Raw genomic sequence first — 288,358 nt, forward strand, 5'->3', positions numbered from 1 at the left:
AGTGCATGGTTTCAGCAGAAAGATGTGTTACTCTCTAGATAAATCTGCCCCTTTCTGATTCTGGAAAACAGGGAAATCTGAAGGCAGTGGAAGTTCCTGACCTGGGTCACCTGGCTGTGACATAGTGACTGCTGAAGCCACCTTCCCCTCTGGCTGGGCTAGCTGCTCAGTGGAACTGCAAGCCCAAGTACCGTACAAGCTGTGGAAGCTGAAATGGGGAAGAGGTGTATGCCTTGTTCTGTATGCACAGGACCCCTTCTCTCTGTAGTCCCCTGGGAAGGAGCAAAGGAAGAACCCGAAAGCACACAGCCTCTCCTCTGCATTTGCTGCTGTGCTGGTTTTTGGACATGCTGCAATGCTAAAAACTCTCCCTTGTTGAATGGTGTGGATTAAAGCTTCAGGAGCATGTGCTCCACCAGGCTGTGGGCATTGTTTTCTGGGGCTGCCCTGAAGGTGCTATGTACACCTGGACCACCATCACCTCCCCTGGCAGCCTCCTTAACGAGCCAGGACTGGTAACTGCTCAGTTCTGACCCAGCTGCCCTCTGTCAAGTACCATTTTCCAGTCACTGACAAGCCATTTCTGGTTCTGATGTCAGGCAGAGTGTGTTTCAAGAACAAATTTTCAGAGGAGGTTGTAGCTGTTTCATTCCCTTTCATGCCCTAAGGAGTTTTTCTTGAAATACCCATATTTCCGTTAAAATTCAAGTTAGAAACACCCAAGGCAATAAAAGTCAGAACTTCACTAAGACCAGACACTTCTTGTTCCCGTGAACATTCCAGTACTATTAAGAACCAGTCCATTTGTCAGCTTAAATTCTTTAATGTCATAAATTGTTGAAGACAGTGTTTTCCAACCGGTTATGCATCAACAGGTTATGTGAAAACATTTCTCTCTAGTATACTTGTCATACCAAAAGCATACCATAAAGTTACGTTGCAGTAAATTGGCACAATGAGTTTTGCAAGAACAGAACTAGCCTTCCTTTAAAAAAAGTGGTTAAGTATACTTGTACACATTTTTAACAGCTATAAAAATGCCGCTTCAAACTCCTACAAAACACAGCGAAAAAGACATCCCCACGAGGGCTGAAAAACTATGCACAAACAGAGGTCGGTATCATAGGAAGAGAGGAGGTTTTATACAAACAAAGCAATCAGGCAGTTAAAAGTACTCACTTTCTCCTGCTATTAGCTGGACACACATAGAGTAATCTGGTAAAAATATACTACGAGTCCTGTAACATGGAATCATTCGTTTTCTAACTGAGTTTTCATATTTTGAAATGTGTTACCTGTTAATACTGGACAAAACTATTGGCAAAAGTGTTTAAATACTTTTAAGCCAAGATTAAAGGGGCTTTTATTCCACAAAATCCGTAATACTATGCTTATAAAATTATTTTAAACTTTCAGCAGTCTATAGATTTCAAATGCAAAAGTTAGCAATCCTCTTTATTCTGTATTTTAAAAAAAAAGGAGAGACTCCAGCCATGTCATTTGTTTTCAAAGGCAGATTCATTCGCTGGCTTTTCAAGCTCACCCTCTTCACCAGGTGCCCTAGAAGGAAAACACAGCAGCATTAATGACCCCTCAGAAACCCAGAGAGCAAGGGTTCCCCCAGTGACTTTGCACCCTCAGGAGTAAACGACTGTCGACGTACAGGTGAAGGCTGGAGAGCAGCCAAGGCAGGTAGTGACACTGTCTGTACCTCTTCTCCCCCCAGGTGTGACCCTCTGCTGGCAGCGATGAGCTGGCCTTACAGGCTGTGACTGGCCCCAGAACCGCAGTCACCGGGACGCTGGTTTGGGCTCCCTTCAGGCACAGCTCCCCCCTCTGCTGCCAGACGTGTCAGCTTGGGGTGGAAAAACGCTCTGCCTTAATATACCCTAACTACTCTTAACTTTTCCTAGGAGCCAGGAATAACCCACTGCATGTCCCAGACACTAAGGGAACCTCAGGAAGCAGTGTCTATTTTTACCAAATGAGAACGCAAGTTTATGTTCTTAAATGCCGACTGCTTCAGAGGTTCTAGAAAAAGTCTGTCCTCTGAAGTTTCTCCAGTACATCAGAAAGGTACAGACATGTCTTGCCTCTCATTATTGAGGGGAGTAAAGCCCTGTGGTTAGAGAAGTTTACAAATTACTCATGTAACAGTCAGTAATGGGAACTGCATATAACAAATGTAGGGAAAATACTGAATCAAAGTAAGTTTGTGTGACAGACAGACACATAGACGTTAATTAGATCCCCTCCTTAGTCTTCTCGTCTCAAGACTGAACAGTCCCAGCTTATTCAGCCTCTCCTCATAGGGGAGATGCTCCAGGCCCCTAATCATCTTCGTAGCCCTTCTCTGGACTCTCTCCAGGAGACCCCTGTCCTTTTAATACCAGGGAGCCCAGAACTGGACACAATACTCCAGGTGGGGCCTGGCCAGGGCAGAGTAGAGGATCACCTCCTTTGACCTGCTGGCCACACTCCTCCTGATGCACCCCAGGATCCCATTGGCTCTCTTAGCCCCTAGGACACACTGCTGGCTCATGGCCAACTAGGACCCCCCAGGTCCTTCTCCACAGAGCTCTTCTCCAGCAGGTCATCCCCCAGCCTGTACTGATACAAGCAGTTATTCCTCCCCAGGTGCAAGACTCTACTCTTGCTTTTGTTAAACCTCATCTGGTTTCTCCCTGTCCAGCTCTCCAGCCTGTCCAGGTCTTGCTGGATGGCAGCGCAGTGTTCCTGCATCAATGGAACACAAGAAGTTCCACCTCAGTATGAGTCTTCACTGTGAGGGTGACAGAGCCCTGGAACAGGCTACCCAGAGAGGCTGTGGAGTCTCCTTCACTGGAGATACTCAAAACCTGCCCGGACAGGATCATGTGTGACCTGCTCTAGGTGCTGCTGCTTTAGTAGGGGGGGTTGGACTATACGATCTCCAGAGTCCCCCTCCAACCCCTGCCGTGCTGGGAGTCTGTCTGTGACGACTGAACTGCCGTGTGATTGATTTCAAGTCAGTCAGGTGTTGCACTTTAGTGACATACTGTGATTTATCCATACTGGCTCTTCAAGCAGCATGCTGGGCTGTGTTAGGACCCTGTACTTGTGCCTTTGTTATGTTTCTGTAACATGCTGCTTGTTCAGACCAAACAAGCATTTGGTACCAGTGGGTGAAACCCCCACATGTCACTTCTGACAGCTGCATAACCAGAAGTTCTGAGGCTAACTCTCAGCAAATACCAAATTCATTTTCAGCTGAAGGGCTCTGTTTAAGTTTACCTTACTGTAAATAACAGTCAGTATTCCCACTCATTTGTAGTTCTAACTTGGCAGACAGCCAGAAGAGCACTTCTCTCTCCTGGCCTGCATGAAGACAGTGATGAAAGGAAAGCTTGCTTCAGCAGGTACTGCTGGACAAAAGGAACCCCTGAGCACAAGGAACAGTACTTGGAAAACAACAAAGTGATACTTCAACAAAACAATTCACGTCAAGGGTAATTCTAGGTCTTTCCCTCATTGTTTATTAAATTCTACTATGTATTTCTCATCTTACACAAGACTTGCTGCTCGTTCTTCTTTACAGAACTGTGTTTTTCAGTGAGGCCAAGGTTTAAATACCTCCTGACAAACTCAGGCATTCTCATGGCTTCTTGTTTGGAAAAGGTAAATGCATCAACCTCTATAAAGCATTCAGAATTGTGAAATTTACAATGCAGGTTACCTGCACTTGGGCAATTCTATAGCTACACCGAGTCAGTGTTTGGCTTGTGCTAAGTCACATCAGTTTCAGTGAGGCTTGGTTCAGGCTCCCTTTGCTTCCAACTTAACAGCATCAAGCAGTCTAAAACACAGGAGAAAGCTTGTACTGTGCCCTGTCTCACCACAGACTGATTCTCTCCTAACTGGACATGCTGTAAATTCAACTCTCCACCACAGCAGTGAGCCAAGCAGCTTTCAAAATGCTGACTCCAAACTTCAACAGAAGACCTGCATGCTATTGTCTTTCCTGAAGTTGAGAGAAAGTGTTGCAAAGAATGCAGTACCTCAACATGGTTAAGTAACTTCAACCTACTGCTGTTCACGTTAAGTCATTTTGCTAGAGCAGAACAGATCCTTAGCTTAGTAAGGTTCTTCACTCACTTCTTGTTGCCAGCTTCGTGCCTCTCCTTCTCCTCCGCATTATCCCCATTTTGTTGAGACTGGCTGCTGTCCTGAGCTTCAGATCCCCCATTCAGAACCTTTGAACCTTTAAAAGGAAAGGGCAAGGAAAGACAGACAGACATTACTGCAGGCAGCAAGACTGTGCTATAGAAAGCCCCAGATAATTTATCAACGCAAGCACTTTATATGGATATCGGTTGGATGTTAGGAAGAGGCTCTTTACTGACAGGGTGGCCGGGCACTGGCACAGGCTCCCCAGGGCAAGGGGTCACAGCCCCAAGCTTGACTGAGTTCAAGAGGCATCTGGACGCTGCCCTCAGTCCCATGCTCTGATTTGGCTGGTCCTGTGTGGAGCCAGGAGTTGGACTTGATGTGCCTTGTGGGTCCCTTCCAACTCAGGGTATTCTATGATTCTATGAAATATTTTCCCCTCACCTTAATACCCAGGCAGCTGAAACAACACAAAAATCAGTAGCTGACACGGCTTCATCTGAAAACTTCATGCAGTGAGCCTCATCCCCTAATTTCAGTAATGGGAAATGAACAGTGTGTGTATGTAATTTCAGGCAATTTTGAGTTCTTTTTGTGCTTGTTAGGCTTTCTAGATAGCAGGATTAATGCTTACTTATGTTCTAAGCAGTGAGACAATATTCTTCCGCAGTAAATTCACTTTACCACTCTAACCTGGTCAGATGCTCTAGAGGAATTTCTGGTACTTTACCTGCAAAACTTACTAGTTTCAAGGATTCCTGTTGACTCTCAACTCTAACAGACACGCGTATGATCGAAGTATGACAAGGAGTACATAGAAATGAAGTGTTTAGTGACAGCACACAATTGTCAAGCAGGAAAACAAAGCACTACATAGAAGCTGTATTTAGCGAAGTCAAAGCAGGAATGTTTAACCTGCTAAGGATTGATGCTAAACAGCAGACAAGACCACCTTAGGATGACATTCTAGCAGCTGGTGCTACATATGTAGACTTGTTCTGAGTCAGTTCTGAACTGGAATGCCATGGGAGGAATTAAATGAAACAATGAATAGCCTAATCCCTTGTAGACAGCCTGAGGCTGAAGTACACGCTGCTGTAATTGTCATGCTTGGTAAGGATAGTTCAGCTGTTCAACTTTTAAAAGGCCAGAAGTACAAACGAGCCCAAGGAGCCAGAATTTCTCTTTACAGCAAATAAAGACAGACACAAGGCCATGAAGTATCCCCCTACTCTGACTCAAGTTCTTACCATTCTCCGTTGGACTAGGAGAATTTCAGTGAGCTCCATTGAAACCCAGTGCTACTGCCAGACTGTGTGCAGGCAGATTTCCTGTCTGGACTGTCGTATGAACTAGCTGTGCCAATAGATGGGTTGAGGAAAAGATAAGGAACACCTAGTCCATCACATACACTTCTCTCACCATAAAAAGGTTGGATTCTATCACCACCCATGCTTTCCTAGCAGTAGCAAACGCAGTGGCATTTCACCCACAGTGAATCCTTGCTGCCTCAATCACCTCAGCTGCGGTAACTCGTTTAATTCAGGTCCAGGGGGTGTAACTTCCAAACAGTTTTCTGAAACGGTTTTGCTCCCAGGATTCAAGTTAAATATAGTTTCTCTCCCCTGCTTGTGAAGATCAAGGACCTAAATGACTTTTAATAGATGGGTAGACATCTTCAAAGACTTAAATTTGTTTGCAGCACAGCCTTCCAGCGCCTCTGTCTCCTTTTGTTCCTCTACTGAAGAAATTCAAGTACCTATTTCACTACATTTATTTTCTTTTAAGTAACTGACCTAAGTTACTGTAGAACGTGGTCACTGTGGAACACTTTCAGTGTCATGTTGTAATTGTACACGTGCTCATGAGTAAACTGGCATGTTACTGCTAAGAACACAGAGGTCTGTTCTCCCCTAAACGATGATTATTTCTGGCCAGTTAAGACTGAACTACCAAAATTGCATCACAGAAGTAGCATGTAAGTGGTTAAAAGCTGCTGCTACACATTGTAACATGCGTGACAGAGGACTAGTAGTGAAGGGAACTAAACAGTTAACGCACAGGGTGGAAGTTTAGACACCAAAAGGCTACTTGAGAAACAGAAGGCAGTATGTTCTTCTACTTGTTTAATGAGTAGAATACCATTTTTTAATGCACAAGGTAATAAAGTTCGAAAATTTAGGGAGAAGTAAAAAGTGCTACACAATTCCTGCAAAGGCCCTTCCATTCAGACAATAAAGGTAAAATAGCCAAGGAAAACATTATGCCCGTAAACTTCAAACTCAGTTACTGCAGTATTATCCACGACTATTTCAAATATGCAAAGGTTTTACTAGATCAGTGAAATTCCTACATCAAGTGCTTTTGAAGCTGGCTCAAAAATTGATGGAAACTCGATATTCTGTATGATAAGAAACCATCACCAGAGTGACTTACCTGCTTGGTCCTTCTCCTTTTCCGTTTTCTTGTTTGCACCACCTTTCTTCCACTGTTCTTTGGTTTTGTTGGCTTCTTCATGCTGCTTCTGCTCAGCAAGTGATTTATTCAGTACTTGGGAAAGAACAGAATCTCCTTCCCCAACCAGGAACATGGTTTTGAACTTGTTGTACAGCATTGTAGATTTCTCCATGATAACCTGGCTGACTTTGAATTTCCGTATCTGAAATCAAAGTAACAAACAATGAGCTCCACTCAGGCATTTCAAGACTGATGTGATTTCATCATGGGCTAGGTGAAATTCCTCATTTAACCTGAAATGACATCATAGACTTCTTCAATCATAGAAGAGCCCAGGTTGGAAGGGACCGCAAGGATCATCTAGTCCCAGCCCTCTGTGGGAAAGAGAACCTGGATGAGACTATCAAGCACACCTGAAAAACTCCAGCAATGGGGACTCTACCACACCCCTTGGGAGGCTGTTTCAGTTAACAACCCTTCTCACCATAACAAAAAATATTTCCTTTTTTACACCAGGATGAAACCTCTTCTGGTGCAGCTTGTACCTGCTGCCTCTTGTCTTCTCCACGTGGCTCCCTGTGAAGAGAGGGCCTCCATCCTCCCTGAAGCTGCCTTTTAAGTGCTGGAATACCATGGTGATGATGGTCTTCCCTGAAACCTGTCTGGGAAGGAAAAACATCTATCCCCTGCCCTTTGATCATCTTTGTGGTCCTCCTTTGGGCTCTCTCCAGTCTCTCCACATCATTCTTGAATTGTGGGGACCAGAAGCAGAAACAGTACTCCAGTAGTAAATTAACAAAAAAAATCAACAGAAAACTCAGAGGTTACTTTGATCAGCACTGCAGATCTCACCTTCTTCAGAGTCAGAATCATCTCTGTATGTTTCTGAGCTTGTTGCATTGTGACCTGAAGGGATGCAAGTTCATCAAGAGCCTCAATACACCTGGTCACATCCTGTATATAAACAAGAAGTTAGTTTGAAGACTTTTATGTTAATAATCCTTAATTAGCCATACTAAATCTGTGTCCATGCTCAGTGATACCTTCCTATTATATCCTTAATTTAACTATGTACTTAATTTTATAACAGTTTATATGATCAAACACAGAAAAAAATTGCTAGCAGTTGCCCTTCAGCTCAAGTTTTATGCAGCCTTCACAGTCCTAGTACTTCCAAGCTTGAAGCTGTTCTCACCACGCAGCCTTTTCCACACACAATTTTTCCTCAAGTGACATGCCACTGAGAATACAGCAAAGTACCCTGAAGTACACTGCAGTTAATATACAGACCTGTATCTTTGTAGATTTTCCAGTTATAAATTTGATGAATGACACCCTATGAAGGATACCCAGAAGCAATAATATTTCTGATTGATTTTTAAGAACCATTGCATTGAAGTCTTGTTTCTGTAATGGTTGTCTATTTCCTTATCCTCAGGTACTCTTTACTTATTTTATTTCCTACTTAGAACTAACAAGATTCATCACCAACACAGAGCACAGTAATATTCTGCATCTTGCATCAAGTTGCAGCTCCTGTCCTCAAGGGAAATTAGTATTAAAAAACCCCACACTAAACACATCAGGACTATGCTCAGCAGAATTCTTATCATCGTGTTTACTTGATAAATACAATTATGATAAACTAAGTGTCCTTGCTGTAGCTCTACAACCAGTGTTTTTCCCAGCACTTTAAGATAATGCCTCCCCAGCCACTCACTCCCTCTGTGCCAGCGTGGGGGAAGAATACAGGGTGAGATAAAGCTCATGGGCTGAGATAATGACATGGAGACTGCTTACCAGTTACTTTCATGGGCAAAAGAAACCCTACTTAGTAAAACTAGAGCTAGTGACAATTAAAATAGATTTGGGCTGTAAGAAACATTAAGCCAACACTTTTTCTTTCCCCTCTCCCAAGCTCAACTTCACTCCAGACTCCTCTCCTCCACAGACCAACCCCAAGCAGCGCAGGGGGGAACAGATGGTCAACACAACACAGTTCCTCTTTGCAACTCCTTCCTTCTCACATTCTCCTCTGCTTCAGCTTGAGCTCTCCCTGCAGACTGCAGTCCTTCAGGAGGTATCTCCAGCACGGGCTCAGCACAGGCTACAGTGTAAACATCTGCTCCTTTGTGGTCTCTTCCAAAGGCTGCAGGGGAATATCTGCCCCAGCAGCATCAGTGTTTGTCTCTTCTCCTTTCACTGAGTCTGGCTCAGTCATCTTTCCACACTCCATTCAGGTATTTACAAACACAGAGAACCCCCTCCTATCTGCCTTCTGTTCTCCACACTGAAGACTCCCAGCTGCGTCAGCCTCTCTTTCTCCTCCCCATCTCAAGTCCCTGCAGCTAAGGTTGACCCTGACTTTATGTTCCTGACCAGATCTTGCCTGTTTGTGAGAATCAGGTCTGACATGATGTCTTCCCTTGTCAGCTCCTTGATGACCTGTGTTAGGAAGTTACAACACTCCAGCAGCTTCCTGGATTGCTGTATAATCCCATGTTGACCCATCAGCAAATAACAGGATGGCTCAAGCCTCCAATCAGGACCAGAGCCTTTGAACCACAGGTGTGTCCTGACTGCCTGAGGATGACTTCTTTCTCTGCTTCTGCCTCATCATGTGATCTGCAGTAGACACCCTCAGCATATCACCTCTATTGGTCTGCCACTAATCCTGACCCACAAACTCTCAATTGGCTTATCATCTGTGCCAGTGCAGACTGGCCTTTCATATAAAGAGTCATCCTGCATCTTGTCTTCCCGGCACCCTTCTTCCCCAAAAAGCTTGTATTCCTACAGGGCATGACTCCAGTCCCATGAACCACCCCACCAAACCCCCTGGATGCCAATGAAGCCATCGCCCTGCGGACAGACGCCTGGTTCCTCCTGCTTGCTCACCATGCTGTACAGGTGCATCACTGTACAGCCACTTCAAAGAGGCACCCACTTGTGCTGACTTTCCAGAAAGGTTGTGACAACTTTCCTCACAGTGTTGTCCTGCCAGCACTTCCTCATTTCTGTGCCTGTATTTGTGGTGATGCCATTTCAGTCCTGTACTGCTAAGGAAATCTGTTGATTAGAAGGCCACCTCTGTTTACCTCACCCTGCATCATCTGATTGTCATCCTGATCCACCACTTCCTTACTTTCTCCTCCACTACTGTTCCTAGTTGGAAGCTATTTTGACCAGCCTGGCCAGTCTCCTGGCAGCTACTTTGGGGTGGATCCTTCCACCTCCTAGTAGCCCTATTCTTCACAAGTTCCTTCCTCAAGAAAGGGACCCCACCTGAATCCCCACACCTAGACCCCTAGATGCATTGCTGGTATCCAACATAGAAAACCAGCAGCAGTTAATATTTTTGAGGCCTGAGAAACCTCCATCATCTGCCAGCACTGAGCCCCCAACAAGCAGTGGACTTCTCCTGACAACTTGTGAGGTCTGCAGATGAGGGCCTCTGTGCCTTGCATCAGGGAGTCTGCCATCAGCACACTCACTGCGCTCTTCAGGTGCTTCTGCATGGCTCAGGCTGAGCTGGCACAGATGCTTCATCTGATAGAATTCTGTCTGAATGTTTCCAGAAAATAATTTATTATGAAGCACTTCCAATCAAAAACAATTTCACTCACTGACACTGATCTTTTAATGCCCATAATCTCATTTAAGCAGCAGTTATCTTGGAAACTGAAGAAAATAAAAATCTGCTCACTCTCAGAATATTAATTAAAAACAAACACACATGCCAAGTATTTCATACTGGATATACACACATAAATGAGTTTAACAAAAAGTACTTACAAGATTATCGATTTTCAGGGAGTTCTTAATTTCTGCATGTATCCTTTGAAGCCTAGAATCCATTGATGTTTCTGAAGATTAAAAAAGGTACATCTGAAGAGATGATAATCACATCAGGTTTGTTTTTGTAAAACTGTTCTACAAATGTGAACTTCATAGAAAATACAGAAAAATACAGGCAGGCACTCTATATTGGGTAAGGATGCAGATGCATGCATAAATACACCACAGGGCTTTCTATCAGACAGCAAGTACTGAGCTTTTTAAAATCTGACACCACTGGCAACCTATGTAGTTTTCTCCTCAGGAGTTACAAACTGCAAATCACCTTCTGTCACTCTCTACTTCTTGGCCACGTTGAAAGGAAGCTCCAATACATAAAACCTTTCACGGCAGGACAGCTGGATGTCGATGGGTTTGCTTTCAGTGAACTGGACATGATTCAAGTTACGGTCCAAATCCATCCACACAGAAAGCTCCCAGTACACATGCTCCATCAGGTGTGCAAGATGAGTGCACACGTCCATCTCTAATTCACACCCCGGGTGCCTGCCTGGGTCCTTGCACACAGCAGGGGTACGTATTTTGAACAGCACTGCAAGCACACAGGGTTTACTTCAATCCATCCCAGATGGGCTACATGGTTTTTGCTGCCTGCCAACCCTGGGCTGGTTGAGCTCCACACCACTGGATCTGTACTATACTAGTACTATACACATGACAGCCAGAGGTTTGGATTGCCCTTAAGGATGGGAGTACTAAAAAAGGAATGACTTATCCTATGAAGGTCAGTTTGCAAGTGTGGGTCAGTGGACAAGACCACAGTAATCTGAATCTAAGCCTCTTGCTTTGCAAGCCTCCTGCTTAGTAAAAGGTATCTAAATGCTTTCAGGAGGTCCCTCAGATAACTGTGTTACGAGGACACAGGTAAAAATGAAGGAAGAACTGACGTGATTTGACTCGAAGAGTTTTTATTTCTTGTCCACAAACAGAAGGGATCATCAAGGTTTAAAAACTTGGCATGACAGTAAAATGGGAGTAGCAAAGACCCGTTCTAATGCATGGAGAAAAGAACACAGAAGAACAAGAACACTCTGTTTCACCAACCTGACAGAAGCAGTCATGGATCAAAATCTCTGAGGAACTACAGACAACCTCAGCAGTAAATTATCCAGACAGATAACTCTGTGCAAAATTTAAGATGACCAAAAATACTGTTAGGCCTCTTTCAACTAACCTTTTTTCTTCTCCATCTTCTTAACTTCTGCTTTTTTGCCTTCTTCTTTGCTCTGCCTATCAAAACAAGTAAAATATTTTTACAAAGCTGTAAAGGATGGTTTTCAGCCTTTCCCTTCCCCCCCCATCAATTTTTAGATGAGATGCAATGGTCTGAGGTAGTACCTCAGTAAAACACTAGCATGCAAAAACCATGGAGAGCCAAACCCTGGTTTCCCAAGACCAAAATAAATTAACAGAATTAGTCAGCTGAAATACTGCTGATAAATCCTCCATGCTGACAGATGATTTTCCCTAGAAGGAGCAAATTAAAAAGATTTTACAAAGTCACATTTCCAAGCTGTGCTTTGTTTTGGTTGCATGCACAAATTGGTAAAAGTGGAACTGTATGGAACTTGTGGAGAAAGAAAATATTTTTGTCATCATAATAAAGAGTCAAACTGTTTAACACCATCTTAGGGAATTACACAGAGATCAGTTAGTAATAGTCAGTTCCTATGTGACTTACTTTCTCATATAATTAATTACAACAGTGTGAGTATCCTATAACTGACCATGAATGTATCAGAATAATTTAAATATTTCTGAAACAAACAGTGATAAAGGAACATGACTTATTACAAGTTCATTCAAGTCTCCCAGTTCCTTCTCTACTTGCGTCACTAGAACTAAAGCTGGGATGCAAATAAAACAGCCCAAAACTCATCTTCATCTCAGTTACAGAATGAAGGCAGGCAGAAGTCTTTCAAACAAGCTTCTCAACTCTATTCAGAGAAGATAATGAACCTGGCTTTGCAAATCCTCATGCTTGTCTTTCTGAGGGGTTTTAAAGCCTCACTGCGTATTTCAGCATGTTCCTTGACAAACTTTCGTCCCATCATAATAATATGCATCCATAAATATCCAGACCTATGTGTCTATCATCTTCCATGTTCCTTTCATACTCTATTCAGTTAGAGAATCAAGTTTTACAATAGATAAGACTATTCCACTTCAACTAGCACCACTATCTCGTGCCACTGAAATGGTTCATGTTAACTCTGAGGGTGCACAGAATGGTGTGCAAAGCACTGTTACTAGATTTGAATAAATATTAGTGAAGTAGCTACAAAGACCCCAAAATGGAAACTATGCTAATGAGAAAAGTAACCAAAACAAGGTACCAGCCTACATTCAGTGTATTAGTAGAGGAACTTGAAGACAAGACAGCACAAAAAGAAGCCTTTTCACTTTTTATCAATATTGAGTTTTGTGGCATTAGTCATCGGCTGTAATTAAATTCATTATGTATTAACTACTACTCTTTCATCTTGTGGAAAAAAAGCTCTAAACTACCCCCCAATGCATAAAATATGTCAGCTATTTAAAAGTAGAGGAGATCTGATTATTGTAACCAAATCAGTACCTGACAGTTTGATTGCAGAAACCAATCAGAATATGTCAGATTTAAATAGTGATATATTAAAAGCTACAAAGATGCTAAGGACAATTTAGTATTTCTGGAGTTGGAAATACTTAGGTTTGCTACAGACATGGTAGGTTTCCAGAGGAGGAGTAACAGAAGACTGCTCTTCATATCACTCAGCTGGCTTTACAGTGCTACAGCAGACTGTTTCTTAAATTTTCCCATTGTTCTGTCTGACAGTGAGTGCTCCAGTGGCCAGAGAGAGCAGGAAACCCTTCCCAGGTAACCCTGTGCATTCCACAACCTGACCACAAATCCACCACCATGGATTAAGAAGTCCTACCAGTTCTCACTGACTTATCCAAAATGTAAAGAAAAATACATGGCTGTCCTGAACAGCTTTTCACATTGATTCCTTTCCAGGTGGCTATTTTTAAGCTCCTTCTAAACAGATCTCACCTGCTGTCCTCTTGCTAGAAATCCTACATCACCAAAAGACAGACCTTACTTAATTTCTAGGTTCAATTCCTCTCATCCTCCCACAAAAGAACATACTGATTTGAAGGTGCTTTTTACTCTCCACTTAAAAAGCAGTTAAAATAGACACAAACACACACACAAAAAAAGGCTGGGAGAACAACAGAACACAGTGCAAACCAGTTTGGAGTTTTTTCAGATGCTGTCTCCTCCTGTGAGTTTCAAAATGCTCCTACAACGTGTGGACATCAGTTGTTAAAACATACTCACGACTCAGACTCTGCCTGCTCCTCTGGCTTACGCTTTCTTTCTGCTGCTTCTCTCTCATGCTGCCCTTTAACAACGTTTCTTCTGTGAGCTGTCTGGAAGTTTCTTCCCCCTTTTTTCTTCTGTTTTTATTTGGGATTTTAGGATTGGAAGGAGAAAAGCGACATTATTAGATCATTGTTTCTGTAAACAGGTAAACCAACTCACAACTAAGTATCTTCAAAGGAACCTGACAAGAGCTCCCTTTCCTCACAACTGAATACAGGACCTCCATATATTAGTAAGTTCTGAATTTCTTTAGTACTTGCTCCTTTTTTTCCTTTTCTAACAGAAGGCAAATATCCTAAGGACCAGAAAAAAATAAATTAAAACAGCCCAGATGATTGTCCAGGGACAGCTTTATACCTTTCAAAAACTTATTTTAAGCCAAATAAAAAGTGTCTTAGTAAAGATGCTTTTCCTTAAAAAAAAAAAAAACAAAGAAGTTCCTGAAATAGTTATTTGGCAAAACAAAGTTCTGCAATTTTAATTCTGTGTATTAGCAAGCTCCCAGGCTCCAACCTTTACCTCTTCGGTGATACTCTTTTCCTCCATAATAAATATATCGGCAAAGCAAAGTTTTACCTTTTCCCCTTCTTGTTCTTCTCCTTCATCTTCAGAATCAGAAGCTGATGCAGAGCTCACTTTTGTGGCAGTTTTCCTTTTTGGTTCAGCCTCCTTCTTCCCTTCCTTTTTGTCAAATTCCTTCTTTGCTTTCTCATCTTCCTTCTGACCTTCTTCGTCTTTCTTCCCTTGCTTTTTGGGCTTTTCTTCTGGCCCTTTTTTCTTTGCTTTCTCCTCTTCATTAACACTAAAACATAGACAGTACTTAGGCATCATATCCATTACCTACAGTGAGTTTAAAACATTACATTCTTCTGACTCAGGAAGTTGGGAATTTTTTTTTTTAACCATTACGAAGTGAATTCACTGTCATTTAATGACTCTTTAAAACAATAATCAGCCTTCTTCTAAAATTATAGCCCACTACCTATGCAATAAAACAAATAAATTATAGCAGGGAGGCCCTAATGAAGCCAGTGCTAATATATGTGCATAGATCCAAACCCAAGATGTTAATGCTTAGAAGTTCTCCACACACCTATGTGTCTGTGGGACCGAGAGAGTATACACTATAAATCAGTATACTGATTTAAGATGTACATATAATGAACCCCTGCACCTGATAATCTATGGAAAACTATGGTAACGCTCAACGTTTCCACCAGCTACCAGAACCACCACGGACACAAAAACTGAAGAGTGTAAAAACAAGATTTAGGTAACAAATCATACTGGAATTCCACCAGAACAGATCTGCAAACAAAAAATGTAAGAAGCTTAATATTTCTGTTTTGCATGACTTTTTGTTCTTTTAATCAATATCTAAATATCTTCTCTTCACTTAGCATTCACTTATATTGGGAATTTTGCAGAGATTTTACAAGTTAGAAAGATTTGGATGTTCTGTCTCCAGTTCTAGCAGAAATGTGCTACCTTGAGTTACTTTAATTCCCTGAGCTGTAGGTAACATCAAAGCAAACAGTAACTCACAACGAACACTAAAATGGCAAATACCTGTCAGGAACTCAGTAATAATTATAAAGTCTTAATGTAAGGAGCAACATGGTTTACAATGAAGAAGCTTCATATGAAATAACATAACAACTCACGAGTCACTCTCCAAAAGACAAGATGGTTTCACCAACTTTGGTCTTCCTCTTGGTTTTGGAACCTTTACTTCAGAAGCTAGTATTTTATAAAGAAATAACAGGTTAGTCCACAGCCACCACCTGCTCCTTATGAGGAAGGACTCTTACTCCACAGACAGAAGCCACGCTTAGAATTTATGACCTAACTTTGTTGTTACACAAAATTCAAGTGCAAGAACCAAATTTTAATCAAGATCCCCTTGGAAAACTGAAGTGTCAGTAGCTTTTCCAGCCGCAGGCGCCAACTACCAATTTTTGTGGGTTCTGCACTCTGTGCTGCTAGCATTTGTTTCACATGTTGTGTAACTAACATGAACAAGTCTCAAATTAGACAATGAGCGTGTCTGAAATTAGAGAATGGAATGAAATTGTTTAGTGTCCCCGAGAGTGGTGAGGGGAAAGTGTTTTAAGATCTGGTTGCATTTGGTCACGCTTCTGACTCCAGTTTTCACTGTTCTTTGTAGTGTAGTGTAATAAATTAGACCGTTTTCCTTCTTCACTCTGTGCTGAGTCTGTTTTGCCCACACTGTGTACAACACGATGATCTCTCCCTGTCCTTATTTTGTCTCCTGAGCCTCCTAATATATGTTTTCTCCCCTGTCCAACTAAGAAGGGGAGTAATAGACTGATTTTGGTGGGCATCTGGCCTCCAGCCAGGGCTAAACCACCACACTTGTTTAATGGAAATGTTATCACAATTATTTTACAGACCGAATATTAAGGAATATAAACCTTAACGGAGCAACAATGCACAAAAAGCTCTTATTGTGTATCTATTGTGTAGTTTAGCAGCATTCTATGATTAAGGCTTTTCTACAGGTGATGCTTGCCCAAAAACAACAAACCTGACTTAGAGGACTGAGCATTAAGGTTAACAATTTAAACCCGTGTACTTCCTAAATTCCTCACATTGTAATGAAAAAACCTGTCAGTCCAACAGCAAAGGCTGCCTTTAGCAGCAGAAAATACTCTGTGGTACTTCAGGGGAAAGAGACGGCTCCCTGATTAATTCTGCTGTGGTGAAACAAATGAAAACTACTTTTAAAGTTACCTGCTGGTCTTCCTCTTTTGGGGCTCACTTTTGGAGACACTGGCACAGGAGCTGTGGCTGCCGCTGCCGCCACCGCTGCTGCCACTGCTGCTGTTGCCACTGCTTCCTCCGTTTCAGCTTGCTTTTCAGCCTAAATTAGCAAATAAATTTCACAAGTGAAAAAACACAGAGTGCCAGTATCTCAATTACTTTCTCACACAATAGTTCTAAACTTCTAAAAATGCATTATTGTGCCATTGCTCCTATACACAAAAAAAAAAAAGAAGGTTCCAAATTTAGTAGCAGAGTTATTTAAATATTACTAATTTTACCCTCTCCTTACCATCACTACCTGATATAGTAATGGTTCATGTAATTTCAACCAGCACATTCATCTTCAGAACAATAAACTATTCTGGTACATTGAAGGAAAAAGATTGTTTGTCAGTGTTTTCAGGATCACCATAACAGCACGTCAAGACCCAGTTTTGAGCATGTATATTCCTATTTTCCCTCCCCACCCCGTACACAAATACCCTGTGGATGCCATCATCTCCCCTGGCTGCAAAGCGATCCAGCCACTAGATGGAGCTACGCAGAAGAACATCTGCTTCCAGCTCCACAGAGCCAAAGATTATTCACAATGACAAATCTTATGTCCAGCTGCACTAACTGGACATAACGTACCAAATGCCAGACTGTCAGCTGAAGCTAGTAAATGTGACAGAAGAAGTCTTCTTAGGACTGCAGTGCCTTACAACAACAAAAAACTCCACATCAAACAAAAGAAAAAAAAACAAACCCAGAATGATAGGATTTTAGGGCTTTTTCAAAAAAGCAAACAATGAGATCTGTTTTCCTGTGTCATCTGTGCAGCTTCTCTCCCATTTACAAGCTGAATCACATATATGCATAGTCATAGATATTCTTTCAACTTCTTGATGTTTCAGACTAGAAGCTTTCTTTGAATCATTTTAGATGCTTTTAACAGTTACATCATTTTTAAAATAAGGTATTCTTGAAATGATACCATTTAAATAATTAAGTATTTTTGTAAGAGCATCCAAACCCCTATCTTTCTTTTCTGTGAAGCAAACGATGCTTGGCATGCGACCTGAGACAAACATACTAGGGTCACAGTTACTTGACATTCATCCCATCCCTGCTTTCAGCACTAATGTTACAAGTTAAATGGTTTCAAATTAAAACTCTGCCCCACTTCCATCTATTGGGTCAGTGCCCTGATCTGGTTTGCTGTGTGACCACATGAACATGAGGACTGGAGCATGCTGAGCAAGCAGCTGAAACTGCCTCTTTCAAAGAAAATTCAAATTTGCCCAGGTTGAAGAGACTACAAAATCACAACCTCATGAAAACAGCAAGTATTTCAGGTGTTAGTTCAATGTAATTAAGATGTTAAAAGAAGTTTTTCAGAGCTTCACATCAGATTATTTTATTAGTGATCTAACATCAGTTTATACCTTAGTTTTTCTTACTTGCAATGGACTACCTGAGAGAAGACAGGATTTCCCAACTCTACACTGAGTTCAAACAGAATTAGGACTTGCAAAACATCCTCTGGGACAACTTTCATTCTTACACAAATTTCAGGCATTGGAAATGGAGGAGGAGGGTGTCAAGCACTTCAGTTTATGCATAATCTGCCATTAAAGAAAATAACATCCAGCATGATTAAATGATTAAATACAGTTACCTTTCTTTTTCTTCCTCTTCTAGCAACTTTAGCAATGGAAGCATCATTTGTTTTCACCACATCCTGTGAAAATTAAAAATAATGCTAGAAGTCTTAACAACACAAAGGAGTATTTTAAATTATTCTAATTTTTTCTACAATTAAAGCCTCTAGCACTAATTCAAAAAGAATCCTGTACTATGTATGAAGACACCCCATGCTTTTCCATTATTAAAATTCTAACCATCTGGTAATCAGGACTTTTCCTGAAAGACATAAAATAGCTACTGAATATTACTCTGTTTTAAATAAGTGCAGTCATGTTTTAGCTTGTCTGAACTCTTTACCCCCTCCTTTAAAAAGTGCATTCCCAACACAAAATGAAGAGAAAAAAATAAAAATACACAACTGTTGCACCTGTTCTAACTGAACTTATACACAAGCCAGAATAGAAGTTTCCTCTCTGATGAAAGCTTCAAATTCTATTAGCTTCAACAAGAGGTATAAATGTGAATGAATACACAGCAAGTTTCATACAATTAAATAGCTCCTGAGATCATCACAGCAGTAACACCTCAGTAGCAGAATTATGTCAATCAACATAATATCAAGATATTATTTGGTACATAGAGAAAGTTTTCACGTACTTCTTTACTGTTTTTTTCAGAAGGCAGCTCATCTTCCTTTGAAGTATCCATCTCCTTTTCTTCTGCCTCAGCTTCTGCAGCTAAGTTATTATCCCCTTTAGGGGATAACTGCAAAGGAAATCAACAGAGAGTTAAAAAAAAAAACAACAAACCCCACCAGGGCACTGAGAAGTATTTCATAGTGAAAAGAGAGCTGCTAACAACCATCATGCTTTTCCCTTCCAGCTGTTTAACTCGGTGAACACATTGCTTGCTTCGGTACACGTTAAAAGCCAACATCAGGGTCGCTTCCTCCAGCACACAACTGCAGACAGTTAAGGGGAGGTCAATGGGAAGGGTTTCTTCAAGTATACTGGTGGCAACAGGAAAACCAAGGAAAATGTGGACCTGCTACTGAACGAAGCAGGTGGTGTGGTGATGAAAGATGCACCGAAGGTGGAGATACTGGACGCCTTCTTTGCTTCAGTCTCTGCTGCTCAGGCCAGTCCTCAGGAGCCCCAGACTTCAGAGGTAACAGAGAAAGTCTGAAGGAAGATGTTCCCTTGGTTGAGGAAGACCTAGTTAGAAACCAGTTAAATGCCCACTAGTCTATGGGTGCTGATGGAGCACCTGCAAGTGCTGAGGCAGCTGACAGAAGTCATTGCTGAGCCACTCTCCATCTCTGAAAGGTCCTGGAGCACAGGCGAGGTGCCTGAAGATTGGAGGAAAGCCAGTGTCACTCCAATCTTCAAAAAGGGCAAGAAAGATGAGCAAGGAAACTACAGGCCAGTCAGCCTCACCTCCACCCTTGGAAAGATGGTGGAGAAGCTCACTTTGGGGGTCATCTCAAAATGTGTGGAGGAAAAGGTTATCCAAAGTGGTCAGCACGGATTCACGAAGGGGAAGTCATGCCTGACTAATCTGATAGCTGCCCATGGGGGCATGAATGGATGGGTAGATGGAGAGCAGCAGATGTTGTCTGCCTTGACTTCAGCAAAGCTTCGGACACAGCATCTTTATAAGCAAGCTCAGGAAATGTGGGTTAGATGAATGGACACTGGGGTGGATTGAGAATTGGCTGAAAGAGCCCTGAGGGTGGTGAACAGTGGCACAGAGTCTAGTTAGAAGCCCGTAACAAGTGGTGTCCCTCAAGGGCCAGACCTGCTCAATGTATTCATCAATGACTTGGATGAAGGGATAAGGTGTACCCTTAGCAAGTCTGCTGATGATACAAAACTGGGAGGGGTGGCTGACACACCAGAAGGCTGTGCTGCCATCCACTGAGACCTGGACAGGCTGGAGAGTTGGTCAGAGAGTATCTTTTGAAATTCAACAAGGACAAGTGTAGGGTCCTGCACCCAGCAAGGAATAACCCCATGCACCTGTACAGGTTAGGTGATGACCTGCTGGGAATCAGTCCTCTGGAAGAGGATCTGGAAGTCCTGGCAGGTAACAGATTAACCATGAGCCAGCAATGTGCTTTCATGGCCAAGAAAGCCAATAGCATCCTGGGGTGTATCAAGAGCATGGCCAGCAGGTCAAGGGAGGTTCCTCTCCCATCTACTCTGCCCTGGTGAATATTGTGTCCAGTTCTGGGCTCCCTGTGACAGAAGCTACTGGAAAGGGTACAAAAAACAGCTACTAAGATGATGATGAGACTAGAACATCTCTCTTATGGAGAGAGGCTGAGGGACTTGGGATTTTCTAGCCTAGAGAAGACTGAGGGGGAATCTTATCAATACTTATAAATACTTGAGGAGTGGGTGTCAGGAAGATGGGATCAGTCTTTTTTTCAGTGATGCCCAGTGACAGGACAAAAGGCAATGGGCATAAGCTTGAATATAGGAAGTTCCACCTAAGCATGAGGAGGAGCTTCTTTACTGTGAGGATGGCAGAGGAATAGGCTGCCCAGAGAGGCTGTGCAGTCTCCTTCTCTGGAGATACTCCAAACCTCCCTGGACAGGATCCTGTGCAACCTGCTGCAGGTGATCCTGCTTTAGCAGCGGGGGTTGGACTGGATCTCCAGAGGTCCCTTCCAACCCCTGTCATTCTGTGATTCAGTTGTCTGAACAGGTCAAAACACAGCAAACTGCTGTTGCAGAATTTAAATTCCACTTTGTGCTCATGATGATGTTAACTACACTTTTCTACTGTATCACCATTACATGAGTACTTTTAGGTGTTCATGCCAACACTCAAGACCCTTTTGGATCACTGTTTATCGGTTACATACAGAAGGCCAATTTTATCATTCTACTAAATAATTAAAGTAATAAACAGATCACAAACAAGTTGTTCTATCATGTCTGAGACAGTAATTATCATTAACTACTATCATATAAAATCATCTAATATATGCCTTTTTATTTTGGGTTTTTTTTAACCTTAAAATACTAGTATTTGTTTCAAGTGAGCATTTAACATTTGAAAAAAATCAAGAGGTGCATGGTGGAGCAGATAGCTACCTGCAGCCTGTGGAGGTCCCATGCTGGAGGAGGATACACCCAAAGGAGGGTGTGAGGCTGTGGGAAGCCCATGCCAAAGCATACTCTTGGCAGGACTTGTGGCCAGCAGGAGAGCTGTTTTAAGAGCCATTTGGCATTGGCTCTATCAAACTATGAGGAAACTTCTAGCAGAAGCCACCCCTTCAGCACCTACTAAAACTCTGCCGTGCAAACCCAATACAGTGAGTGATCTCACCTGGACCATGAGCCTTATGTTGTTATTTCCTCTTTTGTGCAGCTGAGGAAGCCAGTGACAGATCAGCTATTGTGGGCACCTGGCTTCCAGCCTGGGTCAACCCACCACAATAACACTACCATGTTACTACACTACTGAAGTGTGTTCCTTGAGTAGAGCTGATAGAACCCAAATCACATGGACCTTCCTTTTAAAGCAAACTCTTAAGCAGTAAGAACTTAGGAGAAATAACCCATTAATAACTCTGCAGGCTCCAGCACATTAAAACAACTCTATATTATCTATCAGTGCACTACAACTACTGCACTAATATTTAACTTCTCAGGAAAACAAGCTATTACAGGTACTAGGCACTAACCCTACAGAAAAATAAGCCATCCACTGTGTATTTGACACATTGCAACTTCTTCAGTTTTGACTGTGAATCAATAGTAAGGGACAGCTATACCTACAGAAAACCTACATTCAAACTTGGCAAATAATCAAAAAGAAAGTCAGAATTAAGGTAAGTCTATTTAAAATAGTCTGACAAAATTGAAAGGCACTTATGCAGCACAGCAGTAATTTCCAGAAATTAGTTAGAAATAAGACTCATTTGTGGTACCAATGCCATCTGCATCACAATTTTTGTCATTTTAGGTTTCTGTTCTCACTGATAAGAAACAAGAGAGATGACACACATCATCTTTTTCCACAATGTATGAAAAATAACCCATTCAAAGACAGAAAATCCAAAGCAGTGTGCTACACCAGGATCCTTGTGTACAGTATGGTAGGAAGGTTTGCCTCTTGCAGTACGAGCTCTGCACAGCACCCATAAGCTGAACAGAAGATGTTTCAGACAGACATGCAGAGAGAGAGCACAATCTTCTCTCAGAAGAACTTTAAGGTATGCACAGTTTTACAAAGCAAACCCTGTCTATATAAACTACTGTATACCCACTACTCACAGGCTCAAGAGTTTAACTGATACAGCTATGAAATGCTTTATATCCATTTATAACTTAATTAGTCCACAGGGAATATGGCCTAATTAAAACCGATTCTGATGATCTGTTCATAGAGGAACCCTTTAAGCCCAGACAGAACCTAATGCTCTGTTAGGCTTTCCAACAAAAAACTGTCATAACTGAAAGAGACAGTCATACCCATCTATGGTCTTCAGAAACAGAGAAGGAAACCTAAAGGTAAAGCTTGGTGGTCCTTTCTGCCTTCTCCTGTCCCGGATGTACTGTATGAATTCAAGTGATGTGCATTCTGATTTAGAAATACAGACTGGTAAAGAAACTAATTTCCAAAAACATGTACAAGACCTTAGAAGGAATACAGAAGGACAAAACTATTACCATATGTACATTTGAAAAGAAGCAAAGGTAAGGCAGTTACAACAGCGAAAAACCATTGAAGTGTTTCAGTATAAACCTGGTAATACAGTTTTGACTTAATGTTTCTGGTAGAACGAAACATGAACACAGTCACTTACTTTTGGGGCAGAAGACTTTCTTCTTTTGGCTCCTGCTTTTTCTTCACCCCCCTCAGCAGACTCCTGACTGCCTTCTTGAGCAGTTTCCTTGACAGGAGTGCTAACAGCTGGATGGGTCTTCCAATATAAAAACATCAAAAATGAGATCTAAATCCCTTCCTGAACTACAGAGTAACAATACTGAGAGGTGTTCCACTACCTGTACGTTACTGAAGGAAGCCCTTATTAAAACCACAAGAGTATTAAAAAGATACTTAATTTCATTACTTTCCACACTTTCTTGTTTAAATTGCACTTTCATTACCAAACTTCCAAGCTCTAATGCTTTCATAGCTTATTTTCACACTAAAATACTGCAATATAAGGTTATCCTTATGTGTAATTAAGAAAAAAAAAATGGTTTTGGTCAAATACCACTTGTGATGCTACTGCCAAGATGTGCAGTTTTTAGTGGGCTATCAATCCTGTGTGAGCCAAACACCTGTTCCTGAAAACACGAGCAGAAAATAAGTATTATAATTAAGGCTAAATAAAAGGCTAAATAAAGTTAAAAATGTGGACTCTGAGAAGGTGAGGCCGAAATTACTTTTTTATTCCATTACACTGTGGATAGCATTCTCACTTCTAAATATTAGATCCTTCAAACAAAGCTGGCAGAACTCCCCTGACTCTAATTTTTCTCGCACTGAGAACTTGGGTTTTGGATTTAAGCCCAAGACACAAGCTCCCTTCTGCCCTCCACCTCCCTTACTAGCAGTTATAAGCAACATCTGCAATGTATAAATACTGCCTTCAGAACATTCCAGCCAGTTCTACCCGTTAAGTAGAAAACACAGCTCTTGGAAGGCCCTTGCCAAAACAAAGTATGCCCAGTAAAAGGATATAAAAAAAGTAAAAAAAAAAAAACCACCTTTCCAGTGAATATCTTCATATGAATAGCTGACAGGTCTGTCACTTTAACCCTACCTCGTATCAAGAATAAAACTTCAATTTCACCAACATCTCCATGCAAGTACCCACTTCACTCTGACTTCACCTGCTGTGTGGCCAAACACAAGATTACCTACTCACTCTGAATTTTTAGGCTGTGACAACGAAACTGTCTTCCCTGATACTGTTTGGTAACTGTACTTCACTTAACTCTTAAAAATTGAGGAACAGTATGCCAATCAAATAGAGAGACCAAGGAACATCTAAGATATAATAATTTGCCTCCAAGACCTCAACTAAAAGAATTCTGTATTCACCAATGCGCAGCGAATGCTGCCACGTACTAACTGGCTGTAATACACTACTCTGCTTTAAAATATTCTTGGAAATAGCACCTTCCCTTACTTTTCCTCCTGGTCTTCATAACCAACTACACGTCTTCACTGGCAAGATCGCCCTCTGCTCACACTCAATTCACTCCCACATACCCCACCAGGGAAAAGAGCCCACAGAGGTTGGTGCCGGCTGCCATGGGCCTATGTGCAGCCTGGCCTGGGGCTGCCCCAAGCCCATCACAGCCAGTCCCAGCTGGTCCTGCAACAGGCAGAACAGACCCACTCCCAGACACCAAATGACATCCACTAGAAAGCCCACAGCACCTTGGCCGACACAAGTACGGGAAAGAGTCCCTGGAGAAGACAGCAGCTGCCTGAGAAACGCTGGAGTGATGCTGCAGAAGAGGGATGCTGACAAGACACCAACATGGGGCACGAGGGACACCGAGGCAAAAGAGATGCCAGGGCACAAGGTACTGGAAAGGGGAGGCAGGCAAGGACTTGCTAGAGCAGGGACAGAGGGGGCACAGAAGGGTCACCTCTGAGGGGACTCCAGCCTGCAGGGAAGCCCACACCTGAGCAAGAACCAAGGAACAGCAACAGCAAAGCAACTGCGATGCACCAGCCTGCGTCTCCTGCACCATCGCCTCACCCAAGGGACAGACTGTGATGTGCAGTGTTGGGACTAGAGACCAGCAAGGAGGGGGGAAGAGAATTGCCCAGAGGGAAGCTGAGGTGTGCTTCTCTGCTTTTGTCTTTGTTTCTTATTATCAGATTCAGTAACAAAAAAGCTACTGTCAGTTGGCTATACTGTGCCAAGTTCCTTGACCTGAGTGCTTTGCTGCTCCTACCATACCCCTCTTTGGCAAAGATGGGAAGCCAATTTTACCCACTCTGTTACCTTTGTAACAGGTACAAGCTTCCCCATAAACTCCCACTAAAAATGTCTACATCTCTTGAACTTCCTTTCCTTCCCCAACTAAGCATCTAGAAGCCTGTCCCCTCAAAAAACCCTTAGCTGTTAATTAAGGCAGTCACAGAGACTTCTATGAAGCAGATAAACATCCTTCCTTTATTACTAGGAGGGAGAATACTATTACTAGGAGCTTTGAGAATACGATGCTAAGACAACATCCTTGTGAAAAGCAAAGCTGAAACACAGTAAAATGTCAGGGGAACTAACAAGAACATAAATAGGGTATCTCTAAAGTCATCACTGCGAACTATATTATCCTGCAGAGTACTGAAGAAAGAAAGCTCATTTCAGCACATAAGCTGGCACAAGTACAACCGAAACAAAAACCCAGTATCCCACTACACACTACAATTTTCTTATTCTTGGAAAACTGGGAAGTTCCTCTGTCTTACCTATAATCGTTGGCTGAACAGCAACACAGTATTTCAATTCTATGAATTAAACTCAAAAGGTAGTGCTTTGTGAAAAAAACCCCAAACTTGGAGGATCCAGAACTGATTGACCTGACATCAAAGATGCTCCAAGAAACTGTCTCTGAAGTAGACTCTTACAGGCAATTTCATTTCATATCAAGTAACAATCTTTGTGGTTTACATCCTGGTTTATTTTATAGAATGTCAAGTCTGGTTAGCTGTTTGCAGGAGCACTCTAAGTAGCCTACAAGAAAAGCTGCCTACAAGAAAAAATAAGAGCTGCCTCAATTCTAAGGGTTTGATTTGCTCCAAATCAAACTTGCATTTAACAATTAGCAGAGCATCAACAGAGGAGGCTATCCAAGGAAAGGCTTTTTACGGTCAAGGTGAAAATTCTGAAAAAGCTTTGAGTACTACATTACTATTTGAATCTGGTCCAACCCTCCTGCTCAAGCAGGGCCACCCAGAGACAGCTAAGCAGGACCACATCTAGACAGCTTCTTGTTATCTCCCAAGGCTGGCAACTCTACAGCCTCTCAGGGCAGTCTGTGTCACCCTCACAGTAAAAAAAAGAACCCAAATAATGTTTCCTGATGTTCAGACGGAATCTCATGTGTTTAGGTCTGTGCTCATTATCTCTGGTGCTGTCAACAGGCACCTCTGAAAACAGCCTGGTTCTCTCTCTTTGCACCCTCCCTTCAGGCATTTGTATGCACTGATGAAATTCATGCCTCTGTCCCCAAGCTCCCCAGGGCTGAACAGTGCCAGTTCTTTCAGTCTTTCTTCCTTTCTATCATTTCTGTGGCCCTTTGTGGGATTCCCTCTCCAGTATGTCCTTGTCTTGAACTAAGTAGCCCAGAATTAGACATAGTACTCCAGTTAAAACTTACTAAGAAAAGTTTCTCTTACCAGCAATTTTAAGGCTCCTTTACAGGAATAGATTTCAAATGACTTGCAGAAAGAAAAATTTAAATAAAAAAAAAAGCAGGGGTAAAACCAGCAAAGAACAACTCAATGTCTCTAAACAAAACATGACCAGTTCACAGAAAGACTCCATTAAAGAGCCATCACCAAACCTGAAGTGAAGGATCAGAATGAACTCAAAAGGACAACTACCCTGCCAAAGAGCTCCTAGTCTATTGAAACAGTCTGTATGTTTCTCTTAGCACCACATTCTGTATATTTCCAATTGGAAATGTATTTAGGAATGTCTGACGTTATGAAAACAACCCAGAGCACTGCTTAATTGAAGTTACTGACTCCTGCTGTGAAACAAAATATTAGACAACCTTGTTACCACTGACTGTTTATATGCAGATTTTCACCTTGCTAGAATGACTGGCAACATACAACTCAGTTATGGTTCACAATTGTCCCAGACATCCCTGAAGCACCTCTCCTAACCGTCAGAGAAAACAGCCAGAAGGTATACCAAATCGTATTTTACAGCAGTAGAACAATTCTGTCCATTATTAATGATTAATAATCCCACTCTGAGGAGGGAAATAGCATCTTTCCATATCCCAGAGTAGAAAAAGCGTGCATCTGGAGTACATCATCTTATCTCTCAACTTTACTTCTGAAACTCTTCCACTCTTCATCCGCGTTCTCCTTCGAACTAGAAACACAGTAACTTGGGGTATCTTACAGAGCAGGGATCAAGCGGTGCTGAAATGTCAGTCTGGCATGTCATGCAGAAATAGCAAATACCACCAAAGGACGCCAATTATTTTTATGATTACGGCAGCGCTGCCTAGAAGGACCAGTATGCGATCAGGGTTCAGTGTACAGAGCAAAATCAAAAGGCTACAGAATGTCTGAAGCAGGTAGGCAAAGACAAAATGAGCAAGACAACTTCAACTTAAATTTAGGTCTTTTTCTGGGTAGCAATGCATAGCTCTAGTTTAAGGTTGGAAGATTTACCAAGATGGCAAGAAATGAGGAATGACTAGGGCACAAGAACTGAATCAAGCAAGTCAGATGACTTGTTTTGGGGCAACAGGCAAGTGTCATGTTGCTTCCAACTGTTAGAAGGAAAATAGCTAACAAAGCGCATACTGAAATCTCACCAGGAGAAAAGCACTTGGGTTTAGTGGACAGAAGAGTGACTGAGATTTGAAAAAACTACCATTTAGAAGCACAGACATACAGCTCCAAAGCTAAGCGTTTAAAGAATATAAATAGTTACGTGCATATATACAGCTGTAAGTAAAATTTTATATGTACTGTAAAAAAATATTTTAACTTTCAGCTTTATGCTCCAAGAACTGTCAATGTGATCCCTCATGAACTTACTATTACAAACAGGTATCATCCCCAGATAAACACCCCCAACTCTTCCACGCTATCAGCACTAAAGATCAATTACAATTGAACTTAAACTTTAAAAATAAAAATAGGTTTAACGCTCAGCTGAACAGCGGGGAAACACTCACTGCTTTTCTTCCCCTCCCCCCAAAATTATAGGAACAAAGATTCGCACAGTCTGCATAACTTACCTGCTGATGAGAGAACTTCACTTTGGGGTTGTTGTCAATTTCCCACAAACCCTCATTAAATCCCTTCCTTTTATTTGGTTTGCCGTATTTATCTTTATTTTCAGAATAAGGGAATATGTCCTTTGGTCCCAAAAATGCCCTTAAGGAGACAAAGAACACAAAGAACGAAATGTCACGTTTTAAGTGGTTACTCTTTCCCAAGAAGTACGCTCCAAGTGTTAAGATACAACGTTCATCGCTACTGCAACAACTGATTTTGCTATGTATGTGTCTTTACTGTTCCCAACCTTTGTGAACCAGAACAACTGAAAACCGAGGAGCTCGCTAACCCTTCCCCCTGCGGGTGGTGGTGGCAGAAATCAGCCTTAAATGTTATGAATAAATAATCCTTGAATCCGGACAATCTACTGCGAGAAAACTATTTAGAGTAGAAGTGACTCCAAGCTAACAAAGAAAACTTTTCAAAGTTGTTAAAAATAATCCAGTTAAAATACATAGTTTGTAAGAACACTATGTAATCCAGCTGGTTTTCGGAGTCATAATAGGACCTCATAACTTGATTTACTGAACTTTAACAATAAAAACTTTAAACTCTTCCTTACATCAAGTTCCTCTCCCATTTTTTTCTTGATTAGGCAAACAGTACAAATATTTTTACTTAAGCTATTCTTGTAGTAGAGGTCAACTGCATTGCTTGTATACCTTTGTCAGACAAGCAAACAGTCCTGCATAGCACTACCCCTACTGCACCCTGTGTAACTACTACTTTTAGACTAGTAGCTTTTCCTCATGGCAAAATCACAGTATCACAGCATTACCACCTTCTCCGAGCTAGACTTAACATATTACTTCACTGAGAATCAATACACTAATTTATACTGAAGAACAAAGACTCCTCAATTCCTGCTCTACTTCTAAGACCTTTCAAGTTCGGATTTCACTGTAGCAATCCGTACGCTGCTAACAGAAAAAGGCAGCACTGTGGTGGTATGCTCTTCTTTTTACTTTGTGCCTAGACACAAGTTTTGTCTGATTGCACATGTGTTAGATCCAACTACCACAAAAGTTGCAGATACTTGCTTTCTAAATTACTGGTTCGTGGAAAAGTTAGATACTTCCAAGCTCAACTCCCCTATTTCCCTCATCGTCTTTAATAAAGAGCCATGTGAGACTTAGACCCTACAAAACAAAACCCAAGAAACCCAAAAAGGCAGATTAGGCGCTTCCTACTCCAGCACTAAAACACTCACCTGTGTGTACAAAGTATGAAGTAAACCACTGTAACAGACTGCAAATCACCCACCTCTTTGCAAGAGATAGTTAGAGAGGATTCAGCTACTGTGAGACACGCACCTGCAAAGGCTACTTAACCAGACCAAAAAAAGGAGGAGAGAGAAGACAAGCAGAAACCAGAAGACAAAAATAGCAAACATTGCCTCTCTTCTTCCCTATCCCCTGAAGGGAAGCACTTTTCCAAGACCTGTAAGCCTCTCCCCCATATTGCTCAGGCTGTGAAAAAAAGCAGAAATCAAGTATGATGAAAAGGTCATGTAGCTTACAGGTTGTTGTAGTTAAACCTCCATGTACTAAAAAGAAAAAAGAACAAGAAAATCAAATGAAGTGAGATTACCCTAATAGATAAGGTCCGGAAATTAAAGTTCAGTGTGACCTTCTGTTCATTTGTGACAAACCAAAATTTGCACTGATGTGATTTACTGACACAACAGATACAAGCAAAGCTTTTATTAAAATTTTATCTAATTTATTACTACTCTTTTTTGGGGGGAGGGGGGGGGTCCTGGTTTTGGTCAGGAGGGAGTTAACTTCTTTTGTAGCAGCGGATGGAATGCTGTGTTTGAGAGTTAAAATGAAAGCAGTGCTGGTAACACCCTGATGGTTTTAGTTGCTGTCAGACAGTCAAGGACTTTCTCAGCTCTTCATGAGAAAGGAGGGGAGAAGCCAGGACAGGTGACCCAACTGACCAAAGAGAGTATTCCATGCCAATTACATCATGCTCAGTATAAAGGGGGGCTGACGGGAGGAAGGCCTGGGGAGGCTCCAGGACGCGCGGTTCTTGGGGGACGGTCAGGTTCTGGGACGGCTCTGGGTGGCACGGCCTGAGTTGTGTGGTTTGGTGAGAAACTGCATTGTGTATCAACAGCCTCATATATTTTTGCTCTAAAGTCCTGTTAGCATTGTTATATTGTATCTTTCTGTTATCTTAGTAAACTATCCTTATCCCAACCCACGGGCCTCTTAATTTCTTGGTTTTGGGGTTATTTGCCCCTTCCTTTTCCTTTCCCTTACCTCTCACCCCCCCCCCCCCTTCCCTTTTCCCTGCTCTTTTCCTTTAAGGAGCAGGCAGCTGTGTGGATCTCAGCTCTCAGCTGGGGTGAAACCACGGCATATCTTGAGAAGTATGTGTCTGTTCGCTGCACAAGAGGTAGCAACACACGTAGCTGTGCTTTGACAGAATTTAAGAGAATATCGACAACAGCAATCAAAGTTTTCACTTGTTTTTAGTAATCTGCCAAAGTGAATTAATATCACTCCTAAAAGTCAAGTAAGGATTATTCCCAAGCAAGTTTTTGGTTTTGCTTTTCCCCTTCGCTCCTCTTATCCTACTTATTTCTACCCAGCTAGAAAACAGCATCCTCTGTACAGAAGGACTTAGCATGAGTAACTGGATTTTCAGAGCTGCCACAACTTACAGTAAGACAGGCTGTGTATGTTCAACTACTAAATGTGCTGAATGTATGCAGTGTCTAACTTTGTACAGGTATGTAACTGTGAGAAACACAGGGGAGAACAACTTTACCAAATTTATTGTAATTCCTCAGAAAAAGTACAGAAAATTGTTAGCTCTGGCTAGTTCCCGGTGCATCACTAGTTGCCATTTACAGCTACAAACCTAAATAAAATTACATGTTGTCAAACAGCATTCCCGGTTTTTACCTGATCTGCTCCTTCCTATTGTACTTAAAGGTAAGTTGCTGTAAGCAACAATAGGAGCGAGAAGCACTGGAGTTTCACCACTCTAAGCAACACAAAGTAAGTGACCTCTTTAAAGAGCAAACATCTCCAGACGGGCAGGTCACGGAACATCCCGTAACTTGCAAGTGTGTACAGAACTGAGATAAGCAGTTTCCCTTCTACTGTATGGATTCCTGAAATCCACAGCCTAACGAACACCAGACAGCGGTGAACTTTATCTCATAACATCAAAGACTGAGGAACAGACATTGCAATTTACCAGTGTAAACAATTAAGAAAACCAGCAGAACTAAAACCACACCAATATAGGTTTTGTTCTTTTAAAAATACCAAACAATACCAAAGCCATAGACTACAAATCAGGCAACAAACAATGCACTGAATTTGAAGTCTTAGAAATCTACAGTGGGGCAACCTGTCACACTATACAGTACCGTGGAAATTTTCAAAAGGACAGAACTGCATCAAGCCCGGCACATTTACAATCAGATTTAGCAGTGGAAGAAATGCAGTCCCTGAAAACAAGTGTGGTGTGATTGCAAAATGCTACCATTGCTGTAAGTACTCAAAAATAAATATTTTGCAGGTTGAGAGGTGTAAAGCTAACTGCACCTCCTCCTTTTTCTCTCCAGATGCTGTAAAAAACAAACACCCGTAATCCCAGACCCCTCCAGAAAAAAACACCCAACCCGACTGATACATTTATTTGTCTGTTTCTCAAGTTTTGCCTCCTTCATTGTTCTTTGCCTTGTTTCACTTTCTTTGAGAATGTTGAGAACATAGAGCACCACAGTTAAAGCCCATTACTGAAGAAAGAATAACCTATCAGTCATACCACCATGTGTGGGATTTTTTTTTTTACTCTTTGGACAAGGAAAGTACCTGGTGTGGTTATGGTCTAACATTCCTACATACAGCTTAAGCAAAAGCTAGAGAAGCAGGTCTCATCAATTCATTCATTTATGAAAACCTGGTCTGTAACTGATCTTTAGCAATTTAAAAGACACTACATTCAGACAAGCTGTTAACTTCTCCTCACAGCATTCTACAATGAAAAAGGGATGACCCTTAAATATAAAGGACTTACGTCTCGTGGGTGCCGAAAAAGAAAATTGGCATTTTATTTGTAGGAGGCTTTACTGCTCCATCAGGAACTTCATCCACCTAGGGAAAGACACAGTTTATAAATCAAGTAACAGTCAACAGCTGTCTAAGGGGCATTAAGGAAAGGTGTTAAGCATTAAAAAAGAAAAAAAAAAAAAACAACAAAGCTGCAGAGAACTAAAGCAGATCTCAAGATCTCTATTTAAGTTCATGTTAAAAAAAATACAGCAGAATCGAAGACAGTATTAGCAACAATAGGAAATTACAACACTTCTCACATTACAGCAATGCTTTTTACATGACGACTTTCTTTTGGAAGGAGACACAATGTGCTACAGGTAAAAAGGGCAGTTCAGTTCTTAGCTGAGCTGGTACCTTGCCCAAGTCTAAATGTCAAGTACTATGAGAACGACATATCAAGAAGCTATTTAAAAGAACAATTCTTAAACTTGCGTCTTAGTTATATACCTTGCTATTAGTCTTTTACCTACATCCTCACACCCAGATGACCCGTAAGGACCGAACATCCTGTCACCTACACTCTGTTGAGCCTGCAGGAAGCACTCCTGGAACAGGCGACTTGAGGAGTGAAGAGTAACCCTGCCGCAACTGGGTGTTTTTACACTGCCAAGAAGGAGCGGCGATCCCGCAAGAGTGTTTTTGGGCAGTCAGGTACCCGCGCGGCTCCAGCGTGCCGCTAGCAGCGGCGTTCGCTCCTGGAAGAGAAGCTACGCAAAGCGGGGCAACTCGGGGCCGCCGGAGAGCGATACCTGTCAGAGGCGGAGCGCCTGGCGGCAGGCAGCCCGCCGCGCGGGAGCTGTGCACCGCGGCTCGGAAGTCGCTTCCCACCGCGGGCGCGCTGCCCGGGGGGTTTTACCGCGCTGCTCTCCACAGGCGCCCGACGGCACTTTTCTTCGCAAGGCGAAGGTGAAGCGCCGGGAGGGGAGGCCGGGACAGGCGGGGGCAGGGGAGGACAGGTGCAGCGCCGGAGGGCGTCGCGGCCCGGGGCAGGACGGGGTGCCTTACCCTGGCCGGCCAATGGGGATAACCCTTCATCTTGGCGAAGATCAGGTCTCCGGGTTTGAAATCTCGGCTCATGGTGTCCCACCGACGCGATGCCTGTTGCCTCCAGACGAACGGTCCGCACGGCCAGCCCCCGTCACCGACGCGCTAATGTCCGCCGGAGGTCCCGCTGCCGGGATAAACACACCGGGGGTGGGGGCGTGGAGACAAGGGCGGCTACAGAGGGGACACCGCGCCCCTCAAGGGCGGGCAGCCCCCGCCAGGCAGCCAGCGGGACAGCGCACGCCCCTCACCTCCCCCCCACCCCCGGGGCAGCCCCACCGCCGCGCCCGCAGCCCCCGCCCACAGCACGCCGGCGGCACCGACGCCACAACACAGGGACCCACGCGGGCCGCAGCCAGGGGCGCCCGCCCCCGCCCGGCTCGGCTCCGCTCGCCCGCGCGGCGGGAGCTCCCCCCCTTCCCCGGCCGGCACGGCTCCCGCCACACGCGCGCACCGCCCGCCCCCCGAGATGTAAGGCGCGATGGCGCGGAAGCGGGGCGGGAGGCGCGGAAGGGGAACCCGGCTCGTCTGGCCGGCCTCCGTCCCGCGCCTCAGCCCGCGGCGGTCTGGCGCCTCGCTACCCACCGCGTTGGCTCTCGTCCTGCAGCCCACCTTCGTCTGCAGCAGCAGCAGCAGCAGCTGCAGCAGCCGCGGCCGCCGCGGGAGACACGGCCGCGCTCCCTCCTCCCGCCAGGAGGGGCAGAACCAAGCGGCACGCTGCAACTAGCCGACGGGGGCGGTGGGGGGGGTACCGGTGGAGGTCCTGTCGAAGACGGGCAGCTCGGCTCCCGCTTACGCACCTGAGAGCGAACGCAGCCAGCCACGTGAAGCGGCCGACCCAGCCCGAAGCTCGGAGGCGAGGAGGGAAGAAAGAAGCGGGCGGTCGTCCTTCGCCGTGTCTCCCCTCCGTCGTCCAAATAGCTCATTCCTCCTTCCGCGGGGGCGGGGCGGCCGCGGCGCTGCGGGGTGGGAGGAGGAGGAGCGGAGCGGCGCGGCCCGGCTCGGCTGAGCCACGGGGGCCGCACTCGGTAGCTGCGGCACTGTGGCGGGGGGCTGAGGCGGAACCGTCGCGCGGCAGCGTACCGTCCCGCGTCCTCTCCCGTCCCTCAGGCGGCGGCCGGACGCGCTTTGCCCTGCGCTAGCCCAGGCGCGAAGCGAGCTGCGTCGGGTCCCGCCGCCGCCGCCGGCGGCGTGGCTGGCAGGCGCGGGGCGGCGCAGCTTGGCTCCCTCGCCGCGGCCGGCCCGGTGACAGGCCTGGCCCGGGGCCACGCGCCGCTCCAGTGGCAGCTGATGGCCCGGAGTCCCTTTTCACCCGCGCCTCGGCGCGTGGCCCCTCCGGGCGGGAGCGCGTCCCCGCGCCCCGGCTGGGCGCAGCCAGTTCCCCCGCACGCGTTAGCGGGTGCGCCTGTCCCTGCCGGTCCCTTTGTTTCTGAGGAGCGCGGTAACAGAGGCCTCCCTCTCCCGGGCTCCTCGCCCCGTGTCGCGGGGGCCCGAAGGCCGCTCGTGTCCCCCGGCGCCCCGGTACTTGATACTCCCCGTGTTTTGACTCCCCCAGCATCCAGCCGCCCACGGCTTCAGCGTCTGAAGCCGAGTTTTTTACCTGCAACTTAACCGCCATTGACTCCTTTTTTCTCTGATTTTTTAAACCGGGATTACTAGTCATTCAGTTCAGACTTTGTGTTCCTCTGCTTGTCCTTTCCTTACGCGCCCTCTCCTGACTTGTTTACCGGCCAGTATTAAGCTCATTCTTCTCCCAGCACTTCAGCAACTGCCCCCTCCTCTCCTGTTTCATCGGGTGGTCTCCTTGCCGAGTGCATCAAGCACCTCCAGCACCCCATGCTTTGTCCCACAAACACAGTTCCTCCCCCACCCCGCTTCGAACAGAGGACCTTAGATCCAGGCTTTAACTCAACAAGCCTTTCTTTTTCTCCCTGTCTGCCTGCCCTGTTTGGTCTAGTTCTGGTTCTTCTCCCTCTTGCATCAGTCATTATCGGGTCTGTCACCTCTCTGTGCCTTTGGCTCTGTCTGCAGGTCCCACACAGCACCACCACCTGCAAGTCACCGTGTCACACGCCCGTGCTGACACGGGTGCCAAAACCAGCAACACGCTGTCAGAGCAGGGGCACAAAAAGTTGTTCTTTACACAATGGCACATTGTCTCACAGGGGCAGACCTAATAACCATTTCATGGTTGGGTGCTCATCCTGCACACCCGCAGCCTGATGCACAAGACCTGGGAGCCAATGTTCTGCCAGCTGCCCTCTGTGCTGCTTGCACACAGAGCCAAGTTCTTGTGAGAAGCATCATCCTACTGCTTTCAGTTTTGATTCTGCAACGAGACAGGCCCAAAACACACGCTGCAGTTGCCACAAGGCAAGCTGTGCTGTCTTCTAGCTCTCTTTATCACAGATGCACAATGGTCAGTCATAAATGCTACCTACAAAACCTCACTCCATCTGCGTTTGGCAGCAACAAACTGCAGTTTTCCCATGGATTAAAGGAGTCAAATGATGTCGATTTACTTGGAGGTGGTAAAGCTCATATTCCTGACATGAAGTTTCTACAGGGTTAGACAGGGGCTTGTTAGAAAATAGGTCATGAACTTACTAGACAGGAAAAAAGCTTTCTTCCTGTGCACAAATGGATGACCACCTGGGGGAAAACTTGAAAAATTAAGAATAAGGTAACCTGTACATCCAGAACTGTTAGGAGGAAGATGAAAGTTTGACAGTGGTAGAAACTGCATCTTCACTGGCAGATGTGCGAGTCTATTTCACTGCACTGAATCATTCCTGTTTCAGCAGTACACAAAGTTTGATGTTTTTTGCTAAGTGAGAAACGTGTAGATTACAGCAAAAACTGTGTTTTAATACTTTGCAGTGCAGGAACAATCTGCTGGGATTCCCCTAGTTAAGTCACTACTCTGTTTAATCGTATGGTTACATTTGGCTTCCATATCAGCTTAAATAAATTCGTATTTTAGTTTTGAAGCAATGCTTTTGCAGTCTCTTAAGGACATTCTAATTTCCTCAGCCTTTGGAAACAGTCTTTTGAATCTGACACTTCTCAGGCATCAGGAGGCTTGCACCTTGGATTAAAATCAGTGAGGACCAGCTGCAAATCCTTTCTTTCCTAATTGAGGAAGCAAGTTAAGACAACTTGGTTTCATACAGAAGTAGGGTGTTCTTCAAAAGAGACTAACATGACTAGGTCAGGTTTTAAAGTTAAAACGTAAAATTCCATTTAAAGAGTGAAAAAAATTGAACAAGTTATGTTTTGACTACAGTCAGGCTCATTTGTACATGTTATGTAAATATAAGATTGAAGACAAACTGTTCAAGTGCAGACACAAGAGGGGGGAAAATGCCTGTTTTGCTCTCCAAACACTCTCCTTGAAAGACAGCAACACACCATACCGACGCTGTTAAGCTCTGAGGACCAGACCAGCTTTTGTTTTTTTTTTTGTTTAGTAAACAGTTTTATTCTGAGTGACAGAAAAGTCTAGTGCTTTGGCCAGGCCTGCCACCCCACGCTGGAGTAAGAGGTCAGTTGTTACAGGCCATGGATGAGCTCTGGAGGTGAAAAGCAGTTCTTCCTACGAGGAGTCCTGCGTCCGGCGCCTGCCTGTTTGCAGCAGCTGTTCCAACCGGTTTCCTGCAGGTGCGGGCGTAGGTCGCACTGCAGAGAAGCACGCTGGTATCCTGTCTGCAGATGAAGCAGTTGCTTCTTGCTCTGCCAAAGCCAGGACCACACTGAAGCAGCGTGTTCTCCTCTCGGTGTTCTTGGGTCAAGCGCTCTTTCTAAACGTATCATAAACAAATCTCTCTTAAGGATAAGAAAGAAGCTGATGTTCATTCCATGTGTGATACCAGCCTGATTTGTTTCCACCTTTCAAAAAAACACATGTATATTCTGAATCTCTGTAGGTTTTGGACCAAAATATTGCTTGAATTGTGAGCAAATACCTAAGACAGCACATATATGAGATGTGTTTTTCAGTGTGGGAGGAAGGAAAGGCAACTGTTCAGCTACATACGTGCTGCAGTAGTAATGTGGCTAAAGTAATTTTTGTGAATCAAGGTCAAAAACGACAAGTGTGTTCTTTTGGGCAGATAATTTACCTTATTGGTTTAGTATCCCGTAAGCTATTATGGAGCCAAAACCTATCAGAACTGCGAGACACGGTGTCAAATCTCAATGGGATCTTCCATATTATCCCATCATTTGTATTTCTTCATGGCTTCGTGGCTGTCAGGAGAGGTCCCTGGGGACTGGAAAAAAGGTCATGTCACTCCCATTTATAAAAAAGGGAGCAAGGAAGACCCAGGGAATTACAGGCCGGTGAGCCTCACCTCTGTGCCTGGGAAGATCATGGAACAGATCCTCCTGGATGACATGTTGGAGCACATGAGGGATGAGCGCATGATCAAGGACAGCCAGCACAGCTTCACCAAGGGGAGGTCGTGCCTCACCAATCTGGTGACCTTCTGTGATGGAGTGACAGCATCGGGGGATAAAGGGAAGGTGACCAATGTCATCTACCTGGACTTGTGCACGGCCTTTGACACAGTCCCCCACCACATCCTTATCTCTAAATTGGAGAGATGTGGATTTGATGGGTGCACCATCCAGTGGATAAGAAACTGATTAACAGACCGTAGCCTAAGGGTGGTGGTCAATGGGTCTATGTCCAGGTGGAGGCCGGTGACAAGCGGTGTCCCCCAGGGGTCTGTCTTGGGACCGCTGCTCTTTAACATCTTTATCAGTGACATCGATGATGGAGTTGAGTGCACCCTCAGCAAGTTTGCGGATGACACCAAGCTGAGTGGTGTGGTTGACACAACAGAAGGAAAGGAAGCCATCCAGAGGGATCTTGACAGGCTGGAAAGGTGGGCCCGGATGAACCTAATGAGGTTCAACACTGCAAAGTGTAAGGTGTTGCACTTGGGCTGGAGGAATCCCAGACACAGATACAGACTGGGAGAAGAGCTCCTGGAGAGTAGCCCTGCTGAGAAGGACTTGGGGATTCTGGTGGATGAGAAACTTGACATGAGCCAGCAGTGTGCTCTTGCAGCTCACAAGGCCAGTGGTATCCTGGGCTCCATCAGAAGAGGGGTGGCCAGCAGGGACAGGGAGGTGATTGTCCCTCTCTACTCTGCCCTCCTGAGGCCCCATCTGGAGTCCTGTGTCCAGATCTGGGGCCCCCAATACAAGAAGGATGTGGAGCTGTTGGAGAGGGTCCAGAGGAGGGCCACAAAGATGGTTAGAGGGCTGGAGCACCTCCCCTACAAAGGGAGGCTGAGGGAGCTGGGCTTGTTCAGCCTGGAGAATAGAAGGCTGCAGGGGGACCTCATTGCAGCCTTCCAGTTCCGGAAGGGAGCATACAAACAGGAGGGGATTCAACTTTTTAAAAGAGCAGATAATGGCAGGACAAGGGGGAATGGACTAAAGCTAAAGGAGGGAAGGTTTAGATTAGATATTAGGGGGAAGTTTTTTACAGAAAGAGTGGTGAGGTGCTGGAGCAGGCTGCCCAGAGAAGTAGTAGATGCCCCGTCCCTGGAGGTGTTCAAGGCCAGGTTGGATGGGGCCCTGGGCAGCCTTGTATAGATCCAGGCCTGGAGGTTGGAGGCCCTGCCTGTGGCAGTGGGGTTGAAGCTCTATGATCCATGGGGTCCCTTTCCAATCCAGACCATTCTATGATTCTATGATTCATTAGCTAAGGCCATTTTTCATCATGCTCAATTCTTGACTACTCACCAGACAAGAGTGGAGAGCAAGCCCTGTTCAATACTGTATTTTTGAACAGAAAAAAAATAATTCCCATGCTGTTATTAAAATAAATGCAACATAATGAAGTCTACCAATTTGTGCACCCAGGCAAAGAACTTCTTTGATTTGGCAGCAGATATTTAAAATAACCAAGGCAAATTATACAGATCAGCTCACAAACTAGAAATGAAGTTATGAGACTTATGTCAGAGGGTGTAACATATTATGGAGCTTTTTGTCTCTTGCAGTTAAAACTACAATCCGTACCCTGAAGGACAGCAATATGAGATTGACTGCATGACTGGGCAAAGAGGAACCAAATGAAGTTCAACAAGGGTAAGTGTAGGGTTCTGCACCAAGGGAAGAATTGCCCCAAGTACCAATACAGGTCAGCAGGATGACCTGTTGTGAAGCAGCTCTGTGGAGAAGGACCTGGGAGTCCTGGTGGACAACAAGCTCTCCATGAGCCAGCAGTGTGTCCTCATGGCCAAGAAGGCCAACGGTGTCCTGGAGTGCATTAAGAAGAGTGTGGCCAGCTGGCTGAAGGAGGTTCTCTTCCCCATCTACTCTGCCCTGGTGAGGCCACGTCTGGAGTGCTGGGTCCAGTCCTGGGCTCCCCAGCTGAAGAAAGATGGAACAACTGGAGAGAGTCCAGCAGAGGATAGAGGATACAAGGATGATGGGGGGCTGAAGCATCTCTCATATGAGGAGTGGATGAGAGAGCTGGGGCTGTTTAGCTTGGAAAAGAGAAGACAGAGAGGGGATCTTACCAACACTTATAAATATATCTAAAGTGTGGATGTCAAGAAGACAGGGCCAGACTCTTCTCAGCAGTGCCCAGTGACAGGACAAGGGGCAATGGGTACAAATTGGAACACGGGAAATTCCGTATCAGTATGAGGCAAAATGACTTTACTCTGAGGGTGACAGAGCCCTGGGACAGGCTGCCTGGAGAAGCTGTGGAGTCTCCTTCGCTGGAGATACTCAAAACTTGCCTGGACAGGATCATGTGCAACCTGCTCTAGGTGCTGCTGCTTGAGTAGGGGGGCTTGGACTATATGATCTCCAGAGGTCTCCTCCAACCCCTGCCGTGCTGTGAATCTGTGAATCAGGAAATACTTCACCATACATCTTAGGAATTCAGACTGCATTAGGTTTGTGTGGCAAGGTTTTGGTAGCAGAGGTGCTACAGGAGTGGCTTTTTGTGGAAAGCTGCTCCTGTGTCTGATACAGCCAATGCTAGTCAGGTCCAGGATTGACTCAGTGCTGGCCAGGTCTGAACTATAATAGTGCTGACACCCCTGGGATAACATAGTTAAGAAGAAAGAAAAAAAAAAAAAGGAAAAAAAAAGCAGCAGTTTTTTTCCAGCCACAGAAAAGTCTGAGAAAATGTGAGAGGAACAACTTTGCAGACATCAAGGTGAGTGAAGAAGGAAAGGGAGGAGGTGCTCCAGGCACTGGAGCAAAGGTTCCTCTACAGCCTGTGGAGGACTCCATGCTGGAGGTGAATTCACCCAAAGGATGCTATGACCGTGTGGGAATAGCCCATGATGGAGCAGGCTCCTGGCAGGACCTGTGACCCTATGGAGAGAGGAGCCCCCGCGGGAACAGGTTTGCTGCAGGACTTGTGAACCCATGGGGGACCCACACTAGAGCAGTTTGTTCTGGAAGACCTGCACCCCATGGAAAGGACCCATACTGGAGCCATTTATGAAGAACTGCAGCCTGTGGGAAGGACTCACATTGGAGAAGTTCATGGAGGACTGTCTCCCATGGGAGGGACCCTGTGCTGGAGCAGGTGAAGAGTGTGAGGAGTAAGTAACAGCAGAGACAATGTGTGATGAACTGACTGCACCCTCCATTCCTCATCCCCCTGTTATCACTGGGGACCAGAAGGTAGAGAAATTGGGAGTAAAGTTGAGCCTGAGAAGAAGGGAGGGGCAGGGGGAAGCCGTTTTAAGATTTGCTTTTATTTCTCGTTACTCTGATTTTTTGGTAATAAATTAATTTCCTCAAGTTAAGTGCATTTTAACCATGATGGTAACTGATGAGTGATCTCTCCCTGTCCTTATCTCAATACAGGAACCTTTCATTATGTTTTGTCCTTCCTGTCCAGCTGAGAAGGGGAATGACCGTGTGGCTTTGGTGGGTACCTGGCCTCCAGCCAGGGTCAGCCCACCACATAGCCCAAAGTGGTATTTTTGTAGTTACAAGCAACATGAATCAACTTTGGAAGAAAAAGTGATAGGGAAGCTACCTGCAGTGCTACAGAAGTACTTGCAGTCGTGAAGTCAGTCATACTGACCTACCTGTCAGCCAAAGCAATTAGCTGTACTCTGAATTCAGTATGAATATTTTCCTGAGTGAGCACCAACTACAGCTCTGTGGTTAATGTAAACTGGTTTTAACTTCATAAATAACTATTTTTAGTGTAATTTTGCTTCTATTGGGAAAGTCCAACTAGAAGAAAACCCCCAATGAGATTTTTGTGGGGGTTTTTTTTTCAGAAATATGTATGAACAAACCATGATTTTAAATGAAATTGTTTTTAGAGCTTCTCTTTAGATTTTTTTATGTTACTAAATATGAGACCTTTAGATGCAGAAGTCTAAATAAAAGAAAGGTTAAGATTTCATTCTGCTTCCTTCCAGTTGTTCCATCTGGATTAAAACAGTCATTCCCAAACTGGAATGGCATTATTACCAGCCAGAATGCAACCTGGGAAACCTGAGAGTAGGCGATGCAGCCCAGACGCCCATGGTGGTGGTAAGAAAACAGCACCCACATCAGCAGCAGTGCAGGACATGCAGCCTGCTGGGTGCTGCGTACCCTGAAGAAACACGGCACCATACTCCGCTCAGTTAGCTCGCTGGAGTCAGATATATCCAATCTTCATCTGCCTTGACCCACGCTATTACTTAGGGTCAAGTCCCACAGAATCACAAGGTTGGAAGAGACCTTTGAAGATCATCGAGTCCAACCATTCCCGTCCTATCCTAAACCATATCCCTGAGTACCTCATCTACCCTTTTTTTGAACACATCCAGGGAAGGTGACTCAACCACCTCCCTGGGCAGCCTGTTCCAGGCCCTGACAACTTTTTCAGTAAAAAATGTTTTTCTAATATCCAATCTAAACCTGCCCTGGCACAGCTTCATGCCATCTCCCCTTGTTCTATCTCCTGTCACCTGGCTGAAGAGACCATCACCCACCTCTCTACAACCTCCCTTCAGGTAGTTGTAGGTGGTGATAAGGTCTCCCCTCAGCCTCCTCTTCTCCAAGCTAAACAGCCCCAGCAACCTCAACCGTTCCTCATAGGATTTGCCCTCCAGCCCCTTCACCAGCCTGGTTGCCCTTCTCTGCACTCGCTCGAGGACCTCAATGTCCTTCTTATGGTGGGGAGCCCAGAACTGGACACAGTACTCGAGGTGTGGCCTCACCAATGCCGGGTACAGGGGCACAATCACCTCCCTAGACCTACTGGCCACACTGTTTTTGATACAAGCCAGGATGCCACTGGCCTTCTTGGCTGCCCGGGCACACTGCTGGCTCATATTCAGCCTGCAGTCAACCAACACCCCCAGGTCCTTCTCTGCCTGACAGCTCTCCAGCCAGTCTCCCCCCAGCCTGCAGCGCTGCATGGGGTTGTTATGTCCCATGTGCAGCACTCTACACTTGGCCTTGTTAAACTTCATCCTGTTGGTCTCAGCCCATCAGTCCAGTCTGTTCAGATCCCTCTGCAGAGCCTCCCTACCCTCAGGCAGATCAACACTTCCTCCCAGCTTAGTGTCATCTGCAAACTTACTGAGGGAACATTCAATCCCTTCATGGAGGTCATTGATAAAGGTGTTGAACAAGACTGGACCCAGGACTGAGCCCTGGGGGACGCCACTCATGACCGGCCTCCAGCTGGATTTGGTTCCATTCACCACCACCCTTTGGGCCGGGCCATCCAGCCAGTTTTTAACCCAGCTGAGGGTCCACCTGTCAAGGCCAGTGGCAGCCAGTTTCTCAGTCAGAATGCTGTGAGAAACCATGTCAAAGGCTTTACTGAAGTCCAGGTAGACCACATCCACAGCCTTCCCCTTGTCCATTAAGTGGGTCACCTTGTCGTAGAAGGTGATCAGGGTAGTTTGGCAGGATCTACCTTTTGTAAACCATGCTGACTAGGCCTGATCCCCTGGCCTTCAGACATGTGCTGCATCGTAGCTCCCAAGATGACCCTCTCCATGATCTTCCCTGGGACTGAGGTCAGGCTGACAGGTCTGTAGTTCCCCGGATGCATTACAGTTAAATGACATAATCATTTCTGCAGACATGTATTATTAAATTTCCCACAGATTTATTTTTCCCCCCTATGTTTTCATATATTCTTATTCTGTGCACTACACACCAGTATGTTTTTGTCTCTTAAATGACTTGTTCATCTTCTGGGCTGTGTGTTCTCAAATAATATAGTAATTTTTGGACTGTGTATTTTCTAAGAATAACCTGGTCATTTGTGGATTATGCGTTTTCCTAGATAATCCAGTAATCTATGGACATGATGATACATTTTTCTTCTTCAGATGCAGACCAACTTATTTTAAGAGACTGTCTTACTGATGCTTTGTGAAGTGTGATTCATGATAGCTTTAACAAAATGTTGGTCATGCAAGAGGACCCACCTTCTGGGTGGAAAATTCAGGTCGCATATCAAGAGTAAAAGAGTATGTGTAACAAGTATCTTTCAACTTGTTACTAACATCTTAATGTCCATCTACCCATGATAAATGCTGTGGCAGTTATCGAACAAGTTAAATTGTTTTAATTCCTGTTAAAGAAGGAGCTGCTCCCCTAGCATTCTGTCCTGGTTTCGGTCAGGATGGAGTTAACTTCTTTTGTAGCAGTGGATGGGATGCTGTGTTTGGGAGTTAAAATGAAAGCAGTGCTGGTAACACCCTGATGTTTCTAGTTGCTGTCAGACAGTCAAGGACTTTCTCAGCTCTTCGTATTTCTCTATTCATGAGAAAGGAGGGGCGAAGCCAGGACAGGTGATCCAACTGGCCAAAGAGAGTATTCCATGCCAATTACGTCCTGCCCAGGATATCGGGGGGGCTGATGGGAGGAGGAGCAGGGGCAGCTCTGGGACGCACAGTTCTTGGGGGACGGTCAGGTTCTGGGACGGCTCTGGGTGGCACGGCCTGAGCTGTGGGTTCGGTGAGAAACTGTATTGTGTATAAACAGCTTCATATATTTTTGCTCTAAAGTCCTGTTAGCATTGCTATATTGTATCTTTCTGTTATCTTAGTAAACTGTCCTTATCCCAACCCACGGGTCTTTTAGTTTCTTGGTTTTGGGGTTATTTGCCCCTTCCATTTCCCTTCCCTTGCTTCTCACACCCCCTCTCCTTCCCTCTTCCCCTCCTCTTTTCCTTTAAAGAGCCGGGGTAAAACCACGACACATTCACACACTGGTCATGGTGTTGTGCACATGTACGCACACAGAGTTATTCCTGGGCATGCCTCCTCCTTCTTCAGGCTCAACCCTAGACTTCCCACAGCAGTCTCAGGCAACTGAGGATTTTATACAATAATTAATTTGAAAGGTGCACTAACAGTAACAGCCAAGGCTGAGTGCCTCCAAAGAGAGGCTCAGAACAAAGAAATCCCAAGGCAACTATACCCTTGGGACCCATACACCCACCCCCCCATGGTGTCCTTTGGGGCAATGTTGATTTCTGGTCTAGGGTCTTCAGACTGGATTATTTTTCTGGTCCAGGCAGGTAGTCTTGCTCTGTTGACTTGCAGTTTCTACCAAAAGTTGGTGCCTATCTATTTTCTGCTTTCCCTTCCTTGCTTATCCACCCTTGCTGACAGAACATGAAGAACTGTAGAGTTCCAGACTTGGGAAAAAACACTACCCAGACACTAGTGTGATAATCAAGAGAGCTTCCTGCATTGCAAGTCCAAACAGAGCACCGTACTGTCTTTTAGGAAAGCTACTAGGAAAATTAGTGAGAAAACTACCTCTAGTGTGGCATAAAGGCTTCAGCAAGTCCAGCTACCCAAATCACACCCCATGATAATCCTACGTAATTCACTCTATAAACTAGTGTCCCTCAACAATTCACTTCAGACTGACACAGGTTACATCGGGCTCCCTTGCTCGTTTTTCTAGGGTATTTTCAGGGTAGATTTTATTCAGCCTCTTGCGCTGTTGTTGCTGGGACATCACATGTGATTAACATCGGGGGCTTCGAATGCCTCAGCCCAGCTGTGATTTCGTCCTGCGGCCCTTCGAAGTAACTGTTTTCACTTGGTAATCGGGGTAAAGAACGTGCCCCGCCCCACCTTTGGGGACACCCATGCCTCAACCTGCCTTTCAACTTCCAATACATTTATGCCCAGTTATCCGCCGTAGGGATCCAGGATTCCTGGAACATACCTGGGATCGCGCTGGCACAACCGCGGACGCATGACAGCAGCCCTGGGAAGGAGCGCACCGCCACCATCCTGCAGGGGACGGGGACTGTTTGGGGATTCCCGCTGGCTCGGCCGGCCGGCCTGAGGAGCCACGCTGGGGGCACCGTGCCACACGCCTCAGCGCTGGCTGCCGAGACCTGCACGCACCCCGATGCAAGCGCTGGACCGGGCGAGGCGCCCAGTCCTCGGCAAGATGGAGAGAGGGCGCCTGGAGCCTCGATGAGGCGGCCGGCGCGACGGAGCCGGCATCACGCCTCCGCTTCCCAGCGGGCCCGTGACGCGCCGGCGGGGCGGAGGGCGAGTTCCTGGGCGGCGAGCGCCCCCGCGGGCAGGCGGGTGAAGCGGGACGGCGAGGCGGGAGCCCCAGGCGTACGCCCGCCGCCCCTCCCCGCACCGGGCATGCGCGGCGTCCTGCCCGCCAGCGCCGAGCGGCAGCACGGCCGGCGCTGGCGCGCACCCCGCCGCTCTCCAGGCGCGGGCGGAGCCCTAGCCCTGCCGCCGCAGCCGGAAGTCGCCGTTGGGGGGGAGTGGCCTGCCTTGGCGTGGCCGCGTCCTTCCCTCCGGGCCCTAACGACCGCGCGGCCCGCTGGTGGCCGTGGAGAGGTGGGACGCGGGCCGGCTGCGGCGGGGGCTCGGCGGGACGTGCTCGGGAGCCCTAGGGCGGCGGGAGGGCCGCTCTGCCTGGCGCCAGCGGGCTCGCAGTGCAGGGTGGACGGAGCGCCCGGCCGTGGCGGCCGGAGCTGCGTGCTGCTTTCTCCTCGGTGGCGGGCTTTGCGCGGCTGCGCCGGGCTGCTGGTGGGGCCCGGTCCTGCCGAGCTGCCGCCCGGCCTCCCGTTGCCGCTGGCTCTTTCCCTTCAGCCGCCAGCACGCCGCAGTGCCCCGGGGCCCGCCGGGCGCACGGCCTTTGCCGCTGGTACACACCCGGGTACCTTAGGGGTGAGCGTCTTGCGGCGGTGCCGCGGCTTTGGGCTTCAGCTTGGGCACAGGTTTAGGCTACACCGGTGTGACTGAAGACCTAGTGATTCAGGCGGAACAGCTGGGGTGTTTTTATGGGTTCCAGTGCAGATACATCGCTTAGCGTGTTTATTAAGTACTACATCTTAAGGTAATGGCTGGGTTTATTTTGCGTCGTGGGTTGTATGTTGTGAGCCCGTCTAGATCCAATCCCCAGCCATGGGACACCCTCCTCTAGAGCAGACTGCCCAAGGCCCCATCCAACCTGGCCTGGAACACTGCCAGGGAGGGGGCAGCCACAGCTTCTCTGTGCCAGTGCCTACCCTCCCTCACATGGAAGAATTTACTGCTTGTATCCAATCGAAATCAGTGGCCTTAAAGTTAATTAAGAGCATTCAGAAGTTGATGAGAAAAATAGGACACAGATTCTACAGGTTGCACACATCCAATATATTAAATCCTCAAACACGTGGTTCTTAACACTCATTCATTATGGGGCTTCTGGGAGCCAGTAGTTTTTTCCTGATTGAAACAGTACAGTTTCTTGAGCATTTATGCGATAATAAACTAACTATTGATACATGTTTTAACAGAGGAACATTGCACATCTAAAACCTTTAGCGATCCCAGAAAACGTTCTTCCATTTTTTTCCCCTCATGTGACTTGAGTAATTTCAGGAAGTTTTGAAACGAAGGGTGTGGATGTGACAGGAGATTTTTATTATGTTTTGAGATTAAGATTTTTTTTCACTGAAGCTAGTGGTTGGTTGGTATAGTAACAGATTTATGAGTTTTATTTACACCCTTTCCCCACCCCCCCTTACTTAAAAGGGTGGTGTGAAGAACTAGACTCTCAGTGTTCAGAGGCACATCTCGATGTGAAAATTGGGACACTATTAATAGGTATAGCTTCCCATTCCCCGATACCACTTTTTTAAATCTAAGCAATTGATCTGTGTTGAGTACAGTACTACCGATACTCTGTCAGTATTTCTCTTTTCTCTTGTGAGGCTGGAGTTTTTAGTTTGTAGGTTAGTAATAATTTAATGGGCCTCAGCATGTGCCTAGCAGTTGTACCATAGACTTGTCTGTATGTACTTTCCGTCTCCACTTTTCTAAGATGAGATGGAAAGAAGGCTGTGTCGCTTTCTGTAGGAGCATGAGTGACAGTTGTGTGATAGTTACGTGTTTTGGGTTTACAAACACATGTACCAAGGCCGGTAGATCTTAAAAATCACAAGTGATACATCTAGATAATCATTATTAATAAACGGAAGCAAACTGTTACACTCCATTGTCGTCGTCTTCTCGTATTACTCCACTTGATTTTGAAGATACTCTGGAGTAACTGCATGTTTGAATATGAACATAGAGCAGTATGGCAACCCAGGGCACAAATTGTTCTGCTTTTCTGTATTTAAAAAAAAAAAAAGTTTTCTTGCTAATTTGATACAGATACACATTTTTTCTTTTTCATACTTTGAGTGCAGAGTGTTAGCTGCTAGAATGAACAGAGTCAGTTTGAAGTCAGTACATTAAACGAAATACTTCTGTGTTAAGTCCAACAGAAATAGGTTGTGGCAAACATGGCTGCGAGCCAGAGATGGTAGAGATGGAGGGCAGTCTAGTTTCTTGTTTTGAACCTTAGTATGGATGTCCATCTGCTGTGGAGTTCAAAAGCAAACCTTCACGGATAATTAATCATGTCTGCTGAATACAGCTTGTTCTTCGTATTATCTTGGTTTAATTAATGGGAAGAAATAAATGAGTTTGCTATTCAGTTTGAAGTAAAGCTGGGAGTATCTTTAAGGATTGTGTTATAATGCTACCTGTATTGATTATTTAATTAGCGAGTTTCTTCTAAAGATGAGCAGAGGTACAGTTCAATTTAATATTCTGCCTGTAGTAGTATACTAAATATTTCTGATATATCTAATACAATAAAATTTATTGAAGCAGAAAATTCCAGGTTTATTAAACAGTTGGAAGACTTTGCTACATTAAAGCGTAAGTTGGTTATGTTGAGTTCAAACTTTAGATATTGACCTACTTAAAAATCATAGTACATGGATTTACCTCCCTTACAATTATTTTGAAGAGAAATGGACTTTGTGATCCTGTGTGGAGCCAAGAGTTGGAAGTGATGATCCTTACTGGTCCTCCAACTCAAGATATTCTTTGATCCTATGATTCTGTGATCTATGAGCAAGGAGAGCGTGGGGAACAATCTATCCAAACTTAACATCTGTATCGATGCACTTTTGAAAACCCTGGCAGTGGATGTTCTACAGGGCTGAGAGAGATGTATTTGTCTGCAACGCCCAAGCTTAGAGGTGTCTCAGCACAGTTCTTTTTGTTGACTAAAACTGATGTCAAATTACAGTTGGTGATTATTGTTTGTATGCTGTAGTAACGCTGTTTGGTAACTGACTGACTGTTAACAAATGATTCTTTTATGATTTTGCCAGATAAACTAAAGTCTGTCTTGATTACAGGTTTTAATGTTTTTATGACAGGGAAAAGAGTACTCTTTGAAGCCTGTCAAGTAAAAGTATGTGTAGTTGAAGATGATGTTCAATCTCCAGAGTTTATAGACTTGAAAAGCTGCATATTGGGCATCATGAGTCTGTCCTCTCCAGTCAGCTACACTGTCACAGAAACTAAAAGGTGAGCTCCACTTCTGTGTTTTTAAGTCTAGTAGTATATGGTTCATCATTTTGTGGTTTGTTTCTGCATCCTGGAAGTGATGTAATTCGTACTGAAGGAGAAGCGGACACGGTGTGGTGCGTGGAAGCTGTGCCATGGCGGTATTGTCCTTAAATGGAGAGATCTACTGGCAGGCGTGTGCACTGGCTGTCTGATGTGCAGGAGTTCTCACACAACCATTGGAGAGGTGACTTAGAGCGGGAGGGAGTTCCTGTCAGCTGTTAGGAACGCTGACCTGAAGTTACACTATGGTTTTCTGCCTTGGCTGATGCGGTAGAGGTTGGCTTTAAGTCTTGTGCATGGCTCCTATTTTTTATAACCTGATAAATGTTTGATCTTTGGCACAATTAAAATAAGACTGAATTCATTTGGTTTGTCGTAGCAGCAGGAGATATTTGTTGCTATTTCAAGTCTGATTATACAAAACTGCCAATTATGTAGGAGCAGCGTAATTCCACTACTGTGAACTCTGGTTAGGAAATCAGACTGCAGACAACTACTTCAGCTAGAGATGTTTAGCAAATCAGTGTTAGGAAATAAATGAATGAAAATGTCTCTCTATTACAGAACTATGCATTTTCTGCTAGATGTGGAAGAAAAGCGAATGAAAAGCTGGTCTTCTGCAGTGTTCTATGTTCACTGTAACTAGCTGACTTGTGAAACGAATATGAATTCAAAATCAAGTTCCAAAACATGATTTTGCAATGTAAAACTCAAAAGCTATTGCAACTGCTTATATGCTTTCTTGAAGAATCTTAAAGTACTACAAAAATTACGTCTTAGATAAAATCTGTAATTTGCAAAATACATGGTTTATTTTAAAACCAATGACAATGAATTACCAATATATGAAGAGGGAAGTGCAAAACATTATCTGAATTCCTGTTAGACTGCAGATTATACATGCTGTGAAACTTTACATGGATTTGCTGTTGTTTTGTTTGTTTTAAGGTTCTAAGGGCTTTATGTTTACAACATGAATATGGAAGAAAAAATCACCTACAGTTAGTGAAATGAGGCTTACATGAAGTACTGCATGTCCTGGTGACACTGTGCTGATTAAAATACCATAGAAATAAGAATTCTTAAGGCCAATCTCTATTTTATTTGAAATCTTCACGTAGACAAGATAACAGTAATATTCCTTTGGAGTTTTTAAAATGTAGCTGGTTCAAGCTATTTTATATAGTAAGAACAACATTAGGGTCTTATCCTCTGTATTTTTAATATTTCAGTAATGGCATTGTCATTTTGGAAGCTGTGCAGAAAATGCTATTTTAAAAAGGTGTAAAGGTGTTTACTGTTTTTTTCCACAGTTGTTACTGTTGTGCTGTTGCATCTTAATGCTTTTATGCCCACTTTCTGTAATGTCCCTAATTTGCTATTACTTGTGATACTTTGTAACTTGCTTGTGTTTTGATTGTTTTTTTTCCTGCTGGTCTGTTTGAGCAGAACAGTTAGTCACAGAGTTAAATTTTCCTCTTGGTAAGTTTTATGGTGTAGATAACTCCATTGTGGGGTTTTGGGTTGGTGGGGTTGTTTTTTTTTCCTCCTGGATAATTAATTAAGAGTTGGAGGGAGCAGTATTCTTGAAAGCTGAATGCCATACAAGCCAAAAAAAGGTGTTTTTTTAATGTATTTCATAAAAGCACTCATTCCATCGCTTGCATTGTATGCTCTCCGTGCAAGAAGTTTTAACTATCACCAGGTTTAAGGAAGCAAAACGACCTTCCCTCTGTCTGAAAACTGACCAAGTGTTTACCCGTTCCATAGCCCTTGTTTCTTTGCCCTGGTACTCCCAGGTGTTCACAGCGGGTTCTGTTTTCCTCACTAATCTGTGCTTTCCTAACTTTGGTGCTATTTGGCCGTGAGCTATCTTCACTTTAGATTAATACTTCTTGCATCATGTCAGAATAAGATGACTTGCCTTACTTTCACCTCTGATTTCCCCAGCCATAGAAGAACAAAGATCTCTCAAACTTATTATATGGTGTCCACAAACAGGTTTTTATAGATTTTTACAGATGCTCCATCTGTTCAGATCCTTCTTGTTTCCTGCTGTGAGTTCCATAAAAGAAGGATATGTAATTTTACTTACCTTGTTGATGATCTTCTGCCCTTTGAGTCGTATTGGTTCCTTTGGGTATGGCTTCCATAGAAAACTCTGAAAGCTACTAATGAGCATGTGGTTTTCTTGCAGTATGTGAAGGTTTTAATGATCCTTATGTCCTACATTTAGTAAATATATAAAATGTGTTAAGTAGATGGCCATGTGTGCAACAAAGCAATGACATACAATTATTCTGATCTCGTAGGCGAAGTCTGTCTTGTTTGTAAATGGTGTTTATTGAATTATAAAATATTTATAGGTGGCAGGTAAAAACCTGAAATTTCATCCTTCATTAGTATTGTCTTTAAAAGCAACACAATCTAAATTATTGTCCCCTTTGTTAATTACATTTGTTTCCTTTCTTCTAGTTACCCTATATGAGAAGATATATATGGTCAGGTAGAATTCTCCGTGATGGAAAAAGTTTGTGGTGCCTGTGCTTAGACCTAGGGGTAAAACGGTCATTTTTTATTTAGGAAAAAAATAAATAAATCTCTGTAGACTGTGATTTGTGTAATTAATACTAAGACTTCATGTAAACAAAGATAAGCTACTCTAGTGTTTTCAGTTCTCTGTGAAGTGATGGTAACTTTGTGGTTAATTGAATAATGTTTCTTTTCACAGTATTATTTCCTATTGAGTTTTCCTGACAACTTGTGCTTTTCTGTGGAGCAACAAAATTATTGCTGCCAATTTTATATATATAAAATAGTCTGAAAACTGACATATGAACTAATGTGGAAAATGATTTTAACTCCTGAGATAATATAAAAGTTGTCCAGTTTGAAGTAATTGTATGGAGGATTATTAAACTGGCTACTTCTAATTAAATATGTGCTTTTAATCTAATTTTTTACTCTACATGTAAAAGCTTGTTTATATTATTTTAATATCACTTGTGGTGCTCAAGGGCTGATGCAGCTAACTGCCAGATAGATTATTAATACTTTTTTTAAACTGGAATAGTGTTGAAAGTGAAGACACTGGGTGTTTTGGAAACCAGAAATCTTTGATTTGTGTTGTGTTTGTGATCAGTTGCTTATGTGTAGTTTAAATGTATGTATCTTTAAAGAACAAATGTGGAAAAGTTATTTTTTCTTTGCTGTATGTGCACTTGCGTCATGTCAGGTTTGGTTTTGAGGTGGCAATCCATGTTGAAAATGGAGTCTTACTGCAGTAGACAAACAAAAGCTTGCTATTTATTTTAATTTCAGCTGTTGGAATTATGGTTTTTAAGCATCCTGAGTGTTTATTAAATCAATAACAAAGGTAATGAAAAATAATTTTAAAAAGTTGTGGTTCAATCAGCATTGGAAAATCTGAAGTGCATATCTGTGTTTAAGTTCCTGCTGCTGTGTCTCTCTTATCTTGCACAACAAGCAATTCTGTATAACCCTTTTTTCAAAGCACAGTGGTATGTTAAGTCTGTGGCACTTAATCACAGAATCACAAGGTTGGAAAAGACCTTGAAGATCATCAAGTCCAACCGTTCTGTCCCATGCTACACCACAGGCACCAGAAAGTGAATGTTTAGAACTTCGGGCTCACGACCTGAAGGTGATTGTTAAAACTTAAAAGGAATACTCATGTTTTCTGCAAACATTCATATTTTGCAGCTTACATAATGCCAAGTGTGAGTTACAGTTACTGCAGAGTAGCAATGAATCGAAACTGGACGTGGCTGAAGATCTGAGAAAGAAACTCTGTCAAGCTAAAAAAGAAATACTAGACTTAACCATTAAATACAATCAAGAGGTAAAGGACTTTTTTGTTTGCTTTATTTTACACCTGGAATAAAATAATACTCCCATCAGAGGTACAGTCATTAGCTGAAACATAATAAGGAAGGTGTTACTGTACAGATCTCTCACATCTGTTCATAGGAACTCTTAGCATCTCTGCAGACATTGTTAAAGTTGCACCAAACAGAATGAAAATTTTCTGCAGGCTAAGGAGTCACTTCCCCCGCCCCTAGCTTTTTAGATAGAATTGCCTGGTGTTACAAATAAATAATATCCACAGCTTGAATCTAGCCTCAGAAAATTATTTAGTTCTTACCTGTATTTTTTTTTCCAGGGTATTAGACTGTAGTTTTAATTCTGCAGAAATAATTTGCAACTCAAACCTGGCACAGTATTTTTGTCTGGGTGTACACAAGGTCCATCTGGGGTATCCTTTACAGTCTTGCAATGTCTCAGCTTGTGCAAATTCAGTTTTCAATAACTATAACAGCATATAATGTACACATGTGATGGTGTGTTCATCAGTAACTTCATATTTGTTAATGAGAACTGGATGAAAGCTGTTAATGAAAGATGGAGAGGGACTGTTTACAAGGGCATGTAGTGATAAGATGAGAGGTAATGGCTTTAAACTGAAAGAGGGTACATTTAGGTTAGATAGAAGAATGAAATTTTTTACTGTGAGGCTCTGGCACAGGCTGCCCAGAGAAGCTGTGGCTGCCCCTCCCTGGCAGTGTTCAAGGCCAGGTGGGATGGGGCTTTGGGCAGCCTGGTCTACTGGAGGGTGTCCTTGCCCATGGCAGGAGAGTGGGACTAGGTGATCTTTAAGGTCCCTTCCAACCCAAAGCACTCTGTGGTTCTATGAAACTCATTTATAGGGAAATAATTTGCTAATAACAATCTGGCAGCTGATACCCTCGTTTACTTTTTGATGGTGCAGAAGTGTTATGACAAGTATAGGTAGCAATTAGCAGGGGCAGCTGATATGGATTATTATTCATCTGTTTTGAGCTAAATGCAGCCACTAAACCAATCTTGCTGTTTCACAGCCACTTATTGTCGGAGTACACAAGGATCTTCTGGACCATTTTTCAGTTATGGTTTGCACCACAAAGTCAGGCTGTGTTTTAAATAGACAAACTACTTGAGAGACAGGATTTTTTTTCCTGTTGTGGGGATTATTGGTTTTTTTTTTTCACTAGTTATCAACTCTGTAGGTAGAGGTAATGGAAGTGCTCAAGTTATCTACATGTGATACTATTGAAGCCAAGGGGCTACTTCGTAAATGTTCTGAAGACATACATGTTTTACTTTCCATCTTCCTGTGTCAAAATAGCTTGAACTTGATTTTCTGGACTCAAGTTTTTGGCAGCAATAACTAGACTGTTTCTTGATCTGGATAAGATCACTTGTTGAAGTATTTTCCATTCTAGTTTGTTATCTGTTAAATTTAATAGCATTCTGTTCGACTACTGAACATTATTGGACCGGATTTTATGTACAGATGCATACTTGTGAGTTATTAGTTGTTTGATAATCTAGCATCTCAACATGATGGTTTTTCTAAGTATAAATTTAAAAGAAAGTTAGCAGAAATTGCCTGTGGAACATAATATTTCTCTTGCTGCAGTTCACAGAACCACAGAATCACAAGGTTGGAAGAGACCTTTGAAGATCATTGAGTCCAACCATTCCCATCCTATGCTAAACCATATCCCTGAGTACCTCATCTACCCTTTCTTTGAACACATCCAGGGAAGGTGACTCAACCCCCTCCCTGGGCAGCCTGTTCCAGGCTCTGACAACTCTTTTTCAGTAAAAAATGTTTTTCTAATATCCAATCTAAACCTGCCCTGGCACAGCTTCATGCCATTTCCCCTTGTTCTATCTTCTGTCACCTGGCTGAAGTGACCATCACCCACCTCTCTACAACCTCCCTTCAGGTAGTTGTAGGTGGTGATAAGGTCTTCCCTCAGCCTCCTCTTCTCCAGGCTAAACATCCTCAGCAACCTCAACCTTTCCTCTTATGATTTGCCCGTTCCTCATATGATTTGCCTTCCAGCCCCTTCACCAGCCTGGTTGCCCTTCTCTGCACTTGCTCGACGACCTCAATGTCCTTCTTATGGTGGGGAGCCCAGAACTGCACACAGTACTCGAGGTGTGGCCTCACCAATGCCGGGTACAGGGGCACAATTAGCTCCCTAGACCTACTGGCCACACTGTTTTTGATACAAGCCAGGATGCCATTGGCCTTCTTGGCTGCCCGGGCACACTGCTGGCTCATACTCAGCATGCAGTCAACCAACACCCCCAGGTCCTTCTCTGCCTGACAGCTCTCCAGCCAACCTCCCCCAAGCCTGTACCACTGCATGGGGTTGTTATGTCCCATGTGCAGCACTCTACACTTGGCCTTGTCAAACTTCATCCTGTTGGTCTCAGCCCATCAGTCCAGTCTGTTCAGATCCCTCTGCAGAGCCTCCCTACCCTCAGGCAGATCAACACTTCCTCCCAGATTAGTGTCATCTGCAAGTTGATTTCCTTTGAGGTTCAGGAAGATGACAGTATTAAGACTTTAATTTTCTTAAGGTGATGTGTTTTTGGAAGAATGGAAAGGTATGCCTGAAGTACATGAAATTGATCCGAGAATTGGAACAGTTTGCATAAACCCCAGTTAAAGTTTTTAAAATCTGCATAGATGTGTGTTTGCAAGACTGTATTTCAAATTCAAGTAGAATAAGGAGGCAGCTGTAAATGCAATTCAAAATATCTTAAATAAATATTATCTAGGCCTATTTCTGTAATATTGCATATTTTGTAAGGAACATTGTTGCCAGTTTACTGAAACAAATTTATTTTCTAGCTATCCAACTATGAAAGCCAGGTGGTCACATTACGGTTGGACATTGAGAAAGGAGAGGCTGTTCGGCAAAGCCTGGAGTATGAATTGGCAGTTGCCAGAAAAGATGCTTGTCTGAAACTGTACACTGCAGAAGAGGAGTTGAGTGATGCAAAAAGCAAACTTGTGGAACTGCAAAGTAAGTTTCAAAAAATGCAAACATGGAACAAAGGTTAAGTCAATTCAAAATCAGGAAGACAAGTGAGAAACAGTGACTTAATTATATTTTCTAGTTACTGTGTTTTTCTTGGATCCCTCTTATCTTTCTCATCTTATAGCCATCTGCTTTTGCAAACTTACAAGAGTTTACAAAACTGCTGCAGTCTCATGTGAATTAAAATTAACTTGCTAAATCTATCAGCTCTTTTTCCTTTTGCCCCTTACCTTCTATTGTTCCCTCTTTCCCTGCTGTCCTTCTACAGAATTACAATCAGGGTGTCTATCTCCACTATGTCCAGTAATTCTTCCTTTTCCATTTCAGGGGAAAAGAAGTAGTCCATTCCTACTCATTTGTTTGTACTACTTCAAAAACTTTTTTCCAGAAGTTCTCATCATATTGCTTGCTTTCATCTTTTCAAAGATTTAAAGCTCTTCATTGCTCATGCCTGGTTTCTTTCCTTATCATCATCGTTTCTCTTCTTATAGATAATGGATCATGTGTGTTGTGACAGTAGTGTATAGAAGGGCCAGTTTTTACCTACACAGGTTTTTCCCCCTAGTAGTTTTGTATTCGGAAACTCAGATTTCCTTGATCCTCCTCAACAGACACATTTCTCTTTCTTACAAGTAAGTGAGGTGTTTTTAATTACCTAAGTAAGTACAGTACCTTTTTAATCAAGTATAGGAGATAGATTTGTGAGTTAGCCGAACCTTTAATATTCTTTGAAGGTTTTAGAATATTCCCTGTGGAAATTTTATCCTTCCAAGAATGGAACGAGACTCGGAAACTTGCATGTACTTAAAATACCAGGTGTTTTTAAGATAATTAGAAAGCTGAACTTTTCACTCCGTTGGAGAACACACACATAAAATAAATCTTATGGGTTGCAAACTGAAAAAAAAAAAGCCATTTTTCCCCCCTTTGGAAATTTCCCTGTGATTGCAAGCTGAAGACTTGAACTGCCTATGTTCTCACTTAGAGGAAAGCTCTGTTTGTTTCTGTGTGTGATCACTTTGCAGCTAGCTTGCTTACCATTTTAGAAATGTGTGTATTTTAAAACACTTAAAATCTCATTTTGTGGTACACTTTATGTCTTAGAAGAGTCATTGGCTGCTGTGTTGGACACAGCTGGCAGGTGTTGGTAGTGGGTGCAACTCTGTGGGGCATCCGGTGCAGGAGGGAAGAGGTCTGGGTCTGTCTGGAGCTGGCCACAGCAGGCAAACCCACCCACGCTGTGTGCTGAACCACCTGCCAAAGAGTGCATGGTGCCTCTGCCAAAATGTGTTTCAGAAAGGGTGATAAATCCCGAGAAGAAGACGAAAGAGAGAAGAAAAATAGCAGGAGAGACAGGAGCAGAGCAACAGCTTGAGCAGGGTCTGGGGCAAAAGTACTTGACTGCCCATGCAGACACCAAGAGTCCCAAAACTCAGAAGGCGACCCCAGTCTGTTGCACTGCCTGTCACCTCTCTGAAGGGACTGAGCTAACATGGTGAGGGGACTGGAGAAGAAGAAGAGAGGAGGAGAGTTTTTGCAAAGGCTAAGTGTATGTGTTATTGTAAGGCTAAGTGTATGTGTTATGTTTAACCATCAGTAAATTCCACAGGCTGAAATTCCTCAAACTGGTTGGTATTTTTTTTCTGTGACAGGTAACAAGTCAAATCTTCATGGTATTGCTTCTCAATTCTTTTGCAGTTTATGATTTACTGCTTGTGTTCTCTGTCATTTGGAGCCTTCCTTACCTTATTTGGTGCTTTGAAGTGACCCTGACTTAGCTCCTTGGACAGAAGGCCTCATTTGTGGCTTGTCCTCTTCAGTATTTCCTCCAAATCGTTTTTTTTGCTGTTCTCAGTGAGGCTTGACTTTCTGCCATCTGACAGTCCTTTCTTGTCACTGTATCCACCTATTCTCTGTGTTGTCTTAATGGGTGTTTTCTGTTTGTTTTATCCTTCTCTGACTGGGAAGAAATTGCAGAAAACGGATGAATTGGAAATAAAACATGTTAAAACATGGTGATTGCTTAAATGCCACTGTAGCTAGTTCTATTCAGCAAAATGAAAACTTGGTGGAAAATAATTTTATCTCAAAGCACTTGGTAAACAAAGCAAAGTTCCTAGTCAATCTGTTTAAAAAAATAAGCAGAAGGTGCCTGTGGCATTTAAGCTTTCATAGAAGAGTATATACCGTGTTCCTCTATGACAGGGCATTTGCTGGGCTGAAGGTTTCAATCTCGAGCAACAGTAAATTTCCTTGGAAAAACTAAGGCTCTGCTCACTAGCCCAACATGCTTTAGGATTCCCCATAGTCCCATTCATGGAAAAGGTGCCTATCTGTACTGTCACTTAAACTGAGCTCAAAATTAATTGATACAGATTAATGTCTATATCAAATAGACATTTAGAAGTAAATTTGCCATGGAAGCATGGAATTAGACCTCCCATGCTATAGAGGCCTTTATTGAAATAGTTATCTCAAGTTATTATTCTTTTCCATGTGGAGAAGAGTCTTAATTTATACAAATTCTCAAGCATGCTTATGTCCTAGTGTGAAAGATGCTACAAGAACACAAAAGCTGGTTGTTCCTTTGTAGTGAAGGTGATGTTCTCCACTGGTGGAAGTGTGAGTGTTCCACAGGGTATTGCAATACACAGAGGAGCTAATGATCATCTTACATTGTTTTTCTGAACCTGTTTTGCAGTGCTACATGTTTTCTTTATTTCTCTATTCTTCTAAACAATAGTATTGAATGAAAAACTTCAGCAGAAAGTGGCAGAGGCTGAGAACTCGTTTCATATTGCTCAGCAGAAGTGGAAAGAACAGCAGCAAAGACTTGCAAGTGAGACAGATGATTTCCGCAGAACTCGCAACAGTGAATGTGAATTCCTTCTTAAGGAAAGAACAAAGCTGGAAAGTATTTTGCAGGTATGATGTATAAATTGTTGCATGAGATGATGCCTGGAACTTTTTTGGTGTAAAATGTGCAGTGCATCAGTATTTTTCTGGTTTGGGGAGAAAAGCCCCCCCAATAGCAAAATGCTGCAGAATATTTCTGAAGAATATAGATTTATAAAGTTCCACTTACTGGTCACAGTCTGTCTTGCTTTGATGGAATGTCATGTGGCTAATTTTCCTGGTAAACATCATACTACTAGTGCACAGTAGTAGCAAGGGCCATTTCCACTGTGTGCAAAGCTGAGCTGGTGACAGGGGTGCCCACCACCTAGCTTCTGACTCTGTTTCCCCCTCACCTCCCCCAGTCTGACATCTAATAGCCTGTGAATGTGAAAATCAGTTGTATAATATGGAGACTGTACACGGTCAGGGAACCCAAACAGCAATGATGGGAATTCCAGCCATGCATTATGCATTATTCACTACATGCCACATACGAAAAATGACCATCATGGCTAGGAAAAAAAAACATACTAAGAGATGCCTTTATGATCTGTTTTAGTCTGGGGGCTTTTGTTGTTCATATAATTCATACAATTTCACTGTGTTAACATGAAAAAAGTAATTTTTGAAGTTCAATTGCATGACACACACCACACCCCCCTCCCCCAGCCAACAAAACCCAAATGCAAACAAAGCCTCCCACTTTTTTGCACCTCACACAATCAAGCTATTCAATATGTGAATTGTCTCAAATACAATAGTGGTACAATGTGGAAATGCTGGGTTAACTTACCCAACTTTCACCTGCTCCACAGGGATACCAACAATTACACAACTATCATTTAATAATTCTAATCTTTGATAATTGAATTGTCTTGCATCTTGGTACTGTGATGATACCATCTGAGGAAAATTGAGGATGTGTTCAGCTAGAATAATCCTTTATGCTTTTGAAGAAGTGCAGTGCAGCGCAGAGGCTCTGTTAAGGCTGATAGCCATTTATTCATATGCATGGCATATGCAGAGAACAGATTGCTACTGAGAGATTCGCTTTCTTTTATTCAGTGACACTCCTACTTTTTCTGTATTCCTATTTTCTTCTTTTATAGCTCCCTTTATGATGTGGCAGACTGCTCTCAATTGGTCTGGTGGTTGATCAAGCAGTAGAAAATGAGCCCCGCTTTCTTCCCACCTGGTCAGCTCCAAGTCTGACACAGTACCAAACAGTCTTCCCAAATGACATAAACCAATCCTTACCTGGCAGGTTGATAGCCAAGTTCTGAGAGCAAACCTACCTGTTCCACTTAGGTGCAGTTAGTGAGTTTATATACAGCACCTGTAGGAGCAGCTTTTAAAAAAACACCGAAGCAAAAACAGAGCAGAGAGAATCCGTTATGTATGGGTATTCCAGAAATACTCTATATTGACTCTTCAGTTGCTTGTTTGAAGGCAGTGTCTGGAAAGAGAGGTGCAATAACTAATGAAACGTGAAGTTGCAATTGGGTAGTGTGTAGAGACATGATGTTTCTGTGCATGGGCTGCAAAAGGAGTTCCACTCATGTTGTCTTAATGACCCTGATGGTGGAGAAGGATCCCACTGAACTAAATTGTCTTTGAGTCAAAACCAAAAAGAAAGTTCCCTCCTCTTCCCAGGCATTTTGTGGACATGCTGAATGGTGCTTAAAAGAACCATTAGGAGAGGCATAAAGGAATAAACACACACAAAAGGAAAAGGAAAAAAAAAAGAGAAAACCAAGAAAAGAGAAGGCTTTGAAGAAAAGTTGATTGACAGGTGACACCCTAAGGTCCTTCTCAAACCAACAGAACCATGATTCAGTTTTCATTCAAAGTCAGTGTTTAAGTAAGTAGGGTTAGGTATAGGCTATGAGGAAACCAATTTTTATGAACAGTTTTCTTTTTTTAGGTTGCTAGGTAAAGCAGGCTATGAGTGGATCTTTGGCTCTGACTTTTGGCCAAGAATATACTGAGGTATATTGAGGAGGCTTTGGAATGGACTTGCCTTCTGTTCTATACAGTATTTTGTAGAAGCCACATTTAGGGATATTAGTACTGTATAAAAAGAGCAGTGTTGGAGAGGTACACTCCCAAGTGATGTTTGACCTCAGGTCAAAAGGAGCACTGGTTTGGTGGGACATTGTGTTCTCTGTCAGTGGATGCATATTCAGAAGTAAAGGTGATCTGCAGAGACAGGTGTTTGGTTGTTAAATGTATTAAAGCTGGAAAACTGTTCACTCTTAAGGTAAGCATGATTCAGTACCAGATGTCAACTCCTAACTTGCTTTCAGTGCTAAAAACATTGTATTTTCCCTTCTTGCTTTTGTTGCTGTTCCCCTGCCCATTGCCTTAGTTACAGGTTTTAAGTATAGCTATAAAATTCCAGCAAATTAAACATGCATACATAAATGTTAAACAGGAACTTTTCCAGCAAATAAAGACACATGTTAAATACAGATTTGACTGCAGTAGTAGTTGCTTGAAAGCTTAGTTGATTTAAACCTGGCAGATAAATGTCAGAAGGATCTGGGTTTATAAATTAGGACTTTGTATGTGTTCCAGTCTTTTGGGCTGTGTATTTACAGGCCTGTTTTAAATATTTCGGTAGGTACTCTGAGTTATGAAAGGAAAGCTATAAGAAGTGGATTTAATTTTCGTCTTAGTACCTACATAGATATATTCTAAACATGTATGCAAATCCTCGTTGGAACTGCTGCACTTCATGAACTGCAATTCTGAACTTGGTTATGGAAATGCTGAGGGAGGCATGGAAATGAAGTTAGTTTAACCTATTGAAATGTGGCTCTAAGATATGGAGGGAAAATAATCCTCTGTGCTTTCTAATAGGTTTGTAGTGTGCTCTGTTGGGTGTGCTTAGCGTGCCATCTGCTTCAGAATGAAAGCTGCTGAGTTCAATATTAAGGGCAACAGCACCACCCTGTGGCTATTCAGAATGTAGTATTCCTTCACAGGAGCACTGTCTTTCCTTGGACTGCTGCTGGTCAACTCACGTTGTCTGTACCCACTTTAAAAGAAAATGAGTCATGTTTTTCGTAAGGAGGTGTGTATATAGTAAATGGGTATATGACTCACAGGTTTAAACGTGTGTGTGTGTGTGTACACACATATATATGTATATTTTAGGTTTTTTTAAGCAGGTTGAGGTATGTTTCTCTTTGAGCTTTCTCAGTGCAGGTGACTGCCAGGATACTCTTGTGCAGTTTCACACAAAGTCTGAAAATTTTGGAGACTTCCTCAACATTGTGAAATGTGACAACTCAACTTGTTCAACGTGCTTGATATATGTTAGTCTGATTAGTACTAACTGTGTTTCCAGTATAAAATGTTTTGAAGTCTGGATTTATTTATAAGTCTTGATAGTATTTTGCAGAAAATTAGGTGTTGCTTTTTTCATACGGGCTTTTCCAAGATCACTTTTGTTAATATCTGGAAGATATACCTGAAGAGATAAGTATCTCTCTGCCTTTCCATTGTAGAGAGAATGGGAGTAATTGTGTATTTCTATTAAATTAGTGAAAATTTGGTTTTAGCATGTGTTTGGGGAGAAACCTGTGCATTTGATTGATACTACAGGCAAAGTTCAAGGATTAGCTTAAATTTAGTCCATATCCAAGTATGCTATTTTTGTAATATTTTGGTTTACTGAGATTCCATTTTTTTCTTAGGTGTGCTCCACATACAAGCTCCTTATATTTTCAGATAATGCAAAAATTTGTGCTGTAGTGGCTGCGAATGACAGAAGAGAGGAGAAGAAACTTTCTTTTTTCAGCACTCAGAACTGTTGAAGAGTCACGATTCCCTTATTGTTACGTTTAAGTGGCCAAAACTTTCTACCTTTAGTCTGGAGGAACTTCTAAAAATCGTTTTCCAAACTTTGGAAAAGACTTATATTTCTTTGATCTTCATGTATAAACTTGGTTCTGTTGAACTCCAGTCTTAGAAAGAATCATTCTATATGAATAATTAATTTTCTCCTCCTCTGCTTCCTTCCTGCTCTTCAGATGCATTATGATTAGTAATTTCTAGAAACAAGATTATGTGATGTAAGAGTAATAGCAGAATTTGCAGACCAACTGGTTTATTTTAACAAAATGTCTCTTGCCACTATACTGAATAGGAGGAAAAGAACAGGAGGACTTACTGTAATCTTACTGTGTTTTGCATAGAAAGTGGTTTTAACAAATTGGGTCTCCAAAGGTCCTCCAGCTAAATCGCTGGATTTATAGCTCGTTTCTCATGCAAGTTAGTGAAAAGCTTATTCCTGTCCACTAGACAAAAGCTTTTGTCTGTGAGACTTCTGGGATCTCCAGCTTAAGTGTGTGCTGGACTACTGGGGGTTCATTATTTGGCTACTTTCCTCCAAGCCTGGTGTGGTGTGAATGTGGATTTTGTACCAGTGGCTCCACAAAGCTGCTGAGTCCAGTAGTGTTAGTGATTATTCCAGGCTGTAGTTTGGTTTAACTTCTGAATGCAGAAATTTAAGTGGGGAACAGCTGGGTTATTTTTTTTCTACTGAGAACTTAATTGTTCATATAGATAATTTTTTAAAAGTAATTCAGTTTGTAGACAGAATAAAGTCTCAGAAGAGCAGAAATGAAGCTTATTTAGTTTATACCTGTAACAATTTCTAAAAACATCTGATTTGATTAAGTTCTAACAACTAAATCTAGAACAAACTAGGACTTCTGTCCTTAGGTATCATTTTGTCAAGTGCATTTAAGTGTTTCCATTGTTGCCATTGAGCTGAGCAGGAGATTGGAAGAGCAGCCGTGCACTCTTTAGAGAGCACCATTTCCTGCGGGGTATTGGTTCTGATTTGATTGTTACTGGGGGAGGTCATGTCCCCAGTGATTTGTGAATGGGTACATTTTACCTGGGGGCGAATGAAGAGCATGTCTGCTGTTGGGTAAGTGGTTCTGTTGATGTGCTAATGCTACTTTTGAATAACCTGTTCTAATGCACTCTCCATTCACAAAGCATTCCTCTTGCCAACTCTTTACTATAATACTTGATCCTAGTAAAAGTATCTCTTAATGCTTTCTTTTTGTTTTGTTTTGTTTCTAGGAGCAGAGCAATGCACTGCAAAATATACACAAGAAAATGAAAGACATGGAGGTAGAACACAGTGGCTGCACGGAGCTGGTGAGGCGCCAGGCCAGTGAGCTTGAATACAGTGCTGAACGAGAGGAGCGACTTAAAAAGGAACTTGAAGTAAGGCTCTTTGACTGTCACAGTTTGTCTCAACAAGCACTGCCACTCAGAGAAATCTCACTTTTGAGGGATGGAACGTCCCAGTTAGGCTGTGAATTCTCTGGACTGGATTAGGAAGGTGGTTTGGACAGCAGATGGAAAAAGGTTTCTCTAAGTGTGAAAACAAGGCTATAACTATACATTAGGAAGTCTGTACATTTTCCCTAGCCTCTTAATTTGTCAATCTTCCTATCTTTTTGGCTTAAGAACAGATTTTGAGAATCAGTGAATTTGCAATGAAGAATCCACTGGAGCTGAGAAAATCACCAGATGTTGTGCTACGTAGAGAGAATAGCATACTGGAAGATCACATTGGTGGCAATCTCTTCCTATCTAAACTTAAATGCTACAGGTAGTTTTAGTTTGCCTGTTGAGTGACATCCATTGCTGAGAAGTCTCAGGTCTTTAACATCTTGTAAGTGTGCATCTTTTACTAAACTGATAGCTCTCTCCTAAGTTTCAACATTTTTTTTTGTGTCCACAGACAGGCTTTGTAGTGGCTGTGTTACCTGTATGTACAGTCTGAACCAAGATCCTCTTTGTAGAACAGGTGTCACTGCAGAAATCAGAGAGACCAGATGATTGTTTATCCTGATGCAAGTTTTCTACCAAAGGCATTTTTATATATTTCGTGGAACAAATTATAAAGATTTGGCTCTTGCAGGGTATCAGGAGCCCTTAGAGGAACAAGCGGCACACAGTTTTCAGCTGTGTTTGTTCTCTGTTGCTCTTCCCTTAAAGGCAAAATAAGTGTTTAAAGCATTGATTGCTGGGTAGGTAGAGCCTTGCATTAAAGATGAAGTAGAAAAGAAAATTCCTACAGGGAAGATCAAAGCTCATCAACTAAAACCACTGACTTATTGACCAACAGGGTAGACTTTTGTGCCCTCAAAGAGATCTACGGGAAATCTATTGCCAGGTGTTGTGAGCTGCATGTACTGGCCTAGGCAGAATTACCTTCAGCTGGAAAGTGCTGCACTGCGAAGTCCCAGTAGCTCTTGTAAAAACAAAGACTTTTTGCTTCCAATTACTTGAACAAGGGACCTTTTTTTCTTTTTTTTTTTTTTTGAGACTTCATGGCTTTTAATATGTTAACATAGGAATCATGAGCTGAAAGGAGGAGGAGCAAGGCAACAAATTACTTTTCTTTCTAAATACTTTGATAGGATGTACTCACTATCTGGAACTTTGAAAAGGAAGCTCTCAGTTCCTTGAAAATGTGTAGTTGCTATGCCTTGGAGTTTTATCAGGGAATGGTATTATGGTATTGGTTAACCACTATCAGTTAAGGTAGTCTTACTGCTGTTTATTTTCTACTAAATTCTTTTAATTTCCTGAGCCTCTTAATAACGTCATAAGAAAACAATGTTATTTAAAATCAGTCTTGTGGTACTTTTAAGTATAGCCATTTAAGCAGTGATTTAAGAAAATTATGTGAAGAAACCTCTTGCATTCAGAAGTTTAAGCAAATTAGTACAAGTCCCCATGAATTAAAAAAAAAAAGTCTTAAGTTAGAATTCAGTGCATATGCTTTAGTCAGCTTATATCTTACTTTGCCATTTCAAAAGTAAATCTCATGTCTGTAAGTGTCTGAAAAGGTCTACAACAACTTACTCTATACCTGTACTCTATACTCTATAGCTAAAGGGAGATTAACAAATGACCATCTCTGAAAATAGCTTTATTTTTAAAAGAGCAAAAGCACTGGCTATTTTAAGCTGTCATTATTGATTACTGTAGACAGTATCTATTACTGCAGACTTCATACCTGATAGTGGACTCAAACTACATAGTTTGTGACAACAGCATCATCTGCATCTTACAGGGTACCAGTATTTTGCATTGCTATCTGTGGTCATGAAACGCTGCCAGCATTCTGAAGTTCAAAATGCAGGTTAATAAAATCTATTTAAAGTTGGTCTCTCACCTGTAATCCTCTCCCAAAAAAACTATATACTGAGGAACAATTTGAAACAAGAGTTTGAAATCTAACTACAATCCTTTGATTTATAAACTTGTCATTCCTCTTCCTCTCCTAACTTCTGAAGCAGGATCAGGCAAAGGTATTATCTGTCCTTCATGCTGAAATGAAGTGGAAAGACCTCAACCAAAGGGAGCAGTAAGTTTCTCCACACCTCTAGGGCTTAGTTATTGGAACTTTGATCTTGAAGGCTGTACAGGAAGGAAACTGGGGGGAATGTTCAAGGGCAGATTTGTTGCATACAGGTGGGGAAACGAGCACAAACTTTGCCTCTAATTGTGTTTGAAAGAAAGGACAGTGTCCTTTTAAAAGGGCATGCTACGTTCCTGAGCAGGAAGAAATGCTGTCCTGAAGCCTGGAGATTGTTGGGATTTAAACACCTTGCTGTCACTAGAATTTCCTCCTCCCTGCCCAAACAGCTGCCTGCCTACCCTGTTAGGTTCTCCCATTGAGTTGCCAAATTCTTCCTGTACATTGTGGAAGAAGCAGTAAAGAAGGGCTGTAAAGCGTGGACAGTAGTTTTCACTGTGTACCAGTGTGCCAAAGTCTACTTGTATTTCTGCCCATCTGGTATTACGTTCACATAGTTCTGTGGTGGTCTAGCTGTCAATTTAAAGCTCATCAATGTATGGGAATAAGTGTTAGTGATCTTTAAAATATGGATAAAGTTCTGATAGCCAGTCCTGTAACTGCAACTGTGGTTAAATATTGACTATAAGAGAAGTATTTGAGATAAATTTCCATTCAGATATAGAGTCCTGAAAGTCGTACATCTCAGGACAGTCTGCATTTTTTTCATGAGACAGGCCCTTTTTACTTTATTTCTCTTTGTGGGTTTTTTTGGCTCATAGATACTTGGTTTTTGGTGGGAAGATGGACACAGGAGATTTGTCTTGTTTCAAATTCCATGCAGAGTACCTTGTGTTAATAGACATTTGGTTAGAAAATGCGTACTTAAGTTGATGATGACAGCAAACTTCTTAGGGTTATATGTGGGAAGAGTATTATAATTCTAACATAACGCTATGAGGATGTGCTTTTCTGGAGTTGGCAAAGCTGTTCCTTTACTACCCTCTGGTGGACGTAAGGGAGAAGTCAGTGGAAGAATGTTTATTTCAGTAACAAAAGGCAATGATAGATTTAGAATCTTTTCCTTTTTGTATGATGTCAGACTTTGGAAGGATTACATCTATAGGCTATATTATAAAGGAAGGAGGGTGAAAAATGTGTTCATCTTTCCCCCTTTTAAAATATATCTCTGGTTTTATCCTTCAGAGATTGTTCTAAACATGGCCTAAAAGAGGACATTTCTAGTTTCTGGGCTTAGAAATGAAGAGAAAGAATGATGTCAGGTTTCTGTGGACTCAGGTTGAAAGGTGGCTGTTGCTGCTGTGCCTAACCTGTGAGCTTTCCAGTTTGCAGTGACACCAATGTGGTGTACCATTGCACGGGCATGGAGACCTTCTGAAGTGGAACACTTGCTATACCAGAAAAAAATTACATTTGGAACCTTGTTACTGTTCTTCCTCTTAAGCTGAAGATTCAGTAATCAAACAGTTCTTCATGTATTTTTATGGAACTCATTAGGATACTACTATTTATGATGATCAGTTTCCTGGAGTCAGTGGCTTTTGTTTTAGCCTTTAGCAACAGTGCTCTGGAAAGATGATTTCTTGGGAAAGGTAGAGCTGGGCAGTTAGAAACCAGATGAAGTTCAACAAAAGCAAGTGTAAAGTCTTGCACCTGGGAAGGAACAACCATTTGTATCAGTACAGGCTGGGGGATGACCTGCTGGAGAAGAGCTCTGTGGAGAAGGACCTGGGGGTCCTGGTAGATGACAGGTTGTCTATGAGCCAGCAGTGTGCCCTGGTGGCTAAGAGAGCCAATGGGATCCTGGGGTGCATCAGGAGGAGTGTGGCCAGCAGGTCAAGGGAGGTGATCCTCCCCCTCTACTCTGCCCTGGTCAGGCCCCACCTGGAGTATTGTGTCCAGTTCTGGGCTCCTTGGTTTAAAAAGGACAGGGATCTCCTGGAGAGAGTCCAAAGAAGGGCCACGAAGATGATTAGGGGCCTGGAACATCTCCCCTATGAGGAGAGGCTGAGTAAGTTGGGACTCTTCAGCCTTGAGAAGAGAAGACTAAGGGGGGACCTAATTAAAGTTTATAATTATCTTAAGCAGGGGATGCAGGGGGAATCAGCCAGCCCCTTTTCAGTGGTCTGTGGAGACAGGACAAGGGGCAATGGCTGCAAGTTGGAGCACAGGAAGTTCCACACCAACATGCAGAAGAACTTTTTCCCAGTGAGGGTGACAGAGCCCTGAGACAGGCTGCCCAGGGAGGTGGTGGAGTCTCCTTCTCTGGAGATATTCAAGACCCGTCTGGATGCCTATCTGAGTGATATGTCCTAGGGAGCTGCTTTGGCAGGGGGGTTGGACCCAATGATCTCTTGAGGTCCCTTCCAACCCCTATGATTCTATGATTCTATGATTCTAGGAAACGTAGAGCCATTTGTATATACAAATAGTGAGTTTTGTGATGTGTCTAGCTGCCAAAAAGCTGGGTGGGAAAACTGACAAAAGGGGAATGTGGATTTTACCATGAGAAACAGAATTATTAGTTAATAAATTTCAAACTCTTTGTCTTGTTCTCTTTGTCTTGTGATTTTCTGTAGTTTATTTTATGTGTTTGAGGCTGCCAACTCCTAGTAAGCTGGAGCTCAAGGTCTCTCAAAGGTTTTAAGCCTTTCTCATGAGGACTGAAAAATGTCCCATAAGTTGGTCCATTTTATTTCTGAGACTGAGCATACTGTCATATTTCTGAGTCTGAGTTGCTGTATAGAGACCATTCCCTTAGGTTTCACTTCGCCTTTTCTGCTCCCCAGTCTGTAAGTGTACTGACCTTTTTCTGTTCCGCTAAATGTGTCATCTTGTATTAGCTTGGTAATGTTGCTGTGGTGGGAAGATGGCTGCAAAGAAGACTTGAGTGATGGTCCACCTCTGTATTTGCAGAAAGCATATGTACTTGCACTAGTTTAAGGCTGTGGGTATATTAAATTTCTTCCTGTAACTAAGTTAATGAAACATATATTTCAGTCCCAGCTAAAACCAAACTCAGTCCAAATCCACCTTTTTTCTTTCTGCTCCTGGTAGTTACTAATTTCATTCAACTGCTGCATTAGGTAAGTTCTTAAAGATTTAAAAAGTTTCCAAGCAGTGTGAGAGAGGATGACATGTTTCTAAGGCAGTTAAAAGTGCTACTGGTTGAACTTTAAACTGTTCCCTGTCTTCTGTGACTACAGATTTCATGATGGCTTACCCCTAATTAACTCTGCTTTCTCATGTTTCCACAATGCACAGGAAATCACAATGCATAATGCACAGGCATCTAGGAATTCTTGCTACCTTGACTGGCTTGTGTATCCTCTAAGCACTGCAGTTTTCATAGTGGCATCTCTGGTGGTGGCTCCAGAGTTCATGTTTCTCCTGTGACAAGCTCACTGACATACTGGACCTTCTGTCTGTGTGGAGCTTCCCTTTATCATTTCCTGTGTCATCATGTTGTTCTTGTTCAGGTCTGTTTGAAGGCTGCTCACTCTCAGCCCAGAGTACTTTGCATACTGCTGGATGTAGCCCTCGCCAGCAGTCAGTAACGAGTCACACGTTGATCTTGTCTGTGTGCATGTGTGAAGTACTGTTGGAGGCTTTACCAGCTGCTGAGCATGAGAACGAAAAGGGACATCTATTTCCCCTCAAGGTACTGTAGGAAGGGAAAGGGAGCAGTTCAGATGGCTTCACCAACTGCAAGTCACTTCCAGATGGGACTGGACTTGGACTCTATCCAGAGGGAACCAAACTAAGGCAGGTTAGCAGCCCAACTGATTTTAATCATGTGGCTTATGTTAGAGCACCCATGCCAGTGTAGTTGTTTATCCAGTGTTGTGCAGGTCATCCATGTCTCCTCTCTCAGTGAGACATGTGACTCTAGGGTTTGTGTGCAGATGTTTATAGTGAGAGTTGACAGCACTCCATCAGGTGAAAAGAATATTTGTTTCACTGTTTGAGAGTTGTTTCTAGTTAAGTAACTTTATAGTTACTAAAAGGATGTTTATTATCCGGACAGGAGATGGCTCCACCTTACCATGATCCAGAGGCATCAGCATTTCTAACACTAGGTGGAAGTGGTCAGCACATCTCCCAAAGATGTATTTAGACCTGACCTCATGATTTATGAGTCATAGTGAAACGCTTTTAAGTAAGAAGTAAGATCTTAATCTGAATATGGAAGCACACGAACTAGGTGGGTGGGTAAGGATCCAGATATGAAGTACATGTGTGTCCTCCTCATTTAAAACTTAATCTTGGCTGAGCATTTCATATAGGGATTGGACCTCAGCCAGGAGGAAGTGTAAATATCCTGACAACTTGTTAGTAAAATGAAACTGAAAAATCTTGCAGAAGTGGTCTAAATAGAGGCTGAGAAGAGAAAAATTACCTCTCTTTCTGTATGTAAACTTAGTAACTGTTGTAAATGTATTTTTTCCTATTGTTTTCTTTGTTGCTTATCTGATAAAGAGGGTATTTTGGTGTAAATGCAGTTGTCTAACAGTTACAGTTTCATGGCTGTGGCTCTGCACAAATGTGGGATACTGAATTACTCTTTCAGTACAGAGTACCCCAGTATTCACAAATACTGCAATGTTTCAAACGGGTGTGAGGGGCTGAGAAAAGTGGAAGCCACAAAAGACCAGTTTGGAAAATGGTATTGGAAACTGTTAGCATGCAGAAAATGTCTCCTAGAAACCACACTAGCATTGACGTGTAACAAGACACTGGAAAAAGTGACAGAAGCTTAAGGGATTAGAGTAAACATACAGCATGGTTGCCCGCAAGTTCTGAGGTCGTCATTGAAGTTTTCTTAGTAATTTTTATTTGCTGTTTCTTGAAAGTCACAATTTTGTCTGTGCTATCATGGAAACAGATCCCAGATATCTTTGTTCTTTAAATTAAAACTGAAATTGATTCAGCTTGAATATTTTAGGAAACTTTGGAGATGCCAAAGTTTCCTTAAATATGAGTTTGTACGTGGAAAGATGGCTGCCTTGATGTATCCTGTCAGGTGCCTGTGCAAATAATGAGAGACTGAATCTTCTTGAATAACAGATGTTTTCTGTGTTGTATAAGCAAACACTTCGTAACCACTGGAGAATCCACTTTTTTGATCCTTCCTTGAGATCGATGCCTGTGACTTGGATCTGAATAGAAGCTTTCCAGATTAAACCAGAAAATATACCCATTTGACTCCCAATTGAGAGACTGTGGTCTGGATATTTGGGGCCTTCAACCTTTCTTTATACCTTGCTTTCACACAGCTGCTTCTTTTTTTGTCAGGGTTGTGTAAAGTTTTTGGGCACACATTGCTCAGTAAGTATACTGATTCTCACCTTCTGTCTGATTTAGAGATGTTTGCTTGGCTGACGTGATTCTGGTACCAGTCTTTCTGTTTGTCAGACAGGAATGTGAAAACTCCTCATACACTTTTTCTTTTTGGAATTGTTAGTGTGGTGTTGCAGGTTAGACTCATCCCTGACCTTTCCTTCCCTCACAAAGTGTTTAGTGGAACATTCTCACTGCATGTAGCTTCAGCTTCTCACTGTGAAGGGAAGTGCATGTAAGTATCAGTGGAGCCTGTTTGGACCTTTGCTAGCAAAACAGACAAGGTGGTTTTTTTTTCAGCTCTGTTCTTCCCAAATAAAAAACTTTATACTCAGCTTGGAATCCAAATGCGACTTCTGTGGCTGATGTGCAATTAAATAGTGATTCAAAGATTTATTTATTTTTTTTAATTCCTTCAGAGCGGTCTGAGTGAATTTGAACAACTTTAATACCATTACATTGTTCAGCAAATCTTATGTGCTGAGAGCTGGTTAAGTATCTCCTGTGAAGTTTTCGTTTTCCCACTAATTTCCCACTAATTTGCTGGCATCTTTGTTTAAATTTGCTAGATGTATGGTGAGCCATAAGCTTCAGCAATCAGATTGTATAACCCAGGTAAAAGAATATTCATTGCTCTACCAGACACAGGCAGCATCTGCATAACTTCCTCGATTTACATACGTAATTTTTCTGCAAGCTCTTCTAAGCATCTCAATCTCTTCTGGGTAAGACAGCTGCTTATAGTGGTAAGCTAAGATTAAGGTTTGCCTGAGTAATCTTCTGAGAGTTTTGATGAGAACATAGTTCACTCTTCATCTTTGGCTTCTAACAGTAGAAGAAATGAGTGGCAGTTCCTGTCAGATCACTGACAGAGACTTGTCTCGAATGAAAATGCACTTTGCTTCTCCCCCTTGGTTTTTGTTTTCTGACGGTGCAGTGAACTAATTTAAACAAGTTTTCAATAATCAAAATTGTAACGAACTACTGGTATGAGACAGAGCTTTAAAGAGTCGAGCTTTAAAATCAGTAATAGGGTGTTGAGATTCTAACCTTGTGAAGAAACTCCAGTTTTGGACAAGTCAATTTTCTCATGCAGATATATGGGGATATAATCTATAAGATGATACTTATTTGTCAAACAGATGTTTTGGTTTCTAGTTTCCGATTTGATTTTCCTGTGTGTACTGTCTTGAGTTTCTGAATGCTTTGTTTGATACCTGTCATGTATATCTAGTTGTGCTTTTATTGGTGCCTAGACTTCATACCTCTTACAGTAGACTAGATGCACTGTCCTGCATGTAATTAGGAGCCTGTTTCTCACGTTCCAGAGATCATCAGGAATGTATGTAGCTGAAATGCTAGTTTTTCCAGTGGTTCTCTTTTCATAGGCGTGCTAATTTTACAAGTTAATTCTTCAGTGACTTGTGACAAGTCAAGCAAATGAACCATCTGCAAATACGTCTGGTTTTAAAATGGAATTGCTCTTACTTCAGACAGCAGAAATGTGCTATAGTGGCACTTCTTAGAGGTTTCTGCTTACTCCTGCCTCTCTTCCTCATTGTCACAAGATTTTCTTTGGACTGATGTTTCTGTATTTCTGGGAGTTTGTTTTCTTTGGATCATATCTTATGGCCTTGTAGTGTTCAAAGTGTCAGCTCCAGGAGATAGTTCTTTTAAATAGAGTCTGTACCAAGAACTTATATCTTTAATGCTGTGTTGGGGAGAATGTGAATACTCCAGTCTCTTGTTCTTGCAAATGCCCAAATTCAAGCTGTTATTTGTGCTTTCTGGTTTTATTTTTCTTCTTGGGACTGATGAAATGAAACATTTCTAGGGGGTTGTATTTGAGAGGGTAAGTTACAGTGATAGAACCTGATGGAACAGCGTGAAGCTTCAATGGGGAGGTTTAGGTTGGATGTTAGGAAGAGGTTCTTCACTGAGAGGGGGTCCAGCACTGGCACAGGCTCCCCAGGGAAGGGGTCACAGCCCCGAGTTTAGTTGATTTCAGGAAGCATCTGGATGGTGATCTCAGTCCCATGCTCTGACTTGGCTGGTCTTGTGTGGAGCCAGGAGTTGGACTTGATCCTTGTGGGTCCCTTCCAACTCAGGGTATTCTATGATTCTATTAACCATCTTGGTATGTCTTGCATCTCTTGTTTCAGCTGAAGATAGATTAAGGCATAGTTCTACTTTGGATTTGTGCTCAGGAAATAGGACTTTGTAGTTAAATGCAGTACAGAGCTTGTAAATTAGCAAGTTGTGCCTAAAAAGTTTACTTGCCAAAACACTTTTTTTTTTCCTTTTCCCATTTCAGTGTTTGGTATGACAGCAGGTGAACAAACCAGTCAAGGACAGAAAAACAGTTTTGCTCTTGAGGTTATGCAGTGAAATACTCTTAGTGAAATTTCTATTTCTCCATTTTATTTTATAGAAGCTACGTTTCCCACTGTAAATGTTGTGATAGGTACCTTGCTCACTGTTTCCTTTCTTCTTCTTCTCAAACTTAGAATTATCCTCAAGCTGACTTACTAAAAAAAGATGAAATCCATATCACTTATATTTATTGTTCGCTGACTGCTTTTATTAGGCTGGCGGTATTCTTGTGTAAGAGCATCCTGACAGATGCTGGCTGTTTGGAGGATGCTGAGGGGTCCTTCCGAACTGAAGCAGGAGGTAGTCTGCTAATTCTCCATTAAGGGTGAAGGGAGTAGGAGGTGGTGTTTGGAAGAAATAATACTGCTAACAGGTTATATGAAACTATTTTTGAGAATGATCTTAGCAATGTCAGAGTACAGTGGGAGCATTTGTGCAGGATTTTTGATTTTTATTTCCTTTTTAAATTAACTGTGTTAAGCAGATGAAACTCCTGGAAAGAGGCAAAGTTTAAGGCATTTGACAGACCTTACTGTGTTGCTGCTTTTCTCTTCAGTAGGCCTTCCATGGTGTTGAGCTTCAAAAGCCTTTCCTTTTGTGTATGTGTGTGTGATTACACAAACAAGGTTTAAATTTATTGTCAAGAGCTTTTATTTTAACATCTGTTAATGTTTCTCTCCTTTTAAATGTTCAGAATGAAGGTGCAGCCTCACAGACTTGCTACTTTGTTTTACTTTTCCAAAATCAATAACTTCGATTGTATTTATGTAACCTTAAAAGTGCTTATGTTAAATGGCTTTTTAATAATAATTCCTGTTTCTTGATCTCCTTGATTTAACCTGAAGCCAAGAGACATGTTGAGATGAGTTTTTCTTTTCAATTCAGTTATCAAAGTGAAAAGATTTGATTGATAGAAATTAGTGTAGCTAAAATTGCACTAGAATTTCCACTGTAGCAGCTCTCTAGTTACTGCTTTTGTTGGAAGCATTTTTCTAGTTAAAATTCTGTGCCCAACCCTCTATACATAGCTAGTGATTGTTTTTGTGTTTATTGTAACTGGAAGACTTTTTTTCAGCTTGGATTAGTTACAAAAAAAAAAAAAAAGGTTTAGTAAAAATATAGACTACATCTTGAACTTTTTTTGTAGGCAATCCAAATTTCCAAGTAGATTCTCAGAACAGTCATTTGCGTTTCGGTGCTCTTCTAAATGTTGTAAGAATAGATATAAAAGATGCAGCAGTTTAAAACAGAGGGTGCCATTTTGCTTAAACTGTGTGCATGTAGAGGTGGTATTTTGTGTGATGGAATGTATCAACTGATTAAAGTCAGCATATTTGTTAAAAGGGTTCACGAACATCCTGATAATTGCTAGAAAAAAAAAAAAAACCAGCATAGTTACAGTTCAAAGAACACATAGTAAGAAGATACTAGGTTAGTACTTTAAACCGTTACAGAGGTTATAGATTTTTGTTGTAGGGAAGCTATGACTAGCCTAGGGCTGCAAAGCAAACTATTCTGCACACCTTAATTGGAAATTAGGTGCTAAAGCCAACAGATTTTGAGGAACTGTGTGTCTTCTCTGTGCTTTGTCTGGTCACTGAAATTGTAGATACTGTCTTGGTACCTCATTGCATTTTTGAACATACAGGGTGTGGTTATATTGCCTCAGGTGACAATCACAGTGAAAAAAGCAAATGGTAAAGGAATAGGTAGAATATTTAACTTTGCTTTTCTGCTTTCAGACTCCAGCAGTAATTTTCTTGATTGTCAAAAATGCAGCAATATCATAATACATGAATTCTTTATGTGTAAAATAATAATTTGATATTCCAGATACATAAAAATTATTTTTATATATATAACTCAGAACTCAGCATGAGTTCTCACAGTTCCGAAGTGCAAGTAGTTCAGATACAACAGTTGGTTTATGGAGTCCTCAGACACTGAATGGAGTAGTATTTGTGTCATGTTTACCATCTCTTTGGACTTAAATTTCTTTAAAATGTACTTTTAGGCAGCTACAGTGAGAATAAAGAAACTGGAAGAAAACATTGAGGCAGAGAGAGCAGCGCATTTGGAATCCAAATTCAATTCAGAGATCATCCAGGTAAAGTTTTGAAATATTTTGTAGAAGATTACAGTGAAAGAGTTGATGAAGTTATAAAGATACAGACTTACCAAAACATTAAAACCACTTTCTTCAGTGATAACACTGAATATTCTTTTTTGCAACAAGTGTCAAAATTGTGATAGTTAATATGTAAAAGGAGAGAATAGAGAAATACCGCTTTTCAGGTAACATTAAAGTTATTAGAACAAATAATAAAATGTCACATATTTAAGTTTGAGCATGCCCACTAGCATTTAAACAATGTGGGAAAAGGGAAAGTTTCCCAGTCATTAAACACTGTACTGCTGTTTACATAGTCGCCTTCTGTCTTCTCAGTGAACGCTGAGCTGTTTGCGGGTACACTGCATAGATCCAGCGTCTCTAGGAGAGAGAGAGTTTAGTGCATCCTGAAGCTGCAGTTAGTAGTAAAGATTGATTATGTGAAAAATGTAGAATATGTGCCTGAATATTACATTTTTGTATTAGTAAAATGTATCACACGGGGTTTGACCCAGCAAGGCAAGTAAGAAGAAGCTAAATGGTGATTGTTTAATAATCTCAGACTAACTACCATCTCTTTGCACAGGACTTCTGAAAAACTTAAGCAAAGAAAAAAAAAAGGGGGGGAGATATTTAATTTTTTTCCCCTTAGTTTCTTCAGTTAGTGGTTTTCTTATGATCTCTATGTACAGACACTTAAATTTCTTGAAAATTATGATTACACTAGCAGAAAGATCTAGTTTTATAAATTCCTCTCTATACATTTTGAACATACAAAAGAATGGAAGGCTAACATTCCTTAAAGTTTGAGACTTTTATGGATGAATGTAATGTTTTCTTCCTTGTTCATATGTATGAACAAGATTCAAGTGTGCTTTCTGCTGAGTGAAAGTGTAGCCTTTACTGTCATCTCACACTTTCATGAATCCACTGAAAAATAGAATTCCTCTGGAAAACTTCAGTAATAACTGATAAAGGAAAAATCCAGACACCATCAAAGGAGAATAAAAGGTGATTTGGTCAGCGTATCTGTTTGTCTCTATTTTGAACTGTATGTATTCATACATTTTTACATGTGTTCAGTGCTTTCTGGGTGTGTAGTTCCATATAGAATTAATAGATTATAATAATGTGTGAAGGAGAACAGAACATAGAACAGCATTGAGGTTCACGATAGTTTTTCCTAACTTGCTTTACTTACTTTCCTATCACTTGGTAGTTAAGAATTCGAGACCTTGAAGGGGTTTTGCAGGTGGAAAAAGCCAGCCAAGCAGAAGCTCTTTCGGATTTAGAAATGATCAAGAAAGAATTCAGAGAGGTAGAAAATGCATATGAGAGAGAAAAACACAGTGCCCAGGAGAACTTGGAAAAACTCAACATGTAAGTTACCTTTTAAATACATTGTAAAATGGCAGTAGATAGCTTGAGTACCTGCTATCATTTACATTGTCTGTATCAGAGTAGCAAGGAAAGAACACAATCTGATGCAATTTGCCAAAACCAGCCAAGGTTCAGAACCTCACATTCCATTAATAACAGGTCCATGCAGTAACCATGCATGCTATGGGTAGGTAGGGAAGATAACTGATAGATTATTTGCCAAAGCAAAAATGTTGAAAATAAGAGTTACGATAGTGTCCTGTCTCTAGTAGTTTTTGGGGGGAGTGTGGTAAATCATATGAAGCAGGTTTGTGACAGTTTTGGTTTTTTTTCCTGTGTACACATGTGTTCCTGTGAAAACGTTACTTTTTGCTCCTGGGTTCTAGATGAATCCTTAAGACCTCTGTCTAGAAGCTGTGTTTAATTTGCAGTGGATAATCTTCATTTTCAGCTTTTGAATAATTGTGGAAAGTTATAAAACTTGGTAACAAAAAAATAAAGGAGTGAAGTGTGTGAGAGCAGATGAAACTATGTAGGATTTCTTTCCCCCTCAGCACATTCTGCTGTGTCTGTGGTAAGCGTTTTTGGAAGAATGGCTTTGTTGTATTCCCCAGGCAGATGCAGGATGCTCAGTACTGTCTTCTTCCCTGGCTGAATTCAAATATATGTTGGGTTGAGAAAATGTCAGGAAGAAGAGTGGCGCTGGAAGACAGAGAACTGAGTAGTAGGTAGAAATAAATGGCAGTAATAGGTGAAGTTTAGAGGAAGGGGAGATTTAAGAAGACTGAAAGTAGTTGGTGCATTGTGGGGTTTTGGGAAGAGATTTAAGGTAGTAGAATGGGTTTGAAAAGAACAGAAGTGTCATCTTTTTCACTTTAGGATTATCTACACGTAGGTATTTATTTCATAGAATCATATAGTATGGTTTGGGTTGGAAGGGACCTTAGAGATCATCTAGTTCCCATGCCCCTGCCTTGGGCAGGGACAACCTTCACTGGATCACATTGCCCAGAGCCCCATCTAACCTGGCATCCAACACATCCAAGGATCTAGAGGCTTCCACAACCTCTGTGGGCAATGTGTGCCAGTGCCTCACCACCCTCATAGTAAAGAATTTCTTCCAAAAATCTAATCTAAACCTAACCTCTTTCAGTTTGAAGCCATTCCCCCTTGTCCTATCACTACACTCGCTGATAAAAGACTCCCTGTCCCACTTTGCTGTAGGAGCACTTTAAGTATTGGTAAACTGTAATTAAGTATCCCCAGAGACTTCTCTCTAAATCTGCCCTCTTCCATTTTATAGCCATTACCTCTCATCCTATTGTGACGTGCCCTTGTGTAAAGACTTTTTCTATAGGTCCCCTTCAGGAACTGGAAGACGGGTATAAGGTCCCCCTGGAGCCTTGTCTCCAGGCTGAATAACCCCAGCTGTCTCAGCCTGTCCTCTTAGGGGAGGTGCTCCAGCCCTCTGATCATCTTTGTGGTCCTCCTCTGGACGTTCTCCAACAGCTCTACATCCTTCTTATGTTGGGGGTCCTAGAACTGGATGTAGTCCTCTAGGTGGGGTCTCGTAAGAGCAAAGTAGAGCTCCCTTGAGCTGCTGACCATGCTTCTCTTGATGCAGCCCAGGACCTGATTGGCCTTCTGCACTGCAGTTGCACATTGCTGACTCATGTTGAGTTTCTCATCAACAGACATCCCCAAATCCTTCTTCCTAGGGCTGCTCTTAAGCCATTCTCTGCCCAGCCTGTATTTATGCTGGGAACTGCACCAAACAGGTGCAGGACCTTGCACTTGGCTTTGTTGAACTTAATGAGGTTGGCATGGGCACACCTCTCCAGCCTGTCCAGCATCCCTTCCCGCTAGCATGTCGACTCTTACCACCCAGCTTGGTGTCATTCATGAACTTGCTGTGGGTGCACTTGATCCCACTGTCCATGTTGCTGACAAAGATGTTGAACAGTACTGATCCCTGAGGAACACCACTCAGCACCAGTCTCCATTTGGACGTTGAGCCATTGACTGCTACTCTCTGAGTGTGACCATCTAGCCAATTCCTTATCCAGTGAGTAGTTAATCTATCAAACCTGTATTAATCCAATTTATTGATCAGGATGTTGTGTAGGACATTGTCAGGTGCTTTGCAGAAGTCCAGATAGATGACATCAGTTGCTCTTCCTTTATCTACTAATACAATAACTCCATCATAAAAGGTCATCAGGTTTGTCGGGCACGATTTGCCCTTAGTGTAGCCACGTTGGTTACCACCAGTCACCATGTCTTGATCTTCCGTGTGCCCTAGTAGAGCTTTCAGGAGGGTGTGCTCCATGATCTTGCTAGGCACAGAGCTGAAACTGATTGGCCCATAGTTTCCTGTGTCCCCTTTTTTTGTCTTTTTTTGATAATGGGGGTTATGTTTCCCCTTTTCCAATCAGTGGGAACTTCACCAAGCTGCCATAACCTTTTGAATATGATGCCTTGGCAAATTCATTCGCCAGTTCCCGCAGGACCTGTGGATGGATCTTATCGAGTCCCATGGACATCTTCACCTTCAGCCTCTTGTCTTGAACCTGATCTTCACTTACAGTGGGCGGTTCTTCCTCATCCCTGTTCTTACCATTGCTTTCAGTGACTTCGGTGCTATGACTGGAGCCATCACCTGTGAAGACTGAGGCAAAGAAGTTGTTGAGCACCTCAGCCACCTTAGCCCCCCTCGTGACCAGAATTTATGTTGACTTATTCACACAATGGAGAATAAAAGGAACTGGTTTTCCTGCAAGTAAAAAAGTTTGTGGGTTTAAGTCTTTCTGTGTGCAAGGTTACAGTGAAGTTTTCGGTAACATAGATGAAACCCATGAAGTAATATAAATATCTTAGAACTCTTATTTAAAATAAGACAAAAAATAGTCTGAATGTAAGACTATGCATTTAAGTAAACTAGAGTCATGTTAAAATATAGAAGCTTTTTTTCTCAGAGCAGTAACTTATGTGAAAAAATTTTGAAAATGTGTGAAATACATGATGATAATAATCTAATGTGATGCTTCAGGACTACTGAGGTCTTTGCAGCTTGGAAATGGAGTAAGTATACTTCAGGGTTCTATGTGGTCCTAAAATAATATTAGTTAAACGGTAATCTCATCCCGCCTGGTTTTTGCTTTGAGCATGAGTTCTATGTCAGCAACGTACATGGCACTTAAACTAGTATCAAATTCTTTGTCTTTCCTTAAACTGGAGAAAGCCTGAAGCATGGATTTGACATTTTATTTGGGTTATGTTGTTCTGTTTTGAAAAAGCTTCTCTGTGCTCAGAACAGCCTTGTTTAGAGGAATGGCTGTTGGATCAGTAGTTTTGTGTAACACCTTGCACTGTATGAGTTCTGCCTGTATGTAACTTCTTATTCTTACAGAGAATTTGGGGGTTTGGTGGGGTTTTTTTGGGGTGGGGGGGATGGAGCAGAGCATTATTCTTTTCTGGTAGGTTTCTGTATTCAGGTGGGCCAGAAAATACAGAAAAATTCAGATAAATTACAATTACAGATAAAATCTGTATTTTCCTTCAGACTTGAAAGTTTTCTTGAACTTATATTCTTCAAGTGCTTGTTACTGGACTGTTCCTTCAGTCCTTCCAAGATGTAATATTCCATGGTCCGTCTTTGTATTTGAGGTTAGACCAGCCAAATTCACCATCCTTAAGTGATGCATGGAGCCTTTTTTATTAGGGTTTTTTTTGACTATTGCCTGTTGCACTGGAGTAATTTTCAGTACAGAAGAATTTCTTTTGTCAATGTGGCTGCCATAGCATGGCTGGCTGTAATCAGTCAGGGAGCTGTTAACTTCCAAGAATTGCTAGATGCCATTTATTTCTTCCTCTGGAAGTTTTGGGAATTTTGTTTCAGGAAACAACTCCTGTTTCCTCTGTCCGAGCTCAGAAAATATCCCTTGAATTATACAAGTGTCTCATGTGTGTCCTCATATCTGTTATTATGTGTCTTGCATTCTTAGAGAAAACAAGCACATCTGACCTGTAGCTTTTGTTTCTGAAGTTCAGTGTAAAGATATTAATGAATGACAGAATTGTCAAATTTAAAGCTGCAGTTGGTCCATCTGGAGAGTTAATAGACTTGTAGAAATTAAATCTATGGCTTTTGAAAGTACTTAACTCTTGAAATGCAGGCACTGCACTGTTTTTTGTCTTTATAGCTCTTTAGAAAATTCATATGACTCTGAACACATGGGTCATGTTCAATTCGATGTAGTCCCAAGTAAGGGGTTAAAATTACAGGAGAATACCTGCTCTGAGTGTATTATTTGATGTGAAATAAATGTGGAGTCATGAGTTCTGCATAAATTTTAAATATAAATTAAGGTATTTAAGTGTTACACATGCACTAAAAATATAAACCACCCATCAAGCAAACATACTAGGTCCTGAAAGGGGTGTTAGTGCTTTACACTGGGACTTACATATTAGTGAAACAATTTGATTTGCAGGGCTCCTAGTATGTTGGGCATTTAAATGCTTTTATTGTCTATCTTCAGATGTTCTTTTTTTAGCTTCTATCATAACTGTTCTCTCACATACTTTTTTTCTGTCTATTTTAGCAAATTTTTATTTTCCTGTTTCTACAAAATGTTCTATTTTACGTATCTGTGCTCAGTAATAATTTTCAGCACAAGGTCTTCACTTAAAGATTCCTTTTGGCTCCACAAAATGTTCATAAAATACCAGTTCCTCACTTACATTTTTTAGAACAATTGGCTGGCTTATTGCATTGTGTTAGGTTCCAGTCTGCCAAAGTGGTGTGCATATACACTTATGTTGCCTTACCAGAGTTTGTCTGAACATTTCGTTGTGTGAATTATAGTAGGCTCTTCGATGAGCAAAGAACTTTTATCTCAAGAGGTAGTCTTAAGTGGAGTACTGCCAGCACATGGGATAATGCTATCCAGTTGTTACAGAGCTCTACTGTCCCTTTAGGTGTTGAACTGGAGCACTCTTTCAACAACTCTCTATTTTTTCCTAAATGCTTAGGAATTGCAGATTACCCACAGCTAAGCTGGTGACAAAGATGCAAGTCTTTAAGGCCTGAATTATTCTATTATTAGTATGAATATGTTCTGTGAATCAAGGGATGATAATAGAGTTCTAAAATGTAAGTTAATTAGAAGCATTTTTGATGGTAGCTTAAGCATATGTTTAGGAATTTTCCAATCCATTAGAACTGTAAGTTTTACTACAAGATTTGCTTTAAATTTTAAATTAGTAATGCTAGTTAAAAATCGTGAAAATCCATAAGTAGTAATTTTCCAACTGAGTATTCAATAGACTCTTAAAGATACTTTTCTGGATTAGATTATTCAAACTACCATAAGGATGATGATGATAAAATATTCAATTACATTAGTGCATTTAATGTTTTCTTCCTTCAAAGAATCTTTTCTCTAGGTGTATGAGAAGTGAATGTTTTTGTGTTTAGGGTAGTTCTGGCCCTTAAAAATTATGTTTCAGAAAAGAGTTGTGAAGAACTCTTAGAAAACTTAGAAAGTTATTTTTTAGGGACTCTATTTCTGTGTCTGGTATTGCTGGAAATACTGGAATATATGCATTTCTTGTGGCTAAGACTGGGAAATACAGTTCTTACAGTTATGATCCAGTTGCATTAGTGCTTACAGAGAAGTACTTGTGTTACTAAAATGAACGTCCTTCCCATTTTCCTCTAAACTGGATAATTCTGTTCAACACTTATTTCCCTGGAAAGTAGATTTAAAAATTGCCTACTTAAAGCAGCTGTTCTGTGCATTAATTTGGTATCAGAATGAACTTGGCCTAGTATCCAAACAGTAATTTTCACTACTTGCAATCATGTTGATTCAGGCAGTTGCTCCTAGCAGCTTCTGCCAGTTGAGATTTTTGAAAACAGCTTTCATGGAAAGGTTTGCATTCTCTGATACCACTGAAGATAGTTTAACACAGTGCAACAGTTGGTGGTTTTGTTAATTGAGCTTGAAGAAGCAGCAGCAGCCTATCCTTATAATTTTCTTACTCCAGACACCTAAATTTCCAGAGTTCCATAAAAATAGGGAGTGAAGGTCAAACTTTCTCTCAGATGGACATCAATATACTGGGTTCCCTTGAGGTAATTACATGGGGTGGGCATGTACTGCCTTGTCTGTTTCCTGTGTCTTTTTTATTCTTTGAAGCATACAAGTATCAGTAACATTGGTGAATATCAGTGATTGCTTTCACTGGATCCCTTCAGAGAGAATACAAGAGCCTTTGATCTACTTACCTTTGAAGGCTGTGGTCCTTGGACTCCAGACAATGTCAGGAGCTTGGCTTTTTCTTTTAAGCCATGATTTGGCATCCACATATTTTCCCTTTTTCTGGAGGAGTCACACAAGTTTGTCCTTAAGCCCAAGTCTTTGGAAATCTTGGAGACTTTCATTTGTTCTGCAAGAATACTTGCATGTCTTTTTAGCTGGACTCGATAAAGGATAAATGATACCAAAGTTAGAAACTATACAAAGCTGTAAGAATTTCTTTTCTCAGAAAAAGATTAACTCTAATAAACTAAAACCAAGCAAACAGGCTTTTCTGGGTTGCATAATTTATTAATTAGCTCTGAACCCAACAGCACTATGCAAATTGGGAGCAACATGGGATTTAGGTCTCTGTGTGAATTTACTTTTCTTGAAGAGTGAGAGCATGACATAGAATAAATTGGAACTGCTTTTGCTGTGTTTCTGAAAGCTGTGGGAGTAGAAGCTACTTTGGGGGACTGAAACAGGCAAGTTCTTTCTCTAAGAGTAAGAAGTAACCATTTACAGCTTAAAGAAAAAAATCAGCTAGACTGAAACAGGAACACATAGGTATTTGGAGGAACGATAAAGTAGTTCTTCAGCTAAAAAGACACATTGATCTGCAAGGAATGTCAGACAGTGACAATACTGATTCAAAAGTTTCCAAGTTGAAAGTCCAACTTTGAGCCCTTTGCATTAATTTAAATTGTAGTGAGACAAGCGATAGGAGACAAAGAAACAAGACACATCTGGATCTTCCCTCGATAAGAGTTACATCAAAGAATAGTTCAGGTTGAAAGGGATTGCAGGACATCTATAGTCCAACCTTCTGCTCAAACCAGGATCAGCTATAAGATCAGGTTGCTCAGGGCTTCATTCAGTTAGGCGTTGAAAACCTCCAAGAATGGAGATGGCACAGCCTCTTGGGGAACCTGTTCCACTGCTTGACTGTCATTAAGATAGAAAGTTTCTCCTGCCTGGAGCTCTTTGGATTTATTTGTGACTATTGTCTGTTGTTCTCAAGTCATACCTTGCTGTGAAGTGACTGGCTACATCTTCTTGATAACCTTCTTTTAGATTCTGGGAGGCATGTTCCACACCCCGCAGTTCCTCTTTTCCAGCCTGAACATACCAAGTCCCCTCAGTTTCTATACTTACCTAGCTCCTGACCATGTTGCTAACGCTTCCCTGAGCTCATTTCAACATTTTTCCTGTGTTACAGGGGAGATGCGTGCTTAAAACTGGTCATTATCCCAGATGTGTTGTACCCGATAAGGGTGATTTATCACTTCCCTTGGTATTCTGTCCATGCAACTACTAATCCAGCTTAGGGTGCTGTGAACTGTATCTACTTTTGTGCTATGTTGGTGGTTTGTGGCTAGCTAGTTGTCTGCTAAGATTACCAGGTCCTTTTTGAGCATAACTGCTCCCCAGTCATAATGTTTCAGGGGGCTCTTTCTTCCTAAATTCAGATCTTTGCACATGTTGTTGATAAGCTCAGGAGGTTCACACGGTCTGTTCCTCCTCCCCGTCTAGGTTCTAGGGGACACAGCCCTTCTCTTGCCTGTGTTGTGGCATACAGCCACCCAGTTCACTGTTATCTGAAAACTTGGTGAGATTGCACTCTTGGCCTAATCCAGGTGATGGATAAAAATGTGAAGCTGATTCTAATACAGACTCCAAGAGTATTGCATGTGTTACCAGCCACTTGAGATTTACCATCAAACCATTCTTACCTGTGTTGTAGTGCCATAAAAGTACTGTGTGAGACAGTGCCAAATGCCTTTCTGAAATTGAGTTAAATTTGATCTACTTGCTCTTCTTCTGTCCACAGATCTGGTCATTTTATAATGGAGTGTAACTTGGTTGGCCAGACATGATTTAGCCTTCATAAATCGTAGAATCATAGAATGTGTAAGATTGGAAGGGGTCTTTAGAGGTCATCTTGTCCAACCCCTCTACAGTAGGCAGAGACATCTTCACTAGATCAGGTCGCTCAGAGCCCCATCAGGCCTGACCTTGAATGTCTCCAGGGATGGGACATACACTATGTCTCTCTCGGCAACCTAACATACAACCTAAATCTTCACTTTTTGAGTTTAAAACTGTCCTGTAGCTACACGCTCCTGTGAACAGTTCTTCCCTAGCTTCCTTACAGGCATCTTTCAGATACTGGATATAAAGTCCCCCTCACCCCAGAGTGCCCTCTCTTCTTCAAGCTGAACAAGCCCTAGTCTCTCAGCCTGTCTTCATAGGAGAGGTGCTCCAGCCCTCTGATTATCTTTGTGGCCCTCCTCTGGACCTACTCCAACAGGTCCATGTCCTTCCTGTGTTGAGGGCTCCAAAGCTGGGTACAGCATTCCTGGTGAGATCTCACCAGAGCAGAGGAGCAGAATCGCCTCTCCTGATCTGCTGGCCACACTTCTTTTGATGCAGCCCAGGATGCGGTTGGCCTTTGGGGCTGCAGCTGCACATTGGTGGCTCATGTCCAGCTTCTCATCCACGAGTACTCCAAAGTCCTTTTCCTCAGGGCTGCTTTCAGCTTACTTACAATCCTTACTGATTTTTACAGTCACCTTTTTCTCTTTCACAAGTCCAAAAATTTGTTCCAAGGGGACCTGCTTAATGCCCTTCCTGGGATCGAAATGAAGCTGACTGGTCTACAGTTCCTTGGCTTGTCCTTTTGCCCTTTTATGAATATAGGTGCGACTTTTATCTTTCTCCATTTGCCAGGGACTTGCCCCAATCTCTCTGACCCTTTAAAGATGGTGAAGATTGGTCTCACAGTGACATTGGCCACCTGCAAGCTGACTTCTTACAAATAATCCCAGACTCGCTGCTCATCTACTGTGAGCAGTTTTTCTCTTCAAGCCCTTCTACTGATCACAGAGGCTTGGGAGACCTTGTCAGGAAAGACTGAGCCAAAAAAGGTGTTGAGTATGATGACCTCTGTGTCCACTGTTGATAAATTATCTGGTCTGTGTAGAAGCAGGTCCATGCTTTCTTTCCTACCCTAAAGTAGTGGTAAAATCTCTTCTTGTTGCTTTTGCCGTGCTTTGCAAACAAGAATTCAAGGCGAGCTTTTGGCTTTCCTCACATTGTGCTTACATACTCAGGCAATCTTTCCAAATTCTTCCTTGGATTACTGTCCCTGCTTCTGTTTTGTAGGCTGCTGTTTGTCATTATAGCTTTCTCATGAGGAGTTACCTGTTTACCCACACCAGGCTCTTTATATGGAGAAATGATATAGAAAAAGAACTGTTTGAAATTTTGGGAACAACCTACTGGCAGAAAAATTTGAAGTTGTGCCATTCTGAGTGGAATGTAGTTAGGTATATGAGAGCTTTAGGAGCAAGATTTTACTTGAAATCTGGGTTGATTATACAAGATGTGACATGGTCTTTCTGAAGAGAACTACTGTGTTGATTATAAAATGTGATGAATTCTGCTTATTGTGTGTAATTTTGAGGCCATATCCAAATGAACAAATAAGTTTGACTGGAAGCTTAAGTTGAGCATTGGTAACTGAAAAGAATATAACCACTTCTTGACAAGCCTTAAAAGGAAAACATAACTTCAGCTATTAAAAAAACCCACAGCAATTTCAGATGCCATATGATTTGCTAAGATACGTGTTGTATCCATTGATTATCTTTAAAAATATATTCTATATTTGACAACGGTGTTTTTGATAAATTTTTTTAATGCTGAAACTTTTCAGATTAGAAAGAGAATGTTTATTCACAAACAAGCAAATGAATGAGAAGATTGAGGAAAAAAATAAGGTAATTCACGACCTCTCTGAGAGACTAGGGAATAATGAAAAAGCCTGCAGAGACTTACAGGAGGAACTTGAAATGGTAAGACAAAAAGTCTATGGTACTCATTTTTTAGGGGTTTTTAAACATGCTGTGAACATAGTCTGTGTTTTCTATGCAGAGCTGTGAAAGCCATTGTGTTGCACTGATTTTACTTGTGTTGCTTTGTTTTGTAAACCATGAGTAAATACAGCTAATGCACTGGAGAAGCTAATTTGAAAGTGTAGCTTAAGTAATACACATGTATTTAACTGAAGAGTTACTTGCAAAAAATGATTTTAAAAGTGTAGCTATGACTAAAGAGCATTCCTAGCAAAGACAGCAATTTGTATATATGGATTAAGATTCCTTGTGGAGAATGTTCTGTCTTTCTACTTAAGCTTTTTTTTTCTCCAAGCTTTATTAGCTACCATCGTAGGCTTCTTTATTTCTGCCTGACGTAACATTTTGGTTTTAGTGCAAGCAGTCAACTGTAAAAATGCTTGAAAATTGTTTGTTTGAAGGTGACAGAGGGAATGTGTGTGTGTGTGTGTGTGTTTTGTGTTTTGTGTTTTGTTTTGGTGTAGACTTGGCATGTTGGATGCATTTTCTTGGTATTATTGTCAGAAATCTTTCTACTTCTATCTGAGCAATTGAGGCCTTCCTGTTGTCTGTATCCACCTCAACTTTGAATAACAACTTTGCCATCCTGTTGAATAGCAGCAGGGACAAAGCAAACAGCGTATCTAGAAAACCATGTGCCTGTCCACTGTGTAGTAGCATTTGTAGTATTTCTGTACTTAGCCAAGCAAACCATTTTTGCAAATTGGCTTGCAAATTTATCCTCTTACTCTCTGTTGGAGGTGTGTGGAAGGTAGATGTGGTCTGTCCTCTGCTGTTGACAGGCGTGTTAAATCAGTGGACAGGAGCAGAGACCTGTATCAGAGGATCTTCATACTTGTTGGTGCCTTCTGTTCAGTTGAGAAGAGTTATTCCATACCTTAGCCACTTCCCAGACAGATTGGTAACTCATATACTGAAAAAAAAAAATCAAGTGAAAACACCTTCTTCCTTCTGGAGGAATCACAACTTCTTCCATGGAGCACTGATGTATTGGAAGTCATGGCCTAGTTAACCACCAGAAGTCATCAGGCACAAAAAGAATATGTAGAGACAAAAGCAACAATCCCCCCCCAACCACAGTCAGTAACGATTGTCATTTATTAATATAAAATGCAATTCCAAGCTGAAGAATTTCTACCAGGGACCTTGAATGCTTGCAGGCTGTTGCAGGCTATTGCTGTGATAGGAGTTTTCCTTTCTGCTTTATGTTCCCTTAGTAAAATGTATGTTACACCTGACAAGAATGCAGGGCTAAATCCTGTTCATGATGAAGGTTTCTGGTAATGGCAACATTATTAAATGGTGTACTCAAAATGAACATTACAAGGTAAAAAGCAGAATAGATTGTCTCAGTTAAAAGAACTGTCTTATTCACAGAGCCTTTTAAAAAATTGTTTTACTGGAACGATTTCAAACCACAAGACTGTCTTGAACAGGTAGTAAAAATACTCTTTTTTGAGGAGTTGTATTAGCGGTCCCCTATGGGATTAGATTTTTATCACCTTGGATGGCTTTGTGTTTCTCCTGAAGACTCTTGTATTTTGTTTGGGAAGGAGGATTGCCTGTGTGTGGTCTTGTTTACTCAGTCTGGACAGCTTTTTGTTATTTTTCCTCCTGAAATGAAAAAGCCAGAAGACTGCATCAGACACTAACTATAGGTAACATTCCATACACTGTTAATAGGCTTCCCTATACCCATACTAAATTTGTGTGAAAAATCAGTGTTCTCTTTTCTTCATTTTCCCCTCCCGCTTCATCCATCTATTAATTACTTTCTTGTATATTATACTATTATTAGACATCCTGAATAAGTCCTTTACACTCCAGTCTGCTAATCTTACGTTGTTTTCTCACTGTACCACTCTAATACAGGTTAAATGTTTTTGTTTGTAAAACATTTGGGAAATATCACCAGACCCAGTGAAGGCTCTTTGTGTTTAGAGAATAGACTTACACAGGGACAAAATACATTCTTTGGAAACTTTGTGTGAGAAATAACTTTCTTTTTTTTTTTAATGGTTCAGTTGAATGTATAGTAAAGTAGTTATGCTGCTTTTAATTTTAAATATCAGCATGTGGCAGAAGTTTGCCAGAAATTCGCGTGGATCAAATGTGGTAGGATCTGTTGGTATCAAACAAAACTGCTTGAGAATGTTCAGCATGAGCAGGCTCTCAAGATTTCCATTATGTTTTTCTGAGGAAATTGGTCTCAAGCTTGTCATTATTTCCAGCGAGGGTTTTTAGAAATTTTTAGCTGCAAGAATAGGAATTTGAAAGGCTGGCCATTGTGATTCAGAACTTGTTTTAAATTGAAACAGCCCCAGCTGTATTCCTGCCCTGTGGAAAGAATCAGAGGTGTCTTTAATAGTTTTAAAAGTTACTCAGGGTATTTACATTTCTGGCGCCTCGTAGTGAATGATCTTTAATTCCTCGTACCAGACAAGCGGGAGGTGTTGAACCTTTATGAGAAACATGGATAGAAATTTGGGGAACTTGCCAATTCACCAAAATGCATATTAGTATTGAAGTAATTAAAAGTAGTGTATTTTACTATAAATTCCTTTAATTTGTGTGTTCGTTTCCTCCCCTTTGTATAGATACAACTAGGAGTAGCATAATTAGTGTACAAGTAGTGTAACAGATTACACCCAGAACCTGTCTTCTACCACGTGACATGTAAATCTCTTGCCACCATGCATGCAGACATAGGTCTGACTTTGGCTCTTGCTCTGCCATCACCAGATGGGATTTGTACTGCAGACTGATTGGATGAATCACTCCATATGCAAGAGAGCCACAGAGCAAAATCCTCGTAAGGCTAAACAAAGTAGAGAAAATTCCTCTTGGAATTATGTCAGTTCATTGAAGGACTGGATCCCAGTTCCTTGAATAATGCTACTGGGGTGTTGATAAGTTAATTTTAAAAAGGCCTTGAACTCTTGCCTGCACGTTTATTCTTCAGACATTATTGAACTTGATATACAGATGCACATTTGCAGTGTCAGCTCACATCAGGGCTATTCTGGAAGTGTGTGTAGAGTTTGCATTTATTTTTTTCAACAGTGGCTTTTGGAAATCATTGAAGAGTCAATGGGACTTCATTTCTGTCCTGCAACAACAGGTGATGGCATGATACCAAAATTGAATACTGGTACTTAAGGAAAATACCTCTGCAGCCACAGTAGGAGGGAGTTGCTGATTTAAATGTAAATACCCTGCTTCTAATTCTGACAGTGTGTCAAGTAATTTTGATAAGTAGTAGGTTTTCCTAATAATTATAGTTACCCTTACAGATAAAGGTACAAAGCATTTGGGAAAAAAGATTTTGTCCTTGTTGGAGCCTACAGTATTTAAAATGAAAAATATTTTGCTTCTATTTAGTTTCTTTTAAAATGTGGTTGTATTTTAAAATTCGTGGTTAAGTAGATATGTTGCCAAACACATTTTTCTACCAAAACTTCTTTTATCTTTAAGGGGTGATTTGTGATAATAGGAGCCTTCTTAAAGGTACAAAGTTCGACTGGGAGAAGCATTCTATATGCTACAATTCAGCATGTATTCTGGGCTCAAAAAATACTACTTTAGGCCCATATGTGGTTTCTAGCCTCCTATTCAGAATACTTTGTGAGGGAAATGTTTGGGAGGTATAGGGTGTACTTCTCATATATTTGGAGAATATGACTAAGGATTCCTGAAGGCAGGTTCTACCAGTAGATACTGAGGTGAAAAAGGCATTGAGAATGCCTTTTCTTTATCCTGGTCACCAGATCCCCTGCCCTGTTCAGCAGCAGCCCAGATTTTGCCTAGTCTTCCTTTTGCTGGCAGTGTACTTTAGGAAGCCTTCCCTTTTGACTGTATTGTTCCTTGGCAGATTCAACTTAAGGTGGATTTTGGCTTTCCTAAATATATCCCTCCTTGCCTGCACAGCATCTCTGTATTTTTTTTCCAGGTCACCTACACCTGCTTCCACCTCTGTTATGATTCCTGTTAATATTTAAACACAGTCAGGAGCTCCTTGTGCATCTGTACAGGACTCCTGTTGCCTTTGATTTTCAGGAGTGGTCCATCCTGATGCAGGAGATAAAGTCATCAAAAGGCTTACTTTGCAAGTGTTATGTCACCTGTTTTTACTGATATGGTCTGGGAATCAAGCTCTCTTTTAGTAAAGGCTTTGGAACTTTACTGATTTCCCTTTTGAAGTAATCTGGATCTGGGGAAACTCACACCAGTACCTTTCCAGTAGTTCTAAAGGATTGACATCCCCTAACACAAATATGATGATGAATGGAATTGCTGAGAGGACAGTAATCTCCTCTCCTATAATAGGTCTTTCAGCAGCTGCAGCTGATGTTTGACCTCTACACCTGTGGACTCCATTTCAAGGATCCACACTCCATACAAAGGTGGTCAGAGGGCCAGAGCAGCTCTCCTATGAAGACAAACTGAGAAAGTTTGGCTTTTGCAGCCTGGAAAAGAGAATGCACTTAGAGCAGCCTTCCAGCACCTAAAGGATCCTACAAGAAAGTTGGAGAGGTCTGTACAAGGGCATGTAGTGATAAGACAATGGGTAGTGGCTTTAAGCTGAACGACTGTAGGTTTAGATTAGGAATTAGGGTGAAATTCTTTACTGCATGGGTTACCCAGAAAAACTGTGGGTGCCCCTGGATCCCTGAAGGTATCGAAGGCCAGGTTGGATGGGGCTTCAGGCAACCTGGTCTAGTGGAGGGTGTTCCTGTCCATGGCAAAGAGTTTGGACATGATGATCTTTAAGGTCCTTTCCAATCCAAACCTTTCAATAATTCTATGTTTTTCCCTTTCAAAGTAGAGAGTTGAGTGTATTTCCTGTGTTTATTCACACCAAAGAAAAGGAAACGAAGGGTATTGCAGCTACTGTCATGAACTTTCAGATGGGTACTTATGGAGAAGACAGAGCTATACTTCCCTTAGAAATGTGCAGTGAAATTGTGAGACAAAACAGAAGTTTTAAAAAGGGAAATTTTAATTATCTGTAAGGGAAAAAAAAAAACCCCAAAACTTCAAAGTGAGGATTTAGAGATAATGGAGCATGTTGCCTGGAGGGGTTGTTGAAACTCCATCCTTGAGGGTACTCAAGCCTTGACTGAATGAGGCTCTGAACAGCCTAACCTGACTTCAAGCATGGTTCTGCTGTGTGTGAGGAGTGGGACCAGATGACCTCTCAAGGTCCTGTCACATTAAATTATTCTATGATTTTATGACTCTACAGATCCTTATTAGATACCTGTCAGTGAGACATAAAAAATTAGATTGATATGTTTGGACCCTTTTGGACTCTTAACCTGTGCCTGGATTTCCAGCAGTATTTTTCTTTAATATCTGATAATGGGGACAGTGATTGAAAATGGGAGTTAGAAAGGAAAGACAGTAAATACTTTGCAGCTGAAGTGTAGAGAAACTGGATAATCTAAGGAGTTTCCTTTTGATCTTTATTGCTGTTGAAAAAGAGCTTTAAGTGTAGATGCAGTTAGTTAGCAAATAAAGTACAGAAAAGTGGCTAAGGCTGCATAGGCTGGAATATGCTGACTAGTTTGTGGTAAATTAACTAAACCAAATGAAAAAATAAGATGAGAAGATTGAAAACAAATTTCTCACATTTGATAATTCTGTGGGAAAAGGTTTTTCTGGGTAGATTAAGTCTGACCTTGTCTATGCTGGAGTGGTTTATGTAAAAAGAGCATGTATTTTATTATGATGCTGATCATATTGTATTTTCTTATTTGTAATATGTGAGGTCTTTGGGATGATACCGGTACATGGGAGTAAATTATTTTAACGTGTTTACATCCCATAAAATATTTTTACTGGAGCTTGGCAATTACAAGCTCTATTTATATAGATAATTTTATAGAGTAAGAATTACAACATAGTTATTTTAGAATATATAGAAGTGGTTTGGAAATTCTTTATGTAGTGTAGTACAAACTCACACAAGGAGATGCGTGTAAATGCTACAGGGGACCTAACATTGAAATACACATATGAATAATATATTAGTTGATATACAGTACATATAATTAAAATTGAAAGAGTAAAGCAAATTTATAAAATATTTAAACTGAATAGTGAAGAACACTGCAGAGAATTAAATGCATTTCTTGGTTTTTTAGCCTGACAGTTATATGCTACCAGTATGTAGCATTTTTCCTGGGGAGGATATTTCCCACTCTTGAGAAATTGATGGGATCCTTACACATGCAGTGAAGCATAACTAAAGCAATAGTTTACGGATATGATAGAAAACGGAACAGTTTTTCTCCATGTAGAAGGGGTAAACTTCCATGACCAAGTAGAAACAGAAATTACACAAATAGGTGTTAGAATAAAAACAGGTAGTTAAAATTAGTGAGATACCTGTGGGCGTAACTTTTCTCATAAGAACATTATGAAATTATTTTAATCTAGTTTTCTCTTGATTTAGGGAAGAGGGGTTATTGAGGGGGGTTGGTTTTGTTTCTTTTGTTTTCTAAACTGCTGAGATGTGTTACATTTATCAGTCAGCTGCTAAAATTGAGCATTTCTTAGAGAAGTCAGAACTACGTAAGTCCAAGAGGACATTGGTCTCGTCTGGTATTATGTGTACTTGTCTTTGAAAATTGCAGGTTTTAATACATGTTATAAATTGAAGGGGTGATTTGATAGAATTTTTCTATTGTAGTGAATAAAAAATCTGATCCAGCACATCTTTCCTGATATCTTTATCTTAGGATAAAGCCTGTGTCTTGATTTGAACAATAGGCTGCAGTTAGTGAACAGCTTTCTTTAAGAAAACTGGGTGATAGGAGCTGAAGGACTCTGCTGCTTTATATTCCATGCATAAGGAGGAGTTTTTGATATTGAAGAATTCACTACCAAGCATGGAAGATACTAACAATTAAAGTAGGCAGGTTTACAATGAGAATAGGTGTGGGATTTGACTGAGTGCCAAATCATGAATTTCTAGCCTGTCTGCCAGTAGTTTGGTGTCTTTCTGGATGCCCTTGTAGGGTGTAACAATAGATTTCATTGCTTGCATAGATGGGCAGCCGTTAATTAATGTTCATGAAGGTATTTTTAAAGCAGAAGAAGATCAAGACTAGGTTTTAATGCAACCATTTTTTTTTCTTTTTACTCTCTGGAGCCTTTAGTTCTGTTTTAAGGTTTTTGAAGTTCTGTTTTACTTACTTGTGATGTCATATTAGATCGCTTGGCACAAGAAAAGGAGTAATAAGAAATATAGCAGGAATTTAAATTTGAAAGGGAACAAAAATACCATTGTGATCTGTATTTCTTCTGTTTACTACTTTAATGGGTTTCTTTTTTCCCCCTCTTGTCTTGTCTGTATCTCCTGTCAAATAAAGGCCAAGAAACACCAGGTCTTTCTAACAGAGACGTATGAAAACAACATGAGAGAGCTGGAGTTACTCTTGGACAGCTTTGCTATGTCAGGCCAGCGGACAGCAGGTTAGTTGAAGGTATAAAATGACAGATGCATCTGTCAATGTTCCAAAGTCACTACATTGTGGGAATTCTGCAGATGCCTCTTGCATTCCCTCTTCTCAACATGCTTTGATTTGATGACATGATAAGAGCAGTTCTCACAGCAGTCAAATGGCCTTGCTAGCTGAGAAGGGGTGACGGAATGTGGACCTGCTGTTGTCAGCCCAGAGCTTGATTTACAAATGCTGGGGTGTATATGATCGGTCAGAAAAGGGCTCACTTGCTGTGCTCTAAATCCAACTGAGAAAAAAGTCCTTACAGTATACCTGCAAAGGGAACAGATGTTTTGCCTGAACTGAGCCAAATTCTGAGGCAACCTTCAACAACTTAAAGGTCATATATTCAAAAAGGTTGTGTAGGACACATGATATAACACAATACTTTTTACTGTTGATTGTGGACTGTTACTATATTGTATTCATTTGATCTAATACAGAACAATTATTTCTCTGTTTTCATTGAAATTAATTGTAAGTCAGCGGTTGTCACTCTGTTACCTAACTTTATATGTAATTATTTTATCAAACTCAACAAACCACTGTGTTCCTAAACATTTGAAATAGTGCCTAACAAAAAAGAGCTGAACTTTAATATCAAAGCTAATCTTTTTTTTGTAAGGGTGAAAATAATACCCTTTTTGAAATAGCAATTTAATACTATACATAAAAAAGTTTTCTTTATATAGTCCCTGTTAGAAAATCACACACTAGACACAAAATACTTCTAGCTTACAGTGCAAATAAACTGCAACAAAGCAGGCAAAATTTTGCTTAAAGAGTAAATGGCTTTATTTGATGTAAAATGTGGTATGTTTCTGCACTTTTCAGCAATAGTAGACATATAAATGGGTTGTATGAAATTTAAATGAAGATGCATTTTCTTGTATCTTCACAAAAAATTTTTTTTTTTTTAGGGCCTGGTATAGTTGAAATTGAATAAAGGAATTTCCTGAGATTTTGGTTGTTCTTAAAAGCCTAGCCTTGAGTGTATGATGCATTGATTTCCTCACATGCGCTATATGATTTTTTTATTTGGGAAGTGATAGCACTTTTATTCTGTAATTATAAATGTGATTCTTGTGGGTAATACTTGCAGGTTTACTTGTAGATACATCAGACTGAAAAGCTCTTCTAAACTGTATGTTTTCCTCAATCTTGCAAAGTTCCACATGCTCAGAGAGGCGTCAGCAATTCTGGGGGGAGCTGGATGCTGCTTCCAGAGTGTAGTTTCCAAAGCAGTAATTGTCTTTTGGGTATGTTTTCTGTTCTCCCTAGTGGCAAACCTTGCAGAGAACAGCTTTGACCTGTTTCTGTAATATTAGGAATTCAGTAACAGTAACTTCAGGATTAATTTCTCTCTTTGAGGTAAACTTTGAAAGCTCTTATTTAAAGAGTTTTGTGAGGTTTTTGGCTGGTTCTTTTTTTTTTTTTAAGATTTAGCATTTCTGCTGAGGCTCAGTTGAGGAAGAAAGTAAAATCTGGCTCTGCTGTGGATAGAGTCTTTATGGATGACATTAAGATGGTCAATGTCCAAAACATTTGTTCTGTGTATTTACTGCATTTGTAAGTGTGAAACTAAATTTTTAATTCCATTGCCTTTACTGTTTATACTTAAGTTATCGTGTATTGGTATTTCTTTGAATTTTCCATAAAATGTTTAATGTAATTTTTGATATTTTAATATTTGAAATAGACTGCGTAGATGCCAATGGAAGTAGAAATCTTAAATAAACTTTTGTAGTCTAATTAGCAGATGAAATGTGCCACATTAGCATGTGCCACAGCTGCCTGGGCAGTCTTTCCTTTCTTGTTTTTAACTTTCAGCTCAAGTGGGTGAGAGACCTGCTTAAAAATCTGTTGATACTAAATGTCCAGCCCCTCCATTTTAAGTGCTGATTGGGCTGTGATTTTTGGTTTATACCACAAAAAAAAGACAAGTCTTTAAGATTAAAACACGGAGAATGTTAATGATTTTTTAAAATACATTCCAAAAGAACCAGCATAAATTCACATATTCTGTTTTTTAAGTGACCTTTATAAATTTTCCACAGCTTTGTTATTCATATTGGGCCATTTGCATGATTTCAGTTTGTCTTTGTTCAGTTTATTGTATTTTGCAGTTATTCAGCACAACAGGCTTTGTGCTCAGGGAGGTTTGTCTTCGTTTCAGGAAAAAAAATAATTTGTGGTTGCAGTAATCTGGAAGAAAAAAAAAAAAGTAAACGGAGTAAAAAGTGCCAAGAGTGTTGGCTGCTTTGAGTTAGTGTCACCATTTATCGCAGGCCACCAGTGCTGTTTAGGTCAAAAATCTAAAACACAGCACCATATGAGCCGCCGTGCAGAAAGTTAACTCTGTCCTAGCCAGGCCTAGTACCACTAGTAGAAAGTCTAAAGCAGCAGGTTTAAGTTTACTCACTTGTGTACCTCCTGTCAGACTCCTTTGGAACCTGGCGTTTTCCCAAGATTATTCCCCTAAACTCTTAGGTGATATTCAGGCGAATGCCTCAAGTATTAGATTGTTTTTCTGCTTGTTGCTGAGGTAGGGCCTCCCCAGCAAGAGAGTGCTGTTTGGATTATGTTGCAGATCTCTTGCATTGAACTGTGAGGACTGACAACATTTGGCCAGTATTAGAGCCATAAGCTTGTTTTCAGCTAGTGCAGGAAGGTGGAATCTGGCATTTCCATGGGCAGACTGGGCTTCCTAAAAATAGGGTTGCAGCAAAGGTAAGGAATGCCAGCGTGGAAAGTTTACTGGCAGAAGGCTAGTTTTGGCAAATATGACATAAATTGGGATAGTTCAGAGGCATGTTTCAGTGACAGCATTGCAGATTGGGACTTTAGGAATGAAGACACATTATTTAGACAGCTTGATGAAAACTTTGGGATGGAAGACTTAGATTGACTAAATGGGCATTTTTTTAAGCTGAATGAGAATTGTTAGTTGCAACTTCTCTAGGGCTTGAAGTATGGAATATCAACAAGATCACTGAAAAATGTTCCTGCAAAGGGAAGTCACTCTTGTAATTGAGAGGACACAGAGGAGACCTCTGCATCCTTCACTATAGCTGTGGCTAAGTGGTAAAACCGGTAGTAAGGTTTTACTAGTCTCCTTCTTAAACGTTAAATCTAAACTCCTTGCCAAAAGGTCAGGTTTTATGAATTATTCTTAGGTAGATTCAAAGTGTAACATTGCTATCTGGGACATCTCTAGGACTCAGAGGTTTGGTTATGAGCAAAGGTCTGTCACTAGGATATGCATTCTGTTTAAATTCACGCACGTGCTGTAGAGCAGATCTCGCTTCTGTTACTGAAAGCAATCTTGCAAATCCACGTTGGTTTGACTAGGTGTGACTGACAGTTGGCTGACAAGTCCAAGTGAAAAGCTGATACCCAATCTAAATAGAAGTCTGCTTTCTGGTGTTACCAAAGGCTTAGGAGATGGGGCTAATTGATGGGAAAAGCATTCAGAACGGCTGTTGTCTATACATTCTGACCTGTGCATATATGTAGATTTCCCACTGACAGCAGCTGGGGCGTTACGGAGCCTTGAAGACAAAATTACCACTTTTGTAGTGCTTTGAGCTGAGTATCATGCTTGTTAGGTAACACTGACCACAGGGTTCTTAAAAAACCCAACCTGCAGGTCTGTAATTGCATGTCTTCTACCTGACAAAATTTTTATGGAAAACCAAAGAAAAGGTTTAGAGTTTAGTATCTGATTAGACCTCATGAGCCACCCTAGGTAAATTGCTTAGTGACACTGACCTTTCAGAGGCAATAAACACCTGTATCACCATTTAGTTCTGCTGAGAGTTATGATTATTTAGCCTCTGTGGAGTTCAAATGCCACCGATTTTCTCACTTTTTTTTTTGAAGATAAGGATACCGTTAGCCTTGTTAAAGTTCATCTGTTTCTAGAACATATTAAAGACTTGTGGAAAAGATGATAGTATAATCTGTAATAAAATAAGTTGATAAATGCTGCATACAAATAATACTGGGGAAAAAGAGTCTGTCAATAACCTTGCTGTAACACCAGAAAAAAATGAATAGTTTGTTCTTGGAAATTTAATATCAGCTGACATCTTGTGACCTCTTGATCAATACAGTGTTGTTTTGCTTTCTTACCACGTTGTACTACGGGCTCTGGAATGCTCAGACTTGTTCATATGTCCCTAATTAAGGCAACCAGATCAGAAGTCTCCACCTAAAGGTTTAATAAATAAGTGTAGTGTGTATATAATGGACATATCAGCTTTAAGATTTATAATTGAAACATTATGTAGGACTCTGCAGACAGATAATAAATTTTTTTTATTATTTCCTTTGGAATGAAATTCAAGATCATTTAAAAGGTTTTTAAGACCTCTCCAAGCATAACATAGTCATGTGATCTTTGGCTCAGTAAGGCTCTGAGTAGATGAAGCACTACATTATAATAGGCATGCTTAGTCACAACAGCAAAATAATGTCAGGAAAAGTGTAACATACTTAACTTTAAGGCAACATGTTTTCAGAGTGTGTTATTGTGTGGTTTTCAAGTTGGCTGGTCTGACTGAATGACACAGACTTGACCACAGTAGAAATTATATGTGAGACTGCATACCAAATACATTAGGTAGAAGTGTAATCCAGAACTTACAGTTCTGCATCTTGTATTAAAGCGTTTATACAAATGTCTTTCAGCTGTTTTTTTCTCTGAAAGTATGGCTATTCAGCTGCATCTCTTGTGGCAAGCAAGGTTGCTGTTTACTGTTTTGTATTGTCACTGAAGCCCTAACTAATTTTAATACCTCTCTCATCCAGGGTGAGTAGTTTTCTCTCTGTGGCTTCAAGGCTTAATTTTCATTCTGTATTTTTCTTCAGGCACTTGTAAGGACAAAGATAAACCTCTGAGCCTCTCTGTCCTTGAGACTTTGAGGTGTACCTTGACAGCTTACCAGAACAAGCTGGAAGATATGTCTAATGAGGTAACACTTGCACTGTTTGGCTCTATATGTATTGCCTTCGGCCTTCAGCAGTACATAGGCTTTGCTTGTAAAAAAGGTCAGAATACTGGGAATGTTTAGTTGACAGCTTCACATTACCCAAAGAAATAATCTCTGTCACTACTATTTCTCAAAGCTTGCCCTGCAGTGAAATTTCACTTGTGTTTAGGGGGACAGGGAGAAGAGGTTTTATCTTTTTTTTTTCTTTTTAGTTTAATTTGGTTTTGTTTTCTTAGTAAACCTGTTGGGGTTCTTATTTTTAATACACATTCTGGAAAACAAGCCATTCATATCTTAAGATTTCAGTTGGAAGTTGATAATTTAAGACTTGGGCAGTGTACGCCACAATATTCCTAAATGTGCAACACTTCAACGTTGGCAGTCATTGGTATGAGTTATGTAAATGTGCACGCTCTCCTACATTTGAAGAGTGGCATAATTTTCTGAGATGAGTGTTTTAGATGAAATCTCTTTTGGTACTATTTTGAGGTCTCTTCATGTAAAGTAGGACCATGACAATATTTTATCTAAGACAATAATGGAAAAACTTAAATTTTGGAAGTCTTAACCTTGAAAAAAACCAAGTGTTTTCCATGCAGCCCTACTGGCCTTTTATTTCACGGATTGAAGAGTCACAATCTTGCATTTTTATTCTCATTTGTGTTGCTGATGCGATCAAATTAATCCTCTTGGGTGTAGATGTTTTATGAATTTGTGGCTTTATAAAATGTAGAGAGAAGTTAACTGCACTGTCAAAGCTTTTTGTACAAACTTGTAATTAGCTTATCTTTGAATGAAATTGGCAAATACAGAAAGTCAATATCTGATGAGATTGTAAAAATGCCAGTACTGGTTTTTTTAATTTCTAGATTTTGTCTTCTTTTTTTTCCCCCCCTTCACAAATGGATAGTCTAGCTAGTCACTGGTAATGTTTAAAACAAAACAAAAAATCACGATTGTATCAGCTTTGCCTCTTATACTGGGAATAGAATGGTCCCCTGCAAGACCTTTGAGTTTGTTCAGTGGGCGCAAAAATAAGTGACCATGGAAACTATTATACTTTTGTAAACAGCAAGCACTGTTAGGTCTCTCCCAGTGAGATAAGAGAACCGATGTGTATAGTCATTATGAAACTCTTCTGAGACCTAAGTCTGGAAGCTGCAGAGTAACTAGGAACATATTACCCACAGCGAATTGTTATTTGGGAGGAGGAATGTCACGTGATCGGCAGCACAGTTGAAAAGTCGACTCAGCAGGCTTTGGCTTAGTGATGTGCTTTGTTGTGAAACTGTGCCAGAGACAGCAGTGGGGAGACCAAGGGGGTGGCTGCTAAGAAAGCAAAGAGAGTATTCTGACAGAAAGAAGAATGAACTGTCAAGGAAAATAAATCGCAAGCAGAGCAGGACCAACTGATGACCTGCCACAAGACTTCCCAGTAGGACTGCGTGTGACTGACCCTGAAGTTGTCATATGGAGCCAGAGATCACCAAGCACCTTCATGGTGCACAGAAAGGGCAGTGCTCTGTCCTTCTTGATTACCCCCACCCCCATAGACAATGCTGGTTTTGGCTTTTTATATATTAGATATGTTTAGTAATAAAACTTTTTAATAATACAATGATGCACAAAGGGACTATGAAGGGCACTGTGCAATAAAAACAGGATGTTTTAATACACAGCAGTAAGGGTTTAGTTTTGAGTAATTATGTAGTGGTTCTTTTTATAGGGAGATTTTCAACAAGACTCCACATATTGATAGAGTTGTTAATGTACACATACACCTGTATGTATACATGAAATATGCTGGCAAATTTGTCATGTGTCACCTTTAACATACTGTGTTAAACATTAGATTAAAAAATCTAATTCATTTGTGTCACTGAAAGGTGTATAAGTGCTTTGTTTTTGACAGATTGCAAGCTTTTGACTTTCAATGTAATGTATGTGTGAGGAGAAAGACAGGGCTAGGAAACTAATAAAAAGACTGGAAATACTCCAGTAACATTCTGTATTTTACTGTAATTATTTTAAAGGGTTCTGCCAGGTCTCCTGTTTTGGGAACGAACAAAAAATATAATTTCCAAAGTAATCTGCAAATTTTATAAGTGGGCATTTTTACTTCTGAGCTATTCCTTAATGGTGACGTGCCAGCAGTACCCAGCAGTATTATATGTTCCTATTTGACGCTGTCTTTCAGGCGTGTGTATTGCTAACCTCATCATCAGGTAACAGATACAGATTATAATGACCTGTTACCTTTTTTTGATCATGGCAAGTCCTCAGTGAAAAGTAGGGACCACACTCATAGCTGCACAGTTTATGAAAATGGCCACTGACTTAGAAAACTTGTTTTCTCAAACCACTCCCGAGATCATAATGTGAATTTGTCACATTTTCAAATGAATTTTAAAGCCTGTGTTTTTGAGATATTTTGAGAGTTAATGGGAAAGTTAATAGCAATAGTGAACTCAGTTTGGGATTCTGCCACTGCTACTTTTTTTAAATCATTATAAAAAGTTATTTAGTTAAATTGTAATGGGGCATTGTTTAGATTGTGTGGAGTATAAATATTGTCAGAAGAATTGAGGCCTTTTATTTTTTTGCATTAATATATAAGATTGTTCCTTTAAGTTCAAGTGATTGTGTAGCTTTCTGTAAAAGCCCACTTGACTACGGTATTTTTCACAGCTTGGGAAAATGAAGGTTTTGTGTGAAAAGATGACAGAAGAACTTGAGATATCCAAAGAGAAAACGTGCACTTTAAGTCAGGACCTTAAGGTATGGTTTCATGAACTTAATATAAAAATCTGAAAGTTCTGTCAAGAGGCTTTTTCTGGATTTAAAGTATCATCAGAAAAAGTCTGTGTACAATTGTAGTCTGTTGAGCAGACTAGTTCACCTTGCAAGCTTGTGTGAAGCCATGCTGCTTTATTCTGGTTACCACTTCAGATTACATAACTGGTCATTTCAGTGACTGCACTTATGAAATAATTTGAGATAGATTTATCAATTCATGAAGTATAGTTTTGTATCGAAATCAGAATCAGTATTTTTTTCTCTTAACTTTTTCTTAAATGAAGGAGAAGAGAATTGAATTACCTCTGTTCATATGAAATCACATTTATGTCCTTTCTTTTGTTAGTTATGTGTACCTGTTTATCAGACAAGTTAACGAATGTATGAAGTATCAGATCATCCTTAACAGTTGTGCAATGGGCAGCCCAAAATTTCTATCTGGGAGCTGCTAAAAACGCTTGAGACCTCTTTTAGTTTGTGAATTTTTTATTTTTTTTTTTGAGGCTCTGGTTTTTGGCTGACACATCATTTTGTAATGTCCTGTCTGGTTACATCAGTGGCCAAGGGACTGAGGAAGTCCTGAGGTCATGGTTAAACTTAATCTCCCAACTGGCAGTGTATTATATTACTGCCAAAATAGAATGTCTCTACTCCCAGTGTTTCTCAGATTCTTTTGCTGGGAATATACTGCTTTATCACCTCAGTTTAGTCAGATCCTTCTACAACACTCATTGAATCTTCATATTAATTGATACTTGCACATGATCTGTCATCTCATCTGAACTTTCTGTAGTAATTTATGTCCAGAAGACTGAAGACTTCTGCTTCTGTTGCAGCATCTTCATAAGGCACCTAAAAAATTCACAACCCATTGCAACAGATACTGTATTCATCATGTAAAAACCGAGTTTGCTACGCACAGACAGTGCTGGGTTTTATGCATTAAACCAGTGTCTGACCTTTTAAAATTTTGGTAATAAAATTGTATGTGTGAGTGAAAACTAGATCCAGTCTGAAAACATTTCTGTTAGGTATTTAAATTTGCTTTAATTTTTTAATATTTTCTTTAAAAAGAATAGAAGTTGTGATTGTCTGATGAATTTGTAAGTATCTGTCCTATTAAATTTCCTGTATAGCCAGCAATAATTTTATGAAAAACAAACAATGCTTTTAATTTGACCTTTAGCCAACTTTAGCAGTGCTGGAAGTGCAGTGCTTGTAGGAGAGGAAAGCACGTGTATCTGTCCACTCCATCTCAGCAATCTTTTGCCTGAAGAGAGGTAGTCGGTTTAGTTCTTTGCTTATGTGCTGAGATTTTGTGCTGGTAAAGTGATGATTGTGCTTATGACCATTTCTGATTATTAGTTCCTTCCCGTGGTCAAACTTCCAAATGATTTCCTCATGATTTTTTATCACGCAGATAAAGAATACACTGCCTAACAGCAGCTTTTTGTGTTGCCTGCTGACTTGGCTGTAACAGACCAGACACTGACTGATGAAAATAACAAAATAAATCTTTTCACTAGCTCTGAGAGCTCTCTGCATCCATGTGTTTTGCATCTCAGTTGTGGGGTAGGGGATATTCCGAAGGCCACCGCGTCGTGGCACTTTCCTCTCTCAGAGATAGACGGGCTTCTGATGCCGTCTCGTTACGAGCTGTGGAGAAGGGACTGCTGTCAATTTTGGAATTCTCTCATTGACAAGATACGGTTCAGCTTAGCCTGGAGTCTTTTGAATGCACGTGGCTCTATGACGGTTTACTTCCTGAGGTGCCAGCCACTGGGCGCGGGTAACGGTTCTACAGAGTAAAATTCTTACCAGCTTTTCTGTGCCCTGCTTCTGTTCTGCAGGAAGCTCAGGATAACCTGTCTGATGCCAATCAAGAGTTAAATCATTTGCACACTAAGTGTGCAGACAGAGAGACTTTAATAGGAACTTTAAAAATGGAACTACTGAATGTACAGCAGTGCTGGGAGAAGGAGAAAGTACGTGCCACGGAATCTGAAAAGGAAATCCAGAAGCTTACCAGGGCTTACCAAAAGGATATGGAGGTATTACCAGAGACAAGATGACTGTCAAAAAGAGTCTTTATTTAATCTCAACTTTATACATTTGCATGCATCAGCTGGTTACTCTTAGTTTTAGCAGATTTATCCCCAAAATATGATTTTAAGATACATATTTTGAAATATGTATTTAATATCTACAATATTTTAGGACATACTTGTTCTCTGTCCTTCTGTTCAGAAGTAAAAGCTTAACTCTTCCAGTATTTTGAATTTTTGAACAACTGAGGTTATTTAAAGAGCTATGCCAGATGAGAAATTAATTATTTCTTTCAAATTGAAAGTTCACCAAAATGTTTTACAATTGGAACGTATAATAGCATCATCATCATCACCACGTGTTATTAATTACTGATTAACGTGGCAATCAGCAGACAACAAATGAGGAATTGAGGGGTTTTTGCCTGCAAGCCACAAAACAGAAATTCTTACTTGTGACCTGTTTGCTCACTGTTGTGCTCTATGTGAGAATTGCTTCACAAAGTCTTATTTCAGAACTATTGTCTCCCTCATTTACATATGTTAATTTTGTTGCTTTTCCCCCTCACTAAAGCAGTTCTGTACTAGTAATAGCAATGATACTCTTTATCATAGTTGTCATACATATTGAGCTCATTACTTCCACAAATTTGGACATGGATGCCAACTGAGTAAAAAGGAAACATTCTTTCCACCTCTTTTACAGTCTGGTATTTAAATAGTGTCCACATGAAGCAGCTGGAATTGTTATACACATCAGATAATGATTAAAGTGAAGGAAACTAGAAGCCTGGCTATATTGTAAAGTCAGCATGTCTACAACACTGTGGTTGCATTCAACATGTGTGAATTGATTTTAGGTCTTGGGATGCCTTTATTCCATGCCAAATGGATAATTATCATTGTTAGTTTGTCACAGCTCAAGCAAAAATGGTGGCACACTGGATTTTCTTTGGAGAATTAGGAGAACTGCTAGAAACAAAATTAAACTAAACTAAACTACATTTTTTAATTGCTTAAAATTGCTTGAAATAATTATGAGAAAGTGCACCTAAGTATAATGAAAAGGCTTAGAAAAACCATAGATCCCCATCTTGGCCATCCACAATTTCTTTACATAAAGCCTCATCAAGGCCCCTGGAAAGCAATGGGAACATTTACAATGGTTTACTGACTTCAAATAAAGACTCTATTTCTTGTGGTTTTTGAGATATTGCTTTCTGTTGGTGCCCTAATCAAAATTATTAAGTTGTATATATGTACTAAAAGGATGAAGGCTGTGATTTCTGTTGCATGCTTTTGTTGCTGAAGTTTATTTATAACTTGCATCAATTTATTATACCAATGGCTAAAATCAGTGTAAATGAATGAGGCATGGCTTGTGGAATTTAACTGATGAAGCTATAAACCTATTTTGTCTAGCTATTTAGTCATACATAATCCATGCAAAAACAATTTTTAAAAGACTTTAGAGTGATAGTTGTATAAACAATGTGTTGTGCTGCCAAGCCAGACAATTTTCTGCATGCTATGCAGATACTGGAAATGGCTACAGTTTGAATGTACATGAAAGTGTTAACATAAATTATTAAATTGCATATACTAATAGCATGGAAATGTTTATCTGTATCAGGTCATGGTTGTGACCACCTCAGGATTGGATTTTATTTATATACTGTCTAATTAGACAAATTTTGTAAAACTATTTTCTTACTCTGGCTTTAATATCTGTGGCTGCAAATATTAACATGAGACTAAGGAATTTAGAAAAGGGTTTTTTTTTTTCCAGCTGCATGAAACTCACATTACTGTACATATGATGCATCTCTTTGGATTCTAACACTGTTGAGATACAACAGTTAATTTTTTATTTTTTTTTTTTTTTTGTCTCAGGAGAAGCTAACCTTCCTCCATAGCTTATACCAGCGTTTGGTAGCAGGCTGTGTGCTTATAAAACAACCAGAAGGCATCCTAGATAGATTCTCTTGGTCTGAGCTTTGTACAGTCTTGCAGGAGAATGTTGATTCCCTGATCTTAGACCTCAACAGGGCTAATGAGAAGGTAAGTGTCCTTAGGCACCAGCTACCTCTATTAAATTCAGTGACATTTGTCCACATCACAGTATCATTAAAAAGGACTGACATTCATCTTATTTCAAAAAGAATTTGGACGTTAATAATTCAATACCATTAATTATGGCTTGTCTACAACTCAGTTTGATGCCATTGCTGTGGGCATGTAAATGTGACTGAAGTCTGTATGAAGTCTCTAAGCTCCACTTTCTGTGCAGGACATGCTAATAGTACTAGCCAATATTAGCCACAGGGACCTAATTAAAAGAAAATAAATTAATCTTACTGATGAAGCAATTCAAAGAACTTAGTCATTTACACTAATAAAGCAAGTCTTTATTTTAGCATAAAACAGAAACAAAATGCACTTATCCAGGAACATCATCTTTAAATTATATGTTTATGATTCTGAGTTACTATCTGAAAAAAATGCAAGTGTGATTTGGGGTTTTTTTTTGTGCTTAATTGTAACTTTTGGATTATGAAATTTGTATTCAGAAATACAGTACAAAATACTTACTTTTATAAAACATGTCAATGTTTAAGGGAGAAGCTGTACGTTTTCTGAATTACTTTAATGTGAAGAAGCTCATGTGGCCTTTCTTCCCAGAAATCACTGCATTTTTAGTAACACCTCTTTTTAAATAACTTGCACTGGCTCCACAGAATAATACTTGCCATTGTTTAGGATTTCAGTTCATACTCTGGCTCCACTGATCAGGGCAGTCCTACGGTCTAGTAGAGTGGCTCTGAATCTTGGCTGCCCTGACATTTTGTACTTGAGGCATAGGAAGGGAAAACCTCTTTCAGAGGCCTGAGTGAGGGAAAAGGCTGGTTGTGGTGAATTGTTTTAACTCAGCCCATCACTTGGTGAATACCCCTGCAGTCAATGGAAATTACTAAAGAAGGATAGTATAAAATCTGGATTATGCAGATTGGATGTATGTTTCTGTTTTCCTTTTGAAGCCAAGGTGGAAAGGGACTGGAAGGGAAGGGAGTTAATATTGTTTGCAGTGTTTTGGGGGTTGTTTCTTACGGTTTCTTGGGTTTTAATTTAGTATGGTTATTGAAATTGTTACTTCTCTAGGGATCTTCTCATGTGCTTAGCAGATCTTTAGGGATTTGGGACAATGTTGTTATGTGCTGTACCTGCTTTCCCAGAACAAAATTTTCCTTCAGTTTTGTGTGATCTGTTTGGAAGGTATCTTGCTGATATACCCTAGTAACAAGCTGTAGGCTTGAGTCTGGAGGTCACTGCTAGCTTGATTCATTCCTCCATTTAGTTTGCATGGGAGCTGTGAAGCTGAAACACAGAGTGAATCCCTTCATGCTTGTTGAAAACACATCATCAGTGAATGAGCTACTTGTGAGAAAAGCATACTATATGCTAAAATTTCCTGAAATTATTTTAATGCTTATTAATATGTGGGCTGTCTTAACTTTCCAATAAAATTAGGGGCTGTTTTTTCATTATTGCTTACCATCCTTGGACTGGACTGGTAGAGTCCAGTCTCTAATTTAGCAGCACAATATGTAATGTACTTTTTTCAAAGAAGTATGGTCAGTGTCCAGTTCAAGTTTCCAAGGAAGAAGGCAACAGATACCTGCAAGGTGGTTTAAGGATGGCACAACTGAAATAAAGGGAAACTAGTTATTCAAAAATAATGTCTCATTTTTTTGCAAGATTCAAATAATCTGTTGTGAAGGGGTTTTACTTAGTTTTATTAAATATATTGAAGAAATTAAAATTAAAAGGTGTATGGGAGGTAAAATAATTTCTTTTTAAATGCTTGTCACACAGATATCTCACCTAGAATGTGTTTGTAAGAACAAGTCCGATACTGTCAAGGAGCTTCAGCAGAGCCAGGAAGATGCTTTTAGCAAAATGGCTGAACAGATGAAAGCACAGGAAAGCTGTTGGCAGAAACAAAAAGAGTATCTGGAACAGCAGTACTCAGGTCTCCTTGGGGAAGTTCATGCAAGGGCACAGGTATGGTGCTGTGAACTTCTGTTTTTTTTTTTTTTTCTTGTAAATATTTGATGAGTTATTTCAGCATCTTAAGCTCCTAACCAAGTTAAGGTTGTTTGGGAATTTTAGGATATCTTTAAAATGAAAAATCCCCCAACAGCAAACCACCCTGAACAAACAACACTGTGCTAGTATTAACATAATAATAAATAAATAATTTTGTTAAAGCATTCTAGATATGAATTGCTTCATTTGGTCTAGCGTTTTTTTTTGAGAATGTAAGATTGAAATTGCTGATTTTAAGAATTATACAGGGCAGCAGCTACTTTTTCAGTGTCATGTTTTGCAGAAACTCCCTAGAGTAATAGTAATGTGGTGTCATCTGAGGATAAATTTAGGTACATACATTCTGACCCTGAGAACAAATTAGCAGTTAGTGGTAGATTTCAATAGTATTGAAGGACTTTGTTATACAGAAAGTACAGAGAGTAGTGGTCACAAGTGTAAAACTGTCATTGCTGATTGTTAGAGGAGTTACTTGCAAAATAAAATTTTCACTGTCAGTCTGCAACCACAATTCACTGACTTGACAGTCACATTCCTATATACGTGTTTAAGTTACAAGTGTTACAAAATAGAGGAAATAAGATATGCCTTGTTTCTTGTGACTGCCACCTGAAACCTGCTTCATCAGAAGAATGCTGTATTTGACTCAGATTTTGGACTTGGAAATCTTTGCACTCTGAAAAATGTACTTAGGAAATATTCTTTTTTTTGGAGCAACTTATACTAATTATGAATTAGTTAAAATATTGTGTATATTTTTTTCTTGATACTTGCATTTCACATTGGATATTGGCAATGCTAAAAACCATCCCTATGAGTGGAATAACTGGCACCTAGGCTTATATTAAGTTTCCTTAACATCCTGTAGGTTCATCTCACAAAAATAATGATGAGACAAGAAAGTTTAATTTTAATACCGACTTTTCATTCCTAAAGAAAAAGTGGAGCTACACAGTTTAGATTTCTACATCTTGTCGATGCTACACTAAAGAATGGTCTGAGTCAGCTATAGGACAAGAGGAAATGCTCTCAAGTTGTGCCAGGGGAGGTTTAGGTTGGATATCAGGAGAAATGTCTTCTCCATAAGGGCTGCCAGTCACTGGGACTGCCCAGGAAGTTGTTGAGTCACCATCTGTGGGAGGCATTTAAAACATGCATAGATAAGGGTGTTTAGGGACACCGTTTAGTGGTGGGTTTGGCAGTGCTGGCTCAGTGATTGGGCTCAATGATTGTAAGGGTCTTTTCCAACCAAATGCTTCTGTGGTTCTGCCTCTTCCAGAACTCTAGCGTGTTGTGGAGAGTTGGTGCTGTGCAGTACCGTGCCATTGTTTGGGCTGGTGCTGAACCTGCCAGTCTTATCAGTTGAAATGTGTGGACTGCAAGCAGACCATGTACTGCAAACATGGCTCTCTTGTGGAACAGGTGTTCGGCATGTCTTCTGGAAAAGACTATCTGTCAACTTGCTGTACAGGACTACTGGGTTTCTAAAGGGAAATGCTTTCCTATAGAAACATCTGGACATGTTTTCTGACACGAATTATACAGTGTTGGAGCACAAGCCGGTAGTGTAATACAGGCAGTGCAATGTCTGTATAAAAATCAGATGATTCAATACCACTTTGTCTCACCTTTTTTCTGTCCCATGTTCCAGTTTTGCCTTCCTTACCATTCAGTGTCAATCTGGGAAGAATACAGACTAATTTCTTATGAATTTCTAATTTGTCACTGATTTTGGACCTGTAAATACCAGATTAAGCCTTTCCCTTCCTGGGATCTGTGTAGGGTCCATGCATGTCTGCTCTTGGGGCTGTTGTGATCCTGATAGTTTGCTTTTCGGAAGACTTGACTGTCTTCTACCAATTCCATTTTGAGCCATATTTGTCTGCGAGTTCACTGCTCTGTTGGATTAGAAGTGTGCAGACAGACTAATGTTACAGCCTTGTTTCCATAAGAAACAAGGAAAAATGTACCACAAGTTATGGAATGTCTTCAAAGAGTCTTTTAGATATTATTGAGTGCCAGCATTTATTTACATAGAAATGCAGAATGCCACATTTAAGTTTAATTATTTTAGCAGGCTTTATTTACTCAATATTACAGGAAATATATAACCAGTGTAAGTGGAATATAAGTTGCTAGTATTCTGTATTTCTTTGAACTACTGTGGGTATCCTCACTCTAAGACTCTAAGGAAACTGTAGCAACTTACTGTTAGTTCCTTTCTGGAAAGGGAAAAGTGATTTTTGCTGTCCTGCACCAAGATAATGGTACAGCATAGGATGCATCTTTTTATTTGTAACTTGTCAACCAGTGTTCCATGCCTTCTTCTTTTTTCTTAGAGATGCTGGGTTGAGACTACTTTAATTTTTCCATGTGTTGGTACATGTATGAAGGCAAAGTGAAGACTGTCAATTCAGGCCCTCAGGAGTTAACAGAGAGTTCTAATAGCACAGCAACATGAGAAATGTACCTTGGAAATTATTGTTTCTGAAGTTGGGAGTTGGGGTTTTTTCAGAATGGTGTCCTTATGATTAAAATGTAACATTGCAAAATCTGAAGGTTTTAATAGCAGTGACACCTGCCACTGCTTGTGTCTCTGCCCAGCACTGTTCAGGGTCCATGACTCCAAGATAGGATCTATGGATGTTAATAGGTACTACTTCACAGCTGTTACTGTAGGTCAGATGGATGGTGTAATCAGAAAGCAGTTTTACTGTTTTTCTGTAGGGCAGAAATTCCCAGAGTGGCCTTATCACAGATCAGCAATAAACAAGGCACTCCATAGATACTGCTCTTCTTTGTCCCTGGTCTCCATGTTTAGAGACTCAGTGGAGCTTAAAATGCATATGCTTTTTCCTTGCCTTTTGTAGCAGAAGCACAGTCCTCTTGGTTTCATAGTGGGCCATTTTGAAAATTTACTATGCCTGTTCCTTAGCCTCACAGAAATTATTTGTCCAGACTCTGCATAGTCTCACAGGAAATGTTCTCTGAGTTTTAACTATCAGTTGTTGCTTGTTTATTGTGTAGACATTTATTAATCTGTCCCCATTTTTTTGTGACAGCCACTTAAAATAGAAGGATTTTGTTCTGATATGCAAAAACATGTGGTAAGAGAAAAATCCTGGTAACTACTTTAAATATGTTAATTTGAAAAGAAAAATTAAAGGTTTGCTAAATAAGAAAGGGAAAAAGTCCTCTAGGGAGGAAAAAATATTTTCTTTTATTGTCACCTTTTTTGTTTTCTTTGGAAGCAAGGCAGGTGAATTAAGGCTGTGGAATTTTGTGGTTTTTATCAGAAGTCAGTGCAATCAGTACAAAGGGAGAAGTGCGTGCAGCTATACTCTTTAAATATACCAGGTGTCTTGATAGGGGAGTCTGGCCGGTGTACTTAAAATACAGGAAAGAAATGGAGGAGTGCAGTGTTGATAGTTATTTAGAGGTATAGTTGTGTACATTTAGAACAACAGAACATCTGAAATAGAGGAAAAAATCCACAAAGCTCTGCAACCCAGTGAAATGTGTTACCAAAGCTCAAGCACTGAAGAAAGTTGACTTGCCAGTGTTTAGGAAGAGCATTCTATGTCCCTTTCAAAAACTGTGATTTTAAGCTTTGAAGAAAACACTAGAAACAATGTGGAGTAATACAAAACCAGTTATTAGCTGATAAAAACAGTAAAAGTGTCTTTTCCTACAAATCTTTCATATTTCTACAGCGTGGCTTGTTCACTTTTGCATATTACCAGATAGACATAAATGTAGACACTAGGCTTTTTTTTTTTTTTTCTTTTTAAAAAGTAAGCTTTAATTAGCCAGAGCACTGAATGTTGGTATTGCTGCCCAACGGTCCTATAGGAATCACACTTTGTTTACTCAGATATTGGCCTTTCACCTGTGATGGCCAGAAACCGTAAGTTGTTTTCTAAATTCGGCTTACCTTTTCAGTTTCTTCCAGTCATGCTATCAGGGTTTTTTCTGTAAAAATCAAACACTGTAAATAATGCAGTAGCACTGAAAGTATTGTACATGCTCATACTTAATTTTAAAGTAGTAAAGTGACATAGAAGACTATAGATTGCATTTCGTAATTAAATCTATGCTATTTTTGTAGCACTGAAAGTATTTTAATAATGCTACAAATTCTACCTCTTCCAAAAAATAATAAAATATTTACTTGGTCAAAGACATTCTGAACTGGCTAGGATACATCTCTACAGAAGCATGGGATCTTTTATTTCCATTGTAGGGGTAGCGGTGTAATTTCACCCCCCTATCACCATGCAGGATAAAGGAAGGAATAGAAACTAGGGTGCTTCCTTACCACTTGCTTGGGGTACCAAATAGAACACGTGGGATTGTGGCTGCATGACACTGTTTCACTTCTCTTTTAGCCACTGCTAACGGGAATAACTTCACCCCATTTTTAACAAAATTGCTTGTAGCTCTGTGAGGTAGCTGAATCTTAACATAATCCTCTCTTCATCATACAGACTTGTCATTCCATTAATGTTTACCTTTTTGTGTCCATGTGTCATAACTGGAGTTCAAGCGTTTAACTTGAGCCTGTGGGTTCTTTGTGAACAGTGCCTAAAATTTATTACCTCCTTATACTCCTGGATCACGTTTAAATGTAGCCCAAAGTGGTTCCAATCACAGAAGACTTTCATGCATGAAGCAGCCAGTCTGAATCTCTGAGGTACTAACATAGTGCCTTGATTCCTGTACGAGAACTGCATGTTATGAAAAGCAACTGGTCTGCAGAGTCTAAGCTTATTCCTGGCATTCCTTGGCTAGTTAGCATCTCATTTTTGCTACAAGGGTTTATGTTTTTACATCTCCCTCCTTCACGGTATATACAGAAGAAAAATAGTTCTGCAAGTTGACAGTATCTGTAATGGCACTAGTCAAAATAACAATACCTGTAATACACTGTTCTTCTGAAAACTCAGTTCTGTATGAGACCTAATTAATCTGTGAATATATAAGTAGGGGGTTGATTACAAAGTAATTAAGAGATCACCTTTACTTCCCCTTTCCCAGCTGCTGCCAATCTGTCTAGGTTTATCTTCCAGCGTCATCCTTCTTTTTTCCTCTCTCTAACATTAACTTTCTTTTCAGCTTTGAAGTGCCATATTCTTTCTGAAATCGGAGCGTGTAATTGCTTATTGTTAAGCCAACTCATAAAACAATATTGTTGTCAATGAGGTACTGTTGGACCTTCTGTGGGCTACAGCCGCACAAGTGGATTATAGTCAGAAATCTGGAGTACATTTGTAGTTGAAGACTGTGCAAATTGTCCTCATGCTGCTGTTTTATTTTCATTTATCTGGTTCTGTGAGTGTTTGCTAGAAGAGATACTTTGACAGTCAGTACTAATAATTTTTGTTCCTTTAATAAGGTGTTAATTTGAAGCTGAAAAAATAAATTCTTTTATCTTTTGTCTATGTAAAAATAATTTTGTTATTAAAAAAAATGCAATTGTTATTTTCTCTGTTTTTTTTCCCTTTGTCCCAGGAATACCAAGAAACAGCAGAGAAAAACAAGGAAAAAAATTATGTCCTTGAAAAAAGACAGGAGAAATTGACCCTTGAAAATGTTTCTGTGAAAAATACATTAATGCAGCTTCAGAAGGAGCATTCATCTCTCCTGGCAGCCTGTGCACTATTGGCAGGTGCCCTGTATCCTCTTTATGGCCGATTGTGTGCCATGTCTTCCCAAAGAGTCCTTCTCCAAGATCAGGTCAACATTTATGAATTAGTGAACCAGGAGATTAGGACCCTAGTTCATGCTCTTTCTGATGTAGAGGAAAATAATCAGGATGAAGCAAAACTGAAGAAGAAAAAAATTAAAGGCCTGATTCATGTGTTCCGAAGAGGTGTGATTGCCGTTTTGGCAGCTAATAGACTTAAACTTTTAGCCCAGTCTTCTAGCTCCCTCTTCTCCTGGGTAAACAGCTTCAAAGAAGGCACTGGAATTCTGGTTTGTATGGGAGACTCCAAAGGCAAGCGTAATCTGTCAAGTAAGCTAATTGTTTTCCGCTTTGATAAGTGTTGTGTTAAATTACATGGTTAGTGAAAAACAAATAGTAATGATGTATTAATAGAGTGTAAAGACAATTTTAATGACATTTTGAAAAACGTAATTTCTGATTCCGGCATTTCTTGATCGATGTAAATTCCCCTTAATAGGAGATGCTTAGTTTGTTATACCTGGAGGGAGAAGTTACAACTACACATGTGAATACGTTTAGTATCTTTGATATTTGCATTATGAATTTCAGAAGTAGGTGCTAGTGCATCTCTGTAGTAAATATCTTATATGTTCCAAAATAATAGACCATCAACATTTTTTAAAAAAGATAGTTCCTCTTATTAATAACTTTTGGTGATCTATTTCCTACGAAAAATGCAAAAGGTTGCTTTCTGATGCAGGTAAAACAGTACTGTAGTATTTCTGAATTTTTCTTTAGAGATTCTGTAGTCATCTTGTCCTTTTCTGTTAGCAGACCAGCTCATGTTTCCCCCTACAAGTTTAAAAGGTGTAAAACATGTTTCTCAAGCTAGAAGTTCTACCTACTTTTCCATTTTAGTAGTTCTGGAAATACATTCAATAGAGTATAAATTGATATGAAAGAAGAATTAGTCTGTGACAAATACTTAGTTTTATGAAAGAGCTGGAGAGAGTAGCGTGGCTTACCTGAGTTACTCAACATTATTGCTGGCTACAATTCTGTTTCACAGGTCACAAAGAGGAACAAATTCACTGTCTTGAAGCACTGAACTGGTTTACTAGTTCTGACCTCCTTGCTGCAATAATCAGTTCTGTCACTGAATTACAGGATGTTGTTAACAAACCAGGTAATTTCAGTATATTCTTGTAGTAGATTTCCATTTTTAGGATTTTATCTGAATTATTCTGGATCAAATCTCTGGAGAGCTATATTGTTGCAGTAGATTAATTTTCTGTCATTTGTGAGATGATACTTTGTAATTTCATTTTATACAGTCATGGAAACAAAAGGGTGCAGAGTGCTTCTAGAAAGCCTATAAACATTTTTGCCTGTTTTGGTGTAAGATGAGAAAAAACCAAAATATTTACATCTTGCCAATAGAAATTTGGCTAGCCTGTTCTTAAAAGCTTCCGATGAAGTAATATTTAAAAGCTTTCAGTTTAACTTGTTCCACTGTTCCAATATTTTAAAAGTATTTTCCTGAAGCTCAAGCTATTTTTATTTTCCATAGAGAAAAATCTACACAATTTCTGTCTACTTAATTTGTATTTCTTAAGTGCAGGTCCTAAAACTGGCACAGAATTCAACCTGGGACATTATCACTGCTGACTGAAATAAAGTAATTTCCTACTGTTTTTTATATGATAGGAAATCTAGAATTTCCAAATATGGAAAACAGTTGAATTTCAATACTATTTTCATCTGATTTACTTGCTATATTATGTTTTTTGAGAGAGAAATAAAATGCTCTCAATTGACATGATGTATACCAGTCTTCCTTTTATATCTCTACTGTGTTCCCTATCTAAGTATATACTTAATTGGATTTGTGTCTAGATCCCCTAATTTTCTCAGTCTCTCATTGCATATAATTCTACTAAGCTTATGGAAAATTCTAGTGCCAGTCTCTGGAAATCTCACTTCTTTATTCCAAGCTGTTAAATATCTATCTTAATGTCTTTGCAGAGAAGACTGATGTTAGATCTCACTTGGTTCCTCTGCATTGCTGTCATCCATAGTTGTTTGGTACCTGGCAGTTTCAAAGTCCCAACAATTCTGTCACAAAACAAAGGATATTAAAGGAAGAATAATTTATACAGATAGAGGTAAATAGCAGGACAGAGAAGAGATCATACGTTTCCCAGAAGTCTGAAAAGTAAACTGGTACAAGTAGTCAATCATTGAATCATTGCTGTTCAGTTTCAGGTGCTTTCATTTCCTTGTTTCAGCAACTTGAATTTACATCATTTGGAATATTTACAAGGTTTATACTGCAAATAGTGCTGTTTATTATAGTGTTGGGTAAGAGCAGCAAACTGAAACAGAATCAAGAGAATCTTTACTACAGCAGCATTGATGTGTTGAAGCAACTGGTTACAATACCCTAAACCTCATAGTATTTTGCCAGTGTTGAAGTATATGAGAACTGTGGTGTACTCTATTTACTTGTCATCTCTTCATTCAACACAGTTTCGGTTTTGAGAATTAGGAGACTCCATGCCAAGAAGTTGTTGGCCCCAGTCAGTTTGGTGATTGATAGCTTATCTCTAATTTTTAAATAATTTTCATAGAACTTCAAGATCTAACCACTCATACGTTGGAATTCTGTTGCTCGTGAGATGAAAAGTCTCCCAAGAATCTTTGGATAAAAAAATAGCAATAAATTATTTAAAGTTTGACATGAAATTTCCGGAAGTATAGAAGTGATAAGGCTCTGAAGGAAAATATTTTAAAGAAAGCTTGCACACTTAGGAAATTATTTTATGTTTTCTAACTCGTAATTCATTTAGGGTTTAAATATTCAAATTGATTTAAAAATTTTGAAAATTTAAAAAATATAAATAGGCGCCTGCTCTCTTCAGATCTTGAAAGAATGGCATTTCCAGGTTAGACAGTACATCCCAGGAGAGCGTAGGCATGAGAAGGTGCTATCTAGATGTAAAATATGGAATGATTTGTTGTCTTGTAAAGATGGCTGGCTTCAGGGCAACCATTGGAGGCAGCTGAAAGAAACCAAATCCAAATCAGTCAGGTAACTTCAGAAATTTTGTTTTGTGCCGTGCTGGTGATTTGAGGCAAATTTCTTGAGCTTTTAGTTTTTTTAAAAGTGTTTTGGGATTGATATTCTTTATCATTTCCCTTCACACTGTTCATTAGTTTGGTTCTTATTCCAGCATGTCTTGGAATGACCTCTTAGCTTCAATTTGAATCTAGTTGGGGTTTCTTGTTTTGGTTAATTTTTTTTCTAATTTTAATTGTGTAGATTTGTTTGAACAGCACTTGTAATGAAATAAACCAGAGAAATTAAAGCTCAAGATTTTTGAATACAAATTGTACACTGTTGCATACACAACATTGTAGCTTGTCCAGTAGTACTAAGCTCATCCTGCTGACTATTCTGTTTCACCAAAACAGAGTAAACAGGAATTCACAGACTCACAGAATGGCAGGGGTTGGAAGGGGCCTCTGGAGATCATCTAATACAACCCCTCTGCCAAAGCAGCACCACCTAGGGCAGGTTGCACATGAATGTGGTCAGACAGGTTTTGAGTAGAGAAGGAGACTCCCCAGCCTCTCTGGGCAGCCTGTCCCAGAGCTCTGTCATCCTTGAAATGAGGGAGTTTTGCCTCACATTGAGATGAAATTTCCTGTCTTCCAGTTTGTGCCTGTTGCCCCTTGTCCTGTCATTGGGCACCACGGAGAAGAGTCTGGCCCCTTCCACTTGACATCCAAGCTTTGGATATTTTTATGTGTGAATGAAATTCCCTCCCAGTCTTCTCTTTTCCAGGTTAAACAGCCCCAGCTCTCAGCCTTTTCCTATATGAGAGATGCTCCAGTCCCTTCATCATCCTTGTAAACCTTTTATAGTCATTCTTTCTTCTCTGTCAGTGAAGTAAGATTTGTCACTTTTCAATGTTTTTTTTCTTCTTCATTTGTGTAATGTTAGAATTAATTGCCTTTGTGATATACCTGTATTTGTGTTGTTAATTCGTTATGCACATTGCAGTGTACATAATTTAAGGCTTTCTTGGTAATTCCTTGATGCTGCATGGGCAGGTACTTAAAGTGTATATGCATAAATCTTATATTCTCTTTCCAATGATTGTAGATACAGTTCCTTGTGGAATTGTGTTATGGTCTCATTTCATCTTTCAAAGCAGTCAGTAACTCACATCAGTATGCTTCTGTGGAAGTACTCCAAACTGCTCTTCATAGAGAAAAAAAGAAAGAAAGAGTTTGTGATTTGAGCAGTAGATCATCAACAGTATGCTTGTTTTGATATTTACTAAAAATTGCGGCAAAGGGAGGGTTTTTTTTTAGAAGGTTTTGATGTCATCGTATATGGAAGGCAATCCAAATGTTCTAGTTTTAATTTTAGGTTAATTTAAGTGTACAATCAAACTAAGCAATGCATCATGACTAGAGAAAAGAGATGGTCTTTGAAGCTGAAAGACAGATGGGACAAGATAAATCTGTGATAAGAGTTAAAATAATGAAGGTAACTTATCTTTTATGTGATCAGTAATACAGAACCAACATAAGGAAAGGAGAGGAGCCTTGGCCAAAGTAAACAGAGCATTACAATATCAGTTTCTTCTGGGTATGAGAAGAATAATATTTTTTTAATTTCAAAGGATGCTTTGTTAGTTGAAGTGCAAGATAAAAATGCTGGATAAGATTTTTAGCTTTGAAGATGAATAGAAAGAGTGCTATCTTAGACATGAAGAAAAGGGTGATTTACTACTAGCTGGGGTTATGGAGAGCATGCACTCAAAACCGGTACTCCACTTAAGTACCGGAATCTTTGGAATGGTGGTATTTTGAAACAAAGCAGGAGAATGGCTCTGAAAAAAGAATATTTGACTTTATCATGTGCTTTTTTTAAACTTACAGATAAATTTCGTATGTCTAAATGATAAGTTCTGTATGATAAGAATCATAATCTAAAAATATCAATAAGGACGTTCTGTTTCCTGTGAACCTTTGGCTTTATCCTCACAAAACGTTAAAAGAAAAAAATTAACTTTAAAAAGCTATGGGTTTTTTTCTGTTTGTACTCTGAAGTAAATATTTTAATTCACTGCAGCAACAGGATATCTGCTGTACTACTGAATGTAAATAAGCTCTTCCATGCTTGTCATCTTACACTGATAAGTATCATAAGACAAGTAATGACAGATTAAGACCTGCCTAGCAGAGGGAAAACTAAATTACAAGACTTTTATTAAGGCATAAATAAACCTATTAACTGTTATCTGGAATACCAATTAGTGGAAGGAGCACTGACAATTTTATTTATCAACATTAAACACAATTATTAATTACAGACCTGACGAATCTAGCAGTAAGCAGGACATGTTGGGTGTGCTGGGGCCTTAAGTCCATTATATGAGAAGGATGATTACCAAAATCCTGTGGGGAAATAAGTAATTGTAGCTGTAAAATTTTAATTGCCTTGGAATAAGGTAAATTATATTCTCTTGTCTCAGAATATAAATAGTATGGCATTAAGGTACCAAGCCTCACTAATTTTGAATAGCAAATGATTTAGACATCTATAGAGGGGAGGGAAGAGGAGTCAAGAAACCCTCAGAAATTTGCATTGTAAATATTGCGATAAGGTGGTTTGCCATGTGCTGTCACATCTGACATACTTGACCTGGCTTGCATTTCCTTGCATATGTGCTACATGTTTTCTGAATTACAAAATTAGAACATCCAAGACTCAAGGAAGTACAGTATCAGAAGAGAGCATACAAACAACAAGGAAGTTATTCTTTGACAAACCAACCCTATTCTTTAGAATCCTATTCCACCGTTGCATACAGAGACTCATAGGAGGGGAGTGCTTATTGCTAAATACAGAATTTGTCCCAAAGTTTCTCTGAGATAGTTCTGTGAACTCAACTTTATACTTGTTAGTGGAAGTTTCCTGCTGAGTATATAAAAGGTGCTATTTGTTGTTGATTTTATTTCGACTGGAAAAAGCCACAAAACTAATACCCTACTTGATTTTTCTTTTCTGTTGTTAATCTTAAAGATCCAAAGCCCTGGCTTTCTGAACACCTGCTTTTAAGTGCAGCCAGGAACTCCTTTTCAAAACTTATGGACAAGCTGAATGTAATAATGGAGACTGTTCCACTAGACAACAGCAGGAGCATTATGTGTCTGGAGAAAGACTCCTTGGTACAGAGGCTGGCTCATGGACTTCATAAAATTAATACCCAGGCCCTGGAAGCTGGATTGTGTGACAGAATACCCATTATGGTAGGCATATTTCTACTGCTGCTTCATGTAAACAATAGTTTCACAGCATAAGTGTTATGGTGAAGTTGTCTTAATAGTACCATTAGTTTTGTCTCAGATTTTTTTGTACATCTGTTAGATTGTGCTTAACTATGTAGAGAATCAAAATTTGATTTGCAACACCTGTAAGCCTTAAGGCATGAATACACCTTTTATTGTCAAAGAATTTGAGATTTGATGTATCCAAGGAAGACAGATAGATGGTTCTATCAGAATTGTATGTGCTTTAAAACAAACTGGTTTTTGGCTTTAACTAAATGCTAAGGTTGGGTGCTTTTGGGGTTGTTTTTGTTTTTGTTTTTTTTTCTTTTTTTCTTCTGCACACTGCTCTGTCTTTCAGTAGAGGTAACCTTCTTCCCATTAACCAAAATGAAAGCATGAATTCTTTCGCTTGTAATCTGCCTTTTATTTTGGGTCTTACATGAAAAAAGATGCTTTTCTGTCAAATTTTCAGTAACCCTCAACAGTACATAAAACAGGTTTGCATTTTTGCATTCATGTGTCTTTTAGATACAAAGGACAAAATGACAGCTTGGGTATTAAATGTGATTGATTTTATTGCCAAAATAGCACATTTTATAGCACATTCATTTGTTTCTGATTACTAACAGAACAGTATAGCATCCTTGCAGAAGCAAATATTTGAATTTACACAAAGACTTCATACAGCAGAGGTGGAACGCCGCTCATTGCGCCTAAAACTTGCAGAATTCAAACGGAATTTCAGTGAAATGAAGAGAGAAGCTGACAAAGCCCAGAGCCTACAAGAGCAATTAAATATTTTTAAGCAATCTGTAAGTATATTTGATTTAGAGCAGACTGCTTACAAGAGATCCTTTTTACAATTTTTAAAATTTGTATTCCTCTGAAAAACAAATATAAAATCATTCTAATGTTAATAGAATTTCCCAGCAAATTTGCCTTGTAAATGCTACTGAACTATGTCAGATGTATTTAGAAGTAATCTCTTTTCTACAAGATTTTCTCTCTGATTTGTAGAATCAGATATTCTGCGTAAATTACATGTTTGGTGTTCAACAACACAGGTTTTCTTCCTTATATTGGAAATGTTGATGTGAGGTGTGGTTTATATACCCTAACACGTTTTAAAGATTTAATTTCAGCAGAGTAAAGACAGCTGGATTGAGGGTATCCAATAAGTACGTTCATGAGAAGTTCATAAACCGTAACTGTAGTATTTTAAATTCTGCATGGATATTGCTGAATGTTATCATAGACATTTTATTGTATCTTTGAGTGTGGGTTACATCCTAAGCTAACCAGTGCAGATACTAGTGTGACTGTTTCCTTGATGGAGAACGTTTATGTCAAGAGAAAAAGAAAGCCCTCTTCTTCATGGTCAGTAGCACATATGCACCAAATTCCTCTGACCCTTGGTGTCATTGATCAATTTATTTAAATATTATGGATTTGCTAACCTGTCAGTAGCACTCTGTGGCAGGAATGAGAAGACACAACAGAGAGGTTTCTTAATCATTTGAAGTCACAGCACAACAAATAATGGACATCATGTTTGAGGGATTGTTGCCATTTTCTGGGTTGTCAGTTTGTTCCCTGTGCCTTCAGTCCTTACTGGAGGGGAAGAAACTGGCCTTGCTTTAGAATGCTGGAAGTTCACTGGGCGTGTTTCCTCTTATGCGTATTTTCTGTAGGTTGCATTCAGAGGTGAGCTCACATGTAAGCTATCTCAGAAAGTAAATGGATGAGGATTCTTATGCATGCCTTACAGATGCACAGTCTAACTGAAACAGTTGTGTCCCAGAATAAGAAGCCATTCCTAGCTGGCAAAATAGACTTTTTTACTCAAATGGACAAGGTCACATCTAATCATCTTCAGTTTTGCTCTTACTGGCTTTTATTCTCTTAAAATTCTGGGACAGTTAGATGAAACTCCCATTTTAGATTGTCACTCAAACACAGATGAAGACTTTCCTTGAAGAATTAGTTTCTTCTTTGGATAGGGCTCTGAGCAAGCTGGTCTGGTGGAGGGTTGGAACTACATGGTCTTTGAGGTCCTTGCCAGCCTAAACCAGTCTGTGATTTTGTAATGAGAGTTTTGTGGAGAGGAGAAAAAGTTCAGGAGGACATGTAGAAGGGTTAAGAAGACATGCACATAAGAAATTTGGGACATTCATCTGCAGATTTCCACCTAAATATTGATTCTTTACAACCTGGGGTGCTAATTTGAATAGAATAATGAATGAATACTGTTTACAGTACTCTGAATACTTTTTTTGAAAACAAAACAAACAAAAAAACCAACCAACAAAACCCAACCCCAAAACCAAAACCCTGTTTAAAGTTTATTTTCCAGAATAAAGTTTTCTGCCATTTTATTGTTTGGTAATCTGTCTTCATGTTAAAAACCCTAAATATTTATCTTCTAGTATGCTTTTGTTTCAGAATTTGATATGTTTGCGAGTGGAATTCTGAAAGTGAGGCATGTAAACAAGTGAACTCAGTTACACAATCAAACACAATTTATTTCCTTTATCAGAAACTGATCACCCATGAGAGGTTTGAAAGTACACGTGAAGAATTAAATAATGCATTACATCGGGAGCATCAGGCACAAGTGCTTTTGAGTGAACAGGCGCAACAGCTGCAGGAGTTAAATAATAAACTAGAGTTGCACTCCAGTGAAGAAGCAGATAAAAACCAAGTCTTAAGTGAAACTGTAAAGGTAAGATGATTATCCTTCTAATACATGCATCAGAAATTTACCTTTTGTTGAATAAGCTAAATCTTGCCATTCTGTGTAAATAAAATTTTAGGAGTAAATGCACCCATGCTAGTCAGTCAGCTGGAATTTTAGGGCACTCAGAAAACATGTTCAAGATGAAATTTCAAGGTATAACTTTCCTGTTCTCACTTTGGGACTGGGTGGCATACACCAATGTCTGTAATATGTTGAGCTGTCTTGATTTTACATGACACACCAGAGTCAACAGTTCTAGCTGTTGTGAGGGGTTTGCAGGCTATAGGAATAATTAAGGAAGAAAGTACTAGAATATTTTGGCTTTCAGTGGAAATCTTAAGAATATTTTAAAACCTGTATTAGCTGTTTCTTGACTATAATCGTAGGATAGAGAGTGCATGTTTTGTCTTGGAATATGCTAGGTGAGAGTAGAGAGAAATCCTTTTTCATCAGGAGTTAGAATTTTCCCCCGATGTGATGAGTGATAAGGGAAAAAATGTTACCAGAGTCTCTGATAGAAAAGCAAGGAGCAGAGAGAGAGCAGGAGGTCTGAGGCCAGGTAGATTCCCAACATGGGAAGAGATCTTGTGATGGCAGGCTAGTAACGTGCAGTGACCTGAGCTCCATTGCTTTTGTTTATTTTTTATTTAAAGCAAGCTTTGCTACCTGCGTCTGCTCTTCAGTTCTACTCTCTTTCCAACTTCCAGTTTCTTCTGTGAATTGATAGTTGAGAAAGAGACTGCTTCACTGGTATTTTGAAAAATAGAAGCACTTGTGATTCTGAGGAAGATTTAGGGAGGAAGTGATACGAAATGTCAAGAAGCAGAAGAACCAAAAAGATGCAAGCTACAAAATGAGTAGAAATGTCAGAAACCAATTTTGAAAATTTTACAGTGAAAATGGATGTCAAGGAGGATGACTTGTAGCAGAGTTGAAGTTTGAAGTGATTTGCAGTGGAGGAAACAGAAGGATTTTGTTAAACCTATTAAGGAGAGTTTCCACTAGCAATGTTATTTACTTAAAATGCCTTACCTCACTAAGGAGGAAAGATAATGTCATTTGCAATTTACCTGTTGGGTTTTTTACAGGTTCTTTTTTTTTTACTCCCCCTCAGTGCCCTAAATTTTGGTGTGTCATTTCAATACAAGAATAATCTTGTCTAATGTTTATGCCAGGGTGTGTGTTAATACTATGGCTTTTTGTTTCAGGAGTAACTGAAGTATATATAAAGTCACAGAATTACAAGGTTGGAAAAGACCTTTAAGATCATCAAGTCCAACCATTCCTGTCCTATGCTAAACTATGTCCCAAAGTACCTCATCTACCTGTTTTTAAACACATCCAGGGATGGTGACTCAACCCCCTTCCTGGGCAGCCTGTTCCAGTCCCCGACAACTCTTTCAGTGAAGAATTTTTTCCTAACATCTAATCTGAACCTGCCCTGGCACATCTTTGTGCCATTTCCCCTTGTCCTACCACCTGTCACCTGGCTGAAGAGACCATCACCCCCCTCTCTACACCCTCCCTTCAGATAGTTGTAGGTGGTGATAATGTCTCCCCTCAGCCTCCTCTTCTCCAGGCTAAACATTCTCAGCTCTCTCACCTGCTCCTCATAGGATTTGCCCTCCAGCCCCTTCACCAGCCTGGTTGCCCTTCTCTGGACATGTTCAAGGACCTCAGTGTCCTTCTTTTGGTGAGGAGCCCAGAACTGCACACGGTACTTGAGGTGTGGCCTCACTGATGCCGAGTACAGGGGCACAATTACTTCCCTAGACCTACTGGCCACACTGTTTTTGATACAAGCCAAGATGCCATTGGCCTTCTTGGCTGCCTGGGCACACTGCTGGCTCATATTCAGCCTGCAGTCAACCAACACCCCCAGGTCCTTCTCTGCCTGACAGCTCTCCAGCCAGTCTCCCCCCAGCCTGTAGCACTGCATGGGGTTGTTATGTCCCATGTGCAGCACTCTACACTTGGCCTTGTTAAACTTCATCCCGCTGGTCTCAGCCCATCGGTCCAGCCTGTTCAGATCCCTCTCGAGGGATTATACTTCCATTTGATTTCTTTAGGAAATAACTTGATTTAAGATTTTTTAAATGGATATTAGGATTATAAAGAAGGGAAGGAATAGAAGATATTATTTGAAAACTTCGTTAGGGACTACTCTTTATATGTTAATGCATAGTATTTCACCATGTTTTACTTTATGTAAAATGTACCTTTACTTTTGTTTAGAGGAAATGAAATAAAGTCAAATGTAGGCCTTTAAAATGTAGGATGGAGTTTTAAACAAATGTATTAGATGGATTATTTGATACTGAATTACAACTTATGGTTTTTTATTAATTAAAAGCTAGAAACAATTTTTTGAGACAACTGTGATACTAAAATACATCCTTATTCCACAATCTCCTAGCAGTTGTTTCCTTCTGGAACAACTTGATTTGGTGTAAAATTCTTGATTGTAGGTGAAAGCTGTAAAGGTACAATACAACAATAATAATACAGCTCTTGTGATAGGATGGAGGCTAAGACAAAAAAGAGCTCAAACATCCAGTTACACTGATTTGATTTTCTAAATGTATTGCTCCATAATTCTTAGTCACAGAATCACAGAATTGTAGCCCTGTCCATGGATGAGTTTTGAACCAAATTTGATCTGTAGACTTGTTGCTGTGTACTATACCTAAACTTCTAAACAAGTACCAGAAGATTGGTTGATGTTCCCTAATTCCTTCATAATATACTACAGTAGTACAGGATGGCATTGTGGTTGTAATGGCCTGTATCTGTGGCTGTATCAAGGAAGGAAACAAGATCAGTTGTGGTAGTATGGCAACACACATTCATGATCTAGTGTTTCTTGATTATTTTTTTTAAATCATGCACACATGATTTTGTAATGTATACTTCTTAAATCATCATCTCACCTTCACTGTGTGTATATAGAGTTCCAAACTGGCACTAAATACTTCCTAAATTCAAGTAGCAGTCTAACACAAACTCCTTTTATACCATGGGGTAAAAGGACTATTTTGAACTCTACATGTTTGGGTTTTAAAAATTTAAGTATACATCTTTCTTAAGTATTTTTTCCCTCCCACAGTTTACCACAATCCACTCTATTCATGGCTTTGTTCATGATAGGCAGAAATGGTCTCTGCCTTTGCCCTGGCACTTTAACCAGGGTTTTGTGACTTGAATTTTTTTTTTTTAATTTTAGCTCTTGTTTTGCAGTACAATGGAACAGTGTAATCCCTATAATAGTCATCCCTGACCTTATAAAAGAGTGTTCTTAGTGTTGCATGAGCTTTTAAAAATGTGCACTGAAAAAATACAATAGAAAAAATATACCTCAATCTTTATCTTAAGATACAAAATAATTTATCAGTCTAGATTAAGTATACGTGAAAAGTTGGAGATCCAGTGGCACATAACTGGATAGAGTAGTGTGTCATGGAGTAAAAAAACCTTCCTTTGAATCCTTCATTCATAGTTTTAAAACAGGTAAGAATGGGAAAATGAAATATTAGATACATTTACTTTTGATAACTTATGTTTAAATTTATTCACTCTTCAACAGCAGTCAGTAAGGAGATATTTTGCTATTCACGTACTTTCATAAAGTAGGCTTATTAAAGGAGTAATACTTAATTTCTTAGCTTTATCGGTTCAGATTTTAATCCTGTATATTTTTATCTTCTTAATGGCATATACCATAGAGACATCCAAGGTAGCCAATTACATTCAAGGTCAGTTAGAACTCAGCAACTATTTTACACCACGGGTTTTTTTATTAGATGAGGTAAACCGGTAGCTCTCATTCCTCTGTCTTTGAAAAAGAACTTTTTTCACAAACATGTATGAACAGACGTCTGTAACAGACATAATTTTTACTTCTTATACAAGCATGTCTTAATTCTAGTAATATATTTTTTCTTCCTGTTGACAGGAAGAAAACTTTCTTCCTTTAAAGTATAGTGGTACCTGTAATAAAAACAGTATCTCCTTAGAGTTAAATTTATAGACCATGTCATATAAATTGCTAATGAATAACTGTGTGCATTTCAAGTGCAATATATGTTAAATCATGTAACTTGCTATTGATCTGCCTCAAAATAGTCTTCAAGACATGTTATAGAAGAAGTTACCCTAAATTTTGGGTTTATGTACTCTGCTGAGTTTAGTGATGCTGCCATTGATTTATGGCAGCATAAGCAAGAAGAGAATGTCATCCAAGTGCTCCAACGCTCACAGAAAATGTTTTCTGATGGGAAGGTTTGAAGTGATTTAATTTCAATCATCACATGCATATTCTGTGTTCAGAAAGTGTAATATCCTTTGCTAAACAGGTATATTAGAATTAATTATATTCTGATGGAGATTGGGTTTTGTAGGTTTGTTAGAAGTGGGTGTTTCCCCAGAGCAGCCTCTTTGTTCTTGGTGTGGATTTCAGATGAAGGTGGTACACAATTTGCTGCTTTTTGTTGCCTTCATACAATTGTAGCCACGTATTTTCTCTGAAAAAATAATTTCAATTACTTACACAGCTTCTTTTATTAATACCTTTACACATGCACTTTGCAAGTCGGTTTAGTTGACTATTTCTGCAAATGATGTCATATGCTATACATATAGAAAGGTTAAAAGGATTCATTTACATGAGGAAGACCATGTGGTTTTCATGCTTCTTAAACAGGGCAACAAAGATTACAGACACTGTAAGAACAGAAATAGGTTTTTGATATATCTTTTTCTAAACTTTCTCAAATTGTAAGTTGGAAAGACTTAGGATTTGGGTGCACTGGGGGATACATTTGATTCCCCAAAACTTGTCACTTTGTCAGGAAATGGCATTTCTGTTCATTGCCCGGTTAAATTAAAGGTTGTTCTTTAAGTACAGCAGTATGGCTGGTTACCATTAGCATCTAACTTAATGGAGAATCTGTATTAATCAAGTTTAGCATGTTAAAGAGAAGCAAGCTCTCCTCTGAATAGATTAGAAACTAAAATACATAATTCATTAATTAAATGGTTGGGGTTTTTAGGTTCCATACTCTTTATATTCTGAACATCTAAATCATTTATAAAGTAGGTAAGAATGGATTAGCATTGCCATCTTCCCCATTCTTAGTTAAAAGAGGTCATGTGTTTTGTTACTGCAGTAAATTACAGGTTAAACAGTTTCATCAAGTGTTCCAGTTTGTGTTAACGGTGTTTGTAAAATAAGTAGGCCTGCTTATTCTCCTTCTCTGCTACGTAACTTCCACTGCCGGTATCTTCCTAGACAGTCTTCAAGGAGTTAGGTCAACTAGAGACTTGCCCTGGAGCTGGTCCTTTGTGCTTTCTTGTTTAAAGATTGTACAATGCATTGTACGTAGGATTTAAGTGTATGTGAAGGGATAGACTTTGCCGAGCTTCCTTCTAGCAATCTTTACGTAACAGGAGTGACACTTAGAGAGCATCCTGTTGTGGACTGGACCTCAGACCTTCTCTTCACTGAAGGAGAGCGAAGGTAACTGCATTCTTTTGCTCAGTATGCAGTTCTGATGTCTAAACTTCATCTTAAATTTCTCTCTTCTGTGGTTTTTCGTTTGTTCTATTGTCTTACTGACTACTTTATTATATTTTTTCAGATCACAAACCATGTGCATTAAATCTTCTCTTGGAAATAAATAATTGTGCCCTATTCTGTTCAGCACTTTGAAAGCAGGTTTTTTATGTTGTGCATAGCTCTCCTTGCTTTGCTTCTCTGGTTAGTATCTAAGATTCAGGGTCCAAGGGTTGCCCTGTTCTTTTTCCATTTTAGAGAGCACCTCATTAGGAATATTGATCCCTGTGTTTCCTCACTGAACTAACTTATTTCCAGCCAGGTTGTTAGGACTGTGTAGTTCCTTTGTTCTGTGCCTAGAACATTCATCAGTATCAGCATGAGTAGTCTAGAGGGACCAAGGTCGGTACATGGCCTTTAGAAAAGTATTGTATTTGCTCCACAGTCATCAATGAAGCAAGCAAGCAACTAGCAATCATGTTGTTGAAAGCCTGACCTAACTTTTCTGAGGCTTTCTGGAAAATATGGAAGTAATGAGTAGAATTGGAGAATGAATAAAGTTAAAATCTGTGGTTATGAACTAGTTACGTGTTTCTGTTAACATGAAGTTCAATAGAACAACTAAAAATTTTGCAGGTTGAATCTCAAACATAATTTAGTTAGAAGCACTTATTTGGAAAGGATATGACATTATGGTTGTTAGTGTTTCATTTCGCTGCAGTTGCTCTTCTGTCCTGTTTTGCAAGTTGAATGTCAGTAGTAGTTCATTTTATTTTGAGTAGTATTCAAGATTTTACAGTAGAACTTGAACACTTATTCATAGCAGGTGAACATTTAGTTTTGGTTTTGGGTTTTTATTTTTTATTCTCCTACTACAAAATATTGGTCAGTAATAAGAATATTACTCAGGCTGGTTTTTTTTTCAGGCATATTCTTCACTATCTTTGTATAGTAAGAAAATAATAAAATAATCTCCATAATTGCTTCTACTTAACACTGAGAGAAGAGGAAAGGAATTGCCTGTTTATTACATTTAATACATGCTCAATCTAATCCAGTGTAAACATGTGTGTAACAAGAAAATACACCCCTATTTTAGAAAAATCTGTGTCAAAGAGTTAAAGGTAACCGAGGAAGATGTTGTTACCATTACAACAATTTGGGCACTGAGAGAGAACCCTGGAATAAGACATGATTACATAACATCACTTGAGTTAATCTTTGAAAGCTAATTATGACCAGACTTTAATTTCCAAGTAAGAATAGTTCTTCCCTTCCACAGAAGATTTCAGAGTAAGTTTGTTCATGCTAGTCTGATTCAGTACTCTGATGTCAACAGTCATTTTCTTAGGAAATGGCTTTAAGTTCCTTTCTGGTGGTTTGCAGAGGAAGGCAAGTAACCAAGACAGGTAGAATTGCGCCCAGGAATAATGAAGCATATGTGGAAACAAGAGTCAGTAGTTCAGACTACAAGTTATTTCTCAGCAGGTGGCTAAGACCTTGGGTCTTCTGGTGTAATACAGCAGTGACTGGCACACAGTGAAATCCAGAATGCTTGAGTTGTATCTTTACATTGTAGTAGCCTTGCCCATTTCAGAGAATGCTTTTTATCTGGAGTCTGTTCACTGCATTGTGCTATTAAAAAAAAAATCTAATGTGACATTCTGTTGGAGATTAAATAAAGAAAAAGGAGAACTTTTACGAAATAATTTGCATGAGCCAGGGCTTTTTTTATATTCCTTTAAAAGTAACTTTCCACATTTTAGGAACTGTTAGCCTCCCTTGGGGGGGGGGGAGGGGAGAATAAATGGAACTGTATCAGAATGTAAAAGCTTAATGGTTTTATTGCTGCATTGTAATTATACTAATAAACACTGCTGTCCGTGACCTTGGAATTTATAGTGCACCAAGAAAGATTTATTGACATGTAATTTGGAAGAAAAATGGGATTATTGTGTAATTACATTGTGTGGTTATTAAGCATATGCACTTACATGCTGTTTATCCCTGTTATTTCAAGACCTTCAACTATGTTTTAGTTTTCACTCAAAAATACAGAAAGGCTTCTTGGTAAATCCTGTGCCTGAGAGATCTTTGTTATGCTACTGGGTCAACTACAAAGTAACTTTGTTACCTTGAGAGGTACAGAGAGGATCAATAGATCTTTAAAACAGCATGTGATGTTTTTAAATAAATGTTCTAAACCCGATTTTTCCTGGTAGTTTAGATATCAGTGTGTAGGACTTTCTGCTGTACACGTTCTTGATACGCAAGTACTTTATAGGCAGATTTGCGTCTGGCTGCTGTTTATCTAGTATATCTCTAGGGCCCCATCATTTTTTCACCTTAGTCAGGTTTTCCCATGATCTCCTTTTCTGTTTGTGTGAAGATCTAACTCTGTAAAGATCTTTAAAGCTTCTTGTGAAACTCTTTAGTAACTAACTCTCAAATACCTCCTGGAATATAATTTAGAAATTGGAATATAATTAGGTAAGTATCTATAACTGGCATAAGGCTAAAGCAAGAGATGCATTCCTTTACATTTTGGTCCCGTTTCTTGGCTGCGTGTGGTGATGGATGCAATACCTGTCTTTCCTGTAAACTTGGAACTTTAGCCTTGATAAGAGGAGGCTGGGGGGAGACATTATCACCACCTACAACTATCTGAAGGGAGGGTGTAGAGAGGTGGGTGATGGTCTCTTCAGCCAGGTGACAGGAGACAGAACAAGGGGAAATGGCACTAAACTGTGCCAGGGCAGGTTCAGATTAGATGTTAGGAAAAAATTCTTCACTGAAAGAGTTGTCGGGGCCTGGAACAGGCTGCCCAGGGAGGGGGTTGACTTACTGTCCCTGGATGTGTTTAAAAAAAGGGTAGATGAGGTATTTAGGAATATAGTTTAGCATAGGACAGGAACCATTGGACTTGATCTTAAAGGTCTTTTCCAACATTGTAACTCTGTGATTCTGTATTTTCATTGGGTATTTGTAGATTTTTCAAGGGCAAGTTTTTTTTCAAATTGTATACCACTTTCAGCTCCCAAATCTATAGCTATGCTATTTTCTTTAATCGTGAAAAGCATGGAAACTCTTTGAGCAGGGTAACAAACTCAAAACAGGGTATTTTTTTATGTTGTCTAAATTCTTGTGTTGATTTTTACAATAACTATTTATGAGAAGACACTGAAGTTCCTGTTGCTACCGAAATCTATTTACTGTCTCTGTTAGAATGACTTGTAAATTTTTTATTTAAACTTTCTAGCTAAAGCAAACTGAGCTTAATTACTGGTTGGGTTGGGCTCATTTTTTTCGTCTTGTCTGTGAACTATGCAGTAAGTAATTAAGTGAATCAAAAATTATTATTTTAAGATTCACAATTCTAAGTAGCAGTCCCAAGATTTTTCTTTATCAATACTACTTTCCTGTTGTACAAGAAAATCTCTCAGGTGTGTGAATTAAGAAAGAAGTGCTAAAGGTTAATGGTAGTTTGCTAACGTGGTTGGTTGTGTGCTGTAGCGCGCAGTGTAGTGAGTGAAGCAGCTGCTTTTCCAGGTTGTGTACAGTCATGGCGCCACTTGATTTTATACTTAGGAAGCATACCAGAAGTGGAAAATAGGAATAATAATTCAATTTAGCAGTTGCAGTGATGTGTTGCTGTCAGTGTTTATTTGTCTGCTTCAGGATCTCCGTGTGCCATGCTCAGGAAAACGTATCCCTTGTTTAAGGTTTGTGCTCTCGGTTGGCACTTGGTATGACACAAAGTATATCCAGAAGGAAGGGAGACACACAATCAATATGCCTTGATAGCACTTTGATCTCCTTGCTGAACATTGGGGTGTAATGTATTTTTGATGCTTTTTCAACAGAAGGATTTAGAAAATGCCTTTTATATTAGTTAATTTTTGTTTTACTGTATCTGTTCTTTCCGCTAAGACTACTCTCCAGTTTTTAATGAAGGGAGGAATAAGGGTGACCTGTATAAAGTAATAGACCTTTTACTATGAAATTATGTGCTTATCAATCCATTCTTATTTTCTTGAGGTTTGAAGAGTAAAAGGGATAAAGAGAATCATGTATGCATGTTTCCTGCTGTAGACACTTAATGCAGCAGGATGTGGCTGGCATAATATTTAAATAAAATATGCATACACTAGACAGCATTTGGGGCTGTTGGTGGAAACACATATATACCTGAACACAAATGTATGGCTTGGTCAGAACTCTGCTGAAGTAGAATGCAGTTTGGATGTAAACTGTATGAAGTGATAAATCTGCCGAAGTCCATGTTAGTACCATGTTAGAATAAGGTTAATCCAATTTGTTAATTAAAGAAAATTAAAAACTTGCTGAAGACCGTAGGTGGCATAAATTGACATCATTGTCCGTAACTCCTTAATGTGATGTCTCACACTGATATGCTTGTGTCTGCTGGAATTGTGCATCAGCTTCTTCCTAGGAACTGCTGTAGAATGACCTCCAGCACTTGAAGAACTACCAGTATACTCAGGTTATGGATAGTGTATTTTCTTAGTCCGAACTAAAATTTAAGTTGTATTTAGAAAATTTCTTGAAACTATGAGGCTCTTGGAATTCTCGTTTTTTGAACCAGGGTGATGACATATAGCCAGTTCACCATAATACTAGTTTCTGAAATTTTGTTCTGAACCTGAATGCTGTGTGATTTAGCCTGTCCCTGATGACTTCTTAGTCTGTGTACAGATTCCCACTGACTTAAAATTGTATGCCTTTTGAAATAGGCAGTGGAAATGAAATTGTAGTTATTTAATTTGGAGGTAATGTTTCAGCAGCATTGATGATTTTATTGTTGTTGTTTCTCCTTCTTCCTGAATTATGTTAAACAACTGCTGTGATTTAGAAGTATTCCAAAGAAACTGAGAGATCCAATGGAATGCTCTTTTTTGAGAACTCAGAAGTCTTGTTCCTGGGCTTAGAAGTGTCAGTGGTAACGCAAGATCACTAAGACCAGTAGGACATGATCAGAGACAGGTGTTCTGAGCCCAGTTCACCTGTAATGAAATGCTAGAAACTGGTGCAATATGTTGTGTCATCATAGATATCCAACTAAATATTTTAAAGGTATGTACATATGATGAGTGCTGTTTGCATCTTGTATGCTGGGTGCTAATGTGCACAATTACATAAGTATAGCAGTGTTAAGCAGCACTATTGCAGTTGCTTGTTTATAGCAGAGAGCAGTTTCTTTGTAAAGTTAGGTGCCTCACTACATGAGCAAATTATGAAAAGTCCTTTTTTAGAGTATCAGGTATAAACCATCTTTTTGAAATCTTGGAACTGTAACAACTATAAGACCCTTTAACACAAGGGGTCTGTTAAGTGTAACAGTGGAAAAAAAATAAGATTATTTCTCTTCCGTAGAATTAAGTAACTGATTTAAAGGGATGACACTGCCAAAGTGCAGAGAAGCTACTACTTCAGGGCTGGATCTTCTCTAGTCTGCAGCTATACAGGGTTGGATATTGTGGTGGGAGAATAATTTACTTTTCTGGGAAGAAAAGAGACACATCGGTCCTGTGGTAGCATATGAGGGGTGAATGAGGTATATTTATTATGTACTTGTGCCACCATACTTGTGATTCCAAAAATTTATTCTCACTTAACTTTAAAGGTTTTTCTAATACACTTAAACCTCACAGCGCCATAGCCCGAGTTTTCCTAAAATTGTTCCAGTAATTTGGTATAATCCTTCTCTGCAGCTTTCCAGTATAATGCAAACATAATTCACTTAGCTCAGAAGATGATAAAAATTTCTAGATTATTAAGTGCATAAATTTTATTATGTACTTAGAAGTTCTCCAAAACATTGCTTAAAAGTAAGACTTAATAATTAACTCTGATTGGATTAGTGTATGTTTAGAAAGCTCAGTGCATCTTGGGTGTCCATCAGCTTTCTCAACGTTTCTCTTCAAATGCAGCAGTATGCCTAGCAGCAACGCCTTTGTTTGCTAATACTTTGTGAGGATCTAGCCTATGTGAGGGCAGTTTATATTTTGTGATTACTTAATATATAATAAAAATTTCCAAAGTTCTGTTTTGTAACTTTAGAGCTGAGTAGCATGTGAACATAGGATGTCTCTTCTGGAAGAAATGTCATTATGTGAAATTATTCAGGAATAGCTACTGTGTTTAAATTAATAAGCTCTTTTAATTCACAGTACTTTAAAGCATACACAGCTCAGTGACTTGATAAAACATTTTCAGTCACCGTTTGATAAACATTTTGAGCTAGTGCAATTGAAAAATGCATTCCTTTCTTGTTGATCAGAATAGATTTTTCTCTTGAGAAATAAGCCTCCATTGTAACACACAGATATTAAACCTTGTTTTAAGTCTTTGAATCATTGTAATCCAGCCTGAACCACTGCAGGTGAAATGCTTGTGGTACCTAAAGTTGCTTGGATGTCTGAGAGCTATGCTTCAGTCAATAAATGGACTGTTGCCTAGACATACATAGGTAATGCCATTTGCTTTTACAATGTGAGTGCCTACTTATGTAAGAAAATTCTCTTGCAAGATGAAAACATGCATTTCTTCCCTCCAATCCATTGACTTGGATAAATTTTTATTGAAATATTTCTTAATACTTAGGTTCGAGATCCTGTAGAGTAAGCGTGTATCAGAGCTGCTTTTTAAGCTACCTGTACCATTGTTTAACTCACTGTCTTTACGTCATTGCTTGTTTTAATGATACTGATTTGGCTAAAGCTTTCTCTGTTAGCAGAGTTTGTGCTCCAATATTGTGAGGGCTTCTTACATAAAACAATCACCAGCAGCAGCTGTATTTGATGCTGTGACAGAAATGTGAAAATACATCTGCAAGTATCTGTTCATTCAACAGTATTTTGTTGACTATTTTGAAAAATCTTTTTGCTGGTTAGCATTACTGTTTTGCTTAGTAGACCCACTGGGTCGCTGTGACCTCATTAGACAGGGCACATTCAAAGTACATGAAGAGCCATTTTGCACCTTGTTAGATACAGCGTGATCTGTAAGGTCTGTTTAACTGCTTCCATGCTGCATCTTGTACTTAAAGAAGAGTCATCAGGTGTGTCCTTTCTCACAACGCCAGCATCTGAAAAGATTGCTGCTGCCAGATGAGGGTCCAGTAGCAGAGAGGTTTAAAAAACATCTTTTTCTGCAGACCAGTTACAGCTCATTCAAATACCCTTTTGAGTATGTGTGAAAACATATTGTGATTTAGGGGATGCATCAGGTTACCTCTGCTTTTCAGGAGCAGAGCAGTCACATGGAGTTCATTTCAAACTGTTTTAAGACACTGCTGCAGTCACTGTGTAACACACAGTGAATCCAGATATATTGATGTACATCTCATTTGTTGACATAGGTCTAAATGAACAAATGAACATCTTAGATGTTCTTTTTTTAATGTTTCTATAAGAAGTTTAGTGGGTGGGTTTTTTTTTTTTGGCCACAGAACTTTTTTCCTTGAGATTTTTAATCTCCTATTTTGATACAAGTTTCATTTTGAATTGTTCTTGGTAAGTAAGAATTATTTTTAGAAAAGATCCTGTGGAAATTCAGCTGTATAGTTTGTAATTTGGTTTGCATTGCAGTCATGCACACTAAAAATACAGTTGACATTAAATATTAACGTAACTTCTTGTACCTTTTGGATTTGGTCCTTTTGAAGATGCAAGCCTTCTTTAGGTTATCTGTAGACTGTGTTTTGAGGGGCATTTAGAGACCATCTTGAAGACTGTATTTGCCAACAGGGATAATGGGAAGTGTGTTTCAGCTGGTAGAGAAATGGATGCTGGCTAAACTTTCTGTTCCTTTTCATTGAGAAATTTTATTGTTTGTGTGTGCAGGACAGTTTTCAAGATGCTGAAAAGTAATATTTTGTATCTAAATGGAAACTATACACGTAAAACTACATTGTGAAGACAAAATATTTAATTTCACAAATGAGTTCATGATACACATGCTGCAGTGTATTTGCATATCTTGTAGCGCCGTGTTCTGTCCGCGTAATTTAAATCTAATTTAGTAAGCAGTTTGATCTAGCTTTAGTTGATCTTGGAAAATATTCTCTCAGTATAAATGTGTCACACATGCTTTGCATGAATCTAAACTGTGTGACTGTCATTGTTAATCTACAATGATTGTCCATCTGTTATCTTTGGAATAGAGTGCTTCTTTGCGTTTAATGAATGACAATGTTAAACTTGGATTTATTTTTGTAACTGGTTTTAAGGGAGATTCCTCACTGCAAAGCCTAAGCTTGTTAAAATTATTTGTGGAAAAAGTCAGCCAACAGACATCCAATGAGATTTGTTCTTCAGTGCTATCAGTTACTTGCTGTTCTCTCCAACAAATGTTTTTTTTTGCTCCGTTTATGAGGAAGAAAAGCCTAAATCTAAAGTATCTCTAAAGGGAATTCCTTCTAAAGATTCTGAGTAAAACTCACTCCTCTATGCTGGACTGTAGATGAAGAAGGGGAGTCATTTTGGAATTAGCACCTCAGCGTCTAAACATCTGAACTAAACAGATAAGTGGCATTTTACTGGATGCCAGTAAATTGGAGTTTGGCTCCTAAGTTGGTCCAGAATCACTTGAAAATGAAAGCTCAGCATCTTCACAGAACTATGTGCAGACATAGTAGGTTTTTAAAACCTTCATTCTTCTTATCATATTTAGCCTCAACTTTCTAACAATTGTAATTGTCCACAGAAAACAATTCAAGATAAATGTGTTATCAGGTTTTGAAATTTTCTTATTTTTGTAAATACTAAGACCTGGGGGGCAAAATAAGGGCTATATTGTGGATTAAGTGAAATATCTCAAGGCTGCGCTTTTCTGATAACTGAACCTGAAGTGACCTTTCTCAGACACAATTACAGAGCTGTATGTTTTTCCTTTAATTTCATCAGGGGTTTAATTAGTATACAAATAAAACTTCCCTTATCTTCCTTTCTACCTAATTGGCTTGTCTTCGCTTATATATGAAGAATGTGAAAATGGGCTGTAATTAGGGTGACCGTGTTAACCTTTTTTTCTCAAATGTACTGTTGCCTAAAGGCCTCTAGGCCTAAAAACAGTGCTTTGGATTATTGCTTTGCAATCACTATGGCTCTCCCATAGGTTTTCTCATGAGCAGAAGGGCTTTGGGTGCTGCAGGTTCCCACTGCTTAACGGGATCTTCATTCTTCTCCCCACTAAATGTTTATTGATTATCTCACTGCTCCACACTCAGCCTCCAACAACTTAATATCAGGTGACAGTCAGGAGAGTTCTCCAAGTAATTAGAGTGGAGCATTGAGGGAACAATTAGGAGCACAGTTATTAAACTTGATTTATCCTATTCTCTCCTGAACACTTTCTTGGATATCAGAACATCACACTTTCACAATCTACCCTGGCTGAGAAATTAGTGGCTAACCTGCTGCTTATCATTGTTGCCTTGCTGCCTTGAGGCACACCCTCTTGGTTTCAGTCACTCAGCTGGAAATATTAGAGTCCATAAAGTTTATCAAGGGTTTTAATTAGATCAATCTGAAGAAGGAAAAAAAGAGAGGCATAGCAGCCATTACTTTAGAATACTCCACACTGTATCTGAGCAATTTCCAAGGCTTAACTTTAACCCACAGTAGCAAGGAGTTTCGAGTGAAAGCTGAAAACTGCTTTTTGAGAGCTAAAATCCGTTTCCATTTTGCTTAGATATTGCAGTATTATTGATAAGTAAAGTCTCAATCCTTCGGAGATTTCTGTAAATAACGGTGAGTTTTGAATACAATAAAACAGCTGTTCAGTGAATTATTAGAGGTGATTTCTGTATTGCTTCATCACTGGCTACTGTGGATGCCATGCTTCTCAAAGAGTTAGGCTTCATGCTTTCATCCCTGTTACTGCCTCATTAATAGGCCTGCGCTTGTAATTGTTAAGCAGGATTAGTTAGTTAGCAGCTCCCAGAAGATTTTGACACCTAGTGGGTCCCTTCACCATTTGTAGTCAGTAATGAAAGCTTTATGCAGGAGCAGACAACTCTTCAACCCCTGTACAAGAATAGCTATCTGATAAAAATGAAGTAAATATCAATAGTGTTCCTATTATCCTCTCTTTTTTCACTCATTTAGACCACTAGAATCTTGGGGTCAGACCCTGTTCCAGCAGCCTCTACATCAAAATATTAGCAGAACTATCTATTCTGCATTGACCAGTGCTCAATCCTATAGCTGTACTTTAAAAACAGATTTTTCAATCTTATGGGAAAGTGGACAAAGCACTGACACCAGAGACATTATTCTCTGTTCAATGAATTTTGTTTGTCAAAAGATGGGAATATCAGGTGGGACAGACAGGGGACTCAACTCGGTTTTCAGAGCTGTTTCTTCGTTGCTGACAATCTAAACCAAACAAAGAGTAAACACAATAAGTGGAAGAAGATAATGTTCTTTCTTCTTAAAGATGGCTCCTTTTGCACTTGCTAATCCAAATCTGGTTTCTTGGAAATAACTTTTCTGAAAATCTGACAGATCAGAAATTCCACTGTTCAGACAGGGCTTTGATAGCTGACAGTGGCATTAGGGTAGAATTTCTGAAAACAACACTTCTGGTATCTTTATGCCAGTAAGAATGAGATCTGTGTGTTTATCTTTTCTTAGGTGTAAAATAACATTCTTCATCAAAAATAGTGACATGAGAGGCAGAATAGTTACTCAACCTGCAGTGATTTGAGTGAGATTAATATTAACATTTCTGGGGTTTAGAGTTTCTTAAACAAACTCCTGATTATATTTTTTTCTTACAGCAGTCATTAATCTCAGCCTGGATTTTGCAGATTGTTGAACAGAGTGTATAGGTAGTGGTGCTGTACCTTCCCAATACACTGTCTGTTTGTCTTGACTTTTTTTTTTTTTTTTTTTTGTCTTGGAAGATGTTTGAGGAGAGGTCACACCAATACACAGATTACAGTTTATGCTGTGCTTCACTAATATACAGAAATTTACTCTCACACATTGTTTTTTGAAGTGCCTGTGACTTTTCACTAGGTCTCAAGATTTTTCAGATCAGTTGGACTTTCAGTGCCCCACAGATTTTTGTCAGCCTTTTGTATGTACTGCTCTTAATACATGTCCACAGTGCAATACGTACTCTCCATGTTCCACAGTACAGTTCAAGTACTCCTGAGTACACAGTATGCAGAGCGTCCTTAGAACTTGGCAGAAAACGTACCCATAAATTTTGAAATCAAGGTACAGTTGGTCTTGCAACTGTGCAGTGTTCACTATCTTTCTGTACCAGTTTAGAATCTGTCAGGGAATTTGCATTTTGTAAAAGGATGTTTATAGCCACCTATTACAGTTTTTTTTCCTAAAAAGGCAATTAACACCTGTAAGTAAAATGTAACATTGAGAAACTATGAAATCATATTATTAATACCCCAGTCTGTAGAAGTATTGATTTATCCCAGCAGAAAGGAGTAGCAACTAGCCAGGTTCTGTATTAATTAGTTCTGTGTGGTATTTGTCATTCTGTTGGATTAATCTGAATTGATTTAAAGTATGTTGTGTTAATTCTGAGCTGGAGAGAAACATTAAAAAAACACACATACTGTTCTGCTTATTGGAAAACTAATGTTAAAATAGTGAAAGCAACATAAAATAATTATTTTTAGCAAAAATTGCAGCAAAACTCTACTTAAATCACTAGCAGAGCAAATTAGAATCCTATTTTTTTTAATCCTGAAATTTCTGAATAGTGCCAAATATTTAAATAACGGCTGCTGTGTTTGTTCCCTTTCTTTGTGAATTGTTTTCTTTAGTGTTAATTGTAAATTAAATTTTGAGAATACTCTGTTCTCTTTAACTCTGTATCCTTGATTATTTCCACTGTGTTTAGATCTGGTACTTGTACATACAGAATGCAGTACCTGTAGCATAGTATATATGTACCTGTGAAACAACAAATCACTTTATTTTATAAAACATATTTGTACATAGAAAAAAACATACTAAAAACTGCAGGGTTCTGAGTTCATAATGTTTTTGCTTGAGAATTCATAAAACCTTAGTATGTAATGGTCCAAATCTACTTCACAGTCAGTCTGTTTTCCACTTTGTTTAATAGCCTATGGCATAAATTGAAGTTAATTATTTGGGCTGACAAGTAACTCTGCTTTCTGTCTGCTTGCAGAGACTCTCCGAGGCAAAGATGGAGCTGAAAAGAAAAGATCAATCTCTGCGTCAGCTCAATAGACTTCTTACCCAGCTGGAGCAGGACAGGCGTCGACTGAAAGAGAGCATCCATGATGCAGAGAGTGCCCTCTGCATGGCAGCGAAGTGAGCGCTGGGACCTTGGGGAGATCACTTAAAACGGACAAAAGATCAATTCTTACTTTCATGCACAGGGTTTTAGCCCTGGCTAATGTAATGCTAGAAAACAAAAGTACATCTGTCTCTCTTTGAAATTCAGTGATAGTCTTCTAAAAAGAAAACTGTTAGTTCAAGATACTGGATGGTATGTTTTCTGTAGCTATCCCATAATAGGGCTCCGAATTCTGGGTCCTGAAATAGCACGGGCGTTTTTGTTTGCCAATTATCTTACCGATTTTACAACAGCTCTTCAGCAGGTCCCTGATGGCGTGTTGATTTAAGACATGATTGCTTGTTTTCTCGATTTCCACATCATCTTTTTACAGAGAGATAGAATTTATTTGTAATAAATACAGAAACATCAGCTAGGTGACAGGACTTAGCTGCCAAAGGGGCTGAAACCCATTTTGGACCAAGTCTTATCTGTGAAACAGGATAGATGTTTCAGCTGATTTCAGAGAGTTTTGGATTTAGACATAAAACCCATGGCTTTTTATACCATAACCTGGAGAGTGGAGGGAAATGTTCAGGGATCAGTCTTGAAAAGATTGGTAGTCAAGAGGTGTTCCATTGACTTGAATGAGATTATTACTAACCTTTTACAGTCATATAGTCAGATAAAAAGATAAATCTTTGCAGTCTCTGTTCTCTGTTACTTTTACTGTCGTTTGAACTTTGAATATTGTTGTTCCACTGCTAAGATTTAAAGAAGGTTTAATTTAAAATTAAAATTTCTCACTATACTTGTGATATGTTTGAAGAACAATAGCTTAGAAGCTTTAAGGGGTTGGTGCACAAGTGAAATATTGTAATTAATATAGTTATCAATGAAATGTTTAACAAGCTAATTAAAATGACAAATGCTATTTAGTATGAATGTATTAAAGCAGATGTGACCTGAAGAAGGATTAGTTCTGGAAAGCTTGCTGCTTTTCACCCCACCCCAACCTCTTTTATGCATACCTTGTGGCCCTTTTCATATTCAGAAAAGATTATTTTTTAACGTGGTTTTAAAGTTGGTTTTATTTCTGTATATAGCAGTTGCATATTGACAAAGAAAAAACCCATACCGTTTATTGTTCTACAAGCTCTTCCAAATGATTGCTTTTTCCTTTGGAACATGTAAGCAAAGTGGTGAAATAGACTTTAGTTTTGTCCAGAAAATTTTCTTTTTTAATGCCTCCTCTATAACCTGAGTGATTGTATCCTTTCAAGTTCATTCCTAATCTTTTGTACAGCTTTAGAGCACAGCAAGATGGCTGGCTCATTCCGAGAATGGCTATCTTGGCTTTCTTGCAGTGGTGGCCAGCAATTCTGTTCCACTTTCCTCCAGAGTAGGAAGCAGTATTAATAAAGGTGTCTGATAGTTGTGAACTAGACAGTAGCCTGTTGGTCATTTCTCTGCTAGGTGGAAATTCGCTACCAAATCTTCACCTCAGCTATTGTGTAAAGCATGTTCCTTGTGCTGAACTATGTTTCTGCATAATAATGCTAAAAAGTAATTGATCCATTGATAAAGAAAAATATGATCCAATTCCCATTTCCCTTACACTTATAGGTGTTAATGAAATAAAGATTAAATGAAGTGCAGACCCTGGTGAATGGAGGTACAATAGATTAATTTTTAAACCTTTTTTCCTTGGTGCTATAAAGAAGTATTACCAGACTTTAAGATCATATCTAAGATAATAAATCAGCTGTAAGCAGAAGGCTTTGTGTTCACAAAAAATAAGAACCTGGGTACCACCTATTAACCTGGGTCCAAAATTCCGTCTAAAAATAATTTCCTTTTTTATGATGGACACCTGAGAATGTGGTGAACTGGATCTCTAGAACTGACTTCTCCCAGAAAAACAGCAGTCACAACGTAGGTGACGTCAGCGGAGATGGTGAACACCATGTCCCTCTCAATCTAGTCCAAAGAAAGGCAGGATCCTGAAAACAGGGGGGAAAAAAAGCCTGTGTGACAGGTTTACCAGGAGTGTCGAAGCCAATCCTACTTTTCTGGCCACTTTCCGTTATTTGCTGTTAAGATACAATGAATCAAGATACAAGGAAGCAGCAGTCATTCCAGGTAGAAAAACACCATAGTTTTGGCTTCTGTTTTAGGGACTGTAAGAGATTAAAGAAAATATTCACATAGCTGGCAAGCTATACTCACATTGCAAAGGCAGCCCTGGAGTAGTAAGGTGTAAGCATTTCTGGCAGAGATTCCGTTTGATTTCCTGCGGTGTTTTCTTGGTCACACTGTCCTGCTGTCCTTAGTCACAAGGTGTTACACAACTTTAGTTCCATTTTTGTCAGTGCATCAGATGAGACCAGGGGTTTTTATGGCAGCATAATTGATCAAAGCTGTATTTCTTACCAAAACCATAGCCTACAAAAAGGCATGAGAGCAGCAGTCAAGTGTCCAAACTGCTGTAAGGATGGTATCCTTAGCTGGACTTCCTTTGTGAAAGGACCAGTGGAATGTCTGGGTTTAGAGAAGGCAGGAAGACTTATATGCATATCGTTAGGCCTGTGTAACTGATGAAGAACATAGAATTTGAAGGTTGTTAAGTAGCAGAAAATTAATTTCTACATCAGTAGAGCTTCAGTTCCATTAACTTTCTTTTCTCTTTTAATAGAGACAAAGAATTGATTATTAGTCATATGAAATCTGTGGAAGCCACTCTTCATCAGGTAAGAATTTGAAATATTGCCTCTGCATTTTTCTCCCAAACTTACTGAGGTTTTACAATTGCTTATTCTCAAGTGAGTCTGAAGTTGTAAAACAGGTTCCTTTCCTTGGAGTTTTATGTTTCCACCCACAACTTCTTTCATCTCCAGAAACTATTCATACAATACAATTTCACAGCACATGGACTTCTTTTTTTTTAATATAAAACTTATTACAAAATTCACCTACCTTCCTTCAATCTCTGAGAACTATTTCTGGTTACCAAGTGAATAATCTTACCATCCAAAAAAATTTGTAATTGCTGCTGAGTTACCTCTCATTACTGAGTAAGGTGGAAGTCATCTGATGAGGTCATACACGTGGTGGCCAGAAGACATTTGGCTATGTGCATGCTAGTTTAATTTTGATACAATAAAATAAAATAAGACAGTAAGTATTAAACTGTAATCAGATACTTACATCTTTTAAACCCTTTAAAAATTAAAAATATTAAGTTGTCTCTTTGACTTGTAGCATTTTGCCCTTTTAAGTAATCTTTGAAGGCCCAACAAAGATCTATATATTAGTTATTTGGGAGAAGGGGATGTTTTTAACTGTAGCTCTAGTGGCTGATTGTTTTATAACTGTTTTTAGTCCAGAGCAGCACAGAGCAAAAGAAGTGGTTTTATTACCTTGGAGTGTTCATTTCCCTTATCACATCTTGAATTCCCAGCAACATGGGAATCTATTCCTTATTTTAGTTTCTGTGCCCACCAAAACTGCTGTTAATTTAATTTTCAGATACCTTTTTCAAGTTTCTCTTTCCTTTAATGTTCACAAAAGTGGCAGTACCTAAACTGTGTTTCAGCTGCAGCAAACTGTGCTGGAATGTAATGTCTTCTTTTGTGTCCCTGTCTTCTTCATACTGCCTTCCTTAAAGCTTGAGAAATCTATGCAATCACAAGGTGCTGTGGTTTTTCAGCAACATGCTTCTCTCATATCCTTGGCCTTGAGATTCTTTTGTTCTGGATTGCAAGCTTACATCTTGGTTTAGAATAGTGGTGCTGTGTGCACAAGGGTTGAAATGCTAGGGGAAAGGTGACAGGGAAGGTCACACGTGTAGTACCAGTTTGCCTGGTGCAGTGAATGGATTTAAAAATCACCATCTTTCTTTAAGAATTTCAGTTACTACATCTGCTTCTTAGTTCTTGACGTGCCAGTTGTTGGGCACAAATAGCTTATCGTTGAGTAGCAGAGTAATTTATCTTTTCTGATCTGTCAACCTAAAGAATGAAGGAAACTACGAATTACAAATGTCAGGATGCTCCCTTCAGCAGAAACTAAAAGAATTTGTTGTAAATCATTCATAATTTGACATAATCTCTCTTGGAAGAACAGAGGGAATCATTGATCTTTGGGAAATGTAAGTAAACCCTACATCATAATAGTATCTAATTAGCAGTAATCAAGTGGCTTATGTGTAAACTATCAAGTTTACACCATTGTTCTTAAAAGGTTTTCTCACACAGTGAAAAATTAGAACATGGTGACACAGATGAAATATTAGTAAAGGAACCATGAGCCTGGCTTTTCCCCTATAGAAATTCTGGGAACTGTGAAAATAAAAAAAAAAAAGGCACCAAAAGAAAAGTTCAGAGTCATCTGGAGTTGAGCAAGTATTACTGTTAGCTGCAGATACATATATGGGAGTCTGAAATTGCACACTGTGGTATTTCTGCACTGATATATTCATGAGCAAATACCCACCAAATTCCACTGCATCACCTGCAGGATCTGTGTTATCAATGCATAATGCTAAATTTTTACTTATAGAGTTCAGAGGGATTTTACAGGCATCCTTAGTAATCTTGGTTAGACTTGGGGTAAGACAGGGGTACACTGATACCCTTTCAGGCAGCCTGGTTGTTTTCTGTGCTCTGTCACTGCAAGAGTTCCAGAAGGCAGGTACTAGATCATCTGCCTTCGGGGGTACTTGGGTGTAACGCTCAGCAAACAAAGCAAGGAGCAGACCTGAGGGAGACAGTCTCTGTGCATGCTCTAATACAGCTCTAGACAAGGGATCATTTACAACACTTTACTGGTCCCCCTCGTGACTGGATGGAAAATCTACTATCACAGATTTGGCTTTGTCGAGAAGTGCTTGTGCATGCCTGTGCCCAGAATGATTCTCTTCAGACTGTTTCAGAGCCACCTTTTAAAATTATTATGAATATTTATGAAGCATAGATGTTGAACTTGAACTGTGCTATGCTGAGAGAGAAAGTATTTTTAGCAGCTAGTTCCATATACTTCATAATCTGCAATATATTATTTAGAAGTTCTGTTTCTTTGTTTTGCCCTGAGTCTTGTCATGTTAGCTATGTTAATCTGACTGGAGCTGGATTATTTGCACAGGAGTTCCTGATACTGTGAAAATAAGAGATCTTTCCTGGTTTTATACCACCTAAGTGCTGAAGACAGGTATTAATGTTTTACCAAGTTAAAAAACCAACCAGACACGACCCCCAAGGGTAAACAAAGGACCTCAACAAATTTTTTTTTTGGTTCAGTTTATTCTCACAATATTAAAGAAAACAAAAAGTTAATAGTTGGGGATTTTTAATAATCTGAATTTGGAAAACAGATGCAACTTAAATTATTCTTAGACTCTATTAGATAGCCTTAAACTAAAAAATTTAGCAAAGTCGAACAGGTTTAAACATTGGCTTCTTAGAAAATTTATGACCATAATTTGACCAATTCCTTTAAGAAAAGCCCAATGTAAGATGCAAAATGGTAACAAAAAGAAATTAATTTTTACTGTATGAAGTTGAGAGTGTTCTCAAAAAGTCTCTTCATCAAGAGAAAAAGATTTTAACTAAATGTTTTATTTTAAAACCTATCTGCAGTTTCTTGAAACACTTCTCTCGCAAAAACATATTGATTGGGAAATCATTTTTGTTACATCCTTGTTATACTTGCAGATAAACTGTATTTCATTATTATTTTTTTCTGTACTTCGTAGTATCATGTTTGTATAACCAGAGTAAGAGACATTAAATCTGTTGATTTTATACAACTAGATTCTTTAGTGCATGTACTTAATGACTTACTAGTTACGGTAATCCCATAAGCGGAAGAAATCATGTTACATTATCTCTGCTCAAATCTTCAGCCTTCCCTTTGTGTTGTTTCTCAGTTTGTGGTGGGCTCACCTTGGCCAGCAGCCAGCTGCCCAGCCAGCCACCCCCTCACTCCCCCTAAACAGAACAGGGGTACAGAATTGGATGAGAAAGATTGTGCATTGAGATATGAGGAGACAGCATGCTAGTAACTGTCACAGGTAAAACAGAATTGTCTAGGGGAAAACTATTTTAATTTATATATTAAAATAGATTTGCATAGTGAGAAATGAAGACCAAAAAACTAATCCTTCTGTCTTTTAGGTTCCTCTTTGCTCCTGCCTCCTCAGGAGTGTCCTGAGATGCAGGGGGGATGAGGGGCAGGTTATTGCAGTTAGTCTGTAGCAGCTCCTCTCTGCTGCCCTTCTTCCTCACTGTTTCCAGTGCAGGCTCTCCACATGGGCTGCTGTCCTTCAGGAATACCTGCTCCAGCGTGGGCATGGGCTCTCCCTGGAGTTCAGTTCATTCAAGAGCTACCCACCTGCTCCAGCATGGGGTCCTCGTCAGGGTAGAGTGTGGACATGGGCTCCAGCGTGGTCCTCTCCATGGGCTGCAGGGAAATACCCACTCCAGTCTCTCAAGCACTTCTCCCCCATGTTTCTTCTCTGACTTCGGTGTTCGTAAGGCTGTTTCTCACTCTTTATTTTTTTCTTCCCTCCTCCTCTTCTTGTGTGGTGGTTTTTGCTCTTTCTTAAATATATTTTCCCAGAGGCACTGCCATCCTGGCCAAGGGTCTCGTCCGTGCCCTGCCCTGGGTCTGCTGGAGCCAGCTGTGTTCCAGCATGCGGCATCCCTGTCCTCTCCTTACAGAGGCTGCCCTGCAGCTCCCCCTGCCATCACCTGGGCACAGGACCTGATACAATACTATAACTGCCTCCTCTTCAGTCTGCCTAAATCCCTGTTCTCTAAACTCTGCGTGGGCAAAACACCACCGGGGGAAGTCATCCCAGTGAGTCAGCCTGTACAGAGACAGAAAGTTCTCTCTGTTTCCCCTTGTATTCTTGAGTTCTTGACAAGCGTTATGGATTGGCAGGGTTTTCAGCTTGGGTCAGCCTGGTTGTTTAGGATTTGGCCATTTTAACAGGTTATTAGAACACCCTATCTTCACAAGCTTAGACTGTTACACGCTACCCTGTGACAATGACGAGCTGTGATAGTAAAAAAAAAAACCACAAAAAAAATCCCACCCCGAAATCTTTTTCCTAATAGCAGTTAGCCCGTTCATTACAATATTTTGGGACAGTTCTGGGATCAAAGCACCCATCCAGTGTGCTCCATTCTTTTTAGCACTTGGTCACTTCTGTAATGCGTTTCATTTCTGCAGACAGAAAGGTTCATACACCTGCAGACAGAACAGCTTCCTCACAGACCCATCAGGGTTGTGCCTTGAAATCCTTCCACCATTGTGTTTCCTTGCCTCATTGCTGCTCCCCTTCCACCTCTGTTGTCTTCTCCAAAATGTCCCTAAAATGGCTGTGCATGAGATTTGGGCCCCACTATCAGCTGAAGAAGTCTGCACACTGTACAGTCCTTCTTACTATGTAAAATACAAAATTATCTTTCTTTATCCAATTTAATTTAATACAGGACAGAGACAGTTGGAGGTGGGGTTAGACCACTGAAGGCTTGAGAATTAGTAATGTCATAGCATTAGATTGCTATTTCTGATGTGGTCTCTAGCAATAAAATGCATTTCCTTATGGTGGTTCTTTCATGGCTTGTAAGAAATTAATTTCCAGTAGGTTTAATTCCATACACAAGTGGCTACTTGGGTAAAAGGACTCAGTGTAAGTGACATTAATTATTAGTTTCTTCAGGAAGATCACATATTGTTCAGGCCTTAAAAAAACTGAACAAACCAGAACCATTATGAAGCTTAAGTTAGCTGCCACAGTCAGACTGACCTGACACTTTTAGGTGTACTGATTACGTATCTCTGAGTTAACTGGATCTGTAGGATATTATATTTAGTTTAGCATTTTTACTCTATCATAGTAATTACATATCTCAATAATGATTTAAGTGCTCTTGATTTAGAGATCTCAACTTGAAAATTTTCCATAGCATGATGTCAGTCCTAGAGTTGGCTCTTCTGTGTGTTTAAAAACGGTAATAGAGTGAACCATAGAACCACAGAAAGGTTTGGGTTGGAAAGAACATCAAAGATCATCCTGTTCCAACTCTCCTGCCATGTGCAGGGACACACTCCACTTGACCAGGGTGCCCAAAGCCCCATCTAACCTGGCCTTGAACACTGCCAGGGAGGGGTTAGCCACAGCTTCTCTGGGCAGCCTGTGCCAGGGTCTCACCAGCCTCACAGAGAAGGATTTTTTCCTAATATCTATTCTAAATTTACCTTCCTTCTGCATGAAGGCATTCCCCCTTGTTCTATCACTGCACTCCCTGATAAACACTCCCTCTTTATCTTTCCTGTAGGCCCCCTTTGGGTGCTGGAGGGCTGTAATAAGGTCCCCCCGGTGTCTTCTCTTCCCCAGGCTGAACAAAGCAAATTCTCTCAGCCTGTCTTCATAGGAGAGGTGCTCCAGGCCTTTGACCAGTGTCATTACCATCCTCTGGATTTGCTCCAGCAGGTCCATGTCATTATGTTGGGGGCCCCAGAGCTGGACACAGTACTCCAGGTGGGGTCTCAGTACTCCAGTAGGGTATGGGGCAGAGTCACCTGCTGGTCATACTGCTTTTGATGCAGCCCAGGACACAGTTGGCTTTCTGGGCTGCAGGTGCAAATTGCTAGATCACGTGGAGCTTCTTATCCACCAACACCTTGAAGTCCTTCTCCTCAGGGCTGTCTCAATCAGTTCACTGCCCACACTGTACTTACGCATGAGACTGCACTGAAACATGTGCAGGACCTTGCAGTTGACCTTGTTGAAGTTCATGAGATTTGCACAGTCCCAAATATCAGACCTGTCAAGGGCCCTCTGGATGGCATCCCTTCTCTGCAGCATGTTGACTGCACCACACAGCTTGGTGTTGTGAGGAAACTTGCTGAGGGTACACTTGATCCCACTGTCCAACAAAGATGTTAAACAGCTCAGATTCCTATAACAACAACCTCTCAGGAATTTCCATTGTCACTGGCCTCCTCTGGACACCAAACCATTCAGCACCTGGACGTGACTTTTTGTGTGCAACCATCTACCTAATTCCTTATCCACCAAGTGGTCCATCCATCAAATCCACGTCTCTCCCATTAGAGACAAGGATGTCGTGTTCAATGCTTCACATAAGGCCAGGCTAGTGCTGTAACCCTGTTTTAAGAACAGCAGATATTTCAAGCATAATTTGCCCATAGTGAAGATAAATTGTCTTTCCACGTGCTTGAGCATAGTCTCCAGGACGATCTGCTCCATGTTCTAGCTGCCCACTGAGGTGAGACTTGTCAGTCTGTAGTTCCCCAGGTCTTCCATTTTTCCCTTTCTAAAAATGGGGGTTCTGTTTTCTCTTTCCCAGTCAGTTGGAACTTCACTGCACTGCCAGAACTTTTCAAATAGGACAGGGAGTGGCTTAGCAACTTCATCCACCGGTTCATTCAGGACCCACAGATGCATCTCATCAGGTCCCATGGACTTCTACACCTTCAGGTTTCTTAAATGGTTTCAAACCTGACCTTCTCCTACACTGAGCTGTTCTTCCTTCTCTCAGCCTTGCATTTGCCTTCTGCAACTTGGGTGGTGTGGCTTCAGCCCTTGCTGGTGAAGACAGAGGCAAAAGAGGCAAGTACCTCTCCATATCCTGGATAATCAGGTGTCCTGTTTCCTTACAGAGAGGGCCCCCACTTTACCTCATCTTACTTTTATCACTGACGTACCTCTAGAAACTTCTTGTTGCCCTTGATGTCCCTGGCCAGAATGAATTCTATCAGGGCTTTAGCTTTGCCATCCTGATCCCTGGCTGCTGGGACAGGATCTCTGTATTCCTCCCATGCTACCTGCCCTTGCTTCCACCTTTGTTAGGCTTCCTTTTTGTGTTTGAGTTTGCCCAGGAGCTCCTTGTTCATCCATGCAGGCCTCCAGGCATTTTTGCCTGGCTTCCTCTTTGTTGGGATGCATCATTCCTGAGCTTGGAAGTCATCTTTGAATACTAAGCAGCTTTCTTGGGCCCTTCTTCTCTCTGGGGCTTTGTCCTGTGATACCAAGCAGGTCCCTGAAGAGGGCAAAGTCAGTTCTCCTGGAGAGCTGGGTAGTCAGCCTGCTGTGCATCCTCCTTGATGCCCTGAGGATACAATACAAGCCATTTTGTAGGTGGTTTTTAAAAGAACATTAATTACTGCATAACAACATTTGTGTAAGGAAACATACACCTCATAAACCTGAGGTTTTGGGTGTGCTTGGCTTTTCTTTCTTTTCTTAAAGAGTAGTCAAGATTCTCAAAATTAGTTTTCAGAGAAGAATACCATCCTAGGCTTACCTGTGAGTTTAAATCAATCTTTCTCATACTACTACAGACATGCACACACACACACACACACACACACACACACTACACGCTCCGTTGAATAAGATGTTAATTTTATCCAGAGTGGTTTTTGCAAACATTGACCACTGCACCTAAGCTTCTCTGCAGTTGCAGGATGTGCACTATAATATATCCCTTATGAATGGATTTCGGTGACCTTGGGCTGAAAATGAACCTATGTCTGGAGAAAATAACAGTTAATGTATTCAGTAATTCCACAGTTCTCCAAACAAGAATTTTACCTTACTGAAGGCAAACTACACTAAAGTATTCAGCCTTAAAATAAACAACCCACAACAAAAAAGACAAAAGCAGGCAGTTGCACCCTGAAATAAGTTACTTGGATATGTCTAAACTGAGAACAGTTTAGCACATGGATATGACATTCGGCAATGTCTTATCTTTAGTTTGTCAAGGTTTTTAAATCCCTCTTGAGCTGGAGTACCATTTTTAGCTTGGCTAGGTCAGAATGACACTGAACAATATGAGTGATGACACACTAGACAGCTATATGGACAGAGTTGTCATCAGCAAGCCAGCTGTGCTAACACCTGTATGTCCTGCACAACTGATCTTTAAGGAACAAGGATCAAGAAAGTCATATTACTGGGGGAGGGGGGGCGTGGGGGGAAGAACAAAAGTCATTCATAAAACATTGAAATTAAGAGGTGCTATTTTAAGAAGGGGAGGAGAAAAAGATATATTTTCCCTGCATTTTTGTTATCACAGAGAAAGAATAGTTATTTCCTATTACAAACTTCTTATTAACAGTTATTTACAATTTTAATGGTCTAATTGTGTTTTCTTTGTAATTTTATTGCATGTACACATACCCTCTGTTTCAGTAGGGTTGTAATAGGGCCATTTTAGAACAACATGTGAAATGGCTTATGTTGTACATACGTATTTGCATGGCAAAAATGATTGTCACTAAATCTGTATGATAAAACACAATTTTTTTGTAGATCTTCAATTCAGTGAAATATTTGGTATGCCTAATTACATTCATGTATGGCTACCTATAGCAGGGCATATGTAAATGCTACTTAAAACCTCTACTTTCAACAGAAGTCAGACCCTTAGGTTTGAGGATCTATCCCCTCTTTTGATGGAAAAGTGTGCAGCAATCTGCTAGCCTTTAATGAGGACTCAAACCAAAGTGTGATAGCCGTAGGACAAGTATCCATTCAACTGTACCATGCAGCTCTTTTTCCTTTTCCCTCCTATGGGGCACTATTTTTTTAAAGCAAGATATGTTGTGATTTAGTATAGTTTGGTTTGGCCTTCTTGAAAGAGTTTAAGGGGTTCTTTTTGCAGTTTAGTTGACTACCAGAGAGAGTCCAGAGGAGAACTACAAAGATGATGAGGGGACTGAAGCATCTCTCATATGAGGAAAGGGTGAGAGAGCTGGCGCTGTTTAGCCTGGGGAAGAGGAGAAGATCTCATCAGTGCTTGTAAATACCTAAAGGGTGGGTGTCAAGAGTAAGGTGCCAGACTCTTCTCAGTGGTGCCCAGTGAGAGGGCAAGGAGCAACAGGCACAAACTGGAACGCAGGAAGTTCCATCTCAATGTGAGGCAAAATTTCTTCACTCTGAGAGGCAGGCTGTGGAGTCGTCTTCTCTGGAGATACTAAAAACCCACCTGAAATGAACATGATACTGTGAAAGCTGCTGTAGGTGCTGCTGCTTTAGCAGGTGGGGGTGGACTAAATGATCTTCAGAGGTCCCTTCCACCCTCTGCTGTGCCCTGAATCTGTGACTGGCTTGGTTCCCAACAGCATTCTTCACCTATCCTGCTCTGTAATTGTGGCTGTTGTTCCCAGGTTTCAGATTGATTTCAAGTGCCTTCAGTTTAAACAACACAGTCTTGTCACAGGTGGTTTCTGCTTCCGGAGTGATCCTTGATTGTTGAAACACCCTAATGGAAAATACTCTGCCCGTGATTATATAGGCTCTCTTTCAATAAGATGACTGTACACTTTTTGAGTGATTTCCTTATTTTCAGGGCAAACTCAGGTTCTGATGTTTATGTGCAACTCATATTAACAGATTGTCTCTTGGATCTGACAGGGTGCTATGGTGTATACTGCTTTGAATGTCATGTGTGCCAAATCCTTCAGCAAATCTTTTGGGGTCTGTATTCTCTTAAAGGACTGACACTGCAGGTGTGATTCCAGTTTCTAGAGAGTCCATACTCAGAGCATACGGCTATATCCTTAGAAAGATCACCTGTATTGGCATGAACTTCTGTTGTCAACACTATTCAGTACTACTGTTGGTGCAACTTCTTCGCATAAATTCCCTTGTGATTTTTAGGGTAGAGTAAGAGAACATCAACAATGCATACCAAAACATTCAAATGAGTTACTGTGTAAGTTGTTTATGTTAAAAGCACCTCTCATCAAAGAAAGCAAAGGACCAAGTACAGAAGATGTTCATGTCCCTTGATTTGTGCAATATGGCCTCTGCTTTACTGGTTGCCCTGGAGGTATGGATATTATGCAGCTAAATGAGCCGCATATTTACAAGGCTGGTTAAGGCTAAGATGTGGTTTATATTCAAACTGCCTCCTATTTCAGAAAGTTCTAAAACCATATTTGTTAATTGCATGTCACACACAAAACACATCACGGAGTGGTATAAAGCATTCTGCCTGCACTTCTGCAGAATCATTTGTAGCTTCTGTTCTCTCACCAGTATGGTCGTCTCAAAGTCAAGCAGACTAAATTATTGTTTACCATTAACTTATCACCAAATCACTCCATTGTTGTAGTTTTTATTCCACTGTTTAAATTGCAAGTTATATACTATTAAAAGTAGTAATAGTAGGAAATGAAATTAAAATAAGGCCAAAGTTTTTCATTTACTATGCACTTTTTTATGTGAAATTGGTGACCTTTGAACTTACAAGAGGTTCGCTTGTGTACCTTACATAGTGAAGTTTATACCCATAAATAATCTTTCTTTTCACCATAAGAAAGCATTGAATTTGGCCCAGAATAAGAAACTAAAGTCTTGTGCTTGTTGTGTCAATCAGACAGTAACTGGGCAAAGACGTTAGGGAGGTGTAAGCACATCTTAATACCATTTACAACTTATTAGCATTTAGTACCACGTCTCTGTTGGCATAACTGGACATACCAGCTCAAACTGCAGACAGAAAACAAAGAAGTGAGCACAGAAGTGGACTGTAGCCAAAATTACTGTTATCTCTGATCACTAGAGAATTTTTAATACAGTTTTTGGACTTGTAGAATTATCCCATCAAATTCTACACCTTGGTTCAGTCGATAATGTAACCAGTTTATTATTCAGATTCAGCTTTGAGCTGAATTCATCAGTACTTGATTGTGATTGAGTGCCTATAGTGTTGTCTTCTGTGTTGCTCTCTTAATTAATTAAAAGTTAAACACTGTCATAAGTCACTACTCTCCTTTGTTTAAAAATGTTTTGAGTATTGTAGTAGAGTTCTGAGGACTTGTTTGTAAATTTGCCTGTTTTCAGACAGTATTTATACAAAGCTAAAGCAAAAAATTTATTGATTATACTTAATAGTCCACTGTCACAGTACTTACTGCGCTCCATGTAAAAATCACTCTTGCAACTTTTCACAGTCTCAGCCAAAACTATGTTCACGAAAGTCAGAAATAGCCAAAATCTTCACTAGCATTGGATATAGATACATTTATATGCTTTTTATCTCTGCTAATTTTTGAATATAGGGAAGTGGAACTGGTTTTAGACATTTTATATCATTGCAATAAGCCTAATTAGCAGATTAGGCATTTTAGATTATAGCATTAGGTCTCTAGCCTAAGGAAATCTCTCACATAAAATAGTCTTGCATTAGATTTCATGTGGAGGAAAAAAAAAAGTGTCATTAAATACAAAGCAAGTCTGGAACTTGCATCGTAAAGCTTAACTACATAGGATGGTTATCCTCCCTCTCGAGCTGCCAAAAAAAAATATTTAAAAATAAAATTACCAGTATACTTCATTTACTTTTCCCTAATAGCTGTGTAATGTAAGTGTGTGAGTGCTGTGCTTACTTCCTTAGAGAATGAGGAAATAATCACAGTCCCCCAACTCCTGTCATTATCGTTCTGTATCTCGAAAAGCAAATAGCCGGTAAGTATTTAAATTAGTTCTTCACTAAGATTTTATATAGGTTCAACCTATCCAGCATGATTTCAGGCAGATACGGCCATTAGAGCTTTCTATTCCTTGAACAGGTAGCCAACTTGAAGTTTTTATTTTTAGTGAAACACTGTAATGTTTTTTGTACAGTATATGGCCAGTCTTTTGTTCTTACAATTTTTCCTGAATGTTTATGAGTATTTTTCAAAGGAAAACCCTAGTTTTGTATTCTGTTTCCCAGTATGCATGTTAATGAGATTCACTGTTTACAATTTCAATACGTACAAACACAAAAAATTTTGGGTTTTGTTGGTTTGGGTTTTTTGGGGGTTGGTTTGAGAGGATTTTGTTGTTGTTGTTGTGGGGTTTTTTAGCTGTGAATCTTCATGTCGAATATAACATTCATTAACAAGCTAGCATGTACTTTTCTGGTGCAGTGGTATTAATAGCATGTTTGCCAGAATTCAGCCATTTTAAAAAATGGCTCTTGTATTTTATTTTGTTGTTCAGTGAGTGTCAGGCCCTGATACTGAAATGGAGAGTTTGAAACTAATAGGGTTAAAAGGACTTCCACTGTCTGTATTGTGTGTGTATTATACCTACATTGCTTATACATTGTTTTTTTCCCCCTAGTATTAGCAATCTGCTTTTGTACTTTGACATAGGGATTTCCCTTGTGAATTTTGTCACAGAAAAAAGAGAATCATCAATATCGCAGTTAAACTTGACTTTCAAAGCTAATAGTATCTCATTTGGGGGCTGAAATTTAATAAATTTTCTTTGATTCTGGGTGAGTTTTTAAACATCAAACAATGAATTGGCCAGGGTGCAGTAAAATATTTAGATCTATTGACTACGGTTCAGAAGGGTAGAAGGCAAAACACTGGTGGTTTGATGTTGATAAATTCTTAGTACCTTAATCCACATTAATGTTTTCTTTTATCTGTGTGCACAGTGGCAGCAAAGACACTGAAAAGTTGGTATATATAAGCTATAAAAATGTAAATCGAGTGTATGCATGTGTGTGTGTGTTTATCTAAATATGTGTGTGTATTTAAAGCAATGCATTTTGTTATATTCAGCAGGGTTAACATCTGACCGGAATTACACATGCTGACAGAACACTCTGGAGAGTATGTTTGTTCCACAGGACTGTATATCCTGAACCTAGTGCACTATGTGTGCAAAAAATGTGTAGAGGACCTTTCCTGTTATAAAAATTGCATCATAGTGCATATGTTTGGCAGCCACAGGTATTGACAGGAATTCTTTAGGTCAACTTGGGAAATGTAGGGCTCCCTATTCCCACAGAACAGAGCAACAAATAAAATATTTTCTTCTTTGTATCAGTAGATTTACACATGCATGCTTCCCTCAATCAGGGCAGATTTCAAAGGCTACCCTGTTACTTGGAATATATCCACTCATAATCAGCATTTTAGAAGAAATCTTAATTTTGCAGGCTGGTACAAGAAGGTATCCAGGATTTAAATTTCCATTCCTATTTGGCGAGTTCTGTAGGGCAAGAGAGGCTCTAAGGAAAACTCTTTATTTTAGGTGCTGTCCAGTAAATGGTGTATCTGTTGGTTTACATGTATTTAGTACGTGTTTCAGAAGCAGGCTGTGGTTATTTGTTAAAGGCAACAGATGATTTTTGCGGCAGCCGCCGCCTGTCACTACCTGACAGGGTCGATGCCAAACGCAGGGCGTCGCTTACTGGTTTGTACTGACGCGTATCCATATGCGTGTCTGTCCGTCTGTATTGGAACCTAAGCAGGCTACTGGGGTCTCGTGGGGGTGGGCACGATGGGTTTTGTACTACATATGGTGAAAAACGGGCCTGCGGTGGCACCGGGTGCCTGAACCCGAGTGGTGTGACCGGCCGGCCCGTGCAAGTGAGGTGTTGAGTACCTGTAATCTTGCGTCCCTGCTGACCGACAGGGACGCTCTGCGATGGACGGGGAAGCGTTTGGAATCGGGGCAAAGGTGTTCGCCCCGTGTGCCGCACCAGCCAGCGCGGCTGCCTTTAAAGACTAAAGCGCTGCTCGCTGGGCACCGCTGAGGGTCTGGGCTGCGGGCGCGCAGTGCGGCCCCGGGGAGCGGGAGTTCCCCGGCCAGCGCCCGTTCCTCGCGGGGCCGGCAGGTGGCACTGTGACACCGACGGCCTGGCGTTACCTTCGCGGCCCTGTGCGGCGACGGCGCTCGCCCCGCTCGCTCGGGGAAGCGGGTTTGTCTTACCCCGTCGTGCCAGGCTGCCCGCGGAACTGACTAAATATCAAACTGTATGAATTCCCTGCAAACTGTAGCGGTTCCCGCTCCAAATCGGCGTGGTTAGAAACTGTACAGAAGTCGATTAATACCAATGGAGGAGCAGCAGGGTTTGGGGTTTGGGTTTGGGGGGGGGGGGGTTTACCCCCCTCCTCCTTTTAATTGCGGGGCTACAGGTTGGTTTATTTTGCTTTGTTTGAGGATCATTCAATTTAATCCGGGGTTTAACTGAATTGATATTAACTGAACCTTGCTGCGGAGGGCTGACAGGATCTGCCCGCAGCCTCTGGAACTCACGTGCCAGCATCTTGTTTGCTGCGGTGGCACCAACTTTTTAATTTCCTAGCTGATGTTTATTTGGGTTAGAAGTACAGTCACTGCTTCATTTCTTACGGGGTTTTTGCGGGGACAGATCTGTGACATGTATATACCAGCTGGGCTTGTGAGCCCTCGCTGTCTCTTCTTTGCTTCTCATTTCAGACCAGGGGAAGATGCTTTTTCTTCTTAACATTCTCTCCCAGCACTCTGAATTAGAGATTTATTTGCAACGAAAAATCAATTAGTCCTAAATTTATTCATGGATTTCAGGTCCAGCGATCAATGCAAGTCCACTCAGTGGGCTCAAGGGGACCCAGTTCATCCCAGTTAATGTGTCTGAAGGGGAATTACCATTGATGCTGTTTTTTTCCCTTTAGGTCAGAGATCAGACCTTGCTGTCACGGACTGCGGCAACCAGGAATGACTTCACCCTGCAGCTACCCAAACTGCACCTAGAGACCTTTGCAGTGGAAGGGCTGAAGGGCAGGCCAGAGGTTGTAGCATTTCAGGTTAGAGTCTAAAATAATCCTGTTTCTTTTTTTCCCTTTTTTTTTGTATCTGAGATAGATCAGGAAGCTAGACTGCTCTGGATGTGTGGAGAATAAAAAGCTTCAAAACTGTTGCAGTCAACAGTTGAAAGAGAAATTATTTTCATGTATACGCTTGAATATGGTATTTCAGAGATGATGTGAACTTTTAATTTTGTGGTTATGTTAAATAATTGACAAGAATATAACCATAGAAAAAGCAAATGTTATATTTGAAAATTAATATCACTCTATCTCACCCTCCTTTTCTCCCTGTCTTAATTTAATTAAGCAAGACAGACAAAATGGGAGGGGGGGAGGGAAGTTTTTATGCTGCTTCTTGGCCAGTATCACATTTTTCTCTATTACAGTTTTAGAAGTAATAATGATTTTAAGCATTTCTAATTCAAAACAAACTGGTATTTGGAATACTTAAATGTAAAAGCAATTTTGCTCATGTTGGTTTAAAGACTTGCGTGTTTCAAAATACTAATTTAATTAGGAGGAAACAATTGGAAAAAAGAGAAATTAACTGAAAATGTACATATTCAGCTCTGAAAATGGATTCTGTGCAATACCTCCTTATTGTTTTAAGTTTGTCATCTTATACACAAACTATCCCTTAGTCTTTATAGCTATACAGAATGGCTTCATTCTTGTGATATATTATTGCTAAAGGCAGAACATTTTGTTTTCTCAATGAGAGAATGAAACGCATAGCAAGTACATCTTTCATTGTGCTCTTCTGTGTGAATCAGAGAGGGAAGCTAGTCATGGAAAGTGCAAGGAAGTCAGAAAATGCAAGTATTACATAGTATGTGTACATTTCTGTAGTAGTCTGTTTTAATTTATTGTAGATTTTCTGTCCTAGAAGTAGTACATAACTGCAGGAACAGGGTCACAAATGCAAACGTTCAATAAAGGCAGATTCTAAGCTGGGCATTTCTCACTGTTGCCCTCTTGCATGCATGTGTTTCACTATGATAAAGCTTTAAAATACATATGCAATTTAAAACCACACAATTGCATGTCCCTAATAGTAGTAATATGTAACACCTTGCGATTCCCATGGACTTTAGTCAATACACCTGTACATCTCTAGCACAAGGTAGAGATGCAAACATTTCCCCAGCACAGTGTGCAAAAGGTTCCACAGGTAGCATCTTTTCGAAGAAGCCACCAATGAAATCACCAGCTTTTAAATACCGCTCTTCTAATTTGGTGGTCTGTTCAGTGGTAGCAGCATTGTTTTGTCCCATCCCAGCTCCCATTCTTTTTTGACCTCAGAACGATGGTAGAGGCATTTACCAGACAGGCTATTGCTCCTTTCTTTCTGAGAAGTTGAAACAGAAGTGTAAAAAGTTGGCATTTCGCATGTGTACAGAGGGCTTGTGGTGGAACTAACACAGAGCAATGTATGTGCTGGTCAGCTTACTGATGGTGCAGTATTGTAAACATACGTTTTGTCCACCCCCATCTGACAGCTCCAATTACATGTGATTATTCTGTACGTACACAAACAGATCAGCGGTTCACAACTAGCTCGCTGAGCAGTTGCTCTCTCCCTTCCCCTCTCCCTCTCCCCTCTCCTCTTGCTCTCTCCCCTTCCCTTTGCCTCTTCTCTTGTTTCTAGTTCCATAGTGCCCGTTTGATAACTTTCTAAGTACATTATAGAAATTTTATTATAAAATTTCCCGTTTATAGCTGGGAGTTGGCTAATTGATTTTAATTCCACTGTATGCAAAGCTCTATTAAGGGCAATCCTGCAGTCTTGAATGAGGTAAGCAGTTAGTAATCACTTTATGGACACTTCTTATTAAAACCAGTGGAACTGTTTGCATGCATGGTCTCTGTAACTGCTACTGCTACGTGTATTTACTGTGTGACATGTACCTTTTGGTTAAAGGCCTTATCATCAGCAAGCATTTAACATGGGGAGTTTTTTCCCAGGTCTAAGATTATTGATATTTAATGATTTCTTTTTTTTTTAAATTGCATAAAAATTAAGATCCTAAATTAAAACAGTATGATAGGGATGAAGCACTGGCTGTCAGAACTGTTGAGTGCTCTCAGAAGATTGCAGTTTTATTTTTATTCATGCATCAGGTCATAGTAGGTGGCTGGAGTAAGTAAGGAAGAATGATTTTGTATGCATTGGTTCAGCACGTATCCCTTTTTTTATTATGGGAGGAAGAAGCTTGTATGTATGTGCTATACACATCTGCATAGGTTATCTTCCATTTTTTTAAAAAAGTAAGTGGCTTTTAAAGGTATTTTGACTGAAGTCTGCTATCCTTAATTTACCTGATGGGCTCAGCACCATTAGGGATTTATATTACTAGTCATTAGGAATACAGGAAGTCTTGGAATTTTTAAATTGCTGTTACGTCTATACAAATGTTCCTTGGGAAAAAAATATACTTTATTCATAGGAGACAAGTGCAAAGAAGATGGGCATAATGAACCTTGCTTGACTGTGAACTAAGCTAGCAGAGATTTCTTTTTTTGGTGGCATACTTAGTTAATTACCTTGTACAACCAGAAGGTTGCTTTTTTCCTGGCAAATGGGTCCAAATACTAGGAATCCTTACAGGGCTGATCAAACAAACACACAATTAAAGCTCCTGTGATTCCCAAACAAAATAAGTATTAAACTGTATAGTGCATCTTTTAAGGAATGTGTGTACAATCTGGTGACAGACCTTTAAATGGTACAATGAAGTATCTGGTCCACGAAGTCCTGTGTATCTTCTTGAAAGCCTGCACTTTACATAATGGCTCTTGGATTGAAAAATTACGTAACAGATTGAAATATAAGTTATTCGGCAAGAATGTCCTTGTGCTGAATGTCTTCTGAAGCCCCATGCAAATAGTGAATCACAAAACTGCAGAACAGCAGGGGTTGGAAAGGACTTCTGGAGTCCACCCCCCTGCTTAAAGCAGGATCACCTTCAGCAGGTTGCAGAAGATCAAGACCAGGTTGGTTTTGAGTATCTTCAGAGAAGGAGACTCCACAATCTCTCTGGCCAGCCTGTCCCAGTGCTCTGTCACCTTCACAGTAAAGAAGTTTTCCTTCATATCTAGAGATGGAGCTTTCTCTGTTCCAGTTTGTACCTAAACTGTGACAGTATGGCTTTTTAAAATATGACTTAATTTGTAAGCATTCATTAAATTTCAAACCTATTGAAAGAATTAATAGTTTGAGAGTGTCACTCGAGGTGGATAATTAATGAAAAAAACAGTAGTATTTTGAAGAGTAAAATGATGCGATTGCTGGTGCTCTGAAACACTCACACCTGGTCTTTAATATCTGTGAAGAATGTTCTGTCACAAAGTTGTACTGTTCATTACTTAGATGTTTAAAAGTGGAAAATCTAATAGGATTTTCAATCACCTGAAACACATGAGAACAGGATTGAAGGTGTGTTGGTCTGGCTGTGGCTGAATGTTCTCACAAAGACAAAAAGTGGAACTCTATGTGAAGCCTCCAATAAACAGTGGATATAGGGTGAAAAAGAGCAAGTGAAATAACATGGAACTCCTAATTGTAGTTGTCTTGCTCAGCATATGACTATTTAAATTAACCTGTAAAGGGTATTAACTCTTTATAAAATACAAAATTGAATTCTGCTACACCTTTAGGAAGAGGATAATGTTCTCTTAACTCACTTTTCTGAAAGAGATTATTGGCTCAGAAAAAGCAGTCATTCAGAAGATTCATTTTGAAGTGTCTTGAGTACTTTTACATCAAATATGTAGCTGATACTTGTGGCAAGCAATTTGACCTAAAAGCCAATGCATAAAGTCTCCAAATAAACCAGATAAGGTTTAAACATTCATGTATAAATAATTAAGCATTGATATATTCTCACAATAAATTTCTTCTGTTTGGAGCTGTAAATGCAGAAGGGTAAGAACTGATGTGAAAGAAAATTCTTGGAGGAAATTTAGGTACCTTAGACTAGTTTTGCAGTAGTATGAGGATGTGTAACATATACTTGATGTGTAAGTGCTTGACTCCCAAACAGGGAAAGGCTTAACTACATGTAAATGGTGGCTTTGCTCTGTATGCCTAGGCTATACTCTGTATCAGCTGTGTAAAGTTGCTTTTACAGGAGGTACATGGCCTTTTTAACCAGAGTAGAGGAGCACCATCTTTGTGTAGGATGTCCCAGAGGTTTTTAATACACAGAAGTAACAGATTTATTCAGGCATTGTCAGTGAAAAGCAGTGGCAACAAGAAACTAGCTGCAGTTGTCAGAACCTTATCTGGTTCACGACCAAAAGATGTGCATGTGACAATGTGTTCAGCCAGCCCACCGTGTTCATACATCGTAGCTGCCTGCAGATGTGCAATTAGGGAGAGAGCAGTAATTTTGTGTGTCATGGGAAGTACCTTGACCTCTGCCCTCGAAGTCTCCACCGGTGTATTTTATTAACCGTCTCAGTCAATTTGTGGTGGTTGCTTTCAGTCAGTATTTGGCATGGTGGGCCTTTTCCTCCTCTGATACCTGTTTGTGAAGGATGCCATGACGTGGCTTCTGGGTGTTGGTTGGTTTGGAAGAGAACTGATACTCACCGACAAACTCGTGTTGCTGTTTTACAGGTTCTATGTGAGTTAGAGACTCCAAACCGGCAAGTTTTGTGAGTGACTTTAATGAGGGTGTGAATATTTAATGCACTGATGCAGTGTATGTAAAAGCAGATGTGAGGATTAGCCTAAAGGCGGGCCTCTGGTGTGAAAGGTGTGCACGTACCTGTCTCTGGCAGCGTATCTCAGGAGATGGCATTTCTTTCTGTGCCGCCCTTCACCTTGGATGTAAAATTGACCCGACTGTTGGAAATCCCTTGCTCATTAAGAAAACTTTTGGGCTTGAGCCGGCGCATGAGTGTGTTCCCATGGGCAGCTGCGGGGCAGAGGGGCTCTCAGGGCCACGCTGCTGCCATGCTGTCCTCTGCCTGCATTTGAGGCTGAGAAGTTTCAGCCTTGGCTTGGGTTGGGCTGCATTGCCTGCCTGTCACTGTGATGCCACCCTTTCCATCTGCCCCTGCCACACGTGTCTTGCTGCGCGCTCTCCCACGGCCGTGCTAGTGCCACCCATCTCCCCACTGCCCGCATGCCAATGCTACCTGCATGCCACCAGTGCTTCCCATAGGTCCATCTCTGGGTGGCTGGGCCGCCTCTGTCTCTCTTAGCCTCTGCTGCATCTGCCTGCGCCTGCCTGTCTGCCCGTCTGCCGACCCCCCGACCCATCTCCTGGTCCCTCTGCCTTGCTCTCCCCCCGTCTTGTGCACGTGTCCGCCTGTTCATGTTCAGGCTGAGGAGGTCCACATGGGATTTGCACACACTTTCTTGTGTTTCTCAGGTGTTTTGAGGCAACTGGAGCAGAGAAGTGCAGCAATAGAGTAAAGGCTCGTAGCGGCGGCAGCAGGACAGGCAGGTGCTGACACATCTTCTGTGTTAGCGCATAATCGTTATAAATTTATGAAGGTATAGGTTCTTACCATTCATTTTATGTACATTATGCATTCTTGTATGATTTAGTCCTGCATTATCTGATTGTGTTGTAGGTCTGCTTTTTCTAATTAATTGGGCAAACGTAAATGTAGTTTAAAGTGTTAGGAGCTTCTTAATTTGTGTTTATTTTCACTTGTTCGTTAATATTAGATTTATGCTTGATAGATTAGAAGGTAGAAGATATGCATAATTCCACTGATAATTTTTCTCAAAATAATAAACACTTTTCATTCCCGTGTTTACTTGTCAATAAAAAAGTTTGTATCGGATTGAGAAAGCAAGTGATTTCAAAGGTAACATCATAATTCTGCCATCAGATTTTATCCTCCGTGTAGGGCAGGTCTTTCAAACGTAACTCATGTCTGTTACGAGGATGTAATGGGATGGAGGTGCTGCTTGAAAACGGAATTATGAGTATTTTAAACCTTGTAGTTCTATTTCGGACCCTTTTTCTTTATTTTTCTAATGGCGTAGCTGTTGAAAGAACAAATTGTGGGGTTTTTCCTCTTAATGCTTCAGAAAGGGCATACCTTTTCAAGAGAATCTTTAAGACAGTGCACTTACATATATGGGCACCCAACATGCACACACTTCCTTTTCACCCATGGAAGGAACTACATTTCATTATAGAGGCCAGAATGCTTCCGCCTCTGGCAGCTGTCTGCAACTTCTTCTTGGGTGAAACTGGGCCATCCTTCTCTAGGACTTCAACAGCTGCTGTCAACAGCACCTTGGGCTCCTCCCTCCCCCTCTTCTCTTCTCCTCTCTGAAAGGGCTAATTTCTTACCTGGTGTCAAAATGTCCTGCCTCTGGACGACCCATGGGCCTGCCTTCCGATACACTGTTTAAAGAGAGAAGTGATTCTTTATTAATACAATGATACTTTGCACTTGCACCTTGAGTTGAAATGCTCATAAATAAGTAAGTGTTTTAAACTCATTAGAGTGGGATGACACCTCTCACAGCCTTGACCTTTTGCACACTTCCAAGTTGTCAAAAATAAAGTTGGTGCATGGCTTAAGGAACTGCTTACAACTTAAGAGAAATCTGAATAACCAGATTGAAGAGGCGTAACATGAAGAACTCAATTTAATCTCTGTCAATGCGTTCCACTGGTACCAAGTCTCCAGATAGGTTGTTCCATAATGATGAATATATAGAAGCCATTTTAGCATAATATTAACCACAATTCTTTTAAAACATAACATTAATGTATATTAGTAGAATGATTTAAAACAAAAAGTGAGACATCTTCAAAATTCCAGTGATGTTGGAAATTTGCCTTTTATACACTCCTCCTCCTTTCTGCAGTCTGTGTTCCCAGCTTCCTCTCTTCTTTGCAGCATTTCTTTTAGCAGTCTTTCCTGCCCTGTCCTCTGTGGGCTTTTATTGTTGTTTATCCCCCCCCTTCCTGATTTTCCCTCTCTTTATCATTAGCGTCTTTCCTTCACTTTCTTAGCCACTTCTTTGTTTCTTTCCTTACCTGTCTTCTTTCTGATAAATGAACAGAGACTATATGAAGAACCCTTTGCAGAAGGCCTTGTAGTTAACTGGTACGCTGATTACACCCCAGCCCTGTTAAGTCTTTGGGACCATAAATATCAAAGTCAGTATCTGTAATCACCACCTAACTCTTGTCCTGCCTTTTTCGTACACATTACTAGTTGTGTATAAACTTTTCAGGTAAGATTATCTTGAATGCCAACATCAGTATATAATTATTTAACCTTTTAGGAACTTGATTTGATGGGAAATAAATTTTCTGTCTTGACCCTGTCATGCACCCATGTAACTATCTGCCTTTGTCCAGTCTAAACTTTTTCATACATTTCTATCTGTTGCATGAGGGTAGTCTCAGATCCGTGCTGATATGCAGGAAAGCTCTGTAAGAACTGTGTAAAATAGGATCTTAATTCACTAAGTTTATTTATTTAGTTTTGCTTCTGTTTGAAATCCTGGAATGTTGGGGGGGGGGGGGGTGGTGTTCTGTTTGTTTGGGGTTTTTTTTTCCCCCAGCTGATTACCAGGTTGCTGCATTTTATAGCATAAGGACCCAACAGGAAGCATCTTTATTGACTTTTAGTCACTATTCTTTTATGAGAAAAATTACGGTAGAGACATGACAATATGTACCCAAAGCTGCCTCAGTGAATAAGGGCAGACTCCTAAATGCTGTAACTAGCATCATTCAATAACAGAAAATAACAAATACAGTTTTCACAGCACCTTGTTTGTTAGGCAATTTTTCTTACTTCAGAAATTGTATCTTTCAGAACTGCATGGGATAATCTGTGCACACTTACCTTCAGAAAAGGAGTAGTTTTACCAGATAAACCACTGCGTAGCTTGGATGTGACTGTATTGTTTGATACTGTCTGCAGTGTGTACTGTTGTAACACAGATAAGCCCATTCAGAAACATAGCTGTTAAACTATTAATAATCATGTGGGTTACCAAATGAATTCATGAAGTGAATACCGTGAAAGATTAGGAATTGTCAGGAGTCTGACTTTTTTTTTTGTAGTGGTTCTTTTAATTTCAAAAACTAAGAAGAAATGCTGAGCAAGTGAATCTTCAATAAGAGTTAATAAGGCATTAGACTTTATTACACAAATATCTTAGTAGCAGGAACAGAATCAAACTATTTTCTGTTCTTAATTACATTTCAACTAAAAAAAGAAACTTCTTCAAATGCTGAATCTTTTGTTTAGTCTTTTATTCACTTAGCTGCTTGGTATTCTGTTGTTATAAAATATATCTCTATTTGTTATTCTTGCTGATAGCTTACAGAGGAAGAACAAAAAAAAAATTAAATAAGGCACTATATTAGTGCAAGAATTTTGTAATGGAATCAAGGGAGACATTTCTGACCAGATCCTGCATTTGGTGGGCCCTGTAGTCAAAGACCTGGAAGAGGAAGGGTTATCTACAACTTGAGCGAGTTTATTATGGCTTAGTGATTTGCTGATTGATTTCATTTGCTGTCAGTTAAGGCTCTCTTAATGTCAGCTTTCTTTGCATAATGCCTTGAAATAAAGACTGATGAAGTTTTTCAGATTGATGCCGCTTACATAAACTGACCCTGATTTGCCCTTCTGCATGACAATATAAGTGACAGCAGTTAGAGGAAAATACAGCAATGAATATGCAACTTAAGGATTAAGAAAAACACAGTAAACCTTTCAGAATATAAAGCTAGGCATAAAAAACAGGCTGTTCTGTTAATTCCACAGTTGTCCTATATTGAAGCAATAAGACTGGGATAGCATCCCAAGTGTTACACCACTGAAGTGAAATTCAAAGAGGAGGAGTATTGAATGGTGTAAAGGTTTATCTGGTTTTTATCAAATTCTTCAAATTGCCACTAATTTTAGGGGTTTGGGGGGGGGGTGTTGGGGTGTGTAAATTGTTGCCCATAAGTTCACATAGGAGAATTTTCTTTCACATTGTTATGTTGAAGGAACCATAATGAACCACTTTGAAGCTGTTGTCTTGATTTTTCAGATACTGAATTGTTTGGTGATCTGGTCCAGAATCCTCTGGTCACAAGTTAGAACACTTGGATTAGACTGTGAAAAGCTTAAATTCTTAGGATTGATAAGGTCCATTACTTTAGGTGTTGCAGGACAAATATTCTTGCAATAGGGCGTGCATTTTTAACACACACTTGTCCATTGCAGTACCCAATTTCATTATAGTCATCTTTAACTCTCCATTACGGTCTCTTCCTTTCATAAGGTCTCTTCCCTTTGGAAGTAAAAAGGTGGTAAAAAATTAAGGAGTGAGGAGAAAATGGAGAGGGCAGGAGGTTGCTAAAGTAATAGAAAGAGGGTGAATGTGGAACTGTTTTGTATACCTGAGTAAGCACAGCCTGGATGTTGGAAAGTTTACCTGCAAAGGTTTGAATCTTTAATGGCTTTCAAAAAGATGGTATCCACAGAAAGACCACCATTTGTTCATCCTCCTGGAACCTTGACAGAACTTAGTTTCCAGTGGATTGCTTCCACATGGTGACCTTTTTTGACAAAAGCACAGTTCTGAAATAAAGATCACCCATTCCACCTGCGGACAAACTTGCAATGCCCATTTAATGCCTGAAGGCTACTTTTTACTTCTGACTTCTCTCTGTTCAGACAAACTCTGTGTGTGCTTTTGCAATACCAGCACCCATCTGGAGGTGGAGATCTTTCTGATCGTACCATAACTGACAAATACAGGAGCGAGAAGAGAGCAAAGCGTCATACTGTTGCTGTTCAATACAGTGTCAGACTTTCTCTCCATCCACTTCTCCTTTCTTGAAGGAATAACTTTTTTATGTAAATCACTTTAAAACCTCACAAGCTAAAGATTATGAGCCGAGGTTAATATTCTGAAGTTCTTACAAATGCTTACAAAGACCACAGGACTGGGTTTTGAGCAGCAAGTATCCTACATGTCAAAATGCGATGTTTGTCTGTACCTTGGCAAAGGTCACTATCCTAGATGCTTGATTTGTTCTGCATTTATTCCATGTGAGACTTGCTGCAAATTTTACTCCTTTGGGAAATAGACTGTGGGACTGAGCAAACGTTTAATGCCTAGAAGGCGCATAGAGGAGCAGTAAATCTGGTTGTCCCAGCTAAAAACAGGTTGGACAGGAGAAAGTAAAAAAGAAAACCACCAAAGAACAAACAAAAACCAAACACAAAGAGCATAAGAAACAGGGCTTAAAATGGCTCCAGAATTTCTTCCAGCCTCCACTGCTTCAATTCAAGGACATCGTAGAATCATAGGGGTTGGAAAGGACCTCGAGAGATCATTGGGTCCAACCCCCCTGGCAAAGCAGCTCCCCAGTTCATACTGCACACATAGGCGTCCAGATGGGTCTTGCTTATCTCCAGAGAAGGAGACTCCACCACCTCCCTGGGCAGCCTGTCCCAGGGCTCTGTCCCACTCACTGTGCAAAAGTTCTTCCACATGTTGGTGTGGAACTTCCTGTGCTCCAACTTGCAGCCATTGCCCCTTGTCCTGTCTTGTTACAGGACATACAATACATCCTGTAACAAGGTTTGTATGTTTGTATTCAACACCCATTTACTGTCCCATTGCTTCTCAAACCATGTAAAGTTAAGCATTCACATGACTTGTGGAAAGGAACTTCTACAGCTTAACTGCACACTTCCTGAAAAAAATGATTTCTATGTTTGTTTTAAAAATGCCTTCTGCTACTTCAGTTAAAGTTAGTATGTTAACCTTAATAAATACTGCCTGTTTACCTTCTTTATCCTAGTCATGCTTTGGTGCCCTGTCGTTGTTTTGTTTCAGGTTGCTTTCCTCATTTCTAAACTATAGGAAAGTGAAAAACAGTATAAATCATCTCTAGTCTCTAGGTTTGATAAGCTTTTGAAGTGATTCCTTCATTTGAACAACTTCCATAGGCACAATTACTCATAAATGATCTAACTGCAAATAGAGGTCCACTCTGAAAAACTTATGAAAAAGTTAACCAATTAACATCAGAGATGGTTTGGAAAATGCTCTAGGGTGTTTGTAAATTAGGATAGCCTGGGATCCTTGCATAAGAACCAGCAGCTTTTAGTGATCTACTGTTAAGGCTGCCATTCAAACATTTAATGTTGCAGTGCCTGAAGTCATTACCAATCTGATAAAAAAGACTAAAAAAGGGCTTCTTCCATCTAGTTACGATACCCTGTAATATGGGGTATCATTTGTTGTTGAAGACTACTTTATGGTCTCTAGATAAATTCATCTCACCAGTGCCAAATCTCCCTTCGTTTTCTCCTTTCAGTGTTGCTATAAGCATCCAGTGTTATAAACAGAATCCAGAGAGTCACTGTACCTCTTATGCTTGTAACGAGCAGGATCTGTTCGTTGACTGTTGGCCAGACAGGGGAACGGATTGTAACAGCCTGTTCCTTACTTGCCAGGCACTCAACCTACTAATTAAAATCCTATTCTGCAATTTGATGATAAGTTTTCATTTAATGAAAAGACACTCTGTGTATTTGCTGAAGATAATGCAGAAAATCAATGTCTTCCAGAATATAATGTAAAAAAACTCATCAGGTAGCAACATGTCTTTGAAAGGTTGGTCTGAGTGAGGACAACCAGAGCTCTGCCAACAGAAAAGCAAGTGACTTCTCTTTGTCTTTCAAGCTGTTCCAAGTGAACAGCTTTCTCACTTAGCTTCTTGACCTCTTGCATAGAAGAGGCCCAGACTTCAGCCTAGCGAAGTCTCATCCACAGATTTTTAGCATGTGTTGGTTGGGATTTATACCTTTCTGAGTTGACCTACTCTGTAATCTATATGACAAATGCCAAAAAAGAAAGACAAATAGAATCTATTTTTCACAACAAAGGTTTTCTTCAGCTTCACATCCACTGTTAATAGAACTAGATGTTCAGAGATGACAGGTCATTTTATTCGTTCTTCTTCCTCAGATTATGGTAGTTAAGAACAAACTTTGTGAGGAATATATTTTCTTTATTTCATACTAAGCTTTCTCTACAGAGGCTGACTGGTGCTTTTTCCTGTGCTGGCATCGTGAGTTTGTGCACAAAACTGGTGTCTTAGAGGCCAAAATGAAAAAGATTAGTTTTCTATCTAGACTAACTGGTACACTTCAGAGTTTTCTATGAAACTACCAAATGTTGCTTTATGCAGGACGAAATATTTATGTTGAATTAAAATGCAGTGCTATCATGAGAACTTCGTAAGAAAAGCAGAGGAAATGAACTAACTATATCACAAAACTTTGTTCAGTTTTCTAGCCCCTGGGCTCCATTAGACTTGAGCATTCATCTAAAATCTGATACGAAGATTAGGACTCAGTAATGATTGTTTATGTATGAACCACATAATCACAGTTGTCATATCGACTAAACCTGCCAGAAGGGGCCTTTGTCTCTCCTAATAAATGGCAACTAAAGCATAGATTGTCTTCATCTCTCTAAGCATATGTAAAATATTTCATCTAACTCAGTTTGTTAATGGTTTAATCTGAAATTGAAAAGCTGCTTCTTGTGGCCAGAACAGAATAATCTATATACCTTCATAGGTCTAGTCAAAATATCTAAGGAAACATCTGTACTGAACCCAGATTTTGTGGGGTAATCGTTTTCTTCTGTTGGAGTCAGTGACAGACTTTTCCTACATGGGCTAAAATTAAATCAGTAATTTTTCATTGATGTCTAAAAAAGATTCATAGAAGTCTTAGTAGCAGCTATTTGTCTGTAAAGTGTATTTCTTTACTAAAAGCAATTGAAATTCATCTTAGTTAACAGAGTACTCTTTAAAACCAGTGGGTGAAAAAAAAGGCATTTTAATTTTTGGTAAACTCATTGTTTCTCCTAAATTGGTAAATAGTTGAGTTAATTGCTTAGGTTGGATAGTTTGTGGACAGCACTTCAGATGAGGTTTTTCAGATCCTGCATGTACCTTTTGTGTGAAGTTGCTTCAGACTATCCTGCTTAGTAGCCTGATAGATTAATGCTTCTCTCCCCTCCTTAAATTATTCTAATACACGAACACCTATAATCAATCCATTAGATTTCATACAGTTAAGACTGGTAGCATTTGTTTATAAAATTGGTTTGCTTATGTAGGATATCCTATCCATACGTAGAAGTCCCTTAAAAATAAACAACTGTTTGAAATTTCTTTTACTTCTGAGAATTTGGTTGTGAAATCAGAATTCTGTACTTTAGCCTTTGTACATCTTTTCTGGTTCCAGGTTGTCACTCAGATAGACCAAAAGCAACATCATCTGGATACAGGCAACCTGTACTCTCACTTGACTTTTCGCCTGGATTTTGATGAGAAGTTTTACTCTCTTATTTCTCCTTAAAACTGGAGGTGTGATGGGACCCTGCCATTTTTTTAATAGGGGGTACAACATATTGGAGCATTTTCTCCATAGCTGTAGCTTAAACTATGAGTTCCTTGGGGCAGCAGTTGTTTTTCTGTTAAATTTGGCATGCAACTATAGTTGACTTTGTGTGGCAGACAATGAGAATGGTCTCTGCATTAGATAGCATCAGCCTATCAAAATCTGCATTTCCTTATTTTTGTGAAGTGGTAATTAGCATGCATGGTGCATAGATACTTCTTGAGTGGTCAAGGTTGCAGGGAGCTCCTTTGTTATAAAATTCCCAGCAGGACGCTTTCCATCTCATCATACCAACAAGGACGTTGGTCTTAACTTACCAGTTTCTAGAAGATCAATGTTATTTCTGAAACTCTTACACTTTGTAATAATTTTCATGGCAATTGTTATGCCCATCCGCCGCTGTTTCCAGTAGAAGCACTTTCCCTTCAGTCTCTGTCAATTTCAATGCTCCCTTTTCAATTTTCTTGTAGGAAGTCATGTCATTACCTCTTGCAGAGAATCTAGCCTTTTATTTAGAGCTTCATTCCCCTGGGCTATCCTCTGAGACCTCGGGGTAAAGTAATTGTTATTGAAGCGAAGGGGATAGAGTTAGGCCCCTGTGTGTGGCACTGAGTCAGCTTTCGTTGGGGGGAAAAAAAAAGTTGTAACAGAACTGACCTGCTTTTTGGCACATTTAAATTGTGCATGCCACGCTTGAATGGAACCCAACAAAAAGTTTAGTGTTGAAATGAGATACAAGGAGAATAGATCATTAAAGAAGTGCCAAACAGCTGCAAAAGTGCAATTTTGCTGAATGCTGTTTCCCTTGGGGTTTTTTTCTGATGCCTGAGAAGCTGCTGTATTTACATCCTCCACTGATGTTGCCACTAGACATTTTGGACTATGGGTCAAGGCAGCTTGAATCGCTTTTCAGATGCTAAAATGTATGGGAAAAAATATTTTTTATCCTATCTTCCCAAGATACATCTCTCCTAAATCTGTAATTAAAATATCCAGAAGTCTTGCTTCTGAAAACAAAAAATAATTGATGTATGGAGTTTTTTTACTGGACTTGTTTTAAATAATCTTATTTATATCGGTTTGCATCAAGGCCGTAATGACAGGCTTTCTATAGGTTATCCATTAAGCATGCATTCATGGAGTTGTGTTTTCACTCCAGTTGCTTTTGCCTGAGCTGCACATCAGCCAAATTCTCACCATAAATGAAATTCTTGGTCTTTTCAGAGTCTCATTTAAGCACTTTGTTACAGTAGAGTTAATGTTTCATTCTTCTGAAGTCCATTCATTATTCCTTCTTTTGCTATTTTTCATCTTTTTGTATATGTTGCCCTTAGGTAAATTTAGTACCTGCTAACGTTCTTTTTGGTTGAAGAATTTCCTGAAGGGAGAACCCAACAGTCAAATGTTAATTTTGACTTTTTTCAATCCTTTTTTTGTTTTGTTTTAAAGCATGTTGTGTAACATACATGATCTTGTTATTCCAGATGGCTGTGTCTGATGGTACAAACTCAGTGCTCATATTGTCAGGCTCCTAGCCTGTTTGATACCTTTTAATGACCACCATTTCATATAAGTTCTCCCTCCTTTAGTCTTGTGACTTCTAAGCAGGAGATACAGTTTTATGATTAACAGGCCCAGTAAGATCCCGAGTTAATGGTATAGAATGGATATAAAACCAAAGAAACTGACTGTTAATGAGTTGGTATTTTAGTTGTAACTTCAGAATAGTCTAAAACTTTAAATGGAATCTTCGTTCACAATTATTTATAATTCATAATCCAAATAAAAATTGTTTCGAACTGTGTTCTCATTAGCCAAGCACGGAGGGCAAGGGAGACAACGTATATAGTTTTTTAATTTGGAATTAAAAATGCCAGTTTTATAATAAATAATAAATACATTAAAACTTTGATGAGAGGTCTTCTGCTAATTTGCAAATGCTGATCTATATATTTCTTGTCATGCTTCTACTATAACTGACTTGAGAACAGCTGAAATTTGAGTAACCTTTGAATTTGATAAACGAATTTTTAAAAGCTCTATTTTCTTTTTGTGTTTTATATTCCTTAAAGATTATTGTGTATTTTCTCAGTATTATCCATTTTTCACAGTAAATAAAGTACTCCTAATAGTTGGTGCCTTTCATTCTTGTGAATTTGTAGACAATCATATATGCAAAAGCTGTTTTAAAGCATTTACAGCACTATGCACCTTCAAATTAGTGGTTCTAGAAACGGTGTACAGAACAAGGATATACAATAACAATTGGTTATTCAAAGGTACATGGAAGAAATATTAGAAAAAAAAATGTTTTTACATGTCTGCTGGAAGGCTGTCTCTAATGTTTAACTCTTCTTCTCAGTTCCTTTAAAGATTAACCTACAGAACGAAGGCACGGCTTAAATTTGGCTATTTTGCTCTGCAGTCCACTGTTTTTTAGTTTATAAAGAGCATCGGGTTATTTTGTCTCATTTTTTCTCTCAGTTCAGGTTTCTCAGCTTTACCGACCTGTAGCTGAAATCAGCAATGTTTGTGTACCCTCATGTTACAAAGGACCCATCTTCGGCCATAAGGACCTCCTTGCTTATGTCTGCTTTGAAATAAACCTCATTTGCCAATTTTACTTAAATATATTTTGTTAAGTTTTATATATGTCGATTTATGTGTTTAATCTATGTCTATTCAGGGCATTGGAGCGTTGGCAGATGGCTAGGAACATTCATGGTTTTGTAATGCTCCCATCTTCTAGCCTTGTTTTTAATAGTTGCGGAGGCATGCAAAACAGACAGCTGTGTAAGGCACAGACTCTTTGTAGTCCATTTTCTGGACAAATAGGGATCTGAAATGTAAAGGTCTGTTCCTTTATCATGTGAATAGCACTTAGCTGAATTTTTCAAAAGTTTTTAAAATTTTGTTTTGCTATGAATTCAAGGTTAATTAGAATGCTTACAGGGATTTTCTAGGTGGAGAGACTAAAATGTATAAACAGACATTAAAAAAATACAATCATTAGAAGTACTTAGGCTTAAAATAACTTGTGCACTGGAAGTTATATTTGAAAATGGGTCTTGGACACCCTGGCAAATTTTGTACCTAATCCAGGCACCTTCAACATAAAAGCATCCTTTCTCCATGCCCACCGTACGAATATCTTTTTATCCTGTGAGTTGCAGCCAATTATCCAGGAAAGTCATCTGTTTCCATGAAGTTGCCTGTCTTGACTTGGTGTTGAAGCACAGGTCTCCTCTTACACTGAAGACACTTTTGACACCAAAAACTCTCCTACTGTTATAATTTGGTTCTGCTGTATCAGTAGCACATGATGTAGAACTTTAAATAATAGTGAAATCCTTTATAAAATAAGGCAGTGTGGAGTAAAAGGGAAGAGGTCACTGAAAAAAGCTGTTCAACTGTCTGATTAACTCCTCTTTTTCTTTGATTAATGCAGAGTAATTCATTACAATTTCTGCTCTTAGAATTGACAGTCTATATAAATTTCAACCATTATTAACTTGCATCTTGAGGAAGACTTTTTAATCACTGAATTACAGACTGGTTGAGGTTGTGAAGGATCTGTGGAGGTCATCTGATCCAAGCTCCCTGCAGGGGCACCTGGCACAAGTGGTGTTTAAATTTAGTTAGTATTCTTCAGCCCTGCTATTGCTGTGGCCTCCATGGTTAATTCTTCTCCCCACTCACGCTGCTATACTACTTGCCTGTCTGAAAAGGTTCTAACTTTTAATGTGGTCTGAGTTGCAATAATACTGGTTCCTACAATGTTTGGGGATCACGACATCTGGCCTTTCTGAGCAGAAGTAATTATCTGGTGTGTATTTTAAAAGCATTTTAATTTGTAATGGAAGACACTTTTTTATTGTTTCACGTTTGGTTCCCAGTTTGTGTGTCACAGTACTTCCAGCACATTCAAACCCAGAAGTGCTGGTGTAAATGCAGATCCTGCAGCTGTGTATGAATGCCAAATTTTATGCTGCAAAAATTAATCGGGACAGTAACTGAAGTACCTTATTGCAGTGTGTGCTTAAAATCTGTGCATACATCTTATTGCCATGTGTACTTAAGGGCAAAAGAAAACAGCCCTCCTTAGCAGGAGTAAAGACCTAGATGCGCCTTCTCTGAAATTTGGTTAAAGAGCTTTGTTGATCATGAAACCGTTTCCGTAGCTGCAGATGTATTTGCATCCATAATGTGCAAACAGAGGTCTAAATTAAAGTTCTGAACTCCTTTAGAGATGTGACAGATCTTGCAAGTGGTGAAGTTTCGTGCCCATTCTCTTTGTGTCAGGCTACCTAATAATGGAACTTTTTATTGTGGAAAACAGATCCATGACTCAATCTGTGACTCAGATGAGTAACACAAAGTCATCTGTAAATTAGTACCTTCCAATAGCACCTCTAAAAACCCCAGAGTATTTGCCTTCCTCCGGAAAGCATTTAGAATAAATGTCCTGCACGCTCACTCTCAAGGATCACCCATTGGAAGAACTAAAATTACTGCTTTCCCTAACCTGGTCCTGAGTGAGAGGAATCTAAACTTCCCCTGACTCTGTGCTAGGAGAGTTGGGATATACTGGAAGTGTGTACCTATGGGTGCATGAATACTGCCTTCCACACGAGTAATGAACCATTAATATCTGAGGTAGTGCTTCCTTCTGGACAAAAAAAATAAAAAACCCAAAACCCAAACCTCTAGGTGTTTTAGAAAAGATGTTTGCCATGACTAAAAATAAGAGCTTTTGAACAAATACTTTTTTCCTAGACTGGAAATTTTCAAACTCTTTTAAACAACAGAACAAATTAAATACTTGGTTTGAGCAACAAGGAATTGACAACTGCTGTTTCAGGCAAATGCATAGACTTAGAGTGGTTCTGGACACGTAGGATAGAGCTGTATAGGTTAGTGGCTTCACTAGCTTTGTGGAAGCAGAAGTAAAAGGAAGAAGGTAAGGAATTGTCTCTGTGCATTCGAGTTCAGTGGTACTTTTAAATACCATGTGGAAAGTAATCAGAGGAACACAAAAGATATTTTTTCTGTGAGATTTGAGACACAGCTTGTTATGACGCATTGGTGTAATCCTTGTTTATGAGTCACAGGCACAGTCTATAGACATATTTCAACATATGTCTAATTTTTAGCATGTGGGCAGTTGCCATATGAAGACTCTCAGGCAGTTTTATATGGGGTGTGAGATACATCCACGCTCTTGCTTGGTATTGTTTGTGAAGGGCTGTAGCATTTTAGTCACATGGAGTGTGAATGAGAAATTTTAAAAGCAGGATCAGAGCTGACAGCGTCCAGCTTACAGAGCTATGTGAATACACTTCTAGGACTAGCACCAAAGTATGAAGAACATGTTGGATGTTCTTTCTGATGAGAAAAGATATGATGGTGTTAATTTGCTACTGCTGTTTCCTACACTTGACAATGAAATAGCTCAATTGATTTCAGGTATACTAACTTTTTATTCTGAAAAGCAATAGTGTTTGAGAACAAAGAAAAGAAAACAGTAAAAATCTCTGTGAATGCCTGTTTGTAGTACTAAGTTTATTTTTGCCTATACCACAGACTTACATCCAGAAGGCCAATTTCATATTATCTGTAATATGTTCTTACAGCATCAACTTGCTACAGGTCATTTCAGGAGGGAAAACTATAACTTAGAAAATGTGATTAACCAGTTGTAAGAAAGACCAATAATCTCAACAGTGTTACGCTATTTAGGGTAGATATAAAGTTACCAGTACTGCCAAATCATTTGTACTCTCTTGTGCTGCTGACTTTATTATCAGTCTGATCAATATTACATGGTTGGGACATTCTTCCACTATATACATGAAAACAATTATATTTTCCCAGCTATATTGTAATCAGATTATTTGCTTTCAGAGGTCTATAGACTTACTGTGTTTCTTTTGTTTCTGCTAAATTATTTTTTTTTTTAATGTGGAGTGGGAGAATTAGTAACTCAGCTTGTTTTGAAAGTATGAACATTTACCTGAAACTGTGTAGTGATTCTTTGTAAAGAGAAATTGAACTTGCACCAAGTCTTGTATTTACATACAGTGAAAAATTATATCAGTACTGCGTGTTTGAAAACAGACCATCAAAACATCTTCTAAAATAGGGTGCATAGTCATTTGCTATTCTTTAATCCTAATAATATTTAAGTTTGTAGAAGGGATACAAAGTCCCTTATTAGACCTTTTAATGTTTAAGTCACGAGAATTAAATTTTGCCCAGCTTCCAACTTTTGTTTGATTTCTCTGATTAGTAGAAGTTCTGTCTTCAGTAATGAACTTGGATATATGCTGTTTGGCATTTAAGTATAGCCTGCCTGGCACTGATGATTTATTTTACTTTTTAAAGGCCATGATTAAAAGTTTTATGGATGTCTACCAACTTGCGAGTTCCAGAATTGACATGTTAGTGAGAGAAACAGCATCTCATCAGCTTCACACTGCAGCCCTGAAGTCCAAACTCCAAACAGCTTGTCTTCATGAAAATGAGAGCTTACAATTGGTAAGTCAGTTTTTCAAGTAATTTTTGTCATTTGGATGTGGTTTCGTAGCCTGCCTCTCCCTTCATGCTGCATAGTTTCTGAGGGAAATACAATCATATTTCATTATAAGCATAATAGAGCAATAAAACTAGTGTCAACAGAAACCTTCTGAGACTTTTTCAGAAGAGAAAAGGGGTGGTAAAAGTTAACACAATGATTAATTTTATCACTGTATCTCCTATAAGGACCTGTGCATTGCTGCTGTCACTGGAAAATTATAAATAGTGATTTCTTTCTCTTGGATGTAAATGGTTGAATTTTATATCTGAAGAATTTAACCATCTTAAAGATACAGCACCATGTTAAAACAGAATGTTATCAACGTTGCATGTATAACAAGATGTTTATTAGGAGACGTGATTTTTTTGTTTTGTTTTGTTTAGACAACTGTGGTAATGAATAATAATTCTCACTGAAGTTATAAGGTTAAAATCCAATTTCAGAAATAATGTATTGTCTAGAAAATTGCTGCCCACAAAGATACTTGGACTTGTTTAAGGCTAATAAGGTGATTTTTCAGATCTGAGATCTCTCTCCAGGGGGATTACTGAATGCAGATGTATTTGTGTCACACAGGCAGGAGGCCAGACACATAAACTGTCATAAATATGTAGCCAAGTATGTCTAGAATGAGATTCTGTAAGCAATGCAACTTGCATATGCTTGGTGTAATTCTTCTCCATCTTTCTTTACTTTTCCACATAGGATAAAGGGGAAAGCCTTGGAAGTGGTGTTTCATTTTATTTTACCTTGTTGTTTTTTTTTCTCTTCTCCTTCCTCCTTTCTCCTCTTTTATTCTTGTTAAGTAAAGGACCATAAAGAAAATGAGGGTTGTCTGTCTGTCCTTTTGAAACTGAAGATCTGTAAGAAGAGAGGCGTCACTAATGCAAATGACATGAACACATCTGCAAATGGATATTCAAAGGCTGTTGCTTTGGTTGTTTCCAACAGAATCACATTCATTTCTTACCCTGCTTCCAGATTGGATCAGCACAGTGGGAAATCGGCGCAAATAGAAAATATATTAATTAGTGTTGAATTTCCGCTTTAAGATCTTGAGATGGTAATTGCTGAATGAAAGCTGTGGTTTGTTTGTGACTGCACAAACTTCCTGAGAAACTAAATGAAACCGCCTCACTGAAATCTCTTCTCCTCCGCCCAGGCTTCCATTATGCTTTCTACTAGGTTTAGATGTGTCCTGCTGAGCCAGTGCCCAGTGTAATTGGGTTGCTCCTTTGCCTGTTATGATTGGTTTTGTTGTTTTAATCAAGATGACCACTTGTGTACTAAGAATTGGGAAGTTTGCCAGACTTGCTGCGGTGAGGTTTCCTTTCGTTTGGATTGAGAGAGCTTTTAGCCACAGAGTAGGGGAGTTCTGCCTGTGAAGGGCTGTGTGGTGGACTGGCGTGTTACAGGGAAAACAAACAACTTGTCCTCCCCCCTCGCCGGTGCCTGTGATTAAATGCAGTGCTTTTAAAGTCATTTGTGTCTCCCTGTAGTACCAATGTAAAGATGACACTTTTTGCATCGTGGTAGTAGTATCCGTTGGCTCTTCTGTACAGGCCTGTGTGGAAAAGAATATTTCTTCCTTCAGATGCACTTTAATTTGAACCCATGTGTAAAGTGTTAGTAAAAAGCGTGTTAAAATTTTAACCTAAAGGCAAAAAGTTCAGAACGATAGATTCTTAAGTTCCAGTGAAAAAAGTATTGGTGTTTATGGTATGTTTTGTAGTATTTAGGTTTTTTTTCTGTAAGCCTTGTTCCTAATATTTGCAAAAGTTTCATCAATCACATCTTTTAATAACTTCAAGCATCAGAACTCCAGAGTGACTTACATTTTAAAGTTTCAGCCAATACCATTCAGTTCTGATTTTGAGGCAGAAGGTTTTCACTAGATTTCTTTCTGTATAAAAAAAGCAGAAGTTTTTTTTTTCTTTATGATTTTAAATGCAAGGGAGTAATGATTGGGTTTTGGGGTTTTTTTAGCATCTGTTTGGTTTCAGAATTGTACACGCTTTGTTGGTTTCACCCCGCTGTGTTCAATCACATATCCAGCTCTAGTAACACTTCAGGCAGAAGTTTTCACGTAGGAGACAAACACAGGACCCGGGCTGTATCAATCTCAGGCCTTCATATGACGTATGCTTGTGTTACTGGAGCAGTAACCTACTGCTGAAACACGTTTTAGAAAAGTCTTTTCAGGTGTACACCATATGTGGACTCCTACCTTCTAAGACTGGGCTTTATCTCACTGTGTTGTTGCTGTCTCTAGGTGCCTCGTGTACTAGTTGTGTAAGGCTGTTGCCCTCCTGACCGTTCACTGCATCCAAGTTTGGGCCATTCAGTATTGATCTTTTCCATGTTCAGATGGTATTGCTTTCCTAGTTGACCTTTCTGTACTGAAATTTGTTAACTGTGTTGCGTTTCTATTCACATCACTTTTTTCTCTCTTATGTTGCTTTGGGCTGATAATTGTAAAAACAAAACTGATGCCATAATGCAACATCCGTGATTCTGACTTCTTATCTTTTATCTAAGACTTGGAATTGACATCTTCATCTTCTGGTCTGTTTCTAGTCCAACCACTTTCCTTCTAGTCAATAGTGTTTAGATTCTGAGATTGCTGTGTGTGCTCATGCTAATGCCAACAGAGAGGAACAAGAAGGGATATGATTATGATGGGCAGAAGTGAGATGAACACTGGAAACACTGCTTACAGAGAAGAGTAATAATACTCTTATCTGGGGTGAAGGGGAGTCAATAGCAGAATGCCTCTGTACTCTTCATTGGTGTCCAGCTATCAGGCTGTTGTACCCATGTCTGATGATTCTTCCTCTGTGCAGAGAAAGGACCTGTGCAATTTTTATTCTTAGAACTTTTTAAAATTCAGTATGGCTGAAATACAGATAATTTATTTCCTACCTAAACATAATTTTTTTCTATTGTTCCTTATTTCTGTATCTCTTTCCTGTTTAGTTTCCTTTTGTTTTTTTCTTTACGAAATGCTTTGGAAATACTTTGGAAATTTCCCTTTCCTTTCTAATATGTCTTTTTCTTTTATTTCTGTTATCAGACCGATAACATTTTGTCATAGTCTTTCTCTGCAGCCACAAGAGTTTTCACGTCTGTGTGTTTCCTTTTTTTAAATTTACTTTCTCTGAAGTCCAAGTACCACAGTCACAGTTCTGTCCTCATTAACTTGCTGCATCCTCACTTTAAGGGTCATATCCATAGTTGGTAGAGCTAATGATACACGAATTCAGCTAAGAAGATGACTTTGATATGGCCATATGTAGTCTTGACCATAGGGATGTAGGTTGCCGGAGGAAGAACAGAGAAGCCAGCAGTCAACCTCTAGCATGAAATAAGACAGAGAGTTGCTTCGCTGAGCACTGAACTCCATGATGGACTGGCACTGCCATTTAGTCTGTGAAATTTAACAAACTCTATTGTTTCCCTTCCCGTGTCTCTACCTTTATGCCTTCTTACGATTTTCCTTAGGAAAGCTTAATGTGCTAAGGAGGTGGGCTTAGTGGAAGTACTTTACTGGTGGTAACTTAACTGTACACATCATCTGTATGTAAGAAGGTATCAGCTAAAATGTTCTTGTATTTCTTTTTTCCTACCTATTTCTTGTTCAGCAACATCTAGTAATATAAACATCATGAACTGGACTGTGCTTGAAGGCTTCCTATTAAATGAACACTTGCCAGTTACTTTAGCAGCATTGGATTCTGCTGCTTTGATCCATTTTACTTCTTCAGATACATTAGTTTATTACTATAGTTGCACTTTCGTTCAGAGTTGCAGTAATAAGTAGGCTCTGAACTGAAAGCTTTTAAGTGCTGTACTGTGCAGTAGTATAGTCATAGGCAATTACTTTGTGGGTGCTGTGGGGCAGCATGTGGCATCATATTAGTCACATGGCAAGCACGTGAATCCACGGCATCTTTACTGCCAAAGAGTTTGTTACTGTGAGCACAGTGTTATGGGGCATGGATGCGGTGATGCTGTAATTTCCAGTTTGACCTGACATGTATGAGGAACGGACAGAATTCAATTAATTATAAAATTTATCCAGAAAGTGTTTTTGGAGCTCTCAGCCTGGAGATGTTGTGCTGCTTCTCAGCACTGTGGTCAGAATTTTAAGAACTAAAAATATTCTGCAATCAGTTTTGGCAAACAAAAGAGGCCCCTTCTATTTTACAAGCAGTCAGGTATTTCTCTAACTTTGAATGTGCAGCTGATCTGGTGGTATTCCTTCCTTTGTCTGCTTTCACTTCATTATCAAAGGAGAGTAAGAAATCAAGGGAAAAATGCAGTCCTTTATAAAGACTGTGTAAAGACAAAAGCATTGTGTGCACTGGAGAAATGGAAATTTGGGGAGCCAAAAGGATAACTTTACTGAAAGGGGTAGAAAGTGAGTTTCAGATGGGCAAGAGGGGTGAATTGAAGGTTTGTAAGAAGAGCAGAGTTCTCTAACTAACCACGAAAACAACTGTTGTCTTTGGATGCTTCTCTTAACTGGGGCTGGAAATGAAATCACTCATTGCTTTATGTGGCTTTGCATCATCCTTAACATTTTTTTTTCCCCCACAGTTGTGACTGTGTCTTTCCTTTGTCTGAAAATGCCTAGTGATATCACTTAAAAGTACTGAAAATACAGGAATTGTAGTTTTTCTAAGGTAGGAGAAGCAAGTATAATGAACTTAGAAATGAATAATCCCTATTTATTGCTGAGATACCAGTAACTGACATATGCTCTCATGTTTTTGTGTTGAAGAACAGAATTAAGCAAAATGTACACTTTTATTCTTACTCATCAGGGCAGTCAGCTCTCAGTTCTCATGATGCACTTGAACGCTGTTCATGGCAAGGAGAGAGAAAAGAAATACTTAAACTTAACCAGTTAACTGCACCACTGACAGTTTCTTCCTCCTTAGCCAGGCTAGTCAGAGCAGTGGTTTTGTACGTGCTTCCCCCATACCTTTTGTTTCTGTGTCACCAGTTCAATCTGTGGTTCAAGGCTGAGACCTACCATCTACCAGGGGTGCAGTGTCTTAGGTTTAGAGTTCCAAGGATGAAACTGGAGAGAAGACAAAACACTGTTTGTCTTTTCATTTGCTGCACAGGGGAGAGGCACTCATGTCATGTTAAATGAGAGAGCGACTTTCATGGGCTGGAGCCATATCTCTTGTGTTAGGACATGGAATGACTGATGTAGTTGGAGGAATTCTTCCCAGATGTTGCAAGCAACGGATAGATCCTGGATGAAAACTCTGCTTGGCTTTTCCACTACTTCATGCTGTCCTGATGCACAATTGAACTGAAAAGATTTTTATGAAAGATTTGGAATTGAACTGGTTTTCTGAAAGATTTGGAGATACTAGTTCTTAATTGGCCTTGTGAAAAACAATCATATTGGTTATTTGAATTGTTCCTCTCTGTCTTGCAGACTCTTTCTTGGAAGTAGTTAGGACAGAATTCACTAAGTTACGAACTGCACGTAATTGCAGATTTTGCTCAGTACTGTTAATTAGCAGTTCATGGTTTGTTTACTGTGTAACATATGAATGTTCTTAAAGTAGTGGTAAGTAAAGTCAAGTCTGACAGGCCCACAAGGAGAATTTCACAACTATTGAGTTGATAATACTAATGAAAGAGTGGAACTATTGGTGTAGACAAAACCAGTAAATGCTATTCATTGTAGTGTTCACTAAGCTTGAAGTCTCTATCGGGATGAATCCACAAAGCACTGATATCTTCTAGAAAGTATCTTTTAATTGAAATATATGCATTTCTTATCTGATTTTAGAGCAATTGGGTGTCATTTGCCAACCTTACTGCATGGCCAAGAAATGCACTTTGTGAAGTGACATTGTTTACATGAGTAATAGCTGTAACCAAACAGTATAAATCACATAGTTTAAACCATTTGCTTATTATGTAGAACCTCAAAAAAAAAAAAAAAGGGAAGTAATATGATATCAATATTACAAATTGCATTATGTAATTTAGGGCAAGGTGTTAAAAAACAGTTATAGTAATCTAACAACACATTTGCTATTTTGTAAAGAATACTTCCTTTTATATGCAAAATTTTTTTGATACTCAATATTCTGTGTATGTGAACTTTTAACTTGTCAGACTATTGTAACATATTTGAAAATTATAGTAATTTGATTAAAATGTTGCCTATAAGGCAAAAGGTTCAGTTAATAGAATCCATATGTAATTAAAATGCAGAACTAAATGTAATCAGACCCTAGTGACTGGTGCCTTCATATTGGTAGTTTCAGAATGGCCTCTGGGGTTGAAAGTTTATGTTCAAGTTACTAACGTAGCTGCGCTCCAGGAAAAGAGCAAGACAGTTTGGCCGTTTCAGGTATGACGAGGTCCTGAAGTGATAGTCACACAATAAAAGCAGTTGATAGTCTGAATTTTAGGGGTGTCTTGCAGTGGCAGGTGGTAGAAGCACAAGACTGGTACAGTGTACGAGTCAGAGAACTGCATTCAGCAGCAATACTGGTATGCAAACATCCCAGAATGAAGGATCTTGCTGTGAGCAAGTAACGGAGGATTTTGTTAATAATATAGTTACTTAATTTCTGTGAATTCAAGTTTGAATCATCTGAAAGTTATAGACACAACACTATGCACCAAGCCACAAAAGAAGTTTAAAAAAAAAATTCCTGAACTTAAAAAAAAAAATAAATTATTTTCTCTGGACAGTTTTAAGAGTCGACATCCTGTGTTAGAGTTCTCTAATCATCACCAGCACAATTTACAATCAGAACACACAGAGAGCCAGTTTAGACCAGCTCATCTGTTGACTTTGGCAGAAGCCCTTAATCTCACTGTGTGCAGCTGCCACTTGAGAGCTGGGGACTCGGCAGAGAGCCGAAGGAGGGTGGGATGCAGGGTTGGTCAAGGCATGAACACATAGGCCTGCTTCATTTCAACAGCCGTACACTGCTTTTTTTATAGTCTTTTCATTTTACAGCCCCCTTTTTTTTTTTTTTTTTTTAAGAAAAAAAATAAAAAACACACCCTGAAATTAAATGAGGACCTCTCATGAGCCACTGCGCTCCAGGCATAAGAAATTGTAATGTCTGGCTTCCAGAAACTGTCCCGTCAAAATGTGCTTCTGATTAGGTGGCTTAATTACAGCTGTGAAAACAATGTTGATTTAGGCCTCAAGATTCCAGTGCATGTCAGCCGTTATTAGCTAGCCTTGGACTGAAGCCACCATTTTAAACTCTGTACCACTAAAGTCACACACTGCCTGACAACTTTTTATTTAGGCAGAAATGTTGCCAGAAGCAACACATTTTATGCAAAATGTTTTTCATTGCACAAATTTCAAATGTGACACTGTTGATGGACATAAAATGGTTAGTTACTGGTGGACTCCACCAAGTCCAAAATCTAACTTTCACAGGAGAGCCCCCCCCCCCCCCGCCCCGCCCCCGCCAATACCTGCTTCCCCCACCACACCCCCCTGCCCCGGTGTTTCAAATAGTTTTTATAAAGTTTGACTGACATAATGCTTAATTTTAATTCCTTTAATTCAGTTTTATTCCAAATCCAGCATGTTGGTTTAACCACCCAATTTTATTGCATCTAAATTTTCCTGACAGTTTCATTTGCTGTTGGGAAATAAAATTGCCATTTTTGCAACATGGGAAATAATGGCTAGTTTCAAAACCAATATGTTTGAAACTTCCTTTGCCTGAAGCAGGTTAAGGCACACACTCAATTTACTTTAGGGGAAAAAAGCTCATTAAATAGTTTTTAATATTTTAATATAATTTAAGTAACTGCTTTCACAGTGGGAAGGCTTATTAGGCCCATGTATTTACACCTGCAGAGAGGTAAATGTTTGGGTAATTAGGTGGTTTCCAATACTTCACCTTTTCAGTGTAGTTGCAGAATTAATGCTGTAAACACTGTAGATGGACACAATGTGCTCCCTGCATTGACATTACATTTCCACTTGCATCGAGTGCTTAAGAAAGATGTTGAAGTGGGGTTGGTTTTGGGTTGGTTTTTTTTTTTTTTTTTCTTTGTTTTGTCTGTTCTTAAATTCTCCTTAATGACATGAATTGGCTATGGAACGTGAGTGAATGTGTGTGGGTGTTAGCTCTCGGCAGAGGCCGGTGCTTTGGAAAAGCAAAATCTACATTCTCACTTCACAGTTGCCATGAAATTCCAAATGTCCATGCTGTGCGGTTTAATGGAAACCATGAAGTTCCTAAATGACCGCAGGTTTGTTCCGATGTTAAGCACAAAACAAATCTTTCAAGTCATTGGCTGAGTTGCAAAAAAGGAGGGTCATGTTTTCAGGAAGCTAATCTCCTTTCCCTTTTTTCCTTCATGGTTTGCATTTCTATGGCATTAGAAATTTGTTTCTAGTGAGGTACTGGAACTACCAACTCACAAACAAGGGTCCTCAGTTCCCAGGACTGAAAACAAGACACTTGGAACCTGAAGCTGTATTCATCTCTTATCCTAAATGCTTAGGCCAGTGCAACAATTGTACTTCCCACAGCAACTAATTGGAAATTGATTTAGAGAAACTAACGATTTGGATAAGGAAACAAGTCGAGAGCACAGGTTCGAGTTTGCCCTGTAAAAAAACACCACGCATTCATTATCTGCCTGCAGCAGATTAACAGAGAAAAAGGAAGTGAATGCCCATGCTTCATTTTGTTCAGTTTTTGAAGGAGAAATCCTGGAATGAGCTAGTCTCTTATTTTCTTCGCAAAAGGGTACATGGGGTTTCCTGAAACTGAATGTTTCAGACAGGCCCCAGTTGCTGGGGAGGGCAACTAGGAGCTGGGAGACTCACACAGATGTGTGATGCCTTTGTCCTTATTAGATGTCTTTGCAATGGTGTTCCAGAATGTGTGTACTTGGTGTAATGTGCAATGAGCTTTGGCCACCAGCTGCATATGTTTGATGCCTGTTTGCTACACACACGTTTCCTCTGTCTTCTTCCCACACCTCGCAAAGTGAAATTTTAAGCACATCAAATTAAAAGAAACGTTTGTATAGTGCTGTGCACACTGCTCATGCTGCAGGAGATATAAAAGTATCGGGAGTGCTAGACAGGCTGTTATTTCGAGAACTGGATATATAGACCGGGACATTTAACCCTGGGAAAAAGTCTTTACAAAAGAACAGAGCCGAGGACACAATTTTACTGGCTTTATAGAAGAAAAGGAATATTTTCTACAAAGGCAGACAAATTCACTTCTTTCCAGACTCAAGGACTTTTACTTGGGCCAGAAGGTGCTTCCTCCTTCCTTTTGAAGAAGTTATTTCAAGAAAGGGAGCTGGGAAGCTTCTATTATTCCCTGCTAAACTGTGGGTTAAACATAAAGGGGAATTTCTGTCTGTTCTGAGACTGAATTTGCTGAGAAATTTTTGGAGGGGATTAAAGTGTAGCTGTGCCTGAATGAGATGAGCTCAGGTACTTAAATGGCGAACGCATCCATGCAGTCTAGATAGTTGTCTTGCTGGTATTTTCTCGACATTTTACATTTATATCCTATAAGGTGTACTGTTGTCAATAATTATTGCCTTGCGCTGACACCCCTTTGGTTTTCTGTTTCAAGCTATAAGTATGTAAAGCACTGTTAGCAAGAAGAAAATGCAGTGCTGATCTTCAGGCATTATGTTTGGTAAACTGTGCAAGGTGTGTGGATGCTACTGTGAGTTGCAACTCAGTAGGTCGGGATGACAGTTGGAAGGATTTTTGTTGTCTTTTGTGGTGTTTCTCATGTACTTTGTACCACTAGCTTACTGTCCAGTTTGCAGGGAACAAAAGGACAGGAGATCCAAGACCTAGGGCAGTGTTTCCAGGAGTCTGCCTCTCTATAAGCCAGCCTCAGAAATGCATGTATGTGTAGCATGCCCCCATTTACAATGTAGCTGCATGCAACCATTAAAAAAAAAAAAAAAAAGAAGAAAGAAATTTGCCCTGGCATTTAGCTGGATTGAATGTGGGCAATCTATTTAAGCATAAACTACATTTGAAAAAGTGAAAGCGTTAGGCACGCCTTTCAAAAGATAATCTTTACTTACTTGTGAAGGAAAATCTCGTGTCCAGAGGCTTCTGCTTCCCTCTGGAAAGGGAAGGCCCCCACCACCAGAGCAGATTCCCTCCACAGGAGACGTCTGCCTCTGATGCTCTGTCTCCTCTCAGTCGCTGCTTCTGGTGCGCTGACTGGAAGGAAGGCCATGGGAGCACAGTCCTGGGTATCTTCTCCACCCTTGGTCCCACAGCAGATTTCTCAGCTGTCAGACCTCACCTCACTAGTCTTAAGCGTGGAGGAGGAGTGGATCCTCCACAGGCCAAAGGGAGATAATGAGAGCAATAAAGAAGGGTAGCTGTAAACCCTAACGGTCTCCTTTCTTTGTTTGGTGCCTTTCTGAAATTTACAAAATGATTTTTTTGCCCTTGGTTTGCTCTTTTCCCCTACCTTCTCCTGTAGTTGTGCCTATTTGCATCCTTTTCAACTGGGGAAAAACCCAGCCCAGCACATCTTCGCATTCCCTTCTGAGTAAGGAGTTTCTGTAGAAATGCATGTGTTTACCTACTCCCATTGTCTGATGGCTTGCATTTTATACTTTAAGCATAAAAGGTAATTTCAGAAGTGAAAAAAACCCCAAACAACCCTGCCCTTTAAAATATATTATATATGTGACTTGCAGAGATATAAAGACAGGAAATTCAGAGTTAGAACATGAAGTGTAGTACTTAACTCACAACTTTATTCCTGTACTGTTGACATTATTTAAGGACACACAATCAGCAAGTTACATCTTAATGTTTATTTATAATGGTGTTTACATATTTAAGTCACACTACTTAACATTTGCTCAACATTTATTTATTTCTTTATTGTTGATGTGTTTGAATTATGTATAAAAACTTACTGTGGAAGTCTGTGAAACCCACATTATGTAGTGAAGGCACAGTTTCTCTGGTTGATCATACTAAGGACCTATTTTCTCCAGAGACTGGACTCCCTGAAGGGGTTTGGTGTGTTGAATAAATTAGGTCTTGAACAAATTTTAAAAATATGAAGTGAATACACAGTAGGGTAAATGTCTTTATTATAGTCAGCTAAAATCATGTTATCATGATAATAATCTAGAGAAACAAGGTTATTTCTTAAACTGTTTCTTCCCTATTTTAGAAGAATTTGGATCTTTTGTTTGCTAGTTTCAGAAATGCTAGCACTTAGAAAGGAAGGACCCTCATTTTGTTGTGCAATCAGTTGACTTTTTTTAAGTTGAAGGTAAGGTACCTTTAATATGCACAGTAAGTAATGAAATTTACTAAAAATATAGGCAAGAATAGTGTGGCTAATCACCAGAGGTGTTTCTCTGCTACATGTGATGATGGTAAAGAAAGCAAAGTGACATGATAACAATGATTACATTTCATCCTTTTCAGATGGTGTAACTGCTTCAGTTCCTGCAGCTTTTTAGAGAGGGATCTGTGGAACCTTTAAAGACATGTGCTTTAAGAGACTGCACTTTTGGATTTGTCCCTCAAGTGAAATTGGCCCACAACCCCATAGTATCCTCAGTGAATGTTACCATAAAGCTGACATTTCAATAATTGCCTCTCTTAAATTTGTATGTTCACAAACATTTTTGAAAGCCTTTTGTCAGACCTAGGTTAAGGTCGAAGGTAATTTGGCAAAGCAAGCCCTTGGAGGCCAAAGCAACAGTAATGAAATAATTCACTAATTTTTCAGGTTGTGTTGAGTACCAAGGATATCATTTGGTCACAAATGGATCATCTCATACGGTGGTTATATGCTTATGGTCAGGGACCTGCTAGTCTTTTCAGACTCTGTGTGACATCAAATTTTCTTTCACAGGATCTAGTAATAAATGCATTGCACTCTTTTGAGAGTCTGATCAGGAATTGTAACTTAACCAGGACTTTGCAAAGCTTCCTGACACTTTAAGGTATCCAGTTTCACTTTAATTTGTGTCTTTCAAAATGTCATATTTCTTTAGAAATTTCTAGTTTAATTTAATAACTTGCTGAAGTTTACTACACTTTAATAGAAGAGCATAACTAATTGTGAGCTCTGAATAAAAGCGTTTAAGGTGTCATTCTGGAATGTACTGAAACATCCCCATGTAAAACAATTTTTTAAAGTTGTGTTACAGCTTTCTTGGTTTACAAACTAAAAAGCTGAAGAAACCTTTCAATAAGTCTCCTTCTGTCTCCTTCTATGTTCTTCATATCTGTTCCGACAAAACATGCCTGATGAAAGTTTGTGATGTTGTGTATGGTGTATATGTATTCTGATTCTTTGTGGGGTTTTGTTTTGGGGTTTTTTTGGGCAAGGGGCATTGGAGGGGGGTTTGGTTTAACTCTTCTGTGCTTTCAAAACACGTTTGGCATGTATATACGAAAGGATGAAATTCCATTAGTATTTTTTTAATGTTGATTCACATGAAATATGATTGGTATGCAGGAAATACTAGTTCCATTTGCTTAGTGGACTCACTCAAAATGCCTCACAGAAAGTGATGATCTAGTACCTGAGCTCAGAGTGATTCTTAGAGGCTGATTGTGCTCAGGAATTTAGTAAGTATAAAAGGTTCTGTTGAAGTAATTACTAGATTTTTTTTTTTAATTTAACTTCAGTCTGAAGTATAGCTGTATATATAAATTTGGCCAAAACCAATAGACACAGTAAACCTAGCTCACCCACACTCAAGTTGTTTATAACTGATAAGCTTGATTCCTTGCCTAGTTAGCGTAATTTGGATCGTGCATTTACAAAAGACCTACATGTTAGCCATCAACTGAAATTGACCCTATTTTTTTTTTTTTAAGGCTATTCAGATATCAACTGATATTTTATAAGCAACGCTGCTGGAAAGCCCAAATGTTTTCCCTGACAATTACTGTTATAAAACTGCCCTTTAGAAATCTGTTTAATATACACGGCTTTGGATACTGCATGCAGTTTGCAGGAGGAGGAGTAATTCCCTCCTGAAGTTACTTCAGCAAACTTTTACTGAGGATGAATGAACATTAATGTGCTTGGTTTGGATAAGCAAACAAAAGTTTGAAAAACATCCCAAATGTGCAGGGAGCCAAATGTACCTCTTCCCAGTGAATCTTTCTCTAAGCCAGTTACGGAGGTCGGGGATGGAGCCCTTGTCAGGATTTGGGCTGGGGCATGGCAGGGTACCCATCTGCAGTGGATAGTCCGTAAAATGGACACTATGTTGACCAGTGCTGAAAGGGGGGAACGCTTTGTTCTCCTAACACAGTCATGATTTTAATGATAAACATTCATTTTGAGAAACTCAACTTGACAGTAGGAATATTTCTAAGCATGGTGTAAGTCAGTCGTTTTTTGCTCTGTCATTAGAGGATCTTTTTATGAGGCCATTTAGGGTGGAGTTTTAGCTTAGCTATAGACTAATGCAAATACAGATGTTCTTACTCAGCATGTAGGTGTTTGTATTTTGAATAACAGATTGCAATCAGTCTGTTTTTCAAATAGGTGCGGATAGGTTGTATGAACCATGTCTGTATCCAGTTTAGGATCCTACTGCGATTGTCTCCTAAGAGCCAGCATGAACCTGTTGCCTGTTATGGGATGCTAAACACTATCAATTTGTGAGATTAGCATTTTTCTTCTCACTTCATGATTATGGACAGCACTGGGTTGTATTCTCAGAAGCAAGTGGACCAAAATCACTGCTCACCTAAAGGTTTTTAGAGAGATATGGAATAATCATCTCCACTAAGAGGCCTTTTGTGTCCCATACTAAATGTTAAGTCTGAGTAATACCGTTCTCCTAACTGAAATCTGAGATGTTTGATACTTTTTTTCATTGCTGCATATCTACCCCTTTTTGCATCAACAGTTGCTGTCAGAGGCGTGTGAGCTCCATATGCTTATGACTTGCTTCTTTTCACCACCTTTCATAAAGATGAGTTTGTTCTATGTCCTTCCCATAAACTCCTGTAGAGCAAGGTACCTGCTTCACACCTCAACCAGTGTATTTCCTTCATCTTTCCCTTCCTTCGTGATCTCTGAGCTTCCACTTTCTGCAGACTGGATGTCTGCTTCTCTTCAAGAAAATTAGATTTCTCATGTGGAAAAATGCTCTTTCAATGGTTTCTAGAGAAAACCTCAAGGGAATTTGTCCCTGTAGATATCCTGGGGAAGCAAATAGGTTGCATAATCTACCTGAATATACTGTAGTCTAGCAGGCACCAGAATCTGAAAGGGCTTTATGGGTAGTCTTTTGAGTCTTGCCTTGCTGGAGTTTGGGTAGTTGAAACCCGTAAGGCCACCAGAAGGCATTCACTGCTGTGACTGTCCTGGTTTCACCTTCCACACACTAATGTTCATCCAGACTTTTCCAGCCTTGATTAACAGCACACCTCTTCAGCTTGAACTTCATCAGTACTTCTTGTGCATTGGATTTTTAGGGCCTTTTCTGACCTACTTCACATACATAATGCAAATGTACTTGAAAGGAGTAGTGAGCAACCTGGAATATTCTCAAGGCATCTGTCTCCAAATTGAGTTCCATGTTTGTTCTTGTTTATATACAGACTATCAGGAGAATCCTAAAATGTTGATTTCCATTTTTTACTAGTTCATTTGTTTTGTTAGCTACATAGATTTATATTTCTGAATATTATTCCTCAAAAATATTGCATATTTGGCAGAAATGCATAGCAAAAATTAATCTTCTGAATGCCTAAAGATTTTTTAATACCAGAAAGCTGAATCATAAAGACACTTTCATTGTTCTAGACCTTTCCCCTTCATGTTGTTAAATGTTGCTATTATAAATAATTACTTTTTCCCTCTTTCCCTCTTGTATCTGTAACACTGGTACAGTGTATCTTTGTTAATTGTACAGGGATTGAATTATTCTACTGTCTAATTTCTCTTTTGCCAAAACATTTATGAAGATTAGCTTTAGGATTCTGCATTAAAATTAGTCTCTGGTAAAAGATAGATTAATGCACCACTGGCAGAGGTCTGCTATCCTTTTCCTGTTTGGTATCAGAGTGCCTAAATTGTAGCTGCATCCGTTCGGAGCAAAGAGACAAAAAGGAAGGTAGCTAAGCATTCTGCCTTGCGTGAGCAGTTAGAGGGCAAGCAGACACCATGCACCTTGACCACCTATTATGAAGCTTTTTGCTGCAATGTCAAGTGAAAGCGAGTTAATTGGGTGAAGCTGTAGAGCATGTTAGGGGCATGGTAAAGGGTTGCTGTCTGACAGCTGAATGTCAGCAGAAGCTAGTGAAGTGTGGCTGAGAGACAGAGACCTGTCACAAAGTTCATGTGGACTGTAGCACAGTTAGGGAGATGAAATGTGGTTCTGTCTCACTTTCTCCCTCATTGCATTCAAGCACCTTAAGATTTCACACTGTATGTGTCAACCCTTGTTCTCTAAGCTGTTTTCTCCTAACACTTCTGCATTCAAATGATTGGACAGAAGATGCTAATGTTTGGCAAAATGAATGTAAATACACTTTTTTCCTTTTTTTGCTGGAGCAGCAGTATACATGCAACTCAGACAAAACTTTGAAGGCTTACGTCAGACAGCGCACTGTCTAGGAATTCAGCTGATGACTGAATACATTTCTCAAGAGAATATGAAGTTTGACACTGTAACTAGTTGGATAAGGACTACTTTCCCAGTAGCACCAACAGAAGAAAAGGTCAAGTGGAGAGGACTGCTTCATGAGGTGCTTGTGCCTCAGCATGGCACAAGCGTTTTAGTCTCTGGTTGTAGTCACCTTCTCCTCACTCGAAAGAAACAAAAGGTTGAGTGTAAAGCATCAGAGAGAGAAACAGTGATCTGAGGCAATGAAAAGCTGTGAGAAAACTCACATAGCAGGAAGGGATTTCCTGGAAGCAAGAGGAGCATCAGTTAAGGATAACACCATCTTACACACTGATAAGGAACATGGAGAGGTGCCAGAACAGATTAGTAAATCTCTTTTAATGTTGTTTGCAGCATGCAGCACAATATAAAGCAGTAATCATTTGGGTTAGCTACCCAGCTTAAAAATAAATAAATAAAAGTTGCTGCCATTCCTGAGAAAGTGGAAAGACATGGTAAAAAAATACTAAAGAATTTGGAAACTTGGGTTGAAATCAATACAGACTGAGCATTTCACCATGAAAGTAGTGCACCACATGGTTTGCCTAATGTTTTGGTATTATTAGTGTAGCACAGAGAATTTGACCTGAAAATGAGAAACTTTTGTTTGTATTCCAATGAAACATTTGGAAGAGAAACTTACTATCTAGGCTGTATGGTGGATTTTTGCCAAAATATTTAGACATCGTCAAAACTGGCAATGCAAAACCAAACTATTTGTCTTTAAGCCAACAGAACATTGAAGATGAGGTGTTCATCTGATGTGATCATCCATCCAATCCCATGTGTTCTTAAAACATACCAGGTCTAACTATATTTGAATAAAACAGGATTTTATTTGGGGGGAAAAATATAAAATATTTTTTTTAATTGCTTTTAATTGAGCCTCTGGAGTGTGGTTTCACTGAATGCATTAAATACAAAAACATTAGAAAAGCAGGGGGGGAAATTATTATTTCCAGATATTTCAAACTTGTATGTTTGTTTAAAAACTCCTGAAAGTGGCAGAGGGAATTCTTTGATAATGAAAAAAGCCATTAGTATTGTTGGCTAGCAGCACCCAAAGTGTGTAGTGTGTCTACCTTTCTGACTTAATATGTAATGAGTTGGCAGCCCATTGAATTATTCTCTGATAGCAAATTGTTTGCAGAATCCAGGCAGGAGTGCTGACAATTAAACTTTATACCAAACGTTCCCGTTTTCCTACCTTGTGTCAGAGCACCAATTCAGTCCTACTGCCTCAGCATACAGAACGGCTAAATCATGGACATGGGAAGTGAACCCTCCCCTGTGGGCCAGCGTGTATTCCTGCTTTGAAAAAGTTTGTTAACTAGCACTGTATGGTGCTGAGACCCCCTGGTAATCCTCTCAGTTTAAGCACCAGTTCTTAGCAGGTTTTCTTTATTTCACTGGGAGTGAGAAATGGCTCTTGGAGTTACTTGCAACAGCGGGAGAATGAGCAGGATGCTGGCAGTCCAGTGGCATTGTCCAGCAAATGGCAACTGAGTTTTGGAGGTAGCAGTCTGAGGAGGAGGTCGTGAATGATCTGGAAATGTGGACCTTTCTCTGGAGGGCAATGGGTTTTTCCTCGTTAAGTGCTGCTAAATGGTTTTCAAAGGTGGTGTTTGTTTCTTTAACACTTACTGGAATGGCTGTTGCTACAGTGAAATGAGGAACGCTGCAGTGATGGTGCAGGTTGGACAGGCTGGAAAGAACAGTCTACTGGTCTTGCTGTCTGTATGTGTGTTCTAGAGCTGGGGCGAGGGATGGTGTCGGAAATCAGTTGTGGGGAAGTAACATCATCGGCTGTTGGTCACTCTCCCCCCTTGCTCTCAGTGGCTCTGCTTGACCTACATTACCCGACTCTTGAGGGAGTGTGCCTTTCCAGAGGTTTTAGGGGTGGCTAGAATTCAGGAGACACTACCGCTTGCTCCTCTCTCTGCACTTCTGTTGGCTGTCAGGCATCCTCATGCAGCCAAGTATCCTGTAATCTGGTGATTCCCAGACCATGCTTTGTCCGTGTAATCCAACAGTTGCCTTCAGTTCACCTGGAGGTACAACACTTAAATTATTACTGCATCTGCATCAGCACACAGGGAGCCCCCATAACTGAGGCTTTGCATTGTTCTTGCTGCCCTTTCATTTTGTCCCGTAGTCGGTTTTCTGTTCTGATTCTAAGCAGTTTTCATTATTTCTAACCCCAGTCAAAGCTATGTGTGCAAGCTCGTCACTCACAACCCAGAAGTCTTAACTCACAAAACCCCTACCACTTGTTATGATTCTGAGGTATGGTTGGGTTTTTTTGGTAGCATAGAATGTTAATGCATCATAAGAAAGTGTGTTTTGAAATTGAATATTGGAAGATCAGCGGTAGGAAATCCCATAATTGGAAGGGGCTATTGTTGTAACACACAAATAGCAGAGGGCAATTGAAAAGTTGTAGTGTGGTATCACATTAAAAGTTGTGGTCCAGTAGAATTTATCCTTATGTAGACAGAGAAGGTTTGGAACCATTCTGACTGATTTATGGCTTCAGCTCGGATTATAGATTTTACTCCTACAATTGAAGATAAACAAAGTTACTTTTAGCGGTGAATTTCTTTATGTGGTTACATTTGCAACACTGTCACATCACATCTGTAGTCTTCTGATACCAAGGCGTCTAACTGTGTATTATTCCACACTTAGGTCTTGAAGTATAAAAGCAAAATGAGGTGTCTTTGATCACAGCATGGTGCTTTTGAGTAGGCTGACATTGCAATAAATATATATATATATAAGGACATAATACATGATGGTATTATAATATATCCTCACAATATCGTCATATGCAACCCACTATAAATCAGTTTTAACTTTGGTGAAACAGCTCAAGTAATCTGAGACAACCTGTAAACTAGATCCTAAATGTGATCACAGGTTAGTCACAGGAGAAAATCTGTAGAGAAGAATTGGTTTAGAAACCTTTTTCCATGCTTAATGCGAAAAAATAGCATGAGTTAACTATAGTTTAGAAAGCAATTATTCTGTAATACAGACTAAGACCTTTCATATTTTGGTCTTTGGGAAAGCATGTTTTATGGTTAGGCTATCAAACTTTGAAAAAGCTCCATAGGACGCGACCAATTACTATATTACATAAATATTTTGCAAGTGTATTGTTGCTAGAAATACTGTGTCCTAAATATCTATTTAGCAGATGAAGTGTAACAGTTTAGATGGAATCATTTACAGCTTATCATGTAAATAAAAGCGCTATCCTAATGATCTACCTGAACAGACACCTATTTAAGATACATAACTCCTCTTTTAAAAAATTACCTAAATGCATATTTATATGATGGATTATCATCACAGCTTTGGCATAGTCATTTGAGTTTGTCAATTTAATACATGTTTTAGAAAGGTGTCTAAATACAATAATGTTGAAAGAGGTCTGTTGGGGAAATTATAACTGCCTTTAAAATTCCTGCATACAGGTATGTATTCAAACAACAAGTGTTATAAAAGTTCTGTTTTTTTCCTCTAACCTATAGAATCCCATTTTCCTATTCATCATGAGTGTATATAATGACAATGGATCAAAACAGTTCTTTACAAGTAGCAGCCAAGATTTTAATTTTATTTTTTTTACATCAATCACATTGCTATTAGATCCAATTTTCCTTCTATTCAATGAATAGTATTCTGTTCTTTGTAAGGAGTACAACATAACATCTGGATAACTAAAACGGAGCTTTTTTTTCCCCAACAGTGAAGCTTTTACTGTAACATAGTCTATTGACTTGCTGCCAATCATTAAGTTTCATACTTTTTTTTTTCACAACTCTCAAAGGAAATCCGATTTCTTATCTCCTTACTGGGATTTTGATGCCATATTCTTCAGAAAAAAACCCTCACTACAGCTGGAAAAGGAGTAATATGAGAGTGTAATTGTAGTGTGATTTTTACTCATTGTGAAGTGCTGATTAATTGAGATGTTGAAAGCAGTACAAACCAATATGTTTAAATTTTTCTTCAGTGTTTGTTATCCAGAGTGAAACCTGCTTATAGCTTATATCTTATTGATTTCTTTTTTTTACACACAGAAGTGGGTTTAGAACATCAAAAGATATTTGCATATTTCAATATTGTTGTAATTTTTTTCATGAATGACTCCTATTTAGAGACTTTTGTCTATGTTGTCAGCTGATTAAAGTGTACAAATAGCAGACTATTAATCGATGTAATAGGTGGATGCCTTCATTGAGATCTCATTGCAGTGTGCTGATGAAAAATGCAGTAAATCTTACATCTGCTTTGGCTTTTTAGTGGTTCCCATTCTGTGTAGTATTGAGCCTGGAAAGGCTGAAAAGCTTGAGTGTTAGAGATGTTCCTTGCCAGTTCTGCTGGTTACCTCATCCTCATCACCACCATAACCTAGAAGAACTGCCTCAGTTTAAATATCTACTTGAAGTAGTCACCTAAATTTGCTACTGCAGGGGTTCTATGAAAGTCTAACATAACCAAACTATTTACAGTCAGTAGCTGCAGTATGGCTTGTGGTGGATCAGGAAATCAAGAGTCCATATCAAAGGGGACTGTAAAAGTAGGTGTTAGAGGCAACCATTGATTTTTCTCCAGCAGTAGCAACTGAGGAATTTTTCATGGATGTGTCTATACATGTGATTGAATCTCTGTTGAAATATGAATATATACACACACTCTTCTGCCGCTCTCTGGGTGTCTGTGGGTATGTATATTGGAATCTGTGCCTGTGTGTTTATATATGCATTTATACTCTGACCGAAATGCCGGAGGAAGAGTGTTTAAAACCTCAAATATACCACAGCAGTCTTCCAGTATCTTAACTTTTGTCTTTTCCGCAATTAGGCACTTGAAGTTTTAACTTACTTTATGACCTGACGAAATAATTGATTGTTATTTCCACAGCTATACAGTGCAATGAGTAAAATACCTTGGTAAAGGGCAGAAGGACAATATGGTGTTGTGTTTTCTTAAGTTTGTTTATTATTATGGATGCTTAGGGGCATACAGAATGTCTTTGTTTAGCATTTAAAAAAAATATTCATCCTGATATACTATCCATAATCTTTCAAAGTAGGATGCATAATGTTTTGGTGATGTAAGATATTTAATGTTGAATTTTAACTGGTCTAACCTTTATAACTGTTTGACTGAACGTCGGGACTCACTGAAATATGAATCATGTTCCCCATCAATGTACATTCAGTATGTATTCTCTGGCCAGCTTCTAACAGACTAACATTTGAAGAGTATAAAGTATTTTGTTTCAACTGGTGGTAAAATATATTTAAAAGTAAATTAATAGCTTCTATGGCTAGCATGGCATACTTTTCCTAAGCACAATGACAGGGAGACTGTAGAATAAATTTTTTTACTTGGATAAAAAAATCCACACCCTAGAAATTACAAAGAAGTAAATAAGTATTTCTGGGACTTCAAATAAAGTAGGCTGCTGTTTTCTAACACTTAATAGTGCAGAGTAATCTCACTAATATCCTGTGTTCCTGCTTATTTAAGATTAATACAGATATTCAGGTACCACATATTTTAAATAAGTGTTTGAAAGAAGAAGCCAACACTTCCATGTTTTTCGTGTGCATACATTTGTGAAAGGCATAACAAAATCACTTTTCTTTCTTGTTCAACGTTAAATGTAGATTCTTTTGTTTGTTTGTTTTGGGTTTTTATTATTGCTTTATTTTATTCCAGGAATCAAGAGGGAGTTCAAACATCACCATGGCTTCAAGCTAGGAATTCAGCCTGACCAGAGTAGTATCCCGTGTTTTTTGGCATTGCAAGCTGAACCTGACACATCCTACAGTTTTTATGCACAATAGAGCCAGTTCTCAGCCTTCAGCCTTTCCTTCAGCCTGAATGTCACATCCAGTCCCAAAAGAACAATGGAAAATGGATTTTCAGATTCTTTGTATCAATAATCTTTTAGAAGGAAAAAATTGCATTAATGTAAAATGATGCAATTAAAGTGCAATTTTGTTGCTACCTTTGAATTGTGTTTGAGCATATGTATTTTTTGACATTAATTTTACGTTTTTATGAAAATGTGCATTCATATGTTCACATTTCTGCACTTCTCATTCTTTCCATACTGAAACAGTTATTTTTATAACTTTATTTATTGCGGTTGTTCATTTTTATGTAGTATATTTTTAAATGTTAAAGAATGACACATTTTGGGTAATTTTCCTCAGTCTTAAAAAAAAAAATCAATAAGCCATTTTAGTCTCTATCTATCAAAGTTGTTTCATACTTGTCTATTTTAAAGCAGGACTGCAATACTTTAATAGGATTGAGAGAGCTATTTGAAATGTATGCCAATGATTCCTGTCATTTCATGGCAGCCCTGCCATGGTTCACTGAGCCCCCTCTTTTCTCTTGTCAGCTCAACTGAAGACAAGCATTTAGTTGCAAACTTTAAGCAGGTTGTGCAAAACAGAAATGATGTGACTGCTTCTCTTCCTGCACAATAATGTCACTGCTGGTCAATGTGAGAAGGTCAGGTTGCTCCTTGTAAAGCTACATGATACCACTTGCCTATTTGAACAAGTTAAGTTAACTGCTGAATCTGGTCCCTGCAGGCGTTGAAAACTCACCCTTTTATCAAGTCTGCATTTCATAAGAAAGAAGAACAATTGTGCAGGGAGGATTTCTGATGATATGTTTATATACTTTATAAGGACAGTTCCCAAACCAGTGTTGCAGGTAATATATTTAGCTTAAGCTGAAAGACTTTAAAGTAATGGCTGTTTTGACCTTCAAATAGACTATTTTTTTGTTGTTGTTGGTAGGACCCAAGAGTGACGCCCATCTTTGATGCTGACAGAATTTAAAGCAAGGCCATTGCCCTGCATTTTCTGCCTTGTAGCACACAAAAGTAAAATTGTATGTCAGGCCGAGATGTCGGGGAGCTGACAAGATGCCCCAGTGACATTTCAGCTGGAAAGAGCAAGTGTCTTGCAACCAAGTGGTCAAATATCAAATAATAGGTCAAGCAGGAAGGAGCTGAGTTCTAACCACAAAGAGGTTTCTGGTAACTTACTTGACAAGCTTTTGGGCGCTTTGTGGCTTGACAAAGTGATGTTCTGTTGGGTATCGCTAGACAGACTGTTCTTTATCGCCTTCAGAAGATCAGACATTGACATTGATTAAACTCTTTAACCCTTAAAGGTTAAATCCTAGCAGTTTCATCATTGTGAATGAAGAACAAAAGAAAATTTGTAATATACCATCTGTTTTCATATTAATCACTGAACTCCCCAGTGCTATTAACTTTTGATGTGCTATGTAGTTTTTGACAAAAAGATTGAATGTAAAATCTATATAATAGATTGTTTCTCATTATGCGCCAGTGATACATTAGAAAAATAATATTATGCATTATGGAATTTGTAATTTCTTCTGATATGTCAAATGTAGGATTTGATTTTAAAGCCTCCCAACTGCTACTGAAATTCCATTTTGGATGGAAAGCAACATTTGCATAGATAATACACCATTTGGAGTGACCAAAGTCTTCCAAATACCCTTGTTTTCAAAGGTACCAAAAAAGCTAAAATAAATCTTAAATTTATAACATAAGAACTTTAATCAAAGAAAGCTTCAAGTTTTCAGGTATTTCACTGCTCGCAGCCATAATGTGCATGTGTGTATGTGTACTGGTACAGAGCCTTGCCAAGCCAGATAAAAAATCCCACAGAACTCTCCCATGTAAGAGTTGGCTGATGGAGGAAGAACACTTCTTGCTTGTATGATGATGTATTTAGCCTGGAATATTCCAGAAAGAAATTTCATTTCCCTCCCAAAGTCTTGTCTTCTCCTTCCTGACAGTGACTGTTCCTGGTGAAGACACTGCAAGTACTATATTGTGCTCTCCTGAATATAATGTCAAAGAACTGTTATATTTGTATGAAAAATGACAGCATATATTTTACCAAGCATTTTCTCTGTATTATATACAGAAGCTTGTATGTGCCTTTCCTTGGAATGTATATTCACATAGTCCTTTAGAGCTTGAGAAGGGAAGTGCTTGTTCTTTGCTACATGGCCTCAAACTGCTGAAGGAAAATTGCAGCCTGTTTGTCCTTTTCCCATCATTGCCAGTGTGTGTGGCATTGTGCATGTAGAGACAGAAGGACTTATTTCCAAAATCCCTATCTTACCACGACAAGGACTGATCCTCTCCAGTAACCTCTGAGCGTAGGGTCATGTGATTTCACAGGGGCCATAGCGATGGCAAACTGAACATAGATAAAAGGAATAATCTTGTGAACTATCATTTTGCACATGAACTAGCTTGTATATTTTCATTGAAAGGAGGATGTCTACCTCATTTATTCGGTTTAAATATTGACCAACTGTGAGTTACGGACTATTTTTCTTAAACCCACCCACACTGAAAAGACTTGGAAATTTTTTATGTCAGATGTCTGATTTCAAAGGAAAGCTCCTCTTTCTTGCTGTTGAGTAGTAATGCGGATCATCATTAGTCAAATAATCCTGTATTGCTTTTCCAGGCATCTGATAAACTGAAATTTGTGATAAATTCCAAATGAATAGAAGAAATCCAGCTGGCAAGATCCCCTATTAGTAGTATATAAATGATTCCCTTTTTAGGGACACAGTAAAAATCATGATTGTGTAGAATGTGGCAAACACAGTTCAGTAACATCGCAACAGCAACTGCCAAAAGAGCATCCTGACTATTTTATACCATCTGCTCTCTCTGGCTTGCTTTGAAAATTGCAGAGCTTGACACCTTGATCTTACTTTTAGAGCTTTTCATGGTTTGGGCCTGGAATTTAAAGAGGACTGCTTCACTTGCATAACCTCACCTTCATCATCAACACTACTCCTTGAGAACAACCAGTTTCCTTAGAAGACCATGTTTGGTGGGGCTAGAATATTCTCCATGTTTTTGGAATGTGGCACAACAAATAATTGGTCACAGATCTCTCTTCTGATCAGCCTGAAAATTCACAGTAATTTATTTTCCCACCAAATAACTCATCCCTGGAAACAGGCCATGAAATACAGGATTTCTGTCCTGCAATAGGAAGTTTTACAGCTGTTAGTAGTACAAGCAGTGTGTACCTGTGTGCACACCTGTGTGTGTTTGGTTATTGGGCTGACCATATTATCACTCCACAAACTGTAAGCAGTTGCTACTAAACAAGTAGTACAGGAGCGTGTTTTGGCTCCTATTGCGTCCCATGCATATTTACAAATTCAGCACAAGCTTTACTGCCAGTGAAGTTTAATATACAATTATGGGAGTCTCCTCTGTTACAGGAGAAGACCTCGGATGCCTTTACCCAGTCAGTCCTGGGCAGAGGAGGTTGGAGATCATGCAGACCAGTGGCCTGCTCAGAATAGTCAGGTACAGCAGACTGCTGAGCACTGTGTGTGGTTGGGTTTGAATATCTGCCAGAATGGAGTCTCTCTTGACAATCTGTTCCAGTGCTCATAATCACCCTCAACGTAAAGGTGGGATTTTTTCATATGTTTAAATGGCTTCTTCTTCTGTACGTTGTAGGTATTTATACATGTTGATAAGATCTCCCCGAGCCTTCTGTTCTACAGGCTAAAATAAATATGGTGCTCGGCCTCTCCTAATGCGACACATACTCCAGTCATTTTATCATTTTATCTTTGTGGCCCTTCACTGGGCTCACTCCAGTATGCCCGTGTCTCTCTTGTCATAGGGAGCTCAGAACTAGAGCTGTTACTCCAGATACAGCATTACCAGTGCTGAATAGAGAGGAAGGCTCACCTCCCACAGCCTGCTGGCAGCTCTCTTCCGGATGCAGACCAAGGAGGCTGTTGGCCTGCCTTTCTGCAAGGGCACATTGCTGCCTCGTGGTCAGCATGGAGCTTATGAGGACCTCCAGGTACTTTCCTGGGAAGCTTTTCCCCCGACAACCCAGTCAGTCTTGGGCCCCCCAACCTGTCTTGGTGCATGAGGTTTTCCACCCCAAGGAGAGGGCTTTGTGAAGTTTCTGCCAGCCCATTTCTCTGGCCTGTCAAAGGCCCTCTGTATGGCAACTAACCCTTCCGGACTATCAACTGCTTCTCCCTGCTTTGTATCATCAGTAACTTGTGGAGTGTGCCTTAGATCCAGGTAGTTTATGAAGTTATTAAACAGTATTGACCCCCAGGTACAGCACTGGTGAATCCAGGTGGACTTTGTGCCGCTGATCACAAACCCTTTGGGCCCACCAGCTCAGACAGTTCTGGAACTGACGTGGTGTCAGTGTATCCAGTGTGCAGAGGGCTGTTTTCCCACATAAAGGCCTCTCAAAATTCCTAAACACTGCTGAAGCGCTGAATTAAGTGAAACGCATTATTTTATATAATCTGTTAGTCAATCGAGTCGGTTTGATCATTTGATTGTTTCCATACTGATGGAAGGTGACACATTCTTTGTTATGGTAACACGGATCTGATCTGGTCATGGGGAGCATTGTGTAGGGATTTTGAGCACTTTATATAATTTTATGTATTGTAGTTCAATGCTAATGTTAAAGAAAAAGGAAGAGTTTCTTCCTTAATGAAGCAGTCATTCAGTAGTGCACATGAAACAGAATCTTTGGTGTTTTGGTGTCTAGTGACTGATTGAATAAAATTGAACAAGGACCAAAAGAGAAAGGGGAAAAAAAAAAAGGACTGTCTGAAAGCTATTTCCAAAGAACACAGGAGGTAGGGAGATACACTGAATAATTTTTACTCTACTCGTTGTTTATCACTTCTACTTACCACTTTGTTTATCACTACTACCTCTTTACAAGCTAATAGAAAAGGTAAAAATTTCTGATACCAGATTGCCTTCTCATGGCTCTACTAAACCTCATTAAAGCTTCAGAAGTTGTTAGATTTTGTTTAGACTAATTCAATGCAAGTCACTAATTAAAAAACAAAGAACATTGGAATTTCTTTAAGCACAGGTATCATGAGCGTTATTGTGTAAGTATCCCTGTCTTTTTCATGGCAACAGATACTTTAATCTGCATAGTGGTAACAGGGAGATCATTCAAAATTAAAGCAGCGATGCTAATTATATTTAATACATAAACATATTTTAATTCCTTTTAGTGTGATACAAAGCTAGCTCGTGTAGCAGCACCACTCACTGCTGACTCATAAATGCTTGAATATTGTACAGGGTTGGTGTGGTCCTAAAAGTCTTACTGACAAGCATCATAGACCGTGTGCTTGCAAACAGTAGGCTGTTAAGTGAAGCTTAGACCTTCTATGCCTTACAGGGAAAATGGTGATAGATGTAAGAATCTGGTATATGTGCATGGCAGTGACAGTCTAAATTCTGTTGGAATCAGGGAAGAGTTTCAGTAACTTCCAGTGTATATTGTTGATTTTCCAGCCTCTTATGACGTCATAGGTAAAGTCTTTCTAACGCATGGGATTCTGCTGACACACATGGGGAGAGACCCAAAGCTATACTCCATCCTGTGACATTTTGATGACATTTGAGATTTTTACTGAATAAAAAAAACTTAAAAAAATTATTTCCAATCCTCAGTTCACAAGGTAGTTACCAAAAAAAGAAAGAGAATTAGGAATTAAATACTAAATGCTTTCCTACCTCTCAGCCACATGAAGGGTAAGAAAATTTGTTCCCATAAACAGTAGCATGGGAGAAACCTTAGTTGCATTATGTTTGCAGGGGAAGATAAATCCTGGTTTCAGGCTTCATTCTCAATTGGCTCTACTGGTACAAGTTTATGTCAGACATTTGGGGTGGGAAGCTGTATATGTTGAAGCACTGACCTTAACGAGAGTCATGCAGCTAAAATCCTGCACAGTTCTTTTAAAATGTCAGGGGTTAATGTTATTTAAATGCAGTATTTGGTGGTTTAATTGAGTCATGCTTCGTTGTCTTTTACTGCACATTAATGCCAGTGAAACTCTGATTGTTGACAGAAAGTTCTCTTCAGCAAAGTATACACTGACACATCGCGCCGCTGTGGAAAAGCAGGAGTGCGAGGCAGAGCAGTCGTACTCTGCTGGAGTAGGGATCCTGTGCTGCCTGAACGGTGGCAACATTCATCACACGCTGACAGCAAACGTGAACTAGTTGGGTTTTTTTTTTTCCTCATGTTTGTTCCTGTACAGCCATGTGGGAGGACTGATAAGGCAGAGTTGTTGGGTCTTTAGATGAGTAAATGCATCTCGGGATTTTTTGGTTGGGTGTGTCACACGAGGTAGTAAATGTACCTTGAAAAGTACGAAGGCAACTCCAGAAGGCAGGTGTGCTGTAGAAGCACCTCCTGATAGTTTCTAAGTTTGCCTTAGGACGCACCAAGGGCTTTTCATCTGTTCTTCAAGTTTGGGAAAAAATAACTTGTATGGTTTTTGTCTGCATACTTCTCAGTGTTAAGTCTCTGTGCCAGTCTAAAACCCTCAAGAGGAAATAGATGCTGGCTTGGCAAGTGACATATAGAAAATACTGTAAATTGTGGACTGAAACAAACACATGCTTTTGAAGCATAATATGGGAGCAATAAACACTGGTGAGCTCACAAGAGCTTGTGTACACAATGGGTGGGGTATATTTAATATTGTGCTTTTGCACAGTAGAATGACTATTCCAAAATAACTGAGCTCGTACGGACAGCTGTTACATACTTCCTTATTTTGGCTGAAGCAGTCTGCTTGTCTGGTCCCATAGGGCTTTGTTATGCTTTCCAGGATTTTTCTCATGACTGCAGGATACTTTCTGGAAGTCATTAGAATTCTGTGTCTTGGAAATGAGTTTGTAAATGCTTGTGAATTATAACTTTCTTTGATTTTTTGCAAGCTGTTGTCATTTTTCAAGTTGATGTCAGCCAGCTTGTTTGAAGCCCACAACTGCAAATGGACCAATGTGAAACTTTTGATGCATTATGTAAAATTCCTGGTTCTTAGACTACCTCACTAGGTGATACTGGGACATCACACTTGGACTCCTAAGGGAATAACTTAGGTGTTTGGATCTTGTGTGAGTGGTAAATCATAGAGTTCCTGTAGAAAGTCTTAATAAGAGTTTCTTAGAAGCAGCAGCCCACTTAACTATCTGTCTTTATGGGTTTAAGTAAATATATTTACCTTCGTCCTGGAGTCTAAGATACCTTGAAAGTGTTTGGAGCCAGATTAACTGCTTCACAGAAGGAATTACTGGTGAAGTTTACAGATATGTCTTCTTCCAAGTCCTATGCCAAGTCTGTTGTATACCATGGAGAGCAGTATAGTTCAGCGGTCAGGGCCTCAATTCAGGGGGAACTCAATTCTCATGTCTGCCACTGGCTTAAGGGCAAAAAATAAATCCTTCCAGCTTGCAGAAGTTCACAACTGTTCTGCAAAGAGCAGTGAGCAATACAGAGTGGCGAAGCCATAGGTACACTTGTGGGAACCTGCTGTAGCTCCAGGTCTCATTGTCCATATGAACACTTCAGTTGGATGTTGGCTTTTTGAGCATGTTATCCTTTAGCACTCCTTGATGTGAGAGCTGGTACGCCTGTTGCACTGCACTCCTTGTTTTACCCAGAACCACTCATAGCAATCACGTAGAACCAAGTGTTGCTTGGTGAACCCTTGAGCCTCTGTTGAGGCAGAGTGTGTTATATTATTAGCAAGGGAGAAGAGGAAACTTGATAATTACCAGTGAAATTAGAAGAATTTATTTGGCATTGTAAATAATGCCCCCCCTCGCCCCCACTCCCTTTTAAAGGGGGGTGAGCCAAATATCACAATCTCAAAGCAGTGCTAGTCATTGGGCCAAAAAGCTGCAAGAAGAAAAGACATGTAAAGCTGACCATGTAGAAACATTTGGCTAATATTTTCCTGATGGACATCCTAATTTAGGAAAATAGTCTATAAAATGGATGAATATCAAGAAACTGATTTAATTGTGAAGGACCAGAAAGAAAATTGACCTGGGAATCTCTGGATAGCTTCAGAGGCCACCCACCAGTAACTTGTAGCCTTGTTCACTGGCAGAAGGCTCTATTTATTTCTAAAGAAGGGGTTTGTGTGATTTTAGAAATAACTCAGGATTTGGACACCAAATGCTGGTTGTGGCTCCCTATAAGAAAAAGAGCAAAAACCATTTTATCTTTCATGTCAACTGCTACTTTAAAAAAAACCCTAAAGAAACAAAGAAATTCCCAGCTTACCCTTCAAGATAGAATCCTTTTGTCCAGGAGCCTGGTTGTAAATTCTTGTAAGTAAGAATTTCTACCCACTTTTCTCCAGTACTTTTAAAATGTTTTCTTTCTCACATGAAAAATGTTATCTACCTACAAAGTCCATTCATTGTCATCTCTACTGCATTAATGTCCTGCAGACTGTGAAGCTGTCTTAATTTACTGCAAATGCAAATTTCCTCCAGTGTGAAACACCTTTACGACTGTAAGTACATCAAAAGTCTTCATTAAGTGTTTGTGGAATACTTGCAGTTTGTGTTGCTCTTTTATACCTTTATGATTGGCTGATCACTGCACAGGGAAAAGTAGGGAAATCAATAAATGCTACTTCTGGGATATTGGGTTTGCTAGAATTTCAAACAAATTGCTTAAATCCTAACAAAGAACACTGACTGAACTGACTCTGGAGTAATAGTAAATTTAAAAGGAAGTGATAAATAGGACCTTCTATGAATGGCTCAGACTTATTTTCCTGTAAACTAAACTTAGAAGCTGCTGGTTTTCTACATAAATACAATTAAATACCTTTATTAAAGGATCTGTCCGTTCTCTTCTTGGGAGAAACTTGCCTACAGTGGTCTCCTGGGGTCAGAGGTTCTGACTAAACTACAAAAGGATCAAGATTCACAAGCCATATAATGCCTTTCTCTGCAAAGGAAAAGTAGGTTCCTTCCCCTACCAGGAGCAGCTAGTTTTACAGTGGGCTGAGCAGAACCGCGCGATTCTCCCTATTTCAGCAGAAATGCTTCTGTCTCACGTACACACACAGCTTGACTTCCTGAAGGGTACGGATTAAACGGCTGGGGTTATTTGAAAAGTGTCTGAAGTCCTCTTCCTAGCCATAAAGCATTGCACTATAAAGATTTATAATTTGAAAGGGAGGAGTTCCCTCTTTTTTGGTGCTGCACAGAAAGACTTGGTTTCTTTTAATAACTGAAATGGTTTCTACCTCTGTCTGAGTCTATGAGAACCTCTGACAAAGTTCATAGAGTAGTTACTGTTCACCATGTGAGCTAGTCAAATACAAACTTATTTCTTTGAGCAGCTGCTAGTCATCTGTTTCATTAAACCAGCTGTCTAATTCACATCCAATTTAGCGACTAATGTTATGGACAAGTCTGAGGGTCTCAGATATAAATCTTACAGACATGAAAATGAAATATGGGGAACTACTTGGGTTTAAACTGGAATCTGAGCTGCAATCCTGAGAAAGTGTCTGTATGGCTTTCACAAGATATTTTTTTTACAGTTTCCAATTCTTAGTTTCCTGTATATCTGGTTTTTTCCCCTTAAATTGTTTATGTATATTGATTTTCACAATCAAAATTCTGCCTTTTCCAGAGTGAAGGAGGGAAAGGGAAAGGGAAAGGGAAAGGGAAAGGGAAAGGGAAAGGGAAAGGGAAAGGGAAAGGGAAAGGGAAAGGGAAAGGGAAAGGGAAAGGGAAAGGGAAGGGAAGGGAAGGGAAGGGAAGGGAAGGGAAGGGAAGGGAAGGGAAGAGGGAAATATCTCCAATTCTCTATATTTCTGTGTCTCTTTATATCTATGTGCAGATAATGCAGCTCTGAGTGTTTCTAGAAGTGCCCCTGTATTACAGCAGTTTAAACATTCTGTCAGAAATACAGGGTCTCTTGATTGGGTTGTAAATGGGGTGATACCCCAGGTTTCTTGTTCTGACTAACAACATAAGTCAGTTCTAAGTGGTATTTTAACACTTTTTCTTTGCCCCAGTTGTTCATATCGTGAGGGGTTTGTCTGAATCTAAGTGTCCTGTCCCCAGGGGCAGCATTGGTTTACCATTATTATGCAAACTCAGCTGCTTTTCTTAAAACAATCAAATTCATTATGCTATGTAGACGTTAATTAGAAAGTTCCAAGATTGGACCTAGAGGATTGCAAAGGTGATGGAAAAAAGAAGGTCATTAAAATCTGGCCATTCCCTGGACACGTATGTGGAAAGTGCAGCGTGCAGTGCCCAGCAGTGATGAGACACAGCAGTACACACACATGCAGCTGACAGGCTCATCAAAGGTTGGAGAGGAACTGCTTCGTTGGGAAACCTGATATTTGTGTCCACAGAAAATGAGAGGATGAGCATATCCTGACATATCCTGACAGTCGTGTGTGCTGTCCTAGCTTGCAGTACCCAAGAGTGTTCGGTTTGTGAAGAAGCTGTTTGTCTCTTGTGGGAACCATCAGGGAAACGCTGGAGAAGTAGAATCATGGAATACGCTGAGTTGGAAGGGACACATAAGGATCATTGAGTCCAACTCCTGGCTCCACACAGGGCCAGCCAAGTCAGAGCATGTGACTGAGTGGAGCATCCAGACACTTCCCGAACTCAGCCAAGCTCAGGGCTGTGACCCCTTCCCTGGGGAGTCTGTGAGTATATCGAAGGAATTCCAGCCACTCAGTCACCTTCATCGGGGGCCCAGCTGAAATGCCTCAGTGCGACCACACGCAACATTGGGAGCAAACAAGAGAAGATGGAGACATGCACGTGCCTGTGGGGTTATGGTCTTGTTGGCATTAGAGAGACGTGGTGGGATTGCTCCTATGGCTGGCATGTTGGGATGGAAGGATACTGTCTCTTTAGGAAGGACGGGCAGGGGAGACTAAGTGTTGCCCTCTATGTCAATGACTAGCTGGTGTGCCTGGAGTTCTGCTTGGACATGGATGAGAAGCTCGTCAAGAGCTTATGGTTCAGGATTAAAGGGAGGGCAGGGATAGGTGACACTGTACTGGGGGGGTCTGCTACAGGCTACCTGACCAGGGACACCAAGCAGATGAGATCTTCTGTAGACAGACTGGAAAAGCTTCACGTTCCAAGCTCAGGTCCTCATGGACCCTCCAATATCTGTTGGAGAGATAACACAGCAGGGCATAAGCAATCCAGGAAGGTCCTGAGATGCGTTGATGATAACTTCCCCCTCCAAGTGATAGAGAAGACAATGATGAGAGGTGCCATGTTGTACTTTGTTCTCACCAACAAGGAGGGGATTGCAGAGGTTGTGAAGTTCAAAGGCAACCTTGGCTACAGTGGAGTTCAAGTTCCTTACAGCAGCAAAGAGGGCACACAGCAAACTCACTACCATGGACTTCAGAAGTGCAGTCTTCAGCCTCTTCAGGGACCTGGTTGGTAGAGTACCATGAGGTCAGATTAAGAAAGCTAAATCTCTGATAGTATTAAATCTGTCTAGCAACATCAAGAAAAGTTTCTCTAAGTATCCCTGTGATAAAAGGAAGATGAGGTATAATGTGGACCCCCTCTGGAAGGAAATGGGAAACTTGGTTACATGGGCTATGAAAAAGGCCAAGGAAATCAATGCTTTTTTGTCTCACTCTTCACCAGCAAGGTCTCTAGTTACAATGTCCAAGACACAGAAGGCAAAGAACTGTAAGGATGAAGAACCAGTCACTATAGGAAATCAGGTTCAAGACCATCTAAGGAAGGTGCACAAGTCCGTGTGACCTGGTGAGATGCAACCATGAGCACTGAGCGAACCTATGGATAAAAAGTTGCTAAGCCATGATCATAATGTTCGTATTTGAGAAGTCGTGGCAATCTGATGAAGTTCCCACTTACTGGAAAAGGAGAAACAGAACCCCCATTTTCAAAAAGGGAAAAAAGGAAGACATGTAGAACTACAGGTTGGTCAGTCGCACCTTCCTGGCAAGATCATGGAGCAGATCCTCCTGGAAATTGTGTTCAGGCACATGGAAAGTAAGGACATCATTGATGGCAGCTAGCATGGCTTCACCAAGGGCAAGTTGCACCTAACAAATTTAGTGGCATTCTACAGTGGGGTTACAATGCTGGTGGATAAGAGAAGAGCAACTGACTTCATCTACCTGGACTTGTGAAAAGCATTTGGCACTGACCTGCATGACATCCTTGTTTCTGTGGACTGGCCACTTGGTGGATGAGGAATTGGCAAGGTGGTCTTGCCTAAAGAGTTGTGGTCAATGGCTCAATACCCAAAACAACGCCAGTGATGAGTGGCGTTCCTCAGGGGTCAGTGTGGGAACTGGCAGTGTTTAACATCATGGGCATGGACAGTGGGATCAAGCACACCCTCAGCGAGTTTACTTGCAGCACCAAGCTGTGTGGTGTAGTCAACACACTGTAGGGAAGGGATGCAATCAGGGGGGACCTCGACAGACTTAACAGGTGGGCCTCTGCAAACTGCATGGAGTTCAAGGTAGTGCACATGAGTCAGTGCAATCCCAAGCACAACTACAGGCTGGACAGAGGATGGATTGAGATTGGCCCTGAGGAGAAGGACTTGTGAGAGTTGATTGATGCAAAGCTCGACACGAGCCATCAGTGTGTGTTTGCAGCACAGAAAGCCAATTGTATCCTGGGCTGCATCAAAAGCAGCATGACCAGCAAGTCCAGGGAGGTGATTCTGCCCATCTACTCTGCTCTCATGACACCCCACCTGGAGTACGGTGCCCAGCTCTGGGGTCAGTACAAGAAAAATATTGAGATGTTGGAATGAATCCAGAAGAGCACCACAAAGATGATCAGAGGGCTGGAGCACCTTTCCTATGAAGACAGGCTGAGAGAGTTGGGCTTGTTCAGCCTGAAGAGGCAAAGGCTCTGGGGAGACTTTTATAGCAGCCTTCCAGGACCCAAAGGGGGCCTGCAGGAAAGAAAGAGAGGGAGTGTTTATCAAGGAGTGCAGTGATAGGTCAAGGAATGGGGTTAAACTGAAAGAGGGGAGATTTATATTAGACATAAAGGAGAAAAAAATTCTTCACTGGTTGCCCAGAGAAGCTGTGGCTGTGGCCTGCCTGGAAGTGTTGACAGACAGGTGGGATGAGGCTTTGGACAGCCTGGTCTAGTGAAGAGTGTTCCTGCCCATGGCAGGGTAGTTGGAAATTTAAGGTCCTTGCCAACCCAAACCATTGTACTATTCTATAATGATTACTTCATCTGTTCCATGATGCCACCACACACACGAGTGATGTGATCATTCTTATGGGTCACAGAACAAGGCAGCAAATAAATAAATTGTTGCAAAAAATAACTGCAGGCAAGCCACTGGCTTACAAATCACAGAATCACAGAATGGTTAAGGTTGGAAGGGACCTCTCATCTAGTCTGACCCTCTTGCTGAGAGCAGGATCAGCTAGAGAAAGTTTTCCAGGACAGTGTTGAATTAGGTTTTGAATATCTTCATGGATGAAGATTTCACAGCCTCTCTGGGTAATTTACAGCCATGCTTGATTACCCTCACGGTGAAAAAAATGTTTCCTGATGTTCAGAGGGAACCTACTGCATTTCAGTTTGTGCCCATTTGCCTCTGGCCCTGTGTCTGGGCAGCACAGCACCACAAGGAGAGTCTGGTTCCCTCTTTTTCATTCCCTACTGTTGGGTGTTTATACACATGGATAAGATTTCTCTGAGCCTGCTTTCTCCAGGCTGAAAAGGCCCAGCTGTCTCAGCCTCTCCTCATACAAAAGTTTCTTCAGTGGCTTCATAATCTTCGTGCCCCTGCACAGGAGTTGTTCCAGTATGTCCATGTTTCTTTTGTACTGGGAAGCCTGAAACTGGACACAATACTCCAGATGTGGCCTCACCACTTCTGAGCAGAGTGGAAGGATCACCTTCAACCTGCTGACAATTCTCTGCCTAAACCAGCCCAAGATACTTTTGGCCTCTTACGCTGTAATAATGCACTCCTGCCCCATGGTCATCTTGTTGCTCATCAGGACTCCCATGTCCTTTCCTGCAAAGCTACTTTCCACTCAGATGACCAGCACTTAACTGGTGTCTGGAGTTATTCCTCCCCAGTTACAGGACTTTCCATTTCTCCTTGTCAGATTCCTGTTGGTTCCTGGCTACCCAGTTCTCTACATTTTTGAAGTCCCTCTGAATTGCAGCAAAGCACTCTGGTACTATCAATCACACTCCCCAGTTCCATATCATCTGTGAACGCACTGAGGATGCACTTCATCCCATCCTCCAGACGAGTAATGAAGATGGTGAGCAGTACTGACCCTGATTGTTCAACCACTTTTTAATCCACTTCACCATCCACTTATCTAACCTGTACTTTGCCAGCTTGTCTATGCTGATGTTATAGGAGACAGTGACAAAGACTTTGCTAAAATGAAGGTAAACACCATCATCCACTGCTTTTCCTTCACCCACCGAGCTAGTCACTGTATTTTAGAAGGCAGTGAGGTTGGTCACAGATGACCCTCCCTTTGTAAATCCACAGTGACTATTCAGAGTCACCTTCTTGTCATTCATGTGTCTGGAATCAGTGTCCAGGAGCAGTTGTTCATCACTTTCCTAATGATTGAGCTGATGGTGAAGGGCCTGTAGTTCTCCAAATTTTCCATCTTGAACTTACATAGAAGTACCTTGTCTATGCACTCTCTAACCATGTCCTTCTTCACTGGGGGTAAGTCAGTCTTCCTTGCTCCAGATTTTCCCTCTGGTCTGAGGGGCCTGTGATTGCTGAAAGCAGTTCTTACTGGTAAAAACTGACAAAAATGAGGCATCAAATACCTCATCCTTATCTATGTGATCGCCAGTTTCCCAGCTCCATTCAGCAGTGGACTCACATTTTCCTTTTGCTGTTCATGTTCTTGTAGAACACTTCCCTTCACAGTCCTAGCCAGATTCAACTCCACCTGGGCCTAACACCATCCCTGCATGGCCAGACAGCAGCACTGTACTCCTCCTGCGTCACTGAACCTTGCTCCTACTTGTCCACGTCCATTTTATATCTGAGTTCAACTGCATTAATAAAATGGAAATGAGATGGTGACAGTTGTTCTTCCACATCTACCTGTAACTGTTGATTTTGTTGATTAACAGAGAGGGGACAGTGGAACAAGTTGCTCAGAGGGGTTGTGGAAGCCCCTCAGTGTTGGATGAGGCACTGAGCAACCTGATCTGTTGGAAGGTGTCCTTGCCCATGGCAGATGATCTGTGAGGTCCCTTCCAACCCAAACCAGTCTATGATTCTGTGATTCATTAACTGCTGCATGTGACCAAATATCAGTAGGAATACGTCTGTTTGTTGGTAGAAAATGAACTGCCAGACCTTCAAACACTTTCATTTTGATATGGACTTAATTGTCACCTAGAACTCCGTAGGTTAAAAAGTCAGACTACATCCCAGAATTAACAGCTTAATTGTATTTGTAGTGGGGAAAACAGTTGTATTTTCCTCATCTGTATTTTAGGTTTTGCAGGTAGATATGGAAGTATATCTACAGCTGAAGTTTATTTGTTTTTTTTTTCTCCATGTAAAATAACAACATCTGAGAATAGTAAGGAAATTGTAAAAAAAAAAAAAAAAATTAAAAATTCTATTTCTGGTCTAGACCCTCCCTGCAGGTTTTAAAAAGAATACTTCAGAAATAGGTGGTGAATAAGAATGGATAATATAACGTGTGGATTAAAGTGGAATTTATAGAAACTGCTGATGTTCAGAAAATGAAAGGGCTAGTAATAGCAATTAATGATTGTGAAGTCTGCTACTCTGTTCTGTGAAATGTTAAAACCACGTCTGAAAAGGGGAGAAGATTAAAATACATATTGATTGCTTGATGGGCAAAAGGTAAGGCTTAAAAGCAAAGAATTGACTAATATGCATGGTATTAATTAAACTCTTCTCATCATTGTGAATAAACAAGGGCTGATAACCCATATCTGTAAATTCCTGAATTGATTCCAGATCGAGTGTACTTCAAAGGTCTGTGCCATGTAAACCAGAAATCACCTTCAGAAGAGTCTTTTCCTGCACCTCAAAGGAACTGCAAGACACCATATTGTTCTCCTGTATGATGTCCACTCTGAGTTTTCCTGTTGATTTAGCAGGCTGGATGGATGACAAGATAGACCCTAGAGCATACGAGTTTGCCAGAAATGCCTACTATATCTTATATGAGGACACACAACACAGAAAAGGCAATTGTGTCAATTTAATCAGTGATTGATAACCAGATCTGACCAGTTATAAAATATTTGGATTAAACTTGGAAACAGGGAGGCATTAAGGCCCTGCCAAGAAAGGACAGTAAGAGTAGTGCTTTGGAAGCAGGACTAATAAACCATTTGGTGTCTAAGGAGGGATACCTCCTGTGTGAAATCCTGACCTTCTTGAAATGAATCAGAGTTTTGGCTTTTTATTCACCCAGACCTATGTTACACCTAAGATGGATTACTTGCCTTCTAGGATGCCCAATGCTTAACAGAATGTTACTCAGGCAACATGTGATTCTCAGCTTTTCTCCTGCCCTGCATGTAGAGATCTTTTTGCCAGGAGAAACAGTAACAATACTCAGCACTTCTTTTCTCTGGAATTTTGAAGGCCTTTTATGAAGTGCCTTTAGCTCACTTCAAGATGACTGCAACCCGAATAAGTTTTAAAGGACTTTTCTAATCTAAAGCACTCGGTTACTGTGTGAGTAATGGAGCCAACTATTCTGCTTCCTTGTCTTACATGGCTTCCCATCTCTGTGGTTCTCTCAGGTTTTGTTCACTCATATCTCACTACTTAAAGTACCATTTAAAAATTAGAAGAATGAAGCTGAGTTCACAGAGCTCAGTAGAGAGGACAAAGTGTCTGCCTCATGATTACGTGGTGTCCCCAGCTTCTATTCTGGTTATATACATAAATACAAATATAAATATATTATATTCATACTTCTAATAAAATATAATATATAATCAATGTATATGTTTAAATAATATATATAATTAATACATTATATAAAATAGATTATATATATATTTAAAAAATCCCTCTTTTTTCTTCTATGTCTTTTCTAGAAATATGTTTTACTGTAATTAAACACTATCCTGTCATGGAATGTTACACAACCAGGCTCCGGCAGGGACCATTGGACTAGATGATCTTTCAGGGTCCCTTCCAAGCCCTAATGTTCTGTGATTCCGTGATCTGTGTAGCACAAATAACAGAGAAAAAATAATAAGAGAGAGTGTGTCACTCCTTGCCATCAGCGGAAAGCACAGAAGGATTTCTATCAGAGTCCTTAAGAAAACGGTTTCACTGAAACTCAATCTGTGCAAGTAAGGGTGACTCAGCTTTGGGTACTGGCTAGTTTGGGCGGTTGGTTTTGAGTTTAAACAAAAATGAAGTGTTCCAGAATGTCAGAAACTGAGCTGCAGCCTGGCCATCTCCCAGGCACAGGTAGGGAAAGGGCAGCAGGACTGCAACCTCCCTGCGCTCCCTTTGTGGTGCACCCACCTGCCTTGCAGAGAGAGCTGCCGCCTTGACCACTGAGTGTTTCTGCAAAGGCTGCTGCAAGTGACTGTGGACACTTCTGACTGGCATTTGTCACGCTCTTTGCCAAAAGCATCCTTTCTTTCATCCAGTCACTCTTCCAGTCAAGCCTTGATGCATTTTTGCATTGGGAAGTCTATGCAGGCCAGTCTTGGCCAGCTGGTCATCTTCTCTGACATGCCAGCTCTCCCATGCAGGGTCATACTGCTCTACATTGGTGAGGCCAGAAGGGACTGACATGATTGTGACCTACTAGTTGTTTCTTGCATTCCCATCACATACTCAGACAGCAGTGCTATGTCATCTGCAATATTTTTCACCTGCTTCCCTTGAGTTGTATCTGATGCCCTTATTAGAGTTTTCAATTGATTTCTGCTGCTGCGTCACCCAGTCAATTGCAAGACTGCACAGTGCAAGGCTGAGACAAGAAAAAAATGCTGCCCTGGTTCCTCCCTGGGTTGTCGGTAAGCCGCTCAGGATTCCCTGCTGTTTGTTTTCACACAAGATTCAGTGTGGTTTCTGGCAAAGCCAATGATCTCAGTAGCAAAGCTGCGGTGGTAGCAGCACCACGGAGATTTTTCTCTGTTTCTCATGTCCAAGCTCCTTGTAAAACTGGGGAAGCTGGTAATCACACTGTTTGCAATACTTAGCACCGCTCCGTATTATGTCGAGATGTATCAGGCAGGGGAGCTTCATAGGTGCTTGGGCAAAGGCATCAATTAGCAAATTAGCAACCCTACCTCATGAGGCAGTTGAAAAGGTTTACTGTATTTTTGCTATTGCAACAACGTGAATGTACTGGTGCTTTTAATCCGCAGAACCTATCAGTCAGTGGAATATGGAAATCTATCATTTGCACAAGTAAGCTGAGGGACAGAGTGATTAAGTGACTGGCCCTGAATACTGGCTAAGGGTAGATTTTTACATAGACTTAGGGGATCCAGGTTCTCAGCCCCCTTTCAAGCCATCAAATTGGACTAGGGTTTTTCTGTTGCTATTTCACGTGCTTTCCACTCATTAAAAAAAAAATAGAACAGCTTTAGCAGTAATCTATGGTTGAGACCTAAAAATCAAGGTCTAAGTAAATTTAGTATTTTCTCCCTAGTCAGTTTCAATCAAAATTGAATTGTAACTGGACTTAGACATGAATATTTCAATCAAGCAGCTAAATGAAAGGCGAAACGTAGCCTTGGCAATCTGTTCATGAAAACTGTCCCTTTTTCTTCAGTGGTTCAGAGAACCAGGTTCTTGACATAGCCTTATTATAATTTGTAATACATCTTCATTCTCCATTCTTTTTATTTTTAATGTAGTTGTATAAAGGAGGGAACTAGGATTGTTCCTGCGGTGCATCAATTCCATTCAGTTAGTTTCTTGTGAGGAGCATCAGGAGGTATCGGTGGAAAACACATGTATAATCTGACTTTTGTGGTAAACCACCTGAAAATGATGACTGAATAAATATTTTTTAAAATGAGAAAAGTGCACTTATTTACCCTTTAAATCCACTTACAAAATTGGCACCAGTTCCCCTTTTTGTTTTGTTTCCTATTCTGCCATGTTAAGAAGTCCCCTGTGCTGCTGATATCTGCCAAGCTCTCCTCTTGTACTGGAAACACACTGCAGCTTATCGCACTGAGATGTTCAGGTATATCCTATTCCAATATTACTTTTGCTGAAGATGTTTACATAGAGTTCATCAGGCTAAAGCAAGGAATAAATAGGATTAAATTAGTTTTGTTTGGTTTGGGGGTTGTTTTGTTTTTTAATAAAATCAGTGTTTAAAACTGATTTATTTCTATGCTGAAAATCATGCTACTGAGTGGAAGAGACCCCTAGGACTAAGTCGTATTGTCTGGGGGAAGAATACAGAAAAAAGGAGAAGACATACAGGAGCTGTTCATGGGTGCTGTGTTTCCTTGCAAAAGTAGCACGTATCTAGTGATTATCCAAAGATATTACTCAAGGACCAAGGTCTATGTTTGCTTTTCAGTGCCAGGCCCTCAATCCAGCATGTTTCCATCTTCTAAGGTTTGGAAGATGCTTTACCTGTCTTGTTACACCCACTCAAGAACCAGTCACACTGGTGGGCAGACCTGAAAGGAGATCAGAGCTTGTTGGTTTTGAGGCAAGATGTCAGGACTAGCCACATGAAGGGCTGGCTAAAGGACATACCAAAAGGCATACCTCATATACTAACCTGATACAAATGTTATCTTTAACGCAAGAATTGAGGCAGTGCTGCGGCAGGATGTATTTTACTGCAAGGAAAAAGCAACAACAATGGATTTCTAAAACTGTGTTGAGCCCGCTCAGCATGCCTTTTTGACCTGTGACAGTGGGATTTCTGTAGCACTGATCACAGCCCAACTGTCTGCATACATGGGATGTTGACACCCACAGTGCCTGGCAGGATTTTGCTAGCAGGGTTTTTTACACCTGTTCCTCTTACAGCAGAAAATGCAGTGGAAGTTTTCAGCTGTGCAACTTTTTTCTACTTTCCCCTTCTAGTCATGTGTATCTAGGTCTCTGTTGCTGTAAAGCCTTGTGCTTTCCACTTAATCAGAGTTTTTCAGGAGTACTCTGATTTAATATGTATTCTTAGGTGGACAGGGGAAGGAGAGCTACAAGGGCTGTAAAAGCACCTGAAGTTAATTTTCAGTTGAAAGAGAGCTTGACAAATTGTAAAGTAACTAATCAGTAAAAAGAGGGGAGAAAAAAAAAAAAGATGGTGAAACTGTTATCTTCCTCCATGCTATTTCTACAGTTTCTTCTTCTCCTTTAGGGGTGCTCTGCCTAGGAGCCACACTCCTAGTAGCACGGGCTATTTTCAGGTGCCCCCAGGTAGCACCAGGGAAGTGGAAGCCAAAAAAGTGAACCAAAATATTAAGCTCCCCCTCATCGTATCTTTTTCTCCAGAGGTGCTGGAAAGTGGCCTTCCGTGATACTCACCCTTTCCCATCCCAGGGGAGGCAGATGTAACGTCTCCAAGAGGGTGCAGAGCAGTTCCCAGCCTCCTGAGAAAGAGCGATCATTTGCTGTGACAGGGCTGTTTGGAGCACTGTCAATCCCAGCCGCCTTTGAGAAGGCAGATCCCCAAAATGCTGTTGTCACAGTCGCCGTTCGGAGTGGAAACGTGCTGTGATTTGGAGTTATCATGGAAGTGTATGTGAGCTATGACAATTTAATGTTTCTACTACAGTAAATTTTAGGCAGGCTGACGCTGTCTCTATTAGTAACTCCACAGCATCTAGCTGATCATGCTGGCACCAAGGTTTTTACTACGCTTCAGGAGCTCAAGGCTTTTTTGTCAGAACATTGCAAAAAAAGAGATAAGTTAATTAGCAACTAAAACCTATAAAAAGGCTTTAAACAGCACATACGGCATGGCACAGGCCTTTCAAAACACGTTGGAGGTAAAAGCCCCGGTATATTCATTCCTGTGAACTGTATGTGGCTTGGACTTAGTTTGAAGTTTAAGATAAATGGGAAGACATCCCACATGCTGGGAGAATGCCACGCTGCACTCGGGTAACCAAATGTGAAAACTGAGAGGTGTTGCTGCAAATCCGCGGACGTGATGGGCGTGAGTGGATCGGCTCCGAGTGTTACGCCAGGCCGGTTTGGGGACTTCCTCTGGGGAGTGAACATGTGGCCAGACTGGAGAGCTGTGATGCGTCACCCAGGCAAATAGAGGGGTTGTTTGGGCTGGGGAAGAAGCCGCGGGACTCCGGGTGGCTGGATGCCCCATGCTGGGCTCTGCCTGAGGTCCTGGCGAAGCGCAGTGAGGCCCGTGGTCCTGTGCAAACAGATGTCCAAGGGATGATTCACAAAACTATAATTACACACAATAGTGCAAATGTTTAATTAATCAGGCCTTGTGTCCTTATTATCCCCTCTCTGGGTTTCTCTAATAATGACCCAGAGGAAAATTCTGCTCCTGTCTGTGAATTATATTTTATTTACAAGGTTTTCATTTCTTAGATGATTTTTCTCTCTCGTTCCTGGGTAGTGCTACCAACAAGAAAATGAAAATCTGAAGTCCTTTACAAGTAAAACTTGTGACTGGCCTAAAATTCAAAATCAGAGAGGGCTTTGTGCTTCCTCACATGGTTCCTTTAGCAGAATAAATTAGAATAACTTAGCACTTAATACGCCTCTTGCCTCACATTCACAGGATGCATAAATATTTGGCTGTAATCCTATCACTAAAGCTGAGGGGAAAAGAAAAGGGTCTTGAAGGAAAAGCCACTCTGGATGAGGAAAGAAAACAACCTCTTCCAAGTTGGTTTGTAGCCCATATGAAGGGTTAAATTGCAGAAGGGAGGCTGGATTCAAGAGTGGGGTCCTGGCCTCCATCTCTGACAATGCCTCTGCTTACCCCCAAAAGCCAGCCACTGGAAAGAAAGTGTTAAAAATGATATTGTTTGCATTAAGGGGCTGAATTTTCCACTGGGTAATCATCAGTGAAACCCAGTGAAGGGCAAATGAGGATGGCAGGCCTGATTAATTAAACATGTGCTACGGTGCTCAGAGCAAGATTTATGCTATTGGTTTTACAAGAGTCATTGATATTAATACTGCTAGTAGAAATTTTAAGCTGCTGTTTACTGTTTCCATTTTTCACTGCAAAACTGGTGTTAAGAGTACAAATGAGGGTTGTGGAGTATTGCTGTAGCATTGCAGTTTCACTATCTTAAATGTTGCTCCTGCCCCACAGAAGAGATCTTGCAGCGGTTCTATTAGATGCTATGTTGCACTGTTTCTGTACAATCTTCCATTCTGGAGGCTTTTAAACCTGATTATAAAAACCATACTATGTACTTTGGACTAAAATCCACTTTACAAAGGTCTGCATCTAAGACATGTCTGTTTTATTCTGTATACGTGAGTGCATTCCCATTTGTACAAAACCTGATGTTGAACCTTCTGAAAATGGGAAGAAGAATAACAGTGTATGTGCTTGTAAGTCACAGGAATGCAAATTGGTTTCTACCAGTGATCTGTGAAGCTGTACACATGGTGATGTGTGGCACTGCATTCTGCTAAAGCCAGATGACACGGTCTGTTCAAGCCTGAAAGAGACAAGTGTCATTACAAAGCCTGGAGTAGAACTAAACATTTTGGGTATAACAAGGGCTACTGTACATGGACACTCTCTCCTCTAATCAGAAAGAGGCTTTTATAAAGCTGTTGAGCATTTTCATCACTTCCATGATGATGTGCAGTACATTCAGAAGTATCTATTTCATAATGTGTTAGCGGAGGAGAAACTGAATGCCGTTGCGCTGTAAACACTGTTTCAGAAGTGTGTTTATAGGCCATTCTGCTTTTGTTCATTGATGTGCCACAGGAAACATAGCAGTGAAGTCTGAGGGATGGCGTGTGAATGTGTGTCTTGAGGTGGAAGGTGAGGGGTGCTCCATTGCAAATCAGATCACACACATTGTGGAGAACATGGACGGTGACCAACCAGGTCAGCGTCAGATCAGCTTTTATTTTCCTGATAATACCCAGGCATTTACTCTTCCTATTACACTGACGTGGAACATTTTGTTGGAATGAAGCCTCTTCCTCTGGGGTATTTTTTTTCCTTTCCTGATGAGAAACTCTTGGTAGTCATGTATGGCCCAGCAAAGGCTGTAGACTTTGCAAGGTCTCAAGACTGAGGAGAGCTTGCCAGGCTTTGTGTGGGGTCTTCTTGGCCTGCCTGGAGCTTTGTTTTAATTTAACTGTAATAACAATTCTTGCAATGATCAGGTGACTGTTACATAATTTGTTTTACTTTTGCTTATCTTTGTACAATCACAGAATAGCTGTAAGCTCAGACTTTATAGTATAAAGGGTTTTTATTTTAGCCATAATTTTATATTTTATAGCATAGTTACTCTGCAAAATTTATGACCCTGCCAATATGGTGTCATTATTATGTCATTCTTTGCAAGCCTGGCATGACAGCAGAGGCCCTAGAAATGAGAGGACACAGCACAGAGGTATTCACCCACAGGGTGATAAGAGAGAGGGAACCAGCTGGCACTGGAGACCCCAGGACCATAATCAACTCCATTAAAAGCTTACCACTGTCAGCTGAAGAGGCACGGGCCTGGGACCTGAGCAGAACCTACCGAGTGTAAAATACGCCATGCAGAGTAAATTGGGATGTAATAGGAGTGCAGAAGAGTGTCACACTGCTGCTGCTGCTGACCTGAGGACACGTGGGTGCCGTGGGAGGGTCAGTATAGAGCTGGAGAAAGGCTAAGATAGGAGGTTTTGCGTAATAATTTTACAACTCTATTAGTAAGTTTTATTTTGTGCTAATTAGGTCATTTGGACAAGGAATGCTAGCATTGTTCTAGCTGGACTACTCATTAGAGCTACTTGTTGCTTAGTTACACTGTAGTATTTTAATTATGCTAACAAAAATTTCTAGGCTGCCCTTGTAAGGTGTGCAGCCCTTTTTGCCCTATAAAGAAGTTTTTGACTGTGACATCAAAGTGCTTCTGGCAAATGAGAAATTGCTGTTTTATTGACTGGGTCTCATGAGGGACAATGCAGGATTTAACTACTATAACACATATAATGCCTGTTGTTAAATGGGAAACCGGTTAGGGTTTTCCTATAGCAACGCTCTTCCTATATTTATCTTCTCAAGGCAACTGACAGCTTTCACGGAAAATTCATTATAATATATATTTTAAATTATTGAACAGGCTAAGTCAGTAACCTCAGAGAAGTGTCTCTATCTAAACTGAGGAAGGTTATGGAGACCTTAGCAAAGACTGGATCTTCAGGCAGGCTTTACAACTCTAAGCACGTGCCTGAAGCTGGGTGAAGTTCATCATGGGAAGTTTCTGAAGTTATCATACATTCATAGAATGCTTTGGGTTGGAAGCCACCTTAAAGATCATCTAGTTCCAACCCCCCTGCCATAGTCAAAGGCACCCTCGACTAGGCCAGATTGCCCAAAACCCCATCCCACCTGGACTCAAACACAGCCAGGGAGGGGTAGTCTGTGCCAGGGCCTCACTTCCCTCACAGGGAAAAATTTCTTTGCAATATCTGAGCTAAATCTCCTCTCTCTCAACCCACCACAAAACCCATTACCCCTTAACCTATCACTGCTTGCCCTTGTAAGCATGGTTACCCAACATCTCCACTGTTGACCTGGTAGCAAGTGCTGACCCCTGCAGCCTTCTGGCTCTGCAGCACCCTTCAGAGCTCAGTGCTGAACAAAGGCTGCTGCCTGGGTCATCCCATACACTCTGCCAGGGTCATGTCTTCATTTGTTGTCTGATTCACGTGTGCTGTCTTGTCAACCCCCATGGGTACAGGGTGCCTTCTCCTAAATCAACAAATCACTCTGGGAGGGAGACTAGCCTGAAATCCCAGCTTGAAAACAGTGCTAGTGCACCAGAACTGTCTTATGGTGATGGTGGCTGGTTTTCATTGGAGAAACAATGAGGTGTGTCAAAGCATCTGGTGAGTGCAGGCCCCTCCTGATCTTTGTAGTGCATCTCTGCTGCTTGATTATCTGCTGCATATGCAGGAGGGATTTCATGTCTCTTGAACCTTGGTCTGTCTGCTGGGGATTGCTAGGTCACTAATGAAGCTTTCCCTTTGTCATTTTCACTTATTTAACACAAAAGAAATCTTGGAAAAGCGGTGACCTTGCCTGCCTGCAGATTAATGCAATGATTTTCATGCAGAGGGCCTCATTTTGCAGTTTGTATGAGTATGGTGTGCCTGCCTGAAGTCTTGCATCTGTCAGTTCACCATTGACAGCACATCAGTGGGTAGAAGCATGACTGCTGACTTCAAGTCGTGGGGAGGCCTGTGTGAATTCATAATTCTTGTTGTCGTGGGCTTAATTCCTTGAAAAGGATTTTAAGAAAGTAAGCTGCTCATGGCTGCAGAGCTGTTCTTTCAGGTGTATTGCCATCAGCCACTAGGAAAATCCAGAACCACTGAGGTCAGTCATATGCAAAGATTTGTTATGAGTGATGTGAAGATGTGTCCTTTCTTCATCCATCCTGTTTATGGAGAGCACCAAATATGCTACAAATGAAGCAGCTTGATAAGAAGAAGGTACTAAGTAATGTAGTTTTCAATAGATGCATAACTTGTGCCAGACTTTCAGTCCAGGTGGCACATGCTGCCAGTGTCCCACAGCCTGGTTTTGAAATTGCCAAAGATTGTATATATCGATTTTCTAACTTAATATGTGTCACATCCAAGTCCAGGGAGCCTTATTCTAGATTTCAGACATACAGAATGCAGTCTAAACCAGCACTGCACATACAAAAAGATGTGAAAGGGTCTGTTTCACACATTTGAAAACAATTTTAAGAGAGATCATCTAGGAAAAAGAATCTTGGTATTTTTTATATAATTCTTAACTAGCTACCCAACAAACTCACACTCTAAAGACTTATTATACTTTGGGGGTTTTAACAATTTTTTTTATTAATGTTTCTAAAAAGTTGGGCATAGAGATGAAAATATTTTTTTTTCCCAAAGACATACAAATTATCAGAAAATTCAAAAACAAGGTCAGTGAATGTTAGTTAAAAGGCAGGAAAAGCAGGAAAATGATGAAGCACACAAAGACATGTCTAAGAAAAAAGTCTACTGAGAAGTAAAAGAAGTCTACAATGACCCATTGCTAGTTGGTAGTTCCTACATATAGTGCAGAAAACATGGCAATGCAATAGGCAACTTTGATACAGACTTGATAAAAGCCCCTACTTCTGTCATGCAATGCTAAATAAACATTTCCCAGTTCCAGTGATAATGAAAGATGATGTTAAAGAACATCTTTAAAAATGCAATTTTTTAATCACCTATTGAAAGAGCTTATGCCAGCGAGCTTTAAACAAACTATTGAGGCTCCTCACTAACGTTGACTTTTTTCCCTAACTTGTCTTGTAACTGTTCCAAGAGAGTAAAGCAAATACCAGGCCAGAATACAAAGGGGCTACTCAGCCTGCTGCTTTGGATATTGGTGCCACATAAAATAATGGAAAATCAGCATAGGGCCTAAATTCAAGGGTGATATTTCTGTTAACAGCAGTTAGCATGGGTTAAGAGAATAGGTCTGAGGAAATAACTGGTGTGTTTCTGACATTTTAAAATGCTGGCTGATGAAAGTAGTGTGGTGCTCCAATGAATTAAGAAATCTCTGATGCATTTTATTTTGTATAACATGCTGTTTGGTTGAAAGCCTAGAACGGTACCAAACCAACATTTCACTCTCATAATAGACAAGGGGCAGGTCTCAAGAAGATAATTAGAAACACCTCCCTTTCTCAGGCCACAGACGCTTGACCTAGCCTTGTACTGCTAAACATTTCCGTGAGCAGTGGCCGTAACTGCTGTTGATAAATGGCCACCCATTCCTCAAGAAAGGGGGAACAGCAGATAGCAATATTGGTTATTTGGTATAGCCAGGATGAAAGAAAGCAATATACATTTCCATGGGTCATTCATTAACAGTAGTCTTGTAAGTGAGGGGGTGTATTATGGAAAAAACCCACAGTGGTTTGCAGTTGCCTTGAGCAAAGAGGGTCATGCTGTGTTCAGCACCAATAAGCCTGAAACAGTCTGCTGTAGTGTTGTCCACCACTGGTCCCATGGTCCAGGAGGGAACTGGGATATGAAGGGGGGTCAGGGAGAGGTCCCAGGTGATACCTGGCTCTGATGGCAAGTTTCAGTGTGGGGTGGCATGCAGATTACTCTGTAGAACCATTTTCTCTGTTAGCCAAACTCCTAACAAGATTAAGAGATGGGAAATTGAAATGAGACAAATTCTGGCTAAAATGAAGACAGTTCTTCAAAGTGATAGTTACTGTAACAACAGGGCCATGACTTATACCTGGGGGGGGGAGATTATTTTCGCCAACACTTCCCCCTCTGCCCCCTTCTTTTCTGAAAAGTGCACTCTAGTTCAAGAACATGCGTTGGGCAGAAGCAGTCATTTCTTAAGGGAAGTTTGTTGTCTTTTGTTATGATGAGTCCATCCTGACATTAAACCCTATTGATCTATTCATAGGGGCTAAAGTCAATATTTAGGCATATCAATAACAGGTCTGACTTTTCAAAATTCTTCATTTGATTTCATTAACCTTAAGTTCTGGTTGTTATTCTACTTCTCATTGATTACTTGTAAATATAAAAGAATGAGGATGCATTAGTGATTTTGACTACTGAAAAATTATTATATGTACCATTATCAAAAGGAAATAGAATTTCATATGGTTTTCGTGTTTTTGTGTATAAAAATATTACATTTTTTTCAATTTTCTCATGCAAGATACTGGTAGAGCATCTTTCTTTCCTTTGATACATGACACCAGTAAATTTACCAACAGCTGTTTTGATATATTAAGTATTGTTTATTTTTTCCAATGGAAACACGGAACAATATGGATTGCAAAAAGTTTCATTTACTGCTGTGTTGAATTGACTTATATTATTGGTTTGATTTTAGACACAAGCTCTTAGAACCATCAGATCTCTGATGCTGGCTAAGATCTATTTAAATCTCACTCCACCTGAAGCTTTCTGTCTGTCACGATCAACTTGAACTTTGAAAGTTGCTCATCTCCTGAAAACATCGTCAGCAACTTGGTTGTCCAACTGAAATGGATCTTCACTTCTTCCATGTGGCCTCTCTCTCAGGAATGATGCTAAAACACCAATTGAAATTAAGCCAACAAGTTTTAGAAATTTACTTTAAGCTGAGGAAGAGAGACTGGTTATGTTTCTGGCTCGAATGCCACAGTGTGATATGCGCCTGCCATAAAATGCCAGGTACCTTCAGGTGTTGCTAAAATTAATAGCCGGCCTGCTCCAGGAGCAGGCCTGTGAATGGCAGTCCTGCTGAGGACCTGTGCCTGCAACTCTTCCTACTAAAGTCAACAGGACTATGCAAGTAATTCAGAGAGTCCACATGCCTGCCTTGTCAGCATTACTGTAAAGGGGAGAGGTAGCATTCACAGAGTGGAGGTCTGGTTTGATTACATTTTCTGAATGTTTTCGTTAAATGGCCCAGCTACCAGTCTAATTTTACTGGAGTAGGTGAACTGCTTCAATCTCTAGTTTGATTCCAGCACAGCAGTAATTTGTAACATAAAACTATGTAATATTGTATATATATTTATATACATAAGGAGTCAAAACAGCCTACATGAAACGTAACTTTCTTATGTGAATCTTGAAATTTGAAGATGACCCTAAAGATTTCCTGTAAATATTATTTCTTCACATAACCCTGTTGAAGACCAGGAAGACACAACTGCAGAGCAATCAAATCCTAGTGCCATGTGGCATTATTTAGAAGTGGGTAGGACTGTCTTCCTACGCAGTTGCATGTAGTCTGAGTCACCTGGGAAGGAAACAGGGAGCTAATGCTTTTTCTGAACTGGAGCTTTGCCACAGCCCTCTGTTGAACTGGAGGATGTGTTACGTGAGGGTTTCCACTAATACTGCAAGCAGGTAAAGTGAGAGCAGTTCTGGCAGCGTTGGTTGCTGAGGGGTGAGAAATAGGGTGTTAAAGGCAGTGAATGGGATGTGCAGCCTCTGGTGATGCTGTGTTTCATAAGAAAACTCTTGCAGAATCAAGTTTCTTTTCTCAGAGAGACTGAAGAGAATTCTTCAGTGCTGGCTAGGAATGGGCACTAGCTCCAAGTGACAGGTCTGTAGACAAGACCATGCTCCTCCACTTTAATAAGGCTGACTGAAGTTGTTATAGAGAACTCATGAGTGGTCAGGCTGAAAAAAAAAACCAACTGAAACAATAAAAGCAACACAAACCAACAAAAACCCAGCAAACAAACAAACCAAAACAAAACCACAAAATAAATCAATATCTATAAAGAAAAAAAAGAGTAGCAACATGAGGAAAATTCAATTAAAATAAGAGAAAGAATGAGTCAATGACCTTTTCTGTGAACTCAGCATTCAGGTTTTCTATAAACACTAACTCATGCAAATAGTGTTGTGCCAAAAGCATTTTAGACAAAGAATAAATAAACAAATACCATATGGAGACTCAATTGGTCACCGTGCCAGAACTAACCTTTGAACCAAGCTATGGTTCTAAATATGGGAACCAGAAAGGGGGAAAAAAAAAAAGAGAGAAAGAAGAAAAGACCTTTTATTTTCTTTATGGGAGAGAGAAAGTTCATTGCTCCAAGCAGTCTCAGGGAAGTTTGCTGTTCCAGGACACTTTGTCATTGTGGTGGTGTTGCTGGGTTCCTGCTCTTTGTCATATTCCATTGCAGTCTGGGACTTGACTTGACAGCACCAGAGTTTCTCTGAATTGAATTCAACTGGTTAGCATTGCGTCCACCCACCCACATGCAAAAAGTCCCAAAGTGTCATCAGTCATGGATAATTTTCTAAAAAACATTAACTCCTCGACTCTCTTGGGAACCATGATTAAAGAAATGCAGCTTTAGCAGTGACTTTGCCAGTGAAACCCTATTTTTTTTCCATGGTTATTTTATTCTTCTTTTCCCTCCTCAGTGTGAAAACACAAAACTTCAAATGCTTTCTTGTTTGAAATGGAGTGGAAGTCAAATCTTTCCCACAGTTTTGTTTACACATGCCACATTTAGGTTTCCATCTTGTTTTGACAAGAGAACCAGGTAACAGAATGCATCCCACCACTCCATATTAGGACATACTATCAGAAACTTGGTGTATGACAGGAAGATGGATGTGTCTTTTCTCTCATCACAATAGGATTTTGACTGATCTGCCTAACACCATGGTTGAACCCTCTGATGTAGACCATTGTAACCACAAGAATTTCCAGTGACATTGATATTTATACTTTAATATGAGTGTGCTTTATGAGAGTGTGACAGCCCATGCAAGTTTACCCAGTTGCTGATCACATTATGGATGTAATCGGAAACTTAACTCCACACATAATGTGATAAATGTAATGGGAAACTCTTGCCTAGCTTTGTGGTCAGGGATGGGGAGTGGCAGGGTAGAAGCTATATCCTTTGTTTCTTGGCCAGAGGCAATTAAAAAAACAACCCAGCAAACCTCATCTCATGGTCCAGTGGAAGTCTTAAGTTAGGCAGTTACAATCGCTGGAGTGTGTAGGTCATATGGATATATATACACACACATATATACGTACATATATAAGTAAAGGAAATTCACTCTATATTTTCCTGCTGAGTATGAATAAGTGAGAGAGAAAACTCCTGTTGTGACTGAAATGTTTGTGTGGGCTAGGACAAGATGAGTAAAGACACGAAGTGTGTGGAGAAGAATGAACAGGACTGAGAGAGAGAACCAAGGAGAGAGCATCTGGGGACCTTCAGACAAGCCAATGATTTCAAGGGGTATAGCTTCACAGCATGTATTAAAATTAAACCAAGAGAATGAGTTTACTGATGGAGATGGAAGCTTTAATGCTCATAAAATACAATGAAATAATTTAAAGTGTCAGGGGATATGTGAGTAGACTGACTCCAAACCAAACAACACTTTGTCTCCTTGTTTGGCAATTATTAACTTTCAGTATTAACTTTTGCTAACTCTTAGGGCAAGCAAGGCATACATCCTCTTCCTTAGCTGTGTTTATTTAAATTGTTTCTGCAGGAGAGTTGCTGGGATCTATTGTCATATTCTAATGGCCTGCTGAATAGTTAATAATGAAGTTGTGTTTGGACATAAAGTTAAGCAACTGTCTCTTAAGGGACAGATTTGAGGGGGTGGGTGGGTAGATTCTTGAAGTTCTCATTCCTTTTCCCTTGATCAGGCCTTAAACTCCCTAAAGTCAGTGGATGCTTTTCTACTGTTAATTCAAGTTAACCTAAAATGTACTGAAAAGGGGCTTGTGTTATATTGGATTTGTCTGAGGTATTTGACAAAGCTGTCTGTTGTTCAGCTTTGCAGAAAAGGACCTGGGGATCCTCACTGAGAGCAAGTGGAACACAAGCCAACCTGCCTTTACTGCAAAGGCAGCAAATGGTACCCTGGGCTGCTCTAGGAGAAGTGCTACGAGCAGACAGGGGGAGGTGATCCTTTCCCTCTGCTGAGGCCATGTGTGGAGTTCTGTGTCCAGTTCTGGACTCCCTGGCACAAGAGAGGCTTGGATGTACTAGGGAGAGTGCAGCAAAGGGCCACGAAGATTGTGAAAGGACCAGAACACCTTTCATATGAGGAAATGCTGGCACTACTCAGCCTGGAAAACAGGCTGAGAGGGGTATTATCCTTGTGTACAAACACTTCAAGGGAGGGTGCAATGAAGGTGCATTCACTCTCTTTCCAGTGGTGCCCAGTGACAGGAACAGAGGCCATGGGCACAAGCTGAAACACAAGAGGGTCTGTCAGAACATCAGGAAACACTTTTCCCTGCGAGGGTGACTGAGCACAGGCAAAGGCTTCCCAGAGTAGTTGTGTAGTCTCCATCCTTTGAGATAGTCAAAAACTGTCTGGGCATGGTGCTGGGCAACTGGCTCTAGGTGGCAGGGCTATTAGATCAGATGACCTCCAAAGGCCCCTTCCAACCTCAACCGTTTTGTGACCCTGCTACAGGCATGAGATTCCTGGATTGTTACTTGTTACTTTCACAGTAGAAAATCTGTTTCAACTGCCTTCAGATCATTTGCTTGCTTCATTAGAAAGATCAATTCCATTGGGTCTGATGTTTGTTTGCGATGCCCCCCACTCAAAAGGTATTTCTTTTGTGTTCTACAACATGGTTTAATTCCTAGAGAGTTTATAAAGGGTTAATAAATGCTTACTAGAGGTGAAAAAGAGGTATAAGCCTTGTAGTAATATGAGATATGAAAGGTTATATGCATGTCAAGAGGAGGTGTAATGCATGGATTTTAATAATCGTTAGCAACCTATTGACTGGATTTTAAAACAACTGATTATTTATTACAACACCTATTAATCATTTACTGTTATTAATCATTTAGTAACTTTCCATTCACTGTTTATCCAGAGAAACTTAATATAAAATTCTGCCTCCAACGAGAATAGAGAAACCAAAATAAATGCAAATCGTTAGAAACTGACTTATGTATCAAAAGATTGAGTTTTAATTATTATTTTCTATGCTTCAATCTTTCTATATCAAGATCTGTAGGCTGATTAATTTTGACTTGTGCAAATATTTATTATGTGTGCAAGCACATTTCACTCTGTCAATCTATAAAACTTATTTTGTCCCCAGAAATTGTTCAAAATGCAATTTTATAAGGGAATTCGGGAATTCTCTCCAGGAACAAAAACTTGAGTAAATGTCTGGGGTTTGATCCTAATATTTCTTGACTCTGAGCAAAAATTTAGTGGATGTGTTTATTTAGTACTCCAAGAGAAGGTGTTAATAAACATTCCATAAATACCAAGCTGTGCCCAAGTCAATGGGAAGCTGCTGCACAATCCTTTCGTTTATTTCGTAAAAACATTTGACATCTAGTAGGTCTTCTGGTTGATCAGCCACGGTGTGGTTATTTGTGTTGAATTGCTATCAGGTTGAAGGGTAGAGTGGTGGAAGGACAAAAGCCACCGTGTGGCAGGTGAGCTCCTGCCCAGGACACCTCCTTCCCCTCCCTCAACTCTGCAATTGTGGGCATGCAGGTTTGCCAGCAAACATGATTTCCAACCAGAAGCTCTTTTCTTTTAAGAGTGTTTGGGGTGACAGGTTCAGCCTGCTCAGAAGTAGTTTGCTTTCTGACTGGTGCCACTTGGGCAGCAACGGTACAAAGAGAAAATCATTTGACTCACTCTCACATTAAAATGAGGAGGATCACAGGAAAAGACCTTCAGTTGGCTAGGCTAAAGCCTGAATGACAGTTTGGAGAAGGAGAAAGTCTTTTTCTTGCCATTGTCAAGGATTGCCCACCACTGGCAGGAGCTCAGCTCCATGAGGTCATCAGCCCATGTCCTGATGTGGTGGGCTGACCATGGCTGGAGGCCAGGTGCTCACCAAAGCTGCTCCATCTCTCCCCTCCTCAACTAGACATGGGAGAGAAAATATAATTAAAGGTTCCTCAGTCGAGATAAGGACAGGGAGAGATCACTCACCAATTACTGTCACAGGCAAACAGACTCAACTCAGGAAAATCATTTTATAAACAGACTCAACTCAGGAAAATTATTTTATTACAAATCAAATCAGAGTCAAGTAATAAGAAATAAAACCAAATCTTAAAAACACTTCCCCCCTGCCCCTCTCCCTCCTTTCTTCCTGGGCTCAATTTCACTCTCAGTTTTCTCTAACTTCTCCCTCCCCAGTGGCAGGGAGACAGGGAAAGGGGGTTGCAGTCAGTTCATCACGTTGTCTCTGTCTATCCTTCATCCTCACACTCTTCCCTGACTCCAGTATGGGATGCCTCCTGTAGGAGACTTCAGCTTCTCCAAGGTGAGTCTTTCCCACCAGCTGCAGTTCTTCATGAACTTCACCCAGCATGGGTCCTTTCCACAGCATGCAGTGCTTTAGAACAGACCATTCCAGTGTGGGACCCCTTTGGGGGTCACAAGTTCTGCCCGAAAACCTGCGCCAACATGGGCTTCTCTCTCCATGGGACCACAGGCTCTGCCAGGAGCTTGCTCCAGGGCAGACTTCCCAGAGGTTCATATTCTCCTTTGGGTGCATCCACCTGCTCCAGCCCAGGGTTCTCCATGGTCTGTAGGTAGCTATCTTTGTCCACCATGGACCTCCATGGGCCACAGAGCAAAGACAGCCTCACCACAGTCTTACCATGGGCTGCAGGAGAATTTCTGCTCTGGCAACTGGAGCACCTCCTCCCCCTCCTTCACTCACCTTGATGTATGCAGAATTGTTCCTCTCACATCTTCTCAGTCCTCTGTCTAGCTGCAATTGCTCCTGCTGTCTTTTACCGCCTTCTTAAATGTATTATCCCAGAGGGACTCCAACCATCACTGATGGGATTGGCCTTGACCAGAAGCAGCTTTGTCTGGGAGCTGGCTAGCATTGGCTCTATTGGACACAGGGGAAGCTTCTAGCAGATTTTCACAGAAGCCACCTCTGCAATCCCCTCAGGACAAAAACTTTGCTGTGCCCACACATTCTACCTTTCCCATCTATGAATCACATATTTATGAACTGTCATTAAAATCTACATTCATCACACAATCTTCACGAACTTCAATCATGTCAACAAAAGAAATAATAAAAAATTTCCCCACACCAAAATCAAATAACATCATCACAACACCAAACAAAAGTGGACAACTTGAACACACAATCTCCCTGTCATCCCTTCCCCATAATCAGAAAAACAGATATTCCCCATAGTCGTTCCACTCTCTAGCTATGTTCAGTCCGTGTTTTGACTGTTACCTCTCTCAGTTACTTTCTTTATCTTGAATTCCTCATACTGAAGGTTGCACTCCAAAAAGGACTGTGGTGGGTTGACTGGCTGGGGTCACTCTTCAGCAGGACAGGGAGATTAGAAAAATAAGATGGTAAAACCTTCAGTTCAATAAAGTAAAAACAAAAGGCCATGCATGGACACCAAGGACAAAGCTCCCCAAAAATTATTCTCTACTTCCCATCAGCAGGCAATATTCAGACACTTTCTGGGAAGCAAGACTTCAGTACATGTATCAGTTGCTTGGGAGGACAAACATAATTAACGAAAGCCCCACTTCCTCCTGCTTTCTCTCAGCTGCTCATTGCTGATCAGACATCATGTGGTATGGGACATCCCTTTGGTCAGTTGGGGTCTGCTGTCCTGGCTGTGTCCCCTCCTAAGATCTTGTCCACTCCCAGCCTACTGCTGGAGGGGAAGAAATATTGGAGAGGCAGCCTTGATGTGTGCCAGCGCTGCTCAGAACAACCAAAACATGGTGTGTTATCAACACCTTGCTACTGCCAATACCCAGCATAGCACTGTGAGGGCTGCTGTGGGGAAAACTAACTCCATTGCAGACAAACACAGTATAGATATTAGATTAGATATTAGAAAAAACTGAAAGAGTTTTTGGGGCCTGGAACAGGCTGCCCAGGGAGGGGGTTAAATCACCTTTCCTGGATGTGTTTAAAAAAAGGTACTTAGGGATATGGTTTAGCTTAGGAAGGGAATGCTTGGACCTGATGATCTTACAGGTCTTTTCCAACCTTGTGATTCTGTGATACCTAACTATTCTGCTCTCCTTTGGGGTGCAGGAAAGGAGAAAATATCTGTTCTGCCCTCAATGTTTTCAGGTTGCTCCTCTCTGGGACTTGGTTTTCAGGACATGTAGGAAGGAGACTAAGAACTGGTGAACTCTGCTCCCCAACTGACTCCCTGCCATGTTACGCTGACCCTTCCCATAGGGATGAAGTGCACCACGGGCTGTACTGGTCTCTGTGTAGAGAATTATCTCTGTTGCTAAGCCACCCTCAATTCCTACTGCTTATAGCAGTGGTTTTACATCTTCCTCTGCCAACAGGTTGCAAAGACCCTCACCAGAGTTTGTACGTATATGGGATATTTCTTTCCTACCTCTTGGCACTCAGCTGGAAAATGGGTGTGTGCTCCACAGTGTGTGAGCCATTCTGCCACTGCAGGCTCAAACGAACGACTCTACATCATGCTATCTTTGACAGTAAGTGCTGCAGTATATATGCATGCTGCTCAGCAGCCATGGTGCAGCTCATAGTAATCCCTCATTGTTTCACAGCTTCCTGACATATTCTTCATAAACATACTTCATACTGCTTTTCCACAACTTCATCATGACTTCACAAGTGTCTTGTATCAACAGTTGGTATAAAACTTCCTTCTAAGCCAAGGAAATTCCTGTACACCAGAAGATCTGGTTGAGTTTGGCATTATTTTTTTTTTTTTTTTTTTGTTAACAAAAGCAAAGGCAGCAACTGTAGCACTGACAGTCAGAAATCTCACCACAATCACTATCATTTTAGTTTGAAATAGAGATCCTGGACTTAGAAAAATATCTGCAGTCTTTTGCTTTCCTTTCTGCTCTAAGTCCAAGTAACTTAAGACCCAAAGTTTACATTTTTACAGTGTCCAGAAAGACTAATGTTGCTTTAATTAATAGGACCTTAAACATCATACTTGCTGAAGAGACTATCCATGTCATAGGTAGCTTGAATGGTATTTTTAATCCAACGCTACCCTTTGACCAGAAGGGAATTATTACCTTCAAAATAGACCAGTTTCACCATGGTGAACCTATCCTTATGTAAAGCTAGATCCACTGAGCAGTCCTGAGGTGCAGAATACTCTTAGCACTCTTATGATTATTGCCTGGCTGTGTTCTGATCTCCGCAGGGTTGATCCTCTGACTTACAGGAGAATATGGTCTGCAGGCTCAGAGAGAGCAATGATTGAGAAACGTGATGAAAAATGGTGGCAAACAGAGAGGGATTCCTGAGAAGGATGTGTCTGACAATTCGACAGAAAAATGAAACCCCACTGCTGCCACCCTTTTACTAGGATTATGGTTCAGCTGCTTTGTCCTTAGCAGAAGTCTACATGGAGCTCCCTGTCAGCTGCCACATCACATCTCATTCACTTCTGCATTGTGTCATTACTCTCACGGAGAGAACAGGCAACTCAGAGAATTTCCTTTGCTGCTACCTGATACACCATTATTCACCTCTTATCATTTTAGTAAAGTAGTTACGCTGCTGTCAGAGGTAATGGAGACCATGCCACTAAGAAAATTGGCTGTAATTTATTTATCAATTGTTTCTACATACCACAAAAGAGACCATCTACTTTACGGCTGAGTCTAAGGTATCTGAGAGCCCTTGAAGTTCATGGTTTTCCGGTATTCTAAGTTCTACTTATGGCTTTTCCTGTATATGACACACAATGCCACCCCTGTGGTCTTCAAGGCCGATTTCTTCTTTGCTTTCTTTAGTCACAAATCATTCTGAGGCATCCCTTAAGTGCATTTGTATTGTTAAGTGCACCGGCCTGATTTGGTGTTAATTCAATTTGAGTGCCCTTAATATCTTGCGGGAGTGAGGCAATGCATGCAAGCTGTACCTTGTAAAAACAGGTTCCAGGTCTGCCTGAGAGCAAAGCACCTTTCCCACAGCAATTTACCAAAGTTGCTGATAAAATTTTCATAAGGAAACCTTTTTAGCCTGACCCTATTGTGTTATTCTACCATTAAGAGTCGGGGAACTGAGACTGTGTTCTGGTGACAGTTTATCACATTCTCCATTATTTTAGTGTACAGACAGCCTACTGATGGGTCACAGCCTACATCCTCTCCTCCTGCAATGTGGAAACGGCTTTCAGAGCCAGAGCCCGGAGACCCGAGCATGCCGCTTGCACCCTGTGTGTCTCAATGTAACTGAAGTGAACTCTGGATAAACCAGTCACCTCTAACCTTCAAATGCTGGGAGATGGGACATTTTAGTGCATTTGGAGTCATGTGAAAAGAGGGAAAAGCAGAAATAAACTGTAGGAGTACTTAGCCCTAAGGAACACGTGGAAGAAACAATGTTGCTTTTTGATTAAAGAAAGGGCATCTGACTAATGATGAAAAGCCAGTTTTAAAGGTAGTGGGATAAGCAAATGCTATCTTCATACACAAGGAGTAATTTTGCTCTCAAATGGGGGAATGTACATCCTAATCTACTCCAATGTTAGCTGAAAAAGTTTACTGTATTAAAGGTGACCCACGTATAATATCAAGAAAAGTGCCCACCTGCCTGGCAGATCACCAGGGTCCCGTTGCTGCACAAGTGATGCTCCAGAATCTGTATGCTCTGTCATGCTCTACAAACACGTTTTTCCCAGCTTTTTGGACAGCATAACCAAACTAGTCTGGATGGATGCCATCTGAAGATGCAAATACATGACTTCTCAATTGCAATCTAGTATTTTGAAGCAAAACTGGGAAGTCAATTATGAAAGAAACAAGGAAAGGAAGAGAGGAGATGGGGATAGAGAGGGGAAGTGGGGCAGGGAGACAGAAATGACAGAATAAGAGCAAGAAAAAGAGAAAGTAAAAGAGAAGGAATTAAGAAGAGGAAGAAATAGAGAAAGAGAGAAGGACAGAGAAAGAGAAAAAAAGAATGAGGGAAGGAAGGAAGGAGGGGAGGAAGGGAGGAAGGGAGGAAGGACTTGACCTCATGGTTTTACACTGAATTTGACTGAAGCTGAAATGGAGGTTTGGGAGCTTAGCCAGTGTGCCATGGCTGTTCAGCACAGGAACCTAAATACTGAGGCTGGATGGTTTGATTATAAGGAGCATATTCCGTAACCTAGCACACAATGGTAAATTTGTTGCACTCTAAATTGCCTTTGGGAGTCTTGCCCTCCCTACCAGCACGACTTACTGTCAGTTGCTGGTGGGCGAAAGCCTTGATCCTGTGTCCCATGGAAGTCAATGGGAGCACTGCCTTTGACATCAATGAGTGCTGAATCACACCCCAGGTGAAAAACAATAACTTTGCTTCTAGTCGGGCCAAATTGATGAATAAATCAGAGCCTTGCATGTGTGGAGTCAGGGCTGGTTGTGAGTGTCTCTTGCAGAGGCGTTTTACAGTCCAAGTATGTGTGACCAAGGCAATCTGATTAATTATTGGATAAAGCTTGAGGCAAGCACAGAGTTACAGATACCAGATAGAGAACTGTGTTACAGAGGAATTTATAATACCTTTGACTATCAGCTTCTTGATCTTCAGGGGTATTCAAGGAAGATGGAGATAAGGCAATTCTTTCTGTGTGTTTTCAGTAGGGGAGGAAAAAGAGACAGCAAATACTTACAGCTGTTTCTCTCTCTGGCACTCAGCATTATGCTCTAACATTGTGCTCGACTTCCAATTATTTTTGAAAAAGTATGTAGGTGCTCAGGAAGGAGAAGGAAGAGCATTTAATACTGTGTACATCCCCTCCATCAAAGCATGATGCTTGAACTGTGTTTCTGTGTTAGATGTTTGCAAGCTGCCCTGCCCCATATAAACAATGTAGAAGCTGCAAAGGGCGGGGTAAAAACATCCCTATAGGCCCCAGGGTTTCTGCAGCCAGCCCTGCTTTGTCTCCATGCCCCACTGAGGTCAGTGGCAAGGTTTATACTGCAGCGTGTTGTGGAAGTGCTGGGCTATCTGAGGAAAGCACTTGCAACTTTGACTTGGCCTCAGCAGTTTTGTTCCAGTCTGGGCCTGTGTTGGCCCTTCGATTGATCCTGTATCCTCACAGTTTTCCTGAGTTCTACATCATGCCATGTGACAAAATATTGAGGGTAGAGGGAATATTGGCTGACATAGCTTTCCTATTTGAAACACTGGGAAAATGTGGGGTCTTTTTTGTTTGTTTAATTGGGTGGGGTTTTTTTTGTTTGGGTTTTTTTTTTTTTTTTTTGGGGGGGTGGGGTGTGGTAACACTGAGGTGGGCAGAGTGTTAGCAATTTCAGAAAGAGGAGCTCACCAGGATGTTCTGGATGACCTCCTGCCAGCTATGTCTCTTTGAAATCCAGTGAGCTGCAGCAGCTAGGAAGAGAGGGGTCATGGAGGTAAAGGGGCAGGCGATGTACTATAGCACAGCAGGGACAAAAACACGTGGACCTTCAATAGGTAAATCTCATGACAGCATCTGCAGCAGCTGCCCCAGACACTGTGAGTGAGTGGGTTAGGAGACTCTTTCTGATGGATCAGGGGTAGGTCAAAGAAAGGCATGGAGGAAGAGTCATGGTTTCACTCTCTTGCTCTCATGCTATAACACAATTTTAGAGACTCAGAAGGTTATAGTTATTGCAATAGGTTCTGGGGATTTTAAGAATTAATGGGTGAAGGTTATTTGCAGCGAATTTCACAGGAGGAAAGCCTATGTTGTCAGTATTTGTTCTACCCTTCAAACAACAGAGAGGGAAAGCTATGTGAGAGATGGGCCATGGCACTGTGCTCTGGAGTCTTCCCGCATTGTTTTGCTTCCATCTAAGGATAAATAAATGCCTCTGTGTATGGTGCTTTGAGAGAGAAAACTCCAGCTCAATCAGGGAAATAGTCTTTGACTTCCTAATCCAGTGAGAAATGGAAATGCTCTTCTCTCTCCTTTCCTCTTCATTAGTTTATATACATCAGCTCTCATCGTGTTTACCTGCGAAGAAGTGGTTTCAGTATGACTGCTATCTTTGTAGCTTTTTCTATAAACACTTCAAGCCCTGTTGTATAACTTAGATGGAAGCTAAATAAGCATTCAAATGAAACAAAAAACCTCAGGAGATCTTCCTGCCAGGACATAAGTTGTGTAGTCAGGAGAAATATAGCCAAAGTAAGAAGCTATGGGCCATGCCTCATGCTAACAGACACACAGGTGTTTCCCTTGACTATTTGAAATAAGGCCTGAGCCAAGCCCTCTCCACATGGCTTCAAGTGGGAATGCATCTTATTGCTCAAGACGCTAAAAAATTTGAGTGATTTACACACTTTTAAACTTACTCTGCACTTCTGCCATTAATCATGCACAATCCACAACGATGTCACTCTCTTTGTGCACCACCATGGAAGCATCTGTGTATCATATATTCAAATCGCATTGTGTGCTTGAGGGAGCTTGTGATGCCCTGAAAACTTCTGTGGCAGCACGGTGTGCAGGCTCCGCTTACTACCTTGTGAACCATCTATTGTGTGTGTGACTGCAAGCTTGAATCCCTGCCTGGGATTACCCGAAAACTCTGGAACTTGCCAGCAGGAAAATTCACAGCTAAACAATTATATTGTTGAAACTCTGACAAATCCACCCCAGTTTATGACTTTGAAAATAGGGCTAGGTGTGAGCAGCGGAATATATTATACACCATAGCATGGCCTCTCGGGGGCTGCAATATAGAATCTGTTTACTTTGACTGACACTTTTCATTTTTCTTCTCTTCCAGACATTATTGCTGCAAATGGTATCTCTGCTCAATATGGATTTGTTCCTCAAAAAAAAAAAAAGAAAAAAAAAGAAGTTTAGGTATTTGGATAAACATCCTCTGAACAAGTTCTTTTATTATTATTATGATGATGATGATGATTTTTGGAAGCAACCCAGCAATAATGCAACAGACACTCAACACAATGAGTTGGAGCAAACAGATCTGCATAATATTGCTACATTGGATTACACGGAGGTGGGATTTCCAGAACTTCTCTCCAATGTAAAGTAGTTCTAAACCCTCCAAATATGGACACAAAGGAGAGGAGGGTTTTTTCCTACCATCACTTTTCTGTAAACAGAAGTTTAAATCCCCCCAAATAAACTGGTGACTTCTTGCCACGGGTAAAATAAATCTCACTCAAGCACAGAACAGCATTCGTTATACTTAGTCCCCCATAAGCAGGCAGAGACATTCTTGCAAAGTACAACTACTCAGAAAAAAGGAAGATTTGTTGTTAAAGACAATGACAATATTTCCAGATAGAATCAGCTCTGGGTCATGCAGAGTGGCAGCATTTTTTTCCCTGTTACATTGGTAGCATAAATTGAAAATTCACTACAATTTTCCACTTCCATCAGAAATTACAGCATCTCCGATGTTGAATGCCAGAACAGGTGGCAATGACTAGTGACCACGTTGTACCTTGGTACATTAGCCTGAAGAGTGATTTTTTTTTTTTTCCTTCTATTTCTATAGGAGAAAAAGTATTTCTTTTCTAGGTCATTCCCCGATTGACAAATAAATCATTCTTCATCTCACTCAGGCAGGAGCAAACAGCACCTTTTAGATAAAGAGATGGCTGAGAGATGGCAGTTTTATCAATGTGGGCCTGAGTTGTAAAACACAAGGTATACCTTTTAAGTATAATTTCGTGAACAAAAAAAGGGTATTTTGGTCTGATGCATGAATCTTTTATCTGCCTTACTCCTGCCATTTGTATTTCCTGCCATTTGAGAATATCACAAATGGTCTCTGCCTCTTTCTTTGTTGTTTTATAGTTCCTTTTGTACAGCAGCCAATGTTAACGTTTCTTTCTGAGTGTGAAAGTTGCTTATGGTTTTGATGTACTTGTACTGTACAGTACTTGCCAAGAACTCAGGGTGGACAGTGTGCTTTCTGAGATCATTAAGAAGAAAATTCCACCTGGTTCTTGTCGAGGAGAGATAATTTCTATGTTGAGTTCTTGCAGGACCTGAGAGATGCAGAAGAGATGCTGAAGTAACTTCAGAACTCATATTTGGTGGGACCATGAACCCTCACAATAAACTTCAGTTTTGCTAGTGCCTTTCTGACTACCAGTAATGCCCCTTGCTGTGCAGCACATGGGGAAAGAGGAATGCTGCACAGAATGCTGTTTCAGAAGATACTTAAGAGTGGACCTCAGAGAAGCCCTAGCTCCACCTGCTCACTATGCTTGAGACATACCTCTTGCTATGGAAAGCAGAGGTGTCACGGACTGATTTACCTTTCACTCATCTTCCTGCCCTAGTTCCCCATGAGCATGGTCCCTTGACCAACTACCAGCGGTGTGCCCTGATCTGCGACCATGTAGCCATAGGGCTGAGGGCACTGCTCTTTCAGGAAGCTGGCACTCTTCTTCTTGCCTAAGGGATGTTCCCAGTCCTGAATTGTTACACCCCTTCGGAACTTCTCCAATTAGGAGGGAATCCCAAAAAATTAAATTAGGGCAGTGTTGATACAAATGCAGCACATGCAAAAGCTCACATCTCCTTATTTGCCTGGATTTGTGTTGTTTATTTATGATTTGTGATGTAAATAGGACTAGAGGTTGAGGCAATAGTTTGCACATTGTAAACAAAAGTATATGTGTGTTGTGCACACATTGCATTTTCAACTTTATTAGAGATCATAAACCCCCTGTAAGGAGAGAATGAGGGGCGACTCACTCAATGATCTTTTCATGCAGTGTCTTCAACACATTTATTGCCACATGAGAATTTTCAAGGCTGGTCATGCATTCAGAGCTGTTCCTACCAGTGATCGGTTGGTACTAAATCTGGCTGACGCTTTGCTGAGGACTGAAAAGAAAAAGACACTAAGCAGTTCCTGTGGCAGACGTGTTTTCCTATTTTTGGCTTAAAGCTTGTGTAAATTAAAGCACAGGCTTTCCAGTAAAAGACCGTTTCACCTGAAAATATTCTACTGTCTCAGCAAGTACTCTGCACTCCAAGCAACATTTAAGCACCACAGATAATTTACTTCATACTGGAAAGAAAGGTAAAGTAAACTTGCCTGCTCAAGTGAAGTATATAGTTTGCTGGCTGACCCTATTAGGGTTTCTCCTGAAATTTTCAGGTTAGGAAAAAGTGAGGGCGCTCAGCTGAAAGAAGATACAAGCACCCTCATTTGTTCCTAACCTGCGACCGCCTCAGATTCCCTACCATTCTTTCTTTTCCCAACTTCAGGAGGTAGGAGGAGGGAAGATGATACTAGGGACTGTATGTAATTATAATTTATCCTGCCTGCATCTTCCACAACCCACAGGAGCTCAGGCCTCATGAGTCAGTGGAATCAAAGAGGGGCCCAGTCATCACTGCCCGGTGGTTTTGAAATTTGTATATGTAATTTATGGCAACAGCCAGCAGCAGACACAGTGTGGTGATTTGCTGAGGGTGTCTATGAATAGTGTCTTGTTTTCAATGTAATCCTGAGCAAGAGGCTATGGACAATCTACCTAAGACCTAGACAGTATTTAAAACCTGCCGTTCACCCCAGAAAGCCCCTCCTCACTTTGACATCCTGTGTCAGCTCCTTAAATCAAACCCCTCAGACTCAGGAATGCAGTAAATAAATTATAAGCTTTATTGATTGTGTCTGCTGTGTGAACGTTCTTTAGCATTGACTAAGCCATTCAAACGGTTGTCCCAACATGGATCAGGCTCCCTGTAAAACCCAAAATGGCTACTCAAGAGGGAGCAAAAATGTTTTCCCTCGTTGATCCAAGGTTCTGTCAGGGAGGGTTTTGATCTCTACAGTTTTACAACATCCATATGGTCAGGGATAAATTGGCTGGCGTCTTTCAGTGAGATACAGGAGATACAGAGTTTTAGATTGGACAGAAGCCCACTGTGATATAGGTGGGGTTTTTTTGAAACTGAGTATGAGTGAATTTCTCATGATTTTTTGAATCATACAAGCTGTCTTTCTCGCTTGGTCTACACTTCCATCTGTACAACACTGTTGACTTCAACTAAATCAGTAGTATAAATGCATCTCAAACTTCTCTTCCAACTAATGGGGATAGTGCTGGTGGTTGCTGGTTAGGGGTTATTTTGGGGGAAAGGATTGGTTTTGCTTCTGCTTTTAAGCAAGGAGGTGTGGTAAATCACAGACATCTTTCTTGGGATAGAGATAATAAATCACTCTTCCCAGGTGAAATCTTTTATTTATGCCTTGGGATTCCATTTCATTGAGGAAAGGTATGTTCTTTTGGCTTCAGTTGGGCTGCACTTTAGCAAGTGATTCAAATCAAGCTGACACTTATTAGTGAGCATGTTGAACACTTTGCTCTCAGGCATTTCACTGGGCTGCCACCATTCTCCATTCTTCACAGATGTTTGTTCTCCTCAGGTTTCATCTGGAAGCAAAAATCACTGCCTGCTCCTCATGTCAGTGGGAAGTCAACTGCAAAGGGCAACTTGATTTTAGAGACAATGGTTCACTCCCACCAGTTAAAAAAAAAAACAACAAACAAAACAAATAGAAGGGGAGATGAAATAATACACTCACAGATCTGCTTGAGCTCATCCTTCTGGTCTGAAAGTGACCAAGCAAACCTCTTATTATCATTTATTAGGTGTTGAGCCTTGTCACCATGCTCAATGTTGCAGAGTGCACATTCAATCATAATGGCTCCAAAGAGAGTATCAGCAGTATCATACAGACAGTAAATTATTTAATTGCAGAGCACTAACTGTTATTGCAAGCTGGTGTTTATTTGGGGGAAAAAAAAAAAAAAAAACAACCAAAAAACCAATAACAGAAAACCCAAATCTTGAACAATAACAAAAAAATAATTACACAGATAAGTGATTCTAGATGTTGTGCTTTCTCCTGGAATACTCTGTTAATCCCCCACACCATTCTTAAATTTTCTTTGCACTGCACCCTGGGAAGGTATGATTCAGAGGCAAGAGCCTGTAACTAAGTCTTTGTGCCAGGGCAGAAGCTTGCTCACACAGCCTTTTGGTTAAATTTTGGTTTATTTGTAGAAAGAGGTGTAACATCTCACTTCACCAGACCACAGAGAATTGGTAAACTTTGGAGGGTATCTGGCACCTCTACCCATATTGGAGATTCTGGTGTTATCAGGCATCAGCATGCAGGCTACGTGTCACAACAGAGGGGTGGCTGCTCCCAGGTATAACAACCTGCATGTGTCCATGTGGCCCTGTAAGACACCTGGGAACTCTGAGCCCTTCTGGCAAAGGCAGGAATGTGTGGTCATCCAAGCTTACATGACAGGGAAACATTGTACTGGCCATTTCTTCCTGTACAAAACTTAGCTTCCTGCTTGCTTTGCAACCTGGCGCAATCAGCGGTAAGGCACTGCAGAAAAATGGAAGTTACCTATTACAAAGACCTAATTAGCTTTTCTTTGTGGCCATCATGGGGCCCTTCCTACACTGAGTAGAGGAGGCAGCTGGCTGTTCCCAGAATGTGAGCTTTGGCATCACTGTTGAAAATGCAATACTTATAGTAAGGAAATAAACACTAATTGTAACATGAGTTAGTGTCTACTGGAGTTTGAAGGTTCAAGTCATATTTACACGCAAAGAGGAACTGTGTAAAATGCATGACCTGGAAAGGTGACCCTGCCATTTATGCAGTTATGTATGACTAAAAAAAAATGGAGGCAAAAAGTCCCCTTTGGAAAAAAAAAAAATAAAAAAGGTTTTCTTTTCATTTAATATTATAATAACCATAAGAAAAGAAACCAAGCCTGCAAAGCCAAGGGTAGTGTGCATGTGTTTCTTCCTTTCCTTAAATATTTTACTGTGTTGCAATACATCCAATGTCTGTCAAATATGCCAAGTGTTTTAAGACATTAATACGGAGGAAAATGACTCACCAGTTTTCATGGACTTCTTTAATGTGCTTCTGCGCATAGCTTCAGGGAAAACGGGTTAGTCAATAACCTTGAGGAATGACTAATCATTAGCTGCATGGGTTAATATGAGCCAGAATATCTCTAAAAATGCTAAAATGGGCTGTGTCAAAAAAGGATCCAGGGGCAGCTGCAGTCTTGGCAATAAATTTCCCTACTCCTTACGTGAAGGAAGCTTCATTTTTTTATATGAAATATCATTATTAACATGAGAGATCCTCTACCACTTTCCCAATTCTGTAACAATAAACAAACTTATTTACTAGTGGCTCTTTATTGTTATCTTCTTTGCTATCTTCAGACTGATAACATTCAGGTGAAATCAATTAAGACATGGCATCAGAATAGGTTGTATCCAAAGCCATGGAAAATATTGCAAGTAGGAGTCTATCAACTAGAAAAGAAAGTGCATGTTGTTATGATTACATTACTGAGAGGTCGGTTCCTCTAAATCTCGACATCTGTGGTTTTGTTCATGCTTTACCATTAATAGAAATGTCTGTCTATATGATTGTGTTGATAGCAGTATTATTTGAGAAGGAATTTTTACTACCAAATATAAATATAGCATGTGTTCATTTTTTTAATTACGTGTAACATTCAGTAAAGTGATACATTATTAAGAAAGGTCATTGATTGTTCCCAGGATGTGGCAGTAAAATATATAGTATGTACTAAAATTGAAACTAGATTTAGAGCAGTGTAGTGTGGAATAATGCAAAACAAAAAAACCCAAAGGTGCTAAAGTTAATAAATATGAATAAAAAAAGGAGCAAAAATGATGCCCTCTTATCTGATGATAGTTTGACTGGATTCAGAATTGAAGATGCAAACAGCTTTCATGAGGTTGTACTTGTTCTTATAGGGTAAGAACACATTGGTAGTCTATGAGACATTTTGAAGTTTTTCATGAATTGATGAGAAAAAGGGTCACTGCGATTATGGACTGACAAAATTTAGTGAATGCCAGCTGAAACAAAAAATGATTGCTCCTAAGCTGATTGCATTGTTCTGGAAATTCTATATTAATTCTTTGAGACCCTGCCAAAGAAAGTAGAAATAGACATTTTTTTCTCCCCAGATCAGTAACATCTGTCTGCTTCAAAAAGTTGTGTCTTATTATATCCCTATCCTCCATGTCACATTAAGGTCCTGATCCTGTAACTCAAGTTTCAACAGGAGATAGTACCCACTCAACAGCATGTGTGACCACAGTCACGAATCTGATGGGCATAAGCATTTTTCATCGTGAAACAGCTATCAAAGCAGACATGATCTCAAAATATTTCCCAGGTCTTCCTAAACAGATGCAGTGGCTCCAAAATACTTTAAAAAATGTTCCAAAAAACTCCCTGGCAAATAAATGCAGAAAACCCTTAGAAAGTGCTACCCAGATTAGTAAATGTTTTATGAAAACAAGAAGACACATTCTCTTAGGTTTCCTATTTTACTTTCATTTTTATTTCATATAATTGAATTTTTTTAAAGTTCTAGATAACAGTTTAAATAGCATGTTTCATTGATTAGTTTCTTTTCTGTTCTTGAGATGATGAGATCCTTGCCATAGCTACAGTATTTGCTTACATGGGCAAAGAGTATTCGGAAATGTACCTTTTGCTGTTTAACACAACCAAGCAGCTGGAATTAAAGCAGATCCATGTGATCAGTGTGCATTATCTGCAGAACGTGTGGATAACATCTGCCAACTTGCACCAAAAAAAAAACCAAACCCAAAGCCAAACCCCAAACCAAAATAAAGAACCCCAAAACACCGCACTGTGAAGAGCAGCAGAAGGCCATGAACAAGCCCACAATGCAAGAATACAAGAGAAATTTTCTAAGTAAGGGATGGAGAAAGTAAGTAAGTTAATTGTCTGTTTCTATTCACCCTTTTCCTTAAAGAAAAAAGAAATTCAATTGTAATGAAGCTGAAAAACAAGACAGTGATGAAATAAACTTTTATTTGGTGGAAGTTTTGATGGCAGTAATATATTGGTAACTTACTTTTTAATGATTGCAGTTATTCTTGTTTCTTTTTTCCTAGATAAAAATCCTCCCTAAACTAACATGCTATGCTGTGGTCTTGGGACTTCCAGAGAGACCTTCTGGTGAGGGGAGCCAGCTGGTGCCAGTACAGTCATCCACAACCCTGGGGCTGGCTGGGGGCATACACAGCATGCACAGGGCTTCATGGGGCATGGCCAGGCTGCAAGCTACTCAACGCCCCATAGGAAAGATGGGGGAATCTCTGGGCTTGCAGCAGGTAGTGAGGAGCACCTAGGCCCTGGGAAGCAGCTGGAGGGGAGGAGTGGGCTTTCAGGACTGTACATAGGGCTGGAGAAAATGGCCAGTTGCAGAATTTGTTCTTTTAATGTAACATTTTTGGGTGGGTGTGGGGAAGTGCAACTCTTACTTGCATGGCTACCAAGTATATGGACCAACGCAGTCTATCACCAAGATTAAGAGCATAACGAGCTCTATTAAAGCACCAGACAGCATGGGAATGGTTACAAGATCCATCATTATTAGGTAAGAAAAACAAATGTGTCTTATAAACCCTAAATCTCTAGAAAAAAAAAACCCTCACTAATTGAGTGGGGTGCTAGGATTAAGTTTCACCAGAGTTCAGGTTATTCTAAGTTAGTCCATTACATGGTTATTGCTCAAGTACTCAGTGAGGTTTGTGCAGGAAGAGATCCACCATAACCAGTGTTCCCACTTTGTCCGACTGCATTGAGCCACTGTGTGGGCTTCTAGGGTTGCTCTACTGAGTTCTGGTCTCACACAAAAACCCCCACCCTTTCTTCTCTCTGATAGTAATTGGTCTGCTGCTCCATACTCTCTCATCTTCTTCATCAGAGATGCCTTATACCTGGAAACCATACGAGAATTTGTGTGAGGCAAATATTTTGCTATAGTAATTGTTTGGGTTGTGTAAAATAGTAGTTGCTTTGTGACAGATTGGCAGAGGACAGTATTTCTGAGTTTTCCTTGAAGCCTAGTGTGCTGTGCGCTCACAATGGCTTTCCTTGAGAATGTTGGATATGTCTTTTCTTATGTGAAGAACCTAACAAATATAGTTTGTAAATTCATCACTCACTGTCAGTTTGTGAGGCTTGAACTGAAAGTGTTCATCATGATTTAGAGGTGAATACAAGGACTGTCACTAGAGTTCCAGGGTGACGGAGGAACCTTTTAAAAAGTACTGGCATACGCCTGTCTTGGTCTTGCAGATCAACCTTCTTCTCATCTTAGGGAGGCTAACCAAAGAAGTTAGGAGATGTACATTGGCTGTGAAGAATTTTCTATTAGTTTTAGATCAGTGATTGATAGATGAATACAACAGGCTGCAGGAGTCGAATGACTGAGTTGTCTTTCAGATTTGAAATCAGATGTTATAATCAAGTGGCTACCTGGCCCTGCCTGTCAATAGCAATGTTGCCCACAGGTCAGGTCTGCAGTCATGCAAGGATCAAACCACAGTTCCCAAACACCTTGGATTTGCCTGCACTGCACACTAAGAGAAAACCCTTCCAGTATCCCTGAAAGGTCCTCCTCTTTGTCCTCCCTACAGTGCCTTGCCACCCCAGGGGACTGACGCTGATTTGCTTTATCACTACATAAAAGAATCCATGACTTGTGAGGCTATGGAGCAGAAAAAGGAGGAGTAAAATATCCCAGACAAGAAGAGAGGTGGTTATCTCACCCCAGGGAGAGTAACTCCACTCTGTGGTAGGGGTCCCAGGTAGGGAGACCCTCCTGTGCCTGCATAGTCCACTATGTGGCAGCAGCGATGCTGGGCTCCTGGAAGTCCTGGCTGTCCCCACTGCCAGGTGACTCTCCACCACTCACTGGTATCACTGACAGACCCTTTCTTTCCCAGTTGTGGGGTGACCACTAACGTGCAAAACACTGTAGAACACTGTGCTACCTTATCAGCTTTGTGTCAGCAGCTGGCTCTAGTCCTGGAAAGGGTATGACATCCACTTTTTAAACAATCATTGCCTTCATCCAGAAGCTCTAGATCAGCATAGAGCATTCAGCAAACATCTGTCTTCCCACTGAAAACCTTTCCCAGGACCAGTCTGGAAATCGTTGCACATTCACTTGTTAAACTTCTATCTGCACCCAAGGCCACATCACATCATTTTCCTCTCTGCAAAATCTGATATGGACGAACCTTCCTCCTGGGATTGTCTTCCACATAAATCCCCAAATCTGCGACAGTTCCCATCCCACTGTGTAACACAGCACAGCAAAATGCTGTTCACACCTGTGGGTTAGAAGGCAAATGGTAACATTGGACCTCATGACCTCTCCAGGGAGCATTGGGTAGAGAGAATAGAGACATGTAAAATTGTCCTGGTTTCAGCCAAGATAGAGTTAATTTTCTTCACAGTAGATAGTATGGGGCAGGATTTTGGGTTTGTGCTGGAAAGTGTTAATAATTTAGAGGGGGTTTTGCTCTATAGAGATGTTTTTGTTATTGCTGAGCAGTGCTTACACAGAGTCGAGGCCTTTTTTGCTTCTCACTCTGCCCTGCCAGTAGGACGGCTGGGGGTACACAAGGAGTTAGGAGGGGACACAGCCAGGATAGCTGACCCCAACTGACCAAAGGGATATTCCATACCATACGACATCATGCTCAGTTTATAAAGGGGTTGTGGAAGAGGAAGGGCTGGAGGTGGAGGCAGTGGCATTTGGGGTGATGGCATTTGTCTTCCCAAGTAGTCATTTACGTGGTGGATCCCTGCTTTTCTGGAGATGGCTGAACACCTGCCTGCCCATGGGAAGTGGTGAATGCATTCCTTCTTTTGCTTTGCTTGTGCACGCAGCTTTTGCTTTACTTATTAAACTGTCTTTATCTTAACCCACAAGTTCTGTCACTGTCACTCTTCTCTCCTGCTCCCTGCTGGGGGAAAGAGTGAATGAGCAACTGTGTGGTGCTTAATCACCAGCTGGGGCTAAACCATAACAAAAACTAAGGTACAAACCCACTTCATTTGTGTCCAGCACATGTATCCTTTCAGCAGAGAAGTGCATACAGAAACCACTGGTGTCACAGAAGGAGTCTCCTGGCAAGGCTAAGCCCCAAAAGGTGACTCACACTTCATGGCATGCCAGGATTGTCTGCTCATTTGGTAGACTTCAGAAAACAAACAACAGCAATCAAAAAAAAGAAGAGCATGTACTTAGCCTTCAGCCCTTCTTAATGGGGTAAGCTGTGATTAGGTGTCATTCTCTCACAAGACATGAAGCCCTTCCTTCCCCCACCCAGAAGAGTTCTTCCCATCTTTGGCAGGGATAAGTGCATGAATAAGCTTTCTTAGCACCTCACTGGTCTCCAGCTCATGAACTTAGACACCTTAAGACTAACTTGGACAATGTTGTGAAAATCTGGGAGCTTGTTCCTACTAACTACAAGGAAAAAGAGAGTGCAAGAGTTTTCCTTGATCTTCTTGTCCTCTCAGTAATATCCCTTAGGCAATAGATAGTTTAAGAAAGTTGTGATGATAATGTACTTATAAGAAAATATTACTTCCAAAATCAGATGTGACTATTCAGAGAATTTGTTTCTAGAGGCCCTGTAACCAGGTCTCTGTACACAGAGAACACCTATGCTGTGAAACTCAAACTTAGGAAATATGAAGATTCACAAGCTTACAGCAACTGCAAACTGCAAAAAGCCAGATAAAAGAGACCAAGACTAGTGCTTAACACACAGGACAGACAGGGATCTTGGCTTTCATCAATGGCTTTGACTTGCAGCCTCCATGGATGTTTTTGAAGGGGAAATGCCCAGCTATTGAAATGGGCAAGGGACATTGACTATAACCTGAGGGACGAGACATAAGTCCACTATTTACAGTGTAGCAGGATAAGAAAGATATTAGAATTTTAAGTACAATTGTTTTCTCACAATTTCATGTGGTTCTGTATGGAAAGAAGAAGTTAGCCTTTTGTATTTTTGCACGTAGGAGTATAGGATATTGCAATGCTACATATATTTCTAGTGTTTACATGCACTGTGAGCTGAGAACAGGCCCCAGTTCTATGGAGGATCTTAGTGCTTGATGACATCTTCATTGTTATTATTACTCATTACAAACAGATTTCTGGGAGTGAGGTCATTCAATGGCAAAGCCATCATAAGCATTTCCCAAAAAGTGTGCCTGGAGAAACTTTTTGGATGCAAGCAGTTTTTGTGAACAAGAAATAAATAGAAGAAGCTGGTGGTGTTTGTGGTTTGCAAAACCTAAAAACTTTATCCTTGCCCTGATTTCTGCTGCATGTTTCACCCCTAAAATAATCAAACACAAACATCCCAAAACGCTATGAATTTCCTATTTAAACAGCGAAGTTTTTATCCAGAAGTAGACCTCATCCTGGGAAAAAAAAAAAGCCCAAAACAAACTCTGGTTTTAAAATAACTCCTCATTTACCCTTCTCCAGGACTTCAAAAATAAAGAAAATGTAGAGGATGTATCAGCCTGAAATGAACCGATGAACACAGACCACAAACAGCAGCTTTCGCAGCTCTGCTCGGCACCCAAAAGCTGTGGTTTCTGAAATGGCCCTTAACTAACACAGGTGAGCTGTACAGGGGAAAGGAGCCTTGTGCCGAACTGTCTCCCTGTTGATGTGAAGTTATTTTTCCCCAAGTTATGTCGGTTCAACATGTGTCCAAACTGAGCCTCCTTGTGATAATTGCTATTTTCTAACGGTTTAAGGGTTTGGCCAAACATAAAGAACATTCAGTCATTCATTTCCATTAAATAAGGTTCAAAGTTGACACAGCTTTGAGTTTTTCTTCTGTTTTCAGCAAAGTTTAATGGCAATTTTCTATTAATAGAAAAGTTCAGATATTTTTTCCTAGATCATCCATGAAAGTGTAAATGAGAGGCTTTTGAATCAGACTTTGCAATATCCCTTTCGGCATTTATTCCTGATACTGACTTTCGTCCAACAGCAGCTATGTCACATGAGTCCAGCTTTTCTTATTAATATAATACTTTAATTTCACAATTACATGGCTGCATTTGATTAAAAATATAAATTGCAGCAATATCAAATTAATTTTATTATTTAAATGATGGTGCAGAAATCCATATCTGCTTTTCCACCCTTGGGTTTCGTGCTTTATGTTGCTTTATGCTTTTCTTGGCCTTGTGCAAGGTGTTTCCTTTTTCTTTCTTCCCCCTTCTTCCCCCCACCCCCGTGAACGAGGGGAGTAGCACAGTAAAACATCAGCATCCCTTTCCCACAAACTATGCAGAAAATAAACCAAACTGAGATATCCTAACAGGATGTAATTTGCAACAGGCCGTACATACACTTTGTTGAGCATGCAGTGATACTGGATGCAGGTTGTCCCTATTCTTTCACACCTACTTTTTTCACCGGCGAAATATTTAATAGTAAGGATTTGCACAGAATCATCTGAAAACTTCAGACTTAAGGCTAAGTGAAGAAAATATCTCGTCTGAAGAATCATGTCATCCCAGGGGTGTTGATTTGGGCTGTCTGCTGGCTTGAGAAAATGGCATTGTTTTACAATTGAGTCACAAGCTGAAAGTTAACTCTGATCTTCTAGGAACTCAAGAGCTAGGCCAGTTTTTTTACTAATACAAATACTTAGTTCTAGGCCACTGTAGTGAGCTTATATCGATTTCTCAAGAGCTGCATTTTATTTTTTAGATATAGTGAACAGCACAATCTCCATTTACCTTGCCCAGGACTGTATGCATATGCCGGGATCTGTTTTGTGATTAATAGATCACAGACTTAACCCTTATTTGAGTGCAAGAGCACAAAAAAACCCAAGAATTGCTTGAGGAGACTGAAACTCACTGCTGTTTTAATAAAGCAACTAGTCTTTCTAGAGAGAAATTATTTAGTAGAAGTGTTTTATAACTAAAGGGCCAGTTTACACCTTGTAAAATAAAGAGGAAAATAAAATTTCAGCCTGAGAATGCTCATGGTAGAGGATTTTATGGGCTTTTTCTGCTTGGCTATATTTTGCCTTTAGCTTGTCTCTACAGATACATTTTCTGTCACTGTCAGTTTTAGCTTGTCTCTTTGCTCTTGTTTTCATCACCTCTCTGCAAACCCTGTGATGCTGCCAGGCTCTTCTCACTCTTCAGTCTTTCTTCTGCATGTTCCAGAAAAACTACATTTCCATTACTGTCCCCCTCAAATCTGGACCCAACATTTTCACAGACTCTCTGAGTCTTATGGTGTGTTTCCTTCCAAACAACTGGTGGAATGGCATGTCAGGGGCAGCCTTTTTTTTTTAATTTGACATCTCCCTTGTTGCTTCCATTCATCACAGCAGACAATACCACCATCATATATGTGTTGTAGATGAAACTATGTCTGAATGTATCTCCTTGTCTGCTTTGACTGCTTTTTACATAAAGCATAATACATAAAGCATAATACAATAACAATAAGATGCTAAATATATACTTTAATGAGCTGTTGGTCATATTGGGAAACTGATTGCTTCACAGTGATTGATAGTATTACCTCGGTTTTCCACATGAATGATGAAAAGCTAACTTCTGAGTTTCCAGAACCCAAACTGTGTTCTGAAATTAGACATTCATGTCCAATTAGACATTAGGAAAAAAAATCTTCACTGAAAGGGTTATCGGGCATTGGAACAGGCTGCCCAGGGAGTGGTTAAGTCACCATCCCTGGATGTGTTTAAAAGACAGGTAGGTGAAGTACTTAGGGATATAGTTTAGCATAGGAAGGGAACAGTTGGACTTGATGATCTCAAAGGTCTTTTCCAACCTTGTGATTCTGTGGAATGGTAACCTACACCTTGGTCCTTACTTATCCTACCTGATTTCACACACCTGTGTAGAAGATCTAATTTAGGAGCTTCCTTGCCAAGGGTTGGCTCTGGTTTAGACAGTGGAAGGATAGCTGAGCCTCTGTCAGGTCAGATCTGCCCTTTTAAAATGTTCAATTCTCTTCACAAATTTAAGATATATTTTCTGATTTTTCTGCATTCTCTGAAAGTTAAATGGTTGATACCACATCCCAGATCCCTTACTCTGGCCATCAGTACTATTCAATGACCAAGATGCATGAAGGAGAAACTATGAAAAAAAGGAAAGTGGAGGAGAAAGTCTGGCACTGATGTGCCATTCTCCTCCAGCCAACATTAAATGAGTTTGCTGAAAGAAAACTGGCTTGTGAGTAAGTCTGTAAGTCATGCAAGCCCTAACAAAGAATTGTCACACAACCCAAAATGGTTGTATTTTTTTACATTTAAATAAGTTTGTCATTCCACAGAATCTGCAGTTAACTGCAGTTTGTCATTCCACAGAACCTGCAGTTAACTTCCTGTGTCAGCAAGGTAAAACTCACTTGCATTGCTTTGTGTCTTTGAAAATAGCACTGGAGTTCTGCTTAGACAAATACATGGCAATGAACACACCCAGCAGGCATTTGTGCCAGAAGGAATTTTGCTGGAATGAAAATAGGACAAACCACTTTTATGGAGGGGAAAAAAAAACCCAACAAAAAAACCAAAAAGACACTCAGTTAGTCTGTTGGTATCTTCAAAAAAATATCCCTAGCTTCTTGCTAAGATAGCTTTCATCCACAACCATGTTTACTTTGCTTTTTAGTACAGTGTATCTTTTGTGCTGTAAGCTCCAGAAATATTTTATGCCCCCAAAATAAGAAATACAAATTCTAGAGACTGAGTGCATATAGGCAATACTCAGATATTCCCCATGTTTTGCTATTAATTACATCAGCAAAGCCATGATGTTTGACCCACCATGATGTTGAGTTATACTCCATTTAAACTGAATGCTTTCTAAGCCACTTGCTGTTATGGGAGGGTTATTTTCTCATGGCCTTTACTTTCCATTTTAAATGTCTCATACAGTAGTGCTCTGTGCCATTAAATACTTGCCAAGTTATACTACAGGGGAGGCTGTATTTCAGTGTTGAATAAAATAATCCCTTTGCACAAATATCTTAAGAAACCACTCAAGGGACCAGGAAATGGAACAGTTTGCTTGGACAAGGTAGTCTTCAGTACAGGTTGCATCGCTGGAGATGCTATAAAGTGATACCTATGAAGCAGTAGAAGGTACCCACTGAAAGGCCTCAGTCTTGCACGGTGCTGAATGCTCTATCTTTGGTGAATAAGACATGAGGATTTTTTGCAAGTGTCTCTCAAATACTTGACATGTTCCAGGACTGCTCTGAATGCAAGTTTCACTGCAGTTTGTTAATCCTATTTGGGTACACGTTTCAGCTGTGCTAGCAGTAATGGGGTGTTAGTGTGTGTATGTGTGTGGGGAGGTGCATGTGTGTAGTTTCCTGACTTCATTTCAGCAAAATGTTCCATCAGTTGAAAACAAAAAATGTTTTCAACTCCTGCACTTCTGAGCTTCTCTGAGGTTCCAGCAGTCTAGAAGTCTAAAAGTCTAAAAACTGGCAATGTTCACAAGTCTGAAACACCTAGGAGTGTATATAACCTTCGGTGGCTTGAAATTTAAACCTTACCATCTTTCAGTTTGTATAAATTAAACTTCTGTATAAACAAGAGACACGTGAAATTAATCCAACACAACTGTTATTATCATGTGATAACAAATGGCTTAAGTGTGAAAGAATTTTTTGTTTCAGAGAGGTGAAGATGTCCAGGGAAAGTATCTATCTTCCTTTTATGTCAGGAAAAAAGTGGGTACTTCATTTGCTTTGGTGGACCTGCATGGGACAGATCCCAGTTGCACTGAGGGAAGTTCATGGTGCTTTTCATCCACTTTTCTGCTGATCTGTCTCCTGGAACTGCATAATGCTGGAAGGCTCATGTCATCTGAAACTGTCCCTCTTTGAAACCACTGTTAATCCAGAACTTACAAAATTTGGCATGCTCTGACCACTGCTGTTTTCAAATGTATTATTCTCTAAGCAAGTTCTAACTGGAGGATCTGGAGGTCTGTTCTTGAACCTCATATCAGACATAGAAGCTGGTTTAAATATGCTTAGAAATAAAAAACATTAAAACTTTACAGATGAGCTTCACTTCAGTGTTGAGCCTGGAACAAACCAGACTCATTTTCAAATGTTATTGTCAGTGGGTTTTGTCCAGCAGTCCTTAAAAACATGGTGTTGTTTCCTTACACCAGACATAAGACATTCTGCATGCACTAGAACATTCAATCCTGTCACCAACCTAAATGACTGCCATGAATTGCCTTCCAGCTGATGTGGCATTTGACAAAAAACTTGGGAAGCCTTTATGGTAATGCTGACATAGTATACACTGGCTGACGTGTTTTCATCTGAGGAGTTTCCAGGACTACAGTTCTGTCATTTAATGTTTACTAAAATTCCCCAAAAGAAACAAACCAGGTACAAAAATCATGGACTCATAGAATAGATAGGGCTGGAAGGCAACTTAAGGATCATGAAACTACTACACTGGAAGTTGTAGTGTTGCCTTTGTGATAAACTTATTAATGCCTCTTAGAAGCCACCTGCTTACAGCCCAGGCTCAAATGAGGGCTGGCGACACCTGAGGCTTTTGCAGTATTATATCATGTGAATTGATTTTTGTGTGTGCGTGTTGTAAATCAGAAATTAAAGTATCCTTCTTGCAGATCAGTTATGTTTGCTTCTTCTGTAGTAAAAGCTCCATCTATGCCTCTTGGTTATGCATATTTCACCACAGTTTATAATCCATATGCTTAGGACTGAGGTTTCTGTTTCATGGAAAGCTAGAAACCAGCCCATTTTAAAGAGAGGAGGAGAACAGGAGGCTTGCTTTCTGTATCCAGATTATTCTAGGAATAACTGGAGTGGTAAATTTGATGCTTATTGCCAACAAAAATGTGCTTGGAAAATTAGGTCCCGTGGTTTTTTGTGGTTGTTTTTCTTCTTCCTTTGAAGAAGGAATGGCTTCCAGCTCTCTGTACCAGAAGGAAGTCTGCATTTGTGGTTGCTCCTGGAGCTCTGAAGCCTTCACTGGATCATTCCTCTGTGAGCTTTGGGAGTCATACTGCAGAAAGCACAGGATGTGCCTTTGCTGGTAACTAGTCAACATCTCTTTTCTTTTCTCCTCTTTTCCCCCCAGTTAATAATTTCATATGCTATCTAAATGATCCAAGCCAACCCCTGTGGAGTCAATACACCTTCTTTCTTGTACTGTCTCAGTCCTGGGTTTGGTAGATGCTATGCAACTCCACAAAAGAAAGTACCCTGTTCTGCAAGATTACATCTTAAGTGACAAGACAAAGGACAGAAATAAGGAATTATTGTTATTCCAACAGCACATAGAGGGAACTGAGCAACAGTCATTAAGTGACTTGCCTCTGGTTACTGTGGCCAGGAAAATCAGGGCTTCACCTGCTACGATCCTTATAGCACAGCACATTGTATTAATGTTTCTGCCTTTTCTTTGACCAAGTCACTCATACTAGTTTTGCATCAATGCCTACTTATCACTGCTGTGCTTAGAAGAACTAATTGGAAACTGTGTCCTGCTGACTTCCAGAGTACAAACGCAGAACTGAAAAGGTCCCTGTCACAGTGAGTTTGTAATCAAGCCTCCCTCTAAGGCGGAGGAACAACAGTATTTTCTGGTGCTATCTGGAGTTCATTCTCGTGCCACTCGGAGTTCATTGAAAGCCTCAATTTTTATTCCAGTCAAAGATGCCTGGAAAGACAGCTTTATTCACTAAATTCACAGATCGATGCAGCAACATTTGCATATAGGCAAGTATATAAATCCTGCTTTGCAGTATATTTTCCTTCTCTTGAGCTCTGAATTTTTAAAGAGCCTCGTGTCAGGAACAGGCAATAGTCTGACAGCAGTAGAAAATGAACTCCTTTGTTTATCTGAAGAACAGGTATACCCACACAGGACCAGTAACAGCTTTCTCTGACTGTGTCCACCATCTGACAGCAAGGATTTCGGGAAAAGAGAAGATATAGCCTGTATGTTTCTTCAGTCTTTGGCTGTCTTTACAGACGTATAGTGTTGCCAATCATGGGTCCAAAACCCAGGTTGCAGCCCTTCTCTTACTGTTCTCCCACCTTTTTTTTTTTTCTTAAAAATAAAAGAATGAATATGCTTAGCTGTGCTTTTGGAGTATGTTTTAGTCACTCTTTCCACACTTTTGCAGCGATGAAAATGGTAAACACAGAAATTTATAATGCTGTCCTAATTACAACCTTAAAAGAAATGAGGCTGTGGGAACAGCATCAAATGCGCAAATGAAAACTCTAATATTGGGGGTACCACTTATGATTCAGCACTTTTTCTCCTGAACTTGACCTGAGAACAGATGTCTATTTTCATAGTTCATTGAAAAAAATGAATAATTTTGTTCTCCACAGGTAGGGTTGAATTTGATCTAGGAGCCACAGGGTCAACAGTGCACCATCCCACTGCCAGTTCCATAAATGAGGTACTTGCTCTATCCCTGAAAGCATATTTTCCTAGAGGACTTGAAGTCTCTCCATGTTGTTTACCCTAATCTTGTATTCTGCTGCAGCTCACAAAGCCATCACTCTGTCCCTTTCAGAAGACCAGCAAAATCAGTTGTCTTGCTCAAAAATAAGTGCAGTTGCTCTCTTAGTGTAGCTTGGTCTGAAAAGGAGTCTGGTTAATTAACATTGATTACAATCCACTGGCTGCAAGTAAAAATTGATCACTGAGGTTCCTAATTTGAATTCCTCTCTCTGTCCTGATTTCATTATTTCTGTGACTGTCCAATGAAAGAGACAGGATCAGAGAGTGAATCCACTTCTTAAAAGTCCAAGTTATTCATAGGCTCCCTGTGAGAGACACTGGTGATCCTTCTGGTCCTGCTTTATCACCCCCTGGGATGGTCATTTGTTAGGACAGCATCTAATTGCTGCAAATTGTCAGCGTGCACATTTGGGCCCTGTTCAATGCTCCATTTTTTATTGAGAGAGGAGCAGCAGTATTGATTTTGGATAGCCAGGGAGAATGCCAGGGATATTAGTAAGGAGCTCAGAGAACACAACACATAAACTTTTATGACATGATGTCAAACTGGATTGCGCAGGCATAAATGAAAAGGACAACATCTTCTGTAATTACTGCAAACACATACCATACATCTATTAGAAAAAGGGTACATTTCAATGAAAAAGAGACCTTGCAAAAAGTGGCACTGCAGAAAATTCATCTGGCCAAAATGGAAAAGGGGAAAGATTTTTAAGTGTACCTCTGGAAATGACAGTGCATGAGCCAGGAACTGTATTTCTGCTGCTGTTTCACTGTGACTGAAACATACATTAGTGCAGACTTGTGACCCACTTCCACTGTCCTTTGAGTTGTGTTTTAGCTCACCCAGAATTCCATCCATGAGAACCTGATAGCCCACACTTAAGAAAAGCAAGGATGCTACAAGAACAAACTGAACCACAGACGGGGCTGTGTGGATATCGCAAAACAGTTTTTTACGGTGAAGGTGACAGCACTGGCACAGGTTACCTAGGGACCTTGTGGAGTTTCCATTCTTGGAGATATTAAAAAGCTGTCTGGACAACCAGCTCTAGGTTGCCCTGCTAGAGTAGATTGGTTGGACCAGATGACCTCCAGAGACCCCTTCCAAACCAGGCCACTTCCGTGAGCTCCAATACTATGAGGCAATACAAAAAAGCATAACTATCTTTGCAGCTATTGTGTAATTCTGTTTCTACTTACGATTTTTTTTGAGGGGGTAGGGTGTGGGTGGGACAGTTTATTTGAATTCTTAGATTCCTGAATTTGCCAAGTGAAAATTTTAACGTTATGCATGGCTACTGGATGCCATTTTGCATGAGGTCTATTCCTTCAGGCAATAGCGAAAGGCTCAGGAGTTCCCCAAGGAACCCCCCCTATTGATAGACCATAACTTCACCAATCTTTGAAATACAGCTTTAAACTCAGAAAAGCAGTAGATGAATGGTGAAGACTGAAATGATGTCAACATTTTGTGTGATGGCCAAAGAAAACACAAAGGGGCCCTCAATGGCTTTGTCTCTGAATTTGTTGCAATGCAGCTGTGAGTAATAAGTTTGCTTTCTTTTCAGGCACAGCACACTACATCTGAAATAGTTTCTGAACTTAGCACACAGTTTCCTGACCATCTATTATTTTCCTTGGGGATCAGGAGCCTTTCAAGCATTGCAGTGAAGAGTTTGATCTGAGCATATTGTGCAGCAGGGAGATGGGTGGTGGTCTGCTGGCCTGATCTCACAGGTTGCAGAGCTTGGGGAAAGTCACTATTTAGACATATTAATATCATTTTATTGCTGGCCCTATAATTTATTTTGACTCATCTGAACAGTGGCCAATTTTGTACTATTTTAAGCATGTGTGTAGCAAAGTTATGCAAATACTTAAGTTTTCTGTATGGGTGGGTTTAGAAAAAAACTCAGTGGAAAAAAAGGAGCAAGATTAAATCTCTCTTCTTCTTCTGCAACTTGAAGATGGCCTACATTCATAGCACTGGGTCTGATTTTTGGGAGGTGAACATGTCCAGCAGAAAGGTGTCCCTTCACACAAACATGAAGGGCTATTTTATCTGGGGGAAAAAAAGAAAATAATAATATATTTTATTTCAAAACCATAAACCCAGAGTTATATTCTAAGCAGTAGTATTTATTTATTGAGTTTTCTTCAATTTCTTAACACATCCTAAAAACTAATAGCTGAAATAACACTCCTCAGTGCAGTTTGGATAAAGCAAATTTATAAATTAAAATCAAATGTAAATAGCACTATGAAGCTGAGACAAAGAAAAGATACTATTTCTGCTTTTGATTCTGAGATGTGCTGCCGTGTCTCGTGGCATCACACTCTCACAGGAAAGTGCATTGTTGGACTTGGCAGGTTCATCATCTAACAGGTTTACAACCAAAGGAGACTTTTCTTCCTGTATCAAACTGAGAGGTACTTTCCTCCCTGCCCCCACTCAGTTCTGGAGAAGATGAGTGCAGCCCACAGCCTGAAAACACCTGGGTGTTTTGTTCAGTTAATTTCTCACCACTGCCAAGAATTTGGTGTGTCTCTGATGCCTCCCATTTTCTTCCTGCAGCACCATATGGCTTTTGGTGTCTTGGAAATTTACCATGATGTGTTGTGGTAGTTTGCTGCCATTACATTGAGTGGATGTTCTGAGTACCTTTGAGGGCAAGACCCTTCTTGTTTGGAAACAGTGGGCCAAACTCAGTGAGCCAGGAGCTTCCTTCAAGACCCTGCAAGCCAATTTTCCTTTACTCTTTCTTCCAAACGCACAGCCCTTATTTCCCAGGAAAGCCCCTCCACTCAGCTTGATATGAAGGAAATTACAGGCTTTTCCATATACTTAGTGCAAAATGTAGGGACTGTAGGCTGCAAAATCTTGGGACAGAGATTTGTCTTTTTCACTGGTGATGTACCGAGCCTACAGCATGGTCAGGTATCAGATGAATAATATTGATAACAACGAGGGCAGATATGACCAATATTGCTCTGGATATCAGAGAAAAGATTTCCATTAATTCAAATGATAAAATGTAGTTAAAACAAAGGTATGAGACCCAAACATGTCTCAGAATTTGGTTCTTTCCGTGTTGTCCATCAGCGTGGCGCTCACCATTATGTTCTCTGATGACATCTTCCATATATCTCTTCTCACACCATTTCTCTGGTGGTTATCCCAACAGAAGTAAAGGAAGAAGAAAGAGGAACGGTGTCAGCAATGGGTGGTTTGATGGTTACATCAACATTGAGCAAATATTAAGTAGTTCTTCTGGGGGCAGGGGTGAGAAGGTAAAACAAGTTACCTGGCAGCTGCCTGGAAGGAAGAAAGTGGCCACAGCCACCACACCATTTGCTCTTGCTGAGAACCAGGAAGAGAAACATGATTTGAAATTAATGATACGTTAGCAATGATGGGTTTTAATTAGTACTGTTAGCTCAGAAGTGAATTTGCAATGACAATGTGAAAAATACAATTCTACTCTGGGTCCTACTCAGTTACCTGTAAACTAAAAATACTGGCTTTTTGTTTTTTCTTTAGGTTTAAATAGAATTACTGATCTTTTTTTTTGTTTGGTTTGGGGTTTTTGGGGGGTTTTTTGTTATTGCAGTAAACAGCCGGGGGCAGAAGAAGGGATTTCCCTGCCTTACCCTGGCTGTTAGTACAACTGTGAAATTAATCCAATGGCTGGGATGATTTAGTACCAATGAAGGATTGAAAGACTGTGAGGAAAAACAATATTTTTGGGACAAAAAGAAAAGGCTCATTGGGAATTTGGGTTAGCGAGAGAAGTAAGGACTAAAACCACAGAGGCCAAGAGCAAACATCTGCAAAAGTAGAAGGCAGCAAGACGTATTGTCCCCTTCTGCCACTGCCAATGAGCTCGAAAAGGAAAGAAGTCATCCTGGCTAGGAGATTCAAATGGATCATTTCTCAGAGAACAGGCATAATCTTGGGATCTACTCAGAAAAGAACAAGAGAACAAAAAGAACACCAAACCCCCTGAGCAACACTTGAGCGAGGTGAAGAGCAGAAGGCATGATGGGTCAGGGGAAAGCCAAGTGAGATCAGAGATAAAAGCTAGAGCTATGTGAAATTCCCAGGATTCGGTTGGCAAGCATCTGGGTTGTTGATAGACTTGAGCTGCTTTGAATTCAAGGTTGTTTGATCCTGAAATCCTAGAATTGAAGCAATTGCTACTAGGAATGAAAGCATTCACATCAACCTTGTAGGTCCCATAGTTTCTGAAAAACTTCTGGGACCCAACCACCCTTTCCCTTCACTTGCCGCTGAGCGGTGCGATCTAGACTGCAGCCTGTTCTCACCAGTGGATTGCTCTGAATGTTTCAGTAACAATCCAGAGCGTTGCCTGTGAGAATAAATGCATACGTGGCACAATTTCCATAGCAGCACTGGGCTGACACCTTCACCAGCTGGATCTCAGCCTTACATGAAGTCTCCAGGTCCCCAGAACATCTCCTACGCTCTTTTCACAGTGAATTTGCTACAATCTACACAGCCGAGGGGGATAATTTTAAAAGGGTGTACATTTAATTACATGTAATATTTAATTTAAATATTATTAATAAACCATTGTAATTTATATATTAAAAATATATATACATCAGTCTTATAAATTAATAATAAATAAATATACCTGAACACATAATGCATTGGATAGATAACATGCGTTCCTTGGCCTATCCTAAAAATCAGTTTTAGCAAGGATGCATCGCACAAATTACTGCCTTGTGAAAACTGTGCTTTTGTATATATAATGAGCCTTTCAATAACTGTGCTTATGACTTTTACAGAACTATATTTCTCTGTAATTCTTTCAATATCTGTATTCATGTGCACATAGAAAAGATTGAAGTAATACTGCTGTATGTGATAAGGATTTCATTTAGGAATGGATATTTAGATTCAGGAGTGATTCTGACATCTAGATAACTAAAAAGTATAAGGATATTTCTTACATAGGGAAAAAAATCCACAACAGAAGAGGTCAGTGTCCTAGAAGTGGGTATTTTCCTAAAACAACAGGAAAGAAGAAATTAAATGTTTTTACAATAACTGTAGACCTGGAGTTTGTTAGTTGGAAAGACTACAGACTCTGAAGTATCTTAAGAGATCAGGCCACAAGGATTTTGCAGATTCACTTTCAGTATTTTGTTCACACATGGTTCAACGACATAGTTTTATTAACCACTATAAAGAATTCTATGTGTTATTCTGTCCTTTAGATGCCAAAGTTCTGGGTCAGTGGTACCTAAATAGATAGGTAGCTGGCTTTGCATTCAAGCAAGCAGGCAGTTTAAATAAAATTGAACATATATTTTGACATAACTTGAAGAAACTATTTTTTAAGTGATTTAAGACATCTTCACAACAAAGAGAAAGACAAGTGTGAACGAGCTGATTGCTAGGCACACTGCATGTTTATCTCCAGAGACTCCTCAGCATTAAATAACTTCAGCTGGCACAGTAGCAGGTGAAAGCCAACGTAAACTGGTATAGCTTTCCTGTCAGGAAGATTTGCCAGATCGCACCTAAAGTTTGATTCCTAAAAGGGGTCAGTGCCAGATTACTTTGAGGAAGGGTTTACCTGCCTCCTGCTCTTCCTCTTGCACTGTTATGCAGTCACTCACCTCATTATTCTCCAGACACAGTAGCCATTGCTCCTAGGGATGGATTAGGAATTCACCTTTCAACCTAATGAGTTAAGTGACTCCTTGTCCTGCTTGTAGACACGAATGAAGTGGCAGAAGGAAAGGGCAAGAATCTCAGGAATGGATTGAACAGAACGCAACATTTCAGAACAACTCTGCATTTAAAGAAACTATGTAAGAAGATTTGACTGAGTTCTTTTGTATTTCTGTTAATTACTGTGTGAGCAAAACTAGGTTCCCTTGAAGGGTTCAGTTTGAACTCTACAGCCGTGCATGGATCATGTTTAAAAGTGGGATAGGAATGAAACCTGCTCTAACACTCGTCACAAAAGCTTCTGGAAGTTTTATGGGTTCGTGTGAGAAAACATGGTTACAAATGTTCTGATTATTTGTAAAATTGCCCTCTTCTATAAGCTAAATACTGGCTGTCTTCTTAGATATGTCCCTTGTATCCACTATAACTTTGTCCAGGTTTCCCCTTTATATCATATATTACACCCTTTTCTATGTAGCAGCTCCTGCCCCTACTTGTTCTTTAATGAGTACTTTGTGCTGCGTAACACAGTCCGTCAGGATTGCTCTAAAAACCTCGTGCTAGAAGAGTTTAAAGACACCTGTCTTCAAGAGGGAAACAGGGATAGGCTGAGCAGGGGCTTACCCTGGTCTGTACAGTAGGCCTCTCCCTCCATCTGGGGCTTCCCCCAGAGCAGGCAAGCATCATAACAGAGCAGGTGGGAGAGTATCTCCAGGACCAGAAAATGACCTAGTCGCTTGTTGGGATACCACGCTTAAACCTCAAACTAGTTAGTTAATGTGACACCAAAGAAAGAAAAAAAAAGAAAAGCAAGTTCAAATTTTCATGTCTGCAATATATGTATTTAATATGCTTATATACATAAGGATAGGACTTAAAAGATTTTAGACAAATATAAAGGTTCTCTAGTTTCAACAGATTTTGCTGGATTTCCAATAACTGCAAAGGCAAAAAATTGCAATTTCATCTTCTCTGATAGAATCAATGTATTTAATTAAACATGTCCACCTGGTGCACTTGGTAGGGCAGAGACCCCTGTGGAACAAACTGTAGGATAAAGTAAAGACTGTGATAACGAGCAAACTTTGCACTGATCTGGAACGTGTACCTGCAACCAGAATATTTTTGATAGCATTTACACCAATTAGAAAACTGCAGGTATGCAGACTGACCATTCCACGGTTGTCTGGCCAAAATGGCCTCTTCATCTGACACTCTATGCAAAGTTGGAGTAGATAGGTTTAAAAAAAAGAGCCTTGATTTAAGGAAAAAAAGAAAGATGTGAAACAAAAAATAAATATATATCTTCCCCACAGTCATTGAACTACTACAGGCTGTTGCTGTGAGTCAATCTGCTGAAATCTCCGGACAGTGTTTTATCTTTCCAGTAAGGTATTCTGGAAGGTGGAAAGTAAGCCTTCATTGAATTCAGGTCCCCTTTTCAGCAGCAATTTTCCAAGGGAAGATTGAATAGAAGCTGAATAAAGACTTGAGGATTTTTCACGTGTTAACAATGGCAGCTGTATTATCCCAGCTACCTGAACAACCAGCAACAGGATGCCAGTGGCTTACACCTGAAATAGTCAGAAGAAATAATGAGCTTCAGTCAAGGCAATTATTTTAAACAAACACATTCATTCACCAAACTTAACTGGCTCCCAAAATTTGGCTGATGATAGTGACTGAGTAGGGTGTGATATCTGCACCTGACTTTCTCTCTGCCATTTCCTGCTCAGCTCCTGCTTTGATCTCTGTCTCTGAATACAATTACGATGCCTGAATCAGAACCAGACTCATTTCTGCTGCCCCAACTTGCCCTCCTCCCTAGCTCTTAAGGAAGACACCATGATTCTCAAATGCTTGCCTTTTATTTTTAGTCCAATAAACTGGACCACCTGCAAATTCAGGGTGCTTTTTTCTTTTTATTACCAGCTTTTTATTATGTGGCCAACATACTCCAAAGATACACGCTAAGTACGTATAAAATATAATTAATCTTCTGAAAGGAATGTATCTTCTTTGCCTGAAATTGTTGTACCAAACCCTTAGGTGACATAGCCTGGCAGCGCTCTGCTGATATCAGCCCAGCTATCTTCATTTACAACACTTGTACGTTTGGCACAATCCTTTTGCTCACAGTGATAAATGCATACTGAGCTGGAATTTCAAGAATAAAGGAACTGGTTCTTGGTTACCAGTGGGGGCCATTTAGCATAGCTTTGTTAACTGATAATGAAACTATCCCAAGCTACAGCAGTTGAGCATTTGCACTATCCTCCTCACCCCTCCCCCACGCCAGCAGATATTATTCCAATATATGGCATTTAAAAATACCTTACTATGGAACAATTTGATAGCCTTCTATGACAGGGTTATGGTGTTGGTGTGTAAGGGAAGAGCAACTGATGTCATCTACCGTGGCTTGTGCAAAGTTGGGGAGCAGAATGAAGCCCCCATTATCCAAGGGGAAATGATTAGTTACCTGCTACACCACGTAGATACACACAAGTCTATGGGGCTGTATGTAATCCACCAAACTGACTGAATATGCACAGACAGCACGTCCATTCCTGGCTAACCACAGAGGTCCCAGCTGACTGGAGGTTAGCCAACGTAATGTCCATCCACAAGAAGGGTCAGAAGGAGGATCCAGGGAACTAGAGACTTGTCAGTCAGACCTCAGTGCTGGGGAAGGTTATGGAGCAGGTCATCTTCAGTGCCATTGTCTGGTATATACAGGACAACCAGGTCATCAGGCCCAGTCAGCATGGGCCTTTGAAAGGCAGGTCCTGTTTGACCCACCTGAGAGGTGGGCCCATGTGAACTTCGTGAAATTCAACATGGCAATGGGTAAGATCCTGCACATGGGTTGGCTCAATCCCAAGCACAACTACAGGCTGGGTGGAGAATGGATTGAGAGCAGCCCTGGTGAGAAGAACTTGGGGGTTTTGGTGGATAAGAAGCTCCACATGAGCCAGCAGTGTGAGCCTGTAGCCCAGCAAACCAACTGGATCCCGGGTTGCATCAAAAGAAGCATGACCAGCAGGTCAATGGAGGTGATTGTGCTCCTCTGGTCTGCTCTCATGAGGCCCTACTTGGAGTACTGCATTCAGCTCTGGGGCACCCAACATAAGGAGAACATGGACCTGTTTGAGTAAGTCCAGAGGATGATGATGATGATGATGGTGTTCAGAGGGCTAGAGCACCTCTGCTATGAAGACAGGCTAAGAGAGTTGGGGTTGTTCAGCCTGGAGAAAAAAAGGCTCTGGAGAAACCTTAGAGCAGCCTTCCAGTACCTAGAGAGTCTAGAAAAAGGCTGGAGTTGGGCTGTTTACAAGGACATGCAGTGATAGGAGAAAGGGTAGTGGCCATAAACTGAAGGAGGGTAGATTTAGATTAGATATAAGGAAGAAATTCTTTCCTATGGGGGTGGTGAGGCCCTGGCACAGGCTGCCCAGAGAAGCTGTGGCTGACCCCTCCCTGGCAGTGTCCAAGGCCAGGTGGGGTGGGGCTTTGGTCAGCCTGGGCTAGTGGAGACTGTCCCTGCCCACAGCAGGAGGGTTGGAACTAGATGATTTTTAAGGTCCCTTCCAACCCAAACCATTTTGTGATTCTATGATATATTTATGTGCAAAAGATATGTTTCTAAGGCTTTGCACTGACCTCAGGAAGACAGGACCTTGAGATCCTATTTCCTACATTCTGTGCTGTATATAAGGGGTGTCACAATCACTGTTAGATTACACTGATGTATTTAATTATGATAACTGGTTCCTGTTTGCTGCAAAGACAGCAAACTTGAAGAATTATGAATCCAAACTCAGTGTTGTTATTTCTCCTACACAGAGCTCTTGACAAAGATATGATGTTGTTCATCACTGTAAAAGTTTATTGAATCAGGACCAAGAATAATAAGGAAGCTTCTAATAATCAGGACATGTACATCTATACATATGTACACATACACACACCAATAAATATCAGCTCTCAGACTGATCTTCCTTCTTCTACGTTTTTCACTAGCCTAAATGCAGTATTAAATCAACTTAGGCAAGGAGGTAATCACATGTCATACCTATAATTTTTGAGCTTTGGTTTTGTAAAAACAACTGTCAGGCATGCCCCAGACGTTTGTTGACAAAGAGCTTAGTGTTTCATCCTTTATTAACCAGAACATTTTACTGGAGCTGATTTCATGTTACCATCACAAACAGCACACATCAACTACTTGTGCCTAGTGACTGTTATAAATTCTTCTGGGACAGTTAAGGTTGCAAAACAAGAACATTAAGTGCATGCATAAAAAGCACAAGCAAACTGTTTTCAGCTCCTACATAAATGTCCTCCTTATGTTTCCTTTATTTTTTTTTAATTAGAAACGGACAAGGCAAAGGTCAAGAACCCAGCCAGTGACCACCACTGTTGACTACTGAACCAGAACAAACTAAGTTTAGCTATCCTCGATCCTTTCTGTTGTAGAGAAGGGCAACAGCATGAAGGACCAAATCAAAAACCTATTTTTCCTCTGTAGTTTTAGGAAAATTCTTCAGATGCTGGAAGCCCAGGCTAGTGTCAGACAGCCCCACATAATTCTGGTCTTCGGCAGAGCTGCTCAAATTTCCAAATGACACAAGTGATGAAAAGCTTGAGCCTATCTTATTTATGGACAGATTGGATTATATTTGCAATATCACCAGAATAAACTTGTTATAAAATAGTCTTAAACGTTTAAAGGACTCACTCTATCCTGTTATACTCACTTCCTGCTGCTCTAGCTTCACTGACCTTTTAAAGACAGAACTCTTCATTAAACAGTTAAGCACAGAGTTAAAGGGAAAGCATTTCCATCTCTTTCCTCTGAAGTGGCTGACTTTGAAGTTTTGTAGTGCAAAAGATACAGTTCAGACTGGAGTCAAATACTCGCCACAGGAACTACTGTTCTTACAATAGCAGAGGGTGTGTTACAATGGAGATTTGCTGAATATACAGACTTTTTGAACACAGTCAATACACGGTGTTCTGTTAACAAGTTGATCTCTTCCTGGAGTCATCCTTTAGATCCTTTATTACAGGAACTAGTGCAAAAGAGTTTCACTGAAAGAGGGTAATTCCTTTGACAGATGTGATAACAATAACTATATTTTCCTTTTTGATATATGGTTTTTGGTTTCACTTCACATACCTGTATTAGGGCATCTTTTGATGGGCATTTTATCCTACTACTAGATCTTAAGTTGGGATCATTTTGTAATCAGTAGCATTTCAACCTGACAGAAGCAATGGAGAACAGCTGAGAAACAATAAGGCAGCATTCTGTAGGTATTTCACAGAAGTTTCTTCAAGTACTTAGTAGCTGTTAGAATAGTATGTAAAGCACACTGAAAGGCTTCTGATTTTCATGCTCCAAACTGTCTCTACAGGGCTGTATTCTCAACAAGCACTGGCACAGACATGTTCTGGGTATGCTTCCATGGATATTTCCTTAAGGAAAAATTTTTATTCACCGAATCCATAGGGAGTATTTTAACAGGGCAGACTCCCACTTTAGCATGATCTATCAGTAAACGACAGTGCGATGTTAGTAATTGCTTCTCACAACAAAGGCATTTTGGATTTTCTGTAGAAAAGAAAATCCACATTCCTAACTTTCCTCCAATCCTCCTGTCCCTCCTCATGGGGCCCAGGACCACTGCTTAGCCATTTTCCCTGCTGAGCTGACTCTGCAGCCGATCTGTGGATGTTTCTCTCTTTCTTAAAAAACTTTGAGGAAAAAAGACCCTCTATTTCTTTATACTTTTTTGGTAGTTCTTAGCAGTTATAGCAATACATTGACTATAATTTGTATATGTGTCATTTTGCTCTTAGTTAAATAATTTATATTGGTAAACCAATACACACACAGGGGCATGTATCACCAGGTTTTTTTTCTGCTATGAAGTCCTATTATTGTTATTTCTCCCTCCTTTTGCTGTCCCAGTAAACTACCTTTATCCCAACCCACAAGGTCTTCCCTCTTTTTTTCTTGCACACATTTTTCTGAGGGCAGGGGTAGGGATAGGGATGTCAAAGTGCTAAACAGCTCCATGGCTGCCCCAAGCTCGTTCAGTACACTGCAAGCTCTTTTGGACTGACCATCTGCATCACTTCAATATATTTATTTGAAAGTAAACATGTTCCTATAATATCACTCTGCTTCTTTTAGAAAACTAGTGCCAACAGCCACCTGTCAAAAGAGCAAGCTATAGCTACTGAAGAGAATTTTTATGAATGATGCCCACCCCTTAAAAACACAGTCACCACTCATTAGCACAACGCAGAAAAAATGCTGTAACAATGTAACACTATTAAGTTGCTGCAACAATAATTGAAAATGGAAATCATAAAATCACAGAATCATAGGGACTGGAATGGACCTCGAGAGATCATCGGGTCCAACCCCCCTGCCAAAGCAGCTCCCCAGCTCATATTGCACAGATAGGTGTCCAGATGGGTCTTGAATATCTCCAGAGAAGGAGACTCCACCACCTCCCTGGGCAGCCTGTCCCAGGGCTCTGTCACCCTCACTGGGAAAAAGTTCTTCTGCATGTTGGTGCGGAACTTCCTGTGCTCCAACTTGCAACCACTGCCCCTTGTCCTGTCCCCACAGACCACTGAAAAGGGGCTGGCCATTTCCCCCTGCATTCCATGCTTAAGATATTTATAAACATTAATAAGGTCCCCCCTTAGTCTTCTTTTCCCTAGGCTGAACAGTCGCAGGTCACTCAGCCTTTCCTCATAGGGGAGATGCTCCAGGCCCTGAACCATCTTTGTAGCCCTTGTCTGGACTCTCTCCAGGAGATCCCTGTCTTTTTTATACCAGGGAGCCCAGAACCGGACACAATACTCCAGGTGGGGCCTGACCAGGGCAGAGTAGAGGGGGAGGATCACCTCCTTTGACCTGCTGGCTACACTCCTCCTGATGCACCCCAGGATCCCATTGGCTCTCTTAGCCACCAGGGCACACTGCTGGCTCATGGCCATCAACCAGGACCCCAAGTCCTTCTCCATAGAGCTCTTCTCCAGCAGGTCATCCCCCAGCCTGTACTGATACAGAGGGTTATTCCTCCCCAGGTGCAAGACTCTACATTTGCTTTTTGTTGTATTTCATCTGGTTTCTCCCTGCCCAGCTCTCCAGCCTGTCCAGGTCTCTCTGGATGGCAGCGCAGTGTTCCTGTGTGTCAGCCACTCCTCCCAGCTTTGTATCATCGGTGTAATTGCTGAGGGTGGATGCTATTCCCTCATCAAGGTCATCAGTGAAGATATTAAACAGGACTGGACCAAACACCAAGCCCTGGGGAACACTCGTAGTCACAGGTCTCCAGCCAGATTCTGTTCCACTGATCACCACCCTCTGAGGTTGGTCCGACAGCCAATTCTCAACCCACCTCACCGTCCACTCATCTATCCCGTGCTCTCTCAGCTTTGCTATCAGGATGTCATGGGAGACAATATCGAAAGCCTTGCTGAAGTCAAGGTAGATGACATTCACTGCTGTCCCTCCACCTACCCAGTGATGAGATCACCTACCCAGTGATGACATCATAGAAGGCTATGAGATTGGTCGAGCACGATTTCCCCTTGGTGAATCCATGCTGACTGCTCCTCATGACCTTCTTCTCTTCCAGTTGCTTGGAGATGGCATCCAGAACAAGCTGTTCCATCACCTTTCCAGGGACAGAAGTGAGGCTGACTGGCTTAGTTGCTGGGATCCTCCTTCTTGCCCTTTTTGAAGACCAGAGTGACATTGGCTATCCTCCAGTCTTCAGGCACTTCTCCTGTTTAACAGTTTCCTTCTGTTACTATAACAGCACTAGGATTCCAAAGGAAGGGAAACAAAAATGTGGAAGAGCTAATCCTCAGAACACAGAGAGCTTTTACCATGGAATGCTGAATTGCACTATGACCTGCCCTCTCCTATTTTTAGAATTAAAAAAATAATTAAGAAATGGTATGTCTATTTATCTTTTTATACTTTTTTTCTTTTTTTCTTTTTTTTGGAAGCCTTCAGCTGTCACAGGGTATGTCTGCTACTAGGCTAAGCAACTCTGTCATCTACAAGCTTTCCTCCTAACACAAGGTTTCCTCCTAACACAAGTCATATGTGTCTACCCAGTAATAAGTTATATTCTGGCTGCAGAAATCCACGGGATAGTTCAGAAAAATATACCCATAGGATACTACTGTGAATTAATTATAGATCTGTAGCATTTTAGCAGAACATCTATCTAAATGCTAAATATTTATAGTACCCTGCAAGTTCAGTGATTATCTTCATTTTTGTGAAGGAGAGCATATAGATCTCACAACAGTGGCTCTGAAAGCATGGGACCCAATTGTACATCCTTTGTATGATTCAAATGCCTATTGAGTGGAAACTGGAACAGGAATACTTTTTATGATTAAGTTGATGACAATTTAGCTTTTGTTTTCAATTTTTGGATGTCTCTAAAGACAACAGCAGTTATCTGCTCCTTCTCGGCTGCATTGCTCAATTCCTTAAAATAAATATTTCCTTGTAGGAAATTAATTCTTTTTGCCCCTTGTGAAATATACTTTTTTAGACAAGAGTTCTCACCCCACACAATGTCATTGAATTTTCCCTCAGTCTTCATAAGTGCTTTTATCTGCATGCATTTTGGCTTGCACTAGTTCAAAAAGTGAAGCTGAAGAGTCAAAGTCCATCAAGCAGTTTTGACAGAATCCAAGCAAGATACTATTTTTAAACTCCCATTTGTCTTCCAGACACAGTTCCCTTTCTATTAACCATGCGTAAGTACACATGGTTAAGGTTACTTACTGTTTTGCCAAAATACAGTATTGTGTGATAACAAAGCACCTAACTTAACAGACAAGCACCTGCTGTTAACATTTTTATATAGATATATACAGCCACAATCTTTCTTCTTTACTAGGAATGATCTTCAACTGATGGTGACTGCCAAAAATACTATTATTATCTATCCTAGGTCATCACTTTGAAATGGATGGATTAGAAAAAATCACAGGACAATATTAGTCTAAATACTGATGTCCTGACGCACAATTGCTCTGCAAAATGAGATTAAGAGATTCTGTGCTCTGGCTTGTAGACACTTAATTTCTGATTAGATGACTGGAAGAAACTGTTATGTTCAGAACAGTTGACTGGAAGAAACTGTCAGAGTGTTGATGTTTTCCAGGGACTGTGGCTCCACAATGTACGTTAATTCTATTTGGTTCTGTGAGAAAACAAATGGGTCGTGTGTACTCCTCTGGGGAATAATGAGGTTTACTTGCCATTTTGCAACTTTCAAAATTCAGTGATACAGGCATATAAAAGGCAGAAACAGGGCCTGATCTCATACAGTGGGAAAGGTGCCTTCTAGTCCTGAAAGCGAAGCTTGCTGACTCCTTGAGCTTGGAAGTCAGAAGACAGTTAGACGAAAGCAAGAGATCCCTGTTTACATGTAAACACCCATGTCAGTTCTTACTTCTGCATCTTCATGCTAACAGGCTCAAAAGAGTTTTCCAAATCCCACATCAGTTGCTGAGAAAATGCTTTGAAACTTCTAGTATTATTCTGAAAGCACCTTAGTGGCTGAACACAGATTTGTAGAGCACTAAAATTATAGTCATTAAGTAAGGTGTTGAAAAAAGAAGCAAGTACCTAATCAAAACCAGCTAAGACCCCAAGTATAACCCAATTTTGAGTTGCAATTTAGGGCCTTAAGTTACAGCGCAGGAGATTTTAATAACAGAGATGCAACTTTATCTGTGGGAGGTTAAGTATCTTCAGTACCTAGGAACCTGAGCGTTCGTTACAAATCAGGCAGCTTTTCTGCCCTTCCTTCTTCAGTAACCTACAGATTGGCTCCCACTGACAGGAAGATATAGGAAGTGTGCAGTGATACTGTCCTGCATATCACAGGTCACAAGCAGCGCATCAGGTATCAGCATGGAATTGCTTCTGTGAGAGTGCTTACATCTGGGGACACTGCACTAACTGTCCCTTCCCAGGCACTGTGGGAGGACACACCAAAGCCAGAAGCTGAGGAAGAGAAGCTGTGTTGTTCATCCACCTTTCACTTGAAGTTGGAGGAGGTAAACACAGAGAAAGGAGTCCAGTGTTCCTCTTCAGGATCCATGTTGTCACAAAAATCCCTCTGCTATACATTGCCCAGGGTCTGATTGTTGGTTGCAGACATGATCCCTCTTGGAGCATCCTCTGGCTATTGGCCACACTCTTACCATGGTGAGCCACCGAGGGCTATCTGACCCTTATGCATTAGTGTTGGACAATGTATAAGGACTTGACTCGTTGGATGACACAGTTTGTTCCATTATTCAAGTAGCCTGAAAACATCCTCATACATACTTACTGCTTCCTATAGCGCTTTCAATAATCACAGCTGCTGCAAAGACTGTGCTCTCTCTTGCAATTATCTTGCCATCAAGAAAGCTAAGAAAATAGCAAAGGATTTTGCTCTCCACTGGAGACTGCATGATACTTGGGTGCTTCTCATTAAAGAAAAGCTGTATGTTTTAGAATGTGTCAGCAGCTAGAAAGATCTGCATCTTTAAAAAGTTTTTTTCAGAAGGTGATGGATTCGCTTGTAAAGGGATCGCTTAGAGAGAAGCTCAGTGTAGCTTTGAGCTAAACCAGAGGATGAATTAGCGAGTTACAGAAGGGTTTAGTATTAAATATTAAACATTTCTGCATTAAAACCATGGATGGAAATCTAGGTATGATGGATTGATCTAAGGAAATAACCATTCATGCAGCCATGCACAAGATCTCCATTTGCATTTCAGTCCAGAAGGATGTCTTCTTGCTGATGTTAGCTCCCAGAGTCAAAAAGAGCACAGTCGTGGGCATCACCCCGATGCTCAAAGTAACACACATAGCCCTTTGAGGGTGGAAGGAGGGGAACATCCTCCTCGTCACTGTCTGGTATTTTTTGGTGGATGCTTAGAACAGGCTTTTTGAGACCTGGGAAGAACAGAGCACCACAACACCTTCTTTACTTTCCAGGAAAAAACTGTAACAAATTAGTCAAGTTAAATCCTAGGAGATGTTTCCTACATAACTTTTTATGACAGTTATCTCACTTGTTATGGCATTCTAAGGCTATTATCAAAAACTTTTAAAAACTTTTTGAAAGTTTTTGATAGTAGTTTTCAAAATATCAAAATAATAAAGTTAAAAAAAAAACAACTCAGATTTCTCTAAAAAGAGCTTAAGGATGGTAGAGACAAAGACTTCTAAAAGCACTCAGTAACTACTAGTTCCTGCAGAGAACTTCAAAGGCCAAAGGAAATGGAGTCTTCTTAAGGAAACTGGCCCTGAGAGACCAAATCTTACAGGAATTAAATGGAAATTGGGTGCCTAAGTCACAAAATTTGCTTCAGAAAAGCCTAGTTTCTGGTCATTTGGCTCCTGCAAACTATTCTGAGTCCCTTCCTCCCTAAATTTTATTAAGTCCACAGTTTTCAGGATCTATTTCACATAAATCAGTTTTGAGCTGATCACCATTTCTCTATTAATAGTTTCCAGACTCATGCTGTAAGAGTTGGAAAAATCAGAGCAACTCAAGACAGAAAATTTCTAATGAATTTTGTCTCATTAGAGATGGCAAAATGGCACAAGGATTACACTGAGAAGGAAAGTTTGTCTGAGTAGCAAGAGTCTCCTAGCTTTAAGTGGGCTTTAGGTAGTGTAAACTGGGATGTTGTTGCAGATTCACTTGTACCTGTGCTTACCAAAACCAGATTAGGAACTACTCCTCTTTGTTACCAAGAAGTCTGGTTCTAGATGCTTTTTACTTTTTATTCCAACACAACTAGTTGACTTCAAGTGATGCAGTTCAAACTGTCAGTGTTCTGAAAAGCATTGTTACATGTCTCTCTCAGTTTCATCCACTAGAAAAGAAAAGCATATGATGGCTTGAGATAACTGGTATTTCCCTTTTGTTTCTCCAAGGTACCACTTAAATATAGTTGAGTTTTGTTTCTTGACATGGTCAAGCAGTGATTGAACAAGTGTTGAATCACTGTGTGGTTAATAAAGGGATAACTGATGGACTGATATGTCATGGATGAAATATTTGTTTGGATCAGCATTTATTTCACTTTTTTTTTTCCCCAAACAAGTATATTTATTAATGTTATGACTGAGGGAATCCTTAAGGTCTTTTAGGCTTCTGTTTACTGAAATGCTTATGTAACGTAACAGCTTAACATTGCTGTTAAGTTAGGCTGTCTTCACTTCCTCTCCTGCTCATCTTCCATGCCCACAGCTGCTCACAGCCCCCACTGGGGAGTGGAAAATGACTGAGCTGACACAAGGTGGATAACTGGAGTGTGACACTGGCAGGGCAAAAAGTAAAAGGGAAGGAGAGCATGGGAATCCCACCCCTTCCTCAACTGCTGAATGGTAGGTTGGCTCCTCCCCTCATATTGCTTTATGTGGAGAAATATTGTGAGCCAGGGGTGAGAAGTTTCCCCAGACTATGTGGGTCTGTAATGAGTATGAATCATAGAATCATAGTTATCAGGTTGGGAGGGACCTCCTTTCAACCTTTTGTGGCAGATACCCAGTCTAAACAAGATGGTCCAGCATCCTGTCCAGTCATAGCTTAAAACTGTCCAATGTTGGGGAACCCACCACTTCCCTGGGGAGATTATTCCAGTGGCTGATTGTTCTCATTGTGAAAAATTTTCCTCTGTGTCCATTCAGAATCTCCCCAGAATATCGGGTAACTGGTACCCATTACCCCATGTCTTTTCTATATGATTCCTTATAAAAAGGGAGTCTTCATCTTATCTGTAGCTACCCTTTAAATACTGCAAAATGGTCATAAGGGACCCCCCGAGCTTTCTCTTCTCAAGGCTGAACTAACACAGTCTGCCAGCGTTTCCTCACATGGAAGGATTCCCAACCCTTTGATCATCTTTGTGGCTCTTCTCTGAACCCTCTCCAGCCTGAACACATCTTTTTTGCATAGCAGGTACCAAAATTCAGCACAGTATTCCAGGCATGGCCTGACAAGCACTGAGTGGGATAATTACTTCTTTATCTCTGCTAATAAAGAACTTAATGCAACCCAGCATCCTGTTGGCTTTCTTTGCTGCAGCAGCACACTGTTCACTCATACTGAATTTGCTGTCCACCAGGACACCCAGGTGTCTTTCCAAAGAGCTGGTCCTCAGCCAGGTAGATCCCAGACTGTGCTGCACTCCTGGATTATATTTTCCCAGGTGCAAGACTTTACAGTTGTCCTTGTTGAACTTCGGAAAGTTCTTGTTAGCCCACTTTTGCAGCTTATTCTGCTTCCCCATTCAGTGAGGCATCATCAGCAATCTTCATCAGGGTACACTTGATCCTATCATCCAAATCACTTTCGAAGATAACTAAACAGCATCAGGCCCACTACCAATTCCAGGGGGGCCACACATGACAGGTTGCCAATTTGAAAAGGAGCTGTTTACCAACACACTTGATGCATCGTGTCATCCAGTTCCCCACACACCACACAGACTTGTCTAGGCCATCACACATAAGTTTCTGTAGGGGAAGGCTTTCAAAAGCCTTGGAGAAATCCAGGTAGACAATGTCCACCACTCACCCCACAACAAATAAGCAGCTAACTTTGTCAGAGAAGGCAACTGAGTTTGCCAAGCACATTTTCCAACCCATGTTGGCTTTTCCTAATTACATGCCTCATTTGACTTGTGATATGTCTCAGGAGGATTAATTCCATAAAATCTCCAGGGACTGAAATGATACTGATGGGCCTGTAATTCTCTGGATCCTACTTTAAGCCCTTCTTTTGGATGGGGGTGACATTAACCTTCTTCCAATCTTCTGGGATGTTGCCTGATCTCCAAAAGTTCTCGAAGAACATGGAAAGCAGCCTCTCAGCTATGTCAGCCAGGTCTCTTAACACTCTTGGGTGGATATGTGGGTCCATTGATTTGTAGGAGTCAAGCTCCTGTAAAAGGTCACATACCAAATCTTCCTTCACTAATGGTGAGTCCATGCTTATATTAACCTGGATTTTTGTTCCCAAGGCTGGAGGCCCAACAGTGCTGGTGAAGATAGAGGTGAAGGAAATACTGAGAACCTATTCTTTTTCAGTGTTGTTCATGACTAATTCACCTCTCCTCTTTAACATTAGGACAATTACAAGAACCCTTTCTTGTAATTTTTGACCTCTGTGGCCAATTTCAATCAAAGCTGAGCTTTCCTAGCTGCACACACTGGTAATGCTGTTGCAGATCTTCTCTCCTTGAAGTCAGAGGCTTGTCTGCTTTGGTTCAGCTTTCCCTGACTTGAACACTGAGCAGAATCTAGGGCACAACTACTCAAAGTCTTTGCAGTTTGCCCAAAACACCCTGGCCTGGGAGCACAGAATGATCTCTGCTTGAGTGTGCACTTCCATCTCCTGAAGGAGCTGATGGTCCACCCAGCCTTTCCACTTCCACCCTGATGTTTTTCATCCAATGGAGCTGCTGAAATGGAAATTCTCAGTGCTCCACCTCCAACCAACCCAAATTCTACTTTTTTTTCCTTGCTATTGAAACAAAAAGGAAAGGTTCAAGGAATAGAAAGCAATTGCCCAAAGAAGACATCTGTGTTGACAACAAAGAAAAAAAAAGCAGCTCATTACTCTTTAATCACTTTCTGGCTAAAGTATGCATCAGGTGAAATGTATTTGCCTAACACAAAATCGGCTACTAATATTTTGACTACAAAAAACAAATGGCTGCTGGATGAAGGTTCTGGGGTCTAAATTCTAAATACACAGGAATAATCTGTATCTTCAAAATTGTGTTGTATAGCATGGAACTGTTTTTTAAATAGGCAGAGGATGTCTGTAAGGAAGTTTGTCGCTCGTTTCTGCTGTTACAAATATTGCAAGCAGTGTCAAAGAACTTCATGGGGGGTTTTTTTGGTGTGGTTTATTTTTTATTTGTCTATTCGTTAGAGTTGCCTCTAAATTAACATATCTTAGTATGAAACATCTAAAGAATGAGGATTAGTTACACTGGAAATATTGATGAAATGCTAACTAGCATAGCAAAGTCTATGTTATGAAAATAACAAAAAGAGGAATACAGTTTAAATAGCACGAGTCTGCTTTTAAGTTGTGATGTTGAAGAAATCTTTCACAAGTCTAATTAATTTGTAAATGCTTGATTTGTATAAACTAGATCTGTCCAGTCATCAGACACAGACTATTGCTCTTGCACACTTCAGTTTCATGACAATATTTACACAGAAAACAATTATATTATCAACCTACACATCTACCCTCCAACCAGATTGTGGCTGCCATGCCAAACAAAGACAAATAGAAAACCATATTCTACATTCCTAGCAGAGGGAAAGAGCTTAAGTGAATTATTCTTTGACATTAATAGGATAACATGTGTGCTTTGTAACAAACAGCAACTTTGATAGTATGAATGGAAGGTTGGGGGAGATGGATGTTAATATCATCAGAGATCCCTGCTTGCAGAACAGTGTTCCTTAAGACAGAATTAGATCAGGAAAGAACTTGACTTTGTCTATCATCTTTAAATAAAAAGCAGTAAGAAATCAAACACAAAAGCTCTTTGACTTTAAAGCTAGAAAGCTCTGAACTTCTTAAGGCCCAGTGTTGACTCATGAATTTCCACGGCAAAATTTTTATCCATGTCTGTGGGGCAATATCAAGCTTTAAAGGCTAACTGTCCTTTACTTCCTTATATTTTAATAAATTATTCTGCACTTAGGAGAAAGAAAAAAAAATACTTACCTGAGTTTTCCAGAGCAGAACATTTTTTCTTAAAAATGCAATCAAGGGTGTAACAGCAAACTATAGTATTCAAACTCTATACGGAAAAATGTGTAAATATGCAAATATTTTTAATAATAGCATTTAAATTCTAGGTACAGGAAAAGAGTGGCAACAGAAAACCCCCAAATTTGCTGCGTTTTCCTTAAGAGAATGCTGAAGAATATTGGAGAATTTAAAATTAGTCTGGTGTGTTGGAGGAGTGCTGTTAAAATTTAATCTTTCTCCCTGACAGGGAGTTGAATATTAGCAGAGTGGTTTCCAGGTAGGTTGAAGAAAACATAGACATGCAAAATACCCAGAAACAGTTACAGTAATGTTGACCTCTTGAAAAAATGGCTGATGCATGTTTAGACCTTGCTGGTGTAGCAGCATCCATGGGAACTGGATGGAGAATCACAAACGTCTTAAGAACATACCCAAACCTCATATAAAAGCAGACCCTGCCCACCCCCTGTGATGCTCCCTCCCCCTGGAGTCCCTTGCATGACATCCTAAGATCCAGGATTCCTCAAGTTGCCTCTTTTACATTACAGGGCAGCTCAAAGAAGGGTATGGTCTTTAAGTGTGGCTATTTAGCTTTGGTTTTTCCATCAAGCGCAAATTACACTCAAACGTACCCCCCAAACCTTTACCTATAAAAGCAAGCTGAAAAAACGAGCTTTGGCATTGGACCTTTCTGAACAGCAGCAATGATGTGAGAAACAACAAGTTTTCAGACAATCTTACTCCTCCACATTCATAAATATTACACCTTTTACATCTCTTACTCAGGTCATAGTTGTTGCAATGTCTTACGTGAGCACCTGACTGTTTTCTGATACAGCCAGCACATTATTCCCCTATGATGTCCCAGCTTCTTCTATCAATAAAAGATAGTCTCCAGGTATAGGTGCAACAGGGACACTGGTGAGCTGAAATCTTGATTCCCCACCAAAACACCATGAACCATATAGCATGTCAAATATAAAGGGAATTCAAGCATGCCAGTGAATTTTTAAGCAGTTGGAAGAAATGTGTTTTACATAGAAAAGGGTGTACAGAGAGGTGTGAAGATACTTCTCCACCCTGGTTTGAATTTCTTTAGTGAAGGGGAATGCCATCAGGGAAGACCTTGGAGAAGTGAGAACTGCTTTATCCATGCCGGAGTGTGTCCTCCCACCTTCACTGCCTTCTCTCTAGCACGGCTGAGAGTGTGTGATATGCATGGAGTGCAGCTGCTCTCTGATGTTGGCCTCACACTAGTCCCTGTGCACGTAGTACATCCCTCCTGCATAGCTCTTTTCATGAATGAGGGTCAAGGTATCTCCAGGTGTTACCTTGCACAGGGATGAAGGCCGTCATTTTACATTAAGGAAACACTGGTGAATGGATCCAGGCTAAAAGTAAAACTTTGTTTTGCTGGGCTCTCTGTAATCCTGGGTCAGCCCTGTGACACACTGCAGACTACGGTCCCAAAAACACCAGGGGAGGTAAAAAATGCAGAAAAGTGACCAATGACAGGAAATAGCAGGAGTGTATTAAGTTGGTATTTCTGCCAAAAACCCTCTACTGTGAAACTGTGGTCTGAGAGAAATTCTTTCTAGATGAGCAGGACTTCCCAAAAGTAATCTGTGTGAGAAAAGGTTCTCTGATCCAGAGAGGGCAGGGGACTGAAGAAGTTCTACCTGATTGCACAAATCATAGTCTCATTTTTTTCCATCCAGCAATTGCTTTATTCCCTAATTACCCAGTACTCACCCTTCACCACCCTTCCCTGTGTCACCCCTTACAATGGTCCTGTTACTCCCATCCTGTTACTCCAACATCATTTCTCCCAAACATTGCTCCTTCTTCATTCCTCCTCCCTTTCCATCCACTCATAGACATTCCTTCTCTTGCCAAACTTCTAAGTCTTCTGTTCTTCACCTTCTTTACCCTCCACTAACGACAAGTGAATAAAAATAATAATGTATTTTTCTTCGACAAAACAATCTGAGCCCTAACATAACTGTATATTGCATTCAGGTTAGATTTCCCCCATCCTCCTCCCCCCCCACCCCCCCCAGCCACAGTTTAAGAAATTCCCATTTTGACAGCAGGAATTTGCAACAACAGACTTTATATTTTTAAAATTGATTTAATTTTCAAGGACCTTCTTAATACAAAATGCAAAATGACCCACAGCAGGTCCACATTGAGTTTACCAGCTAAGCCACCAGACTAAAACCTGCTTCGACAGTGAATAGGTAGATGTCAAACACTTGGTCTGTGACTCTGTCTTGCTTTTACTTTTTTACCCTGAAACCTCAACTCTTTTTGAGAACATTGATTTTCATACAGTTTCTTCAAAGTGGGGGCTCAGGAAGGACATAAAATTTAATATTAGGTGGGGAAAATGGCAAATGTACAAGGACAGTTTTGAGCATCTCTGGGGCTTGAACCCTCAGATCTGCAGTGAAAACACTAGAGGAATTTTTCAGCCTCAAATCAGCCTCGGTACTTGAGAAAGTGGGGACAGGCTGGATGAGGAAACCCTTTTTCCAAGTATCACCAAATTCAAGACAATAAACCACCCCAGCACCACTCTGAAGCACGTCAAGTACTGTGACCCTCTGTATAAGAATGTTGTAGGTAAAACGGAATTCAGTAGAAGAAATACTAAAATCACAAATGTTGATAACAGCATTAGCTACAGCATAGATGGATCTCTGCTGTAATACTGACTGGTCTGTGTATTTTGTAAGTCAGTGTTAAGTACTTGATCACAAATTTACTTTTTGCTGCTAAATTACACACTTGGTGCTTTTGAACTGCAATTTCTGAGACAAGAACTCAGATATTTATGAAAGACAGCCTTCTTTTTAAGAACTAATGATAAATCTTTAATATTAATATTGATCTAATTTTGATTGCTGATGATTTTACTAGAAACATGAAACTAATACGTTTATTCTACAGTTTCAAATTTCCCTGCTTTTTTCTGGAGCCGTAAGTCTCATTTGTATCCTATCTGGATGCTAAAGTCCCTGAAAATAATTGAAAGTACTTCCGCGTTCCCAGTCTGAAACTTTTTTGCATACTGAAAGCCAATAACATAAGACAAACAGGTTAAAACAATGCAAAATTAGGCAAGACTATGATTATAGTTTGAATCATATTCTTTATTTTCAGATTAAATATAGCAAATACTATCCTTACACATTTATTTGGAGTTACTGTAGAGTTGATTATTCACTGTATCTGGATGTAAGAGAATTTAACAGGCAATTGTTGAGATAGGTGTCACTTTTACCTAGGATTTAGGTATGGGTTTTGGGCATATATGCTATATATCTACACAAACACACACACATGCACATGGTAAACACCTTGTATGAATCCTTATGAAACCCAAAGACTGTCTGGTTTTATTTGGCTACGACTTAATGTGAAAAAGTACATAAAATATGAAAAAAGCACAGACATATTTAAGTTGCACCCAAGCAACTCAAGCCTGCAATGCTTCAACTCATCATTATTCATTGAGGTGGATCTGATAGCCGGATGAAGCAATATTTTCTTTTCTCTTCTCAGTCACTTCGATTCAGAATATGGGGACAGAATGAAAGACAGCATTATTCTTCCCAAAAGTCAAACCCAGAAGCCATGAAAGCCTATATATTCACATCAAATGGCTTATAATTTCAACCCTCAGATCTTTTATATCCTAGCTTGGGACAACGACACACACAATGTCTGTGCTGTTGTGAATAAAGTTGGGCCATGCAGTGTATTTGGGTTGAAAACTGCTGGTTTAGGTTGTTTTCACCTTTACCTTTTGTTGGTTTTGGATTTTTTTCCCCTGTGTGTGCATGAAGAATTCTCTCTTTTAAAAAATATTATTATTCAAGTGCATGCTGGAATTGAATCATGCTATTCTTACATAATTTTTCATTGGATTGTTGCAACCTATAAAGAAATCCAATTAAATTTCCCTTGCAGGCACAGAGCCTCATTCAGCATGCCTTTATAAAACTGGCTTGTTGTATTGTATAGCATGTCTATGAATTGAGAAGCACAGAGGCCTTGTCCCATTCCTTGTCTGGTGTGACATGATGTAGAGAGAGAGTCCGCCAGCAGTGTTTCAAAGAGCTGTATTATCAGAAAACATAAAGGCTTTGCCATCATTTCTGCTGCCATGGTTTGGAGTATGCATGTGACAGTGCATTTGCAGAACAGTTTTGAGCACTGTACGGTTCACATATTGCTTTCTGCATCCGTAATTTTCACCTTCCTTATAGTAAAGACATATGATGTGATGTTTTATTCTACACTAAAGATGATGTACAGATTCTCTGTTGAAGATAAGCCTAGCAGAAGCACTTTTTAGAGCAGTATTCTAGATACCCAGGCTGCACGAATGAACCGCACACTTTTTTCTGTCTCAGGGAGGCAGACTGAAAAATTCGTGGAGTTAGATTACACAGGAACACCAGTGCGATTGCTGCATCATTTGTGCCTTGCCACTGATTTAAATATCATAGAATGAACCAAATGATCATCAGGGTCACTCCCTCTGTCTCTGATGGGAAGAGCAGTGCTTACTTTCAGCTACGGACACGGAAAGACACAGAGCCACCTTTATTCAATATCAAACTTTGCCAACAGCAGGTGTAAGCAGTGTGTATGCTGCATGTGAGGATACTCCAGGTTGTACAGTAAGACTGCCTTGGCTTGACTAATCTACTTGCTTTTATTGCTGAGAAAGATGTGGCAAGCCACATTCTGTAGACCCCCTTCCACACAGATTACTGTGGTAAGGAGCAGGAGTATTTATCTACCTAGTGGCATATATCTGGCCTTCATTGGTTAATGAAGTTAACTACAAATGCATCCTTTCACCTCCACAGACCTTCATATCCTGCAGTTGGAAATAAGGTATAAAATCCAAATTACAAACACTATGCGGAGAGCAGAGATGAAAAAGATCAACCACTATATCTTCTTGTTAATGTGGAATTGATTTCTAAGCTATATTTCCTGATGTTTCTACAATCTAATGTAAATGTTCCCAAGTGTTCTCTTCCCTTGAGAAATTATTCTACTGTCTAATGTTATGATGATGGGCAAAGTGTAGTCCAGAATTGAATATACATGTATGAAACCTCAAGAAAAAAAGGCAGTAATCAACAACATGTTTAAAATCACACATGTGCTCCAGTGCTATAGTTTTACTGCCTGGGATTTTCTTCTGATAGTCAATCTAAATTTTTCTTCTTTTAATTTCTTCTCATTACTGCTCTAGTTATACCCCTGTAACTAAGCTAAATAATTAATTGACATTTTCATTTACTTCAATGGGAGCCATTCACACATATCAGAGGACAAATTTTAGCCCTTAATAAAGAAATGAACTATTGTCTCACCAAGCAGATACTGAAAATGCCAGCCTACACCTGCTTACACAAGAGAACTGAGAACTGTTTGCGATGATCATTTGTCCTGAGAGTCATCTGTAAGGGTACTCATTGTACCTATTCTGTACAAACTCAGTCTAAAAGAATAGTTTAAAAGAAGTCAGGGC

The 288,358-nt window shown here is 40.3% G+C and overlaps 2 protein-coding genes across 3 annotated transcripts; one reads left to right on the forward strand and one right to left on the reverse strand.

Moving 5' to 3' along the window:
* Positions 1–809: 809 nt before the first annotated feature.
* On the reverse strand, positions 810–33,508 carry PSIP1 (PC4 and SRSF1 interacting protein 1). Of its 2 annotated transcripts, XM_084279023.1 has the most exons (16): positions 33,343–33,508; positions 32,300–32,376; positions 28,219–28,357; positions 23,067–23,183; positions 18,905–19,012; positions 18,279–18,341; positions 16,586–16,715; positions 15,496–15,571; positions 14,408–14,633; positions 13,787–13,905; positions 11,636–11,691; positions 10,399–10,469; positions 7,456–7,557; positions 6,583–6,805; positions 4,135–4,240; positions 810–1,560 (listed from the first exon to the last, which is right to left on the reverse strand). In XM_084279023.1, the coding sequence occupies exons 1-16, from the start codon at positions 33,412–33,414 to the stop codon at positions 1,497–1,499; spliced, it is 1,749 nt and encodes a 582-aa protein (XP_084135149.1). In that variant the 5' UTR covers positions 33,415–33,508; the 3' UTR covers positions 810–1,496. The 2 variants fall into 2 exon arrangements, with proteins under 2 accessions (XP_084135149.1, XP_084135150.1); XM_084279024.1 differs by lacking the exon at positions 23,067–23,183.
* Positions 33,509–49,183: 15,675 nt separating this feature from the next.
* Positions 49,184–201,239, forward strand: CCDC171 (coiled-coil domain containing 171). Its single transcript, XM_084278309.1, has 24 exons — positions 49,184–49,235; positions 53,001–53,139; positions 55,987–56,161; positions 58,920–59,101; positions 64,175–64,321; positions 76,159–76,251; positions 77,474–77,634; positions 87,658–87,796; positions 95,233–95,335; positions 100,237–100,340; positions 103,047–103,136; positions 105,005–105,205; positions 107,093–107,260; positions 109,073–109,261; positions 114,818–115,322; positions 116,044–116,160; positions 121,075–121,301; positions 121,952–122,134; positions 123,859–124,044; positions 141,800–141,945; positions 144,606–144,660; positions 159,395–159,526; positions 179,336–179,488; positions 200,949–201,239. The coding sequence occupies exons 1-24, from the start codon at positions 49,189–49,191 to the stop codon at positions 200,988–200,990; spliced, it is 3,684 nt and encodes a 1,227-aa protein (XP_084134435.1). The 5' UTR covers positions 49,184–49,188; the 3' UTR covers positions 200,991–201,239.
* Positions 201,240–288,358: the final 87,119 nt, after the last annotated feature.

This window comes from Gallinula chloropus (genome assembly GCF_964237585.1).
Source record: "Gallinula chloropus genome assembly, chromosome: Z".
Classification (NCBI taxonomy): domain Eukaryota; kingdom Metazoa; phylum Chordata; class Aves; order Gruiformes; family Rallidae; genus Gallinula; species Gallinula chloropus.

What these genes read in the sequence shown, in the direction of transcription:
- PSIP1 (XM_084279023.1), bottom strand. Translation starts at nt 33,414, where the DNA reads ATGAGCCGAGATTTCAAACCCGGAGACCTGATCTTCGCCAAGATGAAG. An exon ending in CAAAAGAGGAAGACCAGCAG is followed by an intron (nt 15,572 to 16,585) that starts GTAACTTTAAAA and finishes ATAAAATACTAG; the next exon opens with CTTCTGAAGTAAAGGTTCCA. An exon ending in AAGAACAAGAAGGGGAAAAG is followed by an intron (nt 13,906 to 14,407) that starts GTAAAACTTTGC and finishes AAATAAAAACAG; the next exon opens with AAGAAAAAAGGGGGAAGAAA.
- CCDC171 (XM_084278309.1), top strand. Translation starts at nt 49,189, where the DNA reads ATGAGTCTGTCCTCTCCAGTCAGCTACACTGTCACAGAAACTAAAAG. An exon ending in CAAACTTGTGGAACTGCAAA is followed by an intron (nt 56,162 to 58,919) that starts GTAAGTTTCAAA and finishes TCTAAACAATAG; the next exon opens with TATTGAATGAAAAACTTCAG. An exon ending in CTTTAAGTCAGGACCTTAAG is followed by an intron (nt 103,137 to 105,004) that starts GTATGGTTTCAT and finishes TCTGTTCTGCAG; the next exon opens with GAAGCTCAGGATAACCTGTC.